General features: G+C 42.0%; 2 protein-coding genes across 3 annotated transcripts; both read left to right on the plus strand.

The window, feature by feature from the left end:
- Positions 1-2,483: 2,483 nt before the first annotated feature.
- On the plus strand, positions 2,484-41,412 carry SULT4A1 (sulfotransferase family 4A member 1). Of its 2 annotated transcripts, none has more exons than XM_074936729.1 (7): positions 2,484-2,797; positions 25,975-26,105; positions 29,188-29,268; positions 29,378-29,504; positions 32,506-32,600; positions 33,190-33,328; positions 39,762-41,412. In XM_074936729.1, the coding sequence occupies exons 1-7, from the start codon at positions 2,629-2,631 to the stop codon at positions 39,872-39,874; spliced, it is 855 nt and encodes a 284-aa protein (XP_074792830.1). In that variant the 5' UTR covers positions 2,484-2,628; the 3' UTR covers positions 39,875-41,412. The 2 variants fall into 2 exon arrangements, with proteins under 2 accessions (XP_074792830.1, XP_074792839.1); XM_074936738.1 differs by having other exon boundaries at positions 25,981-26,105.
- A 17,051-nt stretch (positions 41,413-58,463) lies between these two features.
- Positions 58,464-212,202, plus strand: EFCAB6 (EF-hand calcium binding domain 6). The gene is made up of 31 exons (XM_074936748.1): positions 58,464-58,547; positions 76,431-76,577; positions 82,253-82,473; positions 83,956-84,044; positions 93,412-93,478; positions 106,815-106,951; positions 119,616-119,734; positions 124,489-124,661; positions 126,573-126,721; positions 134,550-134,660; positions 134,916-135,036; positions 141,468-141,638; positions 143,942-144,013; positions 144,162-144,322; positions 147,808-147,975; positions 150,422-150,593; positions 153,689-153,803; positions 159,056-159,189; positions 161,035-161,270; positions 163,006-163,102; positions 164,142-164,260; positions 166,353-166,580; positions 172,184-172,339; positions 175,758-175,953; positions 181,112-181,300; positions 190,483-190,695; positions 199,033-199,260; positions 201,790-201,967; positions 202,804-202,988; positions 206,055-206,204; positions 210,026-212,202. The coding sequence occupies exons 2-31, from the start codon at positions 76,436-76,438 to the stop codon at positions 210,146-210,148; spliced, it is 4,620 nt and encodes a 1,539-aa protein (XP_074792849.1). The 5' UTR covers positions 58,464-58,547; positions 76,431-76,435; the 3' UTR covers positions 210,149-212,202.
- Positions 212,203-233,867: the final 21,665 nt, after the last annotated feature.

The raw sequence follows: 233,867 nt of genomic DNA on the forward strand, positions 1-233,867 counted from the left end.
TAGACATTTTCCTGCTTAGACCTTTATTCTGTACCTGGCCTTTTGAAGAATTACATGTAGCTATGAGGCTTTTTCGGGAGTCTAATTATAACACCATCTTGCTGTCTTCAGCCCCGTTAACACTTTTAGCCTTCACCTCTCAAGAATGAGCCACACACTCTAATTTTGTTACTCTGTATTTTTGGTTTTTGGCGATTCTGGGGCATCCAAGCAGGTGTTATCACTACAGATGTCTCCAGTTTAGACAAGACCTCAGGGATGTTGCCTTTGGATGCCTCCAGCATTCCAACAATGGGCCTGTTAGCTGGAGTTTTGGCTGTCACCCATCCATGAGTTGCTCGGGTAGGTTCAGTTTTGATGGGCTAGATCAGGGGTCAGCAACCTATGGCACACGTGCCAAAGACGGCACGCGAGCCAATTTTTAATGGCAGGCTGCTGCCTGTCGGGTACAGCAGCCTGCCATTAAAAATCCTGCCCGGCCCAGCCCACTCTTCTCCGCCTCCCGCTCACGGCTCTCTCCTTGCACGGCAGGCAAGCTTCCCCCTCCCCCTGCCTCTTCCCTCAGCGTGCTGGGTTTCTGCCTCTCCTCTGCTCCCTCCCTGCTGCCGATCAGCTGACAGCCCTTGCTATGGAGGGAGAGAGGGAAAGCGGAGCTGCAGCACGCTCTCTGCTCCGGGGACCTTGAGGAAGGGGGTGGAATCGGCATATTCCCTCCAGCCCCCTGCCGTGAGCCGCTCAGGGCAGGGGGCTGGGAGCACCCCCACGACCCCAGCCTACACCCCCAGCCCTCTGCCCTGACTCCTGCACCCCCCTCAAACACCCCAGCCCTCTGCCCTGACCCCTGAACCTGCCTCACACACACCCAGCCCTCTGCCCTGACCCCTGCACCCCCCCACATACCCAGCCCCCCCACACCCCATGCCCTGACTCTTGCACCCCCCACATTCCCACCCCCACCCTGAGCACCAAACGGGAGCTCCTGCACACACACACACCCACATTCCCACCTGCACGCCTCGCACCAAATGGGAGCTTCCCAGGTAAGTGCTCCACACCCAAACTTCCTGCCCCAACCCTGAGCCCCCTCCCTCATTCTAGCTCCTGGCCAGATCCTGCACCCCAACCCCCAGCCTGCTCCTTCACCTCCAGTGAAGTGGCGCACTCCCACCCTCATCTCAGTGCAGAGAGAGGACGAGAATGGCTAGAACCAGGGAGAAGGTAGATACCTACTCTATGTGGAAAGGGCCAGGACTCCAGACCGGCAGCGGGGCTGAGTGGGGCCGGCAGCCAGGACCCTGGCTGTCAGGAGCCGGTGGACGGACCCCCAGACCGGCAGCTGGCCCCGCTCAGCCCACTGCCAGTCTGGAGTTCTGGCTGCCGGCCCCTTGCCAGCCGGGGTCCCGGCCGCAGGCCCCGCTCAGCCCGCTGCCGGCCTAGGTGAACGGAACCCCAGGCTGGCAGCGGGCTGAGCGGGCTGGCGGTGTAAGATCAGCATTTTGATTTAATTTTAAATGAAGCTTCTTAAACATTTTGAAAACCTTGTTTACAAACGACAATAGTTTAGTTATATAATACATAGACTTACAGCGAGAGACCTTCTAAAAAACGTTAAAATGAATTATTGGCACCCAAAACATTACATGAGAGTGAATAAATGAAGACGCGGCACACCACTTCTGAAAGGTAGCTGACCCCTGGGCTGGCTCCTCCCTCCCACAAGCATTGTCTGCAGAGTGGCACCACCCCTAAAGTAACTTTGTGGCTTGAGAGATATTATAGGGGTCACTGCTGCTGCCTGATAACTAATTGCTGACTCTGAGCCCTCACTTCATCGCACTCCTTTGCCAAGAAGAGCCCTAGCCATGCTGCGAAGGACACACTTAGCTCATCCCACAACCCCGCAGAGGTGGCCCCCAATGCCTCGGCGGGTCGGTGGGGAAGCAGGAGCTGATTGTGAAGACACCACACAACCCCCTCCAACCCCCACCCAAATGATATCTTGGGGTCACCCTCCATTGAAGGGGCTGCTCAGCGGACTTCTCCATGGGGTCGTGTATAACTGGAGGGGTTGCGGGTGCCTTTTGCAACCCCTGGGCTGAGGTGGGGATTGGAGTCGGGAAGGCAAATCAAACCACGAACCCCTTCTTCCATCCCCCGCCTTCCCTTGCAACTCGGGCCCCATGCCGCCCGCCTGGCGGGCACAGCCCATGGCCCCACCTCCCTGCTGTGTGTGTGTGTGTGTGTGTGTGTGTGGGAGCGGGGGAGGGGGAGAGCATCGCTCCACGCGGGAGCAGCGCGGGTTAAACAGCAGTGGCGAGGAGGCCACCGCTGCTGCATCCTCCCGCCGGCCCCGCGCTGCATTACATCACCAGCGCCAGAGCCCATTCGCTGCGGGTCGGACTCCTCTCCCCAGCCCGCCTTGCCCGCGCAGCCAGCCTGCTCCTCCCCCCGCTCCCCCTGCCCCCGCAGCCCACCGCACCCCGGCCGGCACCCGCCGCCGCCTCCTGCTCCCGGGCGCCTGGCCGCGTGGGGGCTGCTGCGGCTGCTGCTGAGCCTGCGTCTGCTCTCTCCAGGCTGAGCCCTCCCCGGGGCCCTTGCCCACCTGGCCCGCCCCTGGCAGGAAGGAGGATGGCGGAGAGTGAAGCCGAGACCCCCAGCACCCCCGGGGAGTTTGAGAGCAAATACTTTGAATACAATGGAGTGCGGCTCCCTCCCTTCTGCCGGGGGAAGATGGAGGAGATCGCCAATTTCCCGGTGAGGGGCAGTGATGTCTGGATTGTCACCTATCCCAAATCAGGTACAGATTCATTCTCTCCGAGCCGGGGGGCCGCGGCCTTTTCCTCCCCGCCCAGGCACCGGCTGCCCCCAGGGTTTGCCTCTTTCCCAGCTGAGCCCCGGGGCTTGGGTTTTGAACAAGTTCTAGGCTGTCTCCCTCCCCATGGCTGCTTTACCTCGGTAACATACGGGATAGCGCCGCCGGAGCTGCTGGGCTGAGTGCTGCTGGGCTTATGTCTGTACAGTCGCAGTCTGTGTGGCAATGTCTGCACAGCACTTTGGAAAGCGTACAGAGCAACAGCCGTGCTATTTTATGTCGGGGTTGCCTCTCCTTAGCCGGGTCTGGATCGCAGGACATAGGCACACAGACACATAACGTGCGTGGCTTGTATTGAATTTTACATTGTCAAAGTGTTGCCCAAACTTATGCAACAAAACCGAAATGAGATACATGGCCTTATAAACCGAATTGTTTGAACGGTGGCAATGGGGTTCAGTCTCCCTATTAGATACAAGAATTTGTTTCAGGATAGGACTCGGGGGTCTGAAAGAGCTTTGGAAAGCAATACATTAGATACGGGGATGATGGATTGCCCTCAATTCAAACGTTCATTGACATCCATCAAAACCCATTGAAGTTAAGGGGGAGTTCTGGGGCCAGGGCCCTTTACTACGGGGTTGGGCTGGGTGCGTGGGGAATATAAATCCTTTTCTTAGGGATTTTCGACTGCATAAAAAATAAAGGGCCAGTTGCTGCTGCTGCTACCCTTGTTTTGGAGCACCTTTCTCCCTTAACTCCATCTGGACTGCTGAAGGAGGAAGGTACTAGTCCGTGAGAGTAACTTTGTCATAATCTGGCCCAAGATAAATATATAAAGGCAGGATAGATATATGTTGAAGCAGGTGTAGTGACAGCACTCCACCCCCGCCCCCTCCATTACTGTCTCTAAGGAAAAGGAAAGCCAGAGTGTTCAGTGAGGACATGTGCTTGGAACAGTTAAATAGAATAAGAAGAAATGCCCCTATTAATAATATAAGTATGTGTTTCTGCAGTAAACAGTTCGAGCTGATTAGTGTAGTATCTATGCTTTTAACACCATATTATTTTATTTATTATTCTCTCCATTTTCAAACAAGTGCTTAGACTGAATTAATATGGATACAGTGCTGTCGACAAAGAGGCAGACAATATGTTAGCTTCATAACCCACCTGATAAAACTGGAAACAAACAGAGATGTATGGACTCTTTCTTTTTAAACACATTGTTGAATGACTTTCCCCCTGGTAATAAGATGATCTCTTTCTGGAAAATTCAAAGTCCATTGTACTGAGATAACAGATGTTAGCTTTCTCAGTACAATGGCAAAATTGAGTTGTTTGACATCATGGGTAAAAAGATTACTTACTGACTCCTTTCATTTGACTGTATATTTTATCAAAGTGTTATATGCTTCTCCAGTTTCTCTTGATGTATCAGTGTGAAAGTGCACAATCTTCCATGATGAAAGATCCTGTTATTGTCCACTGGAGTTTTAAGTGCTTATTGCAGCTGCCGTTTCTTTATACTTAACTAATAATGATGCTGTTAATGATTCTGGTCAGTGTTTGGCAGTTGTCTGCAGTGTAGATGGACCAGTGGATCAAAAATGCTAGGATTAGAACCTGATAGCTATTGCTTTTTTCAGCTGTCTCTCTAAAAATCTATGACATGCAGAAAGCACTAAAAGTTCTATTTTATTATTTCAGCGTACTGAGGTTTCAGTTGTGTATTGTGTTACTGTTCTTGAATCTAAAGCAGTTTGTTAGAGAACCCCATATTGGTTTATATTGGTGAGCCATAAAATATGCCTTACTACCCTGTGTGTCCTCCATATTGCACATCAGAACAGTATAAGTGTCAAGAGGCAACTGCTTAGTTCCCTTTAGTAACTTTACAACCATTGAATCATAAGTACTTATGAATAGTTACCCAGCTCACAATTATCATTATTGTTGTAGTAGTAGTAACATTATAAGTGCACAGAGGCCACAGTGAAATCAGGGCCCCATTTTGCTAAGTACTATATATATACACACATTGTAATAATGGTGCCCTCGCTCTTAGACAGTGCATTTCACCGTCAGATCTCAAAGCACTTTACAAAGGAGATCAGTATCATTATCCTCATTTTACAGATTGGGAAACTGAGGCACGGAGCGGTGAAGGAATTGGAATTGCTCATTTATGAGTATAAATTCGATTTCGTTGATATAACTGAAACCTGGTGGGATGATTCCCATGATTGGAATGTTAAAATCAATGGTTATAACCTATTTAGGAAGCACTTAGTGGGCAAAAGGGGAGGGGGAATGGCACTCTTTGTCAACAGGGCATTACCTGTTTCCGAGTAACCAATAATTTAGAAGAAAATGATCTTGAATGCTTATTGATCAATGTCCTAACAGATAAAGCATAAGAGTATTAACTGGTGTCTGCTACAGACCTCCAAATCACACTAGGGAATACGATGACTGTCTCCTAATGTACCTATCTATAAGATTTAGGGGAAAAAAGCTACATGATCGTGGGGGCCTTCCATTTGAATGACATAAACTGGAGATCTCATGCTGCCATTACTAAAACATCCTTGGAATTTCTAAATATTATAAATGGCAATTTTCTAACTCAAAAAGTGTTGTGTCCAATACAGGGAAATTCTGTGTTAGATCTCATCTTGATAGATAAAGAGGAACAGATCACAGAACTAAAAATTAATGATAACTTAGGTACCAGTGATCATGATTTGATCACAATTAAAATGTGCAGGCAGAGTAAAGTCCAGACCAGAAATATATCTATATATACACACTTGTGGCTTTAACATTGCGAATTTCACAAAGCTGAAAACAATTATGAGCCAAATCAGCTGTGGAGAAGAAATAATCAGAAAAATGTGAATGGTAATTGGAAATTGTTTAAGAACACTTTATTAGGTGTCCAAAAAGCCACAAACCCACAACTGAGGAAGAAGGCTGTACAGGTTAAAAAATTGACCTGGTTTGCAAGGGAAGTGAAGGTAGCTAGAAAAAATTATAAACTTTCCCTTTCTTCCATTTGTTGTTGTATGTGTGTGTGTGTATATATATATAGTAGAAAATTGGTAAGGGATGCAAAGGGACACAGAAATTCATGGCCAGCACTGTTAAGGACAATAGGAAGGAGCTTTTAAAATATATTAGGAACAAAAAGAATCCTAGCTGAGGTATTGGTCCATTACTAGATGGAAATAGTAGAATTTGAGTTATAATGCAGAAAAGGCAGAAGTGTTCAAGAAATATTTCTGTTCTGTATTTGGGAAAAACAGATAATGTAATCATATTGTATGATGAGTACATTCTTTTCGTTCTACTGGTATCTCAGGAGCATGTTATGCAGCAGCTTCTACAGTTAGACATTTTTAAATGAGCAGCTCTGGATAACTTGCATCCAAGAGTTTTATAAGAGGTGGCTGAGGAGCTCTTGGCCAAAAGGGCTAATGAAATCCTTGGATGCATAAACAGGGCAATCTCGAGTAGGAGTTGTGAGGTTGTTTTACTTCTGTATTTAGCACTGGTGTGACCGCTACAGGAATACTGCATCTAGTTCTGGTGTCCACAATTCAAGAAGGAAGCAGAAAAATTGGAGAGGGTTCAGAGAAGAGCCACAAGATGATTAAAGAAATAGAAAACATGCATTATAGTGATAAATTCAAGGAGCTCAATCTATTTAGCTTAACAAAGAGAAGGTTAAAGGGTGACTTGATTAAAGTCTGTAAGAACCTACATGGGGAACAAATATTTAATTATGGGCTCTTCAGTCTAGCAGAGAAATGTATAACACAAGCCAATGGCTGGACAAATTCAGACTGGAAATAAGGCATACATTTTTAACAGTGAGAGTAATTAATTATAGGCTCAATTTACCAAGGGTCATGGTGGATTCTCCTTCACTGACAATTTTAAACTGAAGATTGGATGTTTTTCTAAAATATCTGCCTTAGGAATTATTTTGGGGGAAGTTCTATGGCTTGTGTAATGCAGGAGGTCAGACTAGATGATCACAGTGGTCCCTTCTGGCATTGGAATCTGTGCATCCATGAAAAAGTGACTTGCTCAAACTTACCCAGAAGCAGAAATGGGGCTAGAACCCAGCTCTTCTGAGTTCCAGTCCACAATATTACCTTCCCTCTTGCAATAAAAAAACATTGATAAGGACCTCACTGGTAACTACAGCTAGTCAGACTTTTTAAGTAAAAAATGTAGCCTTTAAAAAAAAAAGCAATTTCACACAAAATGTTACGGTGTCAAAATTTTTCACGAAAAATGTCATTTTCAGGCTTTTTTTCCAAAATCTTATTTATTTATCCATTTATTTATTGTGAAAATAGGTTTTTATTGTTTGACCAGATCTAGTGGTAATCACTCAAAAGAGAAAATAAACAACAACTGAATTAGTCAAGTGACAGAGGTCAGTGCTTCTATCAGTTATACTTCCACAGTCCCACGCTGCAGTCAAATGACAGAAGGATCTATCCTAGTTATTCCTCAGATGGCTGTTGATTTGGCCAAGAAAAGAAACAAATGGCTACAAATCCATATTTCCTATGAGGGCGGTGCTGTGTGAATATGCATAATGGTAGACCAAAAAATTATTTAACTTGTACAGAGACAATTTCACCTCACACAGGCTGGCTAATACAATATTACTGAACCTGTGTTGGTGAGAGTGTTTGGTAGTGGGTACATATATTGGGGGTGACCCAAGATAAAGGATGCTGTAACATAGTGGAAAATTTAATATGTCATTGGTCCTGCTGGGAGTAATGAAATAAACTTAAGAGAAAAAGATCCTACTTTAATGTGATTGCTACTGACAGCAGCCTAAATAAATATACTCTTTATATCCCTAATTAATCCTAACATCTGCCTCCAATAAATGACTTAACAAAGTTTGGGAATTCCTGATCTTGGAAAAACTCATGCATGCAACCCAAAAGACATATGCTTCATGTAATTACAAGGAAACTATATGTTATGTCTGCAACGTTAATGCTAGTTAGGCATCTTGCAGTCTGTCTTTCTGCCTTTATTAAAGAAAAGGGGTCACTAACTTCTTCCCTGGTGTAACTCCATTGACTTCGGTGGAGGTACATCAGGGAGGAATGTGACCCATTACCATTATGTTTTGCACTGGTTGTGAATGTAAAATGGAATACCATTCTGTATATGATTAAATAATTGGAACCTGCACAGCAGATTGCTTTACAGATGAGATAAGGTATGTAATACTCTGCAGGAAGGCTATTGTTATACTACAGCCTGTCAAAACTCGTTGTGGTGTACTCACTCATACAGCTTACTCTTATGTGCCCATCTAAAAAAAATAAAATTCCTATATATAAATTTAATAAACTTTATTACAAAATTAATAATGGGATTCTTGTAAGATACTTCTCCAGGCACTATGCCTAGGGCCACATACATCCCTGTTTAAACTCCATGGACTTCAATGGAGTTAAACCAGGGATGCAACTGGTCCCTGAAGTATGGTGTAGCTCACCGGTTTAGTCATCAAGATGCTATGCCCCTATGATGCTAGTCCGCTATACACCCTAACTATATTAAATCTATATATTTGCCTCACTTTCAAGCTGATATACAGTGCCGTTCTTGATGGTTATCGTTACTGCACCTGTTCCGAATGAATGTGTATTTTACAATTTCTTGAGTCAAAGCCTACAAATTAATGCCCTTTATTTTCTTCACTTTGCAAAATTGGTAGCTTGAGAAAGCAGAGTTATTCAAGTGAATAATGAAGCTGTCTTTCCACCTTGGCTATTCTGCCAAATAATTAGCTAGAATTCTATCTGGGAAAATGTCAGCATTGGGCAAATATCAGCATCAAGTTACTGCCCAAATGGTCCATGCAAACTCCTACTTGTCTGCATTGGTATGCTGTGTCAAATGCCAGTGGCAGCTGCTGTCACTATCAGATACTTCCTGCATCATCTTTTACTAGCTGGAGCTGTATTATTATCAAGTCTTGAGCTTTTTTAATCCAGCGCTGGAATCCCGTGACCACACAATTAAGTTTATTCCCCAGAAACATGAAGGTTGGCCCTAGGCCCTCTGTTTAAATAAGCACCAACAGGACAGCACGCTTACACATAACAAAGCCTTCTTGAACTGACCTGTAAGTTCACTATGTTCTCCTCCTTCAAATCCTTTCTTATTGTCTCTGGCATGGTATCTTTAAAAAGAAATCAGCCAGTGAAGGGACAGATGGCTTAGTTACCACTTAGTTTATTTACAAATATCAAAAAACAAAACCCTACAAATGTATACTAGAGGGTCCCAGACTTTGTTGCTTCTCTGGAATGAGCGCATCACACAGATCAGGGACTTTTTGGATTCCTCCATTCTTCCCCATAACCTCCAGGTGCTACCCTACCATCACCCTCTATTTCAGGGACTCCCTGCAACCTCCCCACTCCTTCCTCCATACCAAGGACTCTATATGTCCCCCGTTTCTGCCTCTGCCACATGCCAGGGGCTCTGTGTGCCACCTCATTCCTCCATCTCTCCCTGCCCCTTCCCTACCATGCATGGGCTCTGTGTACCCTCCATTCCCATCTCTGAAATTCTGGGGTTGATCGGATGCAGTATTCAAAAGTGACCGTGTTACAGACAAACACAGAAATGCCATCGAGTTCATTGTAAGACCTTGCTTCATTTGGCCAATAAAAATTGTATGTTTGTGTGTATCCTTCTTCCCCATGTTTCATGTGTCTTCTCGGATTGTAAGCTCTTTGGGGTAGGGACCAGGTATTCCTGTAGCACTTAATACAATGGCGGTTTCTGTGTAGGGCCTCTGGGTGCTATTATATAAATATTAAATAATAATGATATAACTGCACATGTAACAGTGCACAGTTGCATAGGACCAATCTTCCCGAGGTTCTGTGGTCTATACACATCCTGACTTACCAGCTAAAACACCACCTGGAATTACTCAACTACAGTTTTGTCTGATTAATTGGTTAATGTTTGTGCAGATTTAAAAGGTATTACTTATTATTATTCCAGTATGAGTGGATCATGGTATAGATTCTATTTCTTATGTGCTCATACACATTCTCTTGGTTGCTGCTTGGTAATGCCAGCAGCCTTTGCATGACATGAGTGATTGATAAGCATGAACGCAATGGGATGATTCTTTTTTCACGTACATCAGCTTTACACTGGTATAACTCCTACTGACAGGCTTGATTTGCACAGACATAAATGAGAGGAGTCAGGCTGAAAGGCTGCTGAGGCTGTTGGGCAGTGTACGCAAAGCTGGCTGGTTTGCATGCCAGGAGCAGTGTCAGACAAACAAAGTGGGATGAATCAGCTGAAGGCTGCAGTGGACTGCAGTGTTTGTTCCTGGTGGTGGCAGTAGCGGGCCAAGATCTGACCACAAATCAGACATGCTGTCAGAAAGACAGACGTGGTGTCCAACTGTCTCACTTGTCTGTTTCCTTTCGACCCTCTTCCTGACTTCCCATTGTCTCTGCAGTGGTGAGAGTGACAGTCACCTGGTATTTTTTTTTCTAACAACTATCTCTTGTGCTGCTCTGGATTCCATTGCCAGATAATTAGCCCATTTCTGCCATGATCTCACTTTTGTAATTCCCCATTCTCTTCTCCAGGAACTTCTACGAAAATAATAAATGTAGGGTTATTTTTATTTGCCTTCTGTTTTTTTGAGGCTTTAGGGTTCATGTTTTTAAGTTTTCCTTCACAAGCACAAGGGCTAGAACTGCAATTTATGCCCCTGCACAGGAACACAGGTTGAGAGACAATCTAGCCCTATTATAGGCAGGGCTGGTAGCACTGCTATTATTAAGGTTCCTTGACACTTCCCATTATAAGACCCTGTTTTGAGTTGCTTAATACTTCGCCAGACTTTAACCACCTGAAATTTTCCAAGCTGGGTGTCTGCTTCTACAGGCTGATTAAATCAATAAATAATAATTTATTATTTATAATAACTAAATCAAAAATAATTTCAGCCAAAATAATTCAGGTGTTTCTGAGAAGGAAGCTAGGGAAAAATACATTATTTTTTTAATGTTAAAAAAAATCTGGTGACCTTTCCTTTGGAATGCTCCAGTCCTCCCACGTTTTGGAGCTGAGTCTTAAAAATTCGGTTAGGGGCTGGCCTTTAGGTTTTTGCTGTTCCATGAAAATACGCCCAGACTTGGTCAAGTCATAAGCCTCTGAAAATGGCATTCCTCATATGCTCAGTGGAGACTTGCTAAAGCAGGGGTTCTCAACCTTTTACTTTCAGAGGCCCCCCCAACATGCTATAAAAACTCCACAGCCCACCTGTGACATAATAACTGGTTTTTCTGCATATAAAAGCCAGGGCTGGCGTTAGGGGGGTAGCAAGCAGGGCAGTTGCCTGGGGCCCCAGTGAAGCAACATTGCTCAGGCTTCAGCTTCAGCCCTGGGTGGTGGGACTCAGGGCCCCGGGCTTCAGTCCCATGCGATGGGGCTTCAGCTTTCTGCCCTGGGCCCCAGCAAGTCTCACACTGGCCCTGCTTGGTGGCCCTCCTGAAACCTGCTTGCAGCCCCGGACCCCTGGTTGAGAACCACTGTGCTAGAACTTAGCAGTTAAAATCTCCAACAATTGTCCTCACTGAGCTCACTGGAACCTTTCACAGCTCTTGGTGCTGAGCAGCCTTCAATTGCACCATCCCCATGGAGGAACTGAGCATGCTGCATCCCCTCACAGCTCCTACCTTTGCCTGGACTGTGCATGTACCAGTCTCCCATGGAGCCACTGAGCATGCTCCAGCCCAGGGCTACAAGAATGAAACCAGGCTTTCCCTATAATGGCTGTTTGCATGATGGGCTTGCAGCTAAAAGCTGTTTAGAGCAGGGACCATCTTTTTGGTTTGTTCTAGCACAATGGGGTCCTGGTGTATGACTGGGGCTCCTAGGCACTACCACAATACCAATAAATAATAAAAACTAATTATAGACATTGGGAATTTTGCCCTTGATTTCAGTGGGAGCAGGATCAGACCCTAAATGGGTTGAGCAGGAAGCATTGCCACCTAGATTAAATGAAGAAGCAATGCACTTGGTCTCAGTGTAGCAGTACCTCTCTTCAGCGCATCTCATCAAAGGAGCAAAGAGATGTGACAAGAGCGGGAGAGAGCAGATAGTCCAAAAGGAAGAAAGACCTGCTACTATCTGGAGGTTTCATTTGGATAACCCAGGAACTATAGAATAATGACTTTCCTGTTAAGAAAGATGTAGAGAAAATCCAAGTGATTTATTTTTTGTAAACAGGCTCAGGCAAAATGTTTCCCTCATTAGAAAGGTCATAAGGATTTTTATGGACATCCTGTACAGTACTTGTACAACATTTGGTATTGACCAGACTGAAACGGCTCTGAAGACTAAAGAATTTTAAAAAAATGTATTAAGTCTTAAACCAGTCCTAAACCAGTTGCTGATCACTGCTATCTCATTTTGTTGCTCATCTGCCCCATAAAAGATATAAATTAAAGGAGTTCAGGTGGTTTAAAGATGAGCTAAAAGGAATCAAGTAGCCACAACTCAGTATTCTCATTATGCAGTTCTCTGTTAAAATGCTCTGTCTCATGGTAACTAATTCCGTACTGCCTCACAGACATGATACATGGAGCAAAACACTACCTCCAGTATTGTCCCATATAAGTTGCCTCAGAAGTGCTGTCACACTCGACACTTCAAAGAATAGTTCTGCATACGCAAGAGGAAGATTGGTCTTGTAGTGAAAGCACTGGACTGGGACACAGTAGACATGAGTTTCCTTCCCAGCTAGGCAATATAGACCTCCAGTGTGACCTTGGCCAGGTCATTTAATCGCTCTATGCCTCACTTCTCCATCTGTAAAACGAAGATAATTATACTTTCTTCCACCTATGCTTTGTCTTGTCTATGTAGATGATAAACTCTTTGGGCTAGGGACTGTCTTGTACACTGTTACGTACAGTCTCTCAGAATACGGCCCTTCACTTGAGAGGGAGTCTAGGCATTAATTCAAGTAATACAAATACTAATAGTTAAACAAAGTGTTCTCTTACACTGGGTGGGAACAACCAGCAAAAAAAAATTAAAATGCAAACTTCTGATGTTCTCCGTCACTTTAATTTGAATTTTCTATGCCATTTCAGAACAGTCACAGAGCTTGGGTATTAGAGTTGATGCCACTGTGTGAAGATGCTGAATAAATGAAGGTATCCAAGGCTTCCTTAATATGCAAAGTCCTTTACAGCCTCGTACATTGACAGGCAAATAAAATCAAATAGTTTAGATAGAAACACTACTAATTTTATAGGCGATTGTGGCGTCAATGACTGCTAAGTGTTTCACTGGCTAGTGTGTGTATGTGTATACACTAGTGAGTAAGGCTGGGGAAGTCTTGTCAATATGTCAGTCTTGAAGGATTATGGGCCGAGGCAATCAACTAGCCCCACACACTTCTTATGAGGGGAGTGATGGTAGCATTGGAAAGTGTCAGGAAGGAAGCAAGTCTGTGAGATGAAGGTGTGAGGAAGAGGAGTTAGCTAGGAAGGAGTGGGGCAGTGACTGACAGGGGGTGAAAGGTAAAGAGAGGGGGTGAAAGGAGCTGGGAGGAAGGTAATTGGGTAGCTAACTGATTAGAGGTTTCACCAGTCACACCCAAATCTACCTATTATTTAGAAAGTGGGAGCTAATTCCAGATCCTGTAGCCATCCCCATTCCCAGTGGGAGAGAGGGGCAGCAAATGTGATGTCAGAACTCATCATTTAAAAGGCCGAAGGTTCTGGATAATATATAATGAAATTAGATTAATAGACAATAGTCCTGATTTAGCTCTTAGCTACACTGGTGTAAATGCGTAGTAAATCCATTTAAGCCAATGAAACGATACCAGTTTGAAACAGGTAAGATCAGAATCAAGCTCGATATATACATATTAGCTATATATGCAGTGGTCCAGATTCACCAGCATGCTCTGGCTGTTTTGCAGTGTACTGGTGACGCAGAGCAGCTATAAACCCAGGCTAGCCAGCCAATTAAAAGCCATGTTTACTGCTGCTTTGTGTTGCCAGAGAGGCAAGAAGCAGCTGTAGTGTACCATTGAAATTGGCTCATTCTGTGTATATATTGCTCAAACTTACCTTAATGATGTTCCCTTCAAAGTCTATTGAATTAGTATTGCCTTCTAATTATAAGGAATATAGAACTCTGAGCAAAAGATTGCGTTGCAGAAATCACACACATAGACGCACCAAGACGTAACCATGCAGATCAGCTTGCTATGCATTCTGTGCTCATTTTATTAAATTAGGGCTACGTTCTCTCCTAATTTAGAACAATGATAAAAACATTGCTGCCTGCCTCAAGCTGTGATTTTACATTTATGAAAAAGAATGAAAACATTTTTGATGTGAATAGGGGCGCAGGTATCTTGCAAACATTGATATCACTTAGGGCAACTCTTGTGGCATATGATCATAACTTTCTGAAAAAAAAAACCCAGTTTGATACAAAAATGTTTTACCATTTTGTCCGTGTATGATTAATACAGTAGCGTCCTTGTTGCTAGATGATTGTGAAGTAGTGCCATGCCTGGAGGGGGAGCAACATTTGTTAAAATGTTTAAAACACTGAGGTGCTTATTTCTTATTTTTTGCACATATGGCTCTTGCCTGCAGCGCATTTACATGGCACTGTGGGTGGACTGGCTTCTTGCTATTCATCTTCAAAAATATATGCAAATGCACACCAGTGTGGGTAGGTTTTTGCTGATGACTTTCCTGAAGCAGATTTCAAACTGGGCCATGGAAATTCCCTTCTGACTACAAAAGGAAGCTGTATGAGTTTGAATGCGAAGGGAGCACTTTCAGAACTGACAAGCATGCTTCCAGCAGTGACAAGCACATGGGAAATGACTGGTTTCATAGAAAAGGCTGGATGCGGTAACATCTCCTGCCTTCTCATCCCCTGCTTGTCAGTTCCAGCACACACTGTGAGGCCACAGATTAAGGGGCCACATTAAGGGTTTCTATATGCCAGGATAAAGACAATGATTTCAGCCCCCTGAAACCAATGGTGCTGAAGATAACTAAATGGTACTAACTGATTTAAAGCAATGGCATCCTAAACGGGGATTGTGAAAAAATTGGCATTAGGACAAGATTCTTTTCTGCATCATTGCCCTCTACAGAACATTGTGTCACCTTTCTGAAAATGCAGGGGAGTTAAACAGTGTGGGAGGATTCAGAACTGCAGCCCAAGCATGTTTTAGGTGCTGCTAAGGTAACGCACCAGGATACAGTTCTGGCATCTTTTTAGAATAGGCTCTAGAATGAGAATGGGACTGAAACTGCCAGAGGCAGCTGGATATAGGACACAGTTGATGACAGTTGTATAAGAGCCCGCACCTCACTAAGAGTGCTGTAGAGGAGTTGAGATTTGAGGCTCTATAGATCCTGCCATGGGTATAAACGCTGACTGGGATTATTACTGTTATTTTATATGCCCAGAATATTCCAGGTGTTTTTCAAATACATAGGAAGGCAGACCCTGCCCTGAATAGTGTATAAAGAACATGTTTCCCCCCCCAAAGCTTCTTACTGTCCTGTTGATCTTCCTCTCATTGTGACTGCAGGTCTCCTGCATTCTCAACACTGGTCCCTGTTCCAGGTTCTAATATTAGGTAGTACCTCTGAATCACTCAGAGTCACAGAGGTAATCTTCACCAAAGGGAAGCCCTGGAGGGAAGGCTGGAAAAGCAAGTAATAGGACTGGATTATCTGTGGATATGGTCATGTACCTGGTTTATATTGTTCTTTTTCTTTTCAGAGCCCTTTTACTATTTTTTTCCTTGTTATTCTGACATCATAGGTCTTGTGTATATCTATGCCATGGTAGAGTGTTACATTTAGATAGCCAAGATTTAAGGGGATAAGCACCCTGCCATACTCTGTTCCTCTTTGAGTCCCAGTTAGCTACACAACTGAACACTTGAGTGACTGTTGATATTAAAATGCCTAGAAGAAGTAATCATGGTGCTGTTCATACTTCCTAACTTCCTTCTTACTTGACTGCATCTTTGGGTCCATTTACACTGGGATTCTACCCATGTGAAGAAACGGTTTGAAAATGGTTTCTTCAAACATGGGTTAATGTGGCTTTCCCATTCAGGGTGGACCAGGTAAAGCTGTATAAAACCAGTAGTAGGCAACTATTTTCAAGACTGATTAATCTGGATGGAGTGACTAGTTTAGAAAATGATTTTCTATCCTTTTTTGGCAGTGATGTTACCTGGGCCACACTGACCAAGCAAACTGTTTAATCTGTGGTATTTTCTTCTCTTCATCCAATTTCTAAAATACTATTCACCTTGGTATCGAATTACTGTACAGTATTAAAGAGTGTGGTCCCGGGGCAGATTCTCTCCCCTGCTCTGGTCCAGCAGCAAAAAAGTAGTGAAAATCACCCACATCTCTCCAGTGGGGGATTTTCTGTTATTAGTGAAGTCCACAGTTGGGGCTCACAATTTTATCACAAGTCGTGTGATAGATGGCATTTATTCTTAAAGCTCTGGGACTCAGGGAACTATGGGTGAATCTCTTCTTTCATTTTCAGAAAGTAATTTTCTGGCCCTTAGGGTTGTGGTGAATAGCTTGAAAATATGATCCCCAGAGGCTCATAATTCAGGAGGCAAATTAAAAGAAACCAAAATGTGTTGTTTTTTAAATCTCACAATTTTTAAGCAATCTTATGTTTTGGGGGACTGGGTTATGTTTTTGAATGCATGGGGTTGGCAAGACTGCTTCTGCCCCACTTCCCAAAATGCCTAGTACCGAGAGCGTAATGAGGCTGGGAAGGGACATGCAAGAGATGTGGCTGAAACACACTGTGCTTCAGCTATCCTCAACCAGAGGACTGAAGTGTGTGGACTGTTGCCTTCTGATGCAGGTTAGAGCAGCTGCTGCTTTAACCTGCATCAGGGCTGGGGACAGATAATTAGAGAATAAATCAGGGAATAATGCCCCCCACTGTGCAGAGTTTAAAATCAGCAGACCAGAAGATCTGGCTCTTAGTGTTCCTAACATGCACAAAACACATGTGTGGATGGGTCCTCTTTTCTGAGCTTCCACTGTTCCTCCATGTTGTACTACTCAGCACTACCTCTGCATTGCTGTATGAAATTGGGAAAGCCTTTTCAGCCAGCCTCTTCTCTGAGATGCATTTTGGCTTAGTGCTATGCCTCTCCATTCTCTCCTATGGAAATTGCATGCAGAAACAAAGGAGAATAAAGATTCAGACCATTGTAACATTAAAGATTTGTAAAAGTAGTTTAATACATTAGTTAAAAATGTCATTGGTGTTATAACCAGTTTATTGAAGTATTTCTTTAGGATATGATATTATAAGAGACTAATAATAATTATATGAATAATACTTGTATGTAAATAGCTCTGTACAGTAACAGTTTTGTGTCAATGAGAAAACATCACTGGCCTAAAGGGATTCCAGTCTGTGGTTTTAATAGATTGCTGTTTGCAGCTTATGGGGAAACAATTAAAAGGCAGCCCAACAAGACATACCAGGACTGATTCTCTCAGGGCTTGTTTACATGGAGTTTTAGTGAATGACAGGCTGGGGTGCACATCTAGAGCACATTAGCCTGCGGTACACTAGCTGGCCATCTGAACCCTGCTACTGCACACTAACACTTCTGTAGTGCACTTTGATCTATTCAAACAACAGTACATTAAAGCGCTCTGCAGAACTTCAGTGCGCAGTAGCAGGATCCACATGGTGGCTTAGTGTGTAGCAAGCTAGTGTGATGTACATTCACACCCTCACGTGCACGAAGCATATGCCTTCACTACTTCACTAGTCTAGACGCGATAAATCGACCCCCGAGCGCTCTCCCGTCGACTCCTGTACTCCAGCGCCGCGAGAGGCGCAGGCAGAGTCGACAGGGGGCAGCAGCAGTCGACTCACTGCGGTGTAGACACCACGGTAAGTCGATCTAAGTACGTCAACTTCAGCTATGTTATTCATGTAGCTGAAGTTGCGTAACTTAGATAGATTCCCTCCCCCCACGGTGTAGACCAGGGTTAAGTCTCCAGGGACACAAGCCCTCAGTTACACTGATGTAAATCTGGAGTATCTCCATTGGAAAACAGAATCTGGCTCATTGGCTTTCTTTTTAAAATGGAAGTAAAATAACTGAAATCAGTTTACATGGATCATTTAAAACTGCCTTCACCAAACAAGGACACTACACCAGTGAAGCAGATCGCATCATGAAAGGGCCACTGAGAGAACCTGCTTCAGTACAGAAAAAAAAAACACACCACCGACCGCACACTCCTAGTTGACACCTGCCACCCCACGCTGGAACCCACACGGGGTGTCATTAAACCAGCAGTTCTCAAACTGTGGGTTGGGAGCCCAAAGTGGGTCATGACTCCATTTTAATGGGGTCGCCAGGTCTGGCTTAGACTTGCTGGGGATTGGGGTGAAGCCTGAGCCTCACCGCCCAGGGCCAAAGCTGAAGCCTGAGGGATTCAGCCGTGGGTGGCGGGGCTCTGCTTATAGACCCCCTGGTTGGGGCTGAAGCCCTGGGGCTTCAACTTTGATCCCTTCTCCGCCCAAGGCAGTGGAGCTCGGGCTTTGGCTCCCCAACCCGGGGCAGTGGGAATCAGGCGAAATCAGGCTTCAGTCCCTCCTCCTGGGGTTACGTAGTAATTTTTGTTGTCAGAAGGGGGTCGCAGTGCAATGAAGTTTGAGAACACCTGCATTAAACAGTTACAATCCATACTCAATGGGGACCTCATCCTGAAAGAAATCTTTCCCAAACCCCCTCTTTTGGCCTTCAAACAACCCCCCAATCTCGCCAAGCTCATCAGAAGCAAGCTCCCCACAGACCAGGACACACCAACTCAAAGTGGCACCAGACCCTGCTATAACAACAGATGCAAAACCTGCAGACATATCTCCACTTCTACGATGATCAATATTCCCCACAATACATCTGTCAAGATCTATGGGTCCTACACAGGCTTATCACAACATGTGGTATACCTCATCCAGTGCACTAAATGTCCCAGTAACAACTTTGTCGGTGAAATGAGACAATCACTACACACACTAATGAACGCACACAGAAAAACAATAAAAGACAAAAACACCATATCACCTGTGGGTGAACACTTTTCACAAAATGATCACTCCATATCTGACCTCTCTGTCCTCATCCTAAAGGAAACCTGCACAACACCTTCAAAAGATGAGTCTGGGAGCATAAGTTCATAACTTTGCTAGACACTAAAAATCAAGACACTGGATTTTATGGCTCATTACACAGGCTGTAACCCACTAACTCTCCTTTGTCTGACAACTGAAGAGGTGTTAACTCTTCATTTCACCTTGAATGGTCTCTTGCAACATGTGTTAATCCCTCATGTTTAACAATTTGTTCTACCTTGTATTAGCTGTGACACTCTTGAGTGTCTTTCCCAGATTTGAAGAAGAGGTCTGTGGAAGCTTGAAATCTTGTCTCTGTCACCAGCAGATATTCTCTTACCAACCTTGGATCTGTAAATGAAGCATTTATCTTATGCCTTAAAGTTGGTCTGATGGTTAAGACACTAGACTTGGCTGCAGGAGATGTAGTTTCTATTTCTGGCTCTGCCGCAGACTTTCTGTCAAGACTTAGTCCTGAATTTTTAAAAGTGACTAGAGATTTTGGTTGCCTCAATTTGTGAGTGCCCAAGTTATGTCACTTTAAATGAGCCTTGTTTTCAGACGGTGAGTGCTCAGCACTTGTTTCAAATCAGGCCCTCTAATGTGTCTGATGGTGGGCACCAAATGGAGGTAAAATCACTAATTGCTTTGAAAAATGTAGGCCTTAGTTCTTACTCAGGAAAACTCCCATTCAAATCAAAATGTGAATCGTGGGTCCTAAGTAGGTGATTCATAGCAGAAGAACTAGGGAAATATGGCATCCAGTACAGCTTTATTTTAGGCCAAATTATTAAACACACAGGACCAGATCCTTAAGTCCTTATGCAGTGTTACCTCTGTCCTTCTCAGGCAAATTCCTATTGATTGAACATTTGAAGGGAAAGGGAAAATCACCTTGCAAGCAATTAACCGAACTAGGTAGAGAATTTGTTGACAGCATTTGCTCAGTCAGTCTATCATAGTTTTAGCATCCCTCATTTTAATAAGCACTTGCATTTACTGAAGCTATAAAAGAAATATGAGTCTTAATGGTACCATTGTATTGTATTAGCTGAAATTTGACCAAGCATTGATGGATCAATAGAGGCGAGACTAACGGGCTGCACTGGAAAACTGCTAGTGTTAACATGAATACCTAAAAAAAATATGCCTACCTTTATTATATTTTTCCATAACACTTTCAAAAACAGGGGGTTAAGAAAGGAACATATGAAAGGGCTCAGGTCAGCTTTGTCCCCTGTTATGTGACTTGGAGAAAAACAAAGTTCTGGACAAGTTACAGTTGACCACATGGGGAGGAAAGAAGATATCATAGGATGTTTCTTACTTTACAGCTGCCATTTTTCCCTTCCACAGAAAATGTATGCAGCCAGATGGCCATATGGGAAAAGGGGAGATTGGCTAGAGAACAGTGGGAGGAGCCAGAGGACAGCTGCTCTAAAATATATTTTCACCCTCTTACACAGATTAAATTCTATCTTTTTTAAAAAAAATGAAGTAGCATTGAGCATTCTTGAAGCATCATTAACTACTCTTCAGTGTTCTGTGACTTCCTCTGGAGTAGTTCACAGAGTGCGCACTGTTAGCTATTGGCAGCATGGCTATAAACTAGTTTGTACTACTATTTCTGGGGTGTTGGCCCTAGGAGGATCATGGCTAGGTGAGTTCCTTCTCATGCTTGCCTTGGGAAGCCACGGCTAGGGTCTCTTGTACATTTCTGGTCTCTGGTCGGCTGGCCTGGTTCTAGGGTTGCCAACTTTCTTACCACACAAAACCGAACACCCCTGCCCTGCCCCGAGGCCCCGCCCCTGCTCTGCCCCTTCTCTGAGGCCCCGCCCGTAGTCACTCTATTCCCCCTCCCTCCGTCGCTCGCTCTTCCCCACCCTCACTCACTTTCACCGAGCTGGGGCAGGGGATTGGGTTGGGGTAGGGTGGTGGGTATGGGCTCTGGGCTTGGGGTGCAGGCTCTGGGGTGGGGCCAGAAAAGAGGGGTTCAGGGGTGCAGGGGAGGGCTCTGGGCTGGGGCAGGGGGTTGGTGTGTGGGGGGGTGAGGACTCTGGCTGGGGGTGCAGATTCTGGGGTGGGGCCAGGGATGAAGAGTTTGGGGTGGACGAGGGGGCTCAGGCTGGGGCCAAGGGGTTCGGAGTGTGGGAAAGTGTGTGGGCTCTGGGATGGGGCTGGTGATGAGCAGTTTGAGGTGCAGGAGTGGGCTCCAGGATGGGGCAGGGGTTGGGGTGCAGAGGGGTGAGGGCTCCTGCTGGGGGTGTGGGGCTGGGGATGAGGGGTTTGGGATGCAGGAGGGGACTGGGGCAGAGGGTTGGTGTGTTCAGGGGGGTGCAAGCTCCACGAGGGAGTTTGGTTTTGGGAGGGGGCTCTGGGCTGGGGCAGGAGGTTGGGGTGCAGGAGAGGGTTCAGAGTGCGGGGTCCCAGCAGTACTTACCGCGGCTCCTGGGAATTGGCCGCCAAGACCCTGTAGCCCCTAGATGCATAGACAGCCAGGGAGGCTCCATGTGCTGCCCTCGCACCCATAGGCACCGCTCCCACAGCTCGCATTGGTCGTGGTTCCCAGCGAATGGGAGCTGCGGAGCTGGCCCTGGGGCCCCCACTGTGCCACTGACCAGATTTTTAACGGCCAACCAGAGCTGCCAGGATCTCTTTTTAACTGCAACTCTACCCAGGTCAGCTGACTCAGGTGCACAGGGCTCGGGCTGCAGCGCTAAAAATTGCAGTGTAGATGTTCAGGCTTAGGCTGGAGCACGGTCTCTGAAACCCTGTAACCCACAGACAGCAACCAGAAGGGAGAATACAGCCCAACTGCCAAACTTTAAAACTGCTGTGATTGTGGATTATTTTGTATCTCTTACTGTGTGGTTATGCAGGAGGAGAACATAAGTTCCAATATAATTTGTATGAGCCTCCCAGAAAATCACAGTTCCTGGCTGTGGCATCTTTTCCCTTGGAATGTACATTGACACTAAAGAAAGATGGTCAGTGGGAGCTATTTAAAGAACACAGTGTGCTTCAATACCCCAGATGCTGGCTGACTCTGTTAGCTTTGATTTAATTGGTGTTGAATAAATATAAATGCAGTGTGAGTCCATTGTGGCATATGATTTTGCAGCTGAGAGGGCTGACAGTCTTTGCTGGATGGGGGAAGGATGGATGGAGCGGGTACTAATGTTTGGTGCATCTAGTGTCTCATTCCCAAAGGTTAAGAGCCTAATCCCTTCTGTCACTGAGTATTTTCTTTCTGTGCAACACCATGAATGAAACACAAAAAAATGTTACAGGGAAGCATTTTGCATAGAAGATGTTGTATAACCCAAAAGATGCACGAGGTCCATCCAGTTGCACCTAAGTAAAGCTCTGTTGTGTGTGCACGTTAGCTTTGCAACTGCCTCTGTCCTTCAGTTGCACCGATGGAAGGATGTGAGTAATACTCAAGTTGCCCTGATTTATGGCAGAGGATTGGCCCTCCATGCAGCAGGGGCTCAGGACTACATAGTGCAAAGGTGAGCTTTGTATCATCTTTGCAATTGCTTTCTCCCCCTCCAGCTCACCTCCTCCTCCCTAAAAAAATCTCATTGGATGCTCCTTGCCCATAGCCAAAGATCTGGCCCCTCTACCAAAAGATCCAGCTGAGTTTTCTTATAGACTGGGATTGTCAAAGGAAATTGAAATTCTATGGGACCCATTTACCTAATTCCCTTAGTCCCCTTTGAAAATCCCAGGTTCCACTGTTACTTTCTGGAACTCCAGCAGATTATTACTCTAACTCCTCCTAGATCAGATGATTCTCCTCATACATCTGCACACACAGCCGATTAAACCATAAATTCTATACTAAAAGTATATTAAAACCTCAGAGTTACAAACTGACCAGGCAACCACACACCTCATTTGGAACCAGAAATACACAATCAGGCAGTAGCAGAAACCAAAAAAAAAAAAAGGGGGAGGGGGAGGGGGAATACAGTACACTACTGTGTTAAATGTAAACTACTAAAATAATAAAGGGAAAGCAGCATTTTTCTTCTTCATAGTAAAGTTTCAAAGCTGTATTAAGTCAGTGTTCAGTTGTAAACTTTTGAAAGAACAGCCATAATGTTTTGTTCAGAGTTACAAACATTTCAGAATTAGAAACAGCCTCCATTCCCAAAGTGTTCGTAACTCTGAGGTTCTATTGTATTTAAAGGTGCGCTGTCGACTTTGTTTAAATCCATCATTTTAGGTTTTGTTTAACAATAAATTATAAAAATGTAAGGATGTTTTTGTTTTTAAATAAATATTTTATTGAGGTAATTGCCCTTAATATTTTTTTAACTCCACAAACAACCACACCAAACATAGAATAAAGCATGTATAAATGCATGAGGGTTTTGGGTGTGAGGAGAGGTAGTGCTGGATTAGGGCCAAGGAAGAGGAAGACCTCGGAGTTAGCAGCAAGTTTTCCCTTAAATAAAAGGGACCTAATTCTCATTAACCCTGAGGTCCTGAAAGACCAGAGCAGTGTAAATGAGTGTTGGTGTGAATGAGACTCAGGCCCAGCACCTGGAAAGGTAAGATGAAAAACAGCAGAATGTTCATGACAGAAAGAAGCATGGTTCAATGTCCTGAATGTAAGCCTGGGGGCCAGGGACTTCTGAGTTTTATGCTTAGCTGGAGGCAAACTACTTGACCTCTCTGTCTCCATTTTTTCATCTGTAAGACAGGGATAGGTATGTCATGAGGACAGTTGGTGTGTGAAGGGTGGTGTGAAGTTGTATAGCACTGCAGAAGTGTTGATTATTATTATTGAAATTCACCAATTTGATCCACCCTCTCACTTTTATGTGCTAGCCTAAGCACTGTTGAGTGTCTGCACTGCACACAATCACCAGACTTCCCTCCCTGTGGTATCCAGAATAATCTTTCTAAACAGCTAACTACTTCTGATACATTTCTTGCAGATGCCTAGCAGACAATTTGAGGACATGTGAGTTGCTAAGAGCATATTTTCTCCTATGTGTGGGAAAAAAACCCATATGATATATGGGGCAGAAAACACTGATTTTTTAAAATTCAGATTTCCCTTTTCATTGTTCCATGGGAGAGTGTGGCTTGCTGACCCACCCCATCAGGGAAGAGGCAGGAAGCATAACCTCCTACACCAGTGGATGGTGCAAGATCTATGTAGAACTTGAGAGTGCCATGGTGGCAGAGTGGCTTGCTGGTCATCTTCTCCCCTAGCAGCCTGGCTCCTTCAGGAGTGGCTCTACACCAGCAGCCACAGAGGGTACCATATGGGAGTTATCTCTCCTTAGTTATCTGATTGGCTAACCACAAAGTCAACAGGGAGCCTGCAGCAGAGTTCAAGTTTCCATCCGTCCCTGCCGCTAACGCCACCAATCCAAACGCACCTGAGTACTATGAATGTAACTTCTTGTTTGTATGGAGAGCAGCTGAGCTGGAGATGACAGTCGTATACAAAGCTCCAGTGCTAATGTTGATCCCTGAACAGGTACACATTTTCTCCTTATGGATTGAGGTTGCTGTAACAGCATCTTTCTTTGCAAGTGGAATTTAGAAAGCAGAAATAAATTACAGAGGATCAGGATGTCTTGTGTCCGAAATGTTTAATAAGGAAAAGTGAGGTGCTCACGGAGTAACAAGGACTAATAAGGAAGTGCCGTATGTACATTAATTTTAATATATAAAAATACCTGCTGCGCTTTAGAATGCGGAGCGGAGTGAAGAGTTTGAAGGGATGATATAAATGGAGCATAAGTCGGGTCACTGACAGAGGTGTTATAATATAAAGGAACTTCTTCCGAGTCATTCTAATTACCCTGAACTCAGCTGGCAGGTAAATTGGTGAAATGGGTCTCATCAGTCTTAACATTTACAGGGCTCACTCTGGAAAGCAACTCCCAGAAATGTGCCTCCCAGGCTGTGATTTCATACCAGCTGCACTCACGCATTTACTGAACAACCTCTTAAAGTGCAGCAGTGGTGGGGTTGAGATTTTTTTTTTCACCTAATTTGGGATTAAGAAATCCTAATTGAGAATTCACTAAGTTTCCTGATATGTTGAAAATGACCTGTTCCATTCCATTTGATAGAACATTGCACTGATTGCCAACCAAAAGATAAGGTTTAAGGGCGTCCAATTTTGGACCTTTCCAGCCACCATTTCAGTTCTAACGTCAGAGAGCGTCTTCTCTGCAAGAGGAAGGGCCAATGCTTTCAACCCTTATCTAGATTAGAGTTTTTGGTCCTATTGTACTCAAATTAATTGACGAGGGTGAACCACCACCAGCAACAAACCTTTGTGTCCAGGAACAAGTTGTTCCTGTGTAGTTAATATGAGTTAACTGAGAATCAGTAAATTCTCAAGTTACAACAAGATCAAAAACTCTACTCTACATAAGACCGCAGTGTGCATACAAAGTGGTAGTGTTACCTAATATTTAGAACTGGAAAGGGTGTCTGTTCCCATTACTGATGTGTGACCCTGGACAATCTCTGTGTACCTCAATTCTTCATCTCTAAAATGGATATAATATTTACCTACCTCACATTTATGCTGTGAATTTTCACTAATGTGGGTAAAATGCTATGAGATTAAAGATGCTGGGAAACTATTTATATTTAAATATTTACATTTAAATTACTCAAGGAAATAACTTGGACATTTTACAGGGAAGAAGATCTTATGTTTAAAACACAGCTGGAGGGATAGATCCAATATCATTAGCACTTACAGTAGCTCTAGATATTAGTTTTCAGAAAACTTTTAAGGACATAGTTATTATTATTTGTATGTTTAGGTCTTTGCTTTCAGGTGTTTCTGTTTAAATAAGGATTATAATACAATATCTTCTCTTTTGTTGTTTGATTTATCTTTGGAGGCACAGGCTTGCTACAGGAAGTGGTATATCTAGTGAGTCAGGGAGCTGACCCTGATGAGATTGGATTAATGAATATAGATGAACAGCTTCCAGTGCTAGAGTATCCTCAGCCTGGTCTGGACATCATCAAGGTACAGTTGACTTCACTGAAAGTCTTTCCGCATTCAGGTGCTTTTTTGTTTATCCCCATATTTATTATCATTCCCTTCCATCCCATTTTTTGTCCTTTTTGTCACTTGACCTGCTCAATTTATTTTAATGATTCAGAATTTCATTGGTTTATTATTTTTAAAAATATTTTATTGTACTTTGTTATGTTTTTAAATATGTTACTTGGTGACCTAAATGCCTTTGATGCGGGTGCCCTGAATATAAAAGGCCCAGTTCTTCCCTTTGCTTATGTAAGTAAAGGTGACTCAAATCAGGTAGCTCTGGTTTGTTCCCTAGCTTCTCCTTCCCCTTGCTGGATCTGCATAAAAGTTTCTGCCAGGAGTGGGTGAGAGACAAACACCTGGATGTCTCTACGGTGGTTTGGGGAGTACAGAATATTTTGCACGAAATGCCATCTGCACCTTTGAGAAGTGGTTATGAGGACTAGTGACTTGGGGTTGGTCTGTTAGACAAAGGAAATGCAGTAGACCTAACATACCTGGATTTCAGTAAGGAATTTGATACAGTTCCACATGGAAATTATTAGTTAGATTGGAGAAGATGGGAATTAATTTGGGAATTGAAAGGTAGATAAGGAACTGGTTAAAGAGAAGACTACAACAGGTCATACTGAAAGATGAACTATCAGGCTGGGGGTAGGTTTCTAGTTCCTCAGAGATCAGTCTTGGGACCAATCTTATTTAATGTTTTTATTGATGACCTTGGCACAAAAAGTGGGAATGTGCTAATAAAATTTGCGGATGTTGGGCAATACGAAGTTGGGAGATATTGCCAATACGGAGGAGGCCAGGAATATCATACAAGAAGATTTGTACTACCTTGAAAACTGGAGTAATAGAAATAGGATGAAATTTAATAGTGCAAAGTGCAAGATCATGCACTTAGTGACTAACAAAAAGAATTTTTGTTGTAAACTGGGGACTTCTCAGTTGGAAGCAGCAGAGAAGGAGAAAGACCTGAGTGTATTGGTTGATTGCAGGATGACTATGAGCTGCCAATGTGATTTGGCCGTGAAAAAGGTTAATGCAGTTCTAGGATGCATCAGGTGAGATATTTCCAGTAGAGATAGGGAAGTGTTATTGCCAATATACAAGGCACTGTTCAGACTCATCTGGAATACTGACTGAAACTCTGGTCTCCCATGTTTAAGAAAGATTAATTCAAACTGGAACAGGTGCAGAGAAGGTCTACTAGGATGATCAGAGGAATGGAAAACATACCTTATGAGAGGAGAATCAAAGAGCTTGGCTTGTTTAGCCTAACCAAAAGAAGGTTAGGGGGAGATACAATTGCTCTCTATAAATACATCAGAGGGATAAATACCAGGGAGGGAGAGGAGTTATTTAAGTTAAGCGCCAATGTGGACACAAGAACAAATGGATATTAACTGGCCATCAGCAAGTTTAGACTTGAAATTAGATTAAGGTTTCTCACTATCAAAGGAGTAAAGTTCTGGAACAGCCTTCCAAGGGGAACAAAAAACCTAACTGGCTTCAAGACTGAGCATGATAAATTTTATGGAGGGGATGGTATGATGGGACTGTCTACAATAGCATGTAGCCAATCTGCGACTATCTCCAACAGTCGGTGATGGGACAGTAGCTGGTGAGGGCTCTGAGTTACTACAGGGGATTCTTTCCCAGGTGTCTAGGCTAATGGGGCTTGCCCAAATGCTCATGATCTAACTGATCGCCATATTTGAGGTTGGGAAGGATTTTTCCCCCAGCTCAGATTAGCAGAGTCTCTCGGCAGGGAGGGCGGGTGTTCACATTCCTCTGCAGCGTGGGGCACGGGTCACTTGCAGGTTTAAACTAGTGTAAATGGCAGATTCTCTGAAACTTGAAGTCTTTAAATCATGATTTGAGGACTTCAGTAACTCAGTCAGAGCTTATGGGTCTATTGCAGGAGTGGGTAGGCAAGGTTCTGTGGCCTGTAATGTGCAGAAGGTCAGACTACACAATCAGGATGGTCCCTTCTGACCTTAAAGTCTAGGGGTCTACACTTAAAACTTAGGTTAACATAGATATGGTGCTCAAGGGTGTAAAAAATTCAATCCCCGCAATGCAGTAGCTGTGCTGATCTAACCCTCAGTGTAGATACAGCTAGGTCCATGGAAGAATGCTTCTATCAACCTAGCTACCATCACTCAGGGAGGTGGAGTTCCTACACCATTAGGGAAACCCCCTTCTATCGCTGTAGTCTCAGTCTGCACTATGGGGTTCCAGTGGCATAGCTGGTGCTGTAGCTACACCACTAGCACCTGTAGTGTAGATGTGGCCTTAGAATGTAAGCTCTTTAGGGCAGGGACCATCTTTTTGTTATGTTTGTACAGCACCTAGCAAAATGAGGTCTTGGTCCATGAACAGGGTTCCTAGGAGCTACCACAATACAAATAATAATAGTGAACGAGCTTAGTGTTAGATTGCATACAGAGAGCTACATTGCAGGTAACACCTCTATAAAATATAAATCCCTATGATTTTAACTGCCAGTAGCTTATTCAAGTAACAATACAGTAACTGTCTCAAAGTTTAAAATGTTCTGTTTTTAAAATATTGACCCAACACTGATAAATCATTTGATTGAGTGCTTTGCCTGGGCCTAATTCTGAATGTACTTTAAAGTGCATGAGTGAAATAAAGAAAAATGTTGGTGAAGAAATTTAGGGTGGGATTTGCAAAGTGCTCCATGTCCAGCTAACTCTGCTCTCATTGACATTAACTTAAATGGCAGCAGAATTAGCCAGACTCAAAATGCTTTAGAAAATCCCACTCCTCATCTTGAAAAATCCGTTGGTAAAAAGAAGGTAAGAGATTTGGAAATGACCAATTGCTGCAAAGTCTCATTATCTTAACTTTTGACGTTTGGAAACAAATGGAAAACTGTAATCAAATTCTTCGCCCCGAATCCTCGTTAGTTTGAGCAGTGAGTTTGTGAATGTAAAGCAGTGCAGTAAGGATACTTTACATTTGACAATTTAGAAAGAAATGCCAGCCAACTTATCTGCAGTGAGAAACGTTTTCTGCTTCCATTTTCTTTTAGGAGCTCACATCTCCTCGCCTCATAAAAAGCCACCTACCATATCGGTTTTTGCCTTCAGACCTCCATAATGGCGATTCCAAGGTAAAAATGAATTGGTGTTTGATTAGCTGTACCACCCACTGGTGCTTGCATGGTTTGCGAAGTGAAGGAAATATGCTTTTAATACCATGAATTGTTTTCACTTTCGTAGGTAATATACATGGCTCGCAACCCCAAAGACCTGGTAGTGTCCTATTACCAGTTTCACCGCTCCCTAAGAACCATGAGCTACAGAGGAACATTTCAAGAATTCTGTCGAAGGTTTATGAATGACAAGTGTAAGGAACTTTTCTCTGTGCATGATGCAATCTATTATCCATTTATTTTTACCTCTGCATTCTATATATTATTATTATAATACTGTATATGATTATATTTCTGGTGATATTTTAGTTGCTTCATGGGCACTGCCAACTGATTTTTAATGGATGGATTCAGACTGTAGAATTTCTCCATGTAGATGCAAACTGTCATCATGTTATCTAAACAATTGCACAGACTGCAGTATTGGGCACTATGGATTCAGTCCTGCAGCAGCTTACTCAGGCAAAACTCCCAGTGAGGTCAATCAGGGCCTAATCCTGCAATGTGCCAGGTGCCTTGTGGGAATTACCAAGCATCCTCAGCTCCTGTTGATTTCAGTGGATGTTGATGGCACTCATCACCTCTGGGGAGTCACTCTGCTCCTCACAGGATTGGACCAAGCTAAGACTGAAAGTTTTTGTCATAGTCAAGAAGAAGGGATCAGGCACTATGTGGGAATACCCTTCAGCCTATCTGCAGTGAAGCACACCGTAGCTACATTGTGCTATCGTAAAATTAAGGGTATTATGGAGGTTTTATGCCTTCCTCTGAAATATCTGGTTCTGGCCACTGTAGGAAACAAGATACCCAGACAAGATGGACTATTGGCTTGTTTCACGATGGCAGTTTCTGTGGGCTTGTCTATACTGCATTGTTAGCTCAAAGTATGACTTGAGTATTGCCCCAAACCTGACTCCCATCCACACACAAAAATCTCTAGCTCCGGGCAGTTAGGGCTAGTCTACACTGGCATCGCTAAAGTGCTGCCACAGCGGCGCTTTAACATGGCTTGTGTGGTCATGCCAGAGCGCTGGGAGAGAGCTCTCCCAGCGCTCTAAAAAAACCACCTCCATGAGGGGCGCAGCTCCCAGCCCTGGGGCACTGTCTACACTGGCGCTTTTCAGCGCTGAAACTTGCTGCGCTCAGGGGGGATGTTTTTTCACACCCCATAATGAGAAAGTTGCAGTGCTGTAAATTGCCAGTGTAGACAAGCCCTGAGTGCTTTAAACTCAAGCTAGTTCAGTTATCTTGCCCCAGGTATGTGATTTAACCCACCATCACAGAGTCAGTAAAACATTATAACACTTTCTATGTTCCTATAACTGTGCAAATGGGGCCTTTTATAGTGTAATACATTTAACTAAGGACCATGTCATGCCCTCAGTTTTTTTCCCTGGGAGGGAATGAAAGGGGAAGAAAACCTGCTCCTTTGGCCAAAGTTTTTCTGGAGGAAGAGGACTGAGCCAACATGACATCATTCTCCCTCCATCCCTCTCCCATCCTGGCCCTGTAGAAACCCCTCCACACACCTTCTCTTCATGGTGCCTCTTTAGTTTCAGGGCATGGGGATGAAGTCAGAGAACCGCCTCATTCTGTAGCATCATCCCCTGAAGATTTGAGAGGCTTTCCTCATATAAGATAATGGTAACCTGTCAACACTATCTTAAATGCTTGCTGCTCTGCACCATCAAATCCACCCGGCTTGGGTTAGGAGCAGCCGGCATTGAGCTATCCTGTGTGACATTTTTTGCTTCGCCAATTTGTAGACCTAATATAAACACACATTTAGAGGCGTGTGAAATAGTCATAACAACAGAAAGAGCTCAAAATGCCAATTTTTCACATACTGTTATATACATTGAAAATGGGTGTGTTTTGCTGGAAAATGACCTGTGTTTTGTGAATTTTCACATGAAAACAGGCCCCTTTGTGAAGTAAAAATGAGCCCATTACTAAATTAGAAATGCGAAGTTCAGAAGTGGAATATTTTCTTATTTTGTATACTTTGTTGAATTCATGGAAAAACATAATTTGAAAAGAAAATTGCCCATAGTCAGATGACAAGACGTTTTGTGCAAAAAGTGGAAAAATGTTCGCCTGTTTTGCACAGATCCTACTTCTTGATGATTTGAAGTACTCATTAGAAATTATGATAGATGACAAACTGATAAATTAACAAATTTTCAGAATGTATTTTTGTCTGGATGGTGTACCCAAATATATTTTCTTCTGATAATATTTGCAGCAAAAGACATTTTTTTCTCAGATTGTAGGGACCAGTGTCTGATCTTTATTACATTGGTGTACATTGACTGAAGTCAATGGATGTATTCTGGATTTACGCAAGTGTAAGTGAGATAAAGTTCTGGGCCTAAGTACTGATATTCTTTTGGATGAGCAGAAGTGCTCCTAGACAATTTAAAAGCAACAGAAACAAGACAGTAAATTTAGATTTTGGGGCACTGGGGAGGGGAAAGATTTAACTGTATGTAGAATTTCCTGGTTATAGATTTTTATTTTTGATTTTCACTTTTGTTTCCAGAACAACATTTGGATGTATAGGGCCATTTCCTCACTACTTTCTTAAGTAAGAAATAAAATGTTGACCCTAGAAATTGCATTGCACATAGGAATGCAGTGAGGAGGAATCTTTTATCAAATGTGGATAATGGTTTCTTAGACCATCTACACTACTCTCCCTCGAAGCTATGTTCTGCAGAGTGTAGCCAAGTGAAAGGAAAGTGGACTGCAGTGTGACATGTAAACTGCAGGAATGTCCTCTCATTCCCATTCAGTAATATGCATAGTGATTGGGAATCTACAGGCACGTTTTTTCTGCTGGCTCCCTTTCTACTCATGAGCAATGCATCAGTATTATTGATCTCAAAAGAGTGCTCATCATGCAACACGGTGGCCTTTTGCATTGAATGCAGAGCCATAATAACATGCCTTTAGGGCAAATCAGCTCTCTGTGAAGGTGTTAAGATCTCATCAACACTGATGGAGACTATACTCTATTTCAGTGATGTTCCTTATTAGGAATAGAAACAGTGCAGAAACAAACAAAATTCCCTTGGAAGTATAAAGTGCTTCAGCCATTCAAAGGTACTTATTTTCCTCAGTTCCTGTTCAAGAGGGACTCATAAGAATATTGATCATATTCCTCGTCAGTTATAATGTTCTCTGTCTCTGCAGTAGGATATGGTTCATGGTTTGAGCATGTGCAAGAATTCTGGGAACATCACACAGACTCCAATGTACTTTTCCTCAAGTATGAAGATATGCACAAGGTAAACCAGATATTATAAAGAATTTTCTATTGCCTGATATTGATCGTGACTCAGATTCATCAAATTGGGAGTCTAAAGTCAGACTCCTGAGTCCATACTTGAACTCCCAAACGTGTGGCCTAATATTTCAAACCATTGATCACCAGCAGCGTCCACTGACTTTCATGTAAGCTGTGAAGTTTCTCAGCACTTTTTGAAAATCAGGTAATTTATTTAAGAGCCTTAATAAGGATTTAAGGCCAGATCCACAAAGCTATTTATGCGCTTAAATACCAGATGTAGATACCTAAGTCACAGGTTTAGGCACCGAAGTCTCAGTTTGGGCTCCATTTGGATCCACAAAACTCACACCAGGCCTTGCAGGCACCTCAGGTTTCCTAGGCATCTATGTTTCTTCCCCTGGCATTTGCTGGTTTTCCAACATTTGAGTTTGGGGGATTCAGCTTTCACACTCAGGAAGGGCAAACAAGCCGCACAGGATGCTATTTTGCGGTTGCAGCCTTAACTCTACTTCAACACATTTTTTGCATTCGTATATTTAATCTTGAAGTCTATTGACTTTTACTTGTTTTTAAATATTTTCTTACAGGACCTTGCAACAATGGTTGAGCAGCTGGTGAGATTCTTGGGAGTTTCTTATGACAAAGCACAGCTGGAATCCATGGTGGAACATTGCCACCAACTCATTGATCAGTGCTGTAATGCAGAAGCCCTTCCAGTTGGCAGGGGTATGTGTCATATACACAGCAACTTCTTCAAGTGGGTGTCACAAAAGGATAAGTGATGGATTGATAACGTACAGGATGTATTAGCAAATTATTGTCTTAAATTCAATCTACACTAAAATGTTATTGAAACATCAGAGGGAAAATTATCATTAGTCTGATAGGAACTTTGACTGTTTAGTATTGGGACAAAGAAGGAGTGAATGTGATTTAAAAGAAAATAAAAACATCCAGGATGAACATTGCATATTAACAAATATTTTAACGGTATTGGGTCAACTTTAGCATTGGTGCAAGTGGGTGCAACACCACTGACTTTAAATGTGTTGTCTCTGCTTATATAAGTGATAAATTTGGCCCTAAAAGAGGTATTTGATTGAAAAAAAACCCAACAACCAAAACAACCTGGTTGTAAGAAGAAGGTGAATATCTAGCATCAGCAAAGATAACCACTACATTTTAAGGCCAGAAGGGACCATTAGATTAGATCATCTAGTCTGACCTCTGGTATAACACAGGCCATAGAATTTCACCCAGTTACTGCTGCATTGAGCCCAATAACTAGTGTTTGACTAAAGCAGGGGTCGGCAACCTTTCAGAAGTGGTGTGCTGAGTCTTCATTTATTCACTCTAATTTAAGATTTTGCATGCCAGTAATACATTTTAACGTTTTTAGAAGGTCTCTTTCTATAAGTCTATCATATATAACTAAACTATTGTTGTATATAAAGTAAATAAGTTTTTTAAAATGTTTAAGAAGCTTCATTTAAAATAAAATTAAAATGCAGAGCCCCCCGGACCGGTGGCCAAGACCCGGGCAGTGTGAGTGCCACTGAAAATCAGCTCGTGTGCCACCTTTGGCACGCGTGCCATAGGTTGCCTACCCCTGGACTAAAGCATCTCTTCCAGAATGGCATGACATCTTGATTTGAAGACAACAAGAGATGGAGAATCTATCGTTTTCCTTGGTAGTTTATTCCAATGGGTAATCACCCTCACTGTAAAAAATTTCTAATTTGAATTTGTCAGGCTTCAGCTTCCAACCATTGGTTCTTGTTATACCTTTATCTGCTAGATCAGTGGTCACCAACCAGTTGATGGCGATCGACTGGTCGATCCTAGAGGGTCTCCCAGTCAATCGTGATCTCCGGTGGCATAGTGTGGCTGCCGCTAAGGCAGACTCTCTGCCTACCCCAGCTTCATGCGACTCCCGGAAGCGGCCAGTGCAGTCCCGCAGCCCCCGGGAGAGGGCAGGGCTCTCCCTCCATGTGCTGCTCCTGCCTGCAGGCACGACGCCCACAGCTCCCATTGGCCAGGAGAGCTGCGGGAGCAGTGCTTGCAGGGAGAGGCAGCGCATGGAGCCACATGCCCCCTCCAGGGGCTGCAGGGGCGCGTTGGCCCCTTCCTGGAGCAGTGTGGGGCTGCCTTAGCCTCGCTGCACCTGCCATCGACCGGGAGCTGCCGGAGGTAAGTGCTGCCCAGCGTGAGGCCGCACCCCAGCCCCCTCCCAAAGCCAGCACCCCATACCTCCTCCTGCACCCTGAACCCCCTCCTGCACCCCAAGCCTCACCCTGCGCCCCTTTCCAGAGCCAGGACCCCAAGCCCCTTCCTGCACTCCAACCCCCAGGCCTGAGCCTCCTCCAAGAGCCAGCACCCCATACCCCTTCTGCACCCTGAATCTCCTCCTGCACCCCAAGGCCTAGCCCTGACCCCCCTCCCAGAGCAAGCACCCTATACCCCCTCCTGAACCCCAACACTCTGCCCCAGCCTGGAGCCCCCTCCTGCACCCCAACACTCTACCCCAGCCCAGAGCCCCCTCCCAGAGCCAGCACCCCATACCTGCTCCTGAACCCCAAACCCCTGCCCCAGCCCTGACCCCCCTCCTAGAGCTTGCACCCCTCACCCCCTCTGCACCCCAACCCCCTGCCCTAGGCTCAGCCCAGAGCCCCCTTCCACACTGTGAACGCCCCAGCCCAGAGCCCACACCCCCTCCCGAACGCCAACCCCCTGTCCCAGCCTGGTGAAAGTGAGTGAGGGGGGAGAGCGTGATTGACCGGGGGGGGGACAGAGTGAGCAGGGTGGGGCTTTGGGGAAGGGGCGGGACCTCGGGGAAGGGGCAGGGTAAATCCTCGGTTGCCCTTAGATTCAAAAAGTGATCTTGAGCATAAAAAGGTTGGAGACCACTGTGCTAGATTAAACAGCTCTGTAGTACCTGGTATTTTCTCCCTGTGACAGTACTTACACACACAAATCAATTTACCTTTCAATCTTCTTTTTGAGAAGCTAAAGAGATTGAGTTCTTTCAATCTCTGTAAGTATTTTCTCCAGCCCTCAAATCACTTTTGTGGCGCTTTCTTCACCCTTTACAATCTTTCAACATCCTTGTAAAAACATGGACACCAGAACTGTAAACAGGATCCCAATATTGGTCTCACCTTCTTACTCCGACTCACCACTCCCCTGTTTATACATCCAAGGATAGCATTAGCCCTTTTTGCCACAACAGCACATGGGGAACTCACGGTATTTATCCATTATGACTCCTAAATACTTTTCAGAGTCGCTGCTTCCCAGGATACCGATCTCCATTCTGTAGGTATGGCCTGCATTCCTTGTTCCTGGATGTGTGATCTTGCATTTTGTTTGAATGGGCCCAGATTACCAAGTGATACAGATTACTCTGTACAATTATCTGTCCTCATCATTATTTACCACTCTGCAATCTTCGTATCAGCCACAATTTTTATAAGCAGTGATTATATTTTTACTTCCCAGTCATTGATAAAAATACTGAACAGCATTGGGCTTAGTATGATCCCTGCAGAACCTCACTAGAAGCATCCCTATTCAATAATGGTTTGCCATTGACAATGACTTTTTGAGCTCTGTCAGTTAGCCTGTTCTTAGTCCATTTCTTGTATGCTCTACGGATAGTGCATAGTGCTATTTTTTTTTACCAGAATGTTGTGTCATACTAAGTCAAATGCCTTACAAAAGTGTAAGTATATTACATCTACATGGTTACCTTTATCAACCAAACATGTAGTCTCATCATAGAATGAAAACAGGCTTATCTGACAGGATCTGTTTTCCATAAATTCATGCTGACTGGCATTAATTCCCCTCCTTTAGTTCTGTATTGACTGAATCCTGTATCAGCTTTTTCAATGATTTTGCTCAGGACTGACATCAGGCTAACTACAATCACCTGGATCATCCCACTGGCCTTTTTGAATATTGGCATGACATTAGCACATGATCAGTCTTCATAAGGCAGCTCCTTATTTTCATCTGAAAAATCTGTTACTCTGCAAGCCTGGCATGGAAAGACACCCTATATACTGTAGAGAGGCAGTGCAGTTATTTGAGTAGCAGACTGGGAATCAGAGTTCCTGAGATCCATTCCCTGCTTTGTATTTAACTTGCTCAGTGACTTTGAGCCTTTGTGTGCCTCCGTTCACCTATCTGAAAACAGGTATAATAATAATTTTCACTAACCTCATAGACTGTGTGTTCACTGGCAAAAAAGGGGCATTCTTAGCTTAAGTTAAGTAACAAGGTAAAATCCTAGTGAAAATAAAGCAGTTCGTAGTTTTCACATGAGTTACCAGGTCGAGTTAAAGGACTCCCCCCACCCCCTCACCCCCAGTTTCTGTCTTTGTCAGCGGTATAGCTCACTGCAAAAAATACACAGGGCTAGATCCACGAAAGAGACTTCGGCTTAGCATTGCTATGCCTTACTTTAGTCACCCTGCCACCTAATGCAATCCTTATCCCTGACATAGGCACACAGGCTCCCTATACAGTGCATGGGGACTGTTAGGTGCCTAAGAATGGGAGTCACAAAAGCCAGCATATTGTGAGGAGCCACCTAAACTAGCCAATAGGAAATGGCAAAAGAAGGGTGTGGTCTAAACCCTGCTCCTCAAAGGGAGTTAGGAGCCTAACTTCCGCTTGGGATTTACAGCCGTGACCTCTCTCCTGGAGGGAAAACACAGCGGAGATACCATCAATTGCTCTGCCAGTTCATGTACTGCCTTTTAGTACAATAGGATAGTTAAGTTAGAATTTGGCCTGGCCATTCAGTTTTCCCGGGGGGGAGGGCAGAGAGAGACAAAGGCAGCGGTACCTTCCTTTTAATCCCAATCGATGGCTCAACTGCTCAGCAGGGGCAAGGGATGGGGCCATGGCATTGGTGCTGCTGCTTCCTCACTCCCTGACTAGCTCTTATGGAGAGTGATTTTGCTGGCCTTTTGAATGGCAGTTGTGAGGAAAGAGAGATGGGCTGTGGTGAGAACACCACGACCTGGCACTCCTCAGTTGGAAGGCACAGTAGCTTCTCTGTAAACCAGCCTGTCTGCATGGCATCCAGAACAGGTGTAGGGTGATGGTCTGTCTTTTGTGTTCCTACTCTGTTGCTGTTATTATTATCTATTGCTTTACATTACAGCCTAGAAGCCCCAGTCAGGGATCAGTACCCGTTTATGCTAGGCACTGTACATAAGCTCTTATTTTGTGGTAGAGGAGGGAGCTACAGTAGTCAACTAAATACCTGTTAATTTATTTGCTGTCTGCTTTTTATTGAAATTCCTTATTTTGAATTCATTTTGATTGCTGTTTTTGGCTTTTGCAATGTTTTGTTCCTTCAAAATGCAACTTCATTAATGGCAGTTTTGTCCTCTGTTCATTTATGTGATCTAGCATGGTAGCAATAACACCACATGCTCCTGGGGGAATTCTGCACCAAAAAATAAAAATTCTGTGCACAATATTTTAAAATTCTGCAAATTTTATTTGTCAAAATAACACTGCATAATCATGCCAGTTTCTATTATTTTGGTAATTTATTTCAAAATACCTGCCAGTAAGTATGTCTGTAACAATACAGACACACACAAAAATTCCCCCAGGAATAGAGTTAAAGAAACCCCTATGATAACCCAGTACCTGTTTCTCTACACCCCACCCCAGCTCTGCCCAACCCCCCGCCTCCTTAGAGCCCAGCTGTGGCCCCCCCCAGCCAATAAACCTGAACCCCCTACCCCCCAGAGCCCAGCCACAGGGTACTACAGCCCAGATAACTGCACCCCCTCCCTGCCAGAGCCCAGATACCCGCACTTCCTCCCCCACTGAGCCCAGCTTTGGGGCACCCCCTTGCCCAGAGGCTTTCCCCTACTCCAGCCCAGACACCTACCCTCCTACCCTTCAGAGCCCAGGGATCCAGAAGGAGAAACAGCCTGATTCTCGGTCCCAGGCTTGTGTGAAGTTTCCTGCGCACCGCTGTCTCCTTCCCTCAAGGCATGCTGGAAACTGCATCTGCCAGGAACCCTCTAGACACGCCTGTCCTCCTCCTGCCGCCCCGCCCCCCCGCCAGGAGAGTAACCACATCAGGTCTCCTGTGTGTGTCGCAGAATTCCCCCAGGAGTAACCACAGTTTACTGTAATTTGTTCCAAATATTTTTAATTTATCAACTATGTTTACCTTATTATTTTGCTTTATTTTGGTTCTTTAATTTTTTTTCTTTTAGCACATTGATCTTTACTCTGAAGAAACCCTGAGCTGCTGTGAAAGCAGAGCATTTTGATTAGCTATATTACTTATTTTTGCTTCATATCACATCATAAATTACACAGTTGCATGATTCAAATGATAAACCAGGTGGGTAACTTTTTGACAAGCTATCAGTCTATATGGTTGAGAAACAGATGTTAGTAAAACACACTATAGTACATTCCATTTATAAAACTTGTAATTTGTACCTAAGGTATCATTAGAGAGATTCAGGAATAACAAGGTTCTTCAATTTTCTTTTTGAGACAAAGGAAGAATCCTTTTTTATTACCTAAAGGATAATGTATGATTTTATGTTGCACAGTGTACTGTATTTGTCCCATATGCGTTGCTAGAGCACAACTGAAATCAATACCTGATTTTTGTGATTGCAAGAATGTTTTTATTAATAGTACTCACTACCCTGTTTAACACAGGAAAGCCAGTACCAGCATTTATTTGTCAAAAACTGTCAGATTAAGCATTTTCAGTCAATTTCAAAGCCTTCATCTTTGGGGATTTTTAAAAAAACCCTCTAGTAGTTAATTATATCTTCCGGGGTACTGGGAAAATTATTATTTTGCAGAATGACACTTGTCATGTGTAATAACTAATTTAACTTCAAGTCACTGTGGCCAGATGGCCAGCACAAGGAATGTGGCACCTATTTTGAGGGCTTCGAAGGGATTTATTGGGGTGTATAAATGAATCACACCTCCTGCAGAGGCTAAGCACCACAAGTCTCATTGAAGTAAAAGTGAGTAGAGGTTAATCTGCAGTTGACAGGAGGTGCCTGGTACCCCATCTGATCAGACACATAATTTTAGAAAAGTCAGTGTTCCGTCATGTCACCAGTCTGACTTGTGCTCTTTCTCTGTATTTCAGGACGAGTTGGGCTATGGAAAGACATCTTCACTGTGTCAATGAATGAGAAATTTGATTTAGTTTATAAGCAGAAGATGGGAAAGTGTGACCTCACATTTGACTTTTATTTATAAAAAAATGCATGCATACAATATCCAAATATTAGCTAGAAGTGCTTTATGCATTTGTTTATTACCTGCTGGACAAACTACTGTAGCTATTATGTGTAACATGACTTAAAAACAAACAAAATCTAAGTAAACCATAGGAAACACTATTATTCTTGATCCTAAACAGCTGTTTATCCTTCAATATTTTAATCTTTTGTCAACATGCAAGAATTTCATAGATAAGACAAGAATACTCAGCTGTTATGGAATGTATTATATAAGTATAAGGTATGTATCATATATGCAACTAGAATGTACACTTTTTCAGCCCCACATTGATTATTTAATGTATTTTATAGAAGCTTTTCACTGGAAACCTAAATAAAATTCAGTAAACCAAATAAAAAATTATTTCAGAAAGAAATCAGTAAAAGGCCAAACCAAACTGTATGCTAGAATGATCTCAGGGGTTAGCTGTCACATTTATTTTTATAGTTGGAATGTCAAGAACAAAACAATCCTATCCCAAATTAATAAGGATAAAGATGAGGGTTTCCTTTAATTTCCGCACTTCCATTATTTGTATAATTTCTGAGTGGATACCGTTCGCTGGCATACTTTGCAAGACAAACATAACTGTGGTTGTCACTCCACGCACACATGCTCTTATGTCTGATAAGAGGTGGCTGTATTCAGAGTGAATGAAATTCATCCCTGTGAAGAGGACGGGCTATCACAAGGGCCTGTTCACCCACTTAAGTCTCAGTCAAGCCCTCAGCATAGGGTGTAAGTGAGTTGTAAGTGGTGCACGGGGGTTGTGCTGGGCCTATGGTTAGGAGTCAGTTTCTCCCAAGGTTTCTGTGATACGAGCTGGTCTTCCGCACAGGTCTGAGTTTCACCCACTGAGAATGATCCTCTTTGGTAACGAGCGCTTTCTGCTGGATTGTGAGCACCCTCAAGTTTCACTGAAATTATGGATGTTGAGGGAACTTAGTATTTTTGGCACTTTTAGAGCCGTTCAGACATAAGCTGAAGATGGATGTACATGCTGGTACAAATACATAAATGAACTAGCAGGTCTTGAAGAAAAGATTTTAAGGATGCTCCAGCAGATGGGAGTATTACACAAGCGATGGTATTTATGCAGAATACAGTTGCAGTAATTGACTGTCAGCCATTAATAGTCTGATTTATAAGCAGGATTCGAGTTTATTTTTTCTAAGTCTTTTTATTTTCCTGATTTGCCTGTGGGTAGTTACATACTTAACCTGGTGCAGGCTACCATAACAATGAGATTCTACAGAATTATTGTACCTTTGATCCTTCAGTTAATTACATCTATATTTTTAAGTTCTCAGCTGCAGGAGGCCCGTTTTGCTAGCCCTATAGTATATCTCACCAAAAGCTGTGAGGAAGGACTAGCAGATTTTAGTATTTTGCTTCTGTTGGAAAATAACCTGTCAATGCAGGAATTGGCAAGTGGTGTGGCATGATGTGGCTTGACAGCACCTTTCCTTGTATATTTGTGAGTGAAACAGCTTTCAGTGAAATTTTATTTCTATTTTTATATTTTTAGTACTGTATGACTATTAAGCACTACACATTATACTTCTGTGCTTGCTTGCCTATTTAATAAAGACATGTTCCATGCATGGAGGTTTGGTCATTTGTTTCATTAACATATGCAGGCTGAAAAGTGTCTTCTTTTTGAGTTCATTTTGTCCTTGTCAAGTATCAAAAGGCCAGATGCGCACACAAAATAGCTCCTGCATGTTATAGTTTTGCCTTCAGGACTGGGAACAAGGTGAGTCACTCATGACTACACCTACTCTTGCCTACATGATGACCCTTTCTCCCCTTATTGGTTGAAATTCATCCTTGTGCAGAGAGCTAGTTCAAGGCTCATGCCCACCTAAGTCTCACCTAAGCTCTGGTTTAAGGAATTGGGGCTAAATCCACAAAGGGACTTAGGCATTACATTGCTCAGTGTTGCAATGCCTAACAGTAATGCACTTTGCCACATAGTGGAATTCACAGCCCTGAGTTAGGTGTACAATTCATGTGATGAAACATGCACCTGAGAATGGGAAACACAAAAGCCAGCAAGCTGTGCGAGAACTAGCCAATAGCAAATACTGAGAGGGGTGGGGGCTAAACTTCACCCTTCTCAGGGATGTAGGCATCTAAGTTTGGGCTGGATGGAGACACCTGTCACCATTTGGGATTCTCAGCCACGAACCCTCTCCTGGAGTTAGGCACCTAAAGCATTTCTTGCAAGAAATGCAGCAGCACATGCCTAATGGCTAAGGTTAAGATTTTGTCATGGAGATGATGGATTCAGTGACTTTCCAAGACCTCCATCACATTTTCAGCTTCAACCCCATGCCCTGGGGCGGCAGGGCTGGAGCTGTCAGCCACTGGGGGCTGGGGGGCCCTGGAGCTCCGAGCCACTGGTCCCTGAGCTCTGAACCACCACAGACAGCAGGGGCTGGAGCTGTCAGTCTTAACCTAATGCCAAATAAAATGCCAAAATCTTAACCTAATGCCATATAAAATGGTGACAGACTGGAGGTGCCACTTCCTAACCCCTTCTAACTGTTAGCCCTATGGTTTTTGCTCTCAGCTGAGCTACAGAAGACTAGTGTTCAATTCCCCCTTCTGCCTTATGTAAGGAAGTAATTTGAACTTGGGTTTCCCACCTCTCAGGTGAATACCCTGACGCCTGGACTGTAGAGTGAGACTCACTCTCTGGCCCGATGCATATTTAATTATTGATATCCATGGAACAGCTTCAGCATGACAGTTTGAGAAAGATTCACCCCGGAGTCCTTCTGTTGGTCAGACCTGATCCAAATAGGTACATTACATAGGCCTTGTGGTGGCCCTCTGAATTTTTCCCCATAGAGAATGCCTTACTGAGATGACTATAATAAAAATCACTGAAAACAGAACAGAGAGAAGGAAGGAGGAGGGGACATTAGAAAATTCATATGAAATGGTCTTGACAATCACTAAATAATTAAAATTTTATCTTTTTCTGTTGAAATAACATTTTACTAGCGTGGAATAGCAATTGGAACTCAGTTTTGATGAGTTTTGTTGTAGCTAATTACTCAGCTCAGATGCCATTTAATGCCAGGATTCTGCAGAATACAAGAGGAAGAGCTGGATGGCACACACTGTTAATTGCAATGAAATTAAAAATGGGCTGTTAACACACACAGAGGCTACTGTGCTTGTGACCCATGCCCTGTGAGGTGCTGAACACAATGAGAACTGAAGGCACGCCACATTTCTTAGAACCAGTCCCTTGATGTGCAGACATGCATTAGGTATTACTCCCACAGGCCTTGATTCATCCGGGTATAGTTCTCAAAGCGAGAAGGCTCAAGTAGAAGAGAAAGCACGACAAGCATGGGTTCATGGTTAATGGGGGTGAAGGCTCTGGGTTCCATTCCCAGCTGTCGCAGGGGGCCACGACAAACGGATGGAACTTGGAGCCACCCTGAGGCAGCTTTAAGTTCTGGCAGGGATTGAGGCAGCCCCCAGAGAGCCGCCGGGGGCTGTGCTGCGTGCTGCTCCAGCACACCTGAGGATCCAGCCCTCTTCATCTAACCCTGCTCACAACCGGTGTAATCAATAGGGTGTTTAAACTGCCAGCAGCCTGCCTAAACTAGAGCGCCCAACAGTGCTAACATCCTGGATCCGAGAGCATATTAGCACTGGTGAGAAATTTTGGCAAAATGTTCCTTGCGTAGGAAAGGCTTTCAGGGCCAGGGAGTGTACTTTGTTCAGTAGTAGGAAGACAGAAAAGGAAGCTAGTGAGAAATCACTAAATATTCTTAACTCTAATGATTCGCAGCCTTTTTTGTGGGCTAATAATGTGCGCGAGGTTACGGGAGCTCAATAGTTCAGACTACAATGATAAAGATTTATATGCTTGGCTCATTATTATCATCAACCACTCAGATGCTTCCCTCATCCGCACCAATGTTAAAAATAGCTCCACTTAGTAGCCATAAGTAAAGATTTTGGAGGAAGGCTTTAAATAATAGCCCTACCCTTTCTGCTGAAAGGGGAAAGGCTAAAAAAAGACACATCAGCGTTTCAAACAAAAAACCCAACAGTGACCATTAATGTAAAAAGGAAGTGCTCAGATATCATGAGACGTCCGCTGTTGCTGGGGGACGTAGAGCAGAGATGTTATAAATAGTAGTAATGCACTCTTCACTCTTGTACTTTCTCCTACTCAATAATCCACCCAATTGCTTTAATGTAGACAGCATAGACTGGTGACCTGTAGTGGTCAAATCACAAGTGTACACAAATGTAAGGTACTGTTCACTTGATGCAAGGTAGATGATGCAAAGCAAAAGGCACACAACTAACTTCACATACTGGAAGAAAGGACATCTGGATATGCTGGTGGTATATTAGCGGACAAGGAAGAGGGAGTTTATGAAAGGAGGCTCTTTCATTTAAGAATGAGAGAATCTCTATATCACAGCGTGCCTGGCCCCTGTAAATGAAGCAGATCCAGTGCCTCTGTACCAGACCAAGGGCTCTCATTCAGCCAACTAAGAGGGCAGGGCGTGTGAGAGGGAGAGAGACCTGGTAAAACATCTGCATGAGTGAGAGTTGAAAAGGGAGGGGGCAGGTGCATGGGTGACTGACCATTACCAGAGCCAGGAGATAGTATCTGATTAATGGGGGAAGGGGGAAGACAGGAGAACAGCAAGAGGAATTTAGTGTCAGGTATCCCTAAGCCAGAGTGCCAGGCCTGGACAAGGGGAGTTGCCTGCTGATTTTTAAGCCAGAGCCCAGGGCTGGAGATTGCTGAAGGCAGGGGAGCAGTGGAGGGGTTTATCTTCTGACTTCTCCACACTGGCAAACTAGAACCAGGGGAACACTGAGGGGGCCAGAAGGAGAGAGGGATGCGCGCCTAGTGAGGATGACTTCTTAGCAGAGAGGCTGGGAAGAAAGGTGCTGCACTCCAGCTGGAAGGGCTGGGGTAGCTATCCTGGCAGAAGAGGGACAAAAAGTCTGCGTGTGGCAGAAGGTGCCAGTGTGTGATTTGTGGGGTGTTGAGGGATGAAATATCTTGCAATTTTAATGACTACTTATGTTGAGAGTGACAAATGGACTATGTGTTGGGACTTACATTTTGGACCACTTGTGGAATGTTTCTGTAATAAACCAGCCCCAAGAAGGCGTACTTTGGAGGCGAGAGTCTGACGTAGAGACCTTGGGTTACCTCAGTGGGAAAACTGAGGTAGGTGCACCTGGTGTACCATAGCTGGCTGCAGGAGGGTGCTCTGGGTGGGCCCACAGGATGACACTCCTGCAGAATTGTGTCCTCAGGTGTGCAAGGTTTGGCCGCATTTAAAGTGAGGAGTATGTGATGGGTCCACCCAGGGGTGCCATCTGTAACTGGGGTACAGCTGAACCCTCTGTCTTACCAATCTGGGTTCCCTCTCACAGTGTGACATTGTGACAAGCTGCAAAGCCTTCCAAGCTTGCACTCATACCAACATCCACAGGCAGGGACCCACCCAGCTGTGTTCAAGAATGTTCTGCCAGCCACTGCATGAATCAACAATAAAGAGGCTCCAGCCAAAATACCCCCAGCCTAACACCCCAGAGCTGTACCGTCCTGCCCCAGTCAAAAGCTCTATTAGTATGAATTTATTACCCAGTCTGCCCTTCCCTCAATGTGGAGAGGAATATGCACAAAGCCTTTGTTAACTGAACTGAGATTTTCCCCCCAACACTTCACTCAAAACACACTGTTTTAGGAAAAAATATAAAATAGATTTATTAACTTCAGAAAGTTAGATTTGAAGTGATTAGAAGTGATAGCAAATAGATCACAGTAGATTACCTAGCAAATAAACAAAACACAATATAAGCCTAATATAGTACACAGGATTTGAATCAAACAGTGTCTCGCCCTGTTAGATGGTACAAGCAGTTTGTAGATGTTTTATACACAGGCAAGAATCCTCTTTTCCAGCCTGGAACCAGCACTTCCCCCAGTTCAGTCTTTGTTCCTAAGGTGGTGAGTTGTAAAGGGAGTGAGGCCCCTTGGTAATGTCACTTTCCCCTATTACAGTTTCTTCCATATGGCTGGAACCCTTTGTTTCAAGCCAAGCTCCCAGCCCAGTTTATGGAAAAATGGAGTTCAGTATCATGTGGTCTCGTCACATGCCCCCGCAGCATGCTTGATGAGTCATGATAGCCATTATCCATAGGCTGTCTGAAGCTTCCCCAGGTGAGGACAAGCCTTTTCCATGGCCCATTGTCTTTGCTGATGGTCCATTCAACTTGCATAGGCCATTCATGATGTGCTGGCTAGCCTGAATGCAAACGAATTTTTGGGTGTTACCCAGGAGTAAACAAATTTGAAATGCAGGTACATAGTCAATATTCATAACTCTAGATACAAAAATTATACATTCATACAAATAGGATAATCATATTCAGAAAACCATAACTTTTCCATAAGTACCTCACATGACATGTCTAGTACAAGATGCAACATAATTATATCTTAATCATACCATAATCATATTTACTATGGTGAATATGGGGTGCAGAGGGTCACCGGGTAATGTTCATTTTACCAACAGTGAGAAGGGGCCATCAGGATACTCACCTAATCTTTTTTCCAATAGGGGAAGAGACAGCAATCCTGATTCTCCAGTCTGTCTATGCTTAGAGCTTTGTGTGGATACAGAATTTGTATCTGCATCTGATCCGCAATCCGCAAAAATGATCCACAGATATAAAGCAGATATCCGTAGATTTGCAGGGCTCTATCTATGCTATCTTCAAAGTCTTTTTTTTAAACAGTTAATGTACTAAGATAAGTTCTGCATTCAAACTGAAAAACATCTTCTGCTTACTTATACAAGTACCCTTTCCCCCAAACAAGGCCTAGGACTACAATGACTTATGTGGGAAAAGATACTTATTGTAAAAATTGCTCTAAGCACGCAAGCCAAAACCTCCTCTGTGAAAACATGTGATGACATAAGAACACAAGAATGGCCATACTGGGTCAGACCAAAGGTCCATCCAGCCCAGTATCCTGTCTACCGACAGTGGCCAATGCCAGGAGCCCCAGAGGGAGTGAACTTAACAGGTAATGTTCTAGTGATCTCTCTCCTGCCATCCATCTCCACCCTCTGACAAACAGAGGCTAGGGACACCATTCCTTACCCATCCTGGCTAATAGCCATTAATGGACTTAACCTCCATGAATTTATCCAGTTCTTTTTTAAACCCTGTTATAGTCCTAGCCTTCACAACCTCCTCAGGCAAGGAGTTCCACAGGTTGACTGTGCACTGAGTGAAGAAGAACTTCCTTTTATTTGTTTTAAACCTGCTGCCCATTAATTTCATTTGGTGGCCCCTAGTTCTTATATTATGGGAACAAGTAAATAACTTTCCCTTATTCACTTTCTCCACACCACTCATGATTTTATATACCTCTATCATATCCCCCCTTCGTCTCCTCTTTTCCAAGCTGAAAAGTCCTAGCCTCTTTAATCTCTCCTCATATGGGACCCGTTCCAAAACCCTAATCATTTTAGTTGCCCTTTTCTGAACCTTTTCTAATGCCAGTATATCTTTTTTGAGATGAGGGGACCACATCTGTTTGCAGTATTCAAGATGTGGGCATACCATGGATTTATATAAGGGCAAGAAGATATTCTCCGTCTTATTCTCGATCCCTTTTTTAATGATTCCTAACATCCCATTAGGATCTTCCCTCTTAGCCCATGACAACTTAATTTACGTAAAAGCCTTTGGTGAGGGACCTTGTCAAAGGCTTTCTGGAAATCTAAGTACACTATGTCCACTGGATCCCCCTTGTCCACATGTTTGTTGACCCCCTCAAAGAACTCTAATAGATTAGTAAGACATGATCTCCCTTTACAGAAACCATGTTGACTTTTGCCCAACAATTTATGTTCTTCTATGTGTCTGACAATTTTATTCTTTACTATTGTTTCAACTAATTTGCCCGGCACTGACGTTAGACTTACCGGTCTGTAATTGCTAGGATCACCTCTAGAGCCCTTCTTAAATATTGGCATTACATTAGTTATCTTCCAGTCATTGGGTACAGTAGCTGATTTAAAGGACAGGCTACAAACCATAGTTAATAGTTCCGCAATTTCACATTTGAGTTCTTTCAGAACTCTTGAGTGAATGCCATCTGGTCCCAGTGACATGTTACTGTTAAGTTTCTCAATTAATTCCAAAACCTCCTCTAGGGACACTTCAATCTGTGACAATTCCTCAGATTTGTCACCTACAAAGGACAGCTCAGGTTTGGGAATCTCCCTAACATCCTCAGCTGTGAAGACTGAAGCAAAGAATTCATTTAGTTTCTCTACGATGACTTTATCGTCTTTAAGTGCTCCTTTTGTACCTCGATCATCCAGGGGCCTCACTGGTTGTTTAGCAGGCTTCCTGCTTCTGATGTACTTAAAAAACATTTTGTTATTACCTTTTGAGTTTTTGGCTAGCTGTTCTTCAAACTCCTTTTTGGCTTTTCTTATTACATTTTTACACTTAATTTGGCAGTGTTTATGCTCCTTTCTATTTACCTCACTAGGATTTGACTTCCACTTTTTAAAAGATGCCTTTTTATCTCTCACTGCTTCTTTTACATGGTTGTTAAGTCACAGTGGCTCTTTTTTAGTTCTTTTACGGGTGTTTTTTAATTTGGGGTATACATTTAAGTTGAGCTTCTATTATGGTGTCTTTGAAAAGTGTCCATGCAGCTTGCAGGGATTTCTCTCTAGTCACTGTACCTTTTAATTTGTTTAACCTCCTCATTTTTGCATAGTTCCCCTTTCTGAAATTAAATGTCACAGTGTTGGGCTGCTGAGGTGTTCTCCCCACCACAGGAATGTTATTATATTATGGTAACTATTTCCAAGCGGTGCTGTTATAGTTACCTCTTGGACCAGATCCTGCACTCCACTCAGGACTAGATTGAGAGTTGCCTCTCCCCTTGTGGGTTCCTGTACCAGCTGCTCCAAGAAGCAGTCATTTAAAGTATCAAGAAATTTTGTCTCTGCATTTCGTCCTGAGGTGATATGTACCCAGTCAATATAGGGATAATTGAAATCCCCCACTATTATTGAGTTCTTTATTTTGATAGCCTCTCTAATCTCCCTTAGCATTTCATCGTCACTATCACTGTCCTGGTCAGGTGGTCGATAATAGATCCATACTGTTATATTCTTATTAGAGCATGGAATTACTATCCATAGAGATTCTATGGAACATATGGATTCATTTAAGATTTTTATTTCATTTGATTCTACATTTTCTTTCACATATAGTGCCACTCAACCCTCCCCCGCACCTGCATGACCTGTTCTGTCCTTCCGATATATTTTGTACCCCAGAATGATTGTGTCCCATTGATTCTCCTCAGTCCACCAGGTTTCTGTGATGTCTATTATATCAATATCCTCCTTTAACATGAGGCACTCTAGTTCACCCATCTTAATATTTAGGCTTCTAGCATTTGTGTACAAGCACTTTAAAAACTTGTCACTGTTTATTTGTCTGCCCTTTTCTGATGTGCCAGATTCTTTATGTGAATGTTTCTTGTCTGATCTGGCTCATACTTTATCCTCTTCCATCCCCTCCTCCTGACTAAAACCTAGAGAATCTCTATCAATAGACTCTCCTCTAAGAGAAGTCTCTGTCCAATCCAAGTGCGCCTCTGCAGCAATTGGCTTTCCCCTAATAGGCTTTACCTCCTAAGCTTACTTTTACCAGCTTAGGTTAAAACTTCCCCAAGGTACAAATTAATTTTATCCTTTGTCCTTGGAATAACCACTGCCACCACCAAACTCTAACTGGGTTTACTGGGAAACGTAGTTTGGACACGTCTTTCCCCCCAAAATCCTCCCAACCCTTGCACCCCACTTCCTGGGAAAGGTTTGGTAAAAATCCTCACCAATTTGCATAGGTGACCACAGACCCAAACCCTTGGATCTGAGAACAATGAAAAAGCATTCCGTTTTCTTACAAGAAGACTTTTAATAGAAATAGAAGTAAATAGGAGTAAAGGAATCACCCCTGTAAAATCAGGATGGTAGGTACCTTACAGGGTAATTAGATTCAAAACATAGAGAATCCCTCTAGGCAAAACCTTAAGTTACAAAAAAGACACACAGACAGAAATAGTCATTCTATTCAGCACAATTCTTTTCTCAGCCATTTAAAGAAATCATAATCTAACGCATACCTAGCTAGATTACTTACTAAAAGTTCTAAGACTCCATTCCTTTTCTATCCCCGGCAAAAGCAGGATTCTGACAGCCCCAGATCCTTTGTTTCTCTCCCTCCTCCCAGCTTTTGAAAGTATCTTGTCTCCTCATTGGTCATTTTGGTCAGGTGCCAGCAAGGTTACCTTTAGCTTCTTAACCCTTTACAGGTGAGAGGATTTTTCCTCTGGCCAGGAGGGATTTTAAAGGGGTTTAACCTTCCCTTTATATTTATGATACCCCATCTCTTAGTTTAAAAACTGCTCTGCAACCTTTTTAATGTTAAGTGCCAGCAGTCTGGACCCACTTTGGATTAGGTGGAGCCCATCCTTCCTGTATAGGCTCCCCCATCCCAAAAGTTTCCCCAGTTCCTAATAAATCTAAACCCCTCCTCTCTACACCATCTTCTCATCCACGCATTGAGACTCTGAAGCTCTGCCTGCCTACCTGGCCCTGCGCATGGAACTGGACGCATTTCTGAGAATGCCACCATAGCGGTCCTGGATTTCAGTCTCTTGTCTAGCAGCCTAAATTTGGCCTCCAGGATGTCTCTCCTACCCTTCCCTATGTCAGTGGTACCTACATGTACCATGACCACCAGCTCCTCCCCAGCACTACACATAAATCTATCTAGATGCCTCAAGAGATCCGCAACCTTCACACCAGGCAGGCAAGTCACCATATGGTTCTCCCGGTCATCAAAAACCCAGCTATCTATAAAAAGAAAAGGAGGACTTGTGGCACCTTAGAGACTAACAAATTTAGTTGAGCATAAGCTTTCGTGAGCTACAGCATCCGATGAAGTGAGCTGTAGCTCATGAAAGCTTATGCTCAAACAAATTTGTTAGTCTCTAAGGTGCCACAAGTCCTCCTTTTCTTTTTGCAGATACCGGCTGCTACTCTGAAACCAGCAATCTATGTTTCTAATGACTGAATCTCCCATTACTAACACCTGCTTTTTCCTAATGACTGGAGTTCCCTCCCCCGGAGAGGTAACCTCAGTGCGAGAGGATACCCCAACATCATCTGGAAGGAGGGTCCCAACTATGGGAAGGTTTCCCTACGTTCCCATTGACTGCTCTCCTTCTCTGGGCCTTTCATCCTCCTTAACAGCGCAGGGGCTGTCTGATCGGAGATGGGACAAATCTACAGTATCCCGGAAAGCCTCATCAACATACCTCTCTGCCTCCCTTAGCTCCTCCAGTTCCGCCACCCTGGCCTCCAAAGCCCATACACGGTCTCTGTGGGCCAGAGGCTCCTTGAACCGAATGCACACGTATGCCACGCGCCCACAGGGCAGGTAATCATACATGCTACACTGAGTGCAATAAACAGGATAGCCCCCAGTCTGCTGCTGGGCTTCTGCCTGCATTTTCTCCTACAGCTACCTAAGTTAATGATAGGGTTTTTGTTTAAATTAAGAAGTTTTGATTATAGTTTAGTTTAAACGTTTTAAAGAATGGCAAGTGTACCTCGCCTCCTTCCCACTCCAACTCCCTCTCGAAACTCCCTGTTAGCGGACCCAGTTCGCAAAAGGTCCCTGGTCGCTTGCTCACTGCTTTATAAAGTCCTGGCCTTCTTGATAGCTCCGACCTCCGACTAAGATGACGTACCATCTTAAAGCATAAAAGTGAAACTGGAAAAAATGGGCTCTGGTTTCAGGAAAGAAGAATCAAAGGAAAGCCAAAATATTTCATGTTGTGTCCTGGAAAAATAACTTAGAAACCTATAAAAAAACAAAACAAACTCTGATGATAGAAATCCCTATCACCCCCATGTGGCCATTTATAATCACTTCCATGGACGCCTAAGATCTACAGCACCCATCTGGAAATAGTTAGGGGGTGTGGTCTTCATCTGAGAATGCAAGAGGTTAAAAAAAAACCCCACTGTAATTGTCCAGATTCTGTGACCCTGAAGTACAGATACCACCACTGGCTAGCACTGCACGGCTCCTAATCTGCCTCAGAAATAGTACTTGCTTTGGCTAGAACCACACGTTCAAGACCTAATCTCAGTGTAAGGTACCACAACTTTTGTTTTTCTCCTGCCTGCGTAGCGTGGTATATATTACTTCTCACAGCTTGCTTTTGGAGTAGAATTACCCTCCCCCCACCTTTTGTAGTAAAAAGGGAGCATATGGCTCTGGCTCCCCTTGACAGGTGAAATTCATGCTGGTGCAGAGAGCTGTGTACCACCCTGAGTCCCGCTTCAACCCTCTCCACTCCACGGAGTGCAGTAACATTGGAGCTGTGCTGCCTGGACTTCACTCCTAAGTAGCTGCAGCGAGTCCCCCCAGGAAGGAGGATTTCACTGGGTGGAGATGGCCTGGGGACGGGTTATAAAAAGTTACTGTTTTGGCTGGGTGTGTGGGTGTGTTTTGAGGCAAGGACAGCTAACCACTAAAGGTGCGGTGTGCAGCTCCTCCCAGCTGGGCAGGATCTAGTCTCGGGAAGTAACTGTAATGAAGTTGCGATGTGTGCGGTCTGCCTTGGGGGAGACAGTGAACGTGTTTGTGCCAACAACACAGCAGCAAGAGGAGAGCTGCCCCTGTACCTGCTGCCAATGCAATCAATCGGTACGGCTCTGCTGTTAAACTGAGCTTGTTGTTATCGTGGGGGTTCTAGCAGGTTGTGCTAATCCACCAAGCAGGAGACCTTGATGGTATGCAGCAACAGTTTTTTGGTGGAGTCTGAGACCGGCAGAAGTTGCTCTGCGGAAAACGCCCAACCAAGAGTTGTGAGATCCACTTGTAGAGGAGGATGGTCAACATGTATGGATACAGAGGGAATGAGGTCTTCTTGTCTAGGAGACCTTGGATAGTAGAGAGGATGGGGGAGAGACAGGTTCATGTACTGTAGGGAAGGGAATAGGGTAAAAACTGTCCTTGTAAAATGGGATTCGATCCCTGCTGTAGAAAGAAATTATTTGTGATAGCATGCAAGGCGCAGAAGCAATTGTAATGCAGTAGTGATAGGCAAGAACAGGGTTACTCAAGCTTTGTGACAATGATGGCCAAAGTGGCTATAGCCAGGAGCCAAACGGCTGTATCTAATGGCATTGTCATATACTTAAAAAAAAAATTAAATGCAGATGCATATAACCAGGCAGGCAAGCAAATTCCCTAGCAGCACCACCTCCATCCCATTGGTCTGTTTGATGGAGGTGGTACTGAAGCATTTTCTGCAGACGGGCTGAATCCACAGTCACCATCTCTGTGACATACTGTGCCTTTGCCAATTCTGAACATAATACTCACACTTGGATAATCATAACCCAGTTGGCATAACAGTGTGCTAAGACTGCAGGCCTCATGGTCCTTACAGCTGCTTCCTCATAACGGTGAAAAAGAGTCATCCATAATATATGTGAAAGCTAAGAACTCCCTGTGAGTGAACCAGCTGGGCTAAAATAAGAACCAACCCAAAGCTTTTAGTCTATGAGCTCTTACGGAGACAGACTTTATTTTATTTGTGTCTGCATAAGGCCAAACCCACTGGTACATAACAAATACATGAAAATATATTAAATTATATAACAACAATGAACAACCTCTGCCCAAAACTTGAACGGAAACAGAATTTAACTTTTTCCAGATCATTCTTTTAAAAAATACATTCTTGCACGACTACTAGTTCCTGGTTCTCTTTAGGTCTTTTGCTGCAAAACGATGAAAGGCTGTTCTACCTTTGTTGGAAATGGATGTATTAGAAATGTCATGAGAGACTTCCAGGACATCACCAGCCCAATTCTGCAAGCTTGCAAGTCTTCAGTTAGTTTAGCTAAACATTTATACCTCCTCAAACCTTCACCCTTTGGGCTTGAGTGTGAGAAGTGTTCAGCAGGTACTGCACAGGCCTAAGATTAGACCCCTTTGAAACTCACCCTTCCCTATTAAGGACCTTACACATGGATGCAAGTTAGAATACACAAACCTCCTCAAGATGATGGGGAAAAAGATCCATTTTTAAAAACCCAGATAAAGGCCAATGAAAGTTCCAAATGTTATTCTGAAATGAATGAACCGAATACTTTTGCTAGTTCTTTAATCTTGTAAGGTGGTGGCGGGGGTTTGAGTATAGAGAGACAAGGTGGGTGAGATAATGTCTTTTATCGGACCAACTTCTTTTGGTGAGAGAGACAAGCTTTCGAGCTTGCCCAGAGCTCTTTTTCAGGTCTGGAAAACTCACCAAGGGTTTGTCTACACTGGCACTTAGAAGGCAAAAGTTTTGTCATTCAGACGTGTTAAAAAAACGCCCCCCCCCGAATGACAAAAGCGCTGGTGTGAACAGCGCTTTGTCAGCAGGAGTGCTCTCCTGCTGACAAAGCCGCTGCCACTCCTGGGGGTTGGGGTGGAAGTTTTTTGTCGGCGGGAGAGCTCTCTCCCACCGACAAACAGCAGCTACACTGTGCGCCTTTTAGCGGCATGGCAGTAGCAGTACAGCCGTGTCGCCAAAAGCCTCGTAGCGTAGCCATAGCCCAAGAGTGTCAGAGCTAAATACAAAATGGAACAGATTGTTTAACATAAGTTGTGAATACATATTTCAAGGGCAGGGCCGTCCTTAGGCATACGCAGCATACGCGGCTGTGTAGGGCACCCGAAAATGTGGGGCACCACCAGGCTGTGGGTCCCCGGCCTGTTCCGCTTGTGCTGTCCTGACCCATGAGCAGGCTGGCCGGGGCTGTGTGCAGTTTGCACCCAACGTCTTCCTTGCTGCACATGTGCAGAGTGAATCAGGACAACCAATCAGCAGCTCGGGTGGGAAATTTAAAAAAAAAAAGGGGGCCTCTCCCTTGGCCTCTCCCCCTTGCCTGATGCTCACTCCCTTCAACCTGCCTGATGGCCGGAGGGCTTCTCTCCATCCCCTGGGAGACCAACAAGGTAGGAGCTGGCATGGGACTGTGGGTGCCAGGAGGGAGCCATGCGCACCGGAGAGCGGAATCTCCTCTCAAAGCTGGGTGCATTGGGGGGGGCCCTGGCCAGAGCTTCCATCATCCCCCCCATGTAGATTAACACATAGGCCAACAGGGCACATGCCCAGAGGTCTGCCCCTGGCCAATATGGGACCCCCAGAAAAATGGGCACCCAAGCATACAGCCCAAACTGCGGGGTGAAAGAAGCCCTGAGCTCGCCTGGGTGCCCCGGCAGAAGCTGTGCCGGGCAGGGCGCGGCGGAGGGAAGCCCTCAGCCCTGGCAGAAGCCACGTCCGGCAGGCAGTAGAGGGAAGGGTAGCGCCGGGTGCTAGGTGGTTCTGGGGGTCCGTGGGCGGGGGTGGTGACTGTGCCCCCTCAATACACAGGGGTCAGTGGCACCGGCTGGTGACCACCTTCAGTGGAGCACCCGCCTTCCCCTCCCTCGTCCCTCAATATCCCCCCACAGGGAACTTGTGTAGGGCCCCATAAATCCTAAGGACGGCCCTGTTCAAGGAACCATTCAAGGTGAAGTGGCCCTTCTGCTCCAGCTTTTGAGTATACCCAGCAATCTGAAGCCTTTGTTCATCTTCAGGCCATGTTTTTCAACAGTCTTTATTTTTGAAAGGATAACTGGGATGTTACATCCTTTTAAGGCCACCGTATGGCTGCAATCCTGCAAACATGGATATGAGTAATTCCACACATATGAGCAGTTCCATTGAACTTCAAGGGATTTCAAGTATATGTAAAGTTACTCGAGTATTTGCAGGATCAGGGCCTTAGGCTGTAACTGCAGCACTGCTGGAAGTTAGCTTCTAGACCATGAACTATTGGAATGTTGAGTAGATTGCTGGAATTCTGAAACTAAAGAACATTAACCCCTTAATTAGGTGTGCATGTGCCTAGATTTATTTCTGCAAGACACAATTGCTGCAATGCAACTGTCAAAAGATGTGGTTCAATTTATATATATATATATATAAAAAAAATCCAGGTTTGTGCAAGGTCACAGAAAATGGATTTCTATTATGTCAGTGTGGAGAAATTTATGTCCTATTAGTCTGAACAGAAATGAAGTCTGTCTCAATAAATGGAGAAAAAAAAATACCCCTCTGATGCTTCCTTTGTCTTATGTAGGTTTCCACAATGTGAAAACTGGACACTTCGTATTAGCTTTAGGATAGATTTAGGATTCTGTCTATCTTACAATTTGTACTCATGGCAAAAAGCTTGCTTGACATAAATAAAATTTCTTTTTACGAATACAGACTAACACGGCTGTTACTCTGAAATAAATAAAAGGGTATTCAAACAGTTGCTTGCAAGATCAGGCTCCAAAACTATATCCTATTAACAAAATATCACTTTAGTGATGAAACTGGGTATTGAAATGTTTGTTTGCCTACAGCATTAATTTCATGCAGTGTTAGGTTTTAATAGAAATTGTTCTTTGCTTCTGCAGTAGTGCTGGTGACACACATTTTGTCTTTTTGTATATACGAAAGGACCAGGTTGGTGGCTTGCTGACTTAAAACTGAATTTGTCTTTTAGGGCTCCATTGTGCAAAGCTTACTCTTGGGAGTAGTCTTTACTCACACCAGTAGTCCCCCTGAAACCAAAGGGACTATTCCCATCAGGGTAGCAGGACTGTATGTACCTACATATGGAAAGTACCATACTATGTAGTAGCCTTTACTATTGTACTGTATTTACTTGCTCTTGTTAATAAGCTCTTGGGAGGAGGAGGGGGGAGATTTCTATTTAAAACAAACACTGCTGCCTTCATTCTTCCTTAGTAAAAAGGGATTTTAATTATCAGCTCCTACTACATACTCCCCAACACATGTAGTCCATGGTCTGTGACTCACCGTTGTTTGCAATACATTAGAATGCAGAAATTAGAATTAATTTGTCAGAATTAAGTGGAATTCCAGATTATATGCGTGATCCAAGGTTCACTGAAGTTAACCGTGACTTCAATGAGCTTTAAATCAAGTCCTTACCAGAATATATTATGGTGAGCCCTATCCCTGTTCCCGAAGGCACCCACGTGTACTATAGAGTGATGCAGGGACTGAGCCTGCAGTCTGGTTAATAATAGTGCCATTAGGAAGAGCAGCTCAGCCCTGAGATGTCTGCCAGGATATTTTAGCATGGTAGTGGGTGTGTAAAAAGCCAAGCAGTGGCCATATCCTGAGCCCTGCTGTGACTCCTATATGTTGTTCTGCAGGAGCTACATAAGTGAGAGTAGCTGGGGACTGCTCTAATTTATACTAGCCCATCCCAGGGCTTGTGAGCGGGGCAGTGCAGGCCCGCTTACAGTGGCCCTAAACTGTGCCAGCGGTGGGGAAATTCACCTCTAACCAGCCTCTGTGGATTAGCAGCCTTTATATGCCATCAGAGCAGTGCACAGGGGCTAAGGTGGGGGACAAAACCCATTTGTAAAAGCCCTTTTTTCCCGTTTGTTGTTGGATTCAAAAGATGTTTATATTTCCCGTCTATTAGAAACAGAGGCTCTTGCACTTTATGTTTACAAAATGCTATCTACTCTGTCCAGGCTGTTATACTGCCCCATCACCATTGCACCTGAACCCCGCAAACTAGCTAGGGGGTTGTTTTTATGACAACAATTAGTGGTGGTGGGCAAAATACACACCTCTCAGTAGTGAGCGTATATTATGGGCATGTTAACAATGACTGCTATAATTTTTGCAAGAGAGCCTAGAACACAGGACCAGGGGTGCTGGAGCAATTTGTATAGTGGGGCTGTGGAAAGCCATTGAACCAAACTTGTAAACCCTGCATATGGAAACCACTTCAAGTTGGGGGTATTGCAGCACCCCCAGTTCCTGCACCTATGCACAGCCCGGCTGATTGAAATCAGGCTCGATGAATGATAAAGCCCACACGTGCCACGCCTCTCTAGAGTCCCTCAGTCAGGCTGGATTCATTTTGAAGCGTGTCCCCGCCGCTCTCTCATTTGCACGGTTTTGTTTTTTTTTTTTTTCTTTCTTGCATTTCACTGCAACACCTAGTGCATCGGGTCGGAGGGCGGCAGGCAGGTCGGCCCGGCCCCCTTCCACTGCAAGAGGCACTGAGAGCCGGAGCCACGACAACCCCGCGCAGCCAACGCTCCTCCAGCGCCCGCCCGCCCCATTCACGCGCGGGCGGCTTTCCAGCCACGCGCATTCGAACCACGCGGCGCGGTCCCGCCCCAGGTGTGCAACCCCCGCCCCCGCCTGCCTCGCGTGCGCCAAGCGGACATCCAATAGGCGCCTGGCTTACTGTTGCCATGTAGCCCCGACCTCCCGGCCAATCAGAAGCGAAACCCGTTGCTATAGCAACAGCGTCTTAGAAACAGGCGAGAGCTGGTGAGAAGTTTGGGGGAAGCGGAACGTGCCTCTCCCCCCCCCAAGCCCCCCGCGCACTCCCGGGGCCCAGCCTGTCCCCAGCCCACAGCGGGGCGAGCGGCGCAGGCCGAGCAGGTAACTCACGCCTGGGAGAGCGTCTTCCCCTCGCACCCCTGCAGGGGGGGCCGGGGTGAGGGGAGAGACCCCAGGAGCTGCTGGCGCCTGGAGGTGGGTGGCTGATGACGGGGGCGGGGGGTGGTTCGGGAGCCACCGCCCTGAGCTGTTCCAGCGACGCTGCAAAAGCAGTTCCAGGGGAGTGGGGCTGGTCTGTGGTGAGACTGGAGCGTGGAGACAACGCGGGAGGTGAGCTGTTCCGCCAGTGCCCTGTGAAAACTTGCTGCTACCTGTCTTCATTTGCTGCCAGTAGCAGTTACTGATATTAAACTGGTTTCAGAGTAGCAGCCGTGTTAGTCTGTAGCTGCAAAAAGAACAGGAGGACTTGTGGCACCTTAGAGACTAACACATTTATTAGAGACTAACCAATTTATTTGAGCATAAGCTTTCGTGAGCTACAGCTCACTTCATCAGTGTAGCTGATGCTGCACAGCTGTAGCTCACGAAAGTTTATGCTCAGATAAATTGGTTAGTCTCTAAGGTGCCACAAGTACTCCTTTTCTTTTTGCAAATACAGACTAACACGGCTACTACTCTGAAAACTGACATTTATTAGAGCGGAAGCTTTCGTGGGCTACAGCCCACTTCATCGGATGCACAGAATGGAACGTTTTGTAAGATGAGTTTTTTCATGAAGTTGATGGATTTCCATTCGATACGGCTCAATTCAGTTTCTTGCATAATGACAGGTTTCAGAGTAGCAGCCATGTTAGTCTATATCCACAAAAAGAACAGGAGTACTGCTATCGGACCTAACCTGCTCCTGGAACAGGGGTAGCAAATTGTAACCAGTAGTAGTTACTGACACAGAAGGTTGATCTTATTTGTAAAAAGAAAAGGAGTACTTGTGGCACCTTAGAGACTAGCAAATTTATTTGAGCATAAGCTTCACGAAAGCTTATGCTCAAATAAATTTGCTAGTCTCTAAGGTGCCACAAGACTCCTTTCCTTTTTGCGAATACAGACTAACACGGCTGCTACTCTGAAACCGATCTTATTTGTGGATTTGTCCTAATTTGCTACCTCTTGCCTTTCCCATCTTCTGGTGCAAGGGTAGCGAATTGTAACCAGTTGCAGATACTGATACGTAAAGTTGTTCTGATTTGCTGACTTGTCCTGATTTCCGCAATGGCATGCAGAAAAACACTAAGGGCTGCATTGAGAGGCAAAATAACACTTGCAAAAAGCAATCGCCATTAGTGGATTGAATTAGTTTTGAGACCAGGCCAGAAATTCAGTCAGACTGGAAGTCAGATGATCCAAGAGAATGAACTTCTGCTCTAAAAACAAGAAGAAAAAGTTAGAATTAAAAATTCCAAATTAGAAATCACAGTAAAAAACAGAGCAAGTGCAATAGTAGAAACACAGATGTCATTGCTAAAACTACTAGCAAGTACTTACTTATACATATTTTCAATGAGTATTTATTAAAATATAAATTAAATAGCACAATGACATGCATCTGCACAATAACAAAGGTACATGATGAAGTGCTAAGATCCAAGCAACAGATAAGACAAATTTGTGAACTGCTCTGAGACTTTATGCAGACAGATACACTGATAAGGGATTCTTTGTTTCTGAGGAGGTATATGTAAAATATTTCACTGAATCAAGCCTCTGCAGCACCTAGGTAGGTTACATCAGACAGAGAGGAGCTGCGGTCACTAGGCATTGGGATGCCTGTGCCTTTAAGACAGGGGTGGGAAACCTACAGCCAGAATCCGTAGATTCCTACTGGATCTGGCCTGATTTTTAATTTCATCTGGCCGCAGGCTGGAAGCCCCGAGCCTCGGCGCCCCCCCCATGGGGCTGGAGCCGCAAGAGCTGGCTTGCTGGGTTGCCAGAAGCCTGGTTGGCTCTGCGCAGCTCCTGGCATCTCCTGGCATGTCTCTGCAGCCTCTAGGAACAGGGGTGATCAGGGAAGCTCCACGCACTGCCCCCAGCGCTGGCTCTGCAGCTCCCATTGGCCGGGCACTACGGTCAGTGGGAGCTGTGGGGGTGGTGCCTGTGGGCATGGGCAGCATGCACCGCGGAGACCCCTGAGCCCCTCCGCCGAGGAGCTGGACATGGCGGCTGTTTCTGGGAACAATGTGGAGCCCCGGCAGGCACGTAGCCTGCCTTAGCCCTGCTGCGCCACCAACTGGGAACCACCTGAAGTAAGCGCCACCTGGCCGGAGCCTGCACCCCAAACCCCCTGCCCCAGGTTGGAACCCTCTCCCACACCTTAACTCCCTCTCAGACCCTACACCCTGACCTGCACCCCAACTCCCTGCCCCAGCCCTGAGCCCCATCCTGCACTCCAAACCACTCATCCCCAGCCCCACACCAGACCCCCAGCTGGAGCCCTCACCTCCTCCTGCACCCTAACCCTCTGCCCCAGCCTGGAGCCCCCTCCCATACCCTGAACCCCACATTTCTGGCACCATCCTGGAACCTATAGCAAGCCCCAAACCTCCCCGCCCCCTGCGGGGCTGGAGCCATAAGCGCTGGCTCGCCCTGCTGCGGGAGGACGCCCTGAGCCCTCCCCCACAGGGTTGTGTCAGGCCCACGACTGTTTTTTCCTGTGGGTCAGTGGTCCCTGATAGAAAAAGTTTCCCCATCCCTGCTTTAAGAAAAGGCACTGGGATGCCTGTGCCTTTAAGAACCCAGCCCTGGGAAGTCCATGCTGAGACATACTGTCTTGTGAGAGGGGAAATAAAAAAGCCGCTCTGCCCACCCCACCCTATTTTTGAAAATATTGGTGTCTCAGTCCACGGGGGTAACTATTACCCCTCTACCCCTGCCTGTACCAGGGTTTTGCGTTCTGGCAGCACCTCACCTCTGGGATTAACCTTGGCTCCTATTCCCCCCCATCCCTGATTTTGCCCTTCAGCCCCTATCCTAACCCTGCCTCCAGCTCCTTGACCCCCCCAGCCAGTCAATTTCTGCCCCTGCTCAGACCCTGGCTACCCCCCGCCATCCGATTTGCCCCATTTTAACCCCTGTAAAAAGCTGGGGGCATCATTCTTGGGACTTTCCACTGTTTTCTCATGGAGGAATGATAAGCAAGGAGTGCTGGATTGGGGATGTTTTTGGAAAGGAAAGCAGCTTTTAGTAGGTTAAAGTGGATTGTGGTTATATAATTATATCAGCGATTTTTTGCACTTTTGTTCTTTAATTATAACAAGAAAAGAGACATCTGGCACGGACTTCAGGCCTCTTATTTAGATGCCTAATGCTCTAATTCTGGAAATACTTTCTATGCACAACATATAATTGCCTGTGCAATTCATTTTCACTAGATATCATTAAGGCCCAGGGCCAGATCCTCAGTTGTGCTGAGTTTAAACTCAATACAGTTTACTCTTGAGGGAATTCTGTACCACTCTGCACAGGCAGAATTTATGTCACTCACAGATTTTTTTCCCCCCTCAGAAAATAGATTCTGCGAGTCAGTGCTGAAATTATACCTTTCGCCCACCAGGGGCTGCTGTGGCAGCAGAAGAGAGGTCAGCGAGTTCACTGGTGGGGGCAGCCAGCTGTGGAGAGGGAGGGGGCAGTGGTTGCCTTCCTCATAGTACCTTGCCTGTGGGGCCAAGTGAGGAGGTATGGGATATGGGGTGGAGGGACACGGACAGTGCAAGGCATACAGGGCTGCTGGGGGGGTTGAGAAGGGTCAGTGGGTTGAGGGGACAAAGTGTGCCGGGGCACAGGAGCTAGTGGGATGACAGCACTGAGCCAGGGGCTGAATGGGAGTGGGAGTGCTTTGCCACATAGAGACGGGGGCAGGGGGTGCAATGACACATGGGGACAGGGTGGAGGGGTGGCTGAGTGGGGGTGCAGGGACACATGGGGATAAGGGGGAGGGAAGAGTGCAGGAACACATGGGGACAGGGGCAGATGTGCCTGACTGAATGGGAGAGATTAGTGGTCAGCCAAGATCTGCATGGGGAAGGCTCCCTAGCAAACCCCTCCCCCCCAACCTGTTTTATACTTCTCCCGTCCACACCCCAACCCTCCAGGTTTACTCACAGCAATTACTTCCCTTTCCCTTAGCTCCTCCATTACCTCTGACTATCCCAAGCCTTTGCACTGCTTCTGAGGGGTGTGGAATATACATTTCTGTATTGTGTTTAAATGAATTATTACTCAACGTTCTGTATTAATAAGTCTACTAAGGAATCTGTCAAAAAAACATTTCCTGAATCTTTTTTGTTGTCTATATTGTAACAAACATACTTGCTGACAGGTATTTTGAAATAAATTGCCAAAATAAGTGAAACTGGCGTGATCTATATTTTGTTATTTTGACAAATAAAATATGCACAATTTTGCAGAATTTTAAAATATTGTGTACTGAATTTTTTGTGCAGAATGTTTCTTTTTTTTTTTGGTGCAGATTCCCCCCAGGAGTAACAGTTAAGCAAAGTAGGAAAGAAAGGTAGCTTTTAGCTGTCTGCTCCCCAACCACTGGAGCTGAGGATCTGGCTCCAAGAGTTTAGCAGGACTGAAAAAAAAAGTAGACATTTGTATGGCTAATGAGAGCATCCACAATTGCATTGGATAGGACTGAAAATTATTTTTTTACAAATGGATATAAACCCTCATACTTCAGGAAATAAAGCATCTTCTAGTTACCCTGGATTAGGAAGAAACTTTCCCTATGTGCAGGTTATTCCACAATTGTCCATTCTTTCCCTGGGAAGCTTTGTTGTATTACTTTAGCTGGAATATGTGGGCCCAAAGAGTAAAAGGTGTTAACATAATCCAATTACTGTTCAATATTAAACAGTTTTAAACCAGGTTTGGGGTTTGGTATACAGAGACTTTAGTCTGCTTAGTATCATGGCAAACATACTTTAAAAAATCCTTTTAACCCTTTATTAAAGATAAAGGAAAAAACAGTTGAACTGTAAAATATTAAGTAAGGTTTTCATTTTAACATTATCCCCTGTTCCCTTTTTCTTTAGATTGTCAGACAAGGGATTTTTTTTCCTTCTAAAAAATCTCTCAGTCTCAGATGATAACTAGTGTCCGTTTGGGGAAAAGAGTAGAAGCTAGTTGAGATGGGTGGAGCTGTTATTGTTTGTTAAAGTCCGACCCCATTTATTAGAAGACAAAACAAAGCAAACATATACAAAGATGAATGAAAGGAACAGCAAAGACAGAAAAAAGTGTAGCTTCTGTTTCTGGTGTTGACTCTCACTTGGAACCTCACAGCTGGAGAAACACAGGCACAGCACGTGGTCTTATAGGGCCCATTCCAAGACCTAACAAACATGTACCACCATCAGACTCTCTAGGGCATTGCTTTTTGCTGCCTCTTCCTGGTCACAGGCTTACAGCAGCGTTGCAAAATGTATAGTCTTGGCTAAATGTATCAGATGGAAGGAAAGAGGAGAGAGATAGGAAAGAGAAGAAATAAGGTGGGGAAGGGAAAGGAAACATAGCAGGTGGGGGGAACACATTATGTCTCACATCCCAGGTAATACCTGAGATTCAGCTGGAGCCAGTGGAGATGGCAGTGTTATCTGGGTCCCTCCCTCTAGCCCAGTCTAGTCAGGATATCTGTTAGGATTAGGATAAAGAAGGTCTGGGGTCCTAGGAGACAGTGGGGGTGGCAGCCATGATGGTGAAGCTTGCTCCTTTCTCTTCTCTAATCTTTCAGTCAACCCAGCATCGCGGTAGCCTCAGTCTGTTCGTCCATCAATTTTCCTTTCAAAGCCTCTTTTTGAGGACCCCAAAAGGGAGCGATGGACAATATAGCCCATCCTCTAGTTATTTTGTCCCTCAGTTAAGTCTAATTACAAGATTAACTGATTTCTGATCCCACTCTGTTCTTTGTCTTTGTTTTTTGGTGCAGCAGCAGCCTCATCATGCGAGGCTATGATCGCCACTTTCTTGATTCATTTTAGCCAAGTGGTTTTTAAAAATATCCTTTCACTCAGTCTAGCATCCTGAAAGAAACACAGCCAGGATATTTTTTTTTTTGCACTATTCCATTTCTCTGACATTCTCACCAGTCCCTTTAGGGAAAAATCTTTGATTCCAAGCCAACTCAGTTGTTCATAAAGAAACTTTCTTTCCATAGAATATTGTCCACAATGGCATAGACATGATCAACAGCTTCTTTGGTTTGGAACACATTACACAGCCCATCTTTATGTCTTTTTAATAAGTTTAACTTATCATTTATGGTACAATGAACTGTTGCACTCTGTAAATGACTCCTTCACTTTTTCTAGCATGACTGTGGAGTATAGTATTATCTTTGATTTTTGAGCATACTTCATAAGACATTGGTTCTTTTGTTTCCTTGATCCATAGTTCTTGCCATTCCTTCGCAAGCTCCGTTGTGACCACACTTTAAAATTCTTGTCAAGTTAAGGGTATTTTTTTGAGCTTGTTTTGCTGCTTTGTCATCCATTTCCAGGTATGCCACTATGCACCAGAATTCATGCTACCTGTATTGTTACACAAATACCTGCTTGCATGATTTCTGTAGTTAGGAACATTATTTCACTGATTATGCTTTCCAAAGTCCCTGTTCTAATTATCATAATGCCAGACAAGGAATCAGATAAAATTACAACTGCAGCCAGATGTACATCTCACATCCAGGTTATTGCCAATATTATCCCCATTAATTCAGCCATCAGAATAGTCACATAATTCAATAGCCTTTTAGATTTCTGGATTCCTAGGAACATAGAATGCTGTTCCCATCTACCTGTGGTGTCATCTTTTGACCCATCTGTATAGACTTGACAAAGCTGTCCCCATTTTTCTAAATAAATTCAGAAATTTCATTGGTCATAATTAGGGCTGTCAATTAATTGCTGTTAACTCACGCGATTAACTCAAAAATATTAATCACGATAAAAAAATTAATCACAATTAATCGCAGTTTTAATCGCACTGTTAAACAATAGAATACCAATTGAAATGTATTAAATATTTTGGATGTTTTTCTACATTTTCATATATATTGTGTTCTGTGTTGTAATTGAAATCAAAGTGTATATTATTTTTGATGACAAATATTTGCACTGTAAAAATGATAAAAATAATATTTTTCAGTTCGCCTCATGCAAGTACTGTAGTGCAATCTCTTTGTTGTGAAATTGCAACTTACAAATATAGATTTTTTTTTGTGACAAACCTGCACTCAAAAAACAGTATAAAACTTCAGAGCCTACAAGTCCACTCAGTCCTACTTCTTGTTCAGCCAATTGCTAAGACAAACAAGTTTGTTTACATTTACAGGAGATAATGCTGCCCTCTTCTTATTTACAATGTCACCAGAAAGCGAGAACAGACATTTGCATGGCACTTTTGTAGCCGGCATTGCAAGGTATTTATGTGCCAGATATGCTAAACATTCGTATGCCCCTTCATGCTTTGGCCACCATTCCAGAGGACATGCTTCCATGCTGATGACACTTGTTAAAAAAATAATGTGTTAGTTAAATTTGTGACTGAACTTCTTGGGGGAGAATTGTATGTCTCCTGCTGTTTTACCAGCATTCTGCCGTATATTTCATGTTATAGCAGTCTCGGATGATGACCCAGTGCACTTTGTTCATTTTAAGAACACTTTCACTGCAGATCTGACAAAACGCAAAGAAGGTACCAATGTGAGGTTTCTAAAGATAGCTACAGCATTCAACCTAAGGTTTAATAATCTTAAGTGCCTTCCAAAATCTGAGAGGGACGAGGTGTGGAGCATGCTTTCAGAAGTCTTAAAAGAGCAACAGTTCGATGGGGAAACTACAGAACCTGAACCACCAAAAAAGAAAATCAACCTTCTGCTGGTAGCATCTGACTCAGATAATGAAAATGAACGTGTTGGCCTGCACTGCTTTGGATTGTTATCGTGCGGAACCTGTCATCAGCATGGACACATGTCCCCTGGAATGGTGGTTGAAGCATGAAGGGACATATAAATCTTCAGCGCATCTGGCACATAAATATCTTGCGATGCTGGCTACAACAGTGCCATGAGAATGCCTGTTCTCACTTTCAGGTGACATTGTAAACAAGAAAAGGAGTACTTGTGGCACCTTAGAGACTAACCAATTTATTTGAGCATAAGCTTTCGTGAGCTACAGCTCACTTCATCGGATGCATACTGTGGAAACTGTAGCTCACGAAAGCTTATGCTCAAATAAATTGGTTAGTCTCTAAGGTGCCACAAGTACTCCTTTTCTTTTTGCGAATACAGACTAACATGGCTGTTACTCTGAAACCTGTCATTGTAAACAAGAAGCAGGCAGCATTATCTCCTGCAAATATAAACAAACTTGTTTGTCTGAGGAATTTGCTGAACAAGAAGCAGGACTGAGTGAACTTGCAGGTTCTAAAATTTCACATTGTTTTATTTTTGAATGCAGGGTTTTTGTACAGAATTCTATATGTGTAAGTTCAACTTTCATGATAAAGAGATTGCACTACAGTACTTGTATGAGGTGAATTGAAAAATACCATTTCTTTTGTTTTTTTTACAGTGCAAATATTTGTAATAAAAAATAAATATAAAGTGAGCACTGTACACTTTGTATTCTGTTTGTAATTGAAATCAATATATTTGAAAATGTAGAAAACATCCAAAATATTTATATAAATGATACTGTATTCTATTATTGACAGAATTTAAATCCCCACTCATTTCCCCACTTGGAAATTTTCTACAGTGCTTCATTTCTCTTTTCCATGACTACTTTAAGTCTTTTGTGCTTAGTCCATATAGCACAATCATCTGTGAAAAGGGAAATACCTATTCCTATCTGTACACTTTCCGGGAGGTCATATATCATAATGGAAAACAAAGTAGAGCTGATAAAACTCCCTTGTGGAGTTCCATTTGTAAGCTTGTAGGTATTTGATAAATTTATTCCCACTTTGACCTGTATAGCTCTTTCACTTAAAAAGTCCCCTATCCACCAGAAAATTCTCCCTTTTATTCCAATTTTGGCTAGTTTGTATAGGAGGCCTTCCCTCCACAGCATATCCGACGCTCTTTCAATTTTCCGGAAGACTGTTATCATGAAGATTTTAGTCCTTATGCTTATTTGTATCTCCATTTCTAGTCTCACTCCCTGGTCAACTGTGCACCTTCCTTTTCTGAAACCACTTTGTACCTCAGTTATAATATTATTTTTCTCCAAATATTCCACTACCTTGCTTGGTTTCCTAATTGGTATCACCAATGTTTGCTTCCATTCTATTCGTAGCTTTCTCCCATATACCATTATATAACCTCAATAGAATCTTTGGACTCCCTTCTGACAAGTGTTGAAGCATTTCATTACTTATATTATCTTTGCCTGGAGCTGTAATTTTTCATTTTTCTAATGACTGCAATAAGCTCTTGCATACTAAATTTTTTGTTTCGCACATCATCAGTATATTCTCTCCAGCCATTTAATAGTTCATAGTTTTCCTCAATAAACCTCCTTTTTTCTCACGAAACTCATTGTTTTGATTTGTATCATTACTGACCTTTTGGAATTCTTTTGCTAAAATGTCTGCCATCCTTTCCTAAGCTTGAGACCTCAATTTAATTGTTTACAGTGGGACCAGGTATACATTTACTTTTACTTCAAATTCCATTCATTTTTTTGAATTTACTTATAGATTTTTGAAAGCTTTAAATCTTTGTTGAATTTCACACAGAAATTTCTCCAACTTTCTTTTTTTTCATTTTTGACAATCCTTTGTGCCACTGCCTTACAATTTATTTATAATTTGTTAAGTCTTTACTATTCATTGTGTGTTTTGCTTGCTTGTATGCCTTATTTGTTTCCTTAATTGCTAATTTGCAAACTTCATTCCACCAGGGAACTGGATTTCTAAGTCAGGGGCAATTTGATGTTTTGTAGATGGCCAGATCAGCTTCTGCTGTAATTCCTTTTATTACATAGTTGTAGAATTCTCCTAGTTTGTCACTTGTACAGTTACTACATAAATATTCATCACATTCAATCTTGAAAAGGCCCCAGTCAGCTTTTTGAAAATTCCATCTAGGAACTCCTTATGTGTTTTCAACATTTCCTCTTCCTTGGTACTCAATCCGCATAGGGAAGTTATCACTTCCCATTCTGTCGTCTTTATGAATTTCCAGTTGCATTTACTGGCTATATTAATTTGTTGCAATTAACCATTCCAAAACAGAAAAGGATCCATCCACTGAATTAAATCTAGTAGGTGCTCCTGTATTCAATATCACCAAGTTATGCAAACCAATAAATTGTTTTGCGCATTTACCATTTAGGTCAGTTTTCTTACTTCTCCATAGCTCATTCTGACTAATAAAGTCTCTTCAAATTATGAATGGGTTTTTGACATTATTAACTAGTTTTTCTAATTCCAAAATAACTAATTTTACATGGATTATAAACATTATAAATCTGTATTTCAGAGTTTTTGTTCTGCATGGGAATCTGAATAGCATTATATTCAAAATTTAGTTTATGCACATTCATTTCTATGTAACGGAGTCCCTCATTTGTAAATATAAAGAACCCCCTCTTCTCTGGTAGCCTTTTGATCCCTCTGGAGATCAGATCCTTGTAGACTGACTCAAATTTACTTATTAGCCATGTTTCTTGCATACATACATATCAGGCTTTTTTCCCATTTCAGTGATGGCTTTCTTAAATTCCTGTCCCTGCATTATTAAACTATGCATATTCCAGCTAAGGATAGTTAAGACCATGTTATTTAAGCTGTATTATTGCCTTCATGTAAAATCACATGAATGCAGTCTATCAAGAGGTTCAAGTATCAAGAGGTTGTCTATTTTTAGATATTTTTCTGCTGCTTTTGCTATGATTTTAATCCTTTCATTTTTTTCCCCATCTGCAAACTGCAGTCAATTATTTCTGTAATGAACACTATAAATTTCTCTTTACCTACAAGTAATCTTCTCATATTCTCCTCCCTGACCGGAGATATGTTCTGCTGCCCCCGTACATCTTGAATATTTTTCTATTTTCTGCAGTGGATACCATTTGATAGCCTCCATGTATGATGCTTTTTGAATTATTTTAATCTTTTGTATTTCTGTAACTCGTTCTGCTGCTGCACGTCATTTATATGTTGCCTGTGCTTTCCCCCACAATTGCTGCATTTAGGTGCTGTTCCTTCTACATAGTTCTCATGTGAGTGATTTCCTCCACATTTACTGCACCTCATTATTCCCTTACAAATGACTGCCATGTGTCCAAACCTTTGACAATTATAGCACTCACAGGAGGGTGGCAGAGCAGGGAATATATGGTTTAACCCAGAAAGAATTGATACCCTATTTGGATCCTATCCAGCAGTGTCCCACTTTTAAGTGATATGCCTACCACCATAGATGGCTAGTTTTCACCCTCTCTTCTATAAGTAGCTGTTTAACAAACAATACTTTATCTTCATCTATATTCTTCTTACTGTCATCCACAGAGAATCTTATTGGCACTCCATATATAGCCCCTCTGGCTTCTATCAGGAATAGAGGCAGTTCACAAGTAACTTCCATTTTCCCTAAGGATATAGTTTTAAGAAGTTTTTCAGCTTGCTCCTTATGTGTACATTCTATCAGTAGATTTGCACCATCACTTTACTTTAGCTGTTCCACCATTTTCAGAGGGTTAATGTTTCCTATGTTCACATCTTCTGGCACTGATTCAACAGTTATGAAATGCTGACTTTTGCCCTGTTTTTGTTTCTCATTTCTATGCATTCCTTCTTCAAATCCTGATATACCTGGTCTTCCCCCCGACCCCTGCTTTTTCCTGATCTGAGACCATTCCTGATCCCCTGCTGCTTCTCCTTCATGCTCCAAGACAACTTTCTCTTTCCCCACTTGCTTCCATTGTCCGTTTCAGTGTTCAGTCACCTTTCAGCTGGGGGAGAGGGGGGAGGCAGGGCTTGCCACAGTCCTCCATCCAGCCTGCTCCTGCACCCTAGCCTCACTACCATCAGCCAGACACCAGCACTAAGCCTGATTCCACCCCAGCCAGCCCCTCTCCAAACTCAGGCCACAGCCAGTCTGCCCCTCACACTGTTCTTGTTTACCAGGCATGACCTTAATACGGTTGTTGAATTATTGCAGTAAGCCTTTTTCTTTGGGGTGCTGTGTTCCCCTGCTAGGAGTAGGAAAGGTGCAGCTGCTGCATTATGCAAAGAGCCGAAGCTAATATTTTGCCTGGCTTTTACAGGACCTCACAATGTTGGGAAGATGGTTCTTAAACTCTTACTTCAGTTCACCCAGCATAAGGATAAAGCAAAATCCAGCTTTAAATATGCAGGCTTTCAAGAATCAACCTCTCCCCATCAAGTCATGGAAAGAGAACGAGGTGGGGTAACAGACATAGAGTAGCAGTATGTTAATTCAAGGCTTCATGATTAAATTCAGAGATGCAGATAAGCAAAGAAAGATTGTGAAAACCTCAGTTATGAGATGTAGTTTGTGTCCTTACTTGTTCTTTGTCGATTACAGCGACAAAAGGCTCTATCAAGCAAGCAAGAGGGAGGATAAAACAATGGGTAAATAAGTATACAGGACTCTGATCCCCTTCCTTTGAATTAGATATTATAAGAGGACTTGGATTTTTAAAAACATAGAAAACGTCTTTGCTGCATTTTCTCTATCTCACCATACACAATATAATAAGTACAAAAAAGATAGTGTGAAGAAGTATCAGCAGTACAACAACCTAAAAAGCCAGGAAATCAGTTTGTATTTGGGAGAAAAGAAAAAGACCGCCACATATCAAGCTGTTTCTGCAATCTGCCACCAAACCAGAAATGGAATACAAAATGGAACAATTGTGTAAAACCCATCTGTCCCATAACCACTGTGAAAAGTACCCATTACACAGAAACTTGATGTATGGACTTAGGGAACACATTCATAAACATTGTCATGCCAATAAATATATTTAAATTGGAACAAATAGAGGGCAAGATCCTCAGTTGATGCAAATTGCTGTAGCTCCACTGAAGTCATCAAAGTCAATGGATCTATGCTGATCTATACCATCTGAGGATCTGGCCTGGAGATTATTGATAATGTATTTAAAAAATCCTCAGTGAGTCTAATCATATGCACCAGTGTAAACCAGGAAGAACTCCATTAAATCAGGATTCAGAGTAACAGCCGTGTTAGTCTGAATTCGCAAAAAGAAAAGGAGTACTTGTGGCACCTTAGAGACTAACCAATTTATTTGAGCATAAGCTTTCGTGAGCTACAGCTCACTTCATCGGATGCATACTGTGGAAAGTGTAGAAGATCTTTTATACACACAAAGCATGAAAAAATACCTCCCCCCACCCCACTCTCCTGCTGGCAATAGCTTATCTAAAGTGATCACTCTCCTTACAATGTGTATGATAATCAAGGTGGGCCATTTCCAGCACAAATCCAGGGTTTAACAAGAACGTTGGGGGGGGGGGGGGTTAGGAAAAAACAAGGGGAAATAGGTTACCTTGCATAATGACTTAGCCACTCCCAGTCTCTATTCAAGCCTAAGTTAATTGTATCCAATTTGCAAATGAATTCCAATTCAACAGTTTCTCGCTGGAGTCTGGATTTGAAGTTTTTTTGTTGAAGAATTGCAACTTTCATGTCTGTAATCGCGTGACCAGAGAGATTGAAGTGTTCTCCGACTGGTTTATGAATGTTATAATTCTTGACATCTGATTTGTGTCCATTTATTCTTTTACGTAGAGACTGTCCAGTTTGACCAATGTACATGGCAGAGGGGCATTGCTGGCACATGATGGCATATATCACATTGGTTGATGTGCCGGTGAACGAGCCTCTGATAGTGTGGCTGATGTTATTAGGCCCTATGATGGTGTCCCCTGAATAGATATGCGGGCACAGTTGGCAACGGGCTTTGTTGCAAGGATAGGTTCCTGGGTTAGTGGTTCTGTTGTGTGGTTGCTGGTGAGTATTTGCTTCAGGTTGGGGGGCTGTCTGTAGGCAAGGACTGCCCTGTCTCCCAGGATTTGTGAGAGTGCTGGGTCATCCTTCAGGATAGGTTGTAGGTCCTTAATAATGCATTGGAGGGGTTTTAGTTGGGGGCTGAAGGTGACGGCTAGTGGCGTTCTGTTATTTTCTTTGTTAGGCCTGTCCTGTAGTAGGTGACTTCTGGGAACTCTTCTGGCTCTATCAATCTGTTTCTTCACTTCCGCCACTTTACAACTACAATACCCACCTGCGGAAGTGAAGAAACAGATTGATAGAGCCAGAAGAGTTCCCAGAAGTCACCTACTGCAGGACAGGCCTAACAAAGAAAATAACAGAACGCCACTAGCCGTCACCTTCAGCCCCCAACTAAAACCCCTCCAATGCATTATTAAGGACCTACAACCTATCCTGAAGGATGACCCAACACTCTCACAAATCCTGGGAGACAGGGCAGTCCTTGCCTACAGACAGCCCCCCAACCTGAAGCAAATACTCACCAGCAACCACATACCACACAACAGAACCACTAACCCAGGAACCTATCCTTGCAACAAAGCCCGTTGCCAACTGTGCCCACATATCTATTCAGGGGACACCATCACAGGGCCTAATAACATCAGCCACACTATCAGAGGCTCGTTCACCTGCACATCAACCAATGTGATATATGCCATCATGTGCCAGCAGTGCCCCTCTGCCATGTACATTGGTCAAACTGGACAGTCTCTACGTAAAAGAATAAATGGACACAAATCAGAAGTCAAGAATTATAACATTCATAAACCAGTCGGAGAACACTTCAATCTCTCTGGTCACGCGATTACAGACATGAAAGTTGCAATTCTTCAACAAAAAAACTTCAAATCCAGACTCCAGCGAGAAACTGTTGAATTGGAATTCATTTGCAAATTGGATACAATTAACTTAGGCTTGAATAGAGACTGGGAGTGGCTAAGTCATTATGCAAGGTAACCTATTTCCCCTTGTTTTTTCCTAACCCTCCCCCCCCCCCCCCAGACGTTCCTGTTAAACCCTGGATTTGTGCTGGAAATGGCCCACCTTGATTATCATACACATTGTAAGGAGAGTGATCACTTTAGATAAGCTATTACCAGCAGGAGAGTGGGTTTGTGTCGGGGGGGGGGGGGGGGGGTTGAGAAAACCTGGATTTGTGCTGGAAATGGCCCAACTTGATTATCATACACATTGTAAGGAGAGTGATCACTTTAGATAAGCTATTGCCAGCAGGAGAGTGGGGTGGGGGGAGGTATTTTTTCATGCTTTGTGTGTATAAAAGATCTTCTAAACTTTCCACAGTATGCTTCCGATGAAGTGAGCTGTAGCTCACGAAAGCTTATGCTCAAATAAATTGGTTAGTCTCTAAGGTGCCACAAGTACTCCTTTTCTTTTTATTAAATCAGGAATAGCTCCAAGGAGTTATTCCATTGAACTCAGTTGAATTAATCCTGATTTATTCACTGGAGTTATTCAGATATAAAACTGGTGAAAGTGAGAAGTGAATCAGGACCTTAGATTAAGAGGTTCTTTGTTTTTGTTTTCTGCTGGACTAACATAGGGCTCGATCCTGGTCTACTGAAGTCAAAGGAAGTTTTGCCATTGACTTAGCTGGGAACAGAATTGTGCCAATAGTTACAACTTCTTTGTCTTAACCTAGATAGTAGCACATGCAATTATTTATGCCACAGTTGCTTGAACAGTCCATTTGCTAGCAAATCGATTGATATATATCTTTGGCAACAAGGCAAAAGGGCAGAGCAGTGTTGCTGGGTCCACAAATTTCCCTCTGTCTTGGGCAGATTACAAATAGCTGTCATACTCTTTTTATCATCACATCCCACATGCCAGAGGTAGGTCTTGATGGTGGCTGAGACAGAAATATGAGTGGGTTAGGGTTGCCAACCATCCAGGATTATCCTGGAGTCTCCAGGAATTAAAGATTCTGTCATGTGATGAAATCTCCAGGAATTCGTCCAACTCAAGTTGGCAATCCTAAAGTGAGTTCACATTTGTTTGTTCCAAGTACTTTCATTGCCTGCTAGTATTTGTGGCAAAATAGATCTTGCAATTTAGGGATGTGTGTATTGAGCTCCATGACCTCCTGGGAACCAGACCCTGCTTATCTACAGTTTAAAGGAGTGAAGATTTCATGGCAGCTGCTGGAAGTGTGTCAGACATTTGATTGCTCAGGTGGTGATGTTAGGTCTTGGAGCAAATGGAGAAGAAAGATATTTTCCACCTGAAGGGTGAAGAAAGAAGCAACATTTTGCTTGGAGCTAATTTTTCTTTTGTTGATGGCTATAGAGGCAGGATACTAGCCAAAAACTGCTTCTGTACAGTTTGGACAATTAGTTTGCTGTCTGGGAAATGGTGGGGATGGTCTGCTCAGGAAAAGATGTGTTTAATTCCTGCTCTGAAACATGGAAATAAATTCACCTAATTATCAGATTATCTTTTCTTTGAATAATCCTAGCCTGTAGGCCATTCAAGCCTCAACCCTTTTGTGTTACTTCCAATTCCCCTATCTATTTAGTGAAATGATGTACAGTACTTTTTTTTTCCCCATAGGAATAACGTCTTGTGCTAGTTCTGTCACTTCTGCTTGGTTGTGCATAAGGATGGCTTAGCCTAGATTTAGGAATATGCCCATAGTTATTTTTTCTAAATGGGCCACATTTTCAAAAAGGCAGCCTCCTTTACTGTGAATGCTATTTGCATTTCCAAAATTTGTACCTTCATTTTGCACCTGTAATTGAAATTCAGGTGCCATTTGCAATTCATTTGCAGACACAACAAGGAGTATTTTTGCCTCTAAATAGCTGATCATGGGCAGAGATCAGGAAACTAGAGGCACGAGTGTTCTAACTTGTTCCTGTCATTCATTTGAGAGGAGTGCAAACTTTCTGGGTGCAAACTACTCCTGAACAAAAAAAAAAAAAAAAGGGAGACAGGGTCTTTGAAAATGTACCCTGGGGTCAAGTTCATCCTTGGTGTAACTTCACTGATATCAATAGAATTCCACTAAAGATAAATGTGGTCCAATGTCTACGGGAAAAATAGCTGAAGTTTTGTAAATAATGATCAAGGAACAGTGCTGAAAGGGTTGAACAGTGGTGTTGTTTTAGAATCTTTGATTCTATTGGCACTGAAAACATACAGCTATTTCAGATGGATGGAGCCAAATGTCCCAGTATGCTTTAGAGAAATACATATAATATGTCACATTATACCATCACAGTTTGAGCACTGTCTAGGAGACAAAAGCACCATTTTTTTTCCAGAAGTCCACCTTGCTGTTTTTGCTTGTTGTGTAGTTTGCCTCAAGTTTCCTCACCAGAAAATCTAACACTTGTAAATAAAGCAGTCATTGATGTGCTGTATAATGTACAGTTTTTGCATTCTCCTTTAGCAATAATATATATCAAACCCCCAAGAACTGTAATTATTTAAAACTGTTCATCTTGAAGTATATTATTGCTTGTAGAAAAAAGCTAAAAAGAAGCAAGCAAATGTTTTTATTTTTAGTCTTTTAATAAACATAACCTTCAAGATAACTTAATGCCATTTAAAAAATTCAGATAGCTAATTATTTATTATTTGAGACATGATTTAGCTATTTATATTTTCTGCTCTGAAACACAAATTTGAAAGTGCCCACATAGGACAAACTTTAATTAACTTCCAATGCACAATTTAAAAGAGTCCCACATCTGCGTGGTCAGATTTGATTCTCTGTCAGTCAGAATCTTGATCAGCAACTTGGGCCTCTTTTCATTAAGTCAACTTTTATGCTTCTTGATACTGCCACCTGTCAAATTGTTTCCTTTTGTGTCATAGGTTCTAAAGTAGTGTCATAATTGTGTTTTTAAATTCCCAAGGGACCATGGCCAGAGTGGTGAGTGCAAAAGACTTTAGTGGCTTACGCCCCTACTCTCATGGAATCAGATTTACTGCAAGACCACAGTCTACACCAGGCAGAGCATCATCATGCAGAAGCAGGCAAAGCGCAATGAAATCGGCCTCATGTACGTAGAGATTGTCGAGTTCTATGTTTTATAAGCAACAGGATTTTAAACTGAAATCCCCGTATTGTCCACAAGACAAATGCAGCCTGAATCTGGCATTGCCTTCTTGGCCACCTCAGTTGTGTTATTCACTTAGGCCTAGACTGTGCTGTTTGACACAGTCCAGAGCAAGCTGCACTGCTCCAAGATGCACAGTGCCTCAGAGGGTTGTCTGATGCACAATATCTCCAGTGTTCCCCTCTTACATTCTTAGGGGAGTAATTTGCTACAGCCTTTTACATCGTACTCCCCCTACCCATTCCCTATACTCACACAGACACACACACAGGATGCATCTATCCAGCTGTACTGGGTGATGCATAGGAGGGATGGAACCATGGCCCTTTCTTGTCCAATCCCCTCCCTACCCACTTACGTGTAGAGAGGGAAAGGGGTATTAGGAGCACAGCTCCTGCTTTCTTCCCCATCCCAGCACCCAGAGCTGCAGTCCATGCAGGTTTATTGCAGTTGCACAGGCACTTGGGGAACAGGGTCTTTTTCCCCACTACTCTGGGCAACCATCTAGCCCTTGATCTTAAAGCTGCTAGGTATGTACTAGTGACAATGTTAGAGATTTCATGTATATCCTGTTATGCCATAGGAACTCACTTGAAATTATTATATGCTTACCCCTGAAAGAGCATATGCATATTTTATACTGGTAAGATTTATGAATCACTTTAATGAAATAAAAATTGATAACACAGCTGTGAATATCTCATTTGCAAGAATTAAACATTGAGAGTTACTGGTGTTTAAGGCTTCCTGATTCACAGTTCATGCCTTTTTTCCTTCTTCCTTGCCATGAAGTTTTAATTTAAGGGGTAAATTCACTCTTGGCATAAATTGACACAGCTCCACTGATTTCAGTGGAGTCGCACTGTGAATTTGTATGCTCAACTTTTCTTTGTCAGAACTGATTACTGTTAATGATATGTGCAAGAAACCCCTTAATCAGGCCCTCTCCTGGGGAACTAATTGGATTTACAGTGACCAGAGTGCTGATTCAGCTGCTGGTTCTCAGCACTCTGTTACACCTTTCCCCCTTGATTGGTGGAAAAGTTTTTCCTTCCATGGGCTCTCCCTCCTTTACTGGAGGTGCTACTCTCCTGGAGTCTTTCACCCCCAGGGTGTTCCTCCAGGGTCCCTTTATGGAGTCCAGCCATTCTCTACCTGAAAAATCACATTTCTTGGGTGGGGGATGCCCCCATAATTCTGTCTCGGCCCATAGGTCTTCACATCAGGGGCAACCTTGTGGAATACTCTCCCCACTCTTGCCCCCTTTGTTTTGTGGCAGGACCCATTGGCACCCCTCACACTTCTGGTTACCCAGAGTCTCTAATTCTCCAACACCTCCGAATGGCTCCTGGGGTCCCTCCTCCTGATGTTCGGGTGAGGGGGATTCCAATAACTGCCCAACCCCTGTCAGTAAGTTCGGGTTCTCCTAACTGCACAAGGCTAATTCTGTGTTTTCTTCTTTCTCCCCCTCTTTTTTTAGGAAGCCTCCCTTTTCTTTGCTGTCCCCATGGTTTGTGTTCCCTTGTCTAGTGTTTTCCAACCTCTCTAAGTCTAGCTTCTCCTTTTGCTTCCCCAAATGTTTTATTCTTTCTCCTCCCTAGTGGGAGGAGCTGCAGTCCGTGGCTCCTATGTTGGGGTGGGACAGCGTGTGCACTACCCCAACCCGTTTCCATCTAAGCTTTCCCTGCCCCTCCAGGGGTGCATCAGCCGTAAGGCAAAGTGTCTTATCACCATGGATGCATTCAAGCCACAGCCTTGCTCCCAGGAGCATCCAGTGGGGCTTCACCAATTCCTGTTTTACCAGTGAACAGTCTGAGGCAGTGTCCACTTTGGACCCCTTTGACACCTTCTCCCCACCTTTACAGAAACCATAGATAGTTTCTTTTTCCTTCCATGTCCAAGAGTCCCTGTCCAACTGCAGAACTCTGAAAACCCACATTGTGTATAAGGGCAGTCTCTTTTTATGTGTGCTTGGTGTCCACACAGATAACAGACAATACCTCAAGCCCCAGCTGGAGTCCCCCTAGGTTCTTCCCTCTTCTTCTCTGTGACCTTTCCAGATTCGGTTTCTCCAACCCTCCTCCCCGGATCTGGTCCATTAAACTGCCAACCCTCTTTCCTGGGAATGTCCACCTTCATGTACTCTTCCGTGAGCTTGACCACAGAATCTAGAGTGACCAGCAGATGCCTCCTGACCCATAATCATGTGTTCTCAGGGATTCTCTGCAGGGGTTACATTGGTTCAACAAGGACAAGTACAGAGTCCTGCACTTAGGACGGAAGAATCCCATGCACTGCTACAGACTAGGGACCGAATGGCTAGGCAGCAGTTATGTAGAAAAGGTTACAGTGGACGAGAAGCCGGATATGAGTCAACAGTGTGCCCTTGTTCCCCAGAAGGCTAACGGCATTTTGCACTGTATAAGTAGGGGCATTGACAGCAGATTGAGGGATGTGATCGTTCCCCTCTATTTGACATTGGTGAGGCCTCATCTGGAATACTGTGTCCAGTTTTGGGCCCCACACTACAAGAAGGATGTGGAAAAATTGGAAAGCGTCCAGCAGAGGGCAACAAAAATGATTAGGGAACTGGAACATATGACTTATGAGGAGAGGTTGAGGGAACTGGGATTGTTTAGTCTGCAGAAGAGAAGAATGAGGGGGGATTTGATAGCTGCTTTCAACTACCTGAAAGGGGGTTCTGAAGAGGATGGATCTAGACTGTTCTCAGTGGTAGCGGATGACAGAACAAGGAGTAATGGTCTCAAGTTGCAGTGGGGGAGGTTTAGGTTGGATATTAGGAAAAACTTTTTCACTAGGAGGGTGGTGAAGCACTGGAATGGGTTACCTAGGGAGGTGGTGGAATCTGCTTCCTTAGAGGTTTTTAAGGTCAGGCTTGACAAAGCCCTGGCTGGGATGATTTAGTTGGGGACTGGTCCTGCTTTGAGCAGGGGGTTGGACTAGATGACCTCCTGAGGTCCCTTCCAACCCTGATATTCTATGATTCTGTGATTCTAACTGTTTTAGAATTACTGCATCCATGATGTCACCTGCAATCTGAGTGTCTGGCCTTGACCAGCTGGTAGCCCAGTCTGTCAGTTTCTGGGGAAATGCCTAGGCTTGTAACCTCCCCCAGGTCCATCTAGTGCAGGGATTCTCAAACTGGGTGTCGGGACCCCTCAGGGGGTTGCAAGGTTATTATATTGGGGGTCGTGAGCTGTCAGCCTCCACTCCAACCCCACTTTGCCTCCAGCATTTATAATGGTGGTAAATATATAAAAATGTCAAGGAGTACTTGTGGCACCTTAGAGACTAACCAATTTATTTGAGTCTCTAAGGTGCCACAAGTACTCCTTGTCTTTTTGCGAATACAGACTAACACGGCTGTTACTCTGAAACATATAAAAATGTGTTTTTAATTTTTAAGGGGGGTCACACTCAGAGGCTTGCTATGTGAAAAGGGTTGCCAGTACAAACGTTTGAGAACCACTGATCTAGTGGCCCAAAACTTTTGCAGGGAACTTTTTTGTGGATAAGTCCACCTGATCTAGGATGACTGCCTTAATCACATCATAGTCCCATGCTTGCTCATTACTTAGGGCAGGTCTACACTTAAAACACTGCATCGACGCAGCTGCACTGATGGGCCACTATAGTGTTTAAGTGAAGATGCTGCTACCCCCTTGAGAGAGCTTCTCCCATCAGCATAGTTAATCCACCTCCCCAAGAGGCAGGAGCTATGTTGACAGGAGAAGCTCTCCCACAGACATAGAGCTGGCTACATGAGGCGTTAGGTTGGTATAACTCTGTTGCTCAAAGGAGTGGATTTTTCACACCCCTGAGTGAGGTAGTTATACTGATACAGGTCTGTAGTGTAGACCTGGCCTTACAGCCATATAGGTTGTCTGAACTTGACCAAGAATGCATCAGGATCATTTGCAGGGCCCATCTTACAGACACCTATCACCTGTGTCTGGTTACTGTTCCCCACTGCAGGACTCACAACATTATCTGCTGCTGCTGCACAGGGGCTTGGTCTCGAATAAAGTTCTGTAGGCTTTTCTGTTGCTCAGCTTGCCAGGCAAGCAAGCATGCACTGTTTCTCCAGGTGATGGAGGGTCTTCTCTATAGGGTCTTCTATATCTCTTTCTGCTGTTCTACGAGCCATTGCAATGTCTCTTCAATTGCCTAGACTGCTGAACCTTTGCACTGGCTCCCTCATCAGGTTCTCTCTCAGTACAGATAAGGCAGCTCCAGGACAAGTCCCCACTTGAGACAGGGCATAGCCCTCAGTTCTTGTCTTCTCATATAAATGGCTCTCACACCCCGGCCCGTAACCCTTGCTGTGTACTTTATTTGTGTTTTATTAACCACCATCCTCTTACAGTCCAGTGCAGAAATTCTTATTTACAGTATTTTACAAACATGAGAGGGGGAAAAGATCTCTCCATGCAGAGATCTCCCTTTACTCTGGCCTGGTTGGTTGGTTGGTTGGCTTTTCTTTCTCTCTCTCTCATCTTCTCCCTTGCATGGCTTTCCTGTGCTTCTTTTCTACTCTTTCAGTTAATGGGCAAATTAGATCCTTAGGTCTTTCCCAGTCCTGGCTGATCTGGTAATTAGCCATCCCTTTCCTCAATCAGGCCCTCTTCAGGGGAACTAATTGGATTTATAGTGACCAGAGTGCTAGTTCAGCTGCTGGTTCTCAGCACTCTGTCACAGAGGAGATGTGTGGAGGAGAAACTGCAGTAAAGTGTAAATAATATAAAGGGCCATATTCTGCCATTGAAGGTAACTGAAATATTGTGTACAAATTGATGGCAGGACTTGCCTCAAAAATACGGAAAAATGTAAATGCACAACTAACTTCAATGTTTAGATTAGGGTGCTCAGCTCCTATTGTCTTCAAAGGAAGTATTACATTAGTATCAGTGCCTGAATTTGGCCCTATAAATGCAGGAGAAGTATCAGGCCAAATCCTGTGGTCCTTATTCAGTTCTTACTCAGTCAAAGCTCTAATTGAAGTCAAGGGGAATTTGCTTGAGTAAGGATTACATGATTTGTCACCATGTTGTCCAGTTCTCCAGCCCTCCTTTTCCATGGGTGTTTTTACAGCAAGCTGGCTGTTGTATGGTAACATGCTTATCTGCAAAGGAGTCTGCACACAAACAATTGGTGCTGACACATCATTGGCAGATGACTTCACTAAGGAGTTTGATAACTGAATAAAGCATTTAAATGATACAAAGCAAAGACATTCAAGGTCTTTTTATTCCTGCTTTAGTCTGAAGGGAGAGTGCTAGTGGGGATGGGATGGACAAATATATTGTGAGTTACTTTACATATGTTTTACTTTGTAACTTTAACTGCTCTTTTAGAGTATCTTCCAAGTTAACCTGTGTCTTGGCTATAATGGTATAAAGAAAGAGTTGGGAATTTTCTTAATACTACTTAGCACTTTTATATTGCTTTTGATCTTCAAAGTGCTGCACAAATGTTAATTAATTTACAGTGGTATCTCTGAAGATGGATTGATTTATGTTGAATTCTCAGCAAAAAAACCTCACATTTGATTTTGCCAGGTTTAAGAGTGTATGGTAACTGTCTGATATGTTTTACAGCTACATCTGTGCGCTCTGTCCCAGATCCCACACTGTCCTCCTCAGACATTGAGCAGATTTTACTTAAAAGGACAGCTGAAAAAGAAGGTGAACTTAAAAAAGCATTTCAGACAATTGACATTGATCACACCCTAACAGTCACAAAAGGCGAATTCAGGAGAGTGATTGAAATCTTTCTTTTTCCTCTGACACAAGCACAGTTTGATTTTGTGCTGGCACAGGTACGCTATGTTACAGATGTGTATAATCACTTGGGGGCTGTTTTTATCCACGTCTATGGCAGAATTTCCTCTCGATTTCAGTTGGAGCAGGAGCAGGTCTGGTTTTATCAAAATGATGATAGATGGGGCCAAATCCTTCTTGCCTTATGTGAGTAGTTCTAGTGAAGACAGTAGAATTACTTATGCGAGTAAAATGAACTAGATTTGGCCGTTAGTATTTCTTTTAAAGGATTCTGTCTGCATTATTGCTCCCAGTGTCTGAAGAAGTTACAATTCATAAGTAGCTTTTGTGATAATTAATCAAATTATGCAATCTTATTCCTGGAGAAAGATCAGATTGAAAACCCTTTGAGTCATGGTGGAAGATGTTCTCATTTATATTGTAAGGAGCTTAGCACACTTTTGAGCACTGTAAAATAATGAATAATTGGGAGGAAGGATTGTTGTCTGTTCACCACCTTTAAGCCATAGCTAGGGTGGAATATATTCTTTAAAGACCACTAGTTGTATATACTGTTTGAGATTTTCAAAACCCACCAGGGGATAGCTATACAATGTCCATTAACTTCAAATGGAATTGTGTGGCTAACTCCTCTAGGCGACTTTGAAAATCTTAACTTCTTTGTCCATGGGGTCTGCTTTCTAGTATCAGCTCTGTAAAGTTCTCATTTTCTCAGTTTAGTAACTTAACTGTGGTACAACAACATTTAAAAATGAAGGGGAACTGCAAAGAGTTATACCACACACCTCAAAGCCATTGTTTCTAGTTGCTTTCAACATACTTACTCTTCTCCCCCACTGTTTATTATGCTAATGAGTAAGAGAAGACAGATTTTTGGCCCTCTGGAGTTCCAGTTCTGGCCCCTGCAGCCGTGACTTTCTGTCCAAAGGTTTCACAGATTTTAGGTTTTATATCCTTTCCAACATGCTTGATGTTTGATTTTCATGTATGTTGAGCTGTTACAAGGTGTTATCTTCACATTTTAAAAATATTGGTCTCTGGTATAATCAAGGACCCTAATTACTTACATTTTAACTGAAAACAGTGCTGAATTTTCAAATAAGAAATATGTGGATCCACAAGCAATATGTGCATCAATATGTGGAAATACCTTACATATGAATGTGGTACACAGGGAAAGATTGTCTCACAGGTTGGATTAGATGAGATATATTTTTACACATGGACACAGAATATCATAGGGTTAGTGATCCTTGTCACTTGTAAGTGGAGGATATACCCTTTGGTTGGAGGATTTATCAGATATACATTGATACTATACTCGAGCCTAAACAAAGGTGAGAAGAAATGACATGCAGTACATGCAACAAAAGAGAGGTTATCAGAGGAGATTATTTTTGTGTTTTAATAAAGTAGTTAACTAATAATGGAAGTGAATGGTTTTTTTTAGTCCCATGAGATTTCATTACAGGATTTATCTAGAAATCCATTTATCTAACACTCTTTTTATTGAAATGTAGATTCCGATGACTAGCAAAGTTACTGTACCATATCTTGACTTCCTGGCAAAGTTCACTAGGGTTGCCAAAAGTGCCAATATGCAAAGAAGGTAAGAGCTTCTTATTACATAATCCCGTTGTTCCCAAACTGTGATAATGGATGACTTGCTAGCAGTCTGCAGAGAGCAGGCTGGTTAAATGGTTCTAGCTCTCTTTGTTTCTAGCTGTTACATCGTGTTACAAATGGCTCCAGATACATTAAGTACTTTTCCAATGTTGCTTTTCCATATAAACAATTGGTGTAGTTGCCATTGGATCTTATATGATCACTGAAGGGAAAGGAGTACTTGTGGCACCTTAGAGACTAACAAATTTATTTGAGCATTGGCTTTTGTGAGCTACAGCTCACTTCATTGGATGCATTCAGTGGAAAATACAGTGGGGAGATTTATATATACAGAGAACATGAAGCAATGGGTGTTACCATACACACTGTAACGAGAGTGATCACTTAAGATGAGCTAATACCAGCAGGAGAGTGGGGGGGGGGGCAGAAAACCTTTTGTAGTGATAATCAAGGTGGGCCATTTCCAGCAGTTGACAAGAACGTCTGAGGAACAGTGGGGGGTGGGAATAAACATGGGGAAATAGTTTTACTTTGTGCAATGACCCATCCACTCCCAGTCTCTATTCAAGCCTAAGTTTTAATTGTATCCAGTTTGCAAATTAATTCCAATTCAGCAGTCTCTCGTTGGAGTCTGTTTTTGAAGTCTTTTTGTTGTAATATTGCGACTTTTAGGTCTGTAATTGAGTGACCAGAGAGATTGAAGTGTTCTCCGACTGGTTTATGAATGTTATAATTCTTGACATCTGATTTGTGTCCATTTATTCTTTTACGTAGAGACTGTCCAGTTTGACCAATGTACATGGCAGAGGGGAATTACTGGCACATGATGGCATATATCACATTGGTAGATGTGCAGGTGAACGAGCCTCTGATAGTGTGGCTGATGTGATTAGGCCCTATGATGGTGTCCCCTGAATAGATATGTGGACACAGTTGGCAACGGGCTTTGTTGCAAGGATAGGTTCCCGGGTTAGTGGTTCTGTTGTGTGGTATGTGGTTGCTGGTGAGTATTTGCTTCAGGTTCGGGGGCTGTCTGTAAGCAAGGACTGGCCTGTCTCCCAAGATCTGTGAGAGTGATGGGTCGTCCTTCAGGATAGGTTGTAGATCCTTGATGATGCGTTGGAGAGGTTTTAGTTGGGGGCTGAAGGTGATGGCTAGTGGCGTTCTGTTGTTTTCTTTGTCGGGCCTGTCCTGTAGTAGGTGACTTCTGGGTACTCTTCTGGCTCTGTCAATCTGTTTCTTCACTTCAGCAGGTGGGTATTGTAGTTGTAAGAATGCTTGATAGAGATCTTGTAGGTGTTTGTCTCTGGGGAGGTAGTCTGTCAGGCCATTGATCTTGTAATGTAAACATATAGAGCTTCAAGCCTAATTGGTATATTCTGTGAACTAGTAGTAAGTGTAAGTGAGTATATGAGAAGTTAGATGTGAGCGGAGGCTAACATTTTTTAGGGATACTCAAAACATATCACTCGACTTGCTGGATGCCGTGTGTGACAAAGACACAATCTGAGGGACTCACAAACATTATTCCGGCAGGAAAGTTAAAATGCTATGGGATTCATTCCTTCAATGTAAATAACATTCTTCTTTGAGAGATGTTCCTGTGGGTCCTTCACTCCAGGTGAAGATGCATCCCTGCGCCTTTGTTTGGAGAGTTTTGCAGCAGTGCCTGTATGGGTCACGCATGCGTGGTGCCTGCCTCACGTGCCCTTGGCACCTCAATAGCACGTGAATGACCCAGATGCCTCAGTTCCTTCTCTACTGTCCCCGGCCTGAGATGGTGCTCAGCAGTCCTGTTGAAAACCTTCATTTTCCAATTTAGACAGATTATATAAATTAATAAATTGGGTTAGTTTTAGGTTAGTTTAGTCAGAAAAGTTTCAGTTGTTAGACTTAGAGCCCCTGTAAACAAAGAAATTATTTTACTTCCCATAGTGCAGTTAGTAGTAGTTAGAAAATGCCTGGTTCACCGGGTTTTAAAAGATACACAACATGCAGAGAGGCGATGCCTATCTCAGATGGACACTCTCAATGTGTCTGTTGCCTGGGGGAATCCCACATTCCCCAGAAATGTGCCCATTGTAATAAACTGAAGGCTAGGGCACGAAAAGACAGGGACCTGAGGCTTAAACTCATCCTCATGGAAAAGGCCCTCAGACCAGCCTCCAACCCTGGGCAGGAACCCTTTTCTCGGCAGAGGTCACCAGTCTCCTCAACACCATTGTTCCCTAGGGACAAAAAAAACGGCAAAATAGCAGCCAGCTTCCTCGCCTCATAGAGAGGACATCACCTCAAAATGGTCGCCGACCAAATCGGTGCCGACCGCTCCACAGCTCAGCACCTACAATGCTCCAGGCACCTCTGGCACAGTCCATGCAGCGGCCGCGCCAGTACCCCCTGCTCCAGTGCCAAGGCTAATAGCTTTAAGCTGCCTGCCTCCACCATGGCACCGTCAATAGCGCCAAAGGAGATGGTACTGACAACCGCTCCTATTCCTGTGCCACAGACTAATGCGCCCAGTGTGACTGTGCTGACACAAGTTACTTGAGCACCGATTCAGCTCACTGTGCCACTGGTGCAATTGGCACCCTGCACCTTGGCACCGATGCTCTTGGCACAGTGTCTTTTCATGCATCAGAAAGATTTGTTCATCTCCCCAACTCCAGAATCTCCTTTATTGGGCACTGAATGTCTCACTGGAACCGTCAGTACTGCATCGTCAGCTGTCTCTGATACCATCACAGTTTTCCAGACATGAAGATGTTGAGATTGAAGAGGCATTCTCCCAACACCATTCTTCCCTGATTAAGACACTTATTGCTGCCGGACTATTAAGATCACGGTCCTCATATTCTCATGATGTACCACCTTGGTGTGGCCACCCATGGATGGGAACACCATGTCCTTCCCAGGTCATTGGCCATACTGGAGTCCCTGGAAGTCTTATAGAAGACACCATAGCAGCTGCCCCAGTCCATGTAGGGATGACACCAGATCTCCACCTCCACCTTCGTGGTCTGTAGCATTGGAAACATGAGAGGAGCCCATGGTACAACAGATAGAGGGCACTGCTCGTGACACCTCGCCAACCAATAACAACTCATCTTTCTCACGAGACGAGGCTATTTTGCCTCCACCACCAACCACAGCAGACTATTTTACCCACTTTCAGGACTTAGCCTCTCTTTTGAATAACGAGCTTAAGATCGCTCTGGTGGAAGTGCTGGAAACTCAGCATGAGTTAACTGATATCTTACAGACATCGGCCTCCTCCAAGATAGCATTACTAATCAACGGAGCTATCATGGAACCTGTCTAGACGGTGTGGTAAATTTCAGCCACAATACCCCCAATCTGCAAAAGGGCAGACTGAAAATATTACGTTCCCTCCAAGGGATCTGAATTTCTTTTCACACACCCAGCACCCAATTCGCTGGTAGTGGAAATGGCCAACCAAAGGAGTAAACAACAACATTTTCGGTCCACTCCCTCCAATAAGGAGAGTAAGAGATTGGACCTATTCAGCCGCAAAGTATACTCTTCATCTATGCTACAATTCAGAGTGGTGAATTATGCGGCATTACTTCCCAAGTATGACCACAAGAATTATGGTAAATTTATGGAATTTATTAATGACATTCATGAGGAAAAGAGATAACAATTCAAAGCTCTGGTCTCTGAAGGGCAGGTGATCTCACACATGGCTCTATAGTCCTCACTGGATACCGCTGACACGGCCGCCAAGTCCACCACTACGTACGTAGTCATGCGCTGAGCCTCCTGCTTCAGTTCTTCGTCATTCCCCCGGGAGCTACAAAATACTGTCAAAGATGTCCCTTTTGATGGAGAAAAATTGTTTGCAGCCAAAACAAATGAAGTGCTGCACACCATGAAGGATTCACAGGCCACCGTTCTGTCCCTTGGCGTCCATACACCTGCCACAAAAAGGAAACAATACACGTATCAACCGTATCAGTACCCTAGATAGCCGGCATACACACAGCAACATCAAAGGCTATACAATGAACAACAGTAGCAATGACAGAGACAGAGACCACAACGACAACGCCCTCCACTACCAGCAACGTCCCAACCACCTTCCTCAAATAAGCAAATTTGAAGTCTTGGTCGAGGGTCTAGAAGACCTTTCACCCATTCCAGAGCTTCCACCAACCATCCAGCTCTTTGGAGACCATTTGCTCCCCTTTGATGCCAATTGGGTGGCAAGCACCAAAAACAAATGGGCCCTAGAAATCATCCGATTGGGCTATACCATTCTTTTCCTGTCTATACTCCTTTCCCACCCCCTCCTTGTCCCTCTTCAGGGACCTCTCTCACGATAACTTGCTTCGCCAAGAGGTAGAAGAGGGGCAGTGGAGACTGTCCTGCTCAACACAGAGGGAAGGGGTTTTACTCTCACTATTTTTTAACACAAAAGAAAAGTGGGGGCTGGCAACCTATCCTTGATCTCAGGAGATTGAACAAGTTCGTGAAAAAGCAAAGATTCCGGATGGTTACCTTAACAATAGTAATACCAGCACTGGAGCGGAGGGACTGGTTTTCAGCCCTCCACCTGCAGGATGCTTATTTTCATGTCACTGTACATCCTGCCCACAGACATTTTCTGAGATTTACTTTGGGCACAGACCACTACCAGTACAAGGTTCTACCTTTCGGCCTGTCAACAGAGCCTCATGTTTTCTCAAAGATTCTCGTGGTAGTAATGGCACACCTGAGAAAACAAGAAATAATAATTTTTCCTTAGCTGGTCGACTGTCTCCTAAAGTCACGCACCCCATCGGACACCATTCAATTCACTCAAATGACCATCCACTGTTTCCAGAGTCTTGGCCTACAAATAAACATAAACAAATCTACAATAAAACCAACTCAACGACTGGAGTTCATTGGTGCTCACTTTGATTCGAGGGTGGCAATGGCATCACTTCCACAAGACAGATTCAACACTATAAAGACACTCGATCCACAGTTCGGAACAGTCCACAGATCACTGACCACAAATGGTTACAACTACTGGGCCACGTGGTGGCATTCATGTTTGTAGCGCTGCCTACAAGGCTGCCTACATGCCCTGCCTACAAGGCTGGCTAGCAACTGTTTACAGACCAACCAAACACAGGTTAACATACGATTAAGTATGCCCCCAAGGTCAAGGATTCACTAACCTGGTGGACTCCACCACACAATCTGTTCTCGGGTATCCCGTTCACACAAGATTCTCCATCGCTTATGATCACAATGGCTGCATCCCTTATCAGATGGGGAGCACACATCCAACATCACACAGTTCAGGGACTATGGTCCACAACAGAGACAAGGCTACACATAAACCTGCCAGAACTTCGCAATGCCTGCCTCCACTTCCTGCCACTCATAAGAAACCCAAACATCAGAGTAATGACTGGCAACATCGCCTGTATGTTTTACATGAACAGACAAGGGGGAGCCCGATTGCATTCACTATGTGCTGAGGCTATGAGACTCTGGAATTGGTGCATCCAGCACAATATCCCTATCTCAGCTTCCTACCTACCTGGATGCCATAACACCATGGCAGATGAACCCAGCAGATGTTTTCTCCTCAATCACGAATGGGAGTTAAACAGTGCCATCTTGGAAGACATATTCCGAACTTGGGGTTACCCACAAATGGACCTATTCACGACAGCACGCAACATGAAATGCCCCAAATTCTGCTCCAGGTCCAGTCTGAGGAATCGATGGGGGAATGCGTTCATGATCAATTGGAACTCAGACCTTCTATACACGTTCCCACCGATACCATTACTAACCAGAGTGGTACTGAAGAGAAGGATCAAGAGGGCCACGGTAATCTTAATAGCCCCCACATAGCCGAGACAAACGTGGTATCCGTACGTAACACAGATGTCTGGACATACCCCAATCACACTCCCTCTACAGACAGACGTATTAACGCAACATAAAGATGCTACATCTCAAGGCATGGTTCTCTAATTTTGAGTTAAATTGCTCTGAGTAGGTCCAGAGAGTGCTGCTACAAAGTAGCAAACATACTACACATAGCATCTATCTCCACAAATGAAGGAGATTTACTACATGGGGTTCCACCAGACAAACCATTGCAGCATTTGCACCTCTTCCAATGATATTGGACTACCTCCTGGAACTGAAACAATCTGGTGTTTCCCTCAGCTCAGTAAAGGTGCATCTTACGGCTATCGCTGCCTTCCACCAAAAAATTGGTGACACTACAATCTTTGCTCACCCTATCACAAAACAATTCTTTAAGGGTATCCAAACTCTCTGTCTGGACGTGAGACCACCCAAGCAACCATGGGACTTAAGCTTGGTCCTAACAAAAAGCTTGGTCCTGATGCATAAACCGTTCAAACCTTTAGCAACCTGCTCCCTACTACAGCTGTCCATGAAAGTGGCATTTCTGATAGCAATCACATCATCTAGATGTGTGGGAGAAATCGGGGCACTGATGGCAGACCTACCATATACTATCTTTTTTAAAGATAGAGTCACTTTGCCAACCCATCCCAAATTCCTTCCCAAAGTACATTCATCCTTCACATCAATCAACCAGTCAACTACCAACTTTCTTTCCTAAACCACACGCCAACACTTTTGAAGCCACAATGCACACATTGATGTTAGGAGAGTATTGTCTTTTTACCTCGATAGGACCAAGCCATTTAGAGTCTCACAGAAACTTTTTATCTCTATTGCAGAATGCTCTAAGGGTAACTCTATATCCACTCAAAGAACATCTAAATGGATATCTGGATGCATTCAACTGTGTCATCAATTAAGAGGCACACAACCTCCAATGGGAATCAAGATGCACTCTACCAGATCAATATTGACATCAGTGGCATTTCTAAGCAATGTTCCTCTTATAGACATTTGCAAAGCCGCCACCTGGGCCTCTGAACACACCTTTGCTAAACATTATGCTGTTATGCAAGGTCCTCAGGTGGATACTCGACTTGGCTGAGCTGTACTATCAACGGCTATTTTACCAACTCCAAAGCCACTACCATCCTAGGCGGGCACTGCTCTTCAGTCACCTAGAGTTGAGCATCTACAGGGACATCTCTCTCTCTTGAAGAGACAGTTACTCACCTTGTACAGTAACTGAGGTTCTTCGAGATGAGTGTCCCTGTGGGTGCTCCACTGACCACCCTCCTCCCCTCTACTTTGGAGTTTGGAGTAGGCTCCGGGGTAGAGAAGGAACTGAGGAGTCTGGGTCATGCGTGCACTATTGAGGCGCCAACGGCATGCAAGATAGGCACCATGTGTGCACGACCTATATGGACATGCTGCAAAACTCTCCGAGCAAAGGCACAGGGACATGCCTTCACCTGGAGTGGAGCATTCACAGGGACAACTCTTGAAGAACCTCAGTTACTGCACAAGGTGAGTAACTTTCTCCTCTCTGGAGCTTCACTTTTAAATCCTTCTTTACTTCTGATGTAAATCACTTTCAGCAATAAAAGTGTGGAGGTACCAATTTTGTGTGGTAGGTAGGTAACTTTGGGATTAAAATGGGTGCCTTCCCGTCACGAGGGACATCTGAGAGGTACTGTATAATGCAAAGCATTCTCTGAGTACCATACTGTACATTATACTATAAAACGAATCCTACATTTACCTAGTAGCTTTCCTCCAAAAGCATGATATCATTTAACCTCCTCCCCTTCCCCCCTCATTCCCTCTCCCTTTTGGTTTGACAGGGTAAGGACTCTGCAATGGGATCCTCGTGGAGATTTCCTTTCATAGATTCCCTCTCCTGCAGGTTTGACTGTGGGAGCAGATGATCCAGGCTCTGACAGACAGTTGCCTTAGAAATTATTCTACAGATTCTGACCCAGCTCTTTTACCGTCAAGTGTAAAGTTAACTAACCTCCCAGAGAATGAAGGGGAAACAACAGTGGGAGTAGTCCACTGAAAGGAAGCAGGAGGAAGGGAGAGGAGGAGAGGAAGGGAGGCAGAAAATGGGAGGAGGGAATTTAAGCCTGCTTTCTTCCAGAGAAACAAGGGATTGTGATTAATTAGCAAAAACTAATTAAATAGAGAATGAAGGCTCATGCTCAAAATGAAAGATTAATCCCTTTTTATATCATGGAAAAAATAATGAATAGGTTAAACATATGGGGCCTGATTTTCCTCTCACTTCCACATGGAATCTGAGTGAGTTTAGTTCATAAACTCTTGGTTTATACTGGTGAACAGGAACAGAATCAAACCTATAATTAGAAAATGCTGCATTTTGACCAACCAAATACTTGTAGACTTGTATTAAAACTACATGCAATGTAAATCAGAAAATGCTATGAAGCAAAACTAAATGTGGGATAGCTGTAGCTTAACTTACAGGAGTTTTCCACAGGAGGGCACTGCAGGTGCTGTTTTTCCAGAGAAAATTTTGTAAGAGGGAGCTTAGGGCTGGTTTCTGCCTTGATTTAAAGCCCACACAATCTCAGTGAACCCAGTAGGCTGTAAGTCAGGGCAGAATTTGGTCTTTAGCACTCGATCCTGCAAATACACACCTGAGTACTTTCTTGCATAAGTGTTTGCAGGGTCAAGCCCTTAGTTAGGGGAAGAGCCTGGGAAAACAGGAATTTAGAATCTGTTGGATCCATTGAGAAAAATAAAATTTGTTAATTGTTAACTGTGAAAATGACTTGGTCTGTGATTTTGATGTAAGTAAATGGGTGAAAGTTTGGCCATTCTTTTTCTAAAAGACCTCACATGTTAAAAGTTCATTGACAATGATCATATAAATGCAAAGGGCTAGATCCTCATTTATGGCTGAGGAGCACTCAGTGCAGCTGGGCATTGAGGTACAGAGATGTCCTTTGTGCTCACCTGATTCTAGGACTCCTGTGTGTGTCAGTCTTGTTCCCTGGCCCAGCCACGTATCAGTATCAGCTGCCAATGGTCCCAATGGGCTGTTATAACAGCTGGGGATTGCTTAGGCACTGGGAAGCTATGCTATTGTCCTCCAGCCACTTCCTCCACATTGTCAGCCATAGCGTGCAAGGTGTAGGAGCTACAATGTCTCTACATTGCTCAAGAATCCACTTGCACGGGGAGATCATCTGGGAGCTTGATCCACCAGATTCAGTGCTACTTTGTGCCAGTGGAGCAGTGCAATGCAGCCAGGCCCAGAGCCCTGTGCAAGATCAGTGTGGAGGCCCATTCCTGCAGTCTTTACTCATTCCATGCTTAGGTAAAACTCTCACTGATATCAATAATTGGGCCATTGTTGGTCTACAACAGTAATGTAATGCATTTGCCTTATGTCTAATCCTTTTGCTAATATTGTTTATTTTTAGATGGAATGACAGCCAAGACAGCCAAACCATGACATTAAGTCAGCTGGAGTCCCTCTTAAAGGAAAAGGTACCGTAGGGGTGGATAGTACCAGAAACTGATTGCTAAAATGGTTATTTACTTTATAAGTTAAGTTCTGGCATTACATAAATGGTACTGGTACTCTCAGTTCTAGATGTTTCTGGCTTGAATAACAGGGCTGGATTCATTTAAGGGGCCTGATTCTTCACTTTAGTGCATCTTGGGTAATCAGTAAAATTTGTGCAGAGTTGTAAAAAAAAAAAAAAAAAAAAGATACCAAGTCAGAAAAACAGCATTTTAGGCCATTCACTTTGCATGAAAGTAAACAGCAACACAAGGGGACAGGCTGTGAACTATCCAGCCTAAGATCTCTGGACACCATGTTGTGTGGAAAAAACTCTAGTACCTTCTTCTGATGATTCAGGTAATAGTGGAATGGCTATGTGTAAGATAGATTTTTCTCTGATGGAGTAAAAAATATCCAACATCAATGTAGTAATCTTTTATTATACTTGGACATCAGTTAAGCCAACCAGAGATACCATATCATAGAAAATATTTGCCATGGCACAGAGCTCACCAGAAGAATGTTCTATGCCCTCTGGAGCATTATGTATCATGTCCCACCTCACCCCAAGATTTTCATGTAAGCAAAAAAGCATCCTAGGACATAACCTCGTGCAAATCCTGCTCCCTACACTGATTGGCACAGGCTTGGCACATATATTGGGAGGAGACAATAAAATCCTTCCTATTTTACAGCTTCTGTTCCAACCTCAAGGCTGCAGTAACATCCTCAGCCCATGTACCCCTCTTATATGGTGGACATCTGAATATATCTTTTCTCTAGTCTGAGTAAAATATTAACATATCGCAGAGCTGTTAGGACAGATTGTACCCAAGACAATCTTTCCTCACTGCAGAAAAGCCTATCAATCATAGCTGAATATAGTTATTATTAATGTCATAGCTTTTATTCATTTGGCTATATGCAACTAACTGGAGAGTAACATTTACATTTTCATGTTGAGTATGTCATATCACAAAAGAATCAGCTTAGATATCTTCTTATTATGGAATTTATTAATTGAAAATATCCCCCAAAGTCCTAATTAGGGTTCTGGTACACTTAATTTCCCAGGTTCTGTGTTATTTTTTTAAGGAATTCTGAAACAGAGGTGATATGTATATTCAAGTACATTAATAGAAACTGCTATCAATTTAAAAGTAAGGTTACTGCTACATATATATTCCAGGAAAATTTTAGTTAAAACCACCAAGCATTTCAATGTATGGAAATTAACCAGCGAAATAAATAAATGTTCAGATACACTTAGTATTCATACAATCTCGTAAATAAATATTCACCTATAAAATGGCAACATTGATTATTCCCAAACCAAACTTTACTCTGCTCCTCCATATATGCCCTTCATCCATTTAACAGGGACACGTTTGTATCAATTACTGTGATTGTGTGGGAAATTGTGCACACACATTTCTAAAAATTGGGTCTTAATGCCATTTTTTCTTTAACTGTAAAAGAGAGGATAATAATTCTCACCTCACAAGGGTTGAACTCATTCATGCTTGTAAAACAGTTTGAGATATTCAGATGGAAGGTTCTATAGAAGTGAAGACTGTTGCTATAATGAAATACATGCAGCTACAGTGCAAGAGGATGGACTACATGACCCACTTGATGTCCCGTCTAGTCCAAGTGATTTTGTGACATAACAATCACCACTTTTATTTTCCATAAGTAAGCCTAGCCACCTTCATAACAATTCTTAAATATTTAGAAATGCAAAGAAAAGCTAGGAAAAGATTTGGAATATTTCAAATGCAAGATCAAAGCTATGAAGCTAGATCTGAACATGGGATTATTTTCTTTCTAGCCACTTGCAATAACAGTTTTCCAGTAGACCACTATCAGAAGAGCTGGTGAAAACATGGGAGGGAAGTAATACTGTATGGGGAGAATGGCCATTACATTCTGGATTTTTTGTGGCACATCCTAAATACAGCACTCAGTGCAAGAAGCTGGCCAGATGCTAAGCAGATGTATATAAAGATGAACAAAATGAATCATTTCCGTCTATGTAGTGAGTGGCTTAAGAGCCAATCTGAAGAAGTTAAGACAGCCCAATGGCTGAAGTAGCCTGTGTAGTCCTTTCTGTACTCCCCTCACTATGGGAAGGGGAAGACTAGAGGGTGCACTGCCTGCATGCTACTGCACTGAGTGCTCCAGCAGAGCAGGGCTCTGTGCCCCACAGGGGTGCTCATCCCCTGTACCCAAATCCTGAGAATACAGAGGGTCAAAGCACTGCTCAAAGGGAAAGTGGTCCCTTTGCACAATGGAAGTTCAGTGGGTTTGCTGCTAAGAGAGCCTCCATAGTCTCGGAGTCAGGGGCAGGATTTTCTCCTTGATTACTTTATACAAAAGCACAAAAAAGCAAGGAAGGAAATATTGATTCAAACAGTGAAGTGTCTCCAAACATTAAAAAAAAAGTTAGATTCAGGTAAGACTGGCCACCTGAAACAGCTTTTAACAAAAGCAGCAAAAATACTCACCTGAGGAGTGTGGTGTTTAGATGTTGCTTGTAATTATTAGATTTGGGAGCACTGGCTGTTGGGAGTCTGAAAGGACAAGAAACAGGAAGGAGCGGGGAGGAGTTGAGAGGCTGGGAGAAAGCTACAGAGGGTGCAGCAGCAGCTTGGTAAAGAGGTTTCCACTTTGAAAATAAAGTCCTGTTGAAGCTTGTTAGTACCTTGCCTGGTTGATACAACATTTTGGCAATGAGGATGGATCTTCTGCCTCTGAACCCACCTGCACCCTTTCTGCAAAGCCCAGGTGAGCCTCCAATTGCTTTTACTACCTGGATCCATATGTCTGAGACTTATCTGCTTGCAATCAGTGCTATAGAGATTTCTGAAGTAAGAAAGCGTGCTCTGCTAATCCACTGCCTTGGAGCAGAAGGGCAGCGTATATTTTACACTTTTCCCCTTGCAGATGATAAATATGAGACTGCACTCACTGCATTAAAGAATTTTTTTGTGCCAAAAGTGAATGTAGTAGCTAATCACTACAGATTTCGCCAGTGTGAGCAGAAACCAGGGGAAACTATAATGCAGCATATTGCTTCACTGAGGAGTCTGATTATAATTTGTGACTTTGGGAATGTGGCAGATGAGATGATTAGAGACCAGCTCATTGAGAAAACAACCATGCTTCATGTAAGAGAACGCTTACTTTTAGAACCACAACTTACACTAGAAAAAACAATAACCATTGCTACTCAGATTGAGTCAGCTACAGCTGAAGCCAAAATAAGGAGCATAGATACAGGAGGCACAGTCCAGGCTGTGACTCCTTTGCAGAAAAGTTCAGTACCACTGCAGACACACAATTGCAAGAGGAAAACTAATGAAAAACCACCGAATCAGCAAATTCAAAATACAGTAAAAGCATGTTTTCGCTGTGGATCCCCACAACACCTTGTAAGCTATACAGGATGTCCGGCAAAAGTAGCTCAGTGCAATCATTGTAAAAAGATTGGACATTTTGCTAAAGTATGTCGCAGTAGCCAGTTCAATCAACAGGTGCATGCAGTTACAATACCAGATGTTACTGTGCTGAGCGTGGACAAAATCACTACTGCACATATTCCAGAACAGATAAAGTACACTGTAAACATTTCTGCCATACCTTCAGGCAAACCACACTCTATTCAGCTAATGTTGGACACTGGCTCAGCAGTATCTATACTACCTGATTCCATCTATCTGCATTACTTTAAAGATGTGCCTCTTACTGAATCCAAACTTCACTTGGTGTGCTATTTGAAAAACCATATTTCAGTACATGGCTCCCTGCCAGTAAGAGTTACTTTTGGCGATTGCTGTGTAACTGCAGAGTTCTACATTGTCCACAAAGGCACTCCTATCCTTGGCAGAGATTTATTGGCTGCTTTAAATCTCAGGGTAGTTTAATGGACGAGTTGATCTTCCTCAGCAAAGCACTCTTGCAGTACACTCACCAGTTTTAGCTGGGACCCAGCACCAGGTTGAGGAGAAACTTGGCTGTGCTTATGGGTTTCTGCATAAAGTTAAAATGCAGAATAATGTGATGCCTGTATGACAGAAGTTACGGTGCTTACCATTTTCAGTCAGGGAAGCTGTTTCAGAGGAACTTAGCAGACTTTATTGAAAGGACATTATTGAAGAGATCAACTCCTCAGAATGAGTTTCACCTATAGTAGTGACGCAGAAGAAGGGTGGAGGCATTCGCCTTTGTGTGGACTTAAGGGAGCCAAATAAAGCAATTGTGATTGACAGTCATCCTCTTCCTCACATAGAAGAAATATTTGCAGAACTCTGTGGAGCAAAGATGTTTTCCACTCTTGATTTGCAGAGCGCATACCACCAGGTTATGTTGCATGAAGATAGCAGAGACTTCACAGCATTTATTACACATGAGGGACTATTTTGTTTTAAATATGTTCCATACTGTCTCGCATCTGCCCCAAGTGCCTTTTAAAAAATGATGGCATTGATTCTGAAGAATCAACATGGAGTTCAGTGCTATCTGGATGATATTATCATGTTTGGAAATACTTCTGAGGAGCATGACAATAACCTGCAGCCTGTACTAAACTGCATCAGCACACCAGGCATCCAGCTCAATAGGTCCAAATGCAAATTTAGACAAACTGAACTATCCTTTCTGGGGCATACAATTTCACAGGCTGGACTAAAACCTGATCCAGATCATATCCTGGCAATTTCAAATGCTCCTCCTCCAACAGATTTGCAAACCTTACGTTCCTTCTTGGGTCTTATCTCCTGGTATGCAAAATTCATTCCCAATTATGTTTCTGTCATTGAACTGTTACGGGAATTACTACGGAGAAGTTCAACCTTAGTGTGGACAACGGATGCACCAGAAAGACTTGATTGTACATAGTGCAATACTTGCACTATTCAGTCCTGCATTGCCCACAATTGTAACTACTAATGCTTCTGATTATGGACTTGGGGCTGTTCTCCCACAACTGCATGAGGTCAACACAGAGAGGACTGTTGCATTTGCTTCAAGGACACTAAGTAATGCTGAGAGAAAATATTCTACAGTCGAAAAAGAAGCACTTGCTTGTGTCTGGGCTACTGGAAAATGGAGAACTTACCTCTTGGGCCGCACGTTCAAGTTGCGCACAGACCACAGCCCTTTGACGACGTTGCTCACCACGAAAGGACTGGGAAGAGCAGGATATCGTATTGCTCGATGGTCTGCAAGACTACTCTCTTTCAATTATGAACTGGAATATAAGCCTGGAAACCAAAATATGGTCGCTGATTGCCTTTCTCGCCTGCCTTTGCCTTCACCAGATGGTCCACCGGAGGATGAGGATGTAGTGGTTGCACTTATTACAAGCACTCTCACTGCAGTTACAAGAGAACAATTTCAAGCTGCTTGTTCAGTGTGTCCAATTCAACAAAAACTATGGGAATTTCTGACAAAGAGATGACCCAGTCACCCTAAAAACCTTGACCCAGTTTTGCTGCCTTATTTTAGAGTTTGGGGTGAACTTTCTTTGTTTGATGGCTGTTTGCGACGAGGTACACACCCGCTCCTTGTGCCAGAAGAATTACAGTCAAAACTCATACACCTGGCACACGATACTCATCAAGGAATTGTCCGAACCAAACAATGACTACGGGGTCTGTATTGGTGGCCAGGGATGGACTCTCAAACTGAAGCACTCATAAAATCCTGTGTCACTTGCCAAATGCATGATAAGACAGCAGTGACATTTACCCCTCCATTACAGCCTGTTTCTCTTCCTGAATCTGCATGGGAAAAAGTGGCGATTGACATTGTAGGACCCTTTGATACTGCTCCAATTGACTGCCGTTATGCCATCACTTTAATAGACTATTTCAGTAAATGGCCTGAGGTAGCGTTTACATCGCAAATCTCTTCTGCTACAGTAATTAAGCTCCTCTCTTCAGTTTTTAGCAAGGAAGCTAACCCCAAAGAACTGGTTTCAGATAATGGTAGTCAATTTACTTCCCTGGAAATTGAAACTTTTCGAGCACAGAGGAACATTTTACACAGAAGGTCATCCCAATATTACCCTCAAGCCAATGGGGAAATTGAATGGTTTAACAGAAGTTTGAAAGAGTTTGCAAATGGCTAAACTGGAAGGGCGATTGTGGATACCCTTCACTACTGGTTTCTTGCAAGCATACCGGGCTACACAACATGCCACAATGCAAAGATCACCCGCAGAGTTACTGCATGGGAAACAGATGAATACTAAACTGAACATTGCTGGATTGTTAAAGGCAGAATCTGATGCCCCAAACGAGGATGATGTGAGAAAAACAGTTGAACAGAACCAAGCAAAGTCTAAGGCTTTCACAGACAAGCAGCGGGGTGCTAAGGAACCAAAGTTTGAGTGTGGTTCCTTTGTTAGAATATGAAAACCTGGAATTTTATGCAAAGGGGACCATAAATTCACAGCTCCTCTTAAAATCATAGAGAAGAAGGGATCTTACACCTATCGACTTTCTGATGGGCGGGTATGGAATGCTTCTTATCTTGCACCTGCATATGCACCAAGAGGAGATTATGCCAACACCCAGTCTGCATTGGATGACTTCACCGTAGTACCAACACAACAAGACATTGCACTGGAACTGGGGCTTGAGAGATGGCCTGTCAAACCCAGATGACCACCTGTGTGGACTAGAGACTATGTTAGGTAGTATCTACAGTGTTTTCAGTGTAATATTTCTGCCAACAGTATAGTGTCTTGTTTCATATTTGTTCCTGTGGTTAGAACAATAATGTTTATTTTAATTGGGAGAGTTTCTTAAAAGAGGAGGGAATGTGGTGTTTAGATGTTCCTTGTAATTATTAGAATTGGGAGCACTGGCTGTTGGGAGTCTGAAAGGACAGGAAACAGGAAGGAGCGGGGAAGAGTTGAGAGGCTGGGAGAAAGCTACAGAGGGTGCAGCAGCAGCTTGGTAAAGAGGTTTCCACTTTGAAAATAAAGTCCTGTTGAAGCTTGTTAGTACCTTGCCTGGTTGATCCAACAAGGAGTTATCGGCTATGGGGTTGAAACCACCTCGGCAAAGAAGAAAAAGAAGAGAACCAACCACTAGGAAAAGCAAATTTGTAAGAAGGCTTGTGAGGATACAATGATGGCTCCATAATGCACTTATGCATCAGGGTTTACATTTCGGCATTTCACTTCTAGCTGTTGTATGGAGATGTTGGTGCATAAGTATTCATACTAACTAATCCTTAGTTCTGGACCTAAACTGCTAGTGTCTCTTTAAAGGTAAGCAACATACTGAGCCTGTTTCTCATTTACACTAAGCCGCCTTTACACTCCCGTAAAATGTGGTGGTGTAAAAAGGCCTTAAAGTGTGCATAAATATATTACACCAATTTTAAGGGCCCTCTAAATAGCTAGAATGTATAAAGGGCCTTAGTGTAAATGAGAATTAGGCCCAGTATCTCTTCCTCACTCCCCACTTTCCGACTTCCCTTCCCCCACAAATTTTTGATTTTATGTTTATGAGGCTCTGAAAATAGTCTAATTCTTTTCTATCTGATTTGGCCTATCTCTACCAGCTGGTAAATAGGAAATGTTCACCGTAGGAAGCCAATACTCTGCAGAGTGTAAACAGATGGAATCAATATAAAGTGACAAGTTAGACTGTGCTACTGAGAATACAGAGCCAAAACTAAGAGCATAACAGTCACGATACTTATTTTGTTCCAATTCATTTGGTACTGAATAGCACTTCATATATGCACAGCTGTGTCCTTCCGTTTTTTACTTTCTTTCTTCTGGTTTGATGATGACAATTTCAAAGAAAAACTTTAATTAAAGATTTTACACAAAATGGCCCAAAGCAGAATATATGGAAAATGAGCATTGATGTGTTTATTGCACAAGGAATATTTTTTCATGCATTTATTTTTCCTTTTTCTTTAAACAAAGCAAAAAAAAAAAGTATGCATGAAATGTGCTGGATTGACGGCCTTGCAGGCTGAAGTTTTCTGTTTGTCTGCAGTACAGGCACCAGATTGAGTTCTGGCTGTGAAAGCTTGCTCACCCTGCCTTTCCTGTATACCTGGTATCCTGCTCTGGAGAAGCCACCCGTTAGGGATGAGAAGGTGGTTCATTCTCCAAGCCCATTCCAGGGTAGAATGTGAGAATTTCTGCCTGTGTGTGCAGGCTGAGGGAAAGAGGATGCCAGGAGCCAGGATTGCTTCAGTCCAGCAATGGTAGCTTCCCCAGAAGGGCTGTGGAAATGGACGGGTTATGGCCTTTCTCCCTTTCTTGCCCTGTACAGACCAGCAGACTTTGCCTTTTGTGAAGGAAAGCACATCTTGCACCCTGTAAACGTATGATGCACAAGCTGTGCTTCTCTGGTGACTGCTGCAGAGGCAGTGTACTTCCAAGCTATTCCCTGCTGCAGGCTGTGCCTTAAAGGCACAAGTGACTTCTCATTCTTTTGCCCCCAGGAATGACAACGTGGCGGTGGGATGTTTGACATGTTTTCACTAAAATGAGAGAGGCGGAATGTTCTGCTGGTTTGAACAATGGGCTGGCAGTCAGGAGACTTGGATTTAAATCCCAGTCCCGCCATTGCCTCATTCCTCAGCATAGAGTTCTGTAGAATGAACAGTTGCCACCCTTAAATTTTTGCCATTTTTACTTCAAATAAATATTTCAGTACTTGCTGTACTCCCTACATTACTAGGGTGTTTGCTCTAAAGAGGAACAGCAACTGTTAGTTTGCACTTGCAGAACTTCCTTCAGATTCTCTTACAAGCGGGGAGCAGCTTTTGCTACCTGCAGAAGCCATGGGTTTCAGACTTCTCCCTCCCTATATCCCCCAAGCTATGCAAGGGAATCTCAGCAAATCTGCACAGAGGTCTCTTGCCTCCTCACTCCAGCACTTTGCCTCCCTTGAACAACATGATCCCTCTATGAATTGTGCTACAAGGGGCTCACTTGTCCTGTGGATTCCCCTGAAACCCCTTTAGGGGTTGTTCTACACCACACAAGGGGGAAGACCGTGTAAGTTAGTATAGACAGAATCGGAGGGTTTGGGGTGGGGAGAATGCAGTGATGCAGTGCAGACCAGTGAACCCTCTCCACCTTCCTCTGCTTGCCCTGTCAAACATTCAGAAGTGAAACTTTGTGTTCTCCGTGCAGAGAGGATTCCACAGAATAAGGAAGCAGGAAGGAGAATATTATGCAGGTGGTACCCCACAAGTTCAGATCCATGGGTGCAGGCTCTCTTTGGAATGCATATGTTGAGGGAAGTACAGGGATCATTAATAATTATGTTGCTAGCAAAATACAGTTAGGTGGGTAGCCTTGTATTTGGAGGTAGAGTACTTCAGTCTTTGCAGGGTAATCTGTGGTCTGCATAAAAACTGTATTTAGAATTTCCTGTGTCTGGTGCTGGATGTGATTTGCACTGAATTTTCTTTACACATCAAAGTGTAAGAAAATACTTTAAACACCTAGTACTCCTGTCAAGGTTCCTCCCCCACTCTGAACTCTAGGGTACAGATGTGGGGACCTGCATGAAAACCTCCTAAGCTTCTTTTACCAGCTTAGGTTAAAACTTCCCCAAGGTACAAATTAATTTTATCCTTTGTCCTTGGAATATCCACTGCCACCACCAAACTCTAACTGGGTTTACTGTGAAACGTAGTTTGGACTTGTCTTACCCCCCAAAATCCTCCCAACCCTTGCACCCCACTTCCTGGGAAAGGTTTGGTAAAAATCCTCACCAATTTGCATAGGTGACCACAGACCCAAACCCTTGGATCTGAGAACAATGAAAAAGCATTCAGTTTTCTTACAAGAAGACTTTTAATAGAAATAGAAGTAAATAGAAGTAAAGGAATCACCCCTGTAAAATCAGGATGGAAGATACCTTACAGGGTAATTAGATTCAAATCATAGAGAATCCCTCTAGGCAAAACCTTAAGTTACAAAAAAGACACACAGACAGAAATAGTCATTCTATTCAGCACAGTTCTTTTCTCAGCCATTTAAAGAAATCATAATCTAACACATACCTAGCTAGATTACTTACTAAAAGTTCTAAGACTCCATTCCTGTTCTATCCCCAGCAAAAGCAGCATATAGACAGCCCCAGACCCTTTGTTTCTCTCCCTCCTCCCAGCTTTTGAAAGTATCTTGTCTCCTCATTGGTCATTTTGGTCAGGTGCCAGCAAGGTTACCTTTAGCTTCTTAACCCTTTACAGGTGAGAGGATTTTTCCTCTGGCCAGGAGGGATTTTAAAGGTGTTTACCCTTCCCTTTATATTTATGACAACTCCAATAACTGCCTTTTGATCCTGAGGGATCCCCCACCAGTGCTACACAAACTACCTACTTGTAACACTGCTGAAATGCAGTTACTTCTGGGGTGGAAAGTAGTAGCCAACTGACACACAACAGTAGTAAGAGAGGACAATATGGCCAGACACCAAGACAAGGTCCTACTGTAATGAAAAGTGTGATTGGCTCATTAATGTCTATGGAGAACAAACAGGACTAACGTTTCTAATGTTGAAAGAAGCTGATCATGTTCAATGATCAGCTGAAATATCTTTATGTAGTTGTGACAGGATCCCTGGGGTACTGGGGAACTGTTATGCTCTTATCTCGCCAGCCCAGGCTCTTTCTCCAGCCCAGGCTCTCTCTTGCAATGCTTTGCTAGTGACAAGCAGCAAACCCCCCAGGTGCTGTTATCACTCAGTACAACAGCCCCACATCCAGCTAAATTGCATGAATGCTCCCTGAGCCACTCACAAATCACACAGAGAAAGGCACCAGCAAATCTCCCAAGCCCCCAGCCTTGCAGCCCAGAACAGTAACTGTCTTGCCCTAGTCAGAAGCCTGACCTGTACATGTTCATTACCCAATCTGCCCCTCCCTCGATGTGGAGAGGATACACGCTAGCCTTTGTAACCTGAGCTGAGATTTCCCAAGCACTTCAGCCAAAACGCTCTGGTTTAGATAAAATATAAAACAGGTTTATTAACTACAGAAAGATCAATTTTAAGTGATTATAAGTGGTAGGCACAAGAAGTCAGAGATAGTTACCAAAGAAAATAAAAGGTAAGCATGCAGTCTAAATCCTAGACTTTATTAGGCTGAACAATATTTGTATCAAGCAGTTTTTCTCACCCTACTGGATGTTGCAGGTAGGTTACAGTCCTTAATACACAGGCTTTCCCTTTAAGCCTGGGACCAGTCTCCTCAGTTCAGGTCTTTGTTTTCCCAGCATTCTTTTGCTTTCAGTGTAGGTGGGGAGGAGAAAGGTGCCCTCATGATGCCACTGACCCTTATTTTATACTCTTAATCCATGTCCCTGGAAAGAAACTAACCCAGGCATGCCTGGTTGGGCTTTCTGAGTCACAGGGTTGAGCAATTCCCATTGTGTGGTGTTTCTCTTACAGAATTGTAAATCCCTTGTTTACAACTCATCTGCTGATTAATGGTGGTTTGATGGCAGCCTGGGTGTGGATCACCAGCTTTGTTGTCACTGGAGAACTAACAATGGATGACTCCCAAATTTACAACATATTTCAATAACAACCATACAGCAAAATCTCATCACTTCATAAACCCTAATGATATACATATTTTGACAGAACAGGTTTGAGCAGATCATGACCTTTAAAATGATACCTCACAAGGCATACATTGTACAAAACATATCATGATTATATGACAGTGGTGGATATGGGGTTCTAGGGTGCTGCTTTGAGGTACAGAGTGCCACAGTAGTAAACTGCATGGCACTCAATTTGACTTATAAGAATGTAGGGTTAAGTTCAACCTTCTGGGAAATGAATCTCTGATTCTGGGGGGATTGAAGTATTTAAAGCTTGATTCTTTGACCGTACAGTGACCCTCTTTAACAAAATCTGATTACCAAGAGATATCAAATGTTAATAAATAGCCTTTCTCATGAAAACCTTGAGGTTGTGTGGGACTAGATATGTGGGACTAGATGTGTGGAAATGTTTTCCCAGTCCAGTGAAACTGGGAAACTTCTGGATTTTTGCCAATCCTGTTTATATTAGAACTTTATTGTGTTGTCTTAACTGTTCATAGTAGCAAAAGGCAATTTTTATCAATAAAACCAGCTTTCCCTCCTCCTTGTCTCCATCCAAAACAAAAAATTTTACCCTTCCATCATCCTGGCCTGTGCACACCTGCCAAGGACCAGTCATAACCTGACTGTATGCCTCAATTCTGCTTACTTTGGATTAGATTGTGGGCCCATTACTTACATTGGCGGGCAGGTATAACCATAGATTGTGCCATTGCAGTCAAAGAAAGTACTCATGGGATTAACTGCTCAGCAGTGGGAATAAGGAGTTCACAATGGCAAAGCTCCTATTGACTTCAGTGGGAGCAGGATTTCACCCAAGGTTTTGCTACTTTATACTCCTGCTAGCACTGCATAGCCTACAGGATTCTATTCTGGCTCATGTACCATCATCAGAACAAGCAGTTGTAGAATCTATATTGTTGCTCCTGTTGTGTGAACCAGAAAGTACACAACTTGACTTTCATTTCCTAGCTTGAATTTTTAGGAACAGTAGTTAAAAAAAGCAGTATTTTTAAGAAAACTTTTCTTACTTGTAAACTGAGCAAAATTCGACATAGAAGTAATTGAAAAACAGTAAGCTTGGCACCCCACAATGTCATATTTTAATATATGACTACATTTTCAGGTTCAGAATTTGCACAGATTTTCAGCAGGGACAGAGGAAAGGGCTGCAGTTGCAAATGTCACCACCTTCACTAGCAAAACCCCATGTTTTCTTTTTTCACCCTCAAACATACCCCCTTATTTTTGGTAAATATTTGAAGTGAATAAAAAAGAGATTCACTCCACTTTATGCAGAACACTAATCATTTGTTGATTTCTAATAAACATAAATACCAATGTCAAGCAGATCTGCCACAATCATGCAGTATTTGGTTTCTGTCAAATCTCTAGGTTTCAGTCACTGGAGGAAGATGTCTTTTATCTACTTTTTAAAAGGAATGAGTTGTATTTGAAACGCATTACTTTGCCTAAAAGTTTTTTAACTTTACCAACACCATTTACTGAGGAAATAGCCTTTAAAACATTCAATAACTGCACAGTGTTCATGTCTTCGAGTCATTTTGTAACACTGTGCTCAAAAAGTTGGTTTTTTTGCATTGTTGGAAAAGGTATAAAATGCCATTTTTTATATTAGCAAAGCTGTCCAGTGCCTGTGTTTCAGGTTGCATCAGTGTTTGTTTCTTGTTAATTTGATCATTTGTCATTTATAGATTTCAAAGAATTTGAAAAGCATCCTCAAGACCTGTAGACTTTTTGACTATAACCGAACAGGACAAATACAGCGGCATGAGCTAAGACGGATTCTTGAGATCAGTTGTTTCAAGATGAAGGATGCAGAGTATGAAAAGTAAGTAAGGAAATAGTCAAAGATTTCTGTGTGGTTCTTGAAATTAATAAGTTAAGGGGCCTATGTGGCCTTCTGAACTGCATAGGCTGTCAGATTCTGGAGAGTGGCTTGGCAATAGGCTGACTTATTAGGATAAAAGCTGGCTGGCTGCCAAGAGCCTTGCTCCATATTATGGACCTGTCCCTTTAATCACCCAGATGCACACTGCAGCCTCTGAAACTTCCTATACTCTGAGGGAGGTAGTAATTCCATTGTCTGGTTCCTAAAGGAATGGGTCATAGCATCTGAACTCCTCCTAGCTTCAAGCAGCTTGATTGTTGTGGGTGGGAATGGGGGTCTCACCCACACAGTCTCAAAGAGATTGGTTTCAGAGTAGCAGCCATGTTAGTCTGTATCTGCAAAAAAAAAAAAGGGAGTACTTGTGGCATCTTAGAGACTAAAAAATCTATTTGAGCATAAGCTTTCGTGAGCTACAACTCACTTCATCAGATGCATGCAGTGGAAAATACAGTGGGGAGATTTTATAGACACAGAGAACATGAAACAATGGGAGTTACCATGCACACTGTAACGAGAGTGATCAGGTAAGGTGAGCTATTACCAGCAGGAGAGAAAAAAAAATCAAACACTTTTTGTAATGATAATCAAGGTGGGCCATTTCCAGCAGTTGACAAGAACGTGTGAGGAACAGTGCAGGGTTGGAGGGAATAAACAAGGGGAAATAGTTTTACTTTGTGTAATGACACATCCACTCCCAGTCTTTATTCAAGCCTAATGTAATGGTGTCCAGTTTGCACATTTAATTCCAATTCAGCAGTCTCTCATTGGAGTCTGTTTTTGAAGTTTTTTTGTTGAAGAATTGCAACTTTTGGGTCTGTAATCGAGTGACCAGAGAGACTGAAGTATTGTCCGACTGGTTTTTGAATGTTATAGTTCCTGACGTCTGATTTGTGTCCATTTATTCTTTTACGTAGAGACTGTCCGGTTTTGGCCAATGTACATGGCAGAGTGGCATTGCTGGCACATGCTGGCATATATCACATTGGTAGATGTGCAGGTGAACGAGCCTCTGATAGTGTGGCTGATGTAATTAGGCCCTATGATGGTGTCCCCTGAATAGATATGTGGACACAGTTGGCAATCTCTCTGGTCACTCGATTACAGACCCAAAAGTTGCAATTCTTCAACAAAAAAACTTCAAAAACAGACTCCAAAGAGAGACTGCTGAATTGGAATTAAATGTGCAAAGTGGACACCATTACATTAGGCTTGAATAAAGACTGGGAGTGGATGTGTCATTACACAAAGTAAAACTATTTCCCCATGTTTATTTTCCCCCCGCTACTGTTCCTCACATGTTCTTGTCAACTGCTGGAAATGGCCCACCTTGATGATCACTACAAAAGGTTTTGGTTTTTTTCCCCCTCTCCTGCTGGTAATAGCGCACCTTACCTGATCACTCTCGTTACAGTGTGTATGGTAATACCCATTGTTTCATGTTCTCTGTGTCTATAAAATCTCCCCACTGTATTTTCCACTGCATGCATCCGATGAAGTGAGCTATAGCTCACGAAAGCTTATGCTCAAATAAATTGGTTAGTCTCTAAAGTACCACAAGTTCTCCTTTTCTTTTTGCGGATACAGACTAACACGGCTGCTACTCTGAAACCTGTCATTATGCAAGGCACTGAATTTAGCCGTATGGAGTGGAAATCCATCAACTTCATGAAAAAACTCGTACAGATACAGACAGACATCATCTTCCTTTCCAAATGCAAACAGATGGACATCGTACCAAAAGGACTGAAGGTAAAAAATCCATTACAATCTACATACCACACAGACTATGCTGACAGATTGTGCCACACACTCTCAAAGAAACTCCGGTACCACCTGATCAACATCCTATACAGCAAACCGGGAAAGATTAAGAATGAGCTCTCAAAACTGGATACTCTCATAAAAAGCCAACCCACACAAACTTTCTCGTGGCTGGCCTTTACAAAAACTAGACAAGCCATTTACAACACACACTTTGCTTCTCTACAAAAGAAAAAGGACACTAAACTATCTAAACTACTACATGCCACAAGGGGCCACAACAGTGGTTCCCTTAACCCACCCAGCAATATTGTTAATCTATCCAGCCATACTCTTAGCCCAGCAGAAGAATCTGTCCTATCTCGGGACCTCTCCTTCTGCCCCTTCACCTCCATGAACATGATACAGTTCTGTGGTGACCTAGAATCCTATTTTCGACGTCTCCGACTCAAGGAGTATTTCCAACACACCTCTGAACAGCATACTAACTCACAGAAACCTTCCTACCAACGCTACAAAAAGAAGGATTCTGGGTGGACTCCTCCTGGAGGTCGAAACAACAGACTGGACTTCTACATAGAGTGCTTCCGCCAAAGTGCACGGGCTGAAATTGTGGAAAAGCAGCATCACTTGCCCCATAACCTCAGCCGTGCAGAAAACAATGCCATCCACAGCCTCAGAAACAACTCTGACATCATAATCAAAAAGGCTGACAAAGGAGGTGCTGTCGTCATCATGAATAGGTCGGAATATGAACAAGAGGCTGCGAGGCAGCTCTCCAACACCACATTCTACAAGCCATTACCCTCTGATCCCACTGCGGGTTACCGAAAGAAACTACACCATCTGCTCAAGAAACTCCCTGAAAAAGCACAAGAACAAATCCGCACAGACACACCCCTAGAACTCCAAGCAGGGGTATTCTATCTGCTACCCAAGATCCATAAACCTGGAAATCTTGGACACCCCATTATCTCAGGCATTGGCACCCTGACAGCAGGATTGTCTGGCTATGTAGACTCCCTCCTCAGGCCCTAAGCTACCAGCAGTCCTAGCTATCTTCGAGACACCACTGACTTCTTGAGGAAACGACAATCCATCGGTGATCTTCCTGAAAACACCATCCTAGCCACTATGGATGTAGAAGCCCTCTACACCAACACTCCACGCAAAGATGGACTACAAGCCATCAAGAACAGTATCCCCGTTAATGTCATGGCAAACCTGGTGGCTGAACTTTGTGACTTTGTCCTCACCCATAACTATTTCACATTTGGGGACAATGTATACCTTCAAATCAGCAGCACTGCTATGGGTACCCGCATGGCCCCACAGTATGCCAACATTTTTATGGCTGACTTAGAACAACGCATCCTCAGCTCTTGTCCCCTAATGCCCCTACTCTATTTGCGCTACATTGATGACATCTTAATGATATGGACCCATGGAAAAGAAGCCCTTGAGGAATTCCACCCTGATTTCAACAATTTCCATCCCACCATCAACCTCAGCCTGGACCAGTCCACACAAGAGATCCACTTCCTGGACACTACGGTGCTAATAAGTGATGGCCACATAAACGCCACCCTATACCGGAAACCTACTGACCGCTATACTTACCTACATGCCTCCAGCTTTCATCCAGACAACACCACACGATCCATTGTCTATAGCCAAGCTCTATGATACAACCGCATTTGCTCCAACCCTCAGACAGAGACAAACACCTACAAGATCTCTATCAAGCGTTCTTACAACTACAATACCCACCTGCGGAAGTGAAGAAACAGATTGACAGAGCCAGAAGAATACCCAGAAGTTACCTACTACAGGACAGGCCCAACAAAGAAAATAACAGAACGCCACTAGCCATCACCTTCAGCCCCCAACTAAAACCTCTCCAATGCATCATCAAGAATCTACAACCTATCCTGAAGGACGACTCATCAGATCTTGGGAGACAGGCCAGGCCTTGCTTACAGACAGCCCCCCAACCTGAAGCAAATTCTCACCAGCAACCACACACCACACAACAGAACCACTAACCCAGGAACCTATCCTTGCAACAAAGCCTGTTGCCCACTGTGTCCACATATCTATTCAGGGGACACCATCATAGGGCCTAATCACATCAGCCACACTATCAGAGGCTCGTTCACCTGCACATCTACCAATGTGATATATGCCATCATGTGCCAGCAATGCCCCTCTGCCATGTACATTGGCCAAACCGAACAGTCTCTACGTAAAAGAATAAATGGACACAAATCAGACGTCAGGCATTATAACATTCAAAAACCAGTCAGAGAACACTTCAATCTCTCTGGTCACTTGATTACAGACCTAAAAGTTGCAATTCTTCAACAAAAAAACTTTAAAAACAGACTCCAAAGAGAGACTGCTGAATTGGAATTAAATGTGCAAACTGGACACCATTACATTAGGCTTGAATAAAGACTGGGAGTGGATGTGTCATTACACAAAGTAAAACTATTTCCCCTTGTTTATTCCCTCCAACCCTGCACTGTTCCTCACACGTTCTTGTCAACTGCTGGAAATGGCCCACCTTGATTATCATTACAAAAAGTGTTTGATTTTTTTTTCTCTCCTGCTGGTAATAGCTCACCTTACCTGATCACTCTCGTTACAGTGTGCATGGTAGCTCCCATTGTTTCATGTTCTCTGTGTCTATAAAATCTCCCCACTGTATCTTTCACTGCATGCATCTGATGAAGTGAGCTGTAGCTCACGAAAGCTTATGCTCAAATAGATTTGTTAGTCTCTAAGGTGCCACAAGTACTCCTTTTTTTTTTTTTTAAGGAGATTGGTGTTTGGGGTAGAACCTCTTTGTCTTGATCTCCAAAAGTTTGTCTGACAAGACATTCCTTCCCCCCTTCACACCAGTTCCAGGAATGGTACTGCTGGTGCCTTCTCACCCCATCCTGATTACATGCTGAATGGTGATAACAGTGAGACCCATCTGAACCTGTTCTAGGGAGAGAAGTGATGAGCAGTGGAGTGACCTTCTTTGCTCCAGTCACTGGAGGTGAAAAAAACAATCTTTTGCTCAATCCTCTTGGTTTCCTTGGCTGAGCCCTGGGAGATATTTGAACTATGAGTCCTCTTCAGAAGGTTATTCAAGCAGGGTAGAACATACTCTCCCCATTGGGATGTCAGGGAAAGCTTGGAGCTTTGATATCATGCCCTAAGCCTGATTGCCAAGCATGGTAATTAAGTGAGCTGGAAACACAGATTCTGTCTCTGGGAAGGGGGTAGTTAGAAAGGGAATATGAGTCAGCAGACAGAGCATGGGTCTTTGATTCAGGAACACTGAGTAATCCCAGATCAGCACTGATTTGCTTGGTAACCTCAGGCAAATCACTTAACCTTTCTGTATTTAGTTTCCCAGCCTGTATAAGGGGATAATTATACTTACCTCACTGGGGTGATATGAGGATTGATTAATTAATGATTGTACAGGAGTTTAAAATATAATATGCTCTGCCCTATAAGTGCTAAGTATTAATTAAGTGTCCACTTGATACTTTTGGCATTATGATTCCAGGGTCCCTGCCAGCTTTTACTGTCATAAACCCTAGCAGAGGTACCTCTGTCAGAGGGCAGGTGTGGAAGTGAAAAGTGGCCACTGCCTCTATTCTACTGGGGGTCTGCAAAAGGCAGTGCCTGCAGCCCTAAGGTGGGCTAAACTGCCCCAGGAGGATGGGCATCCAAGGCAACTGGAGGATACACTAATTCCGTGCATCTCTTTACCATTCTTTGCTTGTGGACTCCTGTGGAGTCCTGGCTGTGATTTAAAGCTGCTCCTCTTCGGTGGAAATTTTGAAAGAGGGCAGGTGAATTGCCCCTGGAATTCAGGAATATCAGCTGGTGGAGGTAGGTATAATTAACACCACGAACAGAGGAGAATCTAGCTGTGTGTTTACCACATGGCGGTTTCCAATATATCCTCTTGGAATTTGGAACTGCTTTCACGGATGCATACGCCATAAGGTCCATGGAGCTTTTGTCAGCAGCAATCTTGGAGGCTGTTTTCTGTTGGATAAGGGCCTAAAGGAAAATTAAACAAAATAGGATGGGCCGTTCTTTTGTTGTTAGTCCCCCCGTCCCCACCACAAGCAACCTCCAAAATAATTTTTAGCCTGTCTTTGCTGGTTGGACTTACTGTTTCAATTTTTATATCTTTTCTGGCTGGGACATTCTCCAGAATTACATCCCAACAAAACCAATTAAATAATTTTGTACATGCAATTATAGAACAGAAGCAATACTCTTCTAAAGCCAGCAATCAACAAACAAAACAATGCTTTATTTGACAATAAAGCTTGTGTTTGGCACTGAAATCTGAAAGGTAGTAAATCTATAAAAAATGTTACTAGATCTCCATAAGTACTGAATAATAAAAAAGATCACAGATTTTTATTTGGTTTTTTTTTTAAATGTTCAACAATGACGATGTTTCAGATAAAACTTCTGAAGCTTAACATATAAAATAATGATACAGATTCACCTTTATATTGGAGAACAGAAGATCAGAAATAATGAATTACTTCTTTAAAAAATTGCTTTCATCCTATCTTGCTTAGTAAAAATCACAAAACTACAGTTACGTTCTCTTAAAGAAGCCTGTTAAACTTGAGAGATTTTATATGTAACCAAACTGTACCTGAATTCCTTATTAGGATGGACCATTAAGCATCTTGGAGTCTATTCTCCACTGAAAGTACATGGGTGACATCATTAATGATGATAATTCATTGAGGGAAAGCTATTAGTGCCCTGTTCCAGGGATGAGAAAGCTTTAACTTTTTGAGGGTAATTAAAATCATGGGCCAGATTCACTGCTACACCAGCAGTTTTGCACTGCTCTAGTTAAGATGGGTTTATGGTTGTTTGCAGCACCAGGGCAGCACAAAGGAATAGACATGCCAGTAAATCTGGTTCTCTATCTCTACCTCCATACTCCATCCTCGTAAATCACCCTTCCCCTGACCCAGCATGTCTTAAGTGAATATTATCCAAGTGCATAAACTTATTTCACTTATTAATGGGCTTTTGCATATAACATCATAGGTAAATAGGAAAGGGCAACAAATAAAATGGCAAAGTCCAGGTGTTCTCATGTATCTCCTGAGTGCCTTAGTCATTTTCTGACTTCCCAGGAGTGATCAGCACAAGTGAAATGCCTCCACTTTCACATTCCAGAAATTTCAATGACTAGCTAGGCTGCTCCAAAAAAATAAAATAAAATAAACTAAAAAGGTTTTTCCATGAGAGGTGATAATAGCTGAGAAACTAGAAAAGGCTAGCAGGAAACTGAGCAAATGTAACTCTTGCGGCTAGACACCAAAAGCTGCACTTCCTATATTTCTTTGCCTAACAGTCCAAGTCTCAGAGCAATTATCTGTGGAGGTCCCCACCAAAAATCCACAGCCACCCCCTAACTAAAGTCCATGGGCAACTTTCACTCTTCTTTAGCATTCCAGGGTCTGAGATCAGGTAGGCCGAGAGGTCTTCTTTTCTTTAAGAATATTATCATTCCTCCCTCTCTTCTTCCTGTTTTTTCATTCCTAATTTGTTAAAGCCAGAGCTAGATGGAAGATCCTGCCTCACTAAAGAGCCTAAAAAGCCAGCTGCATTAAAAAGAAACCAGTATCCTCTGTACTGCTAGTCTAGTTTAAATTGGCTTCTGTTCCTGAGGTTCCCAGTGATGTTTCCTTAGATATTAGGAGCCTCACTTTCAGTGACATGAACCCATAGAGGAACTAAAACATTAGATTCTCAATTGGCTGCTACACTGTATCGCTTTAATAGCTCTGGGCAATATAGATTTAAATGGCATGGGTTTTTCAGATGAAGGCTGCATTTGCCAGAACAGACTAGTTCTGAAGTTTTGCTTTGGAGGACCTGAATCTTTTTCCAATACTCCCAGTTAACAGGCTCCTGGCTCTTACCATCCTTTTTGTCTCTGGAATTTGTTCTAAACTACAGCAGAGCCTACTCAAACTGAGAGATAACTTCCAGACCAACTTAGAATGAAAAGACAGCTATACAGGTGTTTCAGTGTCTTCAGTGTTGTCCCTTCTACTAGAGTCTACTGCTACTCTGCCTTCCGGTGTTCTCCTTCAAGGTAGTTTCCTGTGTTCATGTCTACTCTGCGCTCAGAACTCTGCAGCTGTTTCTGATTCAAGCCCAAGCCCATTGAATATTTGGCTTGGAGTGATTGATAAATGTTTCTGCCCAACACAAAACTTCTCTTATGGTGTTCTGGGACTGTGTTGAATCTCTCCCTTGACTTTAAGGGTCTTTGGATCAGGACTATAATTATAAAGAGGGCTTTCTCTGACCACAAATGTCAGTCTTTAGGGTGGGAGACACAAAAGGAGCTGTGTGCTTTTGGGAAAATGGTCATAGTCAATGATCAGGCTCCATATAAATGCATGAGATCCAAGAGCCGTGTGAAGGACACTATTTAGCCTCAGGAACTTTCTCTCAGATAGGCCAGACCTACTCTAGATAGACAAGTCAGTAGTTTGTAGTATAGTTGAAATGATACTAAGTACCTGTCAATGAGAGAAAAAGTCTGGCAGCTCTGAAGTCTTGTCCTCTCACAAAAAAAGGCAAACCAGCTCCCAGTTGATCTGTGCCGGCACAATCTTGCCTGGAAAGAATGGTCCCTAGCTTTCTCCCTCCCATCCATAGATCTTTATGCCTACCTGACAAATACCATTCTCCTGTACCCAGTACTTAGACCTTCAGGCTTTCACAGTTATACAGTCCAATGGTCCTAGTGGACTTTAAACTCATCCAAGCCTCTCATCAGTGCTGACACTTCCCTGTTTTGGAATGGCTATTTTAACAAAAAGCAATGGACCTTGACTCTCTCATTGGTATCCTGGATTTGTCTGAGAACAGCAAGACAATCTCTTCTCATATATTGTGGAAGGGGTGCTCAGATATTGTAGGAAGGGTAGTAGGCAGATACAGTACCAATTCTTAAATACCACACATAGAAGATTTTTCTTAAGAGTCAGATGCTCGAGATGAAGTTGTCCCCTGGCACTTTTAGTGTACTCATCTGGCAGTTATGCAGCAAATAACTCAAGGTTATTTTCCTTGTCAGCATTTCAGAGCAAATCTTTATGTAAAAAGTGAAATGTTCTTAAACAATGGGCTGGAAAGAATAATGGGTACATTTGTTTTTTTTTTTAATTATAATGAAAAAATAGCATTCATATTTGTTAAAAACAGAAAGTAGAAAAATAACAAAATAATTCTAGTAATGACAAAATTTTGATATTTAGAAAATCAGCCCTGCCTTATGTCCACATTACATTTAATTTGAATATTCTGTAACTGGCTAATTTTTTTAAAAGGGTAGGGAGTGATTGGGTGTTCTTTAAATAATGTGCTGAAATTTAAAAAAAATGCACACTTTAAAATGTGTACAAGGATATTTTTGCTCCCTTGTTCATGTTTGTGTAAAGGTCTTTTCAATAGTGGAAAAATAACTGCAGCCCAGACCCTTAGTAACCCTTAGGAACAGGCTTACCTTTAAGGAAGAAAGTAGTCCTGTTGATTTCAATGGGACTACTCATGGCTCTGATTCAGAAAAAGCATTCATATTCAGGAAGGATGCTTAAACACATGCTTAAATCCCATTAAATCAATGATAGTATTAAAGTTATGCATGTGCATAAATGTTTAAGGGTCAGGTCCTTAGTACTTTCCTGATTTGGGATTTATTTGCTCAAAATTAAGCACATGTGTGTTTGCAACATCAGGATTTAATTAGGGGTCTGATCCAAAGCCCATTTAAGACAATGACTTTCCATTGACTTTAACTGGCTTTGGATTACTGAGAATACAGGGGAAACAGTGAAAGTGACTACACATGGTGCTGTCAAATATACAAAGTAAACACACAAATAATACAGGTGTTTTATTTGTCAGCTGACATCTTTCAGTTGTAGTAACCTGAAATATTACTACATACAAGGCACAGCAAACAGATCCCTTTAAACAGTAGTTCTCAAACTTTTGTACTGGTGACCCCTTTCACAGAGCAAACCTCTGAGTGCGACCCTCCTTATACATTAAAAACACTTTTTAGTATATTTAATACCATTATAAATGCTGGATGCAAAGCGGGGTTTAAGGTGGATGCTGACAGCTCACGACCCCCCATGTAATAACCTCGCAACCCCCTGAGGGGTCCCAATCCCCAGTTTGAGAACCCCTGCCTTTAAAGATGGCACTTTTCGTTTAAGTATGGGTTTGCCCTTGTGTCCTTGGACAACATTTCTGAGTACAGTATGTTCATTGTGCTGTGCATCAGTGGATTGCCACCCTATTTTATCTATCCATTCTAATCTAATCTATTTTTTTCATTTCCAGCATCACCACCACTGCAGTTATGAGGAACCAGTATAATTCATAGTACCTTTAGGATCAAAGAAGTTATGTAAATAATTCTGAGTACTGTACTATAAATATCACAATACGGTAAACATCAGTGAGGCTATTTATTACTTTTCCACATGGAGACTGGAATAAAAAGGAATGCCACTTAGTGATTTCAATTTTAAAAGCAGTCTATCCATCAGGATGATTCTGCTCAAGAATTCTTATTTTAAAGCCTATAAACATGGTTTCCCCCGCCCCAGAAATGAATGTTTCATTATTTAATTCCTTCAGTAAATACAAGGATCAGTTCTACTTCCGGTGAAGCCAATGGCAAAATTCCTGTTGATTTCAGTGGGAGCAGGATTTGCACCATTGTTTGTGGATGCTGTAAAGAAAAGCTCACTCTCCATTTACTATATCTTCAAGCTGCACCATGTCCTTTTCATAGTAACCTAAGGTAGTGATAAAGCATGCAGCATATGATTCTGATCCACACTTACGGCTTGGGTTTTTTGGTTCCCTTTTAATGGTTCAATGCTAAGAGCAGCTTGTAATGCATAATGATGTTCTGAACAAATAATTAGTGGTGTCGTTCCATTTTTGGGTTGACGGAATTGATTTTTTAACTTTGACATATGAAAATCCAGAAAAAGCCTTCTTGTTCAATCACCAGACACTGCCTGATATCAGTAACAATACAGCTTATGGGGGATGGAGCTTTTCAGGTGTTAGAAATTGGAGCATCCATGTGTTGATGAAAACTGTCACTTTTGTTTTTAGTGGTAGATAATGAGTGAAGTGTTCATTTTTGATAATTTGTGTGTATATCTGGGTTTAACAGTATTTGAATGTTACAAAAACTGAGCTCCAAAAAAGTATGAATTGCAAACAGATATATCATGAGTGACATGTCATTTATACCAAGATATAGCATTAACCTGATCTTTAACATGGCTTTTTTTGTCATGATTGGACTGTCAGTGTTCAGATAAGCCAGTCACACAATGTTTGTGAAGTATTTCCTTTATTTTGAATTTGTACAGGGAAGTTTGCTTCAAATTGGAAGATGGTCTATCCATGTTATTATTAATAAGTTTTTCTGTCATGCTTTACAGATTTCGAACCACTGTGCAAATATTAACTAGTTATTCCTTTGGGTATGTAGGCACTATATCCCACTTTTATAGATGGGGAAACTGAGGTAAAAGGAGGTTAAGTGACTTGCCCAAGTTGCTTATCGAAAAGGAGATTGAGGGGTGACTTCATTTAGAGTCTCTCTCCACAGGGAGAGAATAGTACAGGCTCTTTAATTTAATGGAGAAGGGCATAACAAGAACCAATGACTGGAAGCTGAAGCCAGAGGAATTCAAATGAGAAATTAGGCACAAAGTTTTAACCATGAGTGTGATTAACCATGGGAACAAACTATCAAGCAAAGTGGTGCATTTGTCATTTTTTGTTGTCTTCAGATCAAGACTGGATGCCTTTTGGGAAGATATGCTTTAGTCTACCACAAGTTATTGGTCTCAATACAGGGACAACTGGCCTGTGATATACAGGAGGTCAGACTAGATGATCTAGTGGTATATTTAGGCCTTAAACTCTATGCATCTCTGCATTGTACTACAAAAATCTCCGCTTTCATTTAAAAAAATTACATATTTTTAGTGATTAGGAAGATAAACTTGGAAACATCAAGTGTGTGTTGTCTCACACAAACCTTCAGCCAACCTGAAACCATATTTCGAAAGGTGTGAACTACCCATTGATTTCAATGGGTTGACTTAAATCTAAAGAGGACAACCTAACTGTTCATTCTATTAACTATTTCACCATTGATTAGCACAAATATCTAGCAAATATGCTCATCCCAATCCCAAATTGTTTCTCAGACTGGAAAATTTAATATAAACATAAATTACACCGGGGATATGGTTCTAATTGTAACATTCATTTCCACATTTAATTCAATAAAAAATTCAAAATTTTAATTCAAATAAAGCTGCTGCAGAATATCCAGCCCATTGGATCTGACTGCTGCAAAACCCAGGCACATTATAATAGAATTTAGGTTCCATTTGCCATAGATTACACTAGGCTTTGATTAAGAATTTCCATAGTTTTCTTATGTAATTGAACTAATTTCTGTGCACATCTATTAACATTTATATCAGGTATCTGGTCAGCCAAATCACATGGTAGTGTGGCATTGAGTAATAGTATGCAGATGACTCACACACCCCATATATAAATTCTGGGGGGAAATAATACAATGTGTATATGCAAAAAATGCCACCTTCCCTCTCTAAATTTTTACATAATATTCTGTAAAGATCATATGTGTTTATTTTCCAATGTTCCACTACAGATTTGACAGAGAATAATGTTGTTCACTGAAAGGAGTTGCTTTTTTTTCCAGACTGTGGAATCATTCCTGTGTTGGTAAAACGAATACATTGGATTATAAAGAATTTCTGAAGAACCTTGGTATACATATGGGTACAATTAAGAAAAATGCAACAGAAAACCAATGCCTAGGTAGGTGCTCACAAGGAGAATGTATAGTGTAGGCTTTGGGAATGCGAAGTTTTCACTTGGGGCCTGATTCTACTCCTGCTGAAATCAATGGGAGTTAGATCGGGCCCTTACATGGCAACTTTTTAGTCTGGAATTTTCAAAGAAGCCCAAGACAACTATGTGCCATTTAGGGGATGGTCTCTCTTAGAGTGGTTTGAAAAGCTCATCCACAGTGTATCAACACTGCTCATTGGGCCAAGGTTTCAAAAAGTGACACCCAAGTGCATGTGTAAAAAGTATAGTCACAGTTGAAGCTTATTTGCTGCAATTATGCCTTTAGATTTTAAGAGTTCATGTACAAATAGCTATTGGAGTACTGTGCTTAATGTGGTTGTATGTACAATCAAAGGGCTGCACACTCAGTCATGTTTTTTGTGCATCACCTTCTGGCCTTCATTTTTGAAAATATGTCCCATAATGTATATCAGAGTCTACGGACTTTTGAATGCATTTTAAGAAAAGGACACTGTCAATATGTTTTTTTTATTATTTAAAAATAATAATTATGTTTGCATTAAACCCTTAGAAGCTTGGAACTAAAATCTGTTTCTTTAAAAACCTATTTTTCTACATGATGTATGCAGCTGGGTTTGTTGTTGTAGGGTTACTTGCAAGTGCTGGTCTTTCTGCCAAGTGAGTTTTCATTTCTCTTTGTTTAAAAAAAATAGTATTTAAACATAATACCAGAGGAAAAAAAGCCAATAAAGAATTACACAGACTTTGCAACCTGAAGAAAAGACCGTAAGCTAAATTTTGAGCCTACCAACTTGAAACACTGCGCCTTTCATTTCTACTTTTCAGACTTAATACTTCACAAAGAGTCACAAAAGAACAAATTAACCTTTCACAGTTGTCTAGAAAAGCCCAGCCAACAGTCATAGTACTGAACTGATCCACTGCCTGACAAAAAGTCTTCCATTGAGTAGTGGGACTTATTTTTAAACCAACATTAAATGGATAGCCTGATTTTCAAAGGTGCTGAGTACAGGCTGTTCCTATTGACTTCAGTGGATGCTCAGCACTTCTGAAAATCATACCATTAGAATCTTTTTTTATTTAATTGTACTTTTCCCCTCTTCATTCTGAAACAGGGTTGTGTGTACACAGAATGATGTAAAGTTTATGAAATATTACAAAATAAAATAGCTTAGAAAATAATTGGTAAAATAACCACAGCTGCTAAGTGCTTGGTTTTTTACATAGTGTGGCCAACTGACATCATAACCAAAGCTGGTGCTCCAAAGTCAAATCCCACTCTGCTTTGATCAACAAAGAAGTTGTAAAGGTGAACATTATCTTAGATAAACCCATTCACCTAGTAAACATAGGGCAGTATTTAGGGTAGAGATCAGAATGGGTAAACTAGAAAGATAAAAGGAGGAAAAGGGTGGATGTAGTGAGAGAAGAGACATTGAAGATGGTGCACTGGAGTGGTTAATTAAATTGGGCCTGGTGCTGAAAGTAGCTGAACACCCTCAACTCCCACTGAAGTCAGTTGAGCATATCAAACACCTTGCAAGAGGCTCTCAATAGAATCAGAATTATTATCACATGTGGTAATGTTATAATATGTATCTATGTCTGAAGCCTGAAAAATATGTAGTACTCTTAATAAGGCAGGTTTCAGAGTAGCAGCTGCGTTAGTCTGTATTTGCAAAAAGAAAAGGAGTACTTGTGGCACCTTAGAGACTCACAAATTTATTTGAGCATAAGCTTTTGTGAGCTACAGCTCACTTCTTTGTTAGTCTCTAAGGTGCCACAAGTACTCCTTTTCTTAATAAGGCAGAAATTCCTCTGGTCTATTTAGCTCTATACTGATATAGGATTACAGTTCACCTCCAAATTGAAATTCTGATGGCCAGTGTCATCAGGCTGTTTGTTCCACAGCTCCTCCTATTATATAATGGTTTTATTCAGCAACAGGGAACTCGAATGGGCAAGCTCACAAAATCCTACTCTTATTAGGGAAGAAGATGGGCCAATGGATAAAGCACAAGTCTGTGAGTCAGGAGACCTGGGTTTTCACCTCCCACTCTGTCATTCACAGACTTTAAGGGAGAAGGGACTATCATGATCATCTAGTCTGACCTCCTGCACACTGCAGGCCACAGAACCTCACCCACCCATTCCTGTAATAGGTCAGTCACCGCTGGCTGAGTTACTGAAGTTCTCAAATCTTGATTTAAAGACTTGAAGTTACAGAGAATGCACCATTTACTCTAGTTCAGATCAGCAAGTGATCCGTGCCCCATGCTGCAGAGGAAAGTGAAACCCCCCCACCAGCTAATCTGAGCTGGGAAAAAATTCCTTCCCAACCTCAAATGTGATCATTTAGACCCTGGGCATGTGGGCAAGATGCACCAACCAGACACCTGGGAAAGTTCTCTGTAGTAACTCCCCATCTAGCATCCCATCTCTGGCCAATGGAGATATTTGCTACTAACAGTCACAGATGGGCCATATCCCATTGTAGATAAACTCATCAAACCATCCCCTCCATAAACTTATCAAGCTCAGCCTTGAAACAGGTTGGGTTTTTGCCTCCCCTACTCTCCTTGGAAGGCTGTTCCAGGACTTCACTCCTCCAATGGTTAGAAACCTTTGTCTAACTTCAAGCCTAAATTTATTGATGGTCAGTTTGTATCCATTTGTTCTTGTGTCCAAATTGGCCTTAAGTTAAATAAGTCCTCTCCTTCCCTGGTGTTTGTCCTTCTGATGTCTTTATAGACAGCTATCATATCTCCTCTCAGTCTTTGTTTTGTTAGGCTAAACAAGTCAAGCTCCTTAAGTCTCCTCTCGTAAGGTAGCGTCTCCATTCCACTGATCTTCCTAGTAGCCCTCCTTTGCACATGTTCCAGTTTGGATTCATCTTTCTTAAATATGGGAGATGAGAACTGCACACACTATTACAAATGAGGTCTCACCAGTGCCTCATACAATGATAATAATACTTCCCTGTCTCTACTGGAAATACCTCACCTGATGCAGCCTCAGATTGCATTAATCTTTTTCACTGCTGCATCATGTTGGCAACTCATAGTCATCCTGTGATTGACCAATACATCCAAGCCTTTCTCCTCCTCTGTCTCTTCCAACCGATGCATTCCCAGCTGACAGCAAAAGTTCTTATTATTAGTTCCTAAGTGCATGACCTTGCGCTTTGCACTATTAAATTTCATCTGTTTCTATTATTCCCGTTTTCAGGGTCATCCAGATTTTCTTGTATGATATTTTGGTCCTCCTCTGTATTGAGAAAACCTCCCAACTTTGTGTCATCTTCAAATTTTATTAAAACATTCTCACTTATTGTGCCCAGGTAATTAAGGAAAATGTTAAATAAGATTGGTCCCAAGACAGATCCCTGAGGAACTCCACTAGTAACCTCCCTCCAGCCTAACAGTTCACCTTTCAGTATGACCTGTAATAGTCTCCCTTTTAACCTGTTCCTTAAACACCTTTTTACCACACTGACTCACTGGGTGATCTTTGACAAGGATCTTAACTTCTGTTTGTCAGGTTCCCCATCTATAACATGTGGATAAATATACTTACCCCCTTTGTAATGTGCTTTGAGGCTCAAGATCTTGTCTACATACAAATGATGTAAAAACTGATTTAGCTAAACCAGTTTGAAAAAGTTTTTAAAAAAATTTAGTTAAGCCTTGTGGGCACTTCCACTGGTTCAAAACTGATTTATATCACCGACCTCACAAGAAAAACTGCTATAAACCTGTTTTTAATTGAATTAAGAGGGTCCACATAGCTTTTTGCACCAGTTTATTTAAATCAATTTAAAAACATGCCCTTGATCAATCAGGTGCGACTTTGTGAGTTGACCAGGCCTACTGGTGAAAAGCTTTACATGAGTATTAACAGTTGTCACTTTTATTTATTTATGGCCAGATTCTGATACTTTTTTTGCTCATGTTGAATAGCACCTTACTTCATCAGTTGTCCTATTGAAATGGAGTACTCCAGAAGTAAGATGCTACTCAGTGTGAGAAAGGGTGTCAAAATCTGGGTCCGGTCTAGCACAGTGATCACGCTTGGATTCTATACAATGATCAAATTATGCCAGACATATACCAGAGCTCTTGCCTTGAAGAATTTACATTCTAAAAGCACAGTGTGGATAATATAGAGCACAATATAGTTCAGAGAAAGCAGAAAGTGGGATGGTGATTGCTTCACAGGAAAGTTTTTTGATGGGGAGGGCACTTGGCATATATGAACTAAAGGCTCTTTCAAGGGGGCAATATGAAAGAGCACAAATTTAGGAATATGTGAAAGAAACAAAGGGAGCAGTCAAGAGAAACCAGTGTCTTTCAAGGTTAGCAGTGATGTTTGCTGTCCGAGATTGGTGGGTGGGTTGTCATACATATACTGAAAATGTGTTTTCAGGGGCCTAATTACTCAGTTTTATCTCTTTACCAATATTGTTACAATCAGAATACTCTGTGATATTACATGCTAATAAGAGTATTTGTTAAGATTGTAAGCTACATGAATTAATTCTCCTAAAGAAAAGTGAAGATAAAAAGCACTATTATAAATGCTAAGCTTTGTACCTATTATTCTTCCCTAGAAATCCAGTCTGAGAAATACAAATCAATTGTATTTTGGGCTTATTTTAATGTTTTCCGTAAAGACTTCTCTCATGATTTAACAAGAAATGGTCTTCAAAAAGAAATCCAGTTACTTTTATTTCTTTGAAGGTGACAATAGCAGTGACTTTGCTAAAATGAAGTTTTCCTTACCAGCACCGAACTGGCAGGAGACACAAGAGAAGATGCCAAAACAGAATAAGCTGTCACTACAGACTTCACCAGCTGAGTGTAGTGTGATAGAATGCACACTAGATGACATTGAGATGGCTTTTAGGAAAAAGGTAAGGGAGTCCTTAATGTGTCTGAATACTCTGAAATATGGAGAGGTTGAGCCAGGCGTCACACAGAGAAGAGATTACACAGAAAGTTTTGGTGTTCACCATATAAATTAATAATATTTGTGCTGTTTTTTAAAAAGCCCTTAATAGAAATGACAGTTTGTTTTTCATTGCACTTTCTAAAGGTTTCATATCTTGTTTGCCAGGTTCATAGCTTTAAAAATATATATAAATACCTAGGAAAGCACCATTTTTCTAGACTAAAACAAAATAAAAATATTGAAACTCGATGGGTCAGGCAAATCGTATGTGAATCTATCACTTCTCACTGTTAGATCACTTGACTGAATCCCAACCCAGCTCAGTAATGTTTAAAAGTTGTCATCATTTGGCAATTATTTCATGAGCCTCATGAAATAAGCTAGTGGCCTAAGTGCAGTCCCTTGTTCGATATGTGTGAAGCTCATAAATGGCACCCATGCTGGAAGTTTGAACAGAGGTTAAGGGTCGAATGGGCATGGAGAAGGAGTTAACTCCTTATGCCTTGAGGGGATCCTTCTAGAGCACGGTAGAGGGACAACATGGAGGATCTTGCACCGCCAATTCCATACATATGTTCTACCTATTTTGTGGATAGAGGAATAGAATCCAAATCTCCTGACAGTCGGTTCTGTCCTTTAACCTCAAGAACCTCCCTCTTTTCTCAGAAGGCTATAGAGAAAGTAAAGGGACGGGACTATGGACCAGAGTTAGTGTTTTAGTACAAATCTAGCCGTACAAGCCTATAACTGTACTTCCTCAGCCCTGAAGTGATTGGAGAGTTCTAGTAGGCTGGAGGTCAGCAGGCACTAAGGCTGCAGGGACATCACCTGACCTTCTTTCCCCTTTAGTTCTTGATTCTGAAGTCAGGGTAGGTCCTCCAGAGCCACACAGATTGAGGCCTGGGTTGGTGGCTGGGTACATCTCATCACCCTGTAAACCCTATCAGCCCATGATATTTGTTTTGGACTTCCTGAGGTCTCGCCATACATTATCTCTGCCCTGTGATGTCTGCAGTTTTCATTTAGCAGTAAACAGGTTAGAAAAAGGTAGTGTAAAGCACCAAAAAGGGTGATGGAAAGCCCAAGGAATGTTTGTATTATTCAACAAACAGTACTGACTGAACTTTTGGTGAATGAAACCAATCTTCCTGCTGTTTTATTATCCTTACTGAAATTTGCAGTAAGTCCCATAAGCAAAACCGCACTCCCCTAGTTTCTTTGTAACAGCTCATGAACTAAAAGAATAACCAAAGAAATGGGCAATATGTTTATATAACAGGTATATTAACCATTCTGTTTCTTCTAACATTTTTTCTAGCATTCATTATGATCCATTTTAATAAAGAGGAGCTTGGTACTAAGTTACACGAGGGATGTCTTTAAAAGTATATTAAAACAGATGTCTCAAACAGGCAGATCCACCAATATTTTTAGCCCTGAATTCTGAGGTAGAGTTATTATCCCTGGGGGAGGGATAGCTCAGTGGTTTGAGCATTGGCTTGCTAAACCCAGGGTTGTGAGCTCAATCCTTGAGGGGACCATCTGGGGCAAAAATTGGGGATAGGTCCTGCTTTGAGCAGGGGGTTGGACTAGATGACCTCCTGAGGGTCCCTTCCAACCCTGGTATTATATGTGCTATATTTCTGTGAGAAACTTGTCTGCCTTGTCACTTGAGTCTCTGTGATTGGGAAATACTGTTTTGTAGTGAGCCTATTAATTAAACATCTGACAGTCAGAGCTTGCCATGGTAACCTATTTGATCAGTTTACAGAGAAGAACACTTAAAAAGGTCTTGTAAAAATACATTATTGTTTTTAAAACTTCATGAGCTTGATTTTTCTGAACAAAACACTATAAATTGTATTCATTTCAGCTGCACTCAGCCTATCAGGACATTGAAAAAGCCTTCAGAGCATTTGATGTTAGTCAGAGTGGATTTGTGTCTTTGGATTACTTAAAGTCAGTCATAAATGGCTTTATATTTCCATTACCAAATGGAACTTTTCAAGAGCTAATGAGTAGGTAAGAGTCATATTGTTTTCTTTAGAGACATTTTTTAGCATTGCAACCTCATAACTTGATTATTGCTTTTTGTGACTTCCTTTGTTAATTTGCCTCATTTGTGCCTGTGTTGCAGCATGTATGGAACGTAATGTAAAATCTGATTGAACTAGCTAGAGGGCCATGTTTGCAGCAATTAGCTAGCCAGGCACAATAGAGTGACAGCCTTCACTCAGAATTGCCTTACTTCTATTTGTATGTCATTTTATATTTAGTTTCCTAGTGGGAAGGGTACTCGCTTTCACTGAAGTAAATACTGGTACTTTAAGAGGAATTTACTGTATAAAAATCATCATAACTAAAAAATAACTAAAGCTTAATCCTGGGCATGTTCAAAACCTAATACTCAAATTTCAATATTTCTTTTTTTCCAAAATGCCTTTTAGATTCAGATAATTATTACTAAATATTATTATTACTTTTATTAATTATTTCTTTGTTAAACATTAACTATGTGGTCAGCCTTATATAAGAAAACAACTGAAGACAGTCTCTGCCCTGAAGAGCATACATTTTACTTATAGGTCTTAGTCAAATTTAGGACAACCACTGTGGATTGAGGGCAGTATGATAGTACCTTGACACCAATGGCAGTTACCTGTGTTGACTGAGGGGCTGGTGACTGCTGGTTCCTGAGAAAGATTTTGATCTTGGCTGGGCTACAACTTGGCAAAAGGCATTTGAAACTTACTTTTAAATGTAAAACTAATGTGCTACTTACTTTACCCCAGAAACAAGGGATAGGGTGAATTACTGGAAGAGCAACTTGACCAGTATTACCACTTTATTACCATGTTTGTGTGCTTCAAGCTTGCACTTTTTAAAGGTACTTCTGTTTAAAGGGTTAAATGAAAGTATGAAGTACAGCATACCTTCAATGAAACTTACTAATGCTAACCACTTTGACTATGCAGTGGTCATCAGTAATCACTACAGGATTAACTATAGGAACACTGGGGAGCTAGATGATGTAGTGATGTCACTTCTGGACAACTGAATTTAAATTAAATTAAGATAAAACTCTTCTGAATTTGGAGGGGCATTGCAAAACTAGAACCTGAACTGGACTGAGAGAAGGGCAAATCAGGCCAGCTCCTAGATTAAAACCCAGGTACTAGTTCAGGTTAACCAGACACTGCAGCATTATGGCCAGAATTCAGATACTGTGATGATAAGCATGATATAGCAGTGATGTTTGGATAGAAAAGGATTTTTGGGACGCAGCCTGCCCTTAGGCACCTGAGTTAGGTTAAAGGAAATTTTTCAAAATCTAATTTCTTTGGACCTGATTTGAGTTCAAATGTTGCTAGCCAACTCCCCAAACCCACATTTCCCATTTAAAGCCAGAATATGGACATTCTTCGGTATTTTGGTTCAATCTGGACCCACCCTTATACACAGAGACCAAACCCGCAAGAGGAAAATAGCCAAAAGATAGCCTATATTCATAGGCAGCAATACTAAGAGCATATGGACAAATCAAAGAGGAAGGGGAGAACAACAACTTAACTTTTTAACGAGCTGTTTAACAAAGACAGAGATTGCGAGAGTCTTAAATAGGCACACAAGGCACACAAGTCAGTTCTTACCATGTGAGCAAAGCAGGAACCAGATCATGCATTACTATTTAAAGATTCCATAACATAGTTTATATATTTAAACTCATTTGTGTGAAAGTAAGATCATCCATGAAAATAATTAGTTGGATTTTTTTTCTTGTATGCACTAGTTAACTTTAAAGGTCTCACTGCAGATATACATTTTATAGCAGCAGGTGCTGTATGAGAGTATCATCTGCAGTAACTACATTGTTTTGTGCATTCAACAGATAAATCTGATTTGCTTCTAGTCATTCACAATGTGATATAACAATGATCAACTATTACTTTGTCAAAAATATTGCTATCATAGTTTCTTCAGTTCATGTCACTCACGAGTTTTAAATCTTAAAGTAAATCTTGCTCTTAAACACAAGCACATAATGGAAAGATTTCTACATGCATTTTTCCATTGGAGTTTTCTCTAGACATTGACAAAGTATAGTGTCACTTTAATGATGCTATAAACAGAAATATTTCAACCTACATATACCATATCTTTCAGGTGATATTTCTCAGATAAGGTAATTCAAAAGATGCACCAGTGTGAAAACAATCACAGAGCTTTCTCGTAGTTATGTGGCTGTAGTAATGTACATATGGCTTCATGTAGGCTGATAATGAATATAACAATAACTAATAGGGAATGTTGTATGATGTAAAGATTAAAATGATATTTAAATATCGTTGTAACATGGTTCACTCACTACTGGGACAACTTGTGACTGGGTCTGGGGATCAGCTCTTGCCTGGTCTAGCCCCCCGTTCTATTGGTTGCTCACTTCATGGGCTTTCTCTCTTTCTGGGTTGCTCGCTCTTCATGACCTGGCCAGAGGACTAAGTCACTATTTAGGCTTCCCCTTTTGGGGGTCAAAGTCCCAGTGGGCAAGCTATCCATATGCCCTGCCAGGCAGTTTCCTGGTCTAAGTCCAGGTCCAGGGTCATTTTCCCAGTGGCTGGCTGGGTAACCCAGGCCCACTCATTACTCCGGATTCCAGCTGGGGGACCCTATGCCTCGCAACCAGGGTCTAGTCAATCTCAGACCCTGTTGATATTTTCCTGGGCTCCTTCCTACCTCACTTCTCTATCTCCTGGCTCATTTCTGGATTTGCCAACTTGAGCTTCCTTTCCTCCCAGTGGCTACTCCATCACGCTTGGCTTCTTGCCTGACTCTGTAGTTCAGGGCAGGATCTCAGGGCTTACTTTCCTCCCAGAATTCCTCGTGGTCCCTGGTCAATTCCCTTTCTCTCTAGAGAGTGACCACAGAGCTCATCCCTGACCTTCCTCTTGCTCTCAACTTCCTGGCTTTGTACAAGCCCGGCTTGCCCCTGCCCAGCTGGGCTTCATCTTCAGTTAGACTTTATCTGTCCCTGGCTCTTTTGGTGAAGCATATACATTTAATTGTCCCTTTTTAATCTGCTCAGGCCTTTTGTGGGGTGGACACCCCATCACTATTGCCCACATTAGATGGGGCAGGGAACTATTTATAGGTAAGAACACATGGCAGTGTTTTATGATTGTTCTAGATATCTGCAAGTCTTAAACCTCAGGAGTGAAATCCTGAGTCAATTGATTTCAATGGTGTTTTTGTTATTGACTTTAATGGGGCTAGAATTTCACCCCTGAACAGTAAAGGACCCTGTTACCTAAGAACTCATTTCTCACAATATGTCCCCTTGAAGCCAGATCAAATGTATTGTAGATACACCATTCATATTTACTTAATTTCAAAGGATATCAGTAATGTTAGTCCCAAATTCCCTCCATTTCACACAGATTCGGTGTCCCATCATTTTTACTTTTGAAACTCCTTTGCATCAGAAATAAAAATGAATGGAACCAAGATTACAGGCAGAGCTATTTATGCTGAACAAAGGAATCCCACCGCATTTTAACTTTCCTGCATGAGTAATATTTTTTTGTCTTAGGTTTATTTTGGGTCTTTGCCATGCATGTTCCTTGACAGGCGGAGAAGTATGAGTGAAGGATACTCTTGTTGTCTGTTCCAAAAACCAAACGTTCCATGACTAGAGTGAACAGTTTCCCACTGTGAGGCCTTCTCTTATGCAACTTGCTCCTCTTGTGAGATGCCAGACCCCCATTTGGCAGCCTTCACTTAAGTCATGATGGAAACCATGCTTACTTGGTCAGGCTTTCAGTGAACTTAATATCTGTTTGAAAGAGTCAGGGCAATTTGGTTGCCGATATTTCCTGGTCCTGACAACAGTGATTGTAGTTTTAAGCTACCCTTTTTGGTTAGCTTAGTGTCTGATTTCCATGATTTAATATTTTTGTAAAGATCCCAGATGCTAGGCAATGGTGCTTAAAAATTCTTAAACACTGTTAAATATATGGCATTTTGTTCTGGATGACTAACAGACCATAAATCATCTGGTTTTGCCCAATACGCATGCTATTACAATCTTCATCAAACAATGTCCCTCTTTTTATAATATTTATATTCTAGGTAATTAAAAGAGGATATAATGGAAGATGAATTTCTGAAAGTCCTGTAAAATTATGAACATTTTAAAAACAAAATTAGTTTAATATATAAGGCCCACTGGATAGAACACTATACTGGGACTCTGGAGACCTGGGTTCTGTTCCTAGCTCTGCCACTGGCCTGCTGGGTGACCTTGGGCAAGTTGCTTTACCTCTCTGTGCTTCAGTTTCCCATCTGTAACATAAACTTCTTCTTCTTCTTTGAGTCGTGTCCCTGTGGGTGATGCAGTGTAGCTGTGCTGACATCCCTGCGCTGCCGATCGGATCGGTGTCCATTAGGACCGCACACGCGCGCTCTCTCGCTCGTTGTGCTGCGCCGCAGTTTCTTCTCCGCTGCCCCTAGCTAGAGACAGAGCTATTCGCAGTCTCTGAGGGCCATTACTTTTGATTTTGCATTTCTGTAGTTAGTTAGCCTCCTAGTACTTAGTTGTAGTTCTAGTTGTAAGTTTTTTTTCTCTTTTCTTATCTTTTCTCCCTAAAAAAAAAAAAGAGAGAGAAACTTTATCTTTTCCTGTTTTTTCCTCATTGGGGACCCTTCCCCCAACAGGTTATGCCCAGTTTACCAGGCTTCAAGAAGTGCCTCTCTTGCAAAGAGGTGATCCCCGTTGCAGACAAGCACTTCCAGTGCACACACTGCCTCGGGTAAGGCCACATTCAACAAAAGTATAATCTTTGCCAGCAACTCCGTCCCAGATCCCATAAGGATAGAGAGCTCAGGCAGAAGGTCATCTTCATGGAGGTAGCTCTCCAACCCTCTCTGGATCTGCACCACAAGTCACTTGGCAGACAAGAGTTTTCCCCACAGCCCTCAACATCCAAAGACTGTGGGTTGAAGAAACAAACCACTGACCCCTCTCATAAATTGTCATAAAAGGTAGTGGGAACTCCCCACAGTGAGCCCCAAGATAGCTGCAAATGATCTCCAGCATGCGTGATGTCCTCAGTACCATTGGCACCAAGACAGTCTCAGCTCAGGTATCATTGACAAGCCTACGTATCCAATGGTCCTGGGCACCAAGTCAATGGCACCGAGGGACAAGGACAGGAGTAAGCACTCTGCTGAGAAGGCATTCTGCTGAGTATGCAGTGCTCCATCAGTACCATCATCAACACCTCATCCAGCACCAAAGTGACCGGTATGGGCGAGATCCCCATCCCCCCCTGGTACCGCCAATGGCACCGAATCGGTTGGTACTGCTGGAATTCTGGCACTCAAGAGACCTCCATGTACTTGATGCACTGGAGGCTCCTCTTTTTGGTACTGGGACCGCCTCACTGAGTCTTCGCCCAGCACGGGAGTCTTCCCCACTGCCCTACCACACCCCCTGCTCTCTAGTGAGGCCTGGGATAGCAAACTGCAGGATGTGGCATCACAGTACTCCTCCCAAGCTCCTTATGGCGCCCAATATCAACAGGGCCCCCAAGCATACCCTTCCCCCCCACCCCAGTGGCCATATTGGGATCCTTGTGCAATATACAGACCCTACACTTCTCAAGCATCCAGTGTCTCTCATAGAGAGTCCACCAGACTTTCTCCTACGGCTTCGGTGTCCAGAACCCCAGAACCAGAGGAGAAAACTTTTGAGGGACAGGGGGAAAGGCTCAAAATGGAGGCAAACATTTCCTCATCATCACCAGATGAGACTACGATGCCCCCTCCTCTATCACCAGCTGATGATTTTAGATACTTTCAAGACCTTTCTAAGAGGGTAGTGGATAGCTCAAATGGCTGAATGGACACTGCTATCTACATCTCCAATTAGAGGTGCAGGGGCGCAGACACACCTACAACAGAGCACCCTTAGGGTAACACATCTCAAAGATGAGTAACTTCCCCTTACCTTCTTTGTAAAGCACTTTGAGACCTGTGGATGAAAAGTGCTATATAAGAACTAACTATTTCCTACTAGACATAGAATTGCTTTGGAATACAAAATCCTGAAGCCTTCACTCAGGTTTTACTCCCAGTGAATTCAATGAGTGTTTTGCATATGTAAGATTTCTGGATTTGACCCATGAAAATTAAGGATGGAAAAGACAGGTGTTGTCAGGCAGAGCCCAGTACTGAGAAGTGCTGAGCATGTGCAGTTCCCATTGAGGTGCGTGGGAGTTCCAGGTGCTAAGTATGTCTTGGATCTTATTCATCCCCTCCCATGACAAAACCCAAGGGAGGAGGCTTTGTGGGAGACAATCTCAGTGATGATCATTTTGTAATGATTCTACTACATCATCTAATTGGGGTGGAAATTCTCTATCCTGCAGAAAATGGAGTCTGCCGTCAAACTGTGTGGATCCTCAGGGATCCATGCTGATGCCCTTTGCTGCTGCATCAGCTCTGGCCCCTAGTAGCCATTCTGTGCTCTCCCCAGCTCCCTGGCACCATGGCAGTTACCCTCTGAGGTGCTGTTGAGGTAGCTGAAGAAGGGGGTAGTCACACACATGGAAAGGGCCTCTGTTTGTGAGGATCTCGGGGACAATGATGCAGACCAAGATCAATCTGTTTGCTTGTTTCCAATGCAGAATTGTTCCCTACAGTGTACTTTTGAGTGATTTAGTAGAACCACAGAAATTTCACGTGGGAAAGATCTCAGTTAGGGGTTGAAAATATCAGTTGTCTGGGTCTTAATTTTAAAGATATTATTTATCTTTATTTATTTATCTTTATTTAAATATATTATTTATCTGTTATTTCATATGTGATTATTGTTTCAGACAAATATTATGATTATGAAACTATTTCCCCCAGTTTTTTTAATAAACTTTCCCTCAAGCCAGTGAGCTGTGGTGTGTATGTCACCTGTAAGTGGGTTATTTTGAAAAAAGTCAGCTTTAAGAAGAACCTGATAGAAAAACTGTTCTACCCTCAGGTTTTGATCAGCCAATGAATGATTGTTTTGATGGTGTAATTCTTCCAACTTGGAATTTCACTGGCTGAGCTTGATAAACTTAATGAACTTCTGAGGATGGAGTTTTTTGTGGGAGCTCCACAAAAGTCTTTCCACCATTTGTTGTCCTGTTAACTCCTTATTACATTTTATTGTTGTTTAAACCTCACCCTGGTAGTCATGCTCTAAACACAGCATAACACCATTCTAAGAGGCTTCAGGAATAGATATTTAAAAGTTTGCTGAAATGAGTAAGGCAGTGAGTCATCACATTTTTGCAAAATAAGTTGGTAACAGTGCTTAAAAGACACCATCTAATTTAGGAACTTTTTTGCCACACTTACTTAGGGCTTCATCGTGCACCATTGAAATTAAATGGGAGCTATGCCACTGACTTGAATGGGAGCAAAATCAAGCCCTCGTTGATTTCAAAGGGATTATTCACAGAGTAAAATACTACTCAACATGAGTGAAGTTGACAGAATCTGGCCGTTAATGTCTTATAAATGCATTCTAACACTTCTAAATTTAAGGGTTTTCAGTTTGGATAAAACCGGAACCATCTGATCAGGTCTAGTTCTTTCTTCAGTTAGACTGGTGAAACTCAGAAGGGAATTTGGCCCAACTTGTTTTATCGTTGAAATTTGCCACATACTTTTTGTAAAATTTTAAGCTATGTAAACTCAGACAGGATTGCATAAATTTCTGTCACAAACCAAAATTCTCTCTGGAAAATGTAGTTATAGCAGTGTTTACAAAAGGAAGTCTTTTAAAATAGTTCTTACATTTTTGTTTGACCAGATTTGGATTTAAAGCCACAGGTAAAATTGCTTGGCATCAATTTTTAGAGAAATTTCAGGACCCTGTGACATATGAAAATGGACAGACACTTCCTATAAGAAAAAAACACAGGTACGTAGGAGATTACATTTTTTTGTTCAAGGTGTACTTGAACTTGATGGGAAATTATGTCTACTGAAATAATCGTTGATTAAATTTACTTCAAGTAATCTTTTGGGGATATTCTTATTATCCATATAAATGTCTAAGCATATTTTTGAGTCCTACTAAGATTTTGGCCTTAATGAGTTTACATTTTCTCCCTACCCTGAAGAGTAAGAGGATGAGAGATGAGAACATTGTGTCAACCATGTTTTCCTGTTGTAGAGTAAACCCAATCAGAGGAATGGATGAAGCTTTCTCAAGTGACAGTGTCCTTCTAAAGCTGCACAGACACATCCAAAATGCATATCCATCACTGAAGCAGGCATTTCTCATGATTGATACAGTAAGCGACCTTATTTTTAACTCTTACAATGCTGTAAGAGATTCTGTGGATGAGTTAACACATTCAGAGATTGATGGAGTTTTTAACCTCTCAAGCTACCCTCTTGACAAGTACCCAGCAACCTCTCAGATCCTAACCCTCCTGCCAAGCAAGTCTTTCCCTTCATCTGGTTTCCTAACCTTCTCCCAAACATCTTATACCTTCCGTCAATGAATCACTTGCTTTCAGGTGTTGCTGCCTTCCCTTGCCTTCTGTCCTCCACCCTAATAAAAAAAGCCATGACCACTTACACTCATAGCAAGTGCTGGAACAAATGTGCTTCACCAACACTCAAGCCCTGATCCAGCTGCCACTTCCCTCTTGCTACCCTCTTGTCATAAATCTGACTTTGCCTCTCCCTCAACTCCTAACAATCCATCCTCACAATATGCCAGGCAGCGCAGCTTTGAAAGCGTGCCAAAGGATGTATGCTATTCCAGATACAAGGGCATGTTCCCACCAGAGAAGGAGGAAACTGGGAGGTAGATTGTGGCTGAGTCACAATCTGCTTCCTAGGCTACTCCTGGGGGCAACACAACAACATGCTGCCTCATACACAGGGCTCATGGCAAAGCCCCATCTTGTTTGTACGGCCTGCATTTTTTTGTTCCTACATGCATGACTTTACATTTGGCTGTATTGAAACACATTGTTTGCTGGCGCCTAGTTTACCAAGTGATTCAGATCTCTCTGTATCAGTAATTTACCACTCCCCCAATCTTTGTGTCATTTACAAACTTATCAGTGATGATTTTGTTTTCTTCTAGGTTATTGATAAAAATATTATGTAACTTGGGGCCAATTTCTAACCAATTTCTCGCAGGACCCTACTGGAAACACAGACCCTTGATAGTGATTCCCTATTTACAATTACATTTTAAAACCTGTTAGTTAGCCAATTTTTAATCCATTTAATGTGTGCCATATTCAATTTTGTATCATTCTTGTCTCTTAATCAAAATGTCATTAAAAAGATATCAAGTTCACTTGACAAGATCTATTTTTTCCAAACACCCATCTTGACTGGCATTAATTATATTACCCTACTTCAATTCTTTATTAATCAAGTCCTATATATAGGAGTGGAATATTACATACATGAGGCTAAATTGGCCCCTTCCCCATGAAAAGCCAGAGGTGGGAATGTTTTGATTTTTTTTCTTTAGTATCATTCATTTTTTTTTATATTTGGGGTTGGAAACTCTCTGTACACTTATTCCATTTACTCTATATAGTTTTTAAGCTTTCAGTTAATTATATTTTATTTTGTTGTTCTTTTTTCATCTTGTAAACTTATGTGCAACTAAGTTCCACAAATTGTAGTGCGTTTCTATTGTTAGAACAATTTTAGTATGTTGCTGTACTGTTTTTGTTAATCTCCACATTGTTTATGTTAGTTTTTAGTATTGATTGTCTGTTGTGTCCCAGTTGCTTAAAGGATTGCTAAAGTGCAAACTTAAGAAGTCCATCTCAGACTTTCAGAGTTCCATGTTGCTACATTTCCTGTTGTGTGGATAAATTTAGAAATTCAGTCTGGGATCTTTCAAGAGCATTACTTTTATTTGTAAAACCCTTTTAAAAAGGATAGAATGTGATGCATCTCTGGGCAAGCAGTGCAAGCTGTGTGTAGAAGTCTCCTAAATGAAGTCCCCTGAAGACATCAAGGCCCAAGAAAAGAAACTAAAGTGTTTTCCAGCTACCCATGAAACCAGACAGCCTATGGAATTTATAAACATCTCAGGGTGCTCCTGAAGTTGTCATAGGTTCAAAAGAACGGTAGCTAGCTCCAAAATTACTTGCTGATCCTGCAAAGATTTATGCACATGCTTAATATTACACCCATTAGACTGTAATTGACATTAAAGACACGCATAATTGTTTACAGACTGAAATTCTACACCAAGCCATTCTGGAAAATGTTTCAAAGAAGTTTGGAAAATTTAACAAATGCAAATATGCAACTTCTCAAATTTCTCAACTGCCTTATCCAGTTATTCCCAAACTTAAATAAATAAATACCCCTTGGCACATGACCACACATGAGAAATTATAGGCAGAATTATTGCATTTTAGTGAAGTGAGGGAAGGGATTAAAATCAGTATGATAATGTAAAGTAAGATAGAACCGCAACTACGGAGTCATTGTCACAGCACCATGCTATACAACATAAATAGAAAATGTGGAACTTGTAAAACATTTGTTTGTGGTCTATAATCTGACAGATGTATAATATCAGACCTGTGAGATTGACCAGGATCACTCCATTGCATCGCTCACTTTATTTGCAGCAATATTTTAATCTGATTTTTTTTAACAGAATTTGGGCATGCTTTTTATGCCTAGCTCTAGAATGAATGCACTCTTAATAAAGAACTGTCAGTCTATTCTATTCTATGGCTTTCATGATGTACTGAACTATGTTAAAAAAAACATTCTTGTCATTTTTGATGGAATGTCATGATATATATGATCCATATACTGGGCTGTGTGATCATTCCTTTAGTGGACAGATGGAATTTTTTATTACTTTGATTTGCTACAGATTGCTCTTCTTAAATTGTACAGTCTATATTTTTGGATTGGATGAGCAAATAATAGACTGAAAAAATTAAAGCTTTCAGTCTGGTTGACACAAGCAAAATGAGCACTGGGCATATCTTCAGAGGTACTGCTGGCATTTTTTATTACAAATTTTTATATAGATGATATATCACAATTCCTTTCTAATATAATTACATAAAAATTGCTCTTTCCCGCTCTGCAGTATAAATTACACACACACACACATTTGTTTCAGAGTGGTAGCTGTGTTAGTCTGTATCAGCAAAAACAATGAGGAGTACTTGTGGACCTTAGAGACTAACAAATTTATTTGGGCATAAGCTTTCATGGGCTAAAACCCACTTCATCAGATGCATGGAGTGGAAAATACAGTAGGCAAGTATATATACACAATAGATGAAAAGATGGGAGTTGCCTTACCAAGTGGGGGGTCAGTGCTAATGAGACAATTCAATTAAAGTGGAAGTGGGCTATTCTCAACAGCAGAATACCAAGGGAGGAAAAAATCACTTTTGTAGTGGTAATGAGGCTAATGTAGTCAGGGTGGCCCATTTCAAACAGTTGACAAGAAGGTTTGAGTAACAGGAGGGGGAAATTAGTATGGGGAAATTAGTTTTTGTAGTGACCCATGCACTCCCAGTCTTTATTCGGGCCTAATTTGATGGTGTCCAGTTTGCAAATTAATTCCAGTTCTGCAGTTTCTCATTGGAGTCTGTTTTTGAAGTCTTTGTTGTTGAAGAATTGCCACTTTTAAGTCTGTTATTGAGTGTCCAGGGAGATTGAAGTGTTCTCTGACTGGTTTTTGAATGTTATAATTCTTGACGTCTGATTTGTGTCCATTTATTCTTTTGCGTAGAAACTGTCTGGTTTGGCCAATGTACATGGCAGAGGGGCATTTCTGGCACATGATGGCATATATCACATTGGTAGATGTGCAGGAGAACAAGCCCCATTGGGTTTGTTGTCAACTCTGTCTGCATATCTATTCAAGGAACACCATCATAGGACCTAACCACATCAGCCACACCATCAGGGGCTCGTTCACCTGCACCACTGCAAAAGTGATTTTTCCTCACTTGGTATTCTACTGTTGAGAATAACCCACTTCCACTTGAATTGAATTGTCTTGTTAGCACTGACCCCCCACTTGGTAAGGCAACTCCCATCTTTTCATCTACTGTGTATATATACTTGCCTACTGTATTTTCCACTCCATGCATCTGATGAAGTGGGTTTTAGCCCACAAAAGCTTATGCCCAAATAAATTTGTTAGTCTCTAAGGTGCCACAAGTACTCCTCGTTGTTTTTACATATATGTTTGTGTGTGTATATATTCGTTTGTGTGTGTATATATTGCTAGGTGAATTCTTTCTTTTGTAGTGATTTTGTATATATACACACACAATCACTACAAAAGAAAGAATTCACCTAGCAGTTTACAAAGAAGAGAGTTTAGTTTCCTCCATTGCAGTAGATAGTAATAACACATACCAGCATTAGGGCCCTGATTCAGCAAAGCACTTAATCATGAACTCAGGCACATGCTTATGCACTTTGTTGTACTGGTCATCAATGAATGAAATTATTTACACAGATACCAATGGTTGAGACAACAGAAAGAGAACTCTGGCTGCAGGAGGAATAGCTTCATCCCTAACATCCAAAACTGTTACACATATAGAGATACATGCAGATTTTCAGCTGGTATAAATCAGTGCAGCCCCAGTGAGGTCAGTGGAGCTATGCTAATTTACATCAGCTGACAATCTAGCTCATAAATGAAAACATTTTAGAGATTTTAGGTGTCAAATAAACAATCAAAAAGTTCACTGATTGAAGGCTAATATAATTTATATTATTTTTTCAATATTATCAAAGCAATGACTAAAAAACAAGATATCTTTAACCACAGTATGTGTTTAAGCTTTGTGGAGAAAATGCTTCCACTGATACGGTACATATTTTTATGTAAAGTAGAACTAATTTTTGTAGCTCCTGTACCAAATTTCTTAACTCATTCACTAAGGGAGATATGTTATCAAGTTTCTTTTCCATATGATTTAATGCACTGACAACAGTCTCTAAAGAAAATTCAGATGGCAGAAAAGCAGTTTCACAAGACCATTATCTTTTGATTACAAAACTTCAAAGTGTTTCCCAAACCAGCTGATAAAGTAAATAATTGCTCATCCTGTATATTACTACTGCCAACCTGGATCTCTATAGGGGACTAAAGGGAAACAGAATTTTTCTTGGTGTGAGGTTTATGAGCAGCAAAATATTTGTCTCGTGCTTAGGCAGGAATGAATCACTGGAGAAACTGTTTACCATTAATTTTTTTTTATTGTTCCCAGGCATTTATTCCTTACATTTCTTCTTTTTTCCACCAGTTTTTTTTAAGGGAAGCAAAGTATAAAAATAAAATAAAAGTCCAAGCAAAAATATAAAATTCTAAGATCTAACAGACTGTGATAAAAACAGACTAACCTCTATTTAAAACTCTCCCTCAAACCTTATGGAGATATGTCATGGGGACTGAAACAAAAATCATGCCTTAAATGTAACAACACAAATATAATAGTACTGTTGTATAAACCTATTCCATTGTTCATTGCATAAGATGCTTTAAAAAGTGCACATTTGTATGATAGTATGAAGAGTGCCACATGCTGGGACTCTGTATAGAAATGCAGAATTATTTCTACTAAGTCACTCTCACTGTCAGACCCAATGGTTCCTATTAGCTCCAACCCAGGAATATAAAAGACTTAGCATTACTCTCAGGCATGTGAGAGGCCTAGCACTCAGGCAAGGCAGAGAGACCTAGGTGCAAAGACAGAGAGATCAAGGAGGAAAAAACCCTAGGAAAAGATAAGCTCAAGAAAAAAGCTTAGGTTGGAGTTTGTATTTTATTGTTCTCATATTAAGAATAAAGGAAATCCCCTGATAGGGGGTGAATTTGGGACACTAACCCAGGGTGTGTGTATATGTATGTTCTGTGCTGAGAGCAGTGTGGGAATTCATTCCAGTCACAAATAGCCTTTAAAGGACTCCCCTTCTTCACCAAGGCAATGGATGGGGCCAGTGGCAGCAGCAAGTCACTGTAGGATAACAGAGCTGGTGGGAAGTAACAAAAACATCCTTTTTATTTAAAAAAAGTCTCTCTGTGTATGTGTTTATGTTTATATATGCTTACATAACATAAATCATCAATTTAATTTTTGCAGAAAGGTGCTGAATTAACAATCTTGGAGACCAAAGACTTTTGTCTGTTTCTCCACAGAACAGGTCCCAGACAGGCAGCTATAGCGTAAGCTCCCTAATACAGCTCCACCAACATACTACAAACCTGAACTTAGGGTACGACTTCTAGTGTAAGAGGATCGTTCAATTTCTATAATCTTAGTCCCTCTGCTGTTTCTGCCAACAAGGGCTCATTTGTGGTGTATCCTCTTGTCCACTGGGAACTGGACTGAGACCACCAGATTCACATTATGTAAACTGGGGGTTCTCAACCCGTGGGCTGGGGGCTGCTGACAGCCCAATCAGCACACAGCTGTGGCCCATGTGACATCTTCAGGACCATACAGGTAGTATACATATTGTGTGGATGCAGCCCACATAACACACAGAGAGCTGCATATGCGGCCCACAGTGGTAAATAGGTTGAGAACCACTGATTAGACTATCAAAAAGTTGACCAATAGTAAAAGCTTTCAGTCACTATGGGTTGTGTGACGTAGAGGTTCAGAACAGTGTTTTAAAATAGACATTGTCTTTTAGTAAATTTGTTCACTCTGTTTTACACATACATGAACATTTGTTTTAGAAACAAGATGGAAAGATCACAAGAAATGAGCTTCGTCGCATTTTGGACTGCATCCTATTTCGAATAAGTGACAAGGACTTCCAAGACCTAATTAAGATAATTGATCCAGAACACACTGGGTACCTCAGCTACCATAAATTTTTAGACTTGTTTGAAGAAAAGGAATCTCTAGTAAGTGTTTATCAATACTTTTCTAAGGATTTTCTTTTTTGTAATGTCTATAGTAAGGTGTCAGGACAATTCTTAATAAAACCCTAAGCTCTGAACAATCTTCATCTAAGTTAGTGAATGCATATGCTTTTCAGCAGTATAAAACTCCTGCATAATTCACACTCTTGGATTCTTTTGCCTCTGAAGCAGGGGTTGAGAACCAATTTCACAGTTACCTCATGTTTCTGGAAACTCCCTCTGGAAAGTAATCGCAAGTTCATGTACATGTGTGTAGCAGGTGTGGGATGGAAGTATCTCTTTCCAGCTTTCAATCATCACAACTGTTTTGCAGATATTTTGCAGAAGAGCTCTTTCTATCTATTTATACTAGATAATAATACATAGGTTCTGAGACTTACAATACCCATTGATTGTGTGTTTTCATGAATATGACTTAGAAATTTTTGGAGTTTTGTAGTCATCTTTTAATATCTTCCTTTAGAACCACTACCATACATATAGTGAGGTTATATCCTGTATCTTTTGACCGGAATATCTAGTCAGTATGTCAGTTTCTTTTTTTGCTTACTGAATTCTACTCAGAACTAGTCTAATCTATAGTTTTCATAACTGCTTTATTATATTGGAGCTGTTCATAATATTTTTATTAGATCACTTTTAGGTTCACATTAGTGTGTCATCTGAATAAATCTTTATTTAGTTTTTGTCTTAAGCTGGTGTAGTTAGTGTAGTTGGAAAGAATCAAAGGACCTGGCAGTGTCAAGAGATGCACTAGATGCACAAAAAGAGATTCCTACTGAATAGTCTTGAATGGTGTGTATTGCTTTGAGAAAAGCTTTGATGTAGAACTGAAATAGGCTGCATCCTGTTCTGATGGCTCCAACAATAGTTACATTCGATTCATCAGTTCATGTCCCTTCTACCTATTCTTGAATTGAATAATGGTCATGCTGAGAGTCTGGGACACATTTTGATAATTATAAAACTGACATGTCAGAGGGGAAAAGTACAAATACTGTCAAAGTGCAAATACTAATGTGTTATGCAAATGAATTTGGATGCTCAAGTTAACTTATTTGGGTTCATTTTAGAGTTGATATTCTACTGCCTACTTAGTGTTCTAAATAAAATAAATTTTAGCACAAAGAAGGGCAGGCTAGAAAAACACAGAGCAACAGGGATCATGGCCACCCTGGGGTAAGATACCAGCTGATAACCAGAGATAATCATGCTAGCTAGGATTTCACACTTGAAGTGTGATTCTGCTCGGAAGAGTGGGTCAGATTCTGGCCTCTGTTGGGCCAATCTGTAGGTGCAAAGCAGCTGCAAAGCCAGCCTAGCCAAATACAAAGGCTCCACCCACGCATTCCCTAGGTGGTGTAAAGCTGGCATAGATAGAGCACCGCAGCATTCTAGAAAACCTCCCCTTCCTCTGGGCGTGCCCCAAAGAATTCCCCTATGCCACAGATTGGGCAGGACAGAGTGTTACTGTAACACTCTGTCCTGCCCACTCTGTGGCATAGGGGAATTCTTTGGGGCACGCCCAGAGGAAGGGGAGGTTTTCTAGAATGCTGCGGTGCTCTATCATTCTCTGGCTGAGGGAATGGCCCCATGGCAACTCTTGCAGCCAGATGAAAGTCAAAGCAGCTCTGAGGCAGATGCTAGTAGTGCTGGGAACCAAGCTGGGCCCCAACAAGCCAAACCAGCTCCTCGCTGCCCCCAGGACTGGGGCATCTGAAAATGGCATAAAGGCACCTTTGTCTCTCCTTGGATTCTGCACTGAACAGAGCTCAGCTGGATCTGAGTATTGACCCCAATTACTCTGGAAAAATAAGGTTCCGTGTGTCTGTTGCATCTCAGTAGTTCTCGCATTAAATGAACTCAGCTTATAAGAAAAAAGATGCTTTTATTCTAACTGCTAGTGCCACAAACTGAACCTGATCTGCGTTCTGTGAACCAGATTCTGCACTCACATTCACCTGTGCCATCCCATTGTCTTCAAATTATCCCCTCAGAGACAGCTACCCAACTTGCAGCTCATCTGTCAGTCTTAGTGACTTTTGCTTTGGAGGGTAACCAGCAGTAGTAGGTTGTTTTGTTATCAAAGTCAGTAGCTGTGACTTTTAATTCACAAAAGGAGAAGATCAGTGTAGTAAAGTGCCATTTTTGCATAGTCACTTTTCAGATTAGAGCCACACTTTCAAACAGACCCTTGAGAATATATTCATTGGCTGACATTGTACACTATTTAGGAAACAGTGTGCTAAAAAGTTTTAATACAAATAACATTTTTTTTAAATTAGATGGGTCATAAATGGCTTAATGGAACAAAGGAAATTAAGAAGTCACCTTCTCTTGTTCTAGCTTGGGATACTGTAAGTAATAATGAGGTTTATCTTCAGTAAGTGTTGATTTTCTGTAATTAAGGGATTTATTTAATTTTTACTATCTGATTACTGACATACGGCAATGTAACCTCACGGACACTTTTTTATTTCAATGATCGATATATTTGCATTTTAGGTGGAAGACATTCTTTCGGATAAAATCACGGAAAATTGGGAAGACTTCCACAGGGCTTTGCAGACCTGTGATCCTAAATGTACAGGCATTATTAGCAGAAATCAGCTAAGAAAAATTGTACAGATATATTGTCCCTCTTTGTCCGATGAACAATTTACAAAGTAAGCTGCTGGCATCTGACTATTAATTTACGTAACTTTATTAACTTTCTCTCCATATTTTTTCTAAAAAAGTAGTGTTTTGAATCCCGGGATACTTCAATTTGCCTTAAGCTTTAGAGAAAATAAAATGCCACCAGGCCAGTCAGTAACCCCTATTCTGCAAGTGATCAGCTTGCAGATCTCCTCTTTATTTCTGTGGAAGTTCCATTAATGAAACACTGGCAAGATTGGGGTCGTACGGTCCAAAGGATAATTTAAAAAGGTAAAACAAGCCCATTCCTCAAAGTGAAAATTGGGTGTGAAGGAAAATTTATTTTTTAAAAAAGTATTCACTGTTTCCAAATGGAAATGAATATAACCACCCATATTATCTTGTTGTAACCTTCTACAGTAGTATCTTGTAATGAACAACGAGTGCCTTGATTTTAGGAGAACCCTTGTAAACTGGGACCTGACATAGTCAACTCTCATTTTGATCATTGGCCAATTGCTAACGACATCTCAATCTAAAAAACAATGAACATCCCAAATCACATATGTGTATGGAATCAAAATCTATATCTTGTAAAAGAGGAGAGGATTGTGTTAGGCATTTTATTGCCATGGCATGTCAGTCAGGCTCTAATTTGCTCTAATTTGCTCTCCTACAAGCTGTAACATTCTTTATCTGCAGCCCTGTGATTCTCCAAAAGATGTGGGATTCTTTCCTACCGTTCAAAACATCATAGGAAAATCAAAGAAATCCATGCCAGCCTGAACCTTGTCACCCAGTGTCCTGATGATCTGTATAAGTGAGGAGCAAACACAACAGCATCAATAGGAAATGGCTTTTAGAAAATAATTTTGATCTTGAAATATGAACGAGTACAAGTGTGATCACTGAGATAAAATTCCACTGTATCCATTTTCCTTTTTGTGAATGTTGTAGAGAAAACTGGGTGCCATGCATGGGGTTAATAGGAGTCAGGCACCTAATTCCCTGCACACTGTATTAAAAATATCTTTTTTGTCATCAGTCAGTTTTATGCCTCAGTGTTGGATAATATATACACACTGATCACTGATCGTGAGCAATTACTTATCCTTTGAGTATTGGATAACTGGTTCTCATCATTCACACACTTCTCTAGATAATGTTTTTACCATTATTTTCAACCATTATTTGTGACAATGAGAGAGCTGTGCTTAGGGTGGAGTCCAGAATTACAACCAATTTAAATTCTAAAATGATTTCTACTTGAAGTTTCAACATCTTGTGTCAGAAAAAGATGTTGGGGAGGGAAAGCTCAGAAAAGAAAACCAGAAAAAACATGATCATTAGGATCTAATCCACCACCATTGCAGTCAATGGATATTTTGCCATTGTCTTCAGTGGATACAGGACTAAGCCCTGAATGATTCATCCTGAAAGGTGCTGAGCACTATGATTGTGATCCAACAATGCACATAAAAAGTGTTTTAGTATGGTATCAGTCCCATTCAAGGGGACTACTTACATATTTAGAGGATGGGGCTGCTAACAGGGCCTAAATTGAGCACATGCTTATGTGCTTGTTGGATTGGGGCTAGAAAGCTCAGAGCTTTGCAAGATCAGACTTTTTAGAAGCATTAGATGGGATGATTTTGCAATGACCTGATAGGATCTGACACAACACGACACAATGTATACCTGACAACAGTGTTTGACTTCCATTGTGGAGGGCATTCATGAGGCCTTTGTACAAGCTGCATAAATTCCACTTTCTAAGGATATCCAGTTTTGCTAGCTATGGATAGTTTAAATATATTTGTGCAGCAAACACGGGCATGGAGTATGAACTCTCACTCAGCCCACACTTTGTTCCTGGTTCTGGAAAGCATCTCTTTTCAGGACAGCACTTAAGCACATGCTTGAGAGCTATCCTGAATCCGGGCCTTTGCTAAGATGTATATATCCAGGAGCATCTCATCACACCAAAGATGTAATTCAATTCTGAGGTTAAAATGAATGCAAGTTTTATATTCAACAAGGTATTATTGCTATTGAAGACTTATTTGATTGGTTTTATTTGTTTTGTTTTGTTTTAAGGGCTAAATAAGAAATGGGGATTGATTAAATTTGAAATCCATGGATAAAAACTTGCTTGGCAAATGATTTGCTATTCACCTTATATTCTACCAGACTTGGGCCTTATTCTTTTAAAAAAGATGCTTTTACTCACATCAGGCCACCAATACACTCATTTTTCAAATGGAGATTTATATGTTATATGTTATTTAAGACCATCCTGGGAAAATATTGTGGGAAAAGATTACGCAGAGAAACAGCGGATGGCACTGTTCATTCACAGCTCTAAAGTGGTTAGGGATGCAGTATTTTAAAATAATAAGTAAAATATAATTGACTCCTTTAAACATGCACAAATTGGACATATGACTGTCAAATCTGTGTCGAAGTTGTCATAACCAGGCTGGGGATTTAACTCAGATGCTTTGGGGATGTTGCATTACACTAGGTTTTTGAGCAAGGGTGATGAAGAGAATAAATTACATTCTGAATTCCAGTGTTTCGTCCACATCAGTCTTATTGATTTTAAATGATACTTCTGCTGTTGGGGGCTTCAGTTATAATTGGGCTTTTGGCACTGATGTGACTCATCCTGAGGCACTTGAGGACAATGCTGCTTTTATTGAGGCAGAATGGTTGGCATGCCTGTCCCAGATGGCTTCCTGGGAGATGACATTCAGACTGAGGAAGAGAAGGGACAATTTTAAAGGACATTTGGAAGCCTTTTTTAGATTACATTTCCAAGGCAGATGTTGTTCCTTAGTGTTTGTGTCTGAGTTTCATTTTCTATGTGCAGGATGAACTTCTTTGAATGGAGCTGGTTGGATGGTGTTACAACATGGTGACTCCCTTTTCTCTCCACGATCCTCTCCCGCTGCCCCCTCCCCTCCACTCCTGTTATTGATTTAGGGTAGCAGATTAGATTTATTAAAATAAAAGAAAGTTTTGATGTGGATTTATCACAAGGAGGGTGCTTGCTTGAGGGGGTGTTATATCTTAAGTTACAAGTCATTTTGTATCACATGTTTGTTTGTTTGTTTGTTTGTTTTTGTTTTTAAATAAAAGTCTAAATGGGGAAAAATAATGATTTTGTAGACTAAACAGAATGTTGTGGATTCACAGTATAATGCACTTCCATTCCCTTCCATTCTTTCATCTAAGAATCCCCAAAAGCTTTACAGACATGAGTTGTCTCATAAAGCTAAACTGAGCTCTGTGAGCTGGGTCTTAGTTTCCCTATTTCACAGATGAGTAAAACAGAGAGATCACCCCGTGAGTCAATGGTAGAGTGACCCCAGTCTCCTTCTCTAACCACTGGACACACACTGTCTCGCTCTGGGAAGGAAGTTCATTATTCTGGTAATCTTTGCCTTAAAATATGCATATTGTGCCTTATTCCCATCTGTGCACATTAATTTCAGTTCTTTATTTTATCTAGGCTATGCCATAAATTTCAGGATATTTCTTCTGATGGGATCCTTTACAGAATGCTTTTGGAGAGCTTAGGAGTTGCTGTTTTACCTGGTGACTCAACTGGTATTAGCACACAGATCTCAAAGGGAAGTCAACAGAGAGAAGAAAAAAGACAAACAGATCTTTCAGAGAGGTACTGAGCAATGCTTTATTAATATGGATGATTCTCTATTAAATTTTAAAAATATTGATACCATTATAAAGGAAATTTCCAAAAAGACTGAACGTTTGCTCTATATGTCAAATGCTAAGTGTTATCTTATGCAGAGCTCTGGATCTATGCATAATCCCTAAGTAATCTGACCTCCAAAGTATTGTATCAGAAGAGCAAATGTATGGTTTATTTATCAAAATCTTTTGGACTCAAGTAAGAACTGCTGAGCTAACTTCACATGTTACAAAAGGGGTACATCCCACCAAGTCATCAGTGACTTTGCTGATATGCAAGGCTCTCGGGGTTTGTTTGTTTTTTCTACACAGCATCTAAAGTATAGACTATGAATCTCCAGGGAATCGTTGAGACTTCATCTTTTGGGGCTGAGCATTCTCAGAGCTCCACAAATCAAGACTGATTTGATTCTGATGGTTGTAGCTTCTGTGTGCAAGGCTTCTCAGTCTATAGCATTAGTGCATGCCTTTTTGCACTCAAGCTATGAGGATATTTGAATCATCGATTCAACTTCTCTTCAGTTACTTGAAGCTTTGGTCTATGTGGAAATACCTGTACAAGAGCCAGTAAAATCTTCCATAATGGGATAGGGTATATTTCTCCACAAAAAAATGTGGGTTCAGCCTAAAAACTATGAATCTTCTGAGATCTTGCATGGATCTCCAGGATCCTTGGTTTCCACACTGGCTCTGAGCCTTCAGTGGCTCTGCAGCTACTCATTTATAGCACAACTCCAATGGGCTCCCTAAATGTTGCTAATCCCTGGGCTACATCCCTTAAAGGGGGTTCACCACTAAGGAAGGACTACGGGAAAGTTAATTCAGATTATGGCTATTCAATTGTGTGTTAGTGGGGACAATACTTGCTTCTCTCCAGCCCTGTCTGCTAAGTACAGTGAGCCATTCCTAGGGTTTGGGGATAACAAGACATGCTTGAAGCACTGTGGCTCTGTGGAAAAGGCACACACCACCTGGAATTTAGGAGAGCTGGATTCTAGTCCTGGTGGTAGATGAAATGCAAAGATTATAGAAAGAAAAGGAATACTAGTGGCACCTTAGAGACTAGCCAATTTATTTGAGCATGAGCTTTCGTGAGCTACAGCTCACTTCATCGGATGCATTGCTCAAATAAATTGGTTAGTCTCTAAGGTGCCACAAGTCCTCCTTTTCTTTTTGCAAATACAGACTAACACGGCTGCTACTCTGAAACCTGTCAAAGATTATAGAGTACATCATCAGAGAGCCTTGCTTATCAGCAAAGTCACTCATCTTTACTTTCACCATTATGCATTTCAGAATTTCAGACATGTTAGAGTTAATTTTCTATGTGAACTACTAGTGATACTTTATTTAAAAGCAGTTAATGAAAGTGTTTCATTAAAATATTTTAGTGCTAGAAGTTAAAATTTTAAGGTTATTATCAAGTTAAGGGAGTACTATAAAATATACTTAATAAATCTATAAAAAAATTAGACTGCTGAATATTCTGCATTTTGCTCACACAGAAATATATGCTTTCAGACTTAACAAAAATAATTGTGTTAACTTACTTTTTCATGGACAATAGTAAATCCATAACAAATGTGAAATGGATGCAACCGGGACATATTACACACACTTTATTGTACATCTTCTCTATCTTCAAAAGTTATTGCATATTTAATCACAAGTTATTTTAATAGTTTGCTGATGAAGATTGTAGTATTTCAAAGGGAGGGTTATATAGTCTATGTCTGGGGATTTTTCTTTTAAGGATTGAGAAAGGATATGCTAATCCACTCTTTGCACGTAAAGGAAAAATAGTGGAGGTGGCTTATTTGGGTTACTAGGAGTGGGAAGCTGTGAATCATGATGTTATATGACCACATCCTATGGGCAGATATACAGAATATCGCTGATGCCATTTCCAAAGGCCACCAATTGTTACACCTTTCCAGCAGGTGGTAAGACAACATTAGCCTGATTCATCTCTCTTTAAAGTCAATCAGAAAGACTCCCATTGACTTTTGGGGGGATTGGATTGGATCTCATGATGGTTGTTAAAAATGTTAATGGGTAAAATTGGTTCCCCAGAGGCTGGGAAATCTGAAGATCCAAAATGAACTGGTAATCAGCTCCCATATTTGGATGTGAATGGTCTCCACTTCAAAAATAAATAGCCTGTGGCAATATCATGCAATCAGTTTTTACAAACATCAGGTTTCTACTTAACACCCGATTGCACAATATGGCCCTTGGAATCTGCATGGGCCTTAATTTGTGCTAACTATAACTTTGTTTAGGCACAAAAAGAATATTTCTGGTGTTATTGTCCTGTTTATTGTTAAAATAATCCAGTTAATTATTGAATCAAAAGTTTTAAAGTAGAAAACACAAATGACTTGTTTTCATGCGCACTCTTTCAATTTTAGAATGAAACAGATTGAAGATCAGGCCAATAAGCATACCAAGAATAGAACTGTTGATGAAGTAATTGAAAGGCTCAAGGACAGTGTGATACAACAGGAAGCAACTATTAAAGACAGCTTTCTTGCCTACAACAAGCAACCAAATGGAAAAATTAGTAAAGATGATTTCCGGAAGGTAGGAGAAATGCTTGGTGTTTTTATTTATCTTTTTGTTTTTCCTGGAAGGTGGTTTATCGTTTTATAGTGGTGCCTATTCACACACCTACAGCCAAGTCTCCAGGGCTGTTTCAGTCATGAATGAGCTGGAGCATGCTCACATGAGCTGCTTGTTAATAGCATAAGGAAGAATCAGCTTTCATTTCAAAAGGAAAAAAAAGTCAATTTCTAGTCTCTTTTCTTGCAGAAGGAGTACTTGTGGCACCTTAGAGACTAACCAATTTATTTGAGCATAAGCTTTCGTGAGCTATAGCTCACTTCATCGGATGCATACTGTGGATCCGATGAAGTGAGCTGTAGCTCACGAAAGCTTATGCTCAAATAAATTGGTTAGTCTCTAAGGTGCCACAAGTACTCCTTTTCTTTTTGCGAATACAGACTAACGCGGCTGTTACTCTGAAACTTTTCTTGCAGAGATTGCCTGGAAAACCCAAACTGATTTCTAATGTCAAAAAGAACATGCTGCTAGACTCCATCTCTGCAGCAGGTGGCTGGGGAATTTATAGAACCAGACTCCAACCTACCACACACCTTCTCTGTAAAATGAGTTAGTTGCATCTGAGGTGCATCCCAAAATTTTTTTTTAGTTAGCCGTCTCCAAAATCCTTATGCCCCATGCATTGTGGTGTGATCACATCATAGTGGAGAGAAACTAAGTACCTTTGGGTGGAGAAAGGCAGCAAAATGTTGTTTGTAGGCAAACCAAAAATTCCAGTGCTGGTCCTGCTTGTTAAAATTTTAACCCTCTCTGAAGTGAAGACCAAGCTGGCTGCTGGTCATTCAGGCCACTGCTATGTGTCATTGTATCAGTACATTAAGCACATAAAAACAATTTTATGGTTATAGAAGCTGAAGTCCCTTCTCATCTTCAGATCAGATTTGAAGTACATTGATGAAGTGATCCAGGGAATCTTGCACTGTTGCTTCCCATGCTATTCCATTCCAGATCATAATACTCCAAGTATTAGTGCTGTGAAAATATATATTTAAATTGGGTATGCAGATTCTAAAATACTGTGCTGCCATGAGGCTTAATGGATAAACACCGTACACATACAGTAATGTACTGATTATTAATGTGAATAAAAATGTAGGGTGAAATTTTGTGCTGTACCACTGAGAAGCCTTAGGGAGGGCGGACCAAGATGGCTTCATGCCACCTTTGAACTCTTCACGTGCAGGGCTGGCTTGGGAGACAAAACAGCTGCCAGCACAACAGCCAGCCAGTGGGTTGCTCTAACAGCCTGTCCTGAACTGCCCCTTGTCAGCATTGCTGCCTGGAACCCTCATAGCTCTGTGGCCCTACTCCCTCCTGCTCCTGACTTTGCCCTAGCATGTCCCTGCTCTGAGACGTGCACATGCAGTGCCTGTGTTGGGGGAATTCTCCCCCAGCTAACTAAGGACCTTTTAGGCCATATAAAGGCCATGGAAGGAGGGGAGAATCCCTTCTGTAGTGTGCACTTAAAAACTGACTTTAATTAATCAGTTAATCAGATTTTACTGTGCTCACCACAGTGACTAATATGCTTCTGTGGTTATTAGATTTTTTGGCAGTTTTTGATAGTGTGGATCAGCAGACCTGGGTACAGCACTTGGGTGCTAGAGGATCAATATGACTGGGGCTATCTTGAACTGATTTAGGTTTTTACCTGTGAGTGCTCCCAGTTGATTTTGCTTGGTGAATTTTCAGTACTACTAGGATTGTATGTGATGTTCTTCAGGGCCTGTTGTAGCTCTGATTACTTGTCACCCCTGTATGTTGCCTCTTGAAGAGATTTAGGACTGATATGAATTTGCTGTGGTGCAGATTTTCACTCTCTCCAGACTTCAAGAGAAAAAGTATTGCCAACGTTTGCTGTTGGGCGGCAAGAAACTGGCTGAGATTAAATACCAGCAAAACAGAAATTATCCTGGTTGGGTCAGACAGGAGAAATTATGGGAGAGGCATTTCCTTGGGCCTCCTACAATTAGAAGAGGAGGTACTTCCGACTGCTAGTGTGGGCAGAGTCTGCACATTGTCTTTATCCAGATGCTGATTCGGAAGAGCAGGGGGAGACAGCTGTGGTGAAAACAGGATTTACCACGGCAATGAGACCTTTAAAAAATGGCAGCGCAGCTCCCTTAGGACTTCTTATAAGACTAGGTTTTCCTTGGTTTGCCAGTAAAAATTTCATCTCTCATCAGTGTGCAGAATGCTGTGCACTTCTTCATCGGGCTGCTCTCCTTTTCTGAGAGGTGGATTCTGTGTGTGCATTGCAGAAGTGCTCTGAAATGAGAGGTGCTAAGTAATTGTAAAATGTTATTTCTTTGTCTTATTGTTAATAATAATAATAATAATAATTAATAATTAATGCATGAATTAAGAATAAAATTGAAGCCTTACCTCCCACATGCTGATCTGTGCAACATACCTTTGGGACATTGGCTTTGGATTACTGCAATGTGTTTTGTTTTGTTGCCTGCAGCTAATGCAACAGCATGATTAACATTAGTGGTAGGCAGAGGGAACTCCACCTACCTGCTGCTTTTTTCTTTGCATTAGCTGTCTGTGTGAAAGTTGGATTTAAGGTTTTGGTATAACACTGAAAGCCCTTAATTGACTGTTTTACTAACCTCACTGTTCTTCTGACACCCTACAGACTATGGATGCCTCTTTTAAGGGTTGCTAGTACACAAAGAATAAAGAACAAAAATAATCATATAACTGCAGCCATTTGTGCTACCATCAGATCTCATAAGCTAGGCAGGTTCAGGCTTCACGAGTACTTGGATGGTATATGGTCTGGGAACTCTCACTTGCTGAAGAATGTGGTTCTTCTTATTAAATTTATATCTAATCACTATAATTTCAATTCTATATAAGCCATGGTTACCATAAATATGAAGAGAATAGGTAAATTTTCAGACCTATCGAGGTTTAGCTATATAATCAAAACCCCATACAGTCCTTTGAAAATGTACACCTAGGAGCCCAGACATTTTATTTGAAAGGATGGCATGTAAGGAACAAACATTTTCTTATTTCCCTTTTGTTTTGTTTTTTCACTTTGACAGGTGTTGGAAGATCATGGGATGCCAATGGATGATAGCCAGTTTAATTTACTGACTGAGAAATTAGCATTCCCAAATGGAGGGCTGAGTTATCTTGATTTTGTAGCAGTATTTGAAGGTAGATGAACATTAATGACAATCTTACATAAAACAAACCTTTCATTGACTTTTCTCTCTCAATGTTATATAGGGTCATTAGGAGGGTAATTGAGAAGATATAGGCTGTGTTGTTGTCAGGATGCTACATATCCCTGTCACTCCTGATCCAGCCAAGCTGTTGATCATCTAACCCAGTATGTGAGTGAGACTGGAACATGAATGAGGGTGAGCTGGTTAAAGTTCAGTACAGATAGGACTGAGATGATAATTGTCGGGTGTGGAAAGCAACCCCAGATGAGGCTGATCTCTCCACCTTTGATTGAGGGTGGGTCCCATTATCCATTAGTTGAGCTCAGAATCCTAAGAGTTATAGTATTGGCAACCCAGTTGCTGCTGGATGATTTACAGAAGCATGGTCCAAGAAGTCTTTTTTACCACTTGAGCCTGGCCAAAAGATTGCAACCAATTCTTTCAGATATGGAACTTTGTACCATGATCCATTCCTTTGTCACTTCAAGACTGGATTACTGCAATCTGCTCTACGTGGAGGTACACTTCAGGTCAACCTGAAAACGTAAACTGGTGCAAAATATAGTGGCTTGCATATTAAGTGGTGCTTCTCAGTGACAGCACATATCCCTGGTGCTCCATGATCTTGCACTGCTATCTATTGGTTTGTGGATTGAATTGAAGGTATTGCTTTTAATTTATAAAGACATAAATGGCTTGGGACTTTGCAACTTGAGAGACTTCCTCTCCTCTCCTGCCATAGTGCCACTGTTGTGATCAGCAGAGGTGCTTCAGCTGGATCCCCCTTCATTTAAACGAAAGGAGATTGGAAGTAGAGGGTGCTCCATGAAAAACACTCCGCTCTTGAACAGGCGTCCCCCTGATCTGTGATAGCCGAAATCTGTTGACCTTCAGTGCATGCTGCAAGGCACTTGTATACACAGAAGCTGCTGCAGAAGTGGACTGTTGAGGGAAATCAGAATTGTAGTAGGAAGCAGAATGTGGAGTCTGCAGGAGTTTAATTTCATTTGTTTTATTGCAGGGGTGCCCTGAACCTTGGAGAGGCAACTCTTCTTATTTTTCGTGCGCATCTTAATAAATCAGTAAAGTGTAGGCGAGGATTGTATCAGTCATTGGTTTCAGTATTACCTGATGGGGGTTATAATGTACCTCACCTATAATAAATGTTCTCAGCTCAGGAACAAACTTTAACAAACTTTCATCTAAATTGACACAGGCAGTGGAGCTGGGTGATGCTATATTTGGACTGGTTTTGTAAGGTTTTTGTTCTGTCCAAATTTAAAGTTTATTATTTAATGTAAAAAGTGTGTTTATCAGTAATATTATTAATAATCATTCATTATTAGGGCCCTACCAAATTAACAGTGCATTTTGGTCAATTTCACAGTCAGAGGATTTTAAAAATCTTAAATTTTATGATTTCAGCTGTCTAAATCTGAAATTTCACTCTTGTAACTCTAGGGGTCCTGACTTAAAAGGGGGTTAGGGGAGTCGCAGGGTTATTGTAGGGGGGTCGCACTATTGCCACCCTTCTGCGCTGCTGCCTTCAGACCTCGGTCCTCCACCAACAGCCACCGCTCTCCGGCCACCCAGCTCTGAAGACAGCGCAGAAGTAAGGATGCCAATACTGCGACCCCCCTACAATAACCTTATGATGTGTCCTGCTAGGATCACTAGCTTCCCATTTTTTAACTTGATTTTTGTTGCTATTCTTTGCAATTAGCTTTTCTTAGGGAGATAGGCAAGGTGAATATCTACATACTGTCACCCTGACTCTTGGTGAGTAGTACCAACCTCACTCCATCTGCAGTCAGATTGATTTCAGGGCAACGTGAGCAAGGGTAGCAGAATCTGGTCCTTAAGAGGCAAGAAACAATCATAGTTCATTTTCCCAGGCAACAGTTAGATCCAGGAGCCATAGGTGAAATGTGAGTGTCATAGGCAATAACTCATTCCAACTTTCCTTTATATATTTTTCTGTTACTTTTCTACTTTAGTTCCAGATTTTCTGGGTGAAATCCTAACCCCAGTGAAGTCAAAGGGAGTTTTGCCATTGACTGCTGTGGGGTCTGTTTCACCTTCTGTATTATGACTCTTTTGATCTTTTTTCTCAAAGTTGTACAGTTCTGATTTCTGCACTGCTAGCAGTTGCCGTTATTTCACCTGGCTTTAGATATAGGTGAAGGGGAAGAATTGACTTGTAGCTGGCCAATGCAGTATTAAGGCATTCCTTGTATCTGCCCTAACATTCATAATTTTGACCTTGACCAACCATCTGTCCATCAAAACATCTTATACTGTCTCAAAGAGCCTAGTAAAATATGCCTGAAAGCAAGGTAACATCAATATGATCAAAGTAAAACTGGACATATTCTCGAGAGCAGTGTTGCAGTGATTTAATCAGGAGTCTTGTGGTATTTGGGCTTTTTCTTAAAGCCCCAGTTCCTAGGAGTTGTGAGTCTCTACTTTCATTTTTTTTTAAAGTTACCAATCATCATAGTTGCAGAGGAAAATTACCCAGATTTGACATAGAGATTTAAAAAAACAGAAGGCGGAGAAAAAATGAAATTATTATTTTATTAAAATATGATTTTAAGTCAATCTCATGAATTTTGGGGGGGAAAGATTCTTGGGTTTTGAGCACTTGCAGTTAGAAATACGGTTGATATCTGGCATTATTCTACTTCCTTTATGTAAGTAAAACTCCCATTGACTTTAGTGATATGATCACTTCAATAGGAATGTTGCCTGAATGAATAGTGCAGAATCAGGTCCCAAAAAACTGGATGAGTATAAAGCAGGGGGAAGTAGGGGATAAAAATGAGAATCATCTAAATGTAGGGCTGGAAGGGACCTTGAGAGGTCCAAGTCGAAGAACCAGAAAGGCCCACAGTGGATGGCTTTTGATGGTTTCTTTGTTTGGGTGAGGGAAGGATAGTGTTTTTGATATTTCCGAGTTATTTTTGTCCTCATGTCTGTGTCTTAGTGGGTTAAAGTACAAATATATTTTAAAAAGAAAAGAAACTCTGTTGGGAGGTTCTGTTTATTTAACTGATTAATAAGAAAAATTCTGAGTGGAAGAAATGTCAGGAGGTACATTTTTCTGTATAGGTTTATATCATTTTTAAAGTTCAAGTGAAACAAAAATACTTTGAAATTGTAAAACATGAGGAATTTGTTGAAGATATGGTTGATGATGAACCTACAGGTCTGCTACAGTATTTAATCTACTGGGTGAACTACCTTTGTATCATTGGGTCTTCTGGTTTCATGACTCTGAAAGGCCAAAACCTATAGGTTGTGATCCTGCAACACCCCACTTGTGTGCAATCCTTTTTACTTTAATGGGTTTATTCATATGAGTAAGGGTTACAGGATCAGTCCCTTACACACACACATATATGCCTATCAACATGAGGAAAAAAATATTGCAAAATTAAATTATATAAATATATGTTCAGTTATACATAGTGTATTTATGATGACAGTGTGTATCTATATCTAGAGAGAGAGAATACATGACAGCATGGTATGGGAAGGTTTAATTAACAAGAGTTTGTTCTCCAAAACAAGTGCCAATAAAACCTTTCCACTTCACTGCACTGCCATCTATTCTGTATATGCCACTAATGTTCCAGGAAAACTATTTTTAAAATGCTTTAGAGAGTTAAAACATGTTATTTAAACTATTTTTCATTTCTCTCTCTCTCGTAAACCAGATACCTTAGTTACCATGAGTCCAGCTGCACAGGGAACAGAAGGAGCTGTAATAACCTGTAACAGTGACTCAAAATAGATTTTCTATTGCCTAAAAATATCATGGCCCTTCCAGGACTAGAAGTAAATGTAGTGTCCCCCCCAGGAAGCTGGCAATCTCCTGTTCGTGATCTTGCAGATCTGTGAGATTATAAACAGAGAAAAACTGGCACTTGTGCAGGATTGAATCTCACCTGCCCTGGTCCTCAGGTGGGGTAATTTTGGGGGTGAAATTCCACAGTTGGGCTGAGAAGGAAGAAATATTTTGCTGGCAGATTTATTTAGTTGCTCGTGGCTGTTTGAAGCTACTGAAGGTTTGGGTATGTTAGAATGACTTCAAAGGAATTGGGTTAGTGTGCAGTGAGTGGGCGGTGGTGGTGCAGTTGAAGATGGGTCACTAATACATTTCTCAAAAAGAAAAGGAGGACTTGTGGCACCTTAGAGATTAAAAAATCTATTTGAGCATAAGCTTTCATAAGCTACAGCTCACTTCATCAGATGCATCCGATGAAGTGAGCTGTAGCTCACGAAAGCTTACGCTCAAATAAATTGGTTAGTCTCTAAGGTGCCACAAGTCCTCCTTTTCTTTTTGCGAATACAGACTAACACGGCTGCTACTCTGAAACCTGTAATACATTTCTGTGGCACTGTCTGCAGCAATGCAGAATCTGTGTTCCTTCTCACGCAGGGTATGTCAGAGTATGTGTAGACTGGACCTGGAAGGTGTAATTTCCAGCTCAGGTAAGCATACCCATGCTAGTTCCAATCGAGCTATCATGCTGCTAAAAATAGAAGTGTAGCCGTTGGAGCAGGAGCAGCTAGACAGGCTAGCCGCCCTGAATACAATCCCGTCTGAAACCCCCTAAGTATGTAGTCGAGGTAGGTAGCCCTTCCCGACACTTGCACTGCCACAGCTCTACTTCTGTTTTTAGCATGCTAGCTCAATCCCAGCTAGTATGACTCGAGATGGAAGCTACACCTTCCAGTGCCAGTCTAGACATACCTTCAGACAGGCAAGATGAAGACCAGTCACAGCTCTCCTGGACTCCATCCTCTCCTTCTCCAGTTTGATACCATCCTCATTTGGCGCAACACTCAGGAACCAGAGAAGGCTAAAGTAAAAGCAAAAAACAACGATAACAGAAAGTCCCACCTCAACTGTGCCTTCTGCACTAGAGCTTACCCACAGGGGCCTGGAGTTTTTTGCTTTTGTTTTTGTTTTTGCTTTCACTGGGAGAAACCACTGTACCATGGTGCAAAGCAGGAGCTGAGGCAATTTCTGTAAATCAGATGGACATTTACTAATACTGTATTCAACTATCGAAGTATGTAATGTGTGAAGCCTAAAGAATGTGATAGGATTTTTTAAAACAATGTATTGTATACGATAAATAAATAAGACAACTCCATTGGTCCAGTATGTTTAATACCATAGAAAAAGATATTCAAGTCACAGATTGCTTTACTCTGATTTAATTATTTCAGATCCCAGATTGAATGGACCAGGAGCTACATTATATTGCAGTCCAAACCACCGAGTAAATAGCACTAAATTTCACTACATGACTGCTGAAGAATGTCTAAGTCAATTTAATGATAAGCTGATGGAAGGATATGGGGTAAATAAATGCAACTGTTGATTGCTTTTGACAATATAGCTAGTTATGTTAAAAATATTTGTTAAAAGGTATTTTTAAATGGAGTTGTCAGAAAAGAGACTCTATAAAAAAGATATTGGCGTTCAATGTTTATTCTCTTTCAGTGACTTCCAGAGCAAACATACTCAGTTTACAATTCAAAAGCTGATTTTCTAATTGCTATCCCTGCAAACTCTTCCTGGGATCTGAAACCCAAAATATTTTTTCCAATTCTTTTATTGTCACTAGTAGTAAAGACTGTGCAACCAGAATCAGAACTGACATGTTGATGGTCCACAAAGAACAAAGTCCAGATGAATCTTCCATATCTATATTGATTTAGCACTGCTACAAATAAAAAACTTTTTTGTTGGGAAAATAAAAGCAATTTTTTACATACCCTCTTTTTCAGCTATAGCCACAGTTTAAGAAAATATTTATTTACATTTCAACAAAAGTAAACAGCTCTTCTGCACTTCTTAAACACGTGAGTAGACCCATTAGTGTGATTGCTAACAGAAGAAAAGATTTGCAAGATCAGATCCATGATGCCTAAAGATTTCAATGAGCAATGCAGTGCCCTTAAGCAAGAAAGCAGATTTTTCCAGAGATGGCACCAGTAAAAATCTAGAGGTCCCGGAAGAAAGCACTGGTCTCAAAAGGAATTGAAATCATACAGCTTATTATTAAAATGACATTAAAATACAAAGGTGAATTGGTGAAAAGTGCCCCTGTGGGATAGGAGCCCACCATGCCCCACCATGATTGGCTGGTGCACTGACCAATGGCAACACAGCATTGTATCCTCTTGTTAGGACTTGATGCAATCAAGAGCTATCTGCTGCCATGATAGGAATGTAGGGCTATTCTCATGGCCAGCCACTGAATATAGACAAGGTATTGTGACAATAGCACAGAACTACTGGGCCAAATCAGATTTTCTGTTGATGTGTATATAGGCAAAAAACAATGGAGCTGTGCTCATTTATACCAGCCTAGCGTCTGTCCCACCGTCATGGTATTATTGCGGTAAGAATTACTTACTTTTCTACATTTTGTTAAATAATTATCATTAAAATTTATCGGTTGAAATCCTAACATAGACATGTATAGAATAAGAGAAATTATCATTTTTTTAGCATTTGCAAAACAAAAGAATATTTAATCATTATCCTTTGGCTGAATGCAGTTCTATCTATGTTCCTGGCATGACTAATACACCAATAAACACACCAATATTCAGAGATCCTATGTTTAGACCAACTAAAGCACTCTGTGGCAAAGCTGGCCATTCTATAATAAATTATTTCTGAAAACGTATCACTTCTAAATTCACTCTGATTTTTTTTTTCGCATTTTAACGGAGGGAAACCGTTCTGGAGGGACATTCATTTTTGAAAGGTCTCTTCTCATAATGGTTTCATCTAAGTGTGTAACAAAAAACATAGAAATAAGGTGTTTTATCATTATAGAATTGATGGGAGCCAGGATCCAATTGGCCATATGTGTAGAAGGCTTGCAGATTGGCTGCCAAGTGGTTTTGCATCAGTTCAGTATTTGTTTGTAATGAGGGGGGATAGGACTTCAGTTCATTTAGGGACAATGATAGAAGATTTTACATTAGCTTTATATGTGAAGTAGGTTGACAATGTAGAGTCTAGTAAGGAGGTGTTATAGGTGTTGTATATCATCAAACTGCCTTGCCATATTTTGCCTGTTGTCAAAATAAATCCATAATGAATTCACTGTTTATATTTTGAAATGTGTAACTAATGTGTTTTATCTGAAAGTTCAAGCATTGACATTCAGTTAAATATTCTTTGTTAGGACACCTACTCTGCCTTCCATAAAACAGATAGTAACCGTGATGGTATCATCAACATGCTTGATTTTCGACGCCTCCTGGAGAGCTTTGTGTTCATCCTTAGAGATGAGGAATACTCACGCCTGCTTGGTATATTGGGCATGAACCTGAACTCTACATTAAATTACCAGGAATTCCTTCAACTTTTCCAGACCCAAGAAACAAAAGAGGCACGTCCTTGGCTGAATCCATCTCACAAGTAAGAAGGACAGCAATGTTATAGTATCTATACTGATCGTATACATTTATAGAAGTTAAAATCATAGAAATGTAGGGCTGGAAGGGACCTTAAGAGGTCATCTAGTTCTCCCTATGTGCTGAGGCAGGGCCAAATATACCTAGACCATCCCTGACAGGCATTTAAGTAACCTTTTCTTTAAAACAGTTTGTTTAGTGTTTGCCTAACCCGTTCTTAAAAAAAATGGGGATTTCACAATCTCCCTTGGGAACCTATTCTGGTTCTTAAATATCCATATAGTTAGAAAGTTTTTCCTAATATCTAACTTAAATGTCCTTTGCTGCAGATTAAGTTAATTATTTCTTGTCCGACCTTCAGTAAGAATGGAGAACAACTGGTCACTGTCCTCTTTATAACAGCTCTTAACATATTTCCAGACTGTTATCTGGTTCCCCCCATGCAAGTCTTCTTTTCTCAAAACGAAATATACCCATTTTTTTAACCTGTCCTCATAGGTCAGGTTTTCTAAACCTTTATCATTTTGGTTGCTGTCCTTTGGATTTTCTCCAATTTGTCTATATGTTTTTGAAAGTGTGGCACCCAAAACTGGACCCTCATTGAAGAGGAGGTGAAAATACGTTGAAACTTTCCAGTTAACTCTTTATATCATTTAATTGATCAGTAATTTCGCATAATGGAAATCCAGTTACCAGTGATATGAAGTAGAACGTTATATAAGTCTGTCTCTCTAAAGCAGAGGTGGGCAAACTATGGCCCGTGGACCACATCCAGCCCATCCTGCCCGGCCCCTGAGTTCCCGGCTGGGGAGGCTCGCCCGCAGCCCCTCCCCTGCTGTCCCCCCTCCCCCATAGGTACGCCGCCACGCGGGCTTGCGCCCACCCACCTCCCAGGCTTTCCAATAAGTCGGTCCTGCCGCTCTGAGCGGCATGGTAAGGGGGCGGGGGGAGAGTTGGATAAGGGGCAGGGGGTTCCAGGGGGCAGTCAGGGGATAGGGAGCGATTAGATGGGGCAGAGGTTCTGGGGGGGGCGGTCAGGGGACATGGAGCAGTGGGGGTTGGATGGGGGTGGGGTCCTGGCGGGGCAGTTAGAGGCGGGGGGTCCCGGGAGGGAGCAGTCAGGGCACAAGGAGTGGGGGGGGCATTGGATGGGTCAGGGGTTCTGAGGGGGGCAGTCAGGGGGCAGGAAGTGGTAGGGGCGGATAGGGGTTGGGGTCCAGACTGTTTGGGGAGGCACAGCCTGGCCTTTCATACAGTTTCTCAACCTCGATGTGGCCCTTGGGCCAAAAAGTTTGCCCACCCCTGCTCTAAAGCTACCAACTTTGTAGATTCAGTGGGTTCTGATCTAAATTACTGAAGTAAATCAGGAATACCTTTATTGGAGTCACTCCAGGTCTTGTGATATGTGACTAAATTGTTTTTGTTTCTAAGATAGTTAACATTTCCTTCTAGCTGGATAAATGATCCGTGTTTGCTATTAAGTCTGGAGGCAAGTTGAACAACATTGATCTGAAAATAAACAGGGAATTACAAAATTTAAGATGTCTTCCCTAACTTGCAGCTGGGGAAATAAGGCAGTATTTAAAGAATTAAGTTTACACAGATGTGAAATAATAGTCTTTAAGGGTTTCTTAGAAACTAAAACAAAAAATAAAAAAAACCTCCACAAACTTGTGAGAGATTAAAGATTCTATTAAATGTAGAACACTGTTAGTTATTATTTTATTTTTCTTTCTGAGACCAAAACAGACAATACCGGATGCAGAACTAGCTTGTGATCAGGCTCATTACTATCTTGTTATCAAAGCACAGACCAGATGGCATGACCTAGCAAGGGTAAGAAAAACATTTTCATTAAATAAATAAGCTGCACTAATGGATTTTAGAACATTATGCAATGTCGATCTTCAGGTTATATAAATATTCAAAAAAGGCATTTGTAAAATAGCTCATTAATGATAAAAACTTATATGTATAAAACTAAAGTGCTGGAGCATTTGATTTTTAAAATTTTAATTATTTAGTAGTTGCTATTAGAATTGTTTCTAAAATTTTCTTTATATTACTATTGTTATTTCTTATTCTTTATTATTAAATATGTGTATTGTAATAGTATCGAGAGGCCCCAATGATGGATCACGGGATCCATTGTGCTAGGCACTGTACATGCACACAGAAAATAGCACTCACAATACAGTCCCCATTAAGGCAATTAGTCTGTGCCAAAATACCAATAATTATATAAAGAGAAACTTATAAACAATCTTAATAAAAACTAAATAATTAAAATTTCATGTATCTGAACCAATTATTGTATACTCTGAGGATAGTGAAGGGCAGATAGTCGTGGATTGAGAAAAGGATGAATGGGGAGAATAAACTTTGTTATTTCATTACATTGTTATAAAATTTCAGTAAATGAGTCCATACTGCTGCTACTTAAAATTTGCAAGATGAGTATGCACAGCTGCAACTAAAGAATGCTTTATATTAGTTTATGGCACAACAAGCTGGAGCCAGCATCTGCAGAATTGGACACCTCAGTGTGGATTTTCAGTCTGTACTTTCCACCTCTATGCATCAAGGTTCGTGCATACCCACACCTGTATGCACACTTTTAATGCTCAAACCCCAGTGTACACAGGTGATAGAAGTTTCATATGCAAAACACAATGCCAGCATACATATGTGTTACTTCACCAAGAGATCCATGCACACAGTGAAGGCTGATAATCAGGCCCAAAAACTCGTTAAAAATGGAATTCATCTTCGTATGTTTTTTCATTCTTCCCTAATTCCTATTATTGCGTATGAAGAGATCAAGTATTTTGTAAAGCCTGTTGGCTCTTGTTATTAAAAGTTTCTTAAATTCTAGACTTTCCGTGAGTTTGATAGTGAAGGCAATGGAATTGTGCAGCCAGAGGATTTGAGAGCTGTCTTGTTCAGATTTGCCATTCCAATCACCCCAAAAGAATTTGAAAAGCTTTGGGCAAGGTAAGGTGGCTCTAAATATTAGTTCTTCAGCAACAACGTATGTATTTAACCTGACATAGGAATCTTATCGAGGACAGTGAATTACAATTGTTTACTTTCTAAGGGAGACTTATTTTATTATGTTGATATCAGCTCATCATGATGCCGTGTTCCAAAATGCGGCCTTTTATCACACTAAGATCACTAACAAAATAAGGTAAATGCCTAACCAGTTCTCAATGAAGTCAGTGAGTCTAACTTCTATTGGGTTTAATGGTATTGCCTGCCCCCTTTTAATTTGAGCTACCCTTTCATCTCTGGTTTCAGAGTAACAGCCGTGTTAGTCTGTATTCGCAAAAAGAAAAGGAGTAATTGTGGCACCTTAGAGACTAACCAATTTATTTGAGCATAAGCTTTTCGTCATCCGATGAAGTGAGCTGTAGCGCACGAAAGCTTATGCTCAAATAAATTGGTTAGTCTCTAAGATACCACAAGTACTCCTCTCCTTTCATCTCTGATGATGACTTGGATTGCAAGTGAAGTAATTTGGTTTTCTGCTAGGACCTTATTTATATACACAGATGCCCACCAGTTCTTCCTAGTTGGCAGTCAGTTGCAGGGAGGCTTAGGACTGGAACAGCAGGAGTGTTTCAGGTCAGACTGGAGGTGCATCGGCAGAGCTCTTTGAAGGAAGCTTGTCTATACTATAGGTGTGTCTGAAGTCAATGCTATCAGCTACTTCTTTTCATGAGATTAAATTCACTCACAAAATTTTCAGCTGAAATAAAAATGATTCACTGGAAAGAAATATGATATGTAGCAAACACATAACAAAGAAAAGTAAGATTGTTTCATGCTGTGTAAAAATTGTGAGTAATACCATGATACATTTTTATAGACAAGTAATTTGTTGTGAAGGGGGGAAAAACACTAGCCCTATTTCAGCTGAGAGTAGTAGTGCTGTAAATTGTGTCTGAAACAGGAGAAGAATGTCAGATGCATGTGACATTGTATAAAATCCACCTTCATTATAAGTCTTTAAAAACACAGACTCTCTATGGTATAAGGCTCAGGTGTATGGTGTCTTGGTTTCAAACTGCATTAACTATATGGTTTATTTCCTAGCACTGATTCATCTCTGAACTATTTTCTACTTCATTACATTTTACTTTCTATTCTTATTCCTTATGGATGTCATGCCACACTACAATATGTCCCTTCCATTCAGTCATCTGCTGCACAACTTCATTCCCAACCACCACGCATTTATAGGATATAAAATCTTTTATTTACCTTCTGTGACTGTATGTAGAATAAAGGAATTGGAATAACAACTAAGCCTAAATTAGGCTTTTCCCTGCATGGGTGCACTCGAGAAAGAAGGGGTTGCACGGAGCACACCTACAGCGAGGTCTCTATCTAAAAAGGCATAAACAGTTTTAATACAGTGAGGCCCAGATTTTTTACGAGTGGCTTGACATTTAGGGCCTGATTTTTAGAAGTGTCACAACTCGTATTGAAATCAGTGGTCAGCACCTCTTGAAAGTCAGCCTTTCTGTATCTCAAGTCAGGCACCTAAAAATAAGGCACTGTGAGGTAGAGAATATTTCAGTCAACTTTCTCCTTAGGGTAGAATTTTCAAAAGTGCCTAAGGTTATGTCTACACTGGAAAAAAAGCCCTGCAGCAGTGAGTCTCTGAGCCAGGGTCAACCGACTTATGTTCATGGGGCTCGCGCTACAGGGCTAAAAATAGCAGTGTAAACATTCTCACCTCTTGGGCTGGAGACTGGGTTCTGAGACACACCCCACTTTCTGGATTTCACAGCCCAGCGGGATTGTCTGCACTGCCATTTTCAGTCCTGTAGTGTAAGCCCGAGGCAGTTGACCCAGGCTCTGAGGCTCACTGTTGTGGGAGATTTTTTGCAGTGTGTAGATGTACCCCAAGTCCCATTGAAAGTCACTCTTACACGCTTTTGGCATGTCATCTATAAGGGCTGAAAGTCAATGAGACTTTAGCGGCTAAGTGACTTAGGCATTTTGAAAAATTTATGGTAATGCCTTTCAGTGATGAATATATGAATATTTCATTTTAAAAGAATATTTCTTTTAAAAGGTATGATACATTTTCAAAAGGCTACCTTACTCATCAAGAATTTCTACAGAAATTGGGGTTAGAGTTTGCACCCGCTCACACTGGACTAAACAGACATATTGTGGAAGACAATTATGCAAGTTTAATGGAGCATTACAGTAATCAGCAAAAGAAGCATTTGGAGATGGAAGAGCAGCAGAAACAGCAAACTAAAGCCCTACATGTTAGTGAGATTAAAAAGCAGATCAAGTAAGTTATTTATCAGTGAAGTGAATAACTTTCATGCTGTGTTTATCGTTACTGTGGTAAAGCATACATATATGTATTTACAAACCTTCTCTGAAGATAAATCCTACTAGATACTGGGCCAAATTTATACCCAGTGTAACTCAATTGATTTCAGTGGGGATAAGTTTGACTCATTGAGTTGTTTGAGGCAATTCTAAAATATTCTCCCTGGAAGTATGTCATTCATTTTGTAGAGTTTATGGCCCCAATCCTGGGCTGTGTCAGAACTACTATTGACATAAACCGGGGGAGAAGAGCAAAGGTAGCTTTAAGCCAAGCCTCCTTTGCAGTTCTCTGATCATAGAGGTGACTGGGAGTAGGCCTGTCCCAGTAAAAATTAGAGCAGCCTCCGGGTTGATTTAATGTACACCCAGCTGTTTCTGACCCAAAGGGGCATTTCTGGTACGTGGGATCAGTGGAGCATGAGGACACCTTAGTCACAAACCCTTCCTGATTACCATGCCCAGTGCATGGAGGTGGGTGGAAAGCATAAGAGCTGCTATGCTACTCGGAATCCTCCACCACTGGCAATTTTAAAATCAAGATTAGATGTTTTCCTAGAAGATCTGCTCTAGCAATTATTCTAGGGATGTTCTATGGCGTGTGTTACACAGGAGGATGATCACACTCGTCCTTTCTGGTCTTGGAATCTATACATTTGTTAAAGTAAAATTATGGCAGGGTTGTGTCTCTGGAGCAGCCACACAAAACTGCCCTAGCAGGGTCCAAAATCTGGTCCTATATAAGAGAAGCAAACAACAAACATCTTGTCTCTAAACTGATGGAGTCCCCACCTAATTTCAAACAAACTCTACATCCTCAGAGATAAGACATCTGTCCTGGGAGATCTGGCTGACAAACAAAAAGGTAAAGTAAATGAATGCCATCTTCCCTGGTTAGACTGCTCAGAGGATTCCCTTACTGCCAGCTAAGTATTTTCCTTGGGCTGCTGCTCCTAAGGCTCTGGACACACTACAGCTTACATCGGTATAAGTTATGTCGCTCAGGGGTGTAAATAAGCCACCCTCCGAACGATGTAAGTTACATTGACCTCAGTGCCGGTCTGGACAGTGCTACGTTGGCGGGAGAGTTACCGCTGCTTGCAGGGGCTGAAGTAATTAAGTGATGGGAGAGTTCTCTCCTGTCGGCTTAGAGCATCCGCACTAGTGGTGCTACAGCGGTGCGGCTGCATCAGTGCACTGTGCTGCTGCAAGCTCTTCAGCGTAGCCATAGCCTAAGCTTCCTTTATTGCCACCAAAGTCTTCTCCGGACTCCTTCTCTCAGGACAAGACCATCTCAGGTTTTAGCTCTCTCTACTAGAGGAGGCTATTCCCATCTCCCTGGGACTCAGAGGAGAATCTAATGATCCCCATTTGCCCCAATGAGTCTAAAGTAATTAACCTGCAGCTCCTTGTAGAGTTCCAGTACCGTTAACAGAGTGAGGCAACAGGAGAATCCTGTTGCCCTCTTACAGTTCCAGAAGGTTATTGATTGCCTTGGCTACTTGGATCACAGCAGCCCCCATGGTAGATTTGCCCACTCCGAATTGATTCCCGACTGACCGGTAGCAGTCAGGCGTTGCAAGCTTGCACAGGGCTATCGCCACTCACTTCTCAACTGTCAGGGCAGATCTCATCTTCGTATTCCTGCCCTTCAGGGTGGGGGAAAGCAACTCACAAAGTTTCATGAAAGTGGCCTTACGCATGTGAAAGTTTTGCAGCCACTGGGAATCATCCCATACTACAACACTATGCAGTCCCACCAATCTGTGCTTGTTTGCTGGGCCCAGAATCAGTGTGCCACTGTATCAACCTGCCCCAGTGCCGCCATGATATCCCAATTACCACATCCCGTACTTTCAGGAACGTCTGTGTCCGTGTCCATGACCTCCCCACAATCTTCCTCGTGTTGGCGGCTCCTAGCTAGGTTCTGCACATACTGCAGGATAACGCACGAGATATTTACAATGTTCATGAAAGCAGTGCGCAGCTGACCGGGCTCCATGCTTGCCATGCTATGGCGTCTGCACGGGTAACCCAGGAAAAAAGGCGTGAAACGATTGTTTGCCCTTGCTTTCAAGGAGGGAGTGAGGGGAGACTGACAACATGTACCCAAACCCAGCTGCGACAATGTTTTTGCCTCATCAGGCATTGGGAGCTTAACCCAGAATTCCAAAGGGCAGCGGGGACTGTGAGATAGCTACCCAGAGTGCACCACCCTGTGAGTTGATGCTAGCCACGGTATTGAGGATACACTCTGCCGACCTAATGCGCTTAGTGAGGACACACATGATCAACTGTATAAAATTGCTTACTAAAGATCGACTTCTATAAAATCAACCTAATTTCATAGTGTAGACATGCCCTTAGAGTCCACTCCCCTTGTCCAGTGACTCTTGAATTATTCATACACAGTGGAACAGCTTCAACAGGAGAGACTGAGGGCTATATCCTATAGCCTTGTGGTTAGTGCTTAAATCCTTTCTCTTTTTAGGCAGAGGGTGGATTGAACCTGGGTCTCCCACATCCTGCATGAATGCTCTAACCACTGAGATCAAAGTTGTAAGGTGGGGACCACTTCATCATCAAGCCAGATTTTCTGATCTGGCGGGCAGCCTCTGAGCACACCTATTTGTTTGGGCCCACAGGTGCTCCTCTGGTTATCTCATCTATTTCTCCCCAGTTCATGGATTACTGTGGAGCTTAGGCAGGAGATAGGCATCCAGATGCCTAGCGTGAGGCAACAGTATGCACGTCTAGAGGCAGAAACATAGGCTCCTGGGGAACCTTTACTGCAAACTTTTAGGTGCTGAGCGAGTTTAGCTGTCCATTGGGTCAGGCAGCAGCCAAATGCCAGTTTTGGGGGTTGCAGTGGTGCCTAAAACTAAATCTGGAGTTTTGGCAGCTAAATATCTTTGTGGATCTGGGTCCAGATGCTTCAGAGGAAGATGTTAGTGGCCCCTCCCTCATTAGATTTTATCCCAGTCTCTAATAGTTAGAGATTGGCTTAAGACCTGAAGCATGAGGTGTAATATCCCTTCTACAATTTTTGTTATTAATTATTATAACTCTGGATATTCTTGATACCCATATAAATGTCCAATCGCTTTTTGAATCTTGTTATGTTCTTGGCCTCAGTGACTCCCTATGTGCAATGAGTTCCACAGTTCAATCACAAGCAGTGTGAAAAAGTATTTCCTTTTGTCAGCCTTGAATTTCACACCTGTTAATTTCATTGACCATGACCTTATTCGCTGTCTCTTTCCTTGCCCACTTCCTGACTGCCAGGGGTTATCCTCCAGTAGCAATTCCAGTCTGTTTGCTCTGCACACCCACTGGTCCTTCACATTCAGTTTGCTCTGTCTGAAAGCAAGCAGTGCAAGAGGAGTTGAACCCAGACCCTTGGACTCCTCAAGTTTTACATAGGAAGACTGTAAGTGTCTTTTGAGCCAGAGGTTGGAGTCATGGCTTTAAGAATGAAGTCCATTGTGTGCATAGACACAATGGAAGGCAGTGATCCAGCAGAACCACCAATGTTTCCCTTCATGAGAGGGTCATGAGCAGCAGAGCTGGGTACCATGCCCGTTCCACCATGTTAGTCAGCATAAAGACGTTTGAAGATGGAGGGAGGCCAGATCCAATGGCTACAGGATTTAGTGGTTCCAGTGGCTACAAAATCCAACACAGATGGTATACAATGGTCCTGGCCCTTACCTCACTCTCTGGGAGTTGGGAAATGCATTCCTTCCATCTGTCCAAGTCTGGCTCAGGCTAGTTTACACAGCCCATTTACTCTGGCTTTCCTCAAGTGTTGTGAATTTCACCCTAAATTCTTTGTAGCAGTTTTATGCCCTGTGATTAGACACAGTAAAACTGTGACTCTGAGCATCTTAACATTCAAAATATAAGGCTGGATATATAATTTTTTTTGGTTTTCTTTTAACTCACAGGAACAAATACCCCAAATTAGAAACAGACATTGAGCAGCAGCTCTCCAGCTCTTCAAGAGAAATACAAAACATTTGCAAGACAAGATTATTTTTTGGCAGCATAGCTGAATCCATAGTTTAAATCCTCATTTACTCAGTGCACATATTTACTGCTGCAAGTGGAATAATTACTGCTTGGAAACCATTACTCGGTCCAAGAAATGATGAATGCCTCAATTTTCTAAAAATATGAATCTCAAAAGCGGTTTTGATTTTACATCTTCCTTTACTTTCATTTTGAAGGTTTAAGTGGAAGATAATAGTGGTGATGAAGAGCTATCATTTAGCAGCATGGGTCGGAATGTAACATACCCCTGTGAAGGATTCCAAAATAATGGTATTGTGATAGATTAAGGGCCTCATGGTGCCTTTAAAGCACAGCCTTTCCTTGTGGGCAGTGTGGAGCCGCACTGTCTCCTGGGGAGGGATTCCTCACTGAGCACCCTGGTGCTTTTGAGGGTGTGTAGGCCATATTAGCAGGTGGCAACAGCCTAAAGGATTCCCTGATGCACCTGTCTTGCTTTGAAGACCAGTATGGAGAAATAGACCATGCCCCCACCTCCTTTATCCAGCCTGCAGTTGTGGCTGGCCCTTAAGAAGTGTCAAGCAAGGGGGGAAAGGCTCCTTGTGCTCTCGTTCCATGCATCTGTGTAAGAGCCCATCACTTTCTGACCCTACATGCCTGATCCGTGTTTCATAATCTACATCTGGTCATAATTCTCATTTATTTTAAACCTTGCATTAATCTTTAGTGACTCCTCCAGCCAACTGAGTTGCAGTGATAGGTTGTGGAGGCAGCAGTAAAGTATGGACAGGTTGGTGTTAAACTAAGAGTAAAGGAAAAGCAAGGGGTGATGCCTGGGTCTCCAAAAGGTATTCAAAAGATCCCCAACTTCTCTGGGATAAAAATGACAAAATAAATGGGGGTTGGAGAAAAGAGTCTTGGGTCTGAATTAATTAATCTGTGAAGAAACAGATGATGTTTTAAATACCTGATAGCAGCTCTAATGGATTCATCCAAAGCCCATTGAAATCACTGGGAGTTTTTCCATTGACTTCAGTCAGTTTTGGATCTGGCCCTCAAATAGTATAGTTTTTGCTCTGATATAATAATTTCAATTAAACAGCAAGACTTTCTGTTCTTGTTAAAGTTTTATCAGCCCAATATTGCAGAGGGTAATTTGTTGGAAGTCAATTGTCATAACAGCTATATTAAACATTGTATATCTTCTTTAGGGCCAAGTTTTCAAAGAGGGATCTAGATTTTGTATCTTTAATTTTGAATGGTCAAAAGCAGGTAGTTAAACCTTCTAACTAATTGATTTACAAATCCAAATGTCATTTGTACACACATATCTGGGTGGCTTATCTCTGCAATTGCTTGAGAAAATTTAAAAGTGGTTTTGGAAAATTAGACATCCTAATAATTTTTGTTTCACTCTTTGGACAAATGATACCAAGTTAACAAATGCAAGTAAACCGAGATTCTTGCTCTGCCTTTTATTTTTGTATATTTGTATTTATCTTTTTCTAATATTTAACAGGAGAACTAAAACAAACATCTGCTCTCTTTCAGGGATAAATTGAGGGACTACTTCCAAGACTTCAACAAGGCCTTTTATAAACTGGATAAAAATAAAGATGGCTATATAACAGTAGATGACCTATGTAGGATGCTGCAAGAATTCAACTATTATCTTGATGATGAACAGTTCAACAATCTTCTAAACAGGTTTTTATGATTGTATCATAGGTCTCTCTTTTGTCCCAAGCCAATAAAGGACTTAAATATGCGCTTCACTTTGAGAAAATAAGTAGTCTTATTAAAACCCATGCAATTACACACATGCTTAAAGGTGCCCATGTGCTGAAGCGCTATGCTTGATCAGGGTTGGTTCTGAGGATAAGTAAGATGGAAATTGCTTTTTAGATAAAATTAAAAACAGATTAATTTATTCTGTCTTCCTCATAACATTAGTGTTGTAACAACTTAAATGCTTTTGAAATCAAGCTGATTATTTGAGGAAATTAAGCAGATCTGAAAATAGGTCGGTTTTTTTTAGTGTATTTTAAAATTTGTATTTAAATTATTAGTTTTATTTAATTAAACAAAAAAGAATGCGGGGTGGGGGGGAACCCCTGCAAAAGCAGTAATTGAATCGTATCAGGCTAAAAAGTATTAATTTTCAAATGCTACTGCTATGCAAAGGCATACATTCTGTGTTGTGTCTTAATATCATCAAGTAATATCAAGAAATAGAATCTCTTTTATAAGGTCTATAGAACACAAAGGACCTAATCTAGTAGAAAATATCCATAGCTTTCTGCACTTCACAAGCCCCAGAAGTGACATCCCTATGTGGCACTGCGTTATGTTCTCATAACACTGTTAGACCAGACTCTTTAAAAAGAAATTACAAAATCTTTTCTCAGTTCACCTTTTGTTGAGTGATCAACTTTTTATGAATGGAAACCTTAATAAGAATCTTCTGCTTGTTTCTTCTTCAAAGACCTCTTGATGATAAACACCTCCATTCATTGTAATTTTGTGCAGATTATTCCTTTCTAGATCCAAAATAGACTGTTCTAAATAATACAGAGTAGATTAGCATTTGCATTTGGTTTTATTACTAAAATTTTAATACCAACTTGGCAATTTATTTCTCTGCTGAAATGGTGTTGATTATTTCCTTTTCCACGGTGTCTCCAGTATTGGAGCCAGCTTGACATTGGTAATCTGTGGGAGTGCTGTGCAGCTGCAAGACACAAAATCAGGACTCTTGAATGTATTTTTCTTAGTAACGGATATTGGGTCTATGGTTAATTTCTGTTCCAGTCTCTTTTCATAAAGCTTCCTTTTTGTTTAACTGGCTCTCCTCATTAATTAGACATTCTAGTAAGTGGATATTCTGGTGATTGGTGGCATAGGCAGTGGTCCTCAGTGATTTACTGTGAAAAAAGATGACAAAAGTACATTACAGTAATTCACTTTCACATAAGGAATATAAGATTTGCCATGCTGGGTCAGACCATAGGGCAATCCACTCTGGCACTGGCAAGTTCTTGATGCTTCAGAGCACATTTTAGCATCATATCCTTAGCCAAGTGTGCAATGCTGAATGCAGGACAGAAAAAGTCCTCCCTGGCCCCTGTGGTATGAGATTTGCTTACCTCTATCAAAGCATGCATTCAGTGTCTACAAATGTGATTACTGGTCATAAAATTATCTTGGCCTATTAAAACTCCATGTACAGTCTCTGAGCCAGATCCTGATCTCAATTACCCCAGTGTAAATCTGGAATAATTCCAATGGAGCCAATGGATTGCACCAGGTTAAATGATCAGAGTCTCTCTGACTGACTTTTGATGGTAATTCCATAAGCTGACTGCACTGAATTTCCACTGGGGTAGCTGTGAGCAGAATCTGCCCTTTGATGCTATGGTTTACTGTGGTAATGAATTCCACAGGTTGACCACACAAGTCTGAAGTCTTTTCTCTGATTGTTTTAAATCTACTTGACATCATTTAGTTAAATGTTCTTGTCTGATGGGGCAGTGGAATAAATAAACAAATAATATTTAATAATTAATTTCAGTCCTCCCCCCCCGACTCTTCTACTTCCTGTACTAACAACCCTTATTTTTGTAGTTTCTCTCCATATGTAAATCATGACTTAATTCTCATCTTATGTGGTGAAACATCCTTGAGTAAAAATGAATTTGGTTTTGTAACAAAGTCCTCTGCAAAAAAACCTCAAAATCATATGTTAGAACTCCTTTTTCCCCAGGCTGATATTTGATGCAAAAATGTATTCACTGTTTATACCTGGAGCTATCTACATTTAGATGTGCAGCTCACTGAATTTCTTATATGATGAAGTACAAAACTCCATAGTCTCTGTGATCTACCAGATATTACACTTGGCAAGCAGATATTTAAAAGGTCTGAGAGGAGATTTGAGAGACTTCAGGCCAGACTCTCCAGTGTAACCTGACAATGAAAGCTTAGCAGCAAATTCCCCTTGTGGAGGGGAACTCTTCACTGGTTGGAGATGGCATCTGCTGGGTCAGACATATCACCCTTCAACTCAGTGGATGTGCCAAGGGAGGAAAGGCATGTATCAGAGGCATAGTGAAGGGGAACTTCATTACACCAGTCCTCCACATCCCCCAGACACCTTATGCTCGTGGCTTAGGTTAGAGCAGCCATTATGTTGCTCTCATGGATACCAAAGCCAGGCTGGTGCAGGATCAGGAGCTGTACAATTGTTCCCTGATAGCCTGCCACCCTGTGCCCAGTGGAGCTCAAATGCAGGGGACAGTCGAGCCCTTCAATTATAAACTCAAGAAAAGCTTTGTATGGAAATTGATTTCGTTTCCTACCATGTGATGAATAGAAGGCAGTTTATCCACTGTTTATAGCAGGAGACCTGGAGTCAGAACTCTGGGTTCTATCTGCAGCTGGCACACTGTGATTTTGGGGAAGTCACTTAGGATATGTCTACACAGCAGCTGGCAGCAAGCTAGCATACTAAAAGCAGCAATGTGGACTTTGCGGCTTGGGAAGTGGTTCAGGCTCTCAAGCCCACCTGACCCCCTTTGTCCGAGTTTGGGTGGCTATCCCGAATCTTTGCTAGAGGCTCAGTGCCCACAGTGCTCTCTTTAGCGCCCCAGCTTGAGCTGAGCTAGCACAAATCTGTGTACCTAGACTGGGAGGCTCCCTCCCACCGCAGTGTAGACATACCTTAGGCTTTGATTTTCAGAGATGCTGAGCAGCCACAACTCTCACGGAAGCCCATAGGAACTTCAGGGACTCAGCGCTTTTAAAAGTCAGTCCAGTAATCTCTTTTTGCCTCAGTTTCCTTGTCTGTAATAGCAAAACTTCCTGGGATGTTGTGAGATTCATGTTATACTTTAACAGCTCTTTTAGATCCTGGAATGAAAGGCACTATGCAAAGTGCAAAATTGGGGCAGGGACTACCTTTTTTGGTCTGGGTTCATATAGCACCTACCACAATGGGGTCCTGACCCATACCTGGGTCTCCTAGGCACTACCACAAGACAAATAATAATTACTATTTAGTAGCAATTGTAGTAGCAGATATACATTTTTACAAAATGTTGATATACTATTCTGCTTTTTCTCTTAGCTTAGGAATCAGTATTCATGACAGCAAGCTCTCATATTTTGATTTCCTGAGAGCGATTGATGATGGCAGAGCATCTAAATACCAGCAGAGACAAAAGCATGCTGCACCACCTGCAAGCTTTGCAATGCTCAGCTTAGAAAAGACCCTAATTAAGATAAAAGAAATAGTTACATCTTCTTATGATTTGTTATACAAGGTAGGTTACATGTGGACATAACATTTCATTTCATTTCTTTATGCCTGGCTGGGGGCTAGCCTAGCTGTCTAGAAGCATTTCTTCTGCTAAATAGGGTTCCCCAATGCCAGGCCAGCAAGAGCAGGGATTAGTATAAAAGTAGCATGGCCCCCACCAGAGAAAGCACTTTGTAGCCTCAACCTGTGGTGGTTACATGACACAGCAGTGACAAGTCATTGCAGCGTATGGCCCTGTGAGAATAGAAGTTGGTGAGTAAAAGGGGAAAACAGGATCTTAGAGCCCCCACCAAATTAATTAGGTGCATGTAAATTGTGTGTTAGACATCTTTGGAGCAAAACTCTTCCAAATAACTGGGAGGAGAGTGCATAGTGCATGGTTTCCCCAAATTGTGAGTTATTACACATAGGGAATACACGATGCTGTGGTGGAGCATTTTGGTTTTACCAGAGTTGAGATGGGCCATGCTACACTTGAGTTATGCAGGTCATCCCAGGGAGGCAGGGTTGAACACTTGACTAAGAATCCAGAGGAGTTCTGTTGACAGCTCTGCTCTTGACTCTCTGTGAGGCTTTGGACAAATCACTTAAACCGACTGTGCTTCAATTTCCCCATTAATAATCACTACCCACCATTATATAGCATTTTGAGATTCTGTGAATGAAAAGTGCATACGTTATTGTATAATTATTATAATTATGCCTGAATCTACCAAAAACCTGCAGCCAAATGGATTCTCTCTCAAAGTTCTTAGTGTCCAATGGGATCATGCTAGAATCAGTCTTAAGTATAGGCAAGAACAATCAGACAGATTTTGAAGGAAACTTGCCTATCCCAACCCACAACCACAGGGCTAATGGACACTGATATGCTGTGAGAAATCATAGAATATCAGGGTTGGAAGGGACCTCAGGAGGTCATCTAGTCCAACCACCTGCTCAAAGCAGGACCAATCCCCAACTAAATCATCCCAGCCAGGGCTTTGTCAAGCCTGACCTTAAAAACCTCTAAGGAAGGAGATTCCACCACCTCCCTAGGTAACACATTCCAGTGCTTCACCACCCTCCTAGTGAAAAAGTTTTCCCTAATATCCAACCTAAACCTCCCCCACTGCAACTTGAGACCATTACTCCTTGTTCTGTCATTTGCTACCACTGAGAACAGTCTAGATCCATCCTCTTTGGAACCCCCGTTCAGGTAGTTGAAAGCAGCTATCAAATCCCTCCTCATTCTTCTCTTCTGCAGACTAAACAATCCCTGTTCCCTCAGCCTCTCCTCGTATGTCATGTGTTCCAGTCCCCTAATCATTTTTGTTGCCCTCCACTGGACGCTTTCCAATTTTTCCACATTCTTCTTGTAGTGTGGGGCCCAAAACTGGACACAGTATTCCAGATGAGGCCTCACCAATGTCGAATAGAGGGGAACGATCACGTCCCTTGTTCTGCTGGCAATGCCCCTACTTATACAACCCAAAATGCCGTTAAGCCTTCTTGGCAACAAGGGCACACGATTGACTCATATCCAGCTTCTCGTCCACTGTAGCCCTTAGGTCCTTTTCTGCAGAACTGCTGCCTAGCCATTCGGTCCCTAGTCTGTAGCGGTGCCTGGGATTCTTCAGTCCTAAGTGCAGGACTCTGTAGTTGTCCTTGTTGAACCTCATCAGATTTCTTTTGGCCCAATCTTCTAATTTGTCTAGGTCCCTCTGTATCCTATCCCTACCCTCCAGCGTATCTACCACTCCTCCCAGTTTAGTGTCATCTGCAGACTTGCTAAGGGTGCAGTCCACGCCATCCTCCAGATCATTAATGAAGATATTGAACAAAACTGGCCCCAAGACTGACCCTTGGGGCACTCCACTTGATACCAGCTGCCATCTAGAAATGGAGCCATTGATCACTACCTGTTGAGCTCGATGATCTACCCAGCTCTCTATCCACCGTATAGTCCATTCATCCCGCCCATACTTCTTTAACTTTCTGGCAAGAATACTGTGGGAGACCGTATCAAAAGCTTAGCTAAAGTCAAGGAATAACACGTCCACTGCTTTCCCCTCATCCACAGAGCCAGTTATCTCGTCATTGAAGGCAATTAGATTAGTCAAGCATGACTTGCCCTTTGTGAATCCATGCTGACTGTTCCTGATCACTTTCCTCTCCTCTAAGTGCTTCAGAATGGATTCCTTGAGGACCTGCTCCATGATTTTTCCAGGGACTGAGGTGAAGCTGACTGGCTTGTAATTCCCCGGATCCTCATTCTTCCCTTTTTTAAAGAGGGGCACTACATTAGCCTTTTTCCAGTCGTCCAGGACCGCCATGAGTTTTCAAAGATAATGGCCAATGGCTCTGCAATCACATCCGCCAACTCCTCTAGCTCTCTCGGATGCAGCGCATCCGGCCCCCACGGACTTGTGCTCATCCAGCTTTTCTAAATAGTCCCGAGCCACTTCTTTCTCCACAGAGGGCTGGTCACCTCCTCCCCATGCTGTGCTGCCCAGTGCAGTAGTCTGGGAGCTGACCTTGTTCGTGAAGACAGAGGCAAAAACAGCATTGAGTACATTAGCTTTTTCCACATCCTCTGTCACTAGGTTGCCTCCCTCATTCAGTAAGGGGCCCATACTTTCCTTGACTTTCTTCTTGTTGCTAACATACCTGAAGAAACCCTTCTTGTTACTCTTAACATCTCTTGCTAGCTGCAACTCCAGGTGTGATTTGGCCTTCCTAATTTCACTCCTGCATGCCTGAGCAATATTTTTATACTCCTCCCTGGTCATTTGTCCAATCTTCCACTTCTTGTAAGCTTCTTTTTTGTGTTTAAGATCAGCAAGGATTTCACTGTTAAGCCAAGCTGGTCGCCTGCCATATTTACTATTCTTTCTACACATCGGGATGGTTTGTTCCCGTAACCTCAATAAGATTTTTTAAAATACAGCCAGCTCTCCTGGACTCCTTTCCCCCTCATGTTATTCTCCCAGGGGATCCTGCCCATCAATTCCCTAAGGGAGTCAAAGTCTGTTTTTCTGAAGTCCAGGGTCCATATTCTGCGGCTCTCCTTTCTTCCTTGTGTCAGGATCCTGAACTCGACCATCTCATGGTCACTGCCTCCAGGGTTCCCATCCACTTTTGCTTCCCCTACTAATTCTTCCCGGTTTGTAAGCAGCAGGTCAAGAAGAGTTCTGCCCCTAGTTGGTTCCTTCAGGAAATTGTCCCCTATACTTTCCAAAAACATCTTGGATTGTCTGTGCACCGCTGTATTGCTCTCCCAGAAGATATCAGGGTGATTGACGTCTCCCATGAGAACCAGGGCCTGCGATCTAGTAACTTCTGTTAGTTGCCGGAAGAAAGCCTTGTCCACCTCATCCCCCTGGTCTGGTGGAAGAATAGAATAGTCTTCCTTTGCTTCTGCTTTTAGCGCAGTCACTTTCAAAGTCAGGGTTGCTGCTGCATGTGTAATAAGAGATACTAATCCACCTGGCCTCAAAAGGAAAACCTTCATTAGAAAGAGGGGAGGTCAAAAGTGTGGTTCAGCAGAGTTTAGCTAACTTTCCAAAAATATCATACTGTTTTCACAAAAACTCTACATCGCCAACAAAACACAACCATTGAAAAGTCTGAAAATGAATACAGAAGGGTGTCAGCGGAGTCCTCATTGCCATGTAATCATTCCCCAATCACTTTTGGCTTACCTGGCTCACTCTGCCCAACCCAACTTTATTTTTGCCCCTAAAATTTCTCATAAGTATAGGCAAAGATCAAAATAAGTTGCTAGGAATTCATAGAATCCCATTTCCTATTCAAGGGATCTGTTTCCAGTGTATTCTAACATTAAAATATATTACAGCATGATTTTATTAAAAAACCTGTTATTTGCTACACAATACAGTCAGTACAGTTAAAAATACCATCTTGTAAAGTCATTTTATGAAATTCTATTCATAAAATTATTTTACTAAACCAAAACATCACATCCTGAAAGAACCTATAGAACTTTGACTCGGACTATATTCTTGTCAAATTTGTACAAAATATTTACATATGTAAAATCACTGTTTATATATTCAACTGCATATTTTTATTGTAAAACAAAACACGGGGGCAGAGATAAAGTTGGTTAAGTGGTTATTAGTTGGGTGGAGTCACAGTGGGCATACCCTGCCCCACACAGTGGCTCCCCTGCACTCCAGTATTCACTCTCACTGCACCAGTTGCTTACAGAATTCGATACCTCTTCTGGTTCTTTGCACTCTCTTCAGTGTCCACTCCAGAAGCAGAATTCAGTCTAATGCATTTCCTGTGGAAAGAATCTTTGGGAACTCATGTGGTTGCCCCCTCTGAAGTACAAAAAACTGGAACATCCGAGAAGATCCTGTGCCCATAAAACTGGACAGATGGCAGTGTGTACTGAGCACCCTTCCAGATTTCCCAGGACAGTTATCTTCAAAAAAGGAATGAACTTAGGAAAACCTTGACAGATGGTAACCCTAATACCTGGAAGAGCAAGAATGTGGGAACCAAGATGAGCGGTTATTTGCTCACAGGTTGACCTCTGCATCTCCAAGAGATACTGAGAATGGAGATCTTTCCCACAGAGTGCTTTGGAGGGGGGAGAATGGGAAAAAAGCAACATTAGCTTATCTAGTCAAAAGTTTCCATCTGCCGGGAGAAAGAAAACAAACTAGTATGCATAGTCAACTCAAATTTTCTCTATGGGGGCACTCTACAGGGGGTGGATGTCTCAAACATTTTTGTTTGTATCCTTTCTTGTTTGGCTTAAAGGAATTCATATTAACCTGTACCTGGGCTGTATATTTGGGCATCCAAGCAATCAAATATAAAATGTCTATCTGTTCTCACTGAATGCTTATTTTTTGGAAGATTCTATTGATTGGAGAAACAATTATTTACTTAATACACAAAAATATAGGATAAATTTGGTTGATTTTTAAACTTGTTGGATTTCAAGACGATAAACTTTTCATTTCCAGTGGGCTTCAGTAAGCTTCTTTCATTTCTTCAAATCTAAAATACCTGTAGCTAAAAGAGGAATACATGTCACATATGCCTTTATCTATACAATGTAGCCACCCAGTAATGGCCATGCTAAAGAGAAATCACTTCTGAAAGAGTCAGTGTTTTTAAAGTAACATTCCTTTTTGCTTTCTCAGGCATTTTCTCTGTTTGACAAAGAAGGCACTGGGACAGTTAAAGCACTGGAATTCCGCCAGGTACTTGACCATTTCTGCTTTAAACTATCGGACAGGCAATTCAGGCACCTACTCAAGAAGCTAAGGATTTATGAAAATCATACAGTAGACTGGAAATTTTTCCTGAAAAATGTTAATCTCCTCTTAGAGGTAAGTCTAGCTACCAAGCTGTAAGCTGTTTCTTTTAAAAATGAACTCAAATGCCTTAAAATGAATGAATTCAATAAGCATGCTAATTCTAAATAAATCGTCAGGTGCAGCTTCTCCCTTTGAATATCTCTTGCAGTCAATGGGATGTTGGGAATTTCTGTTGAGTAAGCAATGAGTAAGGACAAGTGAATAGGGTCTCTCATAAGAAAGAACATTCATTAGAATTAGCAAATTATGGCACTGATTCTGCAAATTATTCCATGGGAACAGAGGGCTTTGCTAGAATAGGGTAACTAGTAAGGATAGGGAACTACAGAAAGATGACTGATTTTGGATCTTGAACAGGCTTATTTAATTAATTCATTTTTTCAGTGATTAATCCAATGTTCTGCTCTGAACAAATGTATTAAAATGGGAGTGGTATGTATACACCACAGAGGGCCAAATTCAGAGGTGAGTTTGATTAAGTACAGAGGAAGTCTCAATTGGTGAAATTTACTACTTCTTCCGACACCCTCAAAGAGTGTGTTACACAAACATAGCCTCACTCTAGACTTACTTAAGATTCACTTACATTTAATTGTGGCCCAGTTGTGTTATCTGATACTTACACCCACATGGACTCCCACTGAAGTTGATGGGACTCTACACAGACGTAGGATGAGGACCTTAGATTTACACTCACACCCACTTAACAATTTGGAACCTCCCTGCCCCCCACCCAGATGTAGGAAGTAAGAGCAGGTAAGACGGTGTACAGAGGTTTCCATTCTATTTAATTTACACATTCCTACACCTTCTTCCAGTTGCTTTGCATGTCCTACCATAGACTCCCTTACACAATGATAAATGGGTGTAAATAAATCTAACTGAGTGCAAGGGAGGCTAAATTATGCCCCCTTGCAGTTCACTTCTAAATTTGGCCAAGAGAATCAAAAACTATTTGTATCAGTTAATATAGTAGTCCTTGAAAAAAATAGAATAACTTGCATCTTATGCCTTAAAAAGCAGCGACTGTTTCATTGGCAAAATATATGCTTGCAGGACAATAGAATGAAAAAAAATTGTCATCCAATGGAAAACCATATAAAAAGCCTTTTATTTTATTACCATAGCAATAATAGAATGTTGTGCAAAACAAATCCACACAGAACTATATGGTAATTAAATATTATGTCATAATGTAGCAACTGAAAAACCAATGAGATTTCTACTTCGTGTCTGTTTATATTCCAAATCAAAAAGTCTGTTCGGCATTAAAGAATAGGAGGATTAGGTTCTTTCTTAAGAGGAAGAAAAGGACTGCAATTTTCAAACAAAGGAGAACCCGCAAACAGCTTCAAAATGTTTGTAATATGTATATGTCATTTATCAATAGGAATATTTAGATTCACTCTAGGGTTTATTGTAAGTGCAACTGTGTCCATAGTTTAATAGGATGGCTTGAAATACATTTTACTGTCTGTAAATTTAGCATTTACATTTATAGTACTGTGTCTGTTACTCTGTTCGTAATAGCAGGAAAAGCCTAGTTAAGTACGGGTAGAGTAAAAGTAGTTTTAACTACAGTTCTTTAAAAAAATAAGATTTTTAAATATTTACATTTTCATCATAATGATATCCTAACTAACATGAGAGACTATTTGGTTCTCAGATTTGATACATTTGTGTTCATGTATGCATAGAATTAAAATACCTTATTCACAACTCCGTTAGTCCAGACCCAAGAATGTATTTGTTTTATGAGTGTATTCGTATGCAGCAATAATCATCCTTTAGCAAGCTTTAACATTAGATAACTATTTTTGATACCTAGTGTTGTTTCTGGTATATCTTGAGCCGCCAAGGTGCACCCTCCTTAAGTCATGTGGAAAAAGCTCAGCACCTCACAGGATCAGGCCCATAAGAAGACTCTGCATCAGAAACTTCTTTAGTGCTGAATCTTTCAAGATGCTGAGTAACTCCTGGAAGTTGCTAAGCCACTTACTTCAGCAGGAAATAAGATGCTCAATATCTTGCTGGAGGTGCTTGGTATTTCACAAGATTGAACCTTAAATTGCTTCTGTTTGAACAGCATTTTTTTCTCAGTGAATCAATACTCTCCTGGCTCTTGAATGTGCTGTGTGTGGGATAGATGAGATAAAACCATCAGTAAAATTCCAAATCTCGCCAGATGGGAGAATTTTGTTTAAAAGAAATATGAACCAGATCCATAGTATCAGGTCAGCTTCTAGATCCCATCAAATCTGATGTTTTCAATTTGAGTTCAAATGAAAATTCTATTCCTTTGCAATTTCATCCCGTTGTGGGCCCACACTCATATCTGGGCTGGAGCACAAGTTGCAAGGGGAGGCTGGTCATTAAACTATTCACCTCTTCCAAATATGTAATAATTTTGACTTGTAAAGTATTTAGCTAAATTAATGAGGTATGCAACTCATTCAATCACATTATCAAGTCTGATCATTATGTTATACAGCTTGATCACTGAAACATATGCAAAAGTAACTAGTGAAGTGTTCAGCTTGATCATTAGAGTATGGAAAATTTACTGAACTAGTAAAATATGGGCCTGGGATGACTTTTGTCTCAAATGGCACCTCATAAATAAAACCCTCAACCACAAAGGCAAACATTTACAAGCCCAGTAGCTATACAGGTTTAAACTATATCTTATGCTTAGAAAACTGCTGAATAAGAGGAGGTGAGAACATCTTGGGGAAATTATTTCAAAATTGTATTCATCGTTAGGGTCTTTGGATGGTTTTGATGTAAGCTAATGAGACTTATATTCTGATTAATTCTCTATAATACAAACTACAGTAGGTCTGATCTGATTTAGATGAATGAGATGTCAACTGAATCAGAGTTTTCTGTAGAAGTGCATGAGTATACTGTCAAAAATAAGATTAAAGAAATGTAAAGCATTTTAAGCGCTATGACTGAAGTGGGATAAAGATAAGGAGGTGAGAAAGAATTCTGGTTGGGTCATTTACCTCTGATATTACTAAGCAACACTCTAAAAGTGAGCCGGTGGTACAGTAATAGCTGAGAAAGGGACCACATTTTATGTTGTGATACTGCTAACCCATGAAGAACACATCTTAGGGCCTTTAGTAAAGTGTCCAGACCAGTGGACTATTTACCACTGTGGGCACATATGCAGCTCTCTGTGTGTTACGTGAGCTGTGTCCACACAATATGTATATTACCTGTACATCTACCAAAAAAAAAAAGGTTCAGTATTTGTTATATGACAGCAACGTGATTCAAATCGATATAGTACCTTTCATTTCAACACTGGCAAATGTCTACCAAAAGTATTTAAAATTAATTAATTTGCTGCCAGGGTGGCATGGCATCCTGTATTGCCACCCTCACTTCCGCACTGCTGCTGGTGGTGCGGCTGGGCTGAGCGCCCGGAGAGCGTGGCTGCGGAATCTGCCTGCAAAGATGGGAGCCCTGCACAGTGTGGTGTGCCATCTCCCCAGCCAGAGACTGCCCCCAGGCACTCAGCCCCTCCAACCCCCCCAGCCAGAAACTGTCTCCCAGCCCTTCCTCAGAATGACCCCCTAGCCAGGGAATGCCCCGTATCACCCAACCCCCCTGGGATTGTCCCCCCAGCATCCAGACCCCCCAGCACTGGACTGGCACACATGCCTGCCCTGCAGAGACAGGGTACCTTGTCCATGGCAGAACAGCCCACCTCGGGACTGCCCCATCCAGGATCCAGTCCCCCACCCAGGGACTGCCCCCCAGCAACTGCCCTCCCAAGGACTGCCTCCCAGCACTCAACCCCTCCATCCAGGAACTTTGCCCCGGTATCTAGTTCCCCCATCCAGAGACTGCCACCAGTCCCCCTCCCCCGGCCCCGAATCTGTCCCACATGCACCAGCTACTCCCATCTCCCTGCGGTCCCAGTCACCTGCCCCTCTCCCTGCCCCCCCTATGGCCCTAGCCCCCTCACGCGCTGGTCCCCTACCTTGGCTGCAGCCCATCCTGCTCCCCTGCTGCTGCAGTCCTAGTGCCAGGAGCCTGCTGCAGCCGGGGTCACTGGACCAGCAGGGTGTGGGGGCACTGAGCACGCTGGCCTCCTGCCAATGCTGCTGGGGGAGGGCTGATGTTGGTGGGCCTGATCATGCTAGGGGAGGGCGCTGATGCAGGGTCCAATCCTGCATCACCCAATTTTTGCACCCTCATGCTGGCTCTGTGCCTGGGGCAAGTGCCCCTTCCACCCCACCCTAGTTAGAGCCCTGAGGATGACACACGGGCCACAGCTGTGTGCTGATTGGGCCGCCTGCAGGCAGTGGGTTGAGAACCACTAGTCTAAACCATGGAGCAGCTGAGGATAGGGTTAGGGCCAACCAGCCTCAGGGCTAATAGGGCCAGGCTGGAGCTCCCCTACATTAGAAGAAGGGAGTAATGCACCACTCAGGATTTAGCTCATGGGAGCTGCATTTGACCAAGATCAAGCCTTGGATAAAATAGATAAGGATCTGCTGAACTAGTAAAGTGATTTTCAGGGAGGAAAAGTGAAAACGTATGTAAGAACGGCCATACTGGATCAGATCAAAGGTCCATCTAGCCTTCATTTCATTCAGTGTTTTTACCTGTATGGAAGATTTCTAAAAGTTCACCCCTCTTACCTTGATGGCCCTTTTAAAGTTGGCCAGCAGAATGTTGGGCCTTGAGGATTCCAGGACACGTGGAGGTGACTGACAGGGTCTGCATAAGAGATTTCACTACCCAGAAGGCAGGAAAACTTAAAGAAGAGGAGAGAGGTTATGAAAAAGCTAGAAAGAGAGATTCAGGGGCAACAAGCAGGGTTCACAACAGACAGAGAGGGGAGACAGAGAAATGCTGGAGAAGAGAGAGAGGATCCGGAGGGAAGAGTTGCATAGCTATAAAAACTATCTCTGGACAAACCCAAAAAGTTACTTTTTTAAAGTGGTTTTATGCTGGTGTAACTTGGTAGTTACACCAGTATAACAAGAGGTTAATGGAGTGGTGAAACAGGTATATTAATCCTATGCATACATAAACACAAATGTATGAGATTTGAGAACCATCTCATCTGTCATGTTACTTCAGATATTGTTTTGTGACTAAATGACCTTGACCTCTGTGCAAAACCTAGGCAATAGCCCTTGTTCAGAGGACCTGTGTAGTGCTTAGGAAGACAGAATTCTTCCCTGCTACCAACAACAGGCCAGGGCTTCTGCAATTAGCTACTCCACTGGCTCTGGGCTTCCTTTCCTGGCAACATTGGCACTCACAAGGTTTATCTTCATTGTGGCAGTCTCCATTCCCCCAGACCTCCTTGAAGAGCCAGGGGGTTCTCCAGTGCTGAGAGGCCACTGTAGGAGAGTTAGTACAATCTCAGACTGCATTAACATTCCTGTGGCATTCCTACAAGCTGCAAAGTGAGGCAAAGCTCATCTTCCCCCTACCTACAACTTCACCCCCTGTCTGCCCAACACCTCCATATTCTTATCCTGAACCTCTAGATAACCCTTAGTGGTCAAAAACATAGTGGAGGTTGCTGATCCCCCTCCTTTTACAGATTCAGATCATTGTGACATGATCTAGCCCACAGTAAATGCTTTGAAAATTGATTACGAGTAGAATTTGACTAATATTGTTATTTAATTCCATAGTTATTTTAGTTAACCTTATAAGAACTTGGGGTTCTCTGACCTCAGGTGAGAGAGGTGTTCAATGACACCTCCATCAGAGGATGAGGAATGAGGTAAGGGCTGATCAGTCCAAATCTATTAATATATTCTTCTTTTGTAAAAACATTTTAGGCACTCAGCTGATTGTGTGTAAATCTCATTAATTTAAAAAGCAATTGTAGACATTTACTGTAATGGAGGGCAGAATTGGGCCCATAGTAAATTATTTCCCCTATTTTAAAGTGTCTTGTATAATGGTTGTGTTTCTTTTTGATCTGATCTTCCATAGTAATAATACTGCATCTAAACATTGCTGAGCTGGAATGCGTGAGTGGGTGTCAGTGCAACTGTGTTCAAAACAAGTGTATGAGACGCACAAAACTTTCGTTTTCAGTGTATCATTTTCAAATCTGACACACTCTTAACCCTGGTACATATTACTATATCTAAACTCCTATTCAGATCAGTAGCATTCTGCAAGCTGAAAATCTACACTGTGTGGTAGATATAGTGGAAGACTAATGCATAGTAATAAAACCCACCGAACATTGTGTATTTGGAGTAGCCAGTTTTCAGAGTAAATAACTGCTGTGTTTTGTTATTTATTTATGAACAACGGAATACAGAAGTCCATTTTGCTGCCAAAGAGTTACGTTTTCAAAAAGTTAAAATTAATTAAAACTGTGCAGCTAAAACCATATTCAACGCTTTCAAATTTTACCTCTAAAAAGCAGCAGAAAACTTCAGTTTTTAATGAAGCCAAGTCCTCTTTATAAATTCAGTTTCAGCGACTACAAAATATGGAGTTATATTTAAAATAATTAAATTATTTTTGAAGAGGAACTACTTTGTTTTCAGGATTACATGCTAAGCTTCAATCCAGTGCAATTTCTAAACTCTTGAAAGCAGGATTTTCATAACACAAATGGCAACTGTCTTTACTATAGCTATGCTAGCAAGTACTGTTAATATAAAAAAAAAGCTATTATGAACACTTCCATTTTTAATTCAAGGACATTTCTTAAAAATATGTTAAATGTTAGTATTTTATTTTATACATTTATAAGTTTAAAAGTACAAGTTTTGCTACTCTAAGCAATACTAAATACCAAAAAAAGAAACAGATGGCTTTTGGTCTTGTACTTTAGTTTCCTTGTCACTTCTCACATGATCATTATAACTGAATGGAAAAGAAAATATGTTTCTTCCATAACTACAAGAAACCTGTCACCTAATCAGAAAAGACACCACTATCTTCAACTGCAAATAACACTTTTCAGTATTAACCACACTTTACATAAAATGTACCTGCAGGATAAGAATTACAGCTGTATTATTAAGAGAAGAAATATGAGAAATGGAATTATGCATGCAGACACTGAATCGAGCCCATGCTGCATTTAGGGAATGAAGACTGCCAGGCATTGTACAATAGATCTTTCTAGGTTTCGAAAACGTTCTGAAAACTGCAAAGCACTGCACTTCTGTTTTTAATTATTGTAATAAGGCAAAGGACATTATTAATAAAAATCTAACTGCTCGGGAGTGTTTGAGAGAATGACACTTTTTGGAGGTCTAGCTTTCCTTATTTATTTCAAGAACTTTCATTTAATTTTGTTTTACATAAGACTTGATGCATCTTAATGTTAAGGAAAATTAGAATAACAGCAACAAAAAAGATGGCTACTAGATCTGTTTGCAAAGCTCCCACTGATAACTGGAAAATCTGAAAAAGTTACACCTTAATGCACCAGCTCTGACAATCTACAATATACATCTCATTGTCCCACCTTGAACACCTCTAAAAGCTTTATACAGTGGAGTTGTGGTCCAATGCTTAAAAAATTGGACTGGGAGTCAGGAGTCCTGGATACTTTTCCTAGCTCTGCCACTAACTTGTGTGATTTCAGTAAGTCTCTTAACCTTTCTGTAACGGAGTTTACCCAGTTGTATAAAAGGGGATAACAACAGCTATTAATCTGCCTCAGAGAGCAGCTGTGCAGCGTAGTTCATATCAGTTATATGCTTTTGGATCATTCATGAAAAGTGCTAGATAGGAACAAGTACTATTTTTTATACTGATTTGCCAGTATTAATTGCAGTTTGCTTCACGGACCTCCTCTAGGATATCAGAGCCCAAGCCTGGACCTAGGAGCTCTGCAGATTGCATGGATTCTTCAGCCACAGAAATTCCTAAGGAGGAAGCACCTCTCTAGGGCACCCATGAAGCACTTACATGGGCTGCCAAATACTTTCCTAGATAGTGGAGTAGCAGGGCCCACATGATTGTCTCATATGGCAATCAGATGCTAGGAAGGTGCTGAGCATGCACAATACCTCTCCAACATCCGGAAAGACATGGGCTCTTCACTGTCTTTCTTAAAGGAATCTGGGGGAACCTTAAAGGATCTGTATGGGCCAAAGAAAGTGTCTTTTCACCAAAACAAAAAGGAGTACTTGTGGCACCTTAGAGACTAACAAATTTATTTGAGCATAAGCTTTTGTGAGCTACAGCTCACTTCATCGGTTTTCACCCTAACCCTAACCACTGAGGCAATGAACTTTGCACACTGAGCTAACTTTTACTAACATCGAGCATCCCATTGTACAGTTTACACAGTTTGAGGGTCTTACGTGCCCTAGAGATCCATGACAACTGGGGTCAAGATTGGTCTGTCAGTTACTACAACAAAAGGCATTGTTCTATTATTTTGTGGGAAGAATACTTTTCATAAGATATGTGGGAGCAGCTGAGATTGCTGTCTAGGCTTGTAATGGATGAAAATGCTTGTGTCCTAGTGCTCAAATGACCAGCAAAGCATTCTGCAGCTCATCTGATAGCAAATTTTGATTTTAGGACTATGTTTAAAAGATTCCATGGTTACATAAAAAGTTTTAAGCTTGTATTTTATCACTCGATTTCAGTGGGGGCCAGATCCTCAGCTGATGTCAACCAGTATAGCTCCGTTAACTAAGGATCTGAGCCATGGTTTGCCCACAAAAGCATACAGTAGTAAATACAATGATAAATACAAGATGAAAACTCTATTGAGGGTTATTTTGCAATATACCATTTTTTGACCAATTTTTTACAGCAGACATGGTTTCAAGTTTATAGGTTACTTTTTCCAAGATAAAGTATTATTAAGAATGTTTAGAATTCATAATGGGATGTTGTAATTTGTACCCAGTGGCACCTCCATCAGAGGTTGAGGGACATGCTACCTTAAGCTCAGACATTTTTTAGATCTCTGTAAAAACAAATGAATTTCTTTGCTTTTATTGGCTTAAGTTTCACCCTTTATGTTATGTCAATTTAGATTTTTTTTCTTTTTAACATGACCCTTTTTCTCTTTCATGGTATATGCCGGCATTACTTGGAATCGATTGAACTGTAAGGCTGCCTTCTCCATCGACTTTCCCCACTATGACTGGCTGAAGGCCACACCACGATTTATGATTTATTCTGTGAATCCATCACTGATTTTGTGTGTATGTTCTGTCTAGACTGAGGAAGGACAGAAAGTCACTCAGCCTAAATCTTCTCAGGAGCTGTCAAAGAAAGAAATCCTTACGCGTATACAAGAAGTAGTGACTGCTCGCTTTAACACCATTGCACAAGAGTTCAAAGATATCGATTGTGAGAAAGTTAATACAGTATCAAAAGAGGACTTCCGGGGTATTTGCAACCATCACTTTCTGCTTCTGACAGACGAACAAGTAAGAAAAGTATTGATTATTTAAGTGTACAGCTAACTAAATTGGCATAGAGTATAGGGATGTGCGTACACATGCTAGTGTGTATATCCAAGTAACCTGATATTTTTGGTGCAAAACAAAAAGAATTGGAGAACATTATTTCATGAATATTTATTGCTGCAAGTATGAGGGATTGCTTTTTCAATATTATCTGAGTATGTGTGTGAACTACAATAATTGCAAGCTCTCTAAAGGTAAGCAGTATGTAGTGCGTCCTACACTAGTGTACCAGCAGAATACATTCAAATTTCAGTTGCACAAATCTTTAGGCACACTCTTAGGCCTACAGTCCTGATGAGGATTCTCTCTGTCTTTGTTGCATAACCATTCATTTCTGGTGCCTCAACAGGATCTCCACTGGTTAAATTCTGTTCTCAGATACACAGTGCAGCTTTCATTGAAGTCAGTGGAAATTGCACGCATGTAGCTGAAAGCAGAACTTGGTCCCATGGGTCCAATTTTGCCCTAAAATATATGGTCACAACTCCTATTGACTTAAGTGGAAGTTACACCCATTTATATGAAGGGAATATTGAGCTCCAAGTCTACTTTTTCTTTTGCATCTTCTGACCATTTGTAAAGCTTTCTATGTGCCAGATCCTGCAAGCCAGGTTGGAAGTCAAAACAGCTTGGTCTAAGGGTCAGATTCTCAGCTGATGTAAAGAGGCATAGCTCCAGTTAAGTCAATGGAGCTAGATCAGTTTATACCAGCTGAGGATCTGGCTGTAAGTGTTTTATTCAAAGGACTTTATTAGGTCTGCACTGTACACTGGTGCACAAGATGGGAGAGGATGCAAGAAGTCCTCCATCCTTGTGCCCTGTGCAGTGTCTGGATACAGAAGTAGTCTTTATATCTCCCTGAGCCAAGGACTTCTCAAGTCCAGGTGTACTGCTGTTCCCACATCAGTCATCATACGGGTTAGCTGAGTTGACTTCGTCATGCAGAGACAGAGATTACATCCTCTGCAATGGTGGCATAACGGCCTTGCTTTCCAAGGGACACTGAATACATTGTATCTGTCTGAGCCACAAGGACTCCAGGAGTTTCTGCTCGAGTGGCAAGTTTCTGCCCTGCTCCCTAGCAAAATCTGCACACAATTCGACTGAAGAGCTTATCCCATCTTGATTCCATTAAATTCCTGTACTTCCATATCAACAGAGAAATCTGTAAAAGTCCTTTTATCATTTGTGATTTTTGTTTGCCATCAGGTGTTTTTCTCTTGGACAGATACCCTCTTGGCCACTGTATTTTCCAACATTTGCTTGACTGCTTCAGTGAATATTTTTTCAGGTGCAAGATGTGCTTTTGATAGCCCCTGATTCAGAAGTATATTCCATAGGACCATGTGCTGCTCTGACTTACTGTTGCCAAGGTAACTACAGTTCACCCACTTCATAGACAGCTGCGTTCCTTGCAATTTTTCAGTTCTCTGACTCTTCATATTCACATATGTTGAATAACCATATTTCTTGTTCTTGAGAATGACTCAAGAGTATTCAGATTACTTCTGCAGGCACTGGCTAAAAGATCAGCTCCTAGAGGGAACTGTGGGAATTCATCCATGATGTCTGGCAGTGGTACACAAGGACTCCTTCATTTTCTTTATTGGAGTCTTCATAAGTGTCTTCTGTCATTTACTTGTGTTAATAACGTTACTGTCTGACTGAGCTTCCAGAGGAGGCTTCACCAGCGTCAGTCAGCAAACTGGTGGCTTTGGTTTCCATGCTCCCCTTAGCATCCTAAAAATAAATTCAAAGCAGGGGGAAAACTAACAATCAGGAGGGAAGGCAAATAAAAGTTGAAAGTCTTCGAATACCAAGACTTATTGGCACAGTTCAGCAGCTCCATTCTAACCTCTTTTGGATGGACACTGCTGCAGATTTTTCTTTGGATTGTACTGATGTTCCCAATGAAATAAGTGATTTGTAAACAGAAAACTGTCCAGTTACTGGCCATGTTCCTGGTCATACAGGTCCCTGAGCCTGTGTTTTCAGTGACATCTGGTCAAGGGTTCCTTGCAGAAGGGGTATGTTGCTATGTCTGATCTTCAGTCCCCTCAGCTGAGGTGCATTGGCTGGGGGGTAGTGTGAGGTTTTGCTCTGGGTTCCTTCTGCTTGGGGTGCCCTTGGTTCCTTGGTTCTCTGAAGTTGAAACTGGTGCTCTTTATCCTGCTGTCATGCAGCATGAAAGTACTGCAGGTACTTGCAGTTTTCTGTTGCTGCTTCTTTCAGACTGATTGTTTTCTTGTACTGTTGATCTATCTGTATCCATCCGTTATCTCTTGTCATAGACTTTAGATTGTAAATTCTTTGGGACAGGGACTGTCTTTTTGTTCTGTGTTTGTCCAGTGCCTTACACAATGGGATCCTGAGCCACGACTGGGGCTTCCAGGCATTACGATAACACAAATAATAAATAACAACAGAGACAGGCGTAAGAGTTAGTTGCTGGCTGGTTGCTAAGCAACTAATCTTCTTTCTCAGCAGCTGTTTGGTCTCTCATCCTCCTGGGGCAAAGGAAGTGACAGTGGTTTGGGGCTTCTCTCTAGGAAATTTCTACCACTGCTCAGCTACATTTCTAAAGTTCCCACTGGATCAGCTGCAGCCTCAGTGGAGCTTTTTATGCCCTGACTGCAGCTTGAATTTGGCAAGAATGACTCTGATTAGCCTGCAGTGCTGAGACAATGGAATCCAGCCCCTCACCCTCCTCCCAGATTCTGTATCTGCTAAACCAAATGTGGATAGTGCTGCAGCTTCCTTGGCTGGAGTTACTGTTATTGTGTCAGAATGGGATTTCTGCTCCAACGGCAGGGTGGATAGAAAAATAGAAGGCAGCCTGAGCTGAGATTTCAGCAGCTGTCCAACCTTCCTGCTTCACAAGAGCAGTCATGTCATGATGCGACACCCTGAAAAAATGTGGATCCTCCAAACTATAAAGAATTCCTCACTGCTTTCTACAAAATGTCCTGAGTGACTTTTTTCAAAGCAGATACATCTGTGGATTTCCAAGTCCCTGCATTTCACAGCTGGACTCCAAACTGTGGCCAAGACTGTGGCCCTGTGGCATAAATTTGATCTAGTTGGTACTATTGAAGTCTAGTGGGATGACTTGGATGATTGGAATGTTAAAATAATGATTATAACCTATTTAGGAAGGATTGAGTGGGCAAAATGGGAGGAGGAGTGGCTCTTTATGTCAACAATGGCATTACCTGTTTCCATGTCACTGGTAACTCAGAAGAAATTGTCTTAAATGCTTATGGATTAATGTCCTACAGATAAAGCACAAGATGGCTATGAGTTGGTGTCTGCTACAGACCACCAGATGACACTAGGAAACAGGATAACTGACTTCTCATGCACTTATCTATAATGTATAGTGAAAAAAGCTGTGTGAACTTGAGGGACTTCAGGTAGAGTAACATATGCTGGAGGTTTCAGGCCTCATGTACTAAAACATCCTTGGAGTTTCTAAATGTTATAGATGACAATTACCTAACTCAAAAAGGGGGGATTCTGTATTAAATCTTGTCTTGACAGATAAAGAGGAACTGATCACAGAACTAAAAATTAATGGTAGGTTAAGTATGAGTGATCATGACTTGATCATACTTATAATGTGCAAACAGAATAAAGTCCAGATCAGAACTATCTCTACTTGGTGCTTTAAAGGGTCCAATTTCACAAAGCTGAAAACAATCGTGAGCCAAATCAGCTGGGAGGAAGAATTTAAACAGAAAAATGTGAATGATAAGAGGGAATTGTTTAAGGACACTTTACTAGATGCTCCAAAAGCCACAATCCAACAGTGGAGGAAATAATATATTATAAAGGAAAGAAAGGGGAAGTTGATAGTAGTGAACATAAATCAGAAGCTAGGAATTATAGAAAATTGAAAAGGAAAGCAAAGGGACACAAGGAGATATCTATGGCTAATACAGAGTTGATGACACTAAGACGGTTTTTAAGTATATTAGGGACAAAAAGAATCCCAACTATGGTATCAGTCCTTAATAGATGGAAATGGTAGAATGATCAATAATAATGCAGAAAAGGCAGAAGTGTTGAATAAATATTTCTCTTCTGTATGGGAGAAAAAAAAACAGATTATGTAGTCATATCATATGAGAACACTTTTCATTCCATCTCAGGAGGATGTTAAACAGCAGTTACTAACGTTAGACATGTTTGAATCAGCAGGTAACTATCATCCAGATAACAATCAATGGAACAATGGGGAAGACTGGAAGAAACTAATATTCTGCCAGTATTTAAAAGGTATAAATGGGATGACCTGGGTAATTATAGGTAAGGCTACAATTTAGTCACAGAGGTTGTGGAAGTCACGGAATCCGTGACTTCCAACAACCTCCGTGACTTCAGCCTGTGAAGGTCAGGATCCCGGGGGTTCCCCGCTGCCCATGGGGGCAGGGAGCTGCAGGGTACCACAGGCGGTGGGGGTACCCTACAGCTCCTGGCTACTGCGGGTGGCAGGGGAACCCCCAAGCTTCTGGCTGCTGTGGGTGGCAGGGGAACCCACAAGCTCCCTGAAGCCACAGATGGTAGGAGAACCACCTCGTTCCCAGCCACTGCGGGCCCCCAGAGCTGTAGGAGGTACCCAGAAGCTCCTGGCCGCCGCAGCTGGTGGGGGGACCCCTTGGAGCTGCGGGCAGCAGAAGTACCCTTCAGCCCCCAGCTGCTGCAGGCGGTGGGGACCCCCCACAACTCCTAGCTGCTGTGCAGCTGCCCTGCAGATCCCCATTTTGTCACAGATATTTTTAGTAAAAGTCATGGACAGATCACAGCTTCTGTGAATTTTTCTTTATTGCCCTGACCTGTCCGTGACTTTTACTAAAAATATCTATGACAAAACCTTAGCATTAATTATAGGCCTGTCAGTCTGACATTGATCCTGGGCAGGATAATGGAGCAGCTGATACAAGACTGAATTAATAAAGAATTAAAGGAGGGTAATATAATTAATGCCAATCAACATGAGTTTATGGGAAATACATTCTATGAAACAACTTGTAATATCAAGTTTGGATGACAAAAGTAATAGTGTTGATGTAATACTTAGATTTTGGTGAGGCATTTGACTGAGCCCTGGACAACATTTTGATTTAAAAAAACTAGAATGATATAAAATTAATATGACTTATGAAATGAGCCTGGAACATCAACCCCAGAGGAAAGTCCTGACAGAAAACTCCAAACACTTCTTCATTCCAAGTAAAACACTCAACATGACAGCTAAAGAATGGGCCTAAAACCAGACCCTAGGTTGGGAGGGAGAATGGGCAGTGCCCAGTATCAAGGTATGAAGTATTTCACTTTCCCTTTTTCGGAGCAAAAAGCCTCCCCTCTCCAGCTGAAGAAACCTCCAGCTTGGATTCCATAGTCTTTAGAGTAAAAAAGCAGTCAAGGGGGAATGGGAGTGTTTTACAGCTAAAAAGGCTCAATAAGCAGATGACAAAATAAAAATATTGGGATGGAAATTCTGCCACCCATAAAACAACTAGCAGAGTGGGCCTGATTCTCATTTACACAAAGGCCCCTTTATACTGCCAGATAGTATGTAAGAAAGAATCAAGCTCTGTCTCTCCAGGTGATATTTTAATATTGAAGGGCCCTGCAAAGGCATGCTTATATATATCTATATGACATTGCCATGGCAGATCTTTCCAATCTGTATACAGCAATCTCTGTTCCTAACACAAGACCCTGCTGTTAAGGCTGTTATTGCTCAGAGTCTTTACTCAAGTGTTACTAATGGTCACAGCCAGGATAGGGACACAAAGGAAGTTACCTTTATCCCTTTCTGGATGATGCCCAATTTTTAATTACTATTAGAAAGGCTCAGCTGGAATCCACGTAACACTATAGATGGAGTATTTCATATTAAAAATAAGTTTCACATGGTCTGGTCATTCTTCATGAGGCAATGGAAAAATCAAGACTCTGTTGTCATGGACCTTTTTGTAAAAGTAGAGGGGTTAGCCATGGTGCTCTTGCCAAATTCCAGTCGGGTATTTATAGTGTACCTACCTAAAACTCTCTCCCTCCTTTTCTGCAGTTTCCATTGTATGAACATTCTTCTTCTCTTCTTGAACTCAACTGTTGCTATATGCCATCCCAAAAGTGGCTGTAATATTTAATGTTTGTAAAGCACTGCTGAAAAAAAGATTAAGTCAAGAGCAGTTTAAGGTTCACAATTTGATTATATTTAGAAAAAAAATCAGAAATGAAGGCCTTAAAAGGAGTGTTACTGCCTACTGAAGCATGGTTTAGTGTGACTCATTTGACTGTGAAGTGTGATACCCTTACTTACATTGTTTAGTGTTTTATACCATGAATTGTCCCATTTAAGTTAACAGAACTACTTGTGGCATAAAGTACTATTCAGTGTGGATAAGTTTATTGCAGTCTGGTCCTTAGAATTCTGTATGTTGCCATTGGGCCAGATTCTTTATTATTATTTGATCGTGGTAGTACCTAGGAGCCTTAGTCATGGATCAGACCCCATTGGGCTCATAGCTTGGGGTCTGATCAGAGAACAAAAAGAGCCCTGCCACAAAGAGCTTGCAATCTGAGTATAAGACAAGAGACAACAGATGAATGCAGATAGACCAGAGAATACAAGGAAACAATGAGATGGTATTGGTCAGCACGCAAGGCAGTGGTATCAGCATACCAGCAGCCCGTTATTTATTTTTTTTTGGTCAGCATCACAGAAATGGAAAGTTTTAAGGATAGTTTTGCAGCTGTTTATGGGGAGCTCCACTTAATATATGGGGCAGCATGGGAGAAACCACAAGGTGCCTGTTTGAAAATTTAACAAATGGACCATGGATGTTGACATAATGGGTCTATCAAAGGCAGGTGTGATGTCTCGATAGTGAATGAGAGAAGATGGGTGGGGAGAAGGGCCTTCAAAGTGAAAACAAATAGCTTTCGTTTGGTATGGTAGAAAAGACAGAACCAGTGGGAAGATGCAAAGTGACAGGCTAGGAACATGACCTTTGCAGCAGCATTCTGAATGAATATGAGCAGGGCAAGATTTCATTGGTCAATGCCAGGGAGAAGTTTGTTGCAGTAATCAAGGGGTGAGATGGACAAGAGTGTGTGTGGATGGATAGGAAAGGCTATCTGTTAGAGATGATATGCAGAGAGAATCTGCAAGATGTAGATATAGCCTGGATGTAAGGATCTAGAGAGAGGTCCAAGTCAAAGATGGCACCCAGGTTGTGGGCCTCAGTGACTGGCAGGATAATGGTGTTATCCATGGTGATCAGGAAAGGAGATGGGTGAGTCTATGAGGTAAAAGATCAAGAGTTCTGTTTTAGCTATGGTGAGCCTGAGCTGATGGCTAGACATTCATGAGAGAAAGACAGGCTGAAATTTTAGTTTTGACAGAAATAGACAAGTCTGGAATAGTGAGGTAGTTCAACTAACTTACTCTACTAGTAATTCCATTGGAATCAATGGGACCATTCATGCAGTGACGTGCTATTCAGAATGAATAATAAGGTTCAGGGGTGCTGGAATAATTGGTATAGTGGTGGTGCTGAGAGACACTGAACCAAATTGTAAACCCTGTATATGATGGAAACCACTTCAAGCTGGGAGGTGCAACAGCACCCCCAGCACCCCTAGTTCCAGGACCTATGATAAGGGTACCATAATCTGGCCCCATCTCTTCTGAAATAATAGTGTGTATTATACCGATGCAGTTCATGACACTGTATTTTACCTATATAAGGCTGTAAACTGCTGTAAAGTTTTCCTACAGCATTCATTTAAGTTTTGCGAGGAGACATTTTTGCCTTCAGAGTGAAACAAAATTGTTGATGCAAATACAATAACTGAAAAATCTGAACAGCTTGTTGAGATGTTAGTAGAATTGAGGTGCACCTGGTAGAATGAGAAACTTGCTTCATGGTACTTAGACAGGATGCAGGTGCACCATGCATTTGATTTACATTTTCTGTTAAAGCATTCTTATATAGTGTAGCACAGTCACTGTGTCTAATCAGAAGGTTTAATGGTCTTAAACAGCTCACTAAGAGTCCAGTTCAATTAAAAAATGTCCTACAGAATCCCTCTTTCATTGTTTTCCCAGACTTACACTGACTTCTACAGAGAAGCTGTACATTTTTTTATTAAATTGGGCCCTAGGATTCCTGTCATTCCAAGTCACTTTCTCATTTTCCTTTCAACATTTTCTGTAACAGTCTGAGTATGTAATATACTTTTCCAGCTAGCGTTTACAAAAATGGTCTTGTGCTTCTCCATTAGTTTGAAAACCTCTGGAATACAGTGCCTGCTGATGCCAATGGAAAACTGAAGTACTGTGATTTTTTGAAGAAGTTCAACTCCGAAGTAGTGACAATGCCATCAGATACTCCAGCCACGAACAATGCTGCATTTTCTTCCAAGCCCGTTACCCCTGCTGAGCCTGGGTCACGGTTACCTTCTCAGCCTTCACGTCCCAAGACAGCATCTTCTCCTTTAGGTCAAGTAAAAGTAGGTGTTTGATCACTTAAGGATTTTCTAGGTTTTCACTTTTCTCGGTTTATTAAGGGCCTGATCCAATACCAATAGAAGTAAATGAAAATATGAAAAATGAAAATGACTTCACTGGGCATCAGATCAGGCCCAAATGTCTGTTGAGAAAAGCTTTGGCACTTTGCAGAGAATTTGGGATGATAAAAAAAATGGACTTGATCCTCAGTAGGTATAAACTGTGTAGCTCAACTGAAACAAATGGCGTTATGCTGTTATACCTGCTGAGGATCTTGGCCATTGTCTTACTAACTCACAAATGAGTCATATTGTAAATAAATACCTGTTATTTAACATAGGACAGTCACCTTTGTGGGAACAAAGTGAATAGGCCCAGCCATAAAAGCTCAGCTGCTGAAAAAGCAACATAAAAAATGTAAGATTTTTACCATAGGTCACCAGCCCAAGCTAGTATTGACCAAAAGTTATTACCCTCTGATAGCTGCTAGGCAGTCTCTAGGAAATGTATTGGTGGTCTGAGTCCAGTTTTCAGTAAATGTTTACCAGGGTCACAAAATCTACCATCATAATTGGCAGCCTTCTCTTCAGACTCAGCACAGAGGCCAAAGACTGAATGGTCTGAGGGACTAACCTGGCCCCATCTCCCATTTTGGTTAGCAGCACCTTGGCAGGGCAGTGTAGGCGAGTTTTTCCAGATTTCCAGGACTGCAGTCTCCCGGAATATCTCTCCGGCATCTCTCCCAAGCACTAACATTCATAGAAGATTATGAAAATCTTAAAAGGAGAAAGAATGAAAGAGTTAGCCAACATTCCTCCTGACAGTTTGAATCTCTTGGCTGTATATTCTTCTAGTCAGCAACTTATAAATTCTTCAGTGCTTGGAAAAAATTATTCATATTACTGCTGACTATACTTAGATGGTTAGCTGTTGAAAAAACACTAGCCAATTGAATAGACTTAAAGATGCAACAAACTTCCCACAGTTGGTAAGTCTAAAAGCATTGGCCAGTTGTGAACTTGATTATTGTACTATCTGTAAGTCATTCCATCGGAGAGGCCTGACAGTTGGTCACATGCTTCATTTATGACCAAGGGATTGATCCAATTCTCACTGAAGTCAATGGAACTTTCCTCATTAGCTTATGAGCTGGACCCAGAAAGATCATAGAAGAGGAGCAGAGGCCCCCCAAAATGCACATCTCTTGAACATCCCCAGGTCAACCTCATCACCACTCATCTCCCTAGAAGTGCCATCGTGGCTGTGCATAAAATTGGTGTGGGGATCATGGCCAAGATTTATGATGTAAGCCTGAGATCTGCAAGAATACACAGCAAAGACCCAGTGAATATTGCATTATACTCTGGCTCCCTTCACAAATGTCAGTGCAGCTCACACCATACTGCTAAAGGCTGAGGGCTCACAAGCCCATGCTTAATCCCTCCTTATTCTCAGAATGAATCATAAATTCTACTGAGTAAGGAACCTACTACAAAGAATAATTGTTCCCCTTCTCCCTCTTGTGCTTCTGAGGAGAACTCCCCTGTGGTGATCTGTGAAGGGAAAGAGATGGTTGGAGAATATACAGGGAACATACTCTGCACCCTTCCAATCCTTTTCTCTTGTAATGGGGTTTTACTGTTCCTCTCCATGCTGCCTAAAGGGAGGGGAATATATGACCATATTTTAGGTAGGCTTGGCAGAATTCAGGGTTTCTTTTTTATAATTTTGACATAATATTGATGTTTATTTTTAAGCATTTTTGACATCTATTAATTTAGATTTTCATAGTTGCAGGAAATTACAGGGAGAACATACAGGGGGGGGGCAGACAGCAGTTATTTAATGACAGTAGATATCGAGATTTTAAAAGTTAGTTTTATAACCATTAAAACACAAATTGTCAACACTACATGTCGAAATCTACAAAATAAATATTCTTATATCAAACTGTATTAAATTCTTAAGCAGTATTTTTCTTACTTTGCCTGTCTGTAAATTTCAGTTATAATCTATAAAATATTTTTGTTGGGTTATGTGTATATGATGAAATCGTTGTTTACAGACATTTACTGATAAAAATCGAATACTTTCAAGCCTAATTATAAGGTTCTTTCACTTACTGTTAAAATTTATAGTAAGCAAATTAGTATACTTGCTTTAAATTGTCACTATCCAAGAACTTGTGCATCGATCTATTTATTGTGAGATTGACATCAAATGACATTTTTAAAACAAATATATCTGCCAGTTAAGGAACAATGGGTTCAAGGGGGGAATATATACAACTGAGCTATGAGTTAAGCAGACTCAAGAAATTACAGACAGAAAAACACTCGGTAGATTCAAGGTAGATCAATTTCCAGCCTACTATTATGTTCCTCAAAGTAGAAGCATTTTTACTTTAATGCTGACACAAATCAGATCATAAATAAGGATGCTGCAAACATCCTAAAGTTATGAAGCACTAGAACTGGGATTTCTTTTAGTGTTTTGTCTACATAAATATTCAAATTTGTCTGTTACTTTAGACTCCAGTGTCCAGCCGGCCTCGTACTGCAATGGCATGGTCCCCACCTTTACTGAACTGCGAACCAATAGAAAATAAAATAAGAAAGATCATTCAACATTCCTGGAGAGAAATACTGAAAGACTGTAGAGAGAAGGATGTTGACCGGCTAGGAGAAATCTCAACATCCGATTTCTTAGGTTTGTTGCCATCTGAAAATTGTGTTACCTCATGTTAAAATGTGCTCCAGTTTTTTTCTAGGTGCCAGTCTATGGGATAACCCTGCCCTTAGCAAGTGGTATCAGCTGCATGAGTGATCCAGGTTCTATTATGCTATTGTAATGCAGAATTGCTCAAGTGAGGTTTGGGGGAATGCACTGCTCGGCAGACTTCGCTGCTCATTTGAAAGGGAGAGCATGGTTTTAGGTGGTGTTTGTAACACAGCATAGCATATGTACTGGAAGACTGGCCACACTCCCCAGCAGAATATTCCCTTGTGGAGCTGGGGAGCAATAGTAAGTACAGGCCCCCGGATGTTTTTCCTAGCGCTCCCTCAAGTGGTCCTCTTGAAGTCAATGACAAGACTTTTATATATTTCAATGGGAGCAGAATTTCATTCTTAGATAGGTATGCTGCTCTTCTGCTATGGAGTCGTGGGAGGACAATTCTCTGTGCCCTCTTTCCCCAGTCAGGGTATCTGCATGGACAGGACAGACTTTTGGCCTAAATAATAGCATATAGATTCGTATTCCATTTGTATAGGAACAGTTACAGCTCAACGAATATTGGACTTATTTCTTGCATTGTCTTTAAAGTTTTTATCACTTACCTGTTATCCTGCTAAATGTGAATTGTTTCCTCCACCCCTATGTATAGCAGGATCCAGATAATGCATTTATGTGATAGTCACTGGAACTGGTGGCCTGTCAACATATACCTAATAACTAGTCAATCCAATTTTTGTTTTAAAACAAAAGTCACCTATTTGCAAGGATGGCAAATTGACTGTCATTTGTTATTTCTGTGTTTCTTTCAGCCATTGCAGAGAAGTTCAGTTTGGATTTAAGTAAAGAAGAGGTTAGCCAAATAGCAACAAAATATGACGTTAAGAACAATGACAAATTTGCATACTGCGACTTTCTCCAAAGCTGTGTCCTATTAATGAAACCACAAGAAAGTTCATTGCTACAAAGGATGATCATTCAGAAGCCACGAATATCGGTACATTCATGGGTTTGTCTAGCTGTTTGTGGACAGTTTCTGATGCAGAAACAGAGTATTTTAGGGCCTGAGCCTGTAGTCATTGTATGCATAGAATCCCAGTGACTTTCCATGGAGTCCAGTGACTTCAGTTGACTTATTTTATTCATGTGATATTTACTTTAGTCGGAGCATCTCCAGAATCAGGCCCTATGTGTCCGGTTCATAGTACAATCTAGATACAGTTTGATTAATTATCAGCAATTGACCATATCTATAAACTTTAAAAAATGTGTTGAGAGGTATAAGAAAGGCCTAGAGGAAGACAGTTTGGGCTGATGAGTTTCAGGGTTAGATTCTGTCTAAAGGCAACAGAAAGTGGGGGGGGTGGACTGTCAGGAAGCTGGTTACTCCCAGAGTCTCTGCTTCAGCCCCAGCCCAGCCCAGCCAGAGAGAAGCTGTAATCTGTGCCTCTTGTCAATGGTCTTTTAAGGACAATCTGCCAGCTAGGGATAGCCAGTGTGCATTGCGCTCTGTCTACTCTTCATGACCTGCATCCCCAGCACCAGCACACATGCTTCCAGCGTGCCCCTTGTACCAGATACAGGGAAGAGAGATGCATAGAACCTAGCTGTTCCCAGCTGGGCATCCCCAGCAGGAAAGTTACAGGCAGTTTAACCTGCAATGGCACCCCCTGGCATATCTGGCTTCATAGGAACTATCAATCATTCATTATCAGTATGGAAATTAAGGCAAAACTATAATGTTTTGCTTCAGACAATTTCAGATTTTTCACATGAAGTTCCCTTTATGCACAGATTTGATACTGTGAAATTCTGTCTCAGAGCTTGGGATGGAAAGAGCCATAATTTGAGCTCTTGTCTAGTATCATTTTCTATTTATTCATTTAAGTTTATAAAGTATAATGAAGTGCCCATCCCATGTTCTGAACACCTTTACATAAAGTAATTTTCACAATAACATTTTTATAAGAGATTGCTCCACTGTATACAAATTCATACCAATAGGCATAATAAAAATAAAATAAAACTCTTTGCATGACAGGAGCAATAATAAAAATATCCTGTGGCTCTCAACCCACTCCTTTTCTCAAAAGCCAAATAAAGTTTGCAGGCAACACAGAGACTCAGGAATTATAAATAATGAAGAGGACAGGTCAATAATAGAGTGACCTGAATTGGTTGGTAAACTGGGCTTAAGCAAACAATCTGAGTTTTTTAATATGGCTAAATGTAAAAGTATGCATTGAGGAACAATTTAAGAATGTAGGTCATATTTTCAAGAAGGGGACACTGTCCTCAAAAGCAGTTATTCTGAAAAAGTTTTGGGGTGAGGGGGGTGGATAATCAGTTGAAAATGAGCTCTCAGTGCAATGCTATGGCCGAAAGGACTAATGCAATCCTTGGATGTATACACTGGGGAATATCAAGTAGGAGTAAAAGAGGTAAAATGACCTTGCATTTGGCACTGGTGTGACCACTGCTAGAATACCGTGTCCAGGTGTGGTGTTCACAATTCAAGAAGCATATTGATACATTGGAGAGGGTTCAGAGAAAAGCCATGAGAATGATTAAAGGACTAGGAAACATGCCTTATAATGATAGATTCAAGGAGTTCACTTTATTTAGCTTACCAAAGAAGAACCTACATGAGGAATAAATATTTGATAATAGGCTCGTCAGTCTAGCTGCGAAAGGTATGACACCATCTAATGGCTGCAAGTTGAAGCTAGACACTTCAGACTGGAAAGAAGGTGTACATTTTTAAGTGAGGATAATGCACAGCTTTTGCCACAGAATGGGATGGGGTCAGTTTCAACAGCAAGGTTAACCCCACATTAACCCCACATTAGCCATTGGCACAATTTACCAACAGTTGTGGTGGATACTGCATCACTGGCCATTTTAAAATCAACAGTGGATTTAAAAATAAAATATGGTCTAGTTCAAAAGGAATTATTATCTACTGCCTGTTATACAGGAGATCAGACTGATGATCACCATGGTCCTTCTGGCCTTGGAATCTGTGAGAAGCTGGGCCTTTAGCTTCTGTGGAGACATGCAGACACTGAGCTATAGAGAACAGTCTGGGTCCCACAGCCAGGGTGAAGGGCTCTCTTTATACTGTAAACGGTCCACAGGGGCCTTCAGGATAGTTGACGTAAATTTACATTAGGCAGCTGAGTTAGTCGTGATGGGACAGCAAATCCTTCCTTAGCTTTAGACTTCCTGAGATTAAGGTGAATTTCACCCTCAGTGCTCAGGGCATTGCACCAGCTGTACAGTGCTGTCTGTGCACTTACTGCACGCCGTGGTAGAACTGGAGTTTCCAGTGCCCTGTGCAGCCTGCATAAAGCAACTGTGGTCTCCAGCCCTGCACACTGGCGGGAATAACAGCTGGGTGGAGGGCAAACAGCAGCCCCTACCAAAGTAAAAAACAACAAGAGGCAATACATTCTCTCCCAGTTATTCCCATACTAGATTTTGACTGTCCTGCCCCAGCTATTCCAACTATAGAACTGTTCAGAACCTGGTTACAAGAAATATTATATCATGGGGCAAGTATTCTTTTTTACCCTCCTACTGTGCTTGGCTGATGAATTAGCTACCTTCAGGCAAAATTTGAATATGAAAACTTGCAACCTGAACAGTGAATTTTCCAAAGAGCTATAAGTAACTGAAAACAGAGGCTTGGAAGGGGAGCAGTTGTGTGACTTTAATTGCTGCTTCTCTGTAACATGTATAAAAGCAGAGGCCTTTGTTTAAATTAGATAGATAGATATCTATCTATCTATCTGATAAAGAATTACATTAATTTTACAAACACACACAAATTTTGGGCTTTAACAGTGCTTAAGTGTTTCAACTTCACTTGCTGAAGAATATTAGAAGGTGAAGAGAATCTAATAGCATTTATTCTGCACCACTCAAGGGTACAGTCAGTCTTTGGTACAATCAGAATTTCACTGTAACACCTTTACATTTCAGCATATGCCTGCACTCCTCTACCATGCTCTTTATATTAACAAATGCCCATCTTTCTCCCCCACCCACCCCACTTTGCTAGAGGAGTCCTGGACCACAGAGCCTGACATTCTTCAATGCAATGCTAAGAATTCAACCCCAGATCTTGCACTGCTGGAGACCGATGAGACGAACGTTTAAATCCTATGATGAAAGTGGGAGCGGGCTGTTAAGTGTTCAGGATTTCAGGCAGGTAAATTGCATTTACTAATCTAAAACTAACAAACTGAAAACCAAAAAGTCTCTAAATAACCTTACCGAAACAGTTTCCAAAATCATGTCAACTATACATTTGCAGATTTATTTGCTGTGACATTAATACTGAGTACTAATAATAATGGCAATCACCCTCTTTCCAATGCATATGCAAGCGCATGACTTCTTTCACACCAGAACTGAGAAAAGTGTTTTTTACAAGCTCAAGAGGGAGAGAGGGAAGCAGGCAGATGAGGAGAAATCCTTTCTACCACGCCTCTCTGCAGCCACTACTACAGCCTCAGGATGAGCTGGTATGTTCACTTATGAAGGGGGGAGTAGCCTTGTGTACTCCTCCTTATCATAAGGCAGCCCAGCTGGAGTACCATCCTGTTGCAGGCCACAGTTTGACAGGTACACCTGTCTCAGTTTCTCCTTCAAGTCCCCCGCAAACAGTCCAGAGAGTCTTTTTTAGTGCAAATAGCCCTTGTGGGTTAGTTTATTACAGAAGAAAACTCCACACACATAATCCCAACACAGTAATCCAGGCTCTACATTAAATACAGCACCAGGACTCCTCAGCACAGCCCAGCTCTCCAGCACAGCCCTCTCTGGCCCTGGGGCTTCAGTTCTCTGGCTCCAAGAGCCTTTAAGTATCACCCTCTACTGCTCTTAGCCTTCATCCCCTTCCAGCCTTCCCTGGCTCAGGACAGACAGCTAGGTAGCCCCTCCACTGGCTTCCTAGACCTCAGCCCTGGTCAGGTCTCCTAGCACTGGCTCTGCCTGTCTTGAAAGTCAGCAGGTTAGCCTCTCCAGTAGCTTCCTAATAATTCCTTCCTCCTTCCCAAGAGGGCCTACTGAGAGTCTTCTACTCACTAGCACTTTTCTAGAAACTACCACTCTCCTATCTACCTCTTTCTCACTGATCTTTTATTGTTCCTAGGTGCTGCCACAGCCCTTTAATTGGCCAAACTGGGAGCACCTGTTCTGTTCTGGCACAAGGCCACTGGATCTGCTTCACTTACAGGGGCCAGACACCCTTGTATAGGTGGAATGACTCTATCCTCTCTTTCTGCCTCTGTCCTTGCCAGTGGAACACAGATCTGTGGTACATAGGGATATGTATCCTCTGCATGGGCTTCTTAGATCCAGCACCTTACCAAACAGCAGAACCACACCAATTTCAGTGTCTTCAAGGCTGCTCCCCACCTTCAGTGCCTTATAGCACTGTGAGGCCAGGGATTAGTGCTGTACTCCTGGATTCACACTGCTGGGGAGTTTGATTGCTGTTTAGCATACATTTACTTCTTGTTTCAAGATCCTTGACATTTCTGTAAATAGAAATCAAACTCATAATATGAACTATGGGAACTACCTCCATTTACCAGTCATGTTGCAAGGATAAAAAAAAAAAGATGCATGAAGCTGTTTAATTAACATTGAGTCCAAAGGAGATACCACTGACCTTCTCCACCTGCTGTCTTTGCCACTTAAAACATTTGGTAAAATAATGGGTCAGTCCTCAACTGCACCAGGTAGTTAGCCATCGTTCAGCTCCCCACTTCCTGAGGCTGCCAGGAGCCAAAACATCCCCAGGTGTAACTTAAAGCAAACTGAAGACCTAAGGGCAGAGGTCCCATAGAAATTGCTCTAATGGGCTGGGCTCAGTTAGAGCAAGGTGTGGTCCAGCCTTACCACATATATGTTCTTCAGACATGCCACTACATGAAGGTTGGGGAGCAAGATACATAGAGCTATATCAGCTTTAGGCCTGAGGTTTCCCCTATATGAGAATAGCTTTCTGGTTGCTTTGTACTATCTCAGGAGTGTATAGCTACTGCAATAGGGGTGAGGATCTGGCCCACTGTATTTTTTTAAAATGTTGTGTAATGTCAAGTTTGTCAAGCATTTGGTAATAACTTTTTAACTCAGGCCGCTCTATCTCAAACAATTTATTTACATTAAGAGAAAAATGAAACCACCCCTTTTCTGTGATAGGATCTACTAGGGAAGTTGATTTTCCCCCTGCAATACATAAGTGCTACTCTTAAAAAATTTTCCTTAAGGTATTACAGACAAAAAATAAATGTGTTGCATAACAGACTGTGCTCGGCAAGTACTTGGCTTCAGCGGCTCCTTAGATTCCAGTTGATTTCATGAGGTCAAGAATTAACTGCAGCATAAGCAATAGAAGTGCATTTATATGTATTAAACGATACGCATTGAGCCAGGCAACGTTTTGTTAAGACAGTCAAATTACCCCCCAAAGAAGGGAGAAATCAGAAATGGGGTTGCAGTGAGGAGTGATTTGAAGTGAGATGATGTAAGATAAAAGAAGTGAGCAGAGAGATATTTGGATAACTTACAGGAGGGAAAAGCTCTCTGCTATCAGCACTCTCGTAGTTATCAAGGCTGGGAGATATATGAAAAGGAGGAGCGAACAGACTGACCACTTTTGATACCAGTGCTCCGCATAAGCACTGAAGTAGACACACATACGTATATGTGGCTACTGTAATCCCTGCACTATAGTGATTTCAGATACTGGCTTGGCTCAGACTTATCTGAGTTTCACATAAAATCAATGGCAACCAGTAAAGTACAAAAGGAGTTACCCAGATCAGAAGATGTCAGGTGCTGGGGGAGATCCTGCTGGACAACAAACTATTGCAGAGCCAGTGGACAGCACCTACAGGTACCCTGCAGGATGTATGCTTTAGAAGCACCTTAAACTAAAAGTAATACTAAGAAATAAACATCTCTTTAGCCTTGGTGTCAAAGGCATTAAGGGCCAGTTTTTTAAAAGTATTTAGGTGTCTAAAGATGCAGATAGATGCCTAGTTGGATTTTCAAATCACCTAGGCACCTAACAATCATCGAACTCAATGGGAATTGGGCACTTAAGTTCTTCTGAAAATCCCACTGTACACCTGTCTGCGCTTTAGGCACCTCCATACCTTTAAAAATCTGGCCCTTAATGTCTGTCACATCAGGTACCACCTGGTCAGTAGTGCTCTCATTAAAGTTTAAGGAAAGAACTCTTAATGTTGCTCTTAGGAGAATTACGGCACTCAGTGCCCCTTTAGAAATGCATATCACCACATACATAAGGGTTCTCACAGGTGGAGCGAGTAGATCTATTGGACTGGATTGTTTCTTCTGCTTCTTCGGGTTCAGGGGACCCTGATCCCCTAAGGAGGGTGCAAAGGGAGAAACCACAGTTGGTTAGCATCATCTGCTCATGTGGAAGCCCTCTCGTGGGTGTATTATGTAATTCAGCCTCCACCTGTGGTGAGAAAGTGGGTAGGCTGCTAGCTATTCTCAATGGCACCATCACCTGGATCCCTGCAGAGCTTCTGAGAGCAATTGCTGCTTGGGCCAACGTACAATAAATCACTACCCAAGGGAGGATTCAGGAGCAGCCGCCAGGGTAGCTATGCTGGCACAGGAAAGCTGGAAGGCAACAGGAAGATTCTGGTCTTCACAGATTTTTACGAAATTCGAAACCGTGGGGCTGAACCCTCAGGCAGTTTTGCAAAGGGTTTACGAGAGAGACTTACGTGGTGCATTGGCCTGTGCAAGCCCTGCGCCCAGCACTGAATTTCACCCTTGGCTCCTAACTTCATGTGAGCAATGTGGGTGTTAGGAAATTGTAGAATCCCCATCGCTGGAGGTTTTTAAGTGCAGACAAACACCTGTCAGGGATGGTCTAGGCAAACTTAATCCTACCTGAGCCCAGGGAGATGGAGTAGATGACTTCTTGAGGTTCCTTCCAGCCCTGCCTCTCTACGATTTTATGACATTCTGTGTATTTTGCAGGTGCTGCGTCAGTATCACATCAACCTGACTGAGGAAGAGTTTTTTCACATTTTGGAATTTTATGATAAATCCTTATCTTCAAAAATTTCCTATAATGATTTCCTCCGGGCATTCCTGCAGTAGGAAATGGAAGGTGTCATCAAATGCAAGAAACTACAGATAACAGAGCTAATGACTGATTTATAATTTCTGATTTCTAATTAGTAAATTAACCAACTACAGCCTTTCTTGCATAAGCAATCTCAAAATACTTACAATTCTGACAAATACAGTGGCCACAGGTTGTAGAGGAAATCTACAAGGCAGAACTATTAATAGTCACATAATCCATTTATCTGAGAAAAATGATACCACTTAAAGTTGTTATAGTAATGATTCTTAAGACCTTACAGGCATCTGCAAAAGAAATACATTTAAGAAAAATCTTTTTTTCTAATTAAAGAGTTTTATTAATTAAAACCCCTTTTTTAATTTCAGTAAAAAGGTTTGAAAGGCCTACTATTCACTTTTATAAGATAATAGAAATAATACATTTGGAAAATTGTATTATCCTTCATTATTAGAAAATTGTCTGCTTTACAATCTGTCTTCCCCCTGCCCCCCCACTTGATTATGCAGTGACATATTTATATCTCCAGTAGCTTTATATGTTGACATGGAACAGCTACTCTATTCTGAACAGATACACTAGCTGTGCCTTGACGTGTCATCTTTTTCCACTGAAACCTTTCTCCATAATTTTCCCATATTAGAACATACAAATGGAAGTTAAAAATAAAATTAGAAAAAGCTAATTCGCTATTCACTATTGTATTTGTCACTGCAAATGTGGAAGTGTATTACCACTAACGTGTGTCTCCTCATATTAACCTTGAGGTTTATTTTTATGGATAAACTATTTTTTATAATATATAGTGCACTAAAAGTAAAAAATCCAGTTAGATTTATTGGTTTTGCAAAAATGAATAGTTTGAGCACCTATTAGAAAATTATGGGAAAAGGTTTAAATGGAAAAAGGATAACATGCCAAGACACAGCTAGTGTGTCTATGGTATATGTAGATTTTAAAAGCGAAATTAAAAGATAATTATTTTGACTGTCAATCTCTTTGGTAAGCAATGAACTTATGGTAAGCAGGTTCTGTTTTTTGGGCTTCTATCAAGACTCAAATGGGTACATTTTCTCAGTAACCATTAGGTCAGTACATCTCTTTGTGGCATCTTGGATGTGTTCTCTGCCGCCCAGTCCTTTTCACTGATCTACTGAAGAGCTCTATGTCACCACGATATGTGGTTGCTTTCCATGTTTCTTTGCTTTCCTTCAAATCAAAAATAATTTTTTAAAAAAAGGGAAAGAAACATCTCAAAGAACAAGTTCTACATTTATAAGTGAGTCTCTTCACAGTCATTGTCTAGAAAGTGATCTGTGGTAGGATGTTTGAATGAAGGCATAAAAGGTGCAAACATGTTCTATACCTAACATTTTTAATGCATTTACAGCAACATCTTAAAAGAAGTCGGTAAAGTAGCATCAAAGACTTCAATACAAAGCAGAGTAACTACTAACTGGGAACAATGCACATCCAAACAATTTCTCTTTCTTATTGCTGGTGAACTTGCCAGCCATTACTATGGGTCTGATCCGAAGACTGTTGAAGTCAGCTGAAAGATTCCCACTGACTTTAATGGGCTTTGAAACAGGCCTTATCTGAGGAAATACTTACTCTCATTTGAAACTTCAAAGATGATGTTTGGTGGATTTTAAATAAAAAGTGTTAATGAGACTTGGGGTTGTTTGGCTTTGGTGATTTTGGTTCTTGATCTCTAATATCAATTATTTTGTTTATCATACACACTTCAGGAACACTTGTTATATATACACAAGGAATTATACTTGAAAATTGATACACTTGAAATAGTAACACAAAGGATGCTTTGTTACATTTTCTTTGAAAAGTATTTGCCACATATAAATCCATACATCAGAACTGCATTTAGTGCTTAGGTATATGACTAGAATGATGTAAGGGGTTCTCTTCTACCAACCCAATGTGCAAAAGTTCCAAGTTCCATTTACAGGTAATTTATATGGATTCACATAAATAAAAGAATCTAAAATCCATTTCACCTTTTTATGTTTAATTTTATTCTGAAAACTGCTCTCAAGACATTCCTTTTTTATGAATATTTTCCACACTTAATGTACATCAGTCAATGAAATTCAAATGCAATATACCCATACTGAGTTCTGTTATTTCTATGCTGTTTGCAGCTGTAAAAGAATTAATTTTCACCAAATTTACTATTTGGAATATACCTAAACAAAATATAATAAAAATCAAAACTTGACATAGTTCTTTTGGAAGTAGGGATGTTTCTTTATTGATATATTACTTACTAATAAGAAAAGAAAAAAACCTAGAAGTTCAGTAAATTTTCTTTCGAGTTCCTATGATGGGAGTGTGATAATTTGGTCCGATTTTAGATCAAAAGCAATACGAACATCTCCATCTCTTTGCTACATTATGGCATGCAGCGCAGCTACTGTGATTCATGTCGGAGACAGGATTCATCTCCTTGCTTCCAATCATCTCGGGATCTGTGTTGTCTTTGGGAGAAATGGCTCCGGGAGGGGGCGTCTCAGGATTTCTTGACACTTTATGCCAGTATATTTTTCATTAGTGCTACTGGCAGGAAAATCAGACTCAACAACTCCAAAGGGATTAAAGAACAATCTTTTTGCTGTAAAAACAAATCAAATCATGCTGTTTTTTTTTTTAGTGAGTTCTTAAAGGCATGGATGGCATTTGCCAACTGTTTATCCAACCTCAAAAACAAACTGAATTTCCACTGCCAGCATTTTGAAATAATCTGGGTAAACTGCTACATACATAAACTTTGCGATAGAAGAGGGTTTGCTTTCTTTGATGTTTTTTTGCAACTGTTATCAGTAAACAATGGTCAGTCATTCAGCAATGATTGGCTGGCACCGATTCCATTTGTTTTCGCTAAGAGATAGATAATGTCAATGGAATTGAACATTATCCTGTGATAATGGTCTCCTGCTGCTACATGTAAATGCTGAGGCAAAGCTGAAGCAGTTATGAAAATAAATGTCAAGGCGAAGCTCAGAAATTTATTTTCAAAGCAGAAGGACATTGATCCTGTGCCTGTTACAATAGCTTTACTTCTTTTATGCCATCGGCTGTCACTCTAACAGCACCAGTATTGGCCTGATAATGCTACACCGATTGCTCCCAGTGCTATTACTGACCTGCTGTATTGACTTACCGAGGTATGTTTCAGCCAGCCAGAGTAGCTTGTCCATTGTAATGAGTTTTTTTTTTAAGTATACTCCTCTATAAAATACAAACCAGTTTGTAGGTTGAAGTTTTAGGGCTTGAGCCTGACTGTAGCTGTGCCTTAGAAGAGCATCTAAGGCACAATTCCCTCTGTTCCTCCCTTGCTCTTCGGTGGATAGGATCTTGTGATGGCCTATACCAATAGTCAACTACCACCTCCTGCCCTGCTTTCTGTGTTGCACCACTCACTCTCATGAGTGATTGGAAGGTATGGAGCAAAGGCTCCACCCATTCCCTTCCCCTTCCCTCCCAGTTTTCCTTCTCTAATGCGGGAATAAGCAGGTGAGTAGCTGCATTTACACCCACCCAGGTAATCTGCATAGGCATGGTAGGGTTCTTACTCATACTTGCTTGGGCACATTGTCCAAGTCACAGTCTAGCCTGTAATATTTACCTTGCAATGGATGGCCCTCCAGCATCTGATTGGATGAAGAAACCATGATGCGCTAAGCGCTCTGAAGTGCTTAAGGTAAGTCAACGATGCTCATTTCAGTTAGTGGGGCTGATGTGCTCTTTGACAGCCCCTTTCGGACTTGTGTACTCTAGGATCTTTTTGGAAATCTCCCACCGTTGCAGGTGCAGCTCCACCTGGCAGCAAATCTGGGAATGTCAGTGTAGCCCAAGCTCAGGCAGCTGCTGGTGTTTTCACCCCCATGATGTCTAGCCTTGCTCAGACAGGCCTAGCTGACATGGCACCAGTCTGCACCGCTGCTGGTCCAAGAGCAGGAGACTTTCAAAAAAGGAAAGGCTTGGGTGGACAGAGCCTTTGAGGCTTGTCCCGGCAGAACATGAAGCTGCAATTCAGGTTTAAAGCAAATAGAAGATTTTAAAATTTCCAGGCCCTATGCACAGAGTTTGACTCTTCCACACTGAGTCCCTTCCTAGACCATCCAAGACGACTTGCTGTAGTCTCTCTCTGCTGCTCTCGAACTGGAGAGAGAAGGTCTGCTAGAAACTGATAGGAATTCCTTTCTCCAGCCAGCGGGTGAATGTGCCAGCTCTGCAATATAGTTTTAATATCAATGTGGGTTTTAATTTTTCCTCATTTTGATTTCACAAATTATCTGAAGGAGGCTGAAGTGACTGAAATCATAACCAGTGCAAAGGAGAGTAGTCAGACCATCGTTAAACTGCTCATCCATCCGCCAGATACCTCCGCTTGTCCTCCCGATGGGTTCTGCTATCAGCTAAATACAGGCTGAGGCATCAAATGCAGAGAAAAGACTCACGCATTGGAGCATCTGAAGGGGATTGGTCTCTGCTTATTCAAGACTACTACACAGGAGGAAAATGTATTTAGATATACTTCAATAAACCAAACCCCAAATATAGATTCAAGGGCTGAGTGTGCTCAATAGTCATCTGCTCTCACAAGGGAAAATTCACCCCTATGTTAGCAGACAGCACAAGGAGTCAGATTCTCAGCGAGTGTATATCACTATTGCTCTGTTAAAGCCAATGGAATTACATCAGTTTACACAAACTGAGCATTTTTAAGGCCTATGCAGCTCTAAGTGGGAACATAGCCATCATCCTGCCCAGTAGTGAATTTCACACACAGTAAGAGTCCAGCGGTGCAGTATCATCTTCAGCCAGGTTTCCTAACTAGCCTGCCAAGCTGGGCTTTGCATTCCCCTGTCTTTTGCTTTTCCTGACTCAAGGGAGCCTTTAAATCAAGAATTTTGACTGTAAACATCTGTTGCTCATTAGCACTTCCTCAAGTTTACCTGCACGGCTCTGCTTCTTTATAAACCCTGACCTCAGGCCAGGTTGCTGCTATTATAAATAGGGGCCTGAGCAGCAAGGGAATAGTTTTAATGGCTATTATTTTTAGATGGATATGGGGCTTCTGCGTCCTTCTTTTAGACCAGTACCTTAGTGAAAGATAGGAAGGCTACCTGAAGGAAAATATAGGCAAGCAGGGATGGTTTTCTGGGCTGATAGAAGGGAAATAGGAAATTGGGGATGGGGAAAAAGCAGGAGAAGGGAATTCACACAATCCATGCTGATCACCCATTTCTCTCTTACCATATTAGCTTTTATTTAATTTTAATTCTAAAGGCTTAGCCTGAAGCCTGCCTTATAAGGACAGAGAAGGATACAGCATGTTAAAATCTTGTACCTGGAACACAGCCATTTCAATTCTGTTTGATTAAAGTACTGAGGTGAGCTAATATATACACAATTACTGTTTTTAGCTGACTGATCTACATTGGGTCACAAGTTGTAAAGAAAGCTCCAAATGCTGCAGACTGAAAATCAAATAAAAAAAAAATTTTTTAAAGAAAATCTTTGAGTTTCTAAATTTTTCTATGCCAAAAGCTGTCATGCAATAGAATTAGCATTATTATGCTGTGAAAAAAGACATAAAAGGAATGTTGTATTACATCAATACTTAAAATATGCAAATATGATGTCTTCACAACGCCCCCAAAATTATGCTTGGCATGAATTTGTAGCAACAATACAAATATCATCATCTTCAAATAAGCAGGTATAACATGTTGCTCAAGCAGCTGTAAAAACAACCTCATCACAGTTCCAGAAGCATCCATTTACTGTTAGCATGGCTCTAGCAGATTTCATCTTTGGATGCAGGTAGTTTTAAATAGGAATAGAAAGACAGGGACAACAAAAACAAAACCCAGTTAATATCAACAAGTATTGAGGTCAGCTTTTAGTGGAACTGCTGTATATTTAACCTGATTTAGAAAGCAAGCTGCTAACGTGTGTATATATACAGAACCATCAAAGAGCTTGAGTCTTCATTGTCCCATAATGGATTATCATTAGTTCAGAATTTAAGTGGATGGCTCAGCTGGCTGGTGAAATCCTCTTGCAGTGTTATGGTTTCTTTGCAAGGTACTGGGTGTGTTTTAAATGCTATGTAGCAGGAGCCAAGTGGATACTAGATTGATTGGGTCTGAATTTGCCAATTAGTGAGCCTGTTTGCAGCATCAGCCAATTAGGGGGCTGGCTGGGGATGGATCCATAGCACTGATGCCCCGTTGGCTAATGGCAGTGTTGTTAAACCCAGAGATCAAAAATCAGAAGAGAAATCAAGATAAACACACAAGATTTATTATTTCCAACCTGAAATATACACACAACCTGCTCCCAGTGCACGCCCCCGCCCATCCCAGCAATGTTCATCATGGGACCAATGACAGCAGCCTTGATTCCCGAAAAGAACAAGAAACTTGCAGAAAGCATACCAGGGACAGAGAGTGCTGCACTCCTTGATTTCCTGCCAGCCAGCACTATGGTACTGCAGCCTTGGCTGGCCCATTGCAGAGCTCTCTGGTTTTTAAAGCCAGGTTTGCGAGGGAGGGAACCAGCTAGCTTACTTTTACAATGTAAAAGGCAAATACTTTCTCCTTTTTTAAGCATTAATTCATGTTGCTGAGTGTGCACTGAGTGTGCACACCTCCGTGTATAGAGAGGCTGGCAATGCTGTAAGAAAATTATATTTCTACATGGAAAGCTATTTGCCTGTAAAGGGAGTGACTGGGTTCTACAGCCAGGATTAGTTAATCTGCCTCAGGTTAAGGGAAAGCAGGGGATTTTTGGTATCTTTCTTGCATCTCTTGCAACTGCCTTCCCAGGTGCCGCTTCCCTTTCTGTAGAGCAACAGAGAGCTAGCTTGTGTGTAGTGGTCACAGCACTGAGTAAAGGGTGACAGGGAACAGCCTCATGTGAGACCAGGTGGAGATTATGCCATTAGGGTGTTCCCTTTTAAGGAATGAGCTGCCATAAGGCTACTCAAAACAAGCAGTCGGAAATGCCTATTTTTCATTGCTGTTACTTGAGGAAGTGGCACCTCCTCTGATGACTGACAACACTGGCCATCTCACTTTGGTGTGAAAAATACATCCAGAGAGAGAGACTCACTGCTTACCACCAGGCTGGCCAAATTCATCCCTGACATGACTCTTTTGAACTCAGTAGTGTTAGGTACATCAAAGCTGAATTCAGCCATATGTGTCAAGGACCTCCACTTTGCGATATTGACAGAGATCTAGTCCCTGGTTCCTATTGCTTTTAAAGTCTAACACTCTGTCTTGACCTTGCATTTCAGTCTTATCTCGTCATTGCTTGATAGCTGTCAGTGGCCTCTTCCTTTCTTGTTTAGATGTAGCATTGTCAATTCTGGAGGTTAAGGTCTGGCAGGATTTCTATACCTTGCTCCTTCAGTTATATGGATCATGTGTCCAATGGCTGCAGTCCAATGTGTTTTGAGTTTTGCTTTATCTAGTATCTGTCTTATTACCACACTTAGAGATTGGTTACAATAAAAAATAAACTATGAAAAAATAAGATAACACAATACGCAGTGTGCTGTAAATATGCTTTCACACCCACTTTCAGTGAAAATATGTTTATGGGGCTTGATTCTGATCGCATTAAAACATCAATGTACTGTAACTCCATTGACTTCAGTGGGTTTACCCCAATATATCTGAGATTGGAATCAGGCCCACAAATTTGATTTTCTTTCTGCTGAAATCCGTTTCTCAGAAAGTAGCTGCTCTTTGTGCTCAAACTAGCACAAGAAGGGAAAGCTGATTTTACCTCAGGAACAATGCATCTTTCTCTGTACCCTATACTCAGGTCCCATCTTTTTAATCTCAGACATTAGAATAGATGTTGAAACTGTTCTAATTACCATTTTTAATTTGCATTTTAATTGCCTGTCAGGGTGTAAAATGACATGGTTGGGTAGGAGAACATTTTGCTTGGTGGTTTGAAGTACCCTGGGGTTTGGGTAGGGGAATAGATTGATCTACAATGGTCACCCTTAAAAACTTTCCAGTTTTGTTTTTGGTAAGTAAGTGCCTGATGCAAAACCCAGTGAAGTAAGTTGAGAGATGCCAATTAACTTTAAAGGCCTTTAAATTAGACCCTTACTAAGTTTATTTCAGTATACAATATGTCCTATACATAGTGTCCATAGGGAATAGTGCAGATTGAGGTACCATATTACTTATCAAAGGCCATCGACTGCTTTAAGGAATCACTGAATAACTTCTAAAACAGAATTCTGCTCAACAGAATGAATCTTTTTCCTTGTTATACAGCTAGAATCCAACTGTTGATGTCACTTGTTTTCCATCAAAGGCTAAATCAAAATGCCACTGTTTAACCAAACAAAAACCAACACCTCACCTGTCTGACTCTCTTACAAAGATAAAACCTCATCTCCTTGACTAACATGAGGGTGCTCATCTGGGCCATGCTGCAGAGTTGATTTTTCACTTTGAAGATCTGTTCCTTTGGACGGCTAAAATGCCTTCTGGAAAACAGCAACAAAAATAAAACTAGCAGGCAGCGTATCTTCAGGCATAATGAGACACAGTCTTTCATTAAAAAATGATCAGAGTATTTTCTTCTAGAAAGAATGCCATTTCCCTGCTTTGCCAGGAGAAGCAATGCTCCAGCATCTCAAATAGCTCTCGAGTTATCCAACCACAATTAGAAAATGAAAGTTTGCAGAGAGAAACGGAGCTATTATTGAAAAAGTTCCTAAAAGTTGCTTAACCTCCAGTCGGAAAAGCCAACACAGTGGCTGAGTGTGTACAGTTTATTACACTCTGGGCTTAAAAGACCACATTCTCAAATGTATTTAGGCACTTGACTCCCATTAAATCAATGGAAGCTAAGTGCCTAGATATCTCTGAAGATCTGGGCCAAAGTCCTTGGGTGAAATCCTGGCTCCACTGAACTCAATGGCAAAACTTCCATTGACTTCAGTGGGACCAAGATTTCACACAGTGTATTTTTCTTCACAATAGGTTTGATTCTGCTTTCGCATACCTTATGTATACTGGAAAACTCTCCATTGAAGTCCATGGAGTTACACTGGACGAAGTGAGAGGATAAGCAGGCTCAGTGGTTTTCTAAGTATAGAGGGAGCCTTTAGGTTGTGGTAGCATTTGTGCAAACTTGGGCCATAAAACCAGCAATCACCAAGAGCCAAACCTTGCAGCTTCACTGACAGGAGTAGCCCTTACTCATGGGAATAGTTCCACAGTCTTCAGCAGGACTACTTGTGAGTGCAGGACACAGGACTAGGAACTGACGCTAAATACTGGTTTACACGATGTGATGTCTAGAAAAGTGGGTGCCTTTGAAGCTAAAAAGAACTATTTTCAGGAAAATTGCCTTATTTTCCTTACTAACAAAAAACACTTCTCTTTCTTATTTTTGACTGTGTGTGGGCTGTGATTTCTCTGATGAACTGAGTTAGACAATTTTAGACAACACCACACAACCACCACACAACCCCACACAATTATAGACCACAACCACTGTTAATAATGTGGATGTGGTGACTATCAAGACAATAGTGCACTTAAAAGGACACTATCATTTTTAGCTTAGAAACAGAAATGGAGCCAAAAAGCGGAAAACAATGTAACAGCCAGTTCTGTCAAGTCATTTGGTTTATACACTTTGTTAGTCTTGGATTTGTGATTTTTTTTATTATTACTACTATTATATGAAACCTAAGTTTGGAATTTCCTTTTTTTTTTTTTTTTTAATCCCACCAGTTTTGTCAATTTTTCCATTGAGCGAATGTTGATTTTGAGCTGAATTTAATATGGCTGCTTTGACTTAACAAAAACTTTCCATAGCTTTAGCCCTTGCACAATCTGCTTGCTTGCACCACTGGATCGGTGACTCACCTCAGCATAACTGTGGGAACAGCATCATTAGCTTTTGCTGCTGCTCAGACTTTAGAAAGCTGACCCCTCCCCCACCTTAAACTATGAAACCAATTGCACAACCCTTGCAAACCTTTCACTAAAGGCCTACCCAGACCTTAGCATCATAATAAAATTTGTCCTTAAATGTTTGCGAGTTAAGAATTGTTGGAGACATGCAATGTTATTGTTTAAAACTGAAACAAAACGTCCGTGTTCTATAATACTATTGTTAATTTGGAAAGTGATTTGTTGTAATGGTAAGTGGCCACATTAATGTGACCCGCAGTCTGTTAGTGGGATGGATGAGCTTGTTGATGTAGGTCCAGAGTAGATGGTGAAGATCTTGATAATGTGACACTTCCTCTCCATTCGTATATGCTGTTGATGAGCAGTGAAATGGTTCACAGGACTGACATTTTTCAGGGCAGCGACTATCTACTAGTTTCTGTTTGTACAGTGCGATCCTGGATCTTGGTTGGTCCAGAGGCACTACTGTTACACCTAGGATGAATCACATTGGCATCTGAGTTAGCATGCATTGAAATGAAGGGGGGCAGTTCACACCTTGGAAGCCTTGGTTCAGGTTCTCTGTAAACTCAGGTATACACTGCTGCATTGACTACACTCATCTTGAGGGTTTGGTTTGCAACCATAACAGCTAGTGATTTAATTAAAAGAAAAGAAAACCAAGATTCTGGTCTGTCCACATCTCTTTGCCCCTGTGCCAGTCCTTTGCACCCTCCCCAGGTGGCCAGGCCCTGTATTTTGGGACAGCAGAAAGAGAGCAAATGATAGTGACTAATAGTGGAGCACCACCTTTCATCCCATCCACAAAGAACCCAAATTGTCTTTTAAATAACTGTGTATCAATTGTACTGGTCAAACATGGCTTAAGTGTGACTAAAGTGGACAGAGCCTTGTGCTGGCCCTGTATAGGTATAAATTGCACTCCAAACCAATCCCACATCCTTGCCCCTCATTTAAGGTTGCTATCTGGCCAGGTTTTCCCATGATCATCCTCTTCCGAGGTAGCGGTCCCAGGAAATCTATGAGGTGTAGCACACCACTGCCAGCTGTCTGGCTTTATGGACAGCAGCTGGGTGGTCCGCTGACACTGGGGAATCCTCTGTGTGCTGGAAGGTAAGAATCGGTGCCACTCTATGCCACCTCCCCGCATTCCAGGGGTAGGGGAACTTCCTGGCTGGGCTAGTGGCATGGCCGGAAGATGGAGGGGCATGGGTAGAGTGCACAGCCCTCCAAGGATCTCCAACTGGCAGTCTGTTGTAGCTGACTGAGAGCAGGCCTGAAACTTAGACGTAGTTTTCTTCCCCACCATTATGACTGGGGGGTCTGGCCTATAATTCTTTTTAAATGTTTACAAAAAATATAGATTTGCATTCATGTGCAGTGTTTTGGGGACAATACAGCTCCCATGCTTTCTAGACACCACACCCCCTATTTAAACATTCAGTAACCTTTTTAGAAGGCAGGTATTTTTCTAAAAATCTCCTTGGCGCTGTTCATGAGCTTAGTGTAATAACAGCTTTCCTGTTTTAGATGATGACTGATACCATAATTAAGTTACCAAGAGCTTTTCAACTGATTGCCAAAGAAGTAAACTGGACTTTTTAAACACACTAAACCTAACTTTAAGAGTAAGCATGTGACACGAAATATTGTTATTCAGCCCCCACGGAGCCATTTTCGCAAACCATTACCCATGATCTTAGTTACATCCTTCCACTCGCTAGTGTTTCTCAGTGTCATTTCATCCTGAACACATTTCACAGAGCATGGCACCTATAGCTGTGCAGCCGGAAATAACCCACCACAAATCCCTGTTTCTTTCCACAAGTCGAGCCTGATGTAAATTCTGACATTTTGAAATGAATGAGCTGTAGGAGTACAATCGTATTGAAATGATTATGCTTAATATACCCAGTGTCATTAAAATAAATGTGTATTCTTCCAAGAAAGCCAAACATGGGGAAATTACACACTGGGGGTGGCTGTCTGGAGACCTTAGCAGCGAAAAAGGCAATGTCTTAGCAACCGGAATGATGTGCGGTCCCTCACTTTGTGTGATCCAGCAGCACTGAGGAGTTGGGGAGCTGCCTTCACAGATGTGCAATCTGCTGATTCTAGGTGCCAGTTTGGACAGTGCTGTTTGTTCTGACGCTGGGGGGGGGGGGGGGAGCGGCTCCTGAGTGAACTGGCCGTGATGCCTCATGGGAGGGTTTGAGACGGAAGCTTTTGTCTGCATAAATACCAGATTCTCTTTCCCAGTGTGGCTCTGGCCACGTGCCTACAGCCCGTGTGGTAAGACCCACTGGTGAACGCGTTCATGATCCTGCAGGTTGTGATTACATTCAGTCGTCTTTGTGGCCTTTGCTTTGTAACTTCTCATTGCCTAGGAGAGGTGCTTTGTGGTTTTAGTTCAACCAGAGGCTTTCGTAAACCTGCAGCACGTACGGCCTGCCTTAGCTTGTGACATACTCAGAAGCGGAGGCCTGAATTTGTCAGAGGTGTGATGTCAGTGGAGATACACCAGGGAGGAACTCGAGCCACGGGCTGTGAACGATTCAGGTTCCATCGCTCAAAGCTGTTGAATGGCCAGTAATGGAGAGGGCAGGTCACTGAATTATTGCACTCTCTGCAATGCAGTGTGAGTCATGCTGGTAGCCGTACAAGGTGACGGACAGTGACAAGAAGGCCTGGGATGTGCTGAGCAGAGAAGGCTGTGACAAAAGGAAAACAGTCTGCCTCTGACAGCCTTTAAAAGTAGCTGTTCATTTGGTTTAAAATCAGGCAGCAGATGTCAGTCACAGTGACTGTGCTATGCAAATGTGCTACAAAACAATGCAATAAATACAAACATGGGTGTGATTCCCTACTGCAGTTAGACTGCTTTATGCTGGTTAACTTCACTGGTTCTGAGGAATCTGGCCCAAGGTGTTTTGGTGGGAGGTAAAGTTTGCAAAGTCTATGAAACCCTGAGTTACAACAGCATCAACCTACTGTGGTGGCATATTATGTGCTTTAGATTAGAATATTCTTTTAAACTGACTTTTCAATCCGCACATAAAAGGCAAGACTTAATGCCGTGCGGCTGGAAGGCAAGGCAAGGCTGGAGCCTACCAGTTTGTTGTGTTCATTGCTTGTATCTGTGGAGACACTGCTATTTAGCTGAAATGGAAAATGGAAGTGATGTAGTAATTTATCTGTTTGGTCATATGCTGGGTTGTTTTGGTTTTTGTTTTTTTTTAATCACAGGACCCAAGTGCACATTCAGGTAACCCAGCTATAAACCTAGGGTGGCCAATGGATTGATCCCACATTTACCCCAGTGCAACTGAGGGAAAATTTAGGCTCCAGCATACCCACACAGGCCCGCCTACATGTTCCCATTGTAATCTAAGATGACACATTTCCATTTCTAGTGGCTAGATCCTAGTCCCCGCTATGACCCATCTACACTGTGGTGGTGGACCTCTGTTGTAGTGCTTCACTGTTTCCATTTACAGCCCCTGGGGTAGGAGATCTGTTGAGGGGGTGGTCACAAGCAAGAGGCTTGCCAGGCTGCTGCTGCACAACGGCTGATCCCCGCTTGGCCAAACAGCCCCTTGAGGGGTTATCACCAACCCATCTGAGTAGCCCTGAGGCTGCTCTAAGTGTGCTGGAGCTGAACTGGTGTAAAGGTGACATAAGGCCATGTTTGGCTTTCTTCTCCTTTGGTCCGGCACTGACTGGTGCTTGGCTGTTCCTGAGGATCAGAGCCTTACTTCTTTTTTGTTTTTAATTATTCCTTTCCTTTTGATACAGGCATCAGCTTAATGTTAATATTAAGTTTGTTGCAGCATTTTTATATTCTCCAGGATTTTCCCATAAGTGAGCTCACCTTCCCCAAGCTGCACATTAATATCAACAAAGCAGAAAGCATTTTAAAAAAAACCCTCTGTAATGCTAGTAAGTGAAATAGCCACCCCGACCTGCCCATGTCATTAATTCCCATCATTGTTCTACATAAACCATGCAATTAGGCTGGAAAAAAAGCCATTGCATCACCGCATGCAATAACTGACACTAAGTTCTCTGTGAGCAAGAAATCTGTTATTTTCAGCTGACAGGAAACAGCTTGTCAGTTAACGTTAAGCAGGCACGATTGCATTGGATTAGTGCAAAATGGTTTGGTGCATGGAAACAGTGTTCCATTAGCTTAGCTGATATTAAGTGGGGTTAACTACCATGTGCACAGTTTTAACCGTCCCAGGGCTGCATAGTTTCTGTAAAGGAAAATCCTGCCTTTTTAATCTACTCAATTTTTTTGAGCATGTCCAAAAAGTAGTGGGTAAGAGAGGCTTGGTTTACATAATTATGTGGACATTTGCAAAGGTTTTGACAAAGGCCCTTGCAAAAGGGGCAATTCATGAGGGGAGAGGCCAAAGTACTGTCATCAGTTAGAGACTGGCAAAGATACAGAAAACAAAGAGTAAAAGTAAATGGTCAACTTAGAACACAGCCAAAGGCTAACACTGGAGTGCCTCCCAACTTTCTATACTGGGCCAGGAGTTGTTTAATACAGGTATTAAAGGAGATGAATGGATAGTTGGCTAAACCTGAAGGTGACATAAAATGTTTGATATTAGTGAAGACTTCAGAGGGTCCGAACAAAACTAGATGAATGGGCAATGTGCCAACCACCAGGGAACCTGAAGGGAGGAGCACAGGTTGCAGGAGGGAAGAGTTTGGAGGAGGCACCAGGAAGTCAGTCTTTGTGTGCATGGCTAGAATGCTACTTCAGATACAACATCTCTGAAAATAGTTCTCTTAATAAAGAACTATTTTACGAGTCCTTTCATGTTATTACCTAGCATATAGCACTATTGAACGTGGTGGCTGTCAGTCTAGTGAGATCTACAGCAAGGGACAGTGTGGTAACAAACAAAACACCTAGAAAGAGAGCAAAAAGCAGCATGGAGAGAGACAGACACTGGGAATGCTGGATTTTCAGACAAAAAACCTTGCACATGCATGGAAGCAAGAATTGAATCGATATATAGAGCTGACCATGGGAGATAAGAGAAAACGAAGGACAATAAGTGAGACTCTGTTACCAGGAATAATGTCCAAAACAATGGAATGGCTGATAAAAGTATTTCATGAGTTCTGTCCCCCCAGCCAGAATGAGACTGTAAACAGAAACTGGTATTTTTACCCCAAACCAAAAAGCCGAAGAAGAGATACTTTCATTACAGAGCTGAGGACTCTTCCATCTACATGTAACGTTGGAAACATTAAAGATTCCCTTATTAGAGAGAGGATTTTTATCTTACAGAAGAGATGGTTGAGAGGAACAGAGCTCGCCCTAGAGAAATGCCTCCAAATGGCAAGGGCAGCTGAACTGGATCAAAACCATAACAGCTGATAATGCAGAACAAGAACATAGGCTCAAGCTAAAGGAATCCAAGAAGCAGGGCAGAGACTGACTGAGAATACAGGCATTATGGTACGGTGTATGCACTGTGGAAAGCAACACTAAAGGCAGAAAAAGGAATGCCCATCTTATGGGTAGTAGTATTTTATGTTCCAATGGTGCGGCTACCCCTCAAAGAAACAAGCAGCAGTTCACACAATGACTGAGGGTGTAAAGATTTCCAATGAAGACCAGGATATCTGCAGTGAGCTGTTAGATCCGGAGATGCTTAATATACATGCACTGCTAATGAAGGCTGCCAGCCATTCAAATAGCATATTTGCAACTATGCTATTATATCAACAGCCAGTTCAGTCCCAGATGGATTGTGGAGTCAGCTGCAATGCAATCCCAGCAAACAATGATAATTAGCAATATTAGACTGGAGAACTATGACCAGGTGCTGGTGATGTACGATAAAACCATTCTGAGGCCAGTGGGCAAATGCAAGCTGTCAGTAAGAAACCCATGAAACAAGAGACATTATCACCTGGAGTTTATAGTAGGCAGCAGGGCCAATGCAAGCTATGCATTTGATAGCAGTATGGTACCACAATATCCTGAACATGAGAGAAGGGAGAACAGTCACCATGGGCCATGTCCAGAATATAAGGACATATTTTGAGGAGATGGACACCCTAGAGGGCAAGTGAAGTTAGAAGTAGCCCCCCACACGCAGCCTGTGAGCCTATCAGAATGTAGAGTTCCCTTTAGCCCTGCTGGAACCGCTGAAGAAGGAACTGGCAAGTCTGCAAAGAAGAGACATCATTACAACCATAGAAACTAGTGCAGAATGGATAAGAAGCCTAATAGTACTGGGAAAACCTGCAGATAACATGAACAATCCTCATAGACCAAAAGGCACTGAACAGAGCATTGAAAAGAAGTCATTACCAGTGATTAAGAACATATTACCCAATTTATCCAGGGCAAAAGTGGTCACTGTTTGTGATGTCAAGAATGGAGTCTGGCATATTGAACAAGATGAGCTATCCAGCCATTTGACAACCTTTGTCACATCTTCTGGCAGAACAACTGGATATGAATGCCTCTGAGCATCAGTCCAGCCCCAGAGGTGTTCCACCGGGCACAAGAGGGATTTCCAGGCATCAGAACTGTAGCTGAGAACATACTTATTGTAGGAGAAAGAGATGTCAAAAAAGAAGCAAAACAGGACCATGATACCAAGCTGGGGCAACTCTTAAATGGGAGCTGTGAGCAGAATATTAGTCTGAATGTAGACAATCTGAAGTAGAGGTGAACTGAAGTCTCCTGCCTCAGACATCTGTTGACTTCTGAGGGACTCCAGCTGGACCCTGAGAAATTGAGTCTTTAGGGAAATGCCCAGAACAAAGACGCGAAGGGAGTTCAGCAATTTATAGGGATGGCCAACTCTCGTTCCAGATTCTGAACACTCTAATCAGATACCTGCGAACCCTTGGAACAGTTCACACCCAGTAACACTGACTAGGAATAGTCAGACACCCAAGAAAAGGCATTTGAAAGAGTAAAGAATATAAGTGCAGCACCGGTGTTCCCTCTAATTTTTTCCATCCATGTGTGGAATACATTTTGTTACGTGCGCCGAGGTATGTGCGGATGTGCACCACCAGTAGAAACAAAAAACCTAGCTATAATATATATTTTTTAAAAGTTACCATAAGGATAATTACTCCAGCCAGGAAAGATTAGGCATTTTAGAACTCCCTACTCAAAGAATTAAATTTAAGTGTAAGAGAAATAAAAATTATGAAATGCATAGACCAGTCAAAGCGCTAAAATAACACACTTTGAAAGAATAAAATTACAGAGAATATATGTGCATTGCAGGAAGTAACAACAACAGCTATTTCAAGTATGTGTTGGGAGGTGAGTGTGAAAGAGACACTGTGTGTGTGTGTGTGTGTGTGTGTGTGTGAGAGAGACACAGAGACAGTGTGTGTGCTGGCTGCTGGGGAAGTTTCTGAGTGATGCTGTACACACTCACTGAAAGCTCTCCTGCTCCGTCCTGAGCCCTGTCGGGGAGGGAGAAAAAGAGAGAGAGAGTGTGAGACAGACACTGTGTGAGCTGGCTGCTGGGGAAATCTCAGAGACTATGCACTGTCTCTTTTAAGAAAGGCACTCACTCACCACCCCCAAGTCGTTCAGCCCTCAGACCGCAGCAGCTCTGAGTCCTGAGCCAGGCTGTCCCCCCTCCCCTGCTCTGTGGAGATGGGGTACAGGGGAGGGGGACACTCTGACATCAGCCTCCCCGATCTCCCTGCTCTGCACAGCCAGCAGGAGGGTCCTGGGAGCAGCTGCAGGAGCAATGTGGCTGCAAAGCAGCAGGGGGAGGGGCACCTGAACACATGCTTCAGGATCACTGTGTGCACTCTGCTAATCAACTGCATGGCACTTGAATCTCTCTTAGGCAGCCGCCCATCCGCGCAGCTTACAGGAAACACAGTGCAGCACCAGTCCTAACGTTTTACAACCCTGTGGTGCAGCTACAGAGTGATGCCTCAGAAGAAGCAGCACTGATGCAAAGCCAGCAGCCCATAGCATGTGCTACTAGATCCCTGACGGACACAGAAAGGGGATTGGCTCAGATTAGAAAAGGAGCGAGCCGGAGCTGTGATCTTTGGAACGGAATAATTCCATCAGTTCTCCCTTGGGCACAAGGTGGATGTGATCACGTAGTTCCCATCATAAAAGTGAAGAAAACCTTTTCCCGGGGCGGGTTGGGATTTCATGAGGTTGTAAAGAGTCTCTGTTGTTGGGCGCTACACTCTTGGCTCACCTCACGCTGATCCATGTCTGTGCTCAACTGGGCTTTTGCGCCTGGCCATTTGCTCCTTGTGATGTGGCCAAACCTGGAGTATGACCTGTTTTGGTGCCTGTAGCCCCTCATCCTGCTCAGCGCTTGTTGGCTTCCCTGGAGCCTCCTGTAAGTGATACGGAGCTATTGCAGAAATGTTGATAGACTCTAACTCTTGTTCTACAGAGCCACCCATATTATAGGCTGGAAGGCAGGCCCTGCTGAAGTGACTTTCCTGTGCAGGAGCTCATCTGCACATCATAGCTCTGGAGTCTCAACAAGTGTTGTAGTCACTTGGATGCACTCAAGAATGGCTTCTTCGTGCTGCTTCAAAATAGCTTTTGCTTAGTAGATTTCTACTCCAGTTTCTGGGAGGTTGACTAGCTAGAGGCAAGAACTGTGCTCAGGAAAAGTGAAGGCAAATTTTGCAAGGTCCAACATACCCGACAGGCTATGCTCAGACAAAGGACCACAGAACACTGCAGCAAGATTCAAGTGATTTAGGACCAAATGGGAATCTGAGAACAAGGCAGCTTCCTCTGAGTGCCCACAAAGCAACAGGAAGGCAGAGTTGGCAGTAAAGACAGCCAAGAAGACTAATTGCAAAGGTAAAACAGACAGGAAGGGATCACTAGCTGGCAATATTGAACCATTGCAATACACCCTCCCAAGGGCTCAGCATAGGGAAAGATGAGCCAGAGTCTCAAGACTCCGCTTCCCTGAGGGTCTGCTGCAGTCCAGCTAGAGGAATGATGGACAGAACACAGAGATAGTGAAGATAATACCAAGCTAAGCGGCAAAGGAGCCAAGGACCTGAGGCCACTACACACACAGGGGAGCAGGTCTGGGTCCAGCCATCAAATAGCCATACAAAGCAATGGCAAAAGGCAACAATCTAAGCTGCAGTGGGGCACAGGCCAGGTGAGGCAGCTACAGACTCAGGACGGTGTTAGAGACATAACTGAAGAAAACCGCAGAGTCGTAGCAGACAGCTGACACACTCAGAGAGATGGGGCCAAGGCCAGGACCCCGGAAGACAAAGCAAAAGCCTCAGCCATCAGATGTCCTGGTGTAGGATAGTCAGAAGAAAAAAGGTCTATGAACTACAGGATGCCACCCAACAGAATGAAGGCAGCAATAGGGTGGAAGCAAGTCCTCCACCACCACCAACACAAACAAGAAATAGGAGACTGTTTCAAAGACATGCACACTTGAAGGAATATGAGGCCAATAGGCTGCAATAGGCTGGTGGTAAAGGCCATGTCCCTATAGCGGGCTTTGTACTAGTAATCTCCAGTCCCAGCACATCAGCAAATGCTAGCACAAAAAAGTACAACAGCAAAAAATGGTAAAAGGAGAGATACAGTAATGTACATGGAACTTGTAGGGAGAAGCACAGGTTGCAGGAAAAAAGAATTTGGAGGAGGCACCAGGAAGTCAGTCTGTGTGCACATGGCTAGAATGCTAGCTATAGTTGCAGCATCTCTGTCAATAGTTCTTCTGATAAAAGAGCCAGCTTAATTTTACAAGCATGGAGTCCTTTCATGCAGGACCACCCTAGAGCAAATGGTACTCCCTCCCATTTGTTAAACTTCTGAATACCTTATTTTTTATGCCATTTGTAGCCCACTTCATGACTTTGATGAACGATTTGAATGCATGATTTATCTCTGTCATATAAGATGATAAATTTGCATGCTAGCCTCTGTAAATAGGTATTTATTCATGTATTCATTTATAAGCAAATTTTAAAAATTGTTTCCGCTAAGCTTATAGAAACTTTTTAATTTGAAGAATAACTGAAATGTTATAACATCAAGAAATTGAACTCTGCACCAACATTGAGTGGACCAGTACTAAACAGTGTTACAGTAGGTGACAGCTTTAGACTGTTAACCCTAGTCCTATAGTTCAAAAGGTCGCTTTTCTTGCCTTTTCCCTCACAAACCGAAGCACAGCGACAGAGATCCAAAGACTGGCCAATGGCATTTTCAAGTGATAAAATAGAAAGTGATGTCCGTCTCTTGTTTGCCATTGTCGATCGAAGATACATTCTAATGAGCCTGAACTTCGAAAAGCTGTGCTCACTAATCGTGACTGTGACCCGCAGCGTGAGCAGATTCATCAAAGCTACTCACATATTAGGAAAAGTCTCCTTCAGCTCTTCATCAGGAACGAATTGGAGAACTTGGAGTGGAGACTGCTTCCTGTGTGGCAAAATATGACTGATTTTGTCCAATTTGACATAGAGGTCTTTGATGTCCGAACACTCACCATGTGTCCGTGTCTCATATACTGGCAAGGGCATGGCTGACAACATTCCAGAAGGTTGGAGGAAAATGTAGTTCTCAGAAAGTCAGCAAGGTTCCACAAGATTCTACAAAGGTCCAGAACATTCTAGGAGGATGGGGGGAAATGAATACGTAATACCTGTAACGTTACTTCAAACATTCTATTTTCATTTTTGTTGCTAACAACAAAAACAACACCCCAAGCCCAGCACCCCCCGGCCCCTAAATCCAGCCCTGCTTTCATGTTTTCACCTAGCACATGGTACATGAAATATGTAGCATGATGGCAAAGGGAATTTCATGTTGACAAATGCTAAAAAATGCACACTGAAAGAAGTAATTTGAAATACTCGTGCACTTTGGATTCTAGATTAAATGTCACCTCTCAAACAAAAAGACCTGGAAATCATTATAGACAGTTAAATGAAACCCTCTGCTCAGCGAGCAGCAGCAGTTAAAAATATCAAACAAAATGTTAGTGTATAAAAACAGGATAGAAAAATCATATGGAAAATATTCTAATTTCATGATATAAATGAATGGTACACCCTAATCTGAAATACAGCAATCTGCCTACCTACTTCACTCTCAGGATATACCAGGAATAGAGGGGTTCAGAGGCGGACAACAAAAATGTGTACTGGTAGAGAGACATTTCCTTATAGAAAAAGATTGAATAGATTGTAACTGTATAATTTATATACTAGACGAATAAGAGATGACACGATCCAGGCACGTGAAATAATGAATTGCATAGAGAAGGTAAATCAGTGCAGCTGTTTATGCTCGCTCTTCATACAAGAACAAGAGGACATTCAATGAAACTGAGGGGGCAGCTAATTTAAATGGATACAAGGTAATACGCTTTTTCTTTTTAAAACACCCAGTGTATAATTAGCCCATGGAATTGTGACAAAGTGGGAATGTTCTTAATGTTTTCTCTAAATAGTATGTGTGCGCCTCAGTTTCCCCTATGTGTTGCACAAGTACCTAGGTGGTGAGGTAAGGCTGTGTGACAATTGCAGAGACTCCTAGTGGGCAGGTGTGACTGCTGACTGGCTGCCTGGACGCAGAGAATGGCTGACACTCTATCCTGGCAGCTGATGGCCAGAGCCCGTCCTCTGCAAGGAGCCAGCCAGCCAGCCAAAGGTATTGGAGAACAAAGAGGGGGGAGAACAGGTGACCGGTTTGCCCGGGAAAGAGACAAAGCATGTAGGCGGGGCAGCTGGGCGTGACTGAGGCTGGGTGGTTCGAAGCAAGTCAGTCTCCTGGTTTGGGATTCGGGGCCGGGGAAGCCCTGGGCTCTGGATCTCCCCAAGATGGATTTTGCTGAATGTTCCTAATTTCTGGGCTAACAAGGTCTGTTCTACACTGTGTTCCTGACAACTACTAAACCCGTCTGTTTGCCAAGCTGGCGAAGAGTCACCGCTAACTGCAGAGGTGGGGTGCAGGGCCCCTTTCGGGGAGTGTGTAAGGCTTGCCCAGGTGTCCCCACTGCAGGGAGCTCATGGTGCAAACAGGGGTGCTAAATGCTCAGAGGTCAGACCCAGGAGGTGCTGGAGCCAAGGCAGCTTGCCCTGGTGAGTGTGCCCTGCAGGGGGAGAGACTACCCTAGAGTCCTGCCTGACTTCATTCAGGGAGTTCCAGAGCACTGAGCCTGTGACTCCGTGACAGCAACTCACTGCTCCAAGATATCTTTGAGTCTAGGATCTTAGTAGGCTTCAGGGACAGACTAGGCATTTGTCTAGATGTTAAGATCAGCCATGGTTACATAAGGCTTCATATATTTTTCAGAAGAAATATTAAACCCTCAGACCAACCACTAATTGATGAGGGTAATGAAGAAACTTCCCATCAGCAGGTTATTCCAGAATTGATCACTAAGGGGTTTCTTGCATGTGCTTCTGAACCATTTGCTAATGGCAATTGCCAGAGATAGGATCCTGGATGGGCTGGACCATTGTTCTGCACAATTCCAATGTTTCTTCACGTTCTATACCTCTGCCTCCTTCCTTTTCCCTTGAGCCAAACAAGCCCACTGCTATCTGGCTAGTCCTTCCTGCTTTCCTGCCCATTCCACTGAGTCCCAAAATTGTCTGACACCTTCAAGGCCCAACCCAGCAAGTCTAGAGCATCACTGCTCTAGCTACCATTTCTTGACATCAGCCTCACTTCTCCAAACAGTAGTTTGGGGTCTGCAACAGTTTCTCCGGGTCTTCGGCTTCAGTTTCTGTTGGGAACCATCTTCGTACATCTGGTTCCCAGGCTTGATACATGTCAAGAATGAGCATCAAGGATAAGTGGGTGACAGAAGGAAGGTGTATTCCTAGGGAGGCTGGGGATGGGGGAAAGCAGGTCAGACTGGGCCTGGTCGCAGAGTCTCAACTAACTTTCTTTCCTGGCAGCCAAACCCTTCCTGTTCTCCCAAGTCATTAGTTGTTAAAACACTCACTCATCCCCAGGATTATGAGAGTCTTTACATCGCTTTTGTCCTTATCCATTAGCCCATAGTGATACTTTCCCCCTACCCTTTCCATGTTTGGAAAGGAACTGAAATTAACCACAGTATTTAACAACTCTGCCGACTTATGGTAAAGCATGCATTCCTTCACAACGTACGAAGAGACATCAGCACAGCTCTGGGAGTGATGTTAGCTGATTAACTACCAGTGTAAGTTAACAAAGGGAGCACAAACCATTGCCTTGACGGAGGTGCTAAACATTCTTAACTTCTTTTTTAAAAAAAACCCTCACGCATTCTCAAAACTGGAGCTATGTAGAATCTTTCCTAAATAACTAATACTTTGGAATGGAGTTAAAAAAGAAAGGGGAGCGCACCTTTCTTAATCTCCTCTTTGAGGGCCATACTGACGATACACTCAAATATCTCCAACACTCATACATTCCTCAAAAGATTTTACCCACATCCTCGTTATGGACCCCACAATCAAAAGTTTCCAAAGCTATTTTTGCTAAATTAGCCACATTAGCTTTTCCTAAAACACCATATTGGGTCATAGAAGTATTTCATATATTCCATCCATGGGGATCTTTAATTACATGAAACAGTTATTCTTCTCTTGTTGCAACCATTGGTTCCAACTCATTCTTTATTTTTTGCCCTAAGGCAAGGAAGTCTCTATTAAACTGGAGGCAGTAAAGAGTGCATCTTTTGCTAAGCCAGCATGCACAGACATCCTTGCAATGGCAGCT

This window comes from Natator depressus, chromosome 1 (genome assembly GCF_965152275.1).
Source record: "Natator depressus isolate rNatDep1 chromosome 1, rNatDep2.hap1, whole genome shotgun sequence".
NCBI lineage: Eukaryota > Metazoa > Chordata > Testudines > Cheloniidae > Natator > Natator depressus.

Coding starts and splice junctions, on each gene's coding strand:
- SULT4A1 (XM_074936729.1), top strand. CDS start 2,629: ATGGCGGAGAGTGAAGCCGAGACCCCCAGCACCCCCGGGGAGTTTGAG. Junction 2,798..25,974: donor TGTCACCTATCCCAAATCAG/GTACAGATTCAT, acceptor TTATCTTTGGAG/GCACAGGCTTGCTACAGGAA. Junction 29,505..32,505: donor AAGGTTTATGAATGACAAGT/GTAAGGAACTTT, acceptor CTGTCTCTGCAG/TAGGATATGGTTCATGGTTT.
- EFCAB6 (XM_074936748.1), top strand. CDS start 76,436: ATGGCCAGAGTGGTGAGTGCAAAAGACTTTAGTGGCTTACGCCCCTAC. Junction 144,014..144,161: donor TTGTTCTAGCTTGGGATACT/GTAAGTAATAAT, acceptor TTTGCATTTTAG/GTGGAAGACATTCTTTCGGA. Junction 161,271..163,005: donor TGGCTGAATCCATCTCACAA/GTAAGAAGGACA, acceptor TTTCTTTCTGAG/ACCAAAACAGACAATACCGG.